Source organism: Aethina tumida, chromosome 1, assembly GCF_024364675.1.
Source record: "Aethina tumida isolate Nest 87 chromosome 1, icAetTumi1.1, whole genome shotgun sequence".
Taxonomy (NCBI): Eukaryota; Metazoa; Arthropoda; class Insecta; order Coleoptera; family Nitidulidae; genus Aethina; species Aethina tumida.
The window spans coordinates 50,024,907-50,283,292 of record NC_065435.1 but is presented as its reverse complement, the minus strand read 5'-3'; the positions used below and the strand labels follow the sequence as shown (position 1 = coordinate 50,283,292).

The 258,386-nt window shown below is 30.3% G+C and overlaps 24 protein-coding genes and 2 long non-coding RNA genes across 44 annotated transcripts; 10 read left to right on the top strand and 16 right to left on the bottom strand.

Moving 5' to 3' along the window:
- The first annotated feature begins 14,932 nt into the window (after positions 1-14,932).
- Positions 14,933-22,065, top strand: LOC109594997 (mucin-5AC). The gene is made up of 5 exons (XM_020010273.2): positions 14,933-14,954; positions 17,314-17,378; positions 17,997-18,222; positions 18,356-18,607; positions 18,671-22,065. The coding sequence occupies exons 2-5, from the start codon at positions 17,373-17,375 to the stop codon at positions 21,460-21,462; spliced, it is 3,276 nt and encodes a 1,091-aa protein (XP_019865832.2). The 5' UTR covers positions 14,933-14,954; positions 17,314-17,372; the 3' UTR covers positions 21,463-22,065.
- A 105-nt stretch (positions 22,066-22,170) lies between these two features.
- On the bottom strand, positions 22,171-24,197 carry LOC109595621 (activating signal cointegrator 1). Its single transcript, XM_020011030.2, has 9 exons — positions 24,073-24,197; positions 23,770-24,020; positions 23,595-23,713; positions 23,438-23,490; positions 23,125-23,386; positions 22,862-23,073; positions 22,689-22,810; positions 22,447-22,641; positions 22,171-22,392 (listed from the first exon to the last, which is right to left on the bottom strand). The coding sequence occupies exons 1-9, from the start codon at positions 24,147-24,149 to the stop codon at positions 22,325-22,327; spliced, it is 1,359 nt and encodes a 452-aa protein (XP_019866589.1). The 5' UTR covers positions 24,150-24,197; the 3' UTR covers positions 22,171-22,324.
- Positions 24,198-24,509: 312 nt separating this feature from the next.
- LOC109595691 (uncharacterized) lies at positions 24,510-27,041 on the bottom strand. 2 transcript variants are annotated; one of them, XM_020011111.2, is made up of 4 exons: positions 26,821-27,041; positions 25,827-26,188; positions 25,500-25,779; positions 24,510-25,445 (listed from the first exon to the last, which is right to left on the bottom strand). In XM_020011111.2, the coding sequence occupies exons 1-4, from the start codon at positions 26,833-26,835 to the stop codon at positions 24,990-24,992; spliced, it is 1,113 nt and encodes a 370-aa protein (XP_019866670.2). In that variant the 5' UTR covers positions 26,836-27,041; the 3' UTR covers positions 24,510-24,989. The 2 variants fall into 2 exon arrangements, with proteins under 2 accessions (XP_019866670.2, XP_049826512.1); XM_049970555.1 differs by lacking the exon at positions 26,821-27,041 and adding an exon at positions 26,500-26,656.
- Positions 27,042-27,231: 190 nt separating this feature from the next.
- On the top strand, positions 27,232-31,051 carry LOC109596050 (cactin). 2 transcript variants are annotated; one of them, XM_049970554.1, is made up of 8 exons: positions 27,232-27,507; positions 27,566-28,693; positions 28,941-29,178; positions 29,276-29,450; positions 29,501-29,923; positions 30,047-30,218; positions 30,272-30,764; positions 30,818-31,051. In XM_049970554.1, the coding sequence occupies exons 1-8, from the start codon at positions 27,491-27,493 to the stop codon at positions 31,004-31,006; spliced, it is 2,835 nt and encodes a 944-aa protein (XP_049826511.1). In that variant the 5' UTR covers positions 27,232-27,490; the 3' UTR covers positions 31,007-31,051. The 2 variants fall into 2 exon arrangements, with proteins under 2 accessions (XP_049826511.1, XP_019867067.1); XM_020011508.2 differs by having other exon boundaries at positions 27,563-28,693.
- Positions 31,052-31,637: 586 nt separating this feature from the next.
- Positions 31,638-32,646, top strand: LOC109595708 (cyclin-dependent kinases regulatory subunit). Its single transcript, XM_020011129.2, has 3 exons — positions 31,638-31,810; positions 31,928-32,055; positions 32,299-32,646. Exons 1-3 carry the CDS (start codon positions 31,755-31,757, stop codon positions 32,358-32,360), a joined length of 246 nt encoding a protein of 81 aa, XP_019866688.1. The 5' UTR covers positions 31,638-31,754; the 3' UTR covers positions 32,361-32,646.
- Positions 32,647-33,943: 1,297 nt separating this feature from the next.
- LOC109595545 (CCR4-NOT transcription complex subunit 9) lies at positions 33,944-35,690 on the bottom strand. The gene is made up of 2 exons (XM_020010925.2): positions 35,533-35,690; positions 33,944-35,463 (listed from the first exon to the last, which is right to left on the bottom strand). The coding sequence occupies exon 2, from the start codon at positions 35,460-35,462 to the stop codon at positions 34,572-34,574; it is 891 nt and encodes a 296-aa protein (XP_019866484.1). The 5' UTR covers position 35,463; positions 35,533-35,690; the 3' UTR covers positions 33,944-34,571.
- A 1,452-nt stretch (positions 35,691-37,142) lies between these two features.
- LOC109595665 (high mobility group protein HMG-I/HMG-Y-like) lies at positions 37,143-38,949 on the bottom strand. The gene is made up of 3 exons (XM_049966281.1): positions 38,815-38,949; positions 38,098-38,182; positions 37,143-37,568 (listed from the first exon to the last, which is right to left on the bottom strand). The coding sequence occupies exons 2-3, from the start codon at positions 38,158-38,160 to the stop codon at positions 37,353-37,355; spliced, it is 279 nt and encodes a 92-aa protein (XP_049822238.1). The 5' UTR covers positions 38,161-38,182; positions 38,815-38,949; the 3' UTR covers positions 37,143-37,352.
- A 7,337-nt stretch (positions 38,950-46,286) lies between these two features.
- Positions 46,287-50,176, top strand: LOC109595003 (integrin alpha-V). Its single transcript, XM_020010280.2, has 15 exons — positions 46,287-46,348; positions 46,408-46,500; positions 46,704-46,789; positions 46,848-47,036; positions 47,140-47,248; positions 47,662-47,841; positions 47,895-48,205; positions 48,263-48,438; positions 48,489-48,684; positions 48,735-48,892; positions 48,950-49,109; positions 49,164-49,392; positions 49,444-49,513; positions 49,575-49,701; positions 49,759-50,176. Exons 5-15 carry the CDS (start codon positions 47,209-47,211, stop codon positions 49,888-49,890), a joined length of 1,779 nt encoding a protein of 592 aa, XP_019865839.2. The 5' UTR covers positions 46,287-46,348; positions 46,408-46,500; positions 46,704-46,789; positions 46,848-47,036; positions 47,140-47,208; the 3' UTR covers positions 49,891-50,176.
- Positions 50,177-50,330: 154 nt separating this feature from the next.
- LOC109595574 (uncharacterized) lies at positions 50,331-57,968 on the bottom strand. 2 transcript variants are annotated; one of them, XM_020010964.2, is made up of 5 exons: positions 57,755-57,968; positions 53,635-53,767; positions 51,516-51,667; positions 51,142-51,335; positions 50,331-51,072 (listed from the first exon to the last, which is right to left on the bottom strand). In XM_020010964.2, the coding sequence occupies exons 2-5, from the start codon at positions 53,652-53,654 to the stop codon at positions 50,551-50,553; spliced, it is 888 nt and encodes a 295-aa protein (XP_019866523.1). In that variant the 5' UTR covers positions 53,655-53,767; positions 57,755-57,968; the 3' UTR covers positions 50,331-50,550. The 2 variants fall into 2 exon arrangements, with proteins under 2 accessions (XP_019866523.1, XP_049816943.1); XM_049960986.1 differs by lacking the exon at positions 57,755-57,968 and adding an exon at positions 57,339-57,356.
- Positions 57,969-63,181: 5,213 nt separating this feature from the next.
- LOC109595655 (uncharacterized) lies at positions 63,182-66,672 on the bottom strand. Its single transcript, XM_020011077.2, has 5 exons — positions 66,478-66,672; positions 64,996-65,156; positions 64,825-64,937; positions 64,218-64,331; positions 63,182-64,138 (listed from the first exon to the last, which is right to left on the bottom strand). Exons 3-5 carry the CDS (start codon positions 64,934-64,936, stop codon positions 63,969-63,971), a joined length of 396 nt encoding a protein of 131 aa, XP_019866636.1. The 5' UTR covers position 64,937; positions 64,996-65,156; positions 66,478-66,672; the 3' UTR covers positions 63,182-63,968.
- A 658-nt stretch (positions 66,673-67,330) lies between these two features.
- Positions 67,331-78,864, bottom strand: LOC109595585 (uncharacterized). Of its 4 annotated transcripts, XM_049961317.1 has the most exons (4): positions 72,633-72,855; positions 69,735-69,922; positions 67,750-67,893; positions 67,331-67,687 (listed from the first exon to the last, which is right to left on the bottom strand). In XM_049961317.1, the coding sequence occupies exons 1-4, from the start codon at positions 72,647-72,649 to the stop codon at positions 67,584-67,586; spliced, it is 453 nt and encodes a 150-aa protein (XP_049817274.1). In that variant the 5' UTR covers positions 72,650-72,855; the 3' UTR covers positions 67,331-67,583. The 4 variants fall into 4 exon arrangements, with proteins under 4 accessions (XP_049817274.1, XP_019866542.1, XP_049817275.1 ...); XM_020010983.2 differs by lacking the exons at positions 69,735-69,922; positions 72,633-72,855 and adding an exon at positions 78,658-78,864; XM_049961318.1 differs by lacking the exons at positions 69,735-69,922; positions 72,633-72,855 and adding an exon at positions 77,740-77,897.
- Positions 78,865-79,379: 515 nt separating this feature from the next.
- On the bottom strand, positions 79,380-81,468 carry LOC109595774 (amyloid beta A4 precursor protein-binding family B member 1-interacting protein-like). The gene is made up of 7 exons (XM_049970670.1): positions 81,322-81,468; positions 81,054-81,104; positions 80,708-80,767; positions 80,407-80,469; positions 79,797-79,829; positions 79,703-79,735; positions 79,380-79,646 (listed from the first exon to the last, which is right to left on the bottom strand). Exons 1-7 carry the CDS (start codon positions 81,401-81,403, stop codon positions 79,609-79,611), a joined length of 360 nt encoding a protein of 119 aa, XP_049826627.1. The 5' UTR covers positions 81,404-81,468; the 3' UTR covers positions 79,380-79,608.
- A 539-nt stretch (positions 81,469-82,007) lies between these two features.
- LOC109595301 (uncharacterized) lies at positions 82,008-86,562 on the bottom strand. 2 transcript variants are annotated; one of them, XM_049970818.1, is made up of 4 exons: positions 86,145-86,562; positions 84,864-85,022; positions 84,723-84,749; positions 82,008-83,703 (listed from the first exon to the last, which is right to left on the bottom strand). In XM_049970818.1, the coding sequence occupies exons 1-4, from the start codon at positions 86,245-86,247 to the stop codon at positions 83,480-83,482; spliced, it is 513 nt and encodes a 170-aa protein (XP_049826775.1). In that variant the 5' UTR covers positions 86,248-86,562; the 3' UTR covers positions 82,008-83,479. The 2 variants fall into 2 exon arrangements, with proteins under 2 accessions (XP_049826775.1, XP_019866195.1); XM_020010636.2 differs by lacking the exon at positions 84,723-84,749 and having other exon boundaries at positions 86,145-86,556.
- Positions 86,563-87,177: 615 nt separating this feature from the next.
- Positions 87,178-96,158, bottom strand: LOC109595158 (protein UBASH3A homolog). Of its 3 annotated transcripts, XM_020010466.2 has the most exons (8): positions 96,140-96,158; positions 91,633-91,973; positions 91,310-91,550; positions 90,765-90,960; positions 90,426-90,521; positions 89,860-90,038; positions 89,334-89,753; positions 87,178-88,770 (listed from the first exon to the last, which is right to left on the bottom strand). In XM_020010466.2, exons 2-8 carry the CDS (start codon positions 91,737-91,739, stop codon positions 87,967-87,969), a joined length of 2,043 nt encoding a protein of 680 aa, XP_019866025.1. In that variant the 5' UTR covers positions 91,740-91,973; positions 96,140-96,158; the 3' UTR covers positions 87,178-87,966. The 3 variants fall into 3 exon arrangements, with proteins under 3 accessions (XP_019866025.1, XP_049817588.1, XP_019866034.1); XM_049961631.1 differs by lacking the exon at positions 96,140-96,158 and having other exon boundaries at positions 91,633-92,194; XM_020010475.2 differs by lacking the exons at positions 90,426-90,521; positions 96,140-96,158 and having other exon boundaries at positions 91,633-92,194.
- Positions 96,159-99,948: 3,790 nt separating this feature from the next.
- LOC109595920 (uncharacterized) lies at positions 99,949-143,369 on the top strand. The gene is made up of 4 exons (XR_002191338.2): positions 99,949-100,443; positions 110,875-110,947; positions 133,843-133,990; positions 143,186-143,369. It is a non-coding gene; the product is annotated as an uncharacterized LOC109595920 (long non-coding RNA).
- On the top strand, positions 138,672-141,342 carry LOC126264305 (uncharacterized). The gene is made up of 2 exons (XR_007547064.1): positions 138,672-139,510; positions 140,098-141,342. It is a non-coding gene; the product is annotated as an uncharacterized LOC126264305 (long non-coding RNA).
- Positions 143,370-143,884: 515 nt separating the features above from the next.
- On the bottom strand, positions 143,885-146,308 carry LOC109595892 (nucleosome assembly protein 1-like 1). Of its 2 annotated transcripts, none has more exons than XM_020011330.2 (4): positions 146,252-146,308; positions 146,034-146,103; positions 145,437-145,984; positions 143,885-145,379 (listed from the first exon to the last, which is right to left on the bottom strand). In XM_020011330.2, the coding sequence occupies exons 3-4, from the start codon at positions 145,977-145,979 to the stop codon at positions 144,864-144,866; spliced, it is 1,059 nt and encodes a 352-aa protein (XP_019866889.1). In that variant the 5' UTR covers positions 145,980-145,984; positions 146,034-146,103; positions 146,252-146,308; the 3' UTR covers positions 143,885-144,863. The 2 variants fall into 2 exon arrangements, with proteins under 2 accessions (XP_019866889.1, XP_019866896.1); XM_020011337.2 differs by having other exon boundaries at positions 146,034-146,112; positions 146,252-146,270.
- A 612-nt stretch (positions 146,309-146,920) lies between these two features.
- Positions 146,921-148,517, bottom strand: LOC109595909 (V-type proton ATPase subunit G). The gene is made up of 3 exons (XM_020011348.2): positions 148,396-148,517; positions 147,213-147,412; positions 146,921-147,159 (listed from the first exon to the last, which is right to left on the bottom strand). Exons 1-3 carry the CDS (start codon positions 148,478-148,480, stop codon positions 147,070-147,072), a joined length of 375 nt encoding a protein of 124 aa, XP_019866907.1. The 5' UTR covers positions 148,481-148,517; the 3' UTR covers positions 146,921-147,069.
- Positions 148,518-149,503: 986 nt separating this feature from the next.
- Positions 149,504-153,259, top strand: LOC109595014 (juvenile hormone esterase-like). The gene is made up of 10 exons (XM_049961636.1): positions 149,504-149,602; positions 149,658-149,795; positions 151,300-151,431; positions 151,488-151,641; positions 151,696-151,881; positions 151,937-152,139; positions 152,192-152,512; positions 152,560-152,692; positions 152,747-152,891; positions 152,948-153,259. The coding sequence occupies exons 1-10, from the start codon at positions 149,564-149,566 to the stop codon at positions 153,120-153,122; spliced, it is 1,626 nt and encodes a 541-aa protein (XP_049817593.1). The 5' UTR covers positions 149,504-149,563; the 3' UTR covers positions 153,123-153,259.
- A 55-nt stretch (positions 153,260-153,314) lies between these two features.
- Positions 153,315-159,677, top strand: LOC109595024 (esterase FE4-like). 4 transcript variants are annotated; one of them, XM_049961635.1, is made up of 11 exons: positions 153,315-153,484; positions 153,542-153,682; positions 154,191-154,322; positions 154,384-154,537; positions 154,591-154,776; positions 154,828-155,030; positions 155,087-155,234; positions 158,859-159,031; positions 159,079-159,211; positions 159,278-159,422; positions 159,474-159,677. In XM_049961635.1, exons 1-11 carry the CDS (start codon positions 153,437-153,439, stop codon positions 159,646-159,648), a joined length of 1,638 nt encoding a protein of 545 aa, XP_049817592.1. In that variant the 5' UTR covers positions 153,315-153,436; the 3' UTR covers positions 159,649-159,677. The 4 variants fall into 4 exon arrangements, with proteins under 4 accessions (XP_049817592.1, XP_049817590.1, XP_049817589.1 ...); XM_049961633.1 differs by lacking the exons at positions 158,859-159,031; positions 159,079-159,211 and adding exons at positions 155,294-155,466; positions 155,514-155,646; XM_049961632.1 differs by lacking the exons at positions 158,859-159,031; positions 159,079-159,211; positions 159,278-159,422 and adding exons at positions 155,294-155,466; positions 155,514-155,646; positions 155,713-155,857.
- Positions 159,678-159,825: 148 nt separating this feature from the next.
- On the bottom strand, positions 159,826-163,556 carry LOC109595312 (uncharacterized). Of its 5 annotated transcripts, none has more exons than XM_020010673.2 (10): positions 163,345-163,556; positions 163,093-163,287; positions 162,811-163,035; positions 162,611-162,754; positions 162,393-162,498; positions 161,935-162,109; positions 161,788-161,883; positions 161,526-161,579; positions 160,153-161,429; positions 159,826-160,011 (listed from the first exon to the last, which is right to left on the bottom strand). In XM_020010673.2, the coding sequence occupies exons 1-10, from the start codon at positions 163,456-163,458 to the stop codon at positions 159,998-160,000; spliced, it is 2,400 nt and encodes a 799-aa protein (XP_019866232.1). In that variant the 5' UTR covers positions 163,459-163,556; the 3' UTR covers positions 159,826-159,997. The 5 variants fall into 5 exon arrangements, with proteins under 5 accessions (XP_019866232.1, XP_019866224.1, XP_049817391.1 ...); XM_020010665.2 differs by having other exon boundaries at positions 159,826-161,244; positions 161,305-161,429; XM_049961434.1 differs by lacking the exon at positions 161,526-161,579 and having other exon boundaries at positions 159,826-161,244; positions 161,305-161,429.
- A 280-nt stretch (positions 163,557-163,836) lies between these two features.
- On the bottom strand, positions 163,837-164,439 carry LOC109595738 (coiled-coil-helix-coiled-coil-helix domain-containing protein 7). The gene is made up of 2 exons (XM_020011162.2): positions 164,082-164,439; positions 163,837-164,027 (listed from the first exon to the last, which is right to left on the bottom strand). Exons 1-2 carry the CDS (start codon positions 164,220-164,222, stop codon positions 163,920-163,922), a joined length of 249 nt encoding a protein of 82 aa, XP_019866721.1. The 5' UTR covers positions 164,223-164,439; the 3' UTR covers positions 163,837-163,919.
- Positions 164,440-165,182: 743 nt separating this feature from the next.
- On the top strand, positions 165,183-169,353 carry LOC109595287 (partitioning defective 6 homolog beta). The gene is made up of 5 exons (XM_020010611.2): positions 165,183-165,394; positions 166,714-166,939; positions 167,045-167,292; positions 167,354-167,670; positions 167,786-169,353. Exons 1-5 carry the CDS (start codon positions 165,332-165,334, stop codon positions 167,871-167,873), a joined length of 942 nt encoding a protein of 313 aa, XP_019866170.1. The 5' UTR covers positions 165,183-165,331; the 3' UTR covers positions 167,874-169,353.
- Positions 169,354-171,303: 1,950 nt separating this feature from the next.
- LOC109595276 (ethanolaminephosphotransferase 1) lies at positions 171,304-176,435 on the bottom strand. Its single transcript, XM_020010599.2, has 7 exons — positions 176,246-176,435; positions 174,946-175,014; positions 174,660-174,852; positions 173,281-173,576; positions 172,892-173,200; positions 172,642-172,824; positions 171,304-172,552 (listed from the first exon to the last, which is right to left on the bottom strand). The coding sequence occupies exons 1-7, from the start codon at positions 176,297-176,299 to the stop codon at positions 172,490-172,492; spliced, it is 1,167 nt and encodes a 388-aa protein (XP_019866158.1). The 5' UTR covers positions 176,300-176,435; the 3' UTR covers positions 171,304-172,489.
- Positions 176,436-179,882: 3,447 nt separating this feature from the next.
- Positions 179,883-234,911, bottom strand: LOC109595293 (transcription factor AP-2-epsilon). 2 transcript variants are annotated; one of them, XM_020010625.2, is made up of 5 exons: positions 234,815-234,911; positions 183,870-184,193; positions 181,753-181,945; positions 180,591-180,964; positions 179,883-180,508 (listed from the first exon to the last, which is right to left on the bottom strand). In XM_020010625.2, the coding sequence occupies exons 1-5, from the start codon at positions 234,872-234,874 to the stop codon at positions 180,146-180,148; spliced, it is 1,314 nt and encodes a 437-aa protein (XP_019866184.1). In that variant the 5' UTR covers positions 234,875-234,911; the 3' UTR covers positions 179,883-180,145. The 2 variants fall into 2 exon arrangements, with proteins under 2 accessions (XP_019866184.1, XP_049817440.1); XM_049961483.1 differs by lacking the exon at positions 234,815-234,911 and adding an exon at positions 204,936-205,646.
- A 6,593-nt stretch (positions 234,912-241,504) lies between these two features.
- On the top strand, positions 241,505-245,045 carry LOC109595340 (IQ and AAA domain-containing protein 1-like). The gene is made up of 12 exons (XM_020010683.2): positions 241,505-241,608; positions 241,672-241,882; positions 241,931-242,149; positions 242,207-242,403; positions 242,453-242,625; positions 242,679-242,816; positions 242,877-243,215; positions 243,270-243,612; positions 243,664-243,913; positions 243,966-244,211; positions 244,268-244,528; positions 244,579-245,045. The coding sequence occupies exons 2-12, from the start codon at positions 241,679-241,681 to the stop codon at positions 244,960-244,962; spliced, it is 2,754 nt and encodes a 917-aa protein (XP_019866242.1). The 5' UTR covers positions 241,505-241,608; positions 241,672-241,678; the 3' UTR covers positions 244,963-245,045.
- The last annotated feature ends 13,341 nt before the right edge of the window (positions 245,046-258,386 follow it).

Here is a 258,386-nt window from a genome sequence, read left to right as displayed (position 1 = left end):
GAGATTAAACCATCGAGATACGGAACGACATAATCAAGGCGATAAGGGCCTTAAAAACTTATTTACTATCCGATTTTGAAAAGCTCTTGTGATAAGTGTACGTAAGCAGAATCGAAAGTCAGCGTAAAGGAAGGTAAAGAGCGTAAATTCAATCGTCAAGGGCGGCCATGTCGATTAATCTGATTGTCTTTTGTTGCGGGTAGGGGCTTTCAATCCAACGTGTTGATTCAAAGTGACGCGGTTAAAGGCAAAAGTGGGACAGGCCATCGACTCGACGGTGCCACCCTTTCTTTGTAGTTTTGTTTGGAACGGCGCTAATCCGCCTGGTCTCTGGATTTCTCATTGATGTTACAGTTCCAAATTAAACATTCCGAACGTTCGTCTTTGACTGATTAATGACGATTTCGGATTGTAGGCGATGTCACACGTTTATTCCGCTCTGGTTCCCGTTTTATATTTGTGCCAGCAGAAATGGGTACTTTCAAAGTTATATTGTACATATAACGTTTTGTAGCTCCGCTATTCTTGGCAATTTTTTTTCATTTTTTTAACCAAATTTCAGTATCCTTCGGAAGTACAGCATGTCTATTGTACATATTTCGGGATGAAATAAAGCTGTAATCTGTAGCAAAGTCATATTCACGGATAGTCGTATCAAACGTGTTTTTATAGCCAGAACATTAAATTGTTGTATTTAAATTTAACTGTCTGCATTTTCAAACAATAACTTTATAGTATGGGATGCACTTGTAACATTAATTGGATATTTACGATTTTCCAGATAAATTTGTTACACGCAAACCTAACTTATATATAAAACTGATAAACATTTGGAGAACAAATTTATTAGCACAAAACGTTTAATTTAAAACATTCCTCCTTCCGAATCGCAATAAATTATAGATTCACTATTTAATAAGATTCTTTCGACTCTCGGCTCGACGTCGATTTGACGCTGATATTGGCTGTTAAATGGCACTCTTACTGGCAGCAGCATGCCTGCATTAGTAGTTTTCTTTCACTCTATCCCTGCTATCTGTTATTTTGCATCTGACAAGGCGATCGCATGCGGAGTTAAACAGTTCCGGGACATGATACACTCCCTTGAAATCTTTTCGCGTTATTGCACTTATTTCAATAAACATGCAACCGAATCGGCACTATGCATTCTTCGCGTAATGAGTTCGGGCATATTAATTTAACGATATATATCTTAGGCCGGATGTAACGGATATTCACGGTGACTTTTCAGGAATTACTTCGCGCCGTTTGTGCCGTTTCAGTTTCAGCAATAATAAAACGTGGCCCTCGCAACCAAGTCTAACCAAAAGGCGGCGGCAATATTTGTCTACATTTTATCACATTCTTTTTCTTTGTTTGCCCAAATGTTGACACAGAAAAATGAATGTATGAGTATCACACATCTTTCTCATACAAGTAGAGTTAATTCAATAACAATCGCGCCTTTTCAAAATCAACTTCGTGTAACAAATTAAATTTTATCTAAAATTTAAATCTGTTCGGAGGATTTGGCGGAAATGAAGGCACAAAACAAAAATAGAGCATTCGCACTTGATAAACATTCCATTGGAACATTGATCGACTTGTAAACAGTGATAAAATCAGTATATTGCTACGTCTGAATGTAGTTCGAAGTTGAAACGCAGTTCGTTCGTTTTATTTGTAATTACCAATTTGGATTTATAAATATATAAAAACAATAGTTTGTGTTTGCTTTTTGATATCTAAAATAACGGGAAAATGTGTCCTTTGTTTATGGAGAGAATTGCAGCAAGCAAACAAAAGGGTCGGTGGCAGATAGAACATGATTTCATTGTAACTGATTTATTACGTGGAAAAAACAGCGCCATTGAAACAAGATGATTGTATAATACAATCAGCGTTCGTTACAAATGTTTATTGTAAAAATAATAATTAGTTTTAAGAATATTTTTTCATTTATTTAGAATGACTCAAAATAATAATCGATATAATATAAAGATAAATTTGTTTTTAAACTATTCATAAAAATAAACAATTTAGTGAAAGGTAAAAAAAATAAACGGAATTAAATTCCTCCGGAAAAGTGATGCTACTGCCATCAGTCGCTTAGTGTGGGAACTTACTTCAACGATGTAACAGATATCTATTAATAAATGGTTAAAAATAGATTTCTTTTTGTCAAAAATTCAGCCATCTATTAAAATTATCTGAAATTATGTATATACGTAAAATTTTATTTTCAACAGACTACTATTCAACAAATTTGTTTGCTAAAGAATTATCTTGATAGATGGAAATGGTATGCTAGATACAGATTAGTAAAATACAGCATTAGGAATTTTACATTTTATCTATGTTCGAGTCTTTAAATTGTGATAGTTTTAAGTATTTATTTTATTATTTATTTATTTTTAAATTTTTTCAAAAATGCAAATAATTAATTATCCTATACTTTAAAAACAGAAAATTTTGTATCAACTGCTTCTGCTGAATATATTACTATATATTTTAAATGTGCATCTCATTCTTCTCTTTCGCATAAAAACAATAGGAGGAAAGTAGCTTATTTATTTCTACCTCAATAATACATTTCCTTAATAAAAAAATCTTTAACTATATTTACTAAAAAAATATCAATGAGATTTTCGAATTAGAAATTAGAAAACCTTTAAAAAATTAATTAATATCCTCTAATTTTTACCACAAGTATTTTCTGTGCCTTATGTTCAATACCAAATTAGTACTCACTAGCTGTATGTTACCCAGCTGAGCTTTCTATCGCGTATATTTTTAAAATTTTGTTTAATTAATAAATGTTATGATAATCTGTACCGCACCTGTGCTGGGTAGAGTATGTGGTCAACGGAATTAGTTAGACCAACTGTGCTGTTGCTAACTTGCTAGTACCGGACCTGAAGAGATATTTTGTATGTATAATTTTATGGTATTTAACTAAATAAAATATGTGATAACTAAACAAGAAAATTATAAATTAGTAATAATGATGTTTAATTAAAAATAATGAAATTATGCACGTATTTATTTAATTTCATCATTAGATTCACTGAAGACGTTGGTGACTAGAAATAAGAGTTACCGAGGAGTTTTAGTGAATTATTATAATATTGTTTTCTCTCATATTTCCGCAACATTTAAATTTGGTATGTATTATCGTAAAATGAGGGATGATTCTGGGTATTCCTCCTCTATTTCTCGACCTATTTTTTACGCCACTGAATATTTTTAAAAAATACTATTAATTAGATTTGATAATTAAAGAAAAAAAAAGTTATAGTCTGTCAAAACACAAACCTTCTCTTTCATTTGACCCCACACTGTAAAATCTAATGGATTAATGTCTGGTGACCTTGGAAACCAACTATAAGAGCATCATTCCCACGGCTAAACCATTGATTTGGAAAATTTTAGAAGAGCCTCTAACCACATTGCCGACTAAAATGGAGAGGAGCACACAAGCATATACCGATCACGTAAGGTTGTATCTTTAGAAATTTAAGACACATTTTTCTAGTCAAATTACCCGAATTACCGAATATTTTCACACAAAAATAAATTTATGCATTAATGTATATTCAAACATCAACTTCAAACATTAAAAATGACATATCTTGAAAATAACCAATCAATTATTCTAAATTATGCAAAGGATATAAAAAGTTTAATAGTTTTAAAAAATATTCAGTAGCGTAGAAAATAGGGATAGAAAAAAGGAGAGCCCCCAAAATATGAACCATTGTATCATTATGAAAAAAGGTTTCTATTCGCTCCCAAAGTTTGACCACCTATTTTAGAAAATTGAATTTTCTCAAAATACTGAAAATAAATAGTTTCATATAAAAATATCTTAACAGAGATTGTAAGTGTGGGTGTTTCTCAGTCAATTATAAAACCACTTACAGATGACCATATGTAACTTTTATTTCCCAATTAGTGTATTCATATTCCATCTTAATTTCCCTTTTCCTTCTAACTTTCTTATACTTTTTTTCTATAATCGTGACTCATTGAACATCGTTACATTTACGTTGGCTTTAATTAAATTTTGGATTACATGAAAATAATAATTAGTTTCGTTGCATTGAGCAAGTGAAATTGCTGAAGAAACGTTTAGATACACTCCATATGCTGTTGGCATGTTGCTAGCGTTGAGTTTCAGTACCCAAGTTTATTAAAAAGTAAAATCCTTCTCTCACCTACTAACAGTGGCAGCTTCTTCATTGTTTTCGTTTGATTGCCAATAATGAATAAATTGACCCCATTTTATAATATTTTCTTTGTACAAACGGCAAAATATATTCCTTTCTATATTTATTCTGTTTGAAAAAGTGAGTATGTGATATCTCTTATATAAGAAAATCAAATTCTGTTGTCATACATATGCAAATTGAGGAATATTTTACAGTTAATTTATAAAAAAATACTGCCAGACGAATTTAATATTATGATTCAAACAATTCACAAATGCAATATTTGGAATGAAATTTTTATTTACAAATGAACTGAATAATTGGTTAAAAGCCAAAAGGATCACACTTTCCTAATTCTATTGTTAAAATTTTATATTTTCAAACATGTGATAATCAATTAAAATATAATTAAGGATATGAAAATACCCTGTTACAATGAACAAAATCCTATTCTTGACACACTGTACCACATCTTTTATTCTATATGTTTATCGAAAGTAAATGTGAAGAGAAATTTACGTTTTATAAAAAAATTATTGAATTAATCGATGTCAGTAAAATCATCGTTTAGCATATATTTATTTATAGGAGTTATTTAAATATATAAATGTACAAACAATTAGTGTAAAAATATGGTTCACACCTTATGAATTTCTATATTTTCACGTAACGAGGTGAAAACAAAAAGTATCGAAAATAATTCTTCCGAGAAATACTGTATTATATTGTAATATGTCTAACATAACGAGCATATCCTTATTCATAACACGCTTAACTTACATATATTTATTTCCCAAAATGTAGCGTTAAAATTACTGAGGAAGTGTATAGTAATTAAAGTTGCTTATTTAAATGGAAATCAAGAAGCATATAGGTGCAATATGCCTTATATAACCCAATTTCTAAAACATACGAACAATTTAAATTACAAAATTACATGTGCTCACATAATTTAATATTAAATAAAACCATTTACACCGTCATCCATATTGAGACGCAAAAACAACAAAAAATCTATAAAAAACATAATAATCTTCACAGTTGTTGTTACTACAGTTTAGCGTTTAAAAGGGACTTGATGATCGGTCAGTTCTAAGTTTACGTAATATTAAATGGCCATTAGTGGCAATTTACAAGCGTATACGCAATTTTTACAACGGCTGACGGTAGCAAGTGGACCGACGTTCTAGATTCACTTGTCCTACTGCGGTCCTACTTTCTTCCTTGTCAGTTGCTCATCGCCTCTTCGTACTCCTGTTCGCATCTTCATTCTTCAGTGGCGCATCCATAAACGATTAATTAGCTGATAAACATCGATGCTATTTAAAAATATGCCACTGGGTAAGACCAGAAGTCACAACAACGTATACTGCACGTGGTGACAAATTTTTGGTTTTTAAATGAGTTTATAATGAAATATTTGTATTTATTTTTATATTTTCTCGAACACGAAACCATCACATAATTAAATAATTAAACTTGTAAAATGGATGTTATTTTACTTCTATACAATAATTCAATGAACTACATATTAAAATGGTACTTGCATTTTACCCACTCGAGTAGGATTCAATAAAAATGTCTCTTGATCTTGTACAAAATATAAGCAATGTGCAACGGCAATGGCGAAACATGGCCATTAATAAGAGATATGAATTTTTCAATTTATCAATCGTATAATTTAAAAAATATTGATCCTATCTATGCAATGCATACGCTGCATGCCAATAAATACTTTCTCATTTGTACAGCTGTTGTGCATATCAATTGTTTTTGAGAATAGGTCGCAAATAGAAAACGATTTTGCTTTTCGGTTTTCATTATTTTAGTATGCTTTGTTATTGTCGTAAACATTCGGTGTTCTTTCTCTATATTACTTTCTACTTCATCTATGGCGATACACATATTTAATTGTATATTGTATTACATTTTTTCGTCTCAATCAGGTTAATTTAATAACCAGCGCGTGTGGTCGATTATATACATAATTAAATCCAAAACATTACCGAAACAAAAAGTTTTTGTCTTATCTTATATTCAGAATACTTATATTTGAACATTTTGTTTACGTTTCGATTTCAGATTTGTTCTAAAAATTAACATCATTCAGCTCTTGATAATCTAAAATACGGACCTACATTCTAATCTAAGATTTGTTTCTTTCTTTTATTTTTTACATTACGAAGTTTTTAAATTTTAAGTGAGTTGTAGTGAATAATGTTGATAATTATGTTATTTTTTATGACAGAGTCGAAAACTATAACATTTTTTGACAGAAAATTAAGAGAACTTTTAAACAATATTACAACTATCACGTACAAATTGTAATTTGATTAACGTGTTTCGACTTTTTGTAAATATGCTCAACAATTAAAATAATGAATTTATTGAATTTGACTGTTCCACCCTATACCGGGTATCAAAAATTGATTATATTTGGTTGTTAAAAGTATATCAAGACCACACAGAGAAAAATTGAGTTAAGTGTCCAATTTATTTTTGAGTTTAGCAAATTTCAGAAAACTTTTATGTTTAATTTATTTATTTTCTTTTGGTAAAATCTTTATATTATTATATATTTTTACTTAGTATAAAACTACTTACCCATAAAGAAATGTCTCCAAAAAATTTAGAAATAATATTTTTCTTATTTCAAATGGAAATCAGAATTGATTTCACTTTTAAAATGTCAGAAAAATTAATCTTTTCATAGATATATAATTAATATGTTAAACTATCTAGTTAAGACATAACAATATTTCGACATACTTAATATTGTTGTTAAAGCTATAAAATATTTTATTTGACAAACATATTCTTATTTATTACTTTTGATAATTTGTTTGAAAATTAGTATGTCATATTTGTTACGTGAGTATGTGCGAATATAAAATTTAGTTTTTCAAATCAAATCATAAGGAAAATAATTATCTGTTATGTCGTCTTTATTTTATAATCAGCAATATCAAATATAACGAAATTTACCAAAATATCAAAAATTCTCGGAAAAATTGACTTTTTATTTACTTAACGACTTTTTTTGAATTTAAATAGTTGCGGCAATCTAAATTTAAAAAAAAATGGGCTCTAGACCCTTAAATCACTTTTTCTCTCACCGGTTTGGATATACTCGGACCAACCAAAAACCACAATTGGGACACTCTGTATATTTAAATCCTTAACTAATCTACTCAATATAATTTGTAATTATTCGCCTTATTTTTTAAATTAATTATTAAAATTAAACAAAAAATAATATTTCATTTAAACTACCCAGCTAATTTGTATTTGTATCAATTTACATGATTCCCAATGCAATTGATACAATAAAGAATAAATTCACTATTTCATTCTATTATGTTCTTTATCAAAAAAAAATTACAACTAATTGAAATATTGAAATAAATAAATAAAATTATCTATAACCTAAATGAGATCTTTGTAGACGATTTTTCAATAAATAAACTGAAAAAATTCAATCTATTACCAAAATTTTGAAAATTATTTAAATGTGATATTGGAATTTATCTGTAACTCTAACCATATTAAGAGAACAATAATTGGTTATTAAAAAATCATAAATAATCGTGTTCAGAAACTACCGTGTTTATATTTTTATTTATTTTGAGATAATTTTCTCAATAGTATTTAGGTAAATATTGTTATGGTATTAAACGAAGACGAAAAGTATGTCAAAAATTGTACGAATAAATTTACATGCGAGCCAATGTCGTTCAATGGCAATGAAAAGAAAGTATTACATATTTGGAATTATATCGAATAATGCGTTTCACGAATGTCAACGACAAATGTCGGTTTCATTTGTAACGGTAATAGGAATAACATAAATATTTACTGGTGAATAACACATTTGTAGCTAATTCTTCTTATGTTATTTAATTATAACTATTAGTTATATTAAACTTCCCTCTTAAATATACATATTCAAATCAATTTATTATTGTAGCAATTTTACGTACAAATAAAAAGTGCAATATACTAGACACTTATTATCATATTAATATAGACTCATGTAACAGCCAGCCAATGACCCAATGACTAATTAACCCGTGTCATTTAAATCTTTTAAAATTTATTAAATCTATTCAAATTAAAAATTATTAATTATATTACGATTAAAGAGGTACAACTGCGTTAAATTAAAATTTACACCATACTAATAAGTTTATATCCAAACTTACATATAAGTAAATAAAAAAATATTACAATAATCTTATAAATATTTTGGGAATCAAATATTTTTCACTTTCGCATTTACTATCACTTTTTACTCAAATATTTTTAAAATCCAGTCGTTTTGTTTGTTTTTTAATTCGAAAATTGTGTCTAATTAATTTACGGTGCGTAAGTGTGCTGAACATGAAAGTGATTATTGTTAGACTACAATGAATGAATTACAATTAATTGAATTGCTAATTGGACGATCTGATCTATTTAGCAGACGTTCTAACAAATTACTAAGTGTTGTTTGTAGTATTTCACAATTCCAACTTGTTGAGTTGTGATTTTAAATAAATTATCACTTTTTGAGTGTTGATTTATTGTACTTATGATGGTTCTAATTATTACTAATTAATTTGATGATTATTACCGATAAAGGAAATAAATTTACATAGAATTCGAATTTATAATTTCCACATTAAAATCAATAAAAATGTAATTATTTATGTGAAATTCTCTGTGAACAGACGAAATATATTAGCACCTATTAAAACCCATAAAAACTTTTATAGAAATTTGTAAAAACCAATTAATGATATGAAAGTTTATTAAAAAAATTAATTTATTTAACAAAACCCAATAATTTCAATTAGTGTTGTTAAAAATACTGTTTTCTTTGTGGCAGTATTCAATGTTCAGCGAAAATTAGGTCCAGCATTGTGCACATTTCAAACACATTTATTTATAAATTATTATAATGGAACATTGGCCCCCAATTATGTAACTGAAAATTATACTAATATTTCTCCTTTGAAATTATCTAACAATACCTAGACTAAAAAATATTCAAATAAATCCTTTGTTCATTGTAATTTAAATTTTCCAAAAGATAATAGCTGTTAATATAAGAGTTTCAATAAAATCACAAATTTTGAAATAATTATAAAATACGTCTAAACTTTAACTGAGTTTAAGTTATTCGGTTAACAATATGTTTATAAAATGAGTTATTAAATATTCTTGATATATTAATTGACTCCTTACTTAGTCTTGAAACTCATCAAATATAATTTCAGATAAAAGGAAAATGAGACAAATAATTAGTAATAGTATCATTTGTATGAGAAATCACATTTTTTGACTTCACAGGTCTTTAGAAAAAGGTTTCGTTCAATATGATAATTTGTAAGAAGGTTAGGTTAGGTAGTTTGACAATACCTACAGTTAAATCAATGTAAATTAAATGCAGTAAACATAATTATAATAAAGTTGAAATTAAATCAGCATGATTATCCCTTCCACAAAGAAAAAAGTTAAGTAACCAAAATGGTAGTAGAGTCCATTTAAAGTTGTATACCAAATAAACCCCACATTGGCATAATTTCACTTAGAATGACCAACTCATACCCGATTTTCTATACCTATATTATTTCGATTTTCTATATTTGATCGCGTGCTTTGACGTCCGGGGGAAACAAATCCCCACTCGCAAGAAGTACTGTCGGTGCTGAATGAAGAACTGTCAAGCAGTTTACCTGTCGCGCTCTTTGAACGTGTACGATTTCATCTTCAACCTCAAGTCTAAGATGATAATATAGTGCAATCGTATATTGAAGTATTGAGTTGGTTTATATTTTATTATTTACTGTTCTGTGCATATTTATTAGAGAATTTAATACTTATTTATAGGTAAGTTTTAAATTATTTCTATTGTTTAAACACAAATTGTTAATAACAGCGGATATAAATTAAATGTATCGTAATAAATTTATAAAAAAATTTATTTATTTTAATTAATTAAATTTTACGTAGTTAAATAAGTGTCATTTCTGTATATTTTTATTGTTTATATTATTATTTATTTTATCTACATACACAATTAACATGTACTTCATTCAATTTTCAATTCAATATTAATAATAACAAAATAAATGGAGCGTCAAAAAATATTAAAACCGAGTATTGATCCTAATTTTCATTGTCTTCATATGCTGAAAATGATGAATTATTTAAAATGGCATAAATGGATAAAAAGCAATTTAAAATTAATGAATTCTTTGTATAAATTTAATGAAGAAGAACAGCTATGTAATGAACATAATTATCTCTAGAAGAAGACCAGGTTTCTATGCTACTGTAATTAAAATAAAAGTAATTACTGCATTTATATTTTTTTTAAAAATCTTCAAAGAACAATATTACGAGACACCACCAATAACAATTTTTGTTTAGTTTTCAACTGTAAATTCTTACAGCGGTTATAAAATTATAACAGTAATAAAATATATAAATATTAGTTTTCAATATCCATTACATTATGACCAACTCAGGTGAACACCAGTGATCTGGTTGTGTCAACATTGGAATTGCTTAACCCGATTTCCTCTTCTAAACAGAAGATCCAATCAATGAGCATGTTTTAATTTGAATACTAATGCTCGCCGTAAATTAATTTGTCGTAATCGCCTCCGGGATTTATTTTTCTTCATTTAAATAATTTGACCCAATTCAAGCAATAATAAAGTTATTAATTAAAGAATTATTTTTTAATTGGAATTAATAAATTAGTTCGTTTCCTGTGAAAATTAATGTCTTAATATTTTATTAACTAAATGATCAGAAATCAACGTAAAATATGCCTTCCTAAGTTGAACAATTTGAAATTTTATAAATATAGGTAACGTGCTGAATGAATTCAACTCAATTTTTCATCGTTTCCTCAACCATTTCATTCACAATTAGATTGTTATCTCGTTGTTATGCACAAAGTGTTTAATTGTTTAAATCGTATTGCGACATAAACCTTTATATGCAAATTGATAGTTGAATAATATTTTCATAATAGTAATATATTATTTCCAAATTCTTGTTTACAAACTGTCACATTGAAACATTATTTGTTTTTGTTACAATCCTATAAAAATATCATAATACTCTCATTTAAATATCTTACTACAGAGTATTTCATAAAACTATTACAAATGCAACATTTTTGAATATAAAAAAATTGTTTTTTTAAAGCACAGCATTAAATGCATTAGTGAGGACATGCCCAATAACTTCTACTGATCTGCGAAAGTGCCTCTTATAGAATTATGTGGATTTGACGGCACCACTAGAAAGCTTTTCTATTAATATTATTAGATTTAGAGATGCCGGAAACTACGGCAAACAGTTTTCGTTTTGTAAGCGAGTCTACTTGCATATTCATACGATATTTTCACCTAATTCGATTAATTAAAACAATGCAATAGCTTTTGCAATTTTCTTTTACAATAAGATTACGGTGCGTACATGCTTCGAAAAATTATCTGTTGCTTGTGTTAGGAAAGCGGATCTCGGCGGCGAAGAGAGGACTTTCTGTTCTATTTTAACTTTTATTGGAAATTTCTGTTTTTTTTTGTATGGTCACTTTCGATTTTTATTAAATTCCATACAACACAAATGTTATTATTAATTTTTATATAATCTGGTTTACTCAATGTGATCTACGCGACAGTTGTCAGCTATTGTTGGAATGAATACCTCTGAATTGTAGCTACATTGAATAGTAAATTTCTCTATTTTCGACTTCAAAAATTATTGTTCGTTGTTCATTAGACTTTAGCTAAACTGGTTAATTATTTAATATTGAGATATTATTGAGATAAATTATTTTTCATTATTTATAAATTATTATGTCGGTTGTGGACTTGATATCATGTATGATAATAATAATTATAATAATAAATCAAATTGGAAACAAAGTATTACTTTGGATAATTGGTGAAAGGACCAGAGTAAATTTGTTCCTTAAAAAAATGGAAATTTTATTTCTGATTGAAGAGTATTTTTTCACCAAAATTAGAAAATGAAATATTCAGAGAAACATATTCATATTGTTCCTAAATTGATTGATTTAAAAATCTCTAAGTATAAAACTGTCGCTTCTGTATAACTCAAATATATTGAAAAGTAGAATGTGTTTAACAATGTTGTTGCCAGAAGAGAGAGAATAATTAATGAAATTCAAATAACTTCATACATGATTGCAGATACGATTGTTATTGTTTTTTCCATGTCATTTTCACAGCTACTTATCGTTAAATCTTCCAGTTGAAATAATAAACCGATTTTACGTGAGACAAATGTAAAGCATACAAGTAGGTTAAGTGTTTTAAATAATGCTAGTCGCAATATCACTTGCTATGATGCAACTTCGCTATTAAATCTCCATATATGTGTACTATTATTTCATTCTTGAGATCTAGAAAGACTGGTCTTATCTCAAATCACCTAGGTTACCAACTAGATTCAAGAGTACGGTTAAAATTTAATTTCAATTATGTGTGATAATTATATTAATTATGGAAACCATTTGGGCACACGGATGAAAATTAAATTTAAAACTTGTTAAAAATGCAATGATTTAACTAAATTAACTTTTTTAAGATTTTTTGTAAATACATCTTAATTAAATGAGTTTTACTTTCGTTTGAACAAGACCCATTTAACAAAAAGAAATGTATTTTTTATCTGCTTAAAGACTAATTATATCTTTACCAACGTTCTCTAATTAATGCGATTCGTATTTTGGTCAAACTCTTACCGAGATAATACAACTTTGCAAACAATTTAGGTAACAACATCGTGATAAAATACCGTTTTTAAATGTAGGTCGATCAAATTCTCGGTCCTCCTTCCAATATAAATCAATACCAATCAAAATTTATTTAAAAAGTATTAAAAATGACGATTTATTAGTTACATTTAACAAATAATACATACGACAAGTCAGTCCACCCGGATAATAATCGGGGCGTGCTAATTGGTCACCGGAACTATTTTTCCATTAATTCAATTTTTATTTGTTCCTGTCACATTCTGGTTCTTACAACTTGTGTAAGTAAAATTAAATACATGATGATACATATGAACAATAAACATGAGTTAATGTAGGGACAATGTTAATAAAGGGAATGAGTCCAAACATTTAAAATTACATGTAATTGTTAATAAAATAAAATGAAATACTTTTTTGTAATACATGTTTGAATAACATTCTCACTTATTGATTTTATTGATTTGGCATTTCTAGTCAGCTTATTTCAAAATAAGTACTAAATAAATTTAATGAAAATAAATGTATTAAGAAATGTCAACATATTAGGATTCTTTAATACTAAAAAGTAAAATGTAGTAATATTTTCCATTCTAACAGTAAAATTACATTCTTCTCGAGATTTAAGCATGTTAATTACTCATTTATATGTTTAACGACTCATTAACATTTACTCTTAACATTTATAAGGGCATTAAAGTGTAAATGCAAGTTGGATGTCCGACATTTAAAATGTCTTTTATCTACTGTGTTACATCATATAATTTGTACACTACAATTTGTATACATTAGAATAATTAATAAGTAATATAAAATTAAAACATTAGTATATTATGGTATATTTTATCTAAACGTTAAAAGTCATTACTAGTTAACTGAATACATTTAAACATTAAACAAGTTGTGCTATAAATTTTATGATTCAGATAAAACTTGATTTAGTACAAATAAAACTACTAGTTTCATTGCAAATCGTTTAATAAACTAAGCTATTTGATCCTAGATTGTGATACTTGCGTTTTTTTTTTAATTGTGGAACTAACGTCAGTAAATACATAAGTCAACCAGCTACATTTAGGCACAATTTTGGTAGAGGTTAAGAAGTAAAACTATTAGACACGTTCTAATATCACCTGTCAAACAGCCTAGCAGAGCGTTAAAACTTCCACAAATCACATTACCTATTATTATAGATCATAAAATTAAAATCAACCTCCAAAATTATTGGGACATGAAATACCGCATCAATATCGGTGGTCATGATATAGCCCTAAACATGCGTTTGCCATAACAATGCTTTTTAAATGTTTTACATATTTTACTAAACGTGTACCGACAGATAACTTTCTAAGTAAAAACAACCGACCACTGCTCGCTTATGTTGTTGAACAAAATAAGAAAGCATGTCATCGTATCCTTTTTGATACAAATCTGTATAATAAAAGTGCGACAAGAATGTCTATTATTGCCTTGCGTAACTATAGTTTTATCTTTTATGATGCATCCTTTTGAAGTTAGTACTTGTATTGTCTGGAGACGTTGTCAAGAATTGTAATTCTCAACTATGTAAGCAATGATGACTGACAACGCTCTCCCGCAACAAATTGACTAAACCCGGCATTTAATACGTAAATTGGTTTGCCTCTTCCAGGATGGCCTCCTTCACGCGTTTTTGTGTTTGTAGGGGAAATCAATCGTCACACAGTTTTGTTACAAACACGTCCTGCTGAGACTTTCTTCCTTTTCTCGGTCGAAATGTTTTATCAATGCAAAATATAAAATAGACTTTAGATATTCCAAATCTCAAGTATTTAAATATTATTTATTATACATTTATAACTAAATAATTAAGCAATAAATTTACGAATTAAATTCAGTTCAAAGTGAATGTTTCTATTATACTGATTGTATGATTTTTTTTTCTAGGACAATGTCGCCAGTGCGATGGAAACATTTAGCAGGTATGTAATATAATAAATTGGCTTAATTATCTTGTATATGTATTCATTAATAATAATCATTATGACACACTTTTTACCACATTCCAAATTTATTTTTGTACAAGATAATTCCAAATTGGTTTTTTTAATATTGATTGTATTTTGGTCTAGACATTTTTGTTACGTTTTACTTTTCATTTCATTCATTCATCATCTGCGCATCCACCAAAATTCATCTATTAATAACTAATACAAATATACATTTGACCAAAAGACACATAAGATCTCAGTTCAATTTTAATAATTAAGAAATAGTTACACTTTCATAAGTAATCGTAGTCTAATAGTATTAATTTAATTGTTATTTACGACCTATCTAATCTTTAATCTTAGACTTCCGCCATTTCATCATTTATTAAACATCTGTTTAACTGGTACTTTGAAATATTACTTTTAAAAATGTCAATGAAAGTTGCTTGATGAAATAATGAAGATCGGTTTTATATAATATAAACAGCAATAATATTTAGTTCAGCATTTTTGTAATTATTTTAATCACGTTATGAAATCTAACAGTAGATGTAATTATACCTGCACAACCATATTTTCAAGAATATTTTCGTTTTCAGGCTTGCACAAGTTAAATTATATGGTAGATAAATGCAGAAACATTATTAATGAATCTCTCGTAGTAAGTTTCACTATTTAACATAGAATACTGTTTGATTAGAAAACTGATGACTGAAAGTTACTTTATCGTAATTAAATGTTAATTTACTAAAATTTAATATAATACACAAAATGCAAATTGTTTACTATCTGAAGCCGATACCATATAATTTGTTGCACTAAGGCAATAATTAACAAAAATAATTACGAAACGTGACAAAATAAAACTTCGCAAACCATAAAAAGATTATTAATTAGCACGATATTTGTAGCAGAACAATTTGTAGTTCTTTAATTAATTTTCAAGCAAATATACAAATTCCGCGAAGAGAAGTTATGTAATGGGTTTGTTCGAGCAAATTTCTAAATAATTAACGTACTATGTGTTTTCCTTTTGCGATTTCCTTTTGTATTAATTGAAAATTACGAATTTTATGGAGCGAGGCGAACACGAAGATCCTTTGACGCTGGCAAATTGGCAAAAATATCGGAAACCCATTGCAGCAAGCTAATAATTGAGACATGAAATGAAATGCCAATTAAATTGTGCATAGATTCGAAGTATGTAGTTGCCTGAACCAAGATATATCCATATTCATTATAAAAACACATATTGTAAACATACATTCAAATTTACGATTTTAAGGAATTATACGACTATTTTTCTTTTATATTTTTAATTGTTATGCACTAAAAAGAAAACTAATATTGAGAAGAATACGGGATGAACGTCTTTCGGGAAAAAACCTAAAACTGGCCATATTTGTATCTTTAGATGCCCAATTGTCATAAAAATTATATCCTATTCTACGTTTTTGATATTACAGTGCCATTTCTAAAATTTTCAAATAATATAAATATACAAAAAAATAGTTTACTTATAATGTTGTCAATAATTTTGCAATGATTCTTAGTCTGTTATTTTGAAATATTAATTAATTGCTACACCTTTATTGCAAGAGGTTTAATGTACATGTAAGAATTGTTAATTTATTTTATTTGCAAATCTTGATACTTACAGTTCAATGTTGAAGTCATAAACTATTAAATGCGTTAAAATCAATACGCAATCATAAAATAAAATTAATGAATCTTTATATAAATTTAAATACTATTACCATTCTTCCATCCGAAATTCTTCATCAACAGAATCTTACAACTTACCATTCCACCTGAAAAAGAAAAAAACTATTCTTCTTCTAAAACATCGATATTGTGATTCACATACATACACCAACAATTATGTAAATTCTTTATTACAAAAATCATATAACGAAACACTATTGCCACACAATGGATTTATTTAAGCCCATACTTTAATTGACATTAACCAATTTAATGAATCATTTTGTTTTAAATGCATTGACAATTTTATGCAATGCACACAATTATAAAATTTTAATTAATTACAAAGTTTCTTAACACATTTCTTTTTTAACTTCTCCTCATGTACACAGTTACCTACTTCAAACACCATTTAAATATTGTAACAAATTTTATAGTAAAGTTAATTTAAAATAGTAGAACACAACAAAGTTAAATGATTTATATGTTCTATGTCTATATTATTTTATGTAAAGACCAATAATATTTATAATAATAACAATGTGGTCTAGAACTAGTTTATATTACTATACTGAACGTATTCGTTTTCATTAAGATTAATTTCTGTAAATCTGTGTTTATAAGTCAATTTCACTTATTTTTACAGTTACAGTCACTATATGCTTGATCCAGTGTGTGACAGTATCTCAGACAGATGCGCAACAGATGCAGGTATGTATTCGATTATTTATTTTAGTAACAAATTAACCTCATTCTTGTGTGTTAACATAAATTTATTATAAGAATAATTATAAAGAGTTAATAATAACTTGGTGAATTCAATATTCATATTTTAATATATTTACCTAATATTAACTCTAATTACCAAAAATTTTAAGTATTATTTCTGCTCAACTACAAGTGTACTTTAATTCTTTAATACAACTTAAAACCTGATAAGAAGCGTAATACACGTATTAATCCGCTTATTGTATTTTCCTGTATAATTTTCTACTATATAATCTCGGTACATATATAATTTGACCTAAAAATTAGGCCTACTAGACATATAATTCAGCAGACAGTATTTTAAGGCAAATAGAAAGCACCACGAGTTACGTTGTATGTCACATGTCTACTGTTTGTACTCCACTTAACATAATTATTAAAACAAACAGTACAGTAAATATATAAATTATCCATCCTTCAATAATATTTTTACATAATGGACAGATCTAGTAATTTCCGTAAGGAATAACTTATTTCTTTTAATTTAAAGTTTAAATAGTGAAAAAATATATCATTGTTGATACCAAACCAATTAAATCAATAAATGAAATATACTTTTAGGATGTCATTTCTATGACTGCTGACGGTTGGAGGCCCATCATTGGAACAAGGCGGCAACCAACATTCAAAGAAGAAATTACTCACTACAGGAATCCCCTTGTCAATGACAACTTAAAGAAAGCGGAAACACCATCAACTGCGGGAACAACTTTGACAACACCTTCGACCACTCAGAAAATTCCTACGAAGGCAAACAACAACGCCGGAGGATCTCTGAAGAAATTCAGTAAGCATATATCTGTTGTTTAACAAAATTTTTTGATTATAAAATGACGATTAAGTTACATGAAACGGTTGATTAAGGAATTTTTAAGTATATTTTAAAATAGTTGATAAATTCGTATAATAAATGATTTCAGATTCCAAAGTTACTCCCCACTCGAAATTCGCACCTCCCAATCAAGGTTATTTCAATGGAGCTCATGGTCCTCATATTCCTCTTGGTGGAATCCCACCAAACCGACCCAGCTCATCTGGTCCAGTTAAAAAATATCCTTCCAACAATAAATTTACTCACTTACAAGGAAATGGCAAAAGAGGAAAGCCCGTGAGAGGACAAGCTACAGCATACAGCAACAGAGATGAAGTATTTGCGCCTGCGCCAAATTCTGGTAAAGCTTACCAACAATTTCTTTTCTGCAGATCATTATTAGATCCTACTTTTGAATTTTCAGGTTCGTATTCTTTTATTTCTCAGGGACCCAATGCGGTAAAAACTAGAGATCCACCAGGAATACTATTGGGAGGAAACCACTTTTCTATCAATCAACCAAATTCGCACATTGAATTTATCAACCGCTTTCCTCAATCGCAGATTCAAAATGACAACGCCTACCAAACATTCAACAATCCAGTGACTGCTTACGTATTCCCCAAACAACAACATCAAACCAACGATATTCACTTTAACTACAAGAATCAAAATGACGAATATACAAGAAACTTAGTACCTCCTCCACAACCCTATAAACCATTCCAAGATAAGGATACTGTTAAAAACAAGAACTCTAAACCAAAAGAACAAAATGGGGCAACCCAATCTTCAAATCAGCATACACAGTTTATCAAAAATAATGTCCCACAAAATATTGCTTTGCAATTACCACCACCATTCGAACAAAACAAATTTAACTATGCTCAGAATGAAGTAAAGAACGATCAAGCAGTTGAAGTAGAAGTTACCAAACAGAAACTAAAAGTATTCCACAATAGTATACCCACTAACTACAATCCATTAACTCCTGATTATGTAGACTACGACTTTCACGCCATTAAAAGACCCACCTCACTACCAAAGCTACAAACTTATGAAGTCACTGAAGGAAAACAATGGCAAGAAAGTCCTCCGTTCCATTACAGGTTCCCAGAACCACCGCATTTAACCCAGCGACCAAAGAAACCTTCAGGTTCTAGAAGACCCCCTCCGCCTGAGCAACCAATTATTGAATTGAGTCGACCAATTTTAGAATTAAGCTTACCTCCATTCTTACCAACTCCATACAAGCCTGAAGGAGTCGTTCCTACATCATCCACCCAAGAAGAAGTATCGACAATATTTTCACAACTATCGAATAAAATAAAAACTCATGAATATCAAACTGCACATCCCCACTTCTTTGATGTTAAAGAAGTGTCTACACATTTCCCCATTTTAGGTAGACCAGAAACAAAACCTGAACTGCAAACTGAATTTAATCCGTACAAAGAACAAGAAAGCACCAATGAAATTACCACAAATGGCGGTGAAGATGAAGAAAAAACGACTACTACTCTCAGAACTATAAACAGAGACCCAACAAAGGTAAGAATTACACATAGAAGACGCAGACCATCCAATAGATTGCGCACAACTACAACTGAAGAATCTGTTACTACTGAAAATTACGATGTCCAAAAAACTCAAGAAAATGAAACCGAATTATCAACGGAAACTGAAAGACCTCTGAGACGACGACCAATAAGATATAGAACAACAACCGTAGCAGACATTCCTGAAGTTGAAGAACCGACTACCAAAAGTACAAGAGGAAGAAACAGGTTTAGACAAAGACAAAATCCTACTGATGCCCTAAGAAATTCAGGTTACAGAAAACGTCTAAGACCCACAGATATGCCTTCTAATCACAAAATTACTCAAGGCGACCTGAATCAAAATGATTATAAGAAAACCACTGAAGAGATTTCTGTAGAATCTTATTCGTCATCTACTGAAGAAAACTCTGAATCATTTGATTCTTCCTTTGTAAAAGATACAGACACTACCGAAGAAGATATCCAAGTTAAACAGAACCGATATGAGTACGATTTTGATAACAGAAGACATCCAACACAATTAGATGAACTTTCGAAATATCATATTACTTCTGCTCACAATGATTTGGAATTAACAAAACCAAACAAAGATGCAGATATAGATGTGACAGAGAGACATACTACGGAGATAATACCCACTACTAATATTCCTATTCCAGAAAATGAAATAGACTTTTCAACTCCAGAACCCCAGCGCACTCAAACTATTGTTGCAACTGAACAACCAGAAATAGAAGAAATTACTATAGCTACAACGATTCCGTCAACAACAACAACGACAACCGAAGAAACTACAACTACCAAATCACATAGAGTTCGCGGTCGACCTGTTAAATATGATGTATCTAACAGACCTAGGTTCAGTGTCAAAGATTATAGGCAAAGATTCACTACCACCTCATCCACGACTGAATCATATAGAACAACTTCTGCCAGTTCTAGACTTCGATTCCCTAATAGATCCAGGAGGCCAACAACTTCAACCACAACAGTAAATAGTGTCTTACCTGAAGACGATGAAGAACAAAACAGCGAACCAATGCGTACTAAATTCAAACCTAAAGAACCCAGATTTAGTGTGACAACTGAAGCAAACGAGAATATAATTACTGAAAAGAATATAAAATCAGTAAATACCAGATTGAGGCCTTTTGGAAGACAAAGATCTACAACAGAAGCCACTACACCAAAAGTTTCTATAAAACCAAATTTATTTTCTCAGAGAAGAAGAACGGCACCTTTAAGTTTGAAGTCAAGAATTCAGAACAAGTATAATAAGACTCAAGAAACAACTACTACAGAATCAGAATTAGAAAATGAAACTGAACAAGTCTTCCAAACGACAATTTCTTACGATTCTAACACGCCCGAATTAACAACTGAATATGCTATAAGGAAATATAGTAAACCTGAACAAACTACAGAATACCTAGAAACTACTACAGATATACTTAAAAATGATCCTATTCTCTATTCACAAAGAGTTTCTGATTTAACATCGTCTTTCAAAAATGAGTACGATACACCTGGTTTGTTTAAAAATGTGTCACCAACGAGTAGAAGAATACCAAATCATTTTACAATTGCAACTGATGATCCAAGATTACCCATAGAAGCATTTTTCCCCAACATTAACGATAACAAAGAAAAGTAACAACAGTGACATTTTACAAGAAAAGGTTTACATGTGTAAAACAGCAAGCCAAAGACATTAAGATCATCAGTGATAAATAAATTTGTAAAAAATAGTTGTGTTAATAGTTTTATATGGGTATCGTATATTTAATGCGGTATATAAACAATGTAGAAAAATATAAAACTTACAATTACTTGGAAGTTGCTTGTACCATAAAATTAGATTCATTTAGAAACTTATTAATATTCGCATAAGAGACAATAGTCGATGGAATGTTTGTGATATAAAATAAAAATATTGAGTGTTATGATTTTAAAAATGAAAATGTACATTTGTATTTAGAAAAAGTACTTTTAAATAAAAGTGCAAATATTCTTTTTATATGCATCAATGTTCTAATTTATTTATTCAGACTAATTTCTGTAGATTGTAATTTATTAAATTATTTATTAGATGTTACAGATTACCTTAAATAAATGGTAAATAATATGGTATTTTTTTTCTTAATTTTTTAATGATAACTATGTGAATTCATTTAAAATTATATACCAGGGGTGGCTAAGTTTCGCGAGACGCAATATTTAAAAGGTATACAAAAAAGGTATTATATTTATTGAAAACATAAATAAAAGTACAAAATATGTGTATTGAATAAAATATTAAAAATTAAACATATTTATTTTACTTCTCTTGATAATTCTGGAATGAAAAGGGAACTGGGTACATTTATCGAGAACCACAAAAAATCCTTCAAAGAATCACATGTGGCCCGCGAGCCGCAGCTTAGCCACCTCTGTTATATATACACATATATATAATACAATAATTATTAATATATTAATTTTGTAATATTTATAACCCCCATAATTTATGTCCATTTTTACATCACATGTTTCGCGTGTTGTAATGCTAATTTCGCACACTTATGTAATTCTTTGTCCAATGGATCTGAAATACCAAATGTTTAGAATAAAAAAAAATATATTAAGTACTAGGCCTTACAGATTTTATGTTTGCCAATTATTGGATAAAATATAGGTAATATAATTGGATTGGTACATATTAAAACAAAAGGACTGTTACTTTCACCATTAGGAAATTTTTTTCTATATGCTTCTTGATCTAAACAGTCTTCAACATATACGGAACCTAATAGACAACTGGTGGGATAATCTTTTGGAAACTTTAAACTAGTATCTAAAAATACAAAAAGTTATCTCAATTAATAACTGAGGTTAAATTACCTTTATAATAATCTCGATAGAATTGTTCTAATGCTAATATTTCATCTTCTTCTGGGGGTTTTGCTGCTGCAGCTATCCATAAACGCCCTCTATGTGTTGTTGGCCAGGTTCTTCCTTCATGTCTTAAAAAAAACGTTTGAAAAGAATTACTCAATACAAAATTTACAACATACTGTTTGACGCCAGCAACTAAAAGACTAGCATATGGTTGATGCATGCTTAAGCATAATCCATGATCTGTATTAGCCATTAAGTCTTCATCAAATACTCTAATACCATAATCAATAATGGGCATTACACCATCTTCAATCCCTAAATCTTCCACACCTGCAGGCTTTTTATGTCTCATTTGTATCAACAAATCCACTAAGTCATCTTTGGCCACCTATCAAAAATAGTTAGTGATGATAAAATTATAAAATTAAATATATCTTACAGATTTTCTCAAGTTATAATTTGTCGTTAACTGTGAAACTTGTTGCAAATTTTTGTAAACTGTATCAGCTTTTTTCATATGTTCAATTGATTCTTTTAGCAATCTTTCCCTAATTTTATTGTCTTCCTCAGAGCCTTCAATAACTTTTCTAGTAGCAAAATCCAAAGCTATCACCATTTTCTTTTTATTTTCTTCTCCAGTTTTTTTCTTATTAATTTTAAAGTAATCATTATCATCATCAAACACTTTATTCTCTTTATGCCTAAAATATTTCATTTAAATTTGACTGTATAAAATATAATAACATTCCTACTTGATGTTCTTTCTACTTTTGGCATCAAAATTTTCATCTCCCTTAACTGTAATCTAAAAAATTGCCTATGAATTTTAAAATTTATTATATTCACACATCACACACTAATGATAAAAATTATGAAATAGTGATATGTAATTGAACAAAAAATTACTACCATATTTCCACAATATAAACATGGTCCTGGTCCTTCTTCCATACAGTGAATTCTACCACAAAACAAACAATTATTCATAAAATCATGTTCTTGGCCCATACAATCACATGGATGTCTACCTGATAAATGTAAATTTACAAACTTAAGTTTACAATTTTTGTTAGATGTTACTCACCTTCCTTTTTCTTCTTCTGCTCTTCATAAGTACTGATATTCTTAAATTTTTTCTTCTCTTTCTTGGGTTGTGAGGTAGAGTTATGTTTATTTGTTGAAATACTTGGAACATCTTTTAATAAAACTTTCTTTTTGCCAAATATTATATGTCTAATTCCGTTATAAGAATTTATATGTGCAGATTTACTTTTATCTATTAGATTATCCATAAACTCTTCAAAATCTTCTTCATGGTCCATAGAAAGAATGTAACTGTAACAGACACTAATAAAATAATTGGTTAAATCATATTACAAGAGCACACCTAACAATATTTGGTTCCATGTCATCTCCTAATATTACTTTAAGGTAATTACTAATAGCTTCTTCGTTTTTTGCCATTTTTTATTGAAATGTAAAAATTGAAACAAAACAGGACGAATAGTTTGACAGTTAATTAATATGACAGCATGTGGCAGTGTTGCCAGATCTGCAGTATATTTATCAATAGTCACCGTAACAAATTTTGATTTATTAAAAATACAACGAAACATTAAAAAAAGAAATTAAAATTTTGCTACTGATAAATTAGTAAATCTGGAAATTTAACACAAACACTTTTAAAATTAAATTTCTGATTTTCTTTCATTTTTTGTTGTCAGTCAGTAATCAATAACATGTATTTTAGTCAAATAATGAAAAATAAATAATAATACTAAAAACTTATACTTTGAAGTAAATCAGTTATTTATTATTACGAAATTGTTAAATTTAATTGTTTATTTATTATCAACATGATTTGTTATAATACATTATAATTTATAAATAATACATAAATAACATAGAACTGTAACAAAAGATACCACAAATTCCTGAAGTTAAAATGACATTATAATTCAACTTAATTTTTTGTTGATATTTATCGAAATGAAGAGAGTTAAGGACAGTATTTTTTTACGTTTTTAATACATAATTTTCTTAATAACTGAAAGTGATTTAGCACATCGTCAATGCCTAATAAAAATTGCACACAGTGAAAAGGTACTGAGATATAATAAAATTTAATTAGAGATTCGACATACATAAAAGCTAAATCTGGATTTCTTATCTAATCTAATTTACTAGAAATTGGACTACTTATATTAGCACTACTTATAATATAATAGATAATCGATCATTTGTGCCTCAAGTATTTGTGGTACCAAATCTTTTAAATACACTATCTAGATGCCCCAAGGCTATTTACGCGTCGTCCACCTCATAAATTTTGTTCTTGTTTTGAAGATATATTTGATCCAACTCTTTAATTTTGTATTCTATATCCAAAACTTCTGACCAACGCACATTTAACTGGTCTACTTCGAGTAAAATTTTTTTTATGGACTGTTGAGCTCGATTACATGCATTTCCCATTCCTTTAAGGATATTTTGAATTGGATCGTTTTCATCCCTGCTTCCATTAATGTCTGGTATAGTATCGGAAATAGGAATATCCATTTCTTTTATCAGATCCTGAAGACGAGTTAGAACATCTGCTAGTAGCGGAATTTGTGAATTAAAATTTATGTCTTCTATAAGGATAGTATCCATAAATTGACTGATTGTCAAATTTCTAGTTGAAAGCGCCTCAATTTTCAATCCGTCTTTAAAAATGTCTCTCTTAAGTTGATCAATTCTTGTCATCAATAATACGCGTTGCTAAAAATATTTGCGTTATAATTGTAATAAAACAATATTTCCTTATAAACTCACCGTTTCGAATTCACCAAGATTCGCTTGATTCAGTGTAATTATACGTAGCTTATACGGGACAGGGATATCTGCTTTCATATCACTTTCGCAAGAATATCGAGTACCAGAACAATCTGTTCCTAAATGATCAAATATAGCTTTTTTACGTAAATAATTCTTCTCGTTCTCAATTTTTTGCTGGTTCAATTCAGTTAAGATGTGTTGAGTGTCCTGTGTATAAATTCTTAGGCCCCGAAGAATACGTACAATTAATGTCACTGTTCTTTGAACTTCTTGGAGACTAAAAATTACTTCGTACATTTTATCACAATTTATTTTGATACTTACTCTTCTAAAGTGCGCCTTATTTCTGTAAGTTTTAGCAACTCAGAAATTTGGTTTTCAAACTCTTTTTCTTTCTTGCTACTATCGGAGTCCAATTTTCCCAGTGATACCAAAGTCTGTGCATATATTTTTAGTTCTCGATCTGAGACAAGTAATTTGGATTGCATTAAATCGCAACAAGTATCGACATAAGTCTCCAGTTGCGACAACTGTTTGATTTTCGAATCTATCTTTATTAAAATTTTGATATACTCATCTTCTGATGCCTTTTGTTCGATTTGATCGGACGCTATAGCAATCTCCATATTGCGGTTATTTTCATTATTTATTTCTTCCTGGTATTCGACCCCATTGTCTGTAGCAATCTAGAATCCAATCAGATTTAGTTCAGTTAGATTCTAATTGATTTAGCTCCAAAATCGCTTCAGTTTAACAATATAAGGAGGCCCACAGAAAACGTACCGTGAAACATTACAGACTGGGAACGAATGGAAAAACGATTCAACTTTTGACAAAAAAGCATAGCAATCACCTAAATGAGGGCCATCTTCCAATTACACGTTTGACATGTTTATTGGACGAGTGTACTTTCTTTCTGAATGGTTTAATGAATGAATTTTGTCGAAAAGGTATTTTCCAACATTTAATACCTTATAGTACGTTTTCAGTGGCCCACCTTGTATAATCCAGGTCCAAAAGTGGATTCGACCGACTCCCGATCCGTCATTCAATACGCAATAGGTTCAGGAACCACGGGTCGGAAGGAAATCGATACGAATTGGATCGATGTAAGCGAGGAACAACCCCATTGAATCCGGTCCGACACTCAAAGTGAATTCAATACGACTCGACCTGCAGATGGATTCGATCCATCGGAAAGGGTTCAAAAGGGAGCATCTCCATTTATAATTAATATATTTAGAAATTTATTTGAATATATTCCTAGATATATTAAAAATTTAATAATAATAAAATTAATAATAATGTTTCAACTTACATCTGAATCTTCCATAGTTGTAATTTCGTTCGAAAACTTGGAGTGTTCCTTAGGCAATGACCTAACTACTGATTATTCTGAAATGGTTTCCACAGATTTTGTAAACAGTTCCTTGCGATTTTCAATTGTTTAAATTCAAAATCTGGTATCTAAGGCTCCGACTTGTGGATATAATTTGTTTTTTATTTCATCTAATGGAAAGACCTTATTAAATAGTATGTTAAATACCTTTAAATATTTAATATTGTTAATAAAATGTTCAAAAATAATTGAAATTAAGGAGTTTAAAAATGTATAATTTATTTTTAAAAATACAGTGTATAAAGCTCCGCAAATGTCGTGCGTCATAATATTTATATTTTGTGTTGCCATCACGTTCGTTGTTTTTTCCGTAAACCACTATGTGTTCAGTTTGAATATTATAACAAGTCACAACGTGTTTGTGCATCTATTATTGCAAACAAAACATGTTCCCATGGATACCTGAGTCTGTGCCTTAAAACGCTGTAGCTAGTAATTTCAATTGCGCAAAGAAAACATAACCCTCAAATAATCCACAAAACGACATAGGAACGTACGAAATTTTTGACAACATTTTTAAACTTAACCTACAATAATTTATAAAATCTGACTGATTTACAAATATACACAATTAAATGACATAGAATACATGCCGAGGGATACAAGGTAATGTCGTATTAATTGTCTTGTATAAAAACTGACGCAATTTTTATATCCCAAGAAGACGGTCTTCGGACCGTTCCAGCAGGCGTCGTAGTAGCTCTTCAAGTTCTAGGAGGTCGGCACGTCGGTCTGCTGTTAAAAGACGACGTAATTCTAGAAGTTCAAATAGCTCAAGTAGCTATAGAAGGAACAGAAGTTTTGACCGATCAAGTCGCACAAGATTTGACAGGTCTAATCAATTTCGTTATTCACGCCGACCTTCAAGAAACTATGAAAGATCCGTAAGTAGATACAGATCTAGAAGAGGATACTATTATAATACGAGACCTGCAAGATATACACATTCAAGAAGTAGATCACGTCGGAGTAGGTCTAGATATTTTTACCGCACTGGAAATAGAAACAGACGTAATAGTTCAGGCAGTTCTGTAAGGTTTAGACATTATAATAGATCAAGAAGTTCCTCTATATCTTCTAAGAGCCGACGAAGTATAGGTAGATTTAACTCTAGAAGAAGTAGGGAAATGGATAAAAAGGGGACAAGACGCTCAAGGAGCAGGTCAAATAGGAGAAGGAGCAAATCAAGAAGTTCGTCAAGATCTAGATATAAAAGACGATCAAGATCCAGAAGTGACTCAAGATCTAGAAATGGATACATTTCAAGAGATAGGAGATCTGACAGTTATAGGCGACGCAGTAGATCGAGGGACTCTGGTAGATCCAGACGAGTTTCTCGTTACAGTCGAGATCGCACCAGTTACGGAAGATCTAGAGTGTCCCCCAATCACTATAGAAACAGATACTCAAGAAGTCCTGATCGTAGAAGAGCTTTAGACAGACATAGTACAAGGTCAAGTTATTCTTACAAAAATAAGAATGGATCCAGCAGCAGATCAGATAATAAGAATGTCTCAACCAGAAGTAGATCAAAGTCAAAGTGTAAGGATTCCAAGAAATCAAGTGAAAGTGATTCTTCTTCTGAAAATTCAGATTCATCATCAAGTGATAAAAACCAGGAAAAATCGAGTGAAAGTAGTTCTTCTGATACAGATTCATCTGAAACCAGCCAAGCCTCAACTAAGAGTCTAAAATTATTAGAAAAATTGAAGGAGGAAAGATTGAAACAAGCAGAAGCCAGAAGAAAGCAAAAGGAACTAATTAAGGCTAATGAAACAGCAGAAGAAAAAAGGTTAGGATTTTTAAATTACTATTCTTATTTAGAGGAAACTATCATTTTTCATAATTAGTTTATATTCTTCAATTTGCATGTATCAAATAAAATAAAAATTTGTCTACACATTACATACAAGTTATTTCTTTTCAAATTAGATTACATTTTTATATCATCTTTTAGTTTTATAGTTGGATTATTATACATTATTTATAATATTAATACAATTAATTATAAAAGTTATTTAAAAAATATTTTAATTAAGAATTCGACGACTCATAAAGAAAGAGGCAAAAGAACGGAGCAGGAAGGAAAAAAGGGGGTGGGATAATGAATATCTTCATTATACTAACAGTGACAATCCATTTGGAGATGGCAATTTGCTTTCTACATTTGTATGGAATAAAAAGCTAGCAAAGGAGGGTCTAACTGGTGTCAGCCATATGGAAATAGAAGCAAGAAATAGATTTAAACAGGAGGAAAATAAACGAGAATTAGAAAAAGTGAGTTAAAATTAAATATAAAAAATAATACATTTTGTTTAAGCACAGTTTAGCTTGTACAAATTATTTAAATATGTCTTATTTATAATTGAGTTAGGTTAAGAAGAGAAGAATTGAAAGAGAACTAGAGAGACAAAAACGCGAGGAAGAGATGCAATTAATGCAGAGAAGTAAAGAAGCAGCCCAATTTGAAGAATGGGAAAGGCAAGAGGATCAGTTCCATTTAGAGCAAGCTAGGCTACGATCGCATATTCGAATTCAAGATGGCAGAGGTAAATGAAATTGTTATACTCGTTATAATTTATTAAACATTGTTTTTTAGCAAAACCTATTGACCTACTGGCAAAATATATAAGTGCAGAAGAAGAAGTGGATGCAGTAGAAATGCATGAGCCCTATACGTATTTAAATGGTCTGCATATAAAAGATCTAGAAGATCTAGTTGAAGACATAAAAGTATACATAGAATTGGAGAGAGGCAAAAACTTGGATTATTGGAATGATATTACTATTATTGTTGAAGATGAACTGCAAAAACTAAAGAAGATCCAAAAAGATGATGATATGGGTCTGAATAGAAGAGAAGGTATACATCAAGCTGTTGCAACTGACGTATCTTCTGTGTTTAAAGGAAAAACCTCTAACCAGTTAGCGCAATTGCAGAAATCTATCGAAGCAAAACTAACTGGCAAATCACATGGTGTTGATATTGGTTATTGGGAGTCTTTATTATCACAATTAAAAGGTGTGTATCTGAAATCGCTAAAAATGTTTTAAATTGACACTTTGAAATTTTAAATTCAATAAATATTTAGAAAAAATTTGTCTTTGTGGAATGTTTTAAGTAACAAATCTTAAAAATTTTCAGCTCATATGGCTAGAGCAAGACTCAGGGATAGACATCAGGAAGGTTTGAGACGAAAACTTCAAGTATTAAAAGCTGAACAGGCAGTAGTAGTACCTAGTGATACTGGAAAGAAACCAAGTCATAATAAAGAACAATCAGAACCTTCAACTGCAGATAACAGTGATAATGAAGGGTTAGTAATAATGTATATACAATAAAAACAGTAATTATATTTGTTTTTTGTAGTGAGGAGGAGGAGGATGCTGAGAACGACATGTTAAATGAATGTTTTGATGCATACATGGCTGGAAGTTACAGTCCAAAACTACTTAATCCTGATGATCTAGAACCTGGTACAATTGTTGTATCAGAAGAAGATGATATTAAACGTTTAGAATTTGCGAGAATGCAAATTATAGGAAATAGTAGAAAAGCTGACAATCCAGCGACACACGAAGAAGTACAAATGCAAAAAGAGGCTAGAAAAGGAATGGGTGATGATGAAGCTCAATTTTCTGTTGAATCGTCACTAGAGAGCCAAGTATACTTGTGGTCAGACAAGTATAGGCCAAGGAAACCTAGATATTTTAACAGAGTACATACTGGATTTGAATGGAACAAGTACAATCAAACTCATTATGATATGGATAATCCACCGCCAAAAATTGTGCAAGGATATAAATTTAACATATTTTATCCGGATTTAATTGATAAAAATGATACTCCCGAATATTTTTTGGTAATTTATTATTTAATAACAGGGAATATTGATACTAATTGTTGCTTTTTTAGACTCCTTGTCCAGATAACAAAGAATTTGCTATATTGAGGTTCCATGCAGGTCCGCCATATGAAGACATTGCATTTAAAATAGTCAACAGAGAATGGGAATATTCATATAAGAGGGGTTTCAGATGTCAATTCCATAATAATATTTTCCAGCTGTGGTTCCACTTCAAACGTTACAGATATCGACGATGATTTATGAGATTGTATTTTTCTTACCTAAATATATATTTCTTCTTATATATTGTATTTATTTCCTTAATAGCTAGTCAAATCATTTTTTAAATTACATGTTATATATGTATCTTGTCGATATGTTTAATTCTCTGTAATACAAATTTAAATAAAAATAAATATTATATATATTTTCAAAAATGGAATTCATTTTATTTAACACAATAATGCATTTTTATTATGTTTAAAAAATTTGTTTTACATGTTTTAAAATAGACTACATAAATTATATGTATTAATTAATGAATTATTAAAAAATGCAAATAAACACCAATTATATACATCTTTAATGAAACTTGCAAATAAAAAATTTTAAAATACATAAATGTTAATCCTAACGGCACTCTAGAATTTTCTAGAATATAAAAGAACACTCATCATTATCAATATCCACATTTCCTAATAACAAAATTTATTTAACAATAAATTTTCCTTCAAATTAAAAACAATTAAGCAAACAATAAATAATTTTATTAATTTTAAATTATAGCTTTAGATAGAAAATTTTAATTTTTAAATTTACCACAATTGGTATTTAAGTTGGTACACGTGCGGCGTCATTTACATTTTATATGTTGGCAGCACAATCAAATTCAAGTTTGCATCGACGTTACATGGTCGCAGTGGACTGTTAGAACCTCATTTGCATCAAATTGAAGAATTCTTATTTAAACAATTTAAATATATTTTAATAACGTAAATAACGAAGATGGAACGCAACATCTATTATTCCGACAAATATTACGACGTGGAGAACGAATACAGGTATGTAACAGATTTTATTGTTTTTAACCTGTTGCTTATAAAAATGTCCGTTTTTTATTGCTTATTTAACGCATTCCATGTGAAATCTTATTTTACTATATTGATCTGTTGTTGTAGGCATGTTGTTTTGCCAAAAGAAATGGTGAAACTAGTACCAAAAACTCATCTTATGTCTGAACAAGAATGGAGAGGAATTGGCATCCAACAGAGCAAGGGATGGGTACACTACATGATACATTCTCCAGGTTAGTTTTTCTTTAATTACGTTTTTTTCGTTATAAAATTCTTGTTATATTAATTTTACTTCATATTGATGGTTATCTACTGGGACATCAGTCAGTATATCATTCCTTTGCTTCAAGTTAATTCATTCATTAAGTGTAATATATATGTACAATTTTCTTTTGGTTATTATTCATATTATGACATGATTTTCAGTCAAAAACCAACTAGTAAACATAACTTATAAGTAATTGCTTTGTTTTCAGAACCACACATTTTATTATTCAAGAGGCCCATCACCACACCACCTGAGAAACGGGATAATTAAAACTTACCTAGAAGTATATTTTGTACATTTGTTTATAATTTTTTATACTTTTATATGAAATGTTGAGAATCAATCAGGCTTTCTATTAATTAATTTCTAATATTTGTGGATAATATCCTCTTTTAGTTAATTAATTTCTATGTATTTCCTGTCTTAAGGCTGTTTTTAGTATTAGTGTATACAAAAATATTTTACTCTTTACAATTTGTCAATGTTTTGCTACTTATGTGTTAGTTTTATTTTTGTAAGTACTTTAAAATTAAATACATCTAATGATTAATTTATACATTGGTCTTGTTTTATTATACCTATATTATATTCATTTCTGTTAACACTCGAGTTAAAACGTGATTTTTATAAGATCGTAATTTGATTTAAGAAGAAATTAATTATAGAAAAAATAGATATTCATAATAATATAATATACAATAATAATATTAAAATAAGTCATAATTATTTTTCTTACAAAATATATGTATATTTGTTTATAATTTTTTATACTTTTTATACGAAATATTGAGAACCAATCAGGCGTTCAATTAATTAATTTCTAATATTTGTCGATAAGTCGTCTTTTAGTTAATCCTTATGTAATTTCGTGTCTTAAGGCAGTTTTTAGAATTAGTGTATACAAAAATACTTAGCCCTTACTTATATTGGTTTTGTTTAATTTTACCTATTTTACTGTTAACATTCAAATTAATACTGAACTTTTATGAAATCTTAATTATCTTAGAAGAAATTAATTGTGAAAAAATAGATATACATAATTGTCTGCAAGAACAGTACGACTTAAATATTTTTTAGGTTACAAAATGATATATATTGAACGTTTATTTTTTTTTATACTTTTATATGTGAAGTATTGAAAATCAGTCAAGCTTTGTATTAATTTCTTATCTTTTTTTGGATATCTTCTTTCAGGTTAATTAATTTTTATGTATTTCTTTAATGTGTATACAAAAATATTTTGCTATTTACAATTTGTCAGTGTTTTACTATTATTAGTTTAGTTTTGTAAATATTTTAAAATCAAATAAATTTATCAATTAATTTATACAGTGGTGTCTTTTATTTTACCTATTTCTTACAAATTTATCACTGTTAATAATCAAATTAAACATTTATAAAATAGTAATTTGATTAAATAAATAGTATAATAATAATAATAATAATAATAATAATGCAATTTAAATTAATTACAATATTTATTCTTGTTTCGAAATTAAATATAACCAAACTATGAATTTACGTGGTGAATTGAAATGCTGTTGTAATATTAATTTCCTTACAATTCCCTTCATTAAAAAACATTAATGTGTATCTACAAACGTACAATAGTAAAAATAAATAAATAAGAATCGAAATTCTACAGATATTGTCTACAGTACACATTATAAAATTATACTGAGACATTTTCAGTCATATCAGGACATATAAACTATGTCACAAAACTAATTTAAATTAAGTGATAAGCATTTCTTCTAAAATAGAAACTTTAGTTTACATATAGTATCACTATACATAGAAATGCATTTGTGATACATAGGTATTGGGAAATAATAAATATAAAACAAAGAGTCTTAAAATGGTTGATGATTTTATTTTGTATCAAATATAATATGTAAACAACATTTAATTTCATAAGTTTATATTATAAATTATGTGGAAATAATTATATACAAATGACTCCTGAAATACTGTTTGTCTACAATTCCAGTTGGATAACACGAACGTCTCTTAACGAAACTTCATTATCCTTCCACAAAAAACAATAGACCACATCAATGATATGGCAAAATTTAACTAGAATATGTATGTGTTTAGTACCCCAAAAGATTTAAACATGTTTTCAACAGATATTATGTACAACCTACAACCTACATGAAGGTACATCTGAATGTCCAATGGAATTAAGTTATGCTATCAATTAACAATAATACAAAAATTTGAAAATGTGCCCTATTTCATATTACACACTTCTGAATACCTCAAATTTTTTATTAATTCAAAACAGTATACAATGATTCTGTTCTTAAAACCAATTTGAATTGATAAATATAAATAATATTATAGGGATTATAATTTTAGAGATGACAGAGGATAACTGATCTTTAAAAATACACTCCTCATACATCAGTGAGTCCATTGACTAAAAATTACTACAATATTCGGTCTATCAACATTTATAAGTTACATCACAGAATTGACTTATTGAGAGGTAAGGGGAGATATGCCGACTTGCCTGGGATCACCACTTGCTGTCTCTAAATTTTTCAATAACTGAGACAACCAATGTTTAGTTGATTTGTCCTCTTGAAGGCAAACATTGAAAGTGTTATCACGCAACTGGTCAGGTAAACATTGTCTTAATGCCTCTCTTGCCCGTGGATTGTCTGACAATCTCAAATAACAACGAACCACATGTTTCAATAATCTTGCTGAAGGCTCTTTAGCCAAAGATATGACCATCTTGCCGAGAATCATGGCAACATGGCTAAAGCGGTCATAAGTCTGACAAATATATGACAATCCACTTTCATCCAACAAAATCTTTTGCAAAATAAATGTTGCAACAGTTTTACTCAACTCTGAGCCTGATTCCATGATGCGTAAACACAATGGAATAATTTCAGTTGTTAGGAGGAAATTAATCACTTCTTGTTCATCAGTTTTAACCAATGCACCAATTACTCCTAGACTGGTCAAGCGTAAATATTCAAATGGACGCGTTTTCGAAACCGTATGTAGAAAGGGATACAAAAATAAGGGTACATGTGCAAGGAGAAACTGGGATCTGGTCTCTGGGTGAGAGGCAACACATTGCAATAAAGCAAGTGCATTACAAACCCTGTTTGACTGATGTGCTGTTAATGTAGCGGGATTAATGGCCGGATAAATGTTGATTATCTCTTGCAACAAAGCTGCCGTCGTTCCAAAACTGTTCCAAAGCATGGGTGCCAAATCCGGGACCGTTTCACGTTTCTTGCTCAATTCAAGCAACGCATTTTCTCTAGTTTCTGGGTTACTGAGCTCCAATATCCATTGGTAGACTTTGTCGCGCTCCACCGCAGGATTCGCCGGACTTGGTTGGGTACTCATCCTAGAAAAATTCTTAGTCATTAGAAGGTATGTCATTAATATGTTTACAAATAGACGAAATTGGACGTACCTATTATTTACCGAAACTGCTTAAAATCAAAGTAAGGAACAATCTAGGAACTTAGATAATGACTCCATGAGCCGGTTATAACATCCTAACTGGATTTTTCTGAAAAATTCCAATATTTTTAACAATCGGCGGAGTTAATGCTTTGATGAAATTGGCAACTGTCGATAAACTAGATTTTTCCAAAGCAAAATGGCACTCAGCGACATCTATTAGTCGCCATAGAGACATCCTATTTTGTGCCCTAGATTTAAAATCAAATATTATTAGAACATCGTTTTAATTACAAACTTTAATATTAATTATAAATTTGCTATCTCCTCTATGTAAATTAATTAAGAATAATTATAATCGTTCTTGGGTCTCCATGCAATAAAACCATAGAGATAGAGTAAAGAACTTTTTATTTTGTACCATAGATTTAAAAAACAATCAGAACATCGTTTTAATCACAAAATTTAATGTTAATTACGAATTTGCTTTTTCTTCTATCCAATAAAATAAAGATTAATAATAATATTTTTTGGGTCTCCATACTATAAAATCCACATAAATCAGTGTATGTGGATGCTTCAACCCCATAGAACCATCATATGTTGTATAAATTAAAGGTGATACTAAAGAAGTCAAAATTGGACTTTTTTAATAGAAACCAAAGTTTTTCTTGTATCTCTGGGGACAAACGAAACCCCATCCATTTTCTATCTTCTCATACTCCTTGAACCAATTTCAATTCAATCAATTGCTTTTTTTTTCAAGTTATCCAGTTATTAATTTTCTTTCAAACGCTTCTTCTTAGACAATTTTTTTATAGCTATCACTTGACCACTTTCTTTAAATTTTTTAATAATACTGATTTAAATGCACAGAGAGCAATGAAAGATCATAAAGAAATATTTTTTAAGGAATAAAATTGGATTGACCAGTTGCATAATTGACACAAAAAAACTATAAATATCACAGATACTACCAGGCAATTCAAGCTCACATTTTCATACATTTTAATAAGTTGCAATAATTATGATGACTACTGTGTATGAAGAAAAGTGAACATTTTTAAAACAATTTTACATACAAACACAGTAAAAAATATTAAATTGGGTAACAGAACTTCCACATTAGTCATATTATTTGTTCAACGTATCGGTGTTTGAAAATTTAATATTAACTTTGTTATCTATTATTATTTTTAAAATTATTTTCACTTACGTTTATGTAACGTAAACATTGAACAAGTTAACTTTTTAAATTTTATTTATAATTCTATAAAAAACTTCATTTTGTTTATGAACATTTATTATTTATAGGATAAACTTATAAAAATTAATTGTCAATATCTTTCAAGCCAGGGCTATAAATTGTTGAAATGAATTTAAAAAAAGAAACCAGCATAATACACAAAAATTATTTAAAATTCCAAAATTTAAAACTTAGTCTTTCAAAATCAATTTTAATATACTTTTGTATTCTCACTTTAAATGGTTAAAAACGACTGATCCCGTTGTGGACGAGCTTCCTGTTCTTATCTATTCTTATTATCATTCATTTCCAAATCCACCACAAAAAATTGGGGAATACTATGGATGGAGATACCACACAATCAAAGACTAAAGAAAAATACTTAAACTTTTATTTCATTAAACTGAAATACATATACGTACTTACAAAATAAAATCAAATATAATGGAATGAGATTCAGATCAGTTCAAATGTTGTAAATTAGGATTAGTTAACATAAAAATGATAATTTAGGCTTAATCAACTTAAATATATACAAAGACAAGGCAAACACGGAAAATATTTAAAACGGAACTTAAAAATGTTTAATCATCTTCTTCTTCATCACTGCTCTTGTCGCCATTCTTATCCTCATCGGCAGAATCTTCTTTGGGTTCTGGTTTTTCTACCTTGGATCTACCCCTTCTGCCCGTGCCGTTGGCCTTCGCTTTTTCCTTACCCTTGTTTGTTGACCCCTTGGGCCTGCCACGGCCTCGCTTTACGGGCACCTCCTCCTCATTGTTGGAATCTTCTTTGGTTTCCTGCAACGCAAATTAATTTCATCAACCTTTTTAAACTCAACTGACAAAGTTAGTTTTTAGTGAAAAGCAATTATTAGTAGGCCCCCCACACAATAAGCCAAAAAAGCAACACCTTTAATAAATTTTTTCACGTGTACCGGTTACGATGAAGTATTTTTCTTGTAAGTCGACGAAACGTCCTTTTTTCCAATTGTGCCAATACAAAGCTCAAAACAAAAATTTGTGTCCTTCAGTACGAATTCGAAATCTTTGATTACTTGCTCTAGTTTAGAGACCCTACGATTGATTCTGGTAGCTAGTTCGGTCACTCTGGCATTGGACACTTTTACAGGTTTTTTATATTTGAAGGTGTGGTTTTGATTTGACATTCTATTTCTCATATCATACAGCCAGAAGGCACCAAGAATTATTAAAATATATATAAATGGAACACTACTAAAGTAAGTCCATTGGAGTATCTGAAAATAGTGGAATTGATGTTTCTAATGACAGACAACAATTATTTAAAAGATTGTTCCTTGGCTCTTACCTTTTTGGATCTTTTGGTGGCTTCCTTGCGACCCCTTTTGTAGTGGACTTCTTCGTCGGACATTTTTGATTTTCTTACGTGATTTCTAAAACAAGGACAATTCTTAACGCTCAATTCAACTAAAACCGCCATGTCTTTAAGGCAAATTGCAAACGCCTAACCTCACCCGGCAAATATATACTATTTTTTTGTTTATAATATCGACTCGGGCCATCCAAGAATAATAAAATTAACCAATTAAAATATCAAGGCAATTTACGACGAGATGAAATATAAATAGTGCAACAATGTTTCGGTTGCAGAACTTCAAAGCCGGCGCGTCGCCGATACAAACGAAGATAAAACACTTAAAATAACAAAGGTAAAAAAGCTTGGCGTCGCGTTAAACCGGATTTTTTAAGATTAAAGCGCGAAACACGATCGGACCGATCGTAATTAAATCATCAATTAAATATAGAGAATCTGACGGGTATATAAACAAACGCGATACATGCCGATATCGAGAAGCCGCCGCGTTTGTTTCGCATGCAGAATCAACCGCTTCGGGTTGATTGCACTGTGTCAATCCGCCATGCTTGCAATGTCAATAAATGCGAAGAGTTTCGCCTACATCGATTTTAATCTACTCACTTATTGGATTAAGCAGAAATTTAACGTGCATATAGTAGACTAATATTAATAATAAAAATCTACTCGGTTAAATTAAAGTACACCTACCAGATCAGCAGATCGTCCACACCGCTCAACGGCTGAATCACTAATGCCCACTAGGGTGTTCTGTTTTGCACAAACCGGCGTTGTCTGCAACCAATCAAAACAGTGCCTCGGAATTGCATCCTCAACTTGTTCGCATGTACACACGGCTTTGCAGTGCGGTTTACCGCCAAAACCTTAACGGTCTAAATGGTTCCAATTTAAAAAAATTATTTCGATTTGCATTTATCATACGTGGATCGTAGCACAAATATCAATTTAAATATTCAAAACAAAAGACATATATCAATGGTAAGTAATTTGGAGTGACGACTGAAGTTTTATAGTGTAAACGAATCTTTTCGTTACGAAGAGCGTCGACTTTTTTTGTATAAATTTAGTGAAGTTTATTGTTTACAATAAATATATTTTATTTACATCAATTGTCAGACTATTATTATTTTTTGTGTAATAAAATTTCCATTTTAAATGTGTATATTATATGTATATAAATTCAAAGTAACAAACATTATTGTATAAATTTATTTTCATTAAAACAGATGAAGAACTAATTAATAAGCCTTAACCGTCTTCTGATACAATGATAATAGTGTTATACATGACTAGTGATTAGAGAAATTTAAAATTAAATATTTCATAAAAAAGGATTTAATTAAAATTTTATCCAGACAGTATAAAAAATGTATTTCAATATTCTATGTATTTTTGTTTTGCTTTTTTTGTTACACATCCTATAAACGTCAGAGATTACTTTAAATGCATTATCTGTTTTGGTTGACCAAATATCACATCCAAATGTATTTACGTTTTGTGTATATAGTTAACAAAATTCGTAAAAATTAAAATGTATCCTTAGTAAGATTTTTATTATTTTATTAACTAAATTCATTTTCAGTGAGAAGAAACATTGCGCTTTGGGGAAGTGAAAAATAATAATTAACATAAAACATCAAGGTCTGAATATTGATGATATCGCTGAAAATTTATGATGTTTCCGAAAAATTGTTTACAATGCTTATTAACAAAAGTGAAACATCATACTCGATTGAAAATACAATAAGAAAATGTCCTAATAAAAAAAACAACTCCTTTCATTAACGGACAAATTGGAAGAATCAGGGAAAGATATCCTTTCTTTTCCTCTAGGTAAATAAAAAATGAATTAATTGGGTCAGCATTTTCAATTTCTAGTAGATCAGACGTCGCTTGAATGAAAAAAATTGTAAGGATATATTTCATCAAAGAAACACTACACAAACTTTGAAACACGGCGGAGGAAATGTTCTGCTTTGGGGTTCCTTTCCTTGGCATGATATACCATAGGATCATTATAAAAAATTGTTAGTAAAATATACCGTTTTGTATATAGAAACATCATGAAAAATGTAATGGAACCATTTACCAACGATAATTTATCAATTATATGGATTTTTATGCATGATAATGATACGAAGCATGCAACCAAAGTTGGTCAAAAGAAAAGAATGTTGAGATTCTCGATTGTGTAAAATGTAAAGTCGGGATCTAAATACAATTAAAAATGACGTATAATCTCGATTAAAACACCAAAAGCGTCAAATTTAGATGAATTTTGGTTATTAATTGAAGAGTCGTGAAATTTCATTTAAAACGAATGTATTAACAATTTTATGTTCTCTATAAATTATTTAACTAATAAATATTTTTCAAAACTGTGCTGTTTTCACATTTATTTTGTTTAACATCTGTTTCTGTAGAAATTTAGATACAAAATGAATAATGAATGAAACAATATACTGTAATTATTTTAAATAAAATATAAAAAAATTTGATTGCATTTATTCAGAGGTGTGCGTTTCCTAATTCAACTGCACTGCATTTGCACAAGAACGTATGCCTATTCTTGTATAACTAGCCTCAAATACTCTTTGTTCAATTGGATTTAAGTTTGGAATCTATGAGTGCCTCGGAAGAACATTCACCAACTGATCTTAAAACCAATTTTTTACAAACCTGGATGTGTGTTTCGGATCGTTATCTTGTTGAAATTTCCTAACAACAGGCTAATTATTTTTCCCAAAAGGCAGTATATGATTTGCCAAGATGTCTTCATAGATAAAACGATCCATTTCGTCTTCAATTCGTACTACGTTCCAGATGAGAAAAAACATCCCCACCTCATGATACTACCATCGTGTTTAGCAGTTGATTTTTGTACTTGAAGTCGTGTCTTGTTCCAACTGGCATCCTTACAAATTGCCTACATCTTTGGCAAACTCACTTCGGATTTTGGTTTCGTTTGGATGTATAAGGTTTTTTCAGTTATAGGACCACATAATGGCAGCAAAATTTGGCGTTGATTCAGGCCATCACAATGAAAATTTATGATTCGTTTTTTCAAGTTTGCTGATTATAGGGGATACGTTCCTAGGTGACAAAATAAAGAACAAATATATAAAAAAATCAATTTAATTGAGGTTTTTAACCATACTGATTAATTATTATCTTCAGGCAATGGCTTAAAATTTTGTAATTTTTTCTTGCTTGACAGTTTTCAGAAGCTCTTTCAATTCAGACTGATATTCAGCAGAAGCATTAGCAATTTGCCTCTTAAAAATAAGACTTTGTTCCATACACGGATCAATTTTCATTTCATTTTTTGGTTGCAGTCTTCGATCCATAATGATAACGCCACTTTCATTTTTTCTATTGCTTGACAATTTTAGCTGAGAGTAAAGTTGAAGCTACAAACGACCTTATTTTATCTTCGAATTTTTTTATTGATCAATTACTCGATCACAATTTTTGTAACGAATGGAAAGATGAAACGATAAATGCATAGGCAATGCGGCTCTTACCAAAGGATGGAACTGTTTGTTTGAATTCTCATAAACAACCGAACGCGGCAAAGGCGGCTTATGTCAAAGGCCGAAAAAATACAGCATCGATATTATTTAAAAACATACTTTTGGCATAGTTGTAATAAGGTCTATTTTACTTTTTTATTAGTCCATTTGACGGCGCGTTTACAAAGGATATTGTACCGATGTTCAGATTTAGATCCGCGAATAAATAAATCTTTAATGGCGAATACAGAAATTGGGTCACATTTTTTTATGCACGAATAGTGAAATCGCGAGTGTAGGAAGCGCGAATAAGGAGCTTTTACTGTAATATTGAAAAGCATGTGATAAAAATATAGACCACCTTCTAAACATCAGTTTTATTACATCTTAAAGTAGTACAACAAATGTATTCAATACCAATATCAATATCATATTATTTATAAAATTTAGTTTACTTTATTATTTTATTTTTAATTATTGCTTTAATTGGAAGTGTACGTTAGCAACAATAAATAGTAACGTGTACTTTTATTCTAGCCATCAAAGAACTTACTGTATATTATAATTTATGTAATGATTGAAAAAATAGTGTTTAATAGTCACATGTTAAGTTGCATCAAGAAATTGTTAATATTGTTTATATTGAACAATATATTGTTTAATTTTTCATCTGATAATAAAAATATATATAATACTAAATTAATTTTTTATTTAATTATTCTATTTAAACTATTTATTGAAAATTCTAGAGAAAAATACTTTAAGTTGTGCACATAAGTGGCACTTACCATGTTTTTTTCCTTATAACATTCACTGAGAAATCAGTCGGTGGTAATTTTTTACTGTAATCCATATAATGTGTCCACGGATGTGTAATATTATCTTTTTCAAAAAAGCGATTATTATAAAAAAAGTTTTAGATCAACTATACAAGGAGGTTAATAAGACAAGTATAAGTGAACAGAGAAAATGCTAAGCTAATATATAAAGTTGTTTTTAATCTAAAATAAAGCATATGTACCAAATTTGAACAGTTGAAGATATTCGACAATATTTCAGACAAAGGAATTCATATTCGATTCTTATTTTTAGATTGAAACCACAGAAAAATTATCCTCTTCCTTGTTTTACATTCGGGTATCCACTTAACATAATTATCATATCACAATGCATAAAATATATAAGGAAAATGTAATGTTTTATATCAACCACTAAAATGAATAATTAGATTAAGTTCATATTTAAATCAATGTTGTGTAAGTGATAGTGGCCTCATAAAATAAATTCCAAAACCTTTCTTTTGGCGGAGGAAACGCTTGTTCTCCTTCTCCGGAAAGTTGGGATACAGATACGGTCCGAGAGAGCATTAACTCGCATTGTTTTGCTGTTATTAAAATTATAGGAAAGAAAATAAATTGATTGAAAAGCATATTAACATATTTCAACCAACATGTAAATTTAACCGTACATTTTTATACTCCCCTATGTACGTTGATTATTTGTGAATGAGTTCGAAAAAATGGATCATGGTTTCAGTCGATATTTCTATATATATTCAGTTTGTTTTTCAAAAATTAACAACTATGTTCTACTGCCTTTTCTTGAAATCGTGCAGAAACGTCATTTACCGATATCGTAGTGTAGGAATGATTTAGACTGGCTCAAGACAAGTTGAAGTGGCCGCTGCATTTAATGTTGACCAATCCGTAGTGTGCAGAGTCTGCAGTGCAGACTCTATCAACAATTTCTGAAAACTGGACATGCGCGAGATCGGCTTAGAGAAGGTCAACCAGGGTTTACATCTGACCGGGAAGGCAGATTATGAATCAGAGGACCACGAGCGGACCCAATAAGAAACTTCACACTTCACACCCATGAGGTGACTACCCGTCCAGCCTACCCATCGTACAGCGAGATTAGCTTGATGTCAAGAAAGAGAATTGTGGCATTAAAAGTGGAATACCGTGATATTTACAGATGAAAGCAGATTCGGGGTAGTTCGCAGGAAGTTCACGCATATCAAGGTGGGTTTATAGTGGTATGGGATGGTATTTTTCTAGGAGATAGAACGGAGCACCACATCTGCAACCGTGACCGGCAAAATTTACGCAACAGACATCATCGATAACATTGTTGAACATTTGGAACAAAATTTTCGATTTTTAGTCGACAACACTAGACCGCATAGAGCTAGGGTTCTTCTCAACCACTTGGAAAATACCCAATTTGAGTGTCTGCCCTTAGCAGTCTTGTTGCCTGGTCTGAATTGCAAAGAACATGCCCGGGATATGTTTGGAAGAACTTCCTCCAGAATTATGGGATGCTTCAGATCGAAATCATTTGGTATTACACGTAGGGTACAAGCTGTAATAGGAAGCAGAGGCTGAATTTTATATGTGTGAACAAAATTTCTTATATATTTTGTAAAATAAATTTTAAATTGCCTTTGGTTTAATTTCTTATTCATATTTAATCCTTTTATTACAATTCTAATATTAGAATTTTAATTTTTAATAAATAATCATTCAGTTCTAAAATAAGGCAATATGTTTAACTTTTGCTATTAGTTTATGAAGGTGCATAATGGATTATTAACTTGTTGCTTTAAACCCATTTCATTGACGATGAATAATTACTAAACTTGTCCGATGTGAGTTTTAGAATAGGAATGTGGCAATTTGTACTTTCCTTGTTAAATTACTACTGCTCAATTAGCCAAATTTCACCGATTAAAATTTTATTATGGCATTTACCATATTAACTAAAACCACGAAACAATTTAGATAAACGTCATTTCCCATCTCAAGTTGATATTGACATTCAATAGATAATTCCAAGCAGGAAATTTAGTTAGTTAGTAATGTTGATAACTTCACATGAGCATGATGTCTGTTTTCCTAGTGCTCACATTCGTATTTATAAATGGAATATCATGTGAAAATTATTTCGATTTAAATGATGTTAAAGTATTAAAAGGTAGTAGTGATGACTATTTTGGATTTGCGTTGCTACTCCAAACTGACACAAAACGTAGCAGGTAAGCATTATATTAATTAATTTTTAATATTGTTAATACCTATTCTTATTTTGACATTAACAAAAATATTCATATAATAATATATAGTTAAAAATTAAATTAATTATTTTGTGATATACTCATTTCAAAATCATGATTTACTAAATAAATTATAGTAAATTATGGAAAACACTATAATATAAATATAAATAAATTACAATTATCATATTTCATTTAATTAAAATTTGTTGTTAAATTTGAATGCAATTAATATATTAAAAACACTGTGTGCAAAAATACGATGAATCAACAATTCGCCGGAAGTAATGTGTCAGAATTACTCACACCATGGTGGTAAACATTATTTAATGTATTTACATTTTTTGGGCGGTTTTTGCGATTTAGGAGGTGTGATAAGATCACACTAGGTGACTAATCCACCTGAATTAGCAGTAGATCAGCCGGTGTCGGGCTCCGCACCTGGAGCACTCAGGATCATGCTGATGAATTTAGACAACCACAATTCTATTTTAATAAGTAGTTTAAAATATCCCATATCCTCCAAAAATGAAAAATGTTTATTGTAACGGGATCTTATCCTTTAAAATTGGTATATACTAAATTTTATTAAAAAAAATATACCATTAATATGTCTGTCTGTGACTGAATTGAAAGTCATATCCCCCCTAATTAATTCGTTTAATTAAATTTAAAAAAAAATGTGATTTGTGGGCTTTTTGTTCTTTAAGTTTAAACAGTGTCAACGATCCACAAGTTCAGTTTCTTCTTGTATATGTATATTACATATTATTATAATGACATCACTTGGTTATATACTTTTTAAAATATTTCAATATTGGTGTTTTTTGTACTTCAACATATTCTGATTACTAATTTTACAACTTGAATCTTGGTAGTTTATTTAATTTTTCTAGGAAATTTACAAATTTTTGTTTTTTAGACTCGTAGTTGGAGCCCCATTAAATTACAACTATGTTTATGAGTGTGATCCTGATTCAACTTTTTGTAAGGTCGCTGAAATGATAGATGGTAAGCTTAAAAAAATTAAATATAATGATTTATTTTTTTATGGAAAAGCTTGGAGTAAACAATATTTCTATATGTTTAGCAATAAATAATTTCTTTTTTTGTTATTATTATTATTTCAGTTGGAGATTCAGCACGGAACAAACAGCTAAACACATCTACATTTATTGGATCTGTTATTGATGGTCCCTCAACAATCGATGAATATGTGGTTTGTATTGTTCATTGTAGCTATCAACAATAAATTATTTATTTTTTATTTGTTAGTATTACTCTTTTGAATAAATCAGATAATTTTAATGTTCTTTTAGACTTGTGCTCCACGAACAATTAAAGACTTTTTCTATACTCGAGGTTATTGTAAACATTTAGTAGGTTTCATTCCTCGTGAAGATGACAGTAAGTGAAAAATTAATATTTCTTGTTATTTAATTATTTTGATACGTATTTACTCAATTTAGGGATAACGTTGAGTAATGGTTACACCGGTAACTCATATTATTATGCAGCCCTTGGCCAAGCAGGATTCTCTTTACAATATCTAGGGGTTTGTATTATAATCTTATGTGCCTATTAAATAGTAAATAATAAAAAATATTTTAGAATTCTAAAATTTTAATCGGTCTCCCTGGTTTTTCTTCCTTAAATGGTATAATTTTCAATACAAAAAAATTATATATAAATAAACTGCATCATATATGATTTTAGGAGAAGTAAGTATTTTAGACACCACAAGTTTTCACGTAGATAGATCATACCGGAATTACGAAAATGAGGCAGAGCATCCTGATCAATATTTAGGTAAGGAAGGTTTTGCAAAAATATAAAAATAAATAAAGATATAAAGTGTAGCAATTATCAGTAACGCCACATATAAATAAATTGTTATGTTTCTTCAACATACATGGTAGAAAATAGAAACGTAAATAAATACTAGAGAGATAATGTTTTAAAATTAATATGCAAATTATTAAATTTGTATTCATTTATTTATATACTATTAGGTTACTCAGTCACTACGGCTAAATCCAGAAGTGGTAAGACGTATTACATTGCGGGTGAACCTCGAGGAAACAATCTAATTGGACAGGTACGTGTTATTAATAATATACGTGATTTCCTTTAACACTTAGAAAAATGATTTACAGGTGTTGATTTTTACCACTGAAAATAACTATCAATCGTTGAAAGGATCCCAATTAGGTTCGTACTTCGGGGCATCTGTTCTAGGGGAAGACGTAACTAATGATGGTAGTTATGATTTATTTGTTGGTGCTCCCACAACTTCCTTAAATCAATATGATGAAGGTCAAGTATTTTTTTATAAGAATTTTTTGGTAAGTACCGCGATGACCAATGACCAACAAAACTCTTAACTTGCTTAATATTTCACATAAGTGTTAAAATGTACAGTTTGTTTAGACAAATTTTTTTTCATAGGATTCTAGTCAATTTAAACCACAAATATTATTAAATGGTCAAAAACCAGGTTCTCGTTTTGGAACAACGATGGCTAAATTAGGTGATATTGATTTGGATGGATATAAAGGTAAATAGGTTTGATTAAATTGTTTACAGTTTAAATAAATGGACAAATATAATGTAGCTACTTTTCTATAACCTACAGAGTTAAGTCCACTATAAAATATCTCATAACCCAAAAATCAAATGAAATAAACTCATTAACAAAATAGAATTTTTAACTTTGTCACAAGCCTATTGATAAAGAAAAAACAAATTGAGTGGAGACTTTTTTTTCACGTCCCAATCAATTTGTCGCCATTGTTGATGGTAAAAATGTTATGGTAGACGTTGGTTGGATAATATAAAAAACATTTTTATGCGATGTAAGGACTTTTTTTGTATCTGTTGGGCTATTACTTAATAAATTAAATAATAAAATTTACAGGAGTGTACTCTCTGTTAATTATAAGTTAAAATCTCGAATTTAAAATGTTTTAGATGTGGCAATTTCGGCTCCATATGAAGACGGTACTGGAGTGATTTACATTTATAGAGGGTCCAGTAAAGGTCCAATTTTTAATGAACGTATAACTCCCAGATCATTTACTATTACAAACGTAAAAGGTTTTGGTCTTGGTATATCAAATGGTAACGATATCGACAAAAATGGACATAATGGTAATTATTGTGTTAAGCAACGTGGTCAAATAACAATTTTGATCATCCTACAGATGTGGCTATTGGAGCATTTAAATCTGGACAAGTATTCATTTTGAAAAGCAAATCAGTTGTTACCTTAACTCCGAAGATAACAACGGATATAAAAATAATGACTGAAGATATAAAAACAGTGAATTTAACTTACTGTTTAAGTTATAAATACAAATCTAAACTTTGGGATTCTAAAGCAACACTAAATTTTGCTATTAACATTTCTTTGGACTACCGTTTTGGTCTTGGGACGGGTACATATTTGACTAAGAGCATAGATTTGCCAGCTGAGAAACAAATATGCCAAAATGAAGTTTTTACGCCGAGTTTGGTAAGTCTTTAATATTCCAATAAATAGTAATTGAACATATTGTTTTTGCGATTTCAGAAAACCAACACTGATCTCAGTCCTTTTAAAATAACAATGAAAACTGGTACTCAATCAACAAAGACAATAGTTATACAAACAGATGAAACTCTGGAATATAATATCCCTTATTCGCATAACTGTGGAACTGATAACGAATGTACGCCACATTTAAATGTCGAAGCCTTCTCCAATTTGTAAGTAAGAATATTTGTTTTAAAAAATAAATAATCCGTAATTTTAACAGAAATACCATTACATTGGGACAACATAAAACCTTGACAATTGATGTTCAGGTTTCGATTTTTAATGAATCTGCTTTACAAACTGATCTAGTAATAAAAAAAAATGAAGAAATTGACTTAATAACTCTTACTGAATGTGCTTATAATCGTGACGAAATTGTATGTCCTCTAGGTAACTCATTTAGAAAGAACAAAACGGTAAGTTTTTATTAGAACTTGAGGCATTCGCACAACAGTTTTGTTTTTAGATATCAGTTGGATTTAACATTGAAAATATTAATCCAACACAAAAATCTGTTTCTTTCTTATTTAAAGTGGGTACGTCTGCTAAACCCGATAAAACCAGTAAGCTGGAAACTACACTCAGTATTCCAGTAGAGCTTGTAAACCATCCTTTCATTCAAGGGTAATTATTTAAAATATGCAAAATGGTAACAACTTATTATGTATATGTATAAATTAGGTCATCTGATCCGTCAAGTTTCGAACTAGGCAGAGATATCGATAAGATGCGTTTCACTCAGGAGTATCTCGTTGGAAATACTGGTCCAAGTCCACTTGAATTGGATGTTCACATCTATGTTCCTCTGTTAGATGGAATATTTAGCATTTCGGACAAACAAGTAATACAGTATATATGATTTGTTTATACTAAATATAAGACATTTTAATTTTAGATATCTACTACCGAAAGCTCTGCGGAATGTATTGAATCACCGGACGCAAGAAAAGAATTTAATTTCCCTACCAACTCGTCTGATATTGCGAAAAACAAAACAATAGTAGTAGATTGTATTTCAGAAAGTTGCACCCACATTATTTGCAAGAAAGGTTATTTGTTTTCATCAAAAACTACGGAAACTGCTGTTGTCAAAATTAATTTTGAAGTGGATTCATCAGCTCTTGGTAAGTTCTTTGAAAACTTTCATTTCCGTAGATTAATATGAAAAATTGTAGAAAATCGATTTAAAACGAAATTGCTCAGTAAGGACGGAATATCTTACTTCACTTTTGCTTCAATTCAAAAGTAAGTGTCTAAATAAATAATTTAAAGATTGATAATTACATTTTATTATACTTCATTTTAGGATAGACACTCAATTTGCAACCATCATTTATGGTCATCCCGATAAGTCTATACCTATTTGGATATATGTAGTAGCTGCATCAATTGGTTTGCTATTGTTGACTCTATTGATTTTTGGTCTTTATAAGGTGACTGACACATATAATTATTAATTCAACATATTCTGATACTTAATGTCTTTTTAGTTGAACTTCTTTAGTAGAATGTACAGAGATAAACTCAACGAAGAGAAATTATTAGATGAACACGAAACAGGTCAATCTGAATCAATGACAGATGCTGTGAAAATGTCAGATATAGAAAATAATGAAAATTAATATTAAGAATCATTTTTTTTTACTGTCAAAATATATATTACAGGATATTACATTTAATACGTTACTCGTAATTTTTCAGATTATGAGTTTTAGATATTTGAATATTTTTTGTCTAATTTATTTTCATTTGTGATATTTAAGTGGGCACGACAATTTTGATTTTATCTAAAATAGACTGTTAAGTTACATTTTCAGTACCACAATCGGTGATTATGTGTTAGTAAATTATTAATTAGTATTATTATGTATGGTATCAGTGGTCACTGATATCTACTGCTTATAAAATTGTTAATTTAAACATTGGTATTATATATCAATATTTATTTGCGTTTGTGCTGTTGTAAAGAAAACATTCTGTAGAATGTATTGAAGGCTTACAATAAACTTTTTAAAGCAAATAAATTGTTTGAATGCATTAATAAGAAAACAATACAGTAAAATCAAATTTTAAAAACACGTTTATTTATATTGCAAAATAATACTGAACAGTAACACAAATGAAATTATGATTACAGATCTATTAATTATTGTTATAAATCAACATGAACATAAGTTTACACTTACTCTACAGTACAATTTTTAAAAGGTAAAATCTATAATTTATTTATAATTAAACGTATGACTAAAAAATTATCACAAATTATTTGTAATAATAAATGTCTACTGAGAACTGGTATTGGCACTATTACTGCTAAGACTGCTTTGATTGAGTAAATTTGAGGTATTTGCAGTACTTTTGCTCTTCTTTAACTTTATCTTCTCCTTTATCTGCATAAACCTATTTGATTGTTCTTTGTGAACAGGCACCGGAACCGTTGAAATGTTGAAACTTTTGGTTTTCTCAAGTTGTACAACTGAATACAAATCGTATTCGAAACCGTCTCTGTTTATAACCGGACTTGTTAACACAGTACTTGGAGCTCTACACAAAGCAGTGTCAGATTGATTGTCCTCTGGGGTATCCAGGTAGAATTTGGGCATTGACTGCTGACGGATAATCGGAATTTCCTTGGGTTGATCGATTTTTAAATACAAGCTCTTGGACATTCTTCTCTCGCGTAAAGATTTCTTTCTGGTAGGGTTGATTTCCAGAGCAGTTGGATCTAGCAACGTCACTTTTTTATATACATCAGATGTGCTCAGGGCCTTGGTATTTTGAGGATCTAGCAATGTTTTAGGCTCCTGAAAAATAAAAATGGACCTTTAAGTAATACTAAACTGTGTTTCACTAAAAAAATGTTTTATTCTTACCACTTTCTTGTCGTCATCTGAACTGCTCTCGGTTTCGGTTAACTTTTCTTCATAAACAGTGGGGACACTTTTCGACATGCCTTTTGTATAGGATTTTGAATTATCAACTTGCCAAGTCAGTCTTTTTGGTTGTTGTACTATTGGTAATTTATCTTCTTTCGGTGGGATAGGATCTATAGTAACTATTGCTCTACCTGTAACGAAGAAGATGGTGAAATTAATTGCTACATCTGAAAATAAAGAGGATCTTAACATATGTCGACGTAAATGAGAATTATTGTTATTTACTATTAAGTTCGAACACTTCACTATCACCAAGCAATAGTGTCAAAAAATTTGGAGACTCCCACTTACTAATATTAAGTAACACTTACCGGCTATCACAGAAACACTATCATAAAATGCCATATTATCAAACATGTTGTTATTCTTTTCGTCTTTTTTTACCGGTTCCTCGTACAAAGCAATGCTTTCGTCGAAGCAAAACCGTTCTTCGATTAAATGCCAGTAACATGCTTCCAAACACCTGTAAAAATAATTAATAAGTAGAAGTGTGAGTATGACTGATTTGTCATTTTTTGGTTGATATATTATTGATCAATTATCTTTTTATTAATATTTGGTACATGAAAATATAACACCACATGGAAATAAAATCAAGACCTTTTCAAACATAGTTATTTTCCGTTTAAAAATATTCTTCGTTTAAGATTTATTAAAATGATATATAACATTTTCAAATGATTGCTTGATTCTAAATGTCCGCATTATATACTTACATTATCTATTTAATTTATGTATGAAGTTTGTGGTGTGGTCGAATATATACAACTGTGCATTAACATTTTTTAATAAGTAAGGTAAGGTCTCGAAATTACCTTCGATTGTGATAAAAATACTCCAGCTCGAGTTGCATGTTGTGTCAGAAAAGAGGTCGCAATTTATAATTCAGATCTCCTTAACAAGGGCAATTTAAAGTCAGAAATTTAAGAAAATATTCAATCATTTTAATTAGGCAAATGTTACAGTAATAAGATATATTTTATAGAATTACTCGCTGAAAAAATACAACAAAATTTCTTGTTATAAAAATGTTTGAAATATTATGTGATGTCTGACTGATAATAAATTTATCAGGCTTTAAAAATTTTTGAAATTACGATACATAATTTACAAACGTAAATAAAACATGTCATCATGACAATCGAAGGATTAATAAGTTTTGATGGGAGCATCATTTTATTACCCATTTAAAAAAAATAATAAGATTAGATAATTTTTAATTTAGAACAACAAATGATAATAAAATATCCCAATTTTATAATTTTTACAGTGAAAATTTTTATTTTTTTTTTTAATTATGGGAATATTGAATAATTTAAATACACAAATTTAGAATTTAATTCACAAGAAATGTTTAATTTTATATTATAATATTTATATTATACAATAAAATTAATTTTTATTATATTAATCTGTACAGTGCTAATTAATTCAAATAATGATACTGTACTGATATCATTCAATTATATTGTATTACAAATTTAATAATAATCTGACATAATCGTAAAGAAATAGAAACTTGTCAATCATTTTGAATCAATATGGATATTGAGTAAAGTAATTTGAATCAATTTACATAGGAATAAATCGACTCAATAATTAAAGCAAATTTTAAATTAAATGTAAACAAACCTTGGCATTGGTGTGAAAATTATCTACCTTTCTTGATTGGAATTTATACAATTAACTTTGATTTAAAAATAAAAACGGTTACGAACAAATGTTCCAAGACATTTTTGTGTTAACATCTTTTATTCTTTTAATCTTATCTGTTAGTAGGTGATTAAGTAACATTAATCATAGTTGATCTTAAGCTTATGTTAAAGTAATTACAGTTTATTGAGTTGTCAAAGAATTGAATTATTGATTTATTATTAAAGTATATATTTGTTTGTCGGCTAAAGTTAAAACAAATATCGAAGGATATTTGTATGGATTAGGATAAAGATATAGATGTTATTTGTAAGTGTTCCTCTTAATTAATAAAAGTACGACTGATCAATTAATTTCTCGTCACCAAACATAAAATAATGACTTATGTTGTAGTATAAAAAATAATACCAAAAAAATAAAATTAAATTCTTAAATCTATTTGCGATGTTAAAGGTCTTAATAAATAAATTAACATAACAATTAAAAATGGAGATACTAATTAGTAATAATGCATTTTAATGTTATACACCAAGCTGATTGTTTGTACTTTGGAGGACATGTAATTATTGCCAGAAAATGTAAATGATTACACACTTTTGCACAAGGTTGTTTTGTCTATCTGCTAATTAAACACGATTAATGATTTATCAAGCGGTACTAATGACAGGTACGTACGACAGATAAAATTACGTTTCGAAATGGCAAGCGGAAGATGTAATTATTGCGAGCCGTCGCAAAACAAAATTGTTATAACAAATGAATATATTGCATACTCACTCCTGACAGCATCTGCACATTATCGTTGATATGCCCGAACAGTAACTGCACACATGTCACACATAACTAGTTCATTATCACTGTGATGATTTTAAAAGTCACGAGATAAATAATCGAGATAATGCTGTCCCACCTAGAACAATTAAAACATTCAAATTATAAATTTTTAAATTGGCGCACGTATTAATTTAATGACGGCCGCATGTGGACATGCTGCACTCGAATACGCACACTTTTGATTGAGAGTTTATGTGCTTCATTTTCTATTTTGAGATCGACCAATTGTCTTTTTTTAGTGCCGACCATAATTATTTGAGTTTCGAATTAAACCACGTTAGTGGGAAAGTGATAATTGCAACGCTCATGCGTTCGATACTGACCAAACAGATTTATTTTCATTTACTTTTTTCACGTTTTCGTACGTTAAAATTCGTTTAGAATTTTGAATTTGTCTTGGTGACTCTTATTTGGTACATTGGTAACATGATGGGTTAAATTAAACGAATATCGGAATAGGTTAATGTCCTTGAATTGTTTTTGCTGCGATCATTGATCAGTTATATATACATGCATTTGTGCAATTGTTGGAACATTGTCGTTAGATTCGCATATCTGGTATCGTTCACAATAAAATCACGGTCGGAAAATTGAACATTTTTAAGTCGTAAATATTACCGAGAATCTTAACTGTATGTAGTGATGTAATATTTCAAATGTCACAAATACGGAATAAGAAACATCTCCATAATATGTCCGGAGATTTGCTATATAAAGAATATCTCAAGGTTGACGAATCTAAATACATATTCCATATGATTGCTTGTAAAAATGACGTGATATTTATGTTTATTTATTGGATTTAAGGAAAATGAGATCAATGATAAAGATATTGATGACCTGCCTTCAAAATTTCATTTGAAAATCGTATTTTTATTCGATTAAACGAAGAATTGGTAATTACTCAAAAATGATTACATATAAAAAATAAATAATATTTTTGTTTATTTATTACAATTAAAGAAAACGAGATCAATGACAAAAATACCGTTCGTCTCTTTTCAAAAATTTCATTTTAAAATCATTTTTTAATCAATCAGATGAAGTTATTAATTTAGTTACATAAATTTACTTAATCGTACCAGTTGAATACTTACAGTGGTGGCCATAATTAGAGCAACTTATTAAAATATATTAAAAATATGAACTGTACTACTTGAATTGGATGCCTATAATGTTTACTGTTTTTTCTGTAATTGTTGCGTCTACTATGCAAATGGTAAATTTAATTTTTATTACTTACTGTTGTTTATTATAATTGTTTAATCATTTGTCGAAGTGAAACTATTAGAAAAATTATAATTCAGTATTACCAGGACCGAAACAAATAGGAAGAAACGGCTAAGAGTTTATGACTAAATAAGTCAATCGTTTCCCCTATTATTAAAAAAATTTAACAAATTGGCCAAATAGTATCTACGAAAAAATTTGTCTGAGTTCGACAACTGAAATTAAAGTCAACCTGGAGGAAATGGGACTTACTCAAATTAGTTCAAGGATTGTGAGAAGATGGTTAGTGGATGAGGGTTCATTTATACCTAGACCTACAATAAAAACACTGGTTTCCGCTAAGAAAAGTCCAATTTTGACTGAAAATGATGGTTCTGCTTACGTTAAACGTCCTACATGGACAACCCTATACAAAAAGTTTGTTATACCCACAATGAAACATTTATAAAAAAAATGATTCTGCTTATGTTAAACATTCTACAGGGTCAAAATTACACAAAATGTTTGTTGTACTCACATTGGTTTACAACCAAATTCGACAAATTTTACAAATTTAAATGACATTCATTAAAGCAATTCAAGAAGCTTGTCGTATATTCGACAAATGGTCGAATCTATGTTACGACCAAAATTATTAAACAAAGTTTTACAATGTTAAATTACATTAATAACACAGATTTAATCATGCACGACGGAGGCAGTAAAAGTCTGCAAATTTGTTTTGTAGTGGGAATCTTTACATGATGTCTCTCTCAAAATTCAGTAGGATCAAAAGCTTTCCACATTTTATAGAATAAAAATATAGTGGTTTTTATAATACTCTATAAAACAACAATAGTAAATTAATATTCTTTTAAGAGTTCACATTAAATATCATTTTAAAAAGTTGTTATAATAATGACCGCTACTGTATAAAAATGACGTTATCATTGTTTAAAAATATAGTTTACGAGAATCATGTCCAATTGTTTCCTAAGTATTATGTAAACGTTTTAAACTTTAAATTTTATTTGATTACTTTTTTAATCGAGTGGGTGGTGTGTAGCTTTTTGGCTTTTAAAAATCCACAGCCAAGTCTAAAAATATGTGCTTTAAAATTAAAATTACTGATCGATTTGATTCGGTTCGATTCTTAGAAAATGTGACTGCTCTTCATGTTAACGACAATAATAATAAGGGTCTATTTAAAAGAAATTAATAATGACACTTTCGACAGATTAATTTAATTAAAAGTAAATTATAATTAAAACTAAACAATACTGATAGTGATTTGTGTAATAACTTCTGAATAAATTGCAATTTTATTTTTTGATCTCAAAATTATGTTCGTTAATGATTATTAATAAGTAAGTTTAATTAAAAGCAAGTTATAATTCTTCCTAAATTTAACGATTATCAATCAATATTGGACAACGTTGATGGTGATTTGAGTAACTGGTACGCAACACATCGATACATACACTTTTGGCGACTGCCGTGAATTTCTAATGACTACAAGCACATTATTTGGGAACGTAATTAACACATAATTCCGAATCGATCCGAATTCGAAACGTATGAATTAACCAGACATGTACGATTTTAATTAGGTAGATTAACAGAACTCTGTACCAATTCCTTCGAGTTCCAATTCCTTCATCGAACCTCTGTTTGTAAATTTAATTACTAAAATGAACTTGAGCATTCCCTATTGTAATTAGTTCGTCTTAATACGAATGAATATTGATGAGCTTTTGACATATGACCATTCAATTTGAAAATGAAGGATAAACTTAATTAAATATATAAATACCATAGTTCTGCATGTGAAAACTTCCTGAAGTGTCCTTCAGTAAGTTCATTAGTTGAGCGTCGAGCGTCTGCAAATGACGGTGTTGGTTTCTCCGTTGTTTAATTACGTTTCATGGAAATCGTTCTGACTCGACATGAAGGAATTTATAATTGCTTTCCAACAACTACCGTATCGTATTTTTGTTTTATTATTTGTTACTAGCGTTATCATTTTATTTTCATGGAAAGTCGAAGGAAAAAATCTTGGGTCAATCATGAACGTATTTATTATTAGCACTTCTCAATATTGTTTATGTATAATGACGAATGTATAATGTGGAGTTTAAAGAGAGAATTAAAATAATCATCGTGTCATTTTCCGTTTACTTTGAGATAATTATAAAATACTGTGGTGTGGTGTGGTAACACCTTTACTGCATTTTTGTATTTATTCATTTATATCTTCAACCAAGGTTCCATTCAAGATGGAATTGTCTAATAAATCTGTGGGTAAAATTAATTAAAATAAACATACTTGACCTCCTCCTTAAATACAGTTTTATTTAAATCTGACATTTAGTATGCCAGAGTAAATATTTCTCTATAACTATGAAAATTTTCAAATATCGAAGTATTGAATCACTTACCGGACTTTGTTACAATATTGTATTGTTCAGGAATGTTAAAACATAAGACGTTGATCAAACAGGACTTAAGTTACTTAAGTATTTTGTTTTAACATATGTAATGTACGAATTTATCGTAATAAAAAACAATTTTTAAAATATGTATTTTCGAAAAAATGCAAAAATAAAAATAGCACTGGTGTCATCTCTAAAACAAACACGTTACCAGTTGATTACGCTTATTATTTGTATTTTTAACACCGAACAACAATTAACATTTCGTTTATTATTTTAATATTTTCGTGGCATAATTTTACGACCAACCGACGTGCGTCGCGTCTCGTACCTTCATGTTTAATCAAATAAAGTGAACGTACAAAGACAGCAAACACCGAATTAAATCGCAACTCGTACAAAATGAACAATTTCGTATTTACCTAATGCAAATCCACCAAATTATCTACCGCACTGTACACCACAAACCAATGATAAATGGCAATATCAAAATGATCCGGGACACGACGGAACAAGTGGTTTCGCCAGTCACGAGAGCACCGACGCTCGGCTGAGACTAAAATGGGAAATTTCGCAGAGACCCGCATAAACAACAAAAGAAGGAACAGGTAGGTAACTAGAATAAAACGGAGAGACCGAGTGTGTTATGTGAGTGACGCGTTAACGGCTAATCACCCGGTCTCGGCAATTTTTGACATTGAACTTATTTCCCTTCACTGGTCGCCGTTTCCATTGGTCAGGCCAGTACTTGCCAGGTGTCCCGGTATACCTTCTGTATACTGGTTTATTTATTGAATAACATCTTCGTCCGGGCCGCGATGGTGTTCAACGGTTGTTGCGTTGCGCCTCGTACCGAATACGCCTCTTTCCAAAATGATAATAACAATTACGTTGAGGTGTGTTTAAAATTTATGGGCAAAGGACTTGTTGATGAATGTGAAAGACGTTGGATTTGCGTTGTCTTCACGTTTATTTGTGGTTTCGCATATAGAAAATCGTTCACCCTCATAATCACACTATTTTACAAGAAAAGCTGCATCGTAGTAACGTTTGTACAGTAAAATTTTATGAAGAAGTTGAAAACGTTTGGTTTTGGTTGGCTTTTAATTGTCGTTTCTGGATTTTTTTTAAGGCAGACGAACGTTTTAAACCACTTATGTGCCATCTGAAGGTTAAAAATTACAAAGAACATTACTGAAACTGTATTTTATAATACTTTTCGTATATGTTAATTACCTTATTTTCTGTTCTTAACTGAAAGTAAATTTATTAAAAGGTTAATTTTTTGTATATATAATTTTCTTCTTGTTTTCATTTTACAGTTTCCTGCAAAAATTTACTCCTTCTCAAAGTGAGCATCACAGTAGTGGTCATTATTATGACAACTTTTTAAAATGTTAATTATTTTAGCCATAACTCTCTTATTTAATGTTTAACTATTAAAATAATATTAATTTATTAATGCTGTTTTATACAGTGTTATAAAAACTACTACATTCTTATTCTATAAAATGTTACATATATTTTTCAAAATTGATATCTGAAGTTCAATTTTATGTAGTAATTTTAGTTTTTAAAGAGATTTTTAATTATTAAATATGTTTTATTCAACTTAACACTTAGTATAATATCCTCTTTGTTTTTTACTTTTGGCCTATCTCCATGGCATAAACTCCATTTTTAATTATTAAATATATTTTATTCAACTTAACACATAGTATAATATCCTGTTTGTTTTTTACTTACTTTACCGAATATACAGCAATATGTATTCCTTCGTGAATTGCTGTGATAAGTTTATTTAAATGTGTAAATTTAGGTATGTATAATTTGGTTATAAACGTGGAGAATCCATGTTTTCTATAGAGTTGATGTCTGGAGATTGTGATGGTCCAGACAATACATCGATTGGATTTGCGTTTGGATCGTGTCCATCCAAATACATTTATAAAGAGCATAATTTGTTCAATATATATAGAAGAAAATTGTTTTATATATCCCTGTACACAAATAAGTCTAAGGGAACCTTCGTCAGAAGAAATGAAGCATTCCCATAGCATAACTGCTTCACCACTGTTTCACTGTGGGTGTAACAAACTTTTTGTGTAGTTTCATCCCTGTAGGATGTTTAATAAAAGCAGAACCATCATTCTTTTATAAATTAAATTCAGACTTGTTACTAAATACTGCTCGTCTCAAATGTTCTATGGTCCAATGAATGTGATGCTAAGGAAATCATTTTTTTAGTAGAAACAAGAGTTTTTATTGTAAGTATGGGTACAAATTTTTTCGTCGATACTATTTGGCCAATTTCTCTAAATTTTTTAATAATAGGGGAAATGATTGACTTATTTAACCATCAACTCTTAACAACCTCTTCTTGTTTCTCTCGGTCCTGGTAACGCAGATTATAATTTTTATTACAGTTTCATTTCGACAAATGTATGTATAAATAATTCTAATAAACAAGAATAGTTAGTAATAATATATTATATTTAAATTCACAGAAAACAATGGAAGACAATAAAATAAAAAGTTGCTATAATTTTGTGCATTGAAAAATGAAAAACTACGCAGTTTGATTGATCGTTACATAGTAAGTAAAATAAACATTATTTGTACTCGCATCCAATTCAAGATAGTAGAGCTCATATTTTTAATAAGTTGCTCTAATTATGGCCACCACTATAAGTATTCAATGGATATATGATAAATTAAGTAAATTTAAGTAACTTAATTAATAACTCCATTTAATTGATAAAAAATGATTTTCAAATGAAATTTTTGAAAAGTGGACAACAGTATTTTTATCATTTATCTCGTTTTATTTCATTGTAATAAGTAAACAAAAATATTATTTAATTTTTATATATCATTTTCGAGTAATTACGCCTAGTTAATTAATAATGAATAAATCAGTTCTTTCATTTAATTGAATAAAAATACGATTTTCAAATGAAATTTTGTTGGCAGGTCAAGAATATTTTTATCACTTATCTCACTGAACTTTACCAGTTCTGGTCTTGTAGGTTTGAGCTCTAACGAACCCCCTACACTATCTTCTCACAATCTTTGAACTAATTTCAAGTCCCATTTTATTTAGGTTGGCTTTAATTTCTCTTAACGATTGATTGGATTGTTTTTTGACATTAGCATTATTCAGTTATCGATTTTATTTTAAATATTTCGAAGTCAGACAATTTTTTTTAGCTTGGTTGATTTTCCTAGATTTTTTAATAATACAGGAAACGATTTAATGGTAAGTTCTTAGCCACCTCTTCTTGTTTCTCTCGATTTAAATTCATAGAAAGCAATGAAAGACCATAAAATTAAAAGTTGATATAATTTTGTCCATTGGAAGATTAAAAAATACGCATTTTTAATTTAATCATCAATTATCATTCATTAATCATTCCCCTTATTTATTACATTTTTTTACATAAGAAAGCATCAGATTTTTTTATTCTGCGAAAAATTTATTGTAAATTATAAGTTTATCTCAACGTGATGCGTTTCTTTTTGTGTAAACTACTGTTATCAAGGATTCAATATCGTCGTCGACCACGTCAAGATGATAGGGACGTGCTTTTCTTTTTAAATTATACGTTGTGTTTTAATGAAAAACATTTTCCTTTTTTATTTTTGCACTTATCCACTCGTAGAACAATTACTATATCCTCGATTACATATTTATAAATTGACATCACGAATTATTTATTTATATATAATTCTATAAATAGGAAACAGTATTTTAAGCGTAACCAGATAAGAAAACATTTTATAATACATTATTACCACTTCCGTGGTGTCAAGCCTTTGTTTATTTTTAGTATGCATTATCGTAATTCAATTTTCAATGGAAATCGTATACTTTTTAATGGATTATTCCTATAATTAGAAATGTGGGATGACCTGCATTATGAACGAATACTTGACAAGACTCCATACATATTGTTTCAAAATTTAAACATGGAATTGTGTTTGATTACTTAAAATGAATCTACTGTTATTACTGTACAGCATTGTTTCTACGAATCACGATTTGTCATTTCACACATGCACGCATAACTTTACATAATCAGTTAAAACGGTGATTTATTAAGAATGAATCAAATGAACGAACGTAAGAATTTCAGTTGAGTTTTAAAAAATCTAAAATTTGTATCAGATATCAATCTGGATTTTTCAGTTTAACATTATTAAAAAAAAATATATTGCTCTTAAGAACAATACAATTACATTGTGGCCCATATGTAAAAAATTCCAATATTCTCGATAAGTGAGATAATTTGTGCTATTTTGACAGCTTATTCCGTAGACAACTTGATTAAAAAAATAAATTCTTAAAAAGAATATGATTTTTAATATTTCTACAGAAACATGAATTTGCATATTGCATAATTTTTTTATTAACTTTGGTATATACCTATTTCAGAGAGTGCTTAATTCTGAGGGATAGTTAGATTTTCTATAAAAAATTTACTAGTATGATTTCTTCAATTTTCATGCCTAAATAATTACCCTATAGGTTTTATTTTTGAGCTAAAAAATGTGACATTTTGTCATAAGTACTTATATATGTACATATACTAAATGACAAAGAAATTGCAACACCACGAAGGCGATGTTCAAATGTAATATTGTTGTGGTAAAACATGGATGTTATAGCAAATTATTGAAATTGGAAACAAAATATCAAAGTAAAAAATATATGTTTATCTCTCGATGTTGCCTAAACACTCCCCTACAGCTCTTGACATTGATTCAATAAGGTGGTCTATTTTATTTTGAGGTATAGTATCCCAAGCTACCCTTCATGTCTTAGAATCTCCAAAATCTGTAGGGGCTCTGGTAAATTTCATCGCTTTCTATTCAACGTATCCCAAACAACATGTTGGGGTGAAAGATCGAGGAATCTGGCTATCCATGGCATCAGATTCACATGGGTTTCTTCAAAAAAGTTTAAACTAACCCTGGGCTAGGGCAACCCGGCTTAGAGCACTACATTGTTGAAATATTGGATCCCTGGGCCGGTTAAAGTAAGGAAGAACATTCGGCTCCACTACTTCTTGTTGCGTTGCGCTGTCCCATACCATAAAGCCCATTGTTCGGTGTACATGTCGTTCAACGTCAAACTGAGCTTGCCGTGTTTCTCCCCGACGTTGTCTTACTCTTTTTCGTTGTTGTCGTTCTCTACGTCACTGTAGTTGTTGTCTTCGATGTTCAGCAATCAGAAGTAGCAAAGGATGAGACCGATAATTCTGCAGTCCAAATGACCTTATACGGCGGTAAACCGCTTTTCATGCTTTACAATAATAAAAATTGAACAAATAATACAAATTTTATGGAGGTGTCCTCCTCTCACACTGTATATATAGATTGATGAGGGTCTTCAAATATGTTCTTACTATACCGGGTGTCAACGAATCCATTAGACAAGGCATAGCTTCTAGGACACGCGATGTATCAAAATTAGATCTGGTATAGGTAAAGAGTATGAAGAATTTTCGAATATTTTTCACTTTTCGGTCACTTCCGGTTACATCGGAAATGGTTCTGTTTTCAAATTTTTAAATGGAATACTCTATATTTTTACACTTTTGGATTATTGAGACAATTTTCGATCAAACTGTGACATTAAAAAAAAAAATTGTCTATTTTTTTAATTATGCTTTGTCTAATGGATTCGTTGACAGCCGGTAGATATTTTGATAAATGCTTTGTTTGTATTTGAATTTGTTTATTTATATTGTTTTACCCTTGTTGAACTATTTTAGTATTGTTATAAACACTCGTACATTAAATATTAATCATATATTCCTATTTAAAATTTAAATAAATACCATGCATACTTTTAATATTTATTTATTTATTGCCTTATTACTATATTTACATATTATAAAACAGATAAAATATTGTCCTACAATTAATTATATTAATTAACCTTATAATATCTTTTTAGAAGTAATTATAGCCCTAGAGTTGTGACTAGTTTCAGTAACAAAAAGATCCATATTAGTACGTAAGATTCTCAAAGATTTGTTTGTACAGTGTATTAAAAAGATTAAAAACAAGAAGTTAAACAGATAATTTATTAATCCAAACTTACGATGTAATAAAAATATATCTTGACGTATTTACAGTAGAAATTTTATAAATTCAAACGATCATTACTGTAGTATTTACAGTATAAATTTTATAAATTCAAACGAACGAGTTTTTCAGTTACTAGTTTATAAGACATTCATCTCCAATGTCTTAGAAGATCTGAAAAATGTGTGTGATGGTAACCTAACAACGGATAATGTTAATTAATATCTTTAACAAGTAAACTAAGTAACATACGTGACTAGTTTTAATAACAAAAAGATCTATATTAATACAATGTAAATAATTTACGTAAGTTCAAACCACCGGCGAATTAATAGAGGCAAAACCTGATCTCATAAATTACGGGCATTTTTAATAAAGTGCCGGATAACTAGTTTACAGTTACAAAAGTGAAAATTTACACAATTTAATTTTAGAATGTATCAATCTATTTTGGTTCGGATCACTCAAGATTAAATATAAACTTTGATTAATTAGCTGTAAAGCGGCGTCGTTGTAATTGATTAAATTCTGCGGAAATGCGTGCTAATTTGAAATTGTGGATACTCGAATTTGTGGAACGTTTGTGCCGTTTTGTGCGCAATTCAATTCGGTGTTCGTTTGGTTATTGGCATTGTTCCGGTTGGAATTGATGTTTGCCGGTGTCAGTACCACATCTTTCATTATGTCCTCGTAGTTTGGTGGCAGGTCGAGTTCTGCAACACAGATAAAAAGAAATGTGTATTACGAATGTCGGTGAGTAATTTTTTGGAAATGCCACGCCAAATTACTTACGTGAATACGGCGGTGGGGCATTGGGAAAAATGCCCTCGTTATCGCAATCGAAGGACGGATTGTAGAGCTCGACGATCGACGTGGCAGCATTTTGATTGTTAATTTGGGCGCGTTCTGAAATAAATTTGTTTTTTAATTGGGATTTTACGGAGGAATTGTTTAAAATTCCAAAATTACTTCAGACACGAAAAATAACCTCAGGGTCCAGCATGATTTATCTGTCTAACGGGGCAAAAAATGATGAAAATAAGTTAATAAATAATTGTTATTGTATGGGCAGATATGTAACGTTCCATATTTACGACTAATTCCAATTTTAGTAGTTGATAAATACGATTACACTTACTATCAGTACATTATTAGCTATTATCGGACCTTACTATCTTGACTAAATTAATAGGACTGTAATAAATTTATTTGAATTAGGAATAAAAAGTTTTGTTTACAATGTTTGTTTCACTTTAGATTTGGCAAACACTAACATGTAAATGTTTAAGTATATATATATGGTATGTGTTCCAAATGAAATTGTCCAGTCACATCATGAATTGAACCCTTACTCATACATACAGAAAAAGTTGCTAAATTACATATGTGTTAAACTCACCGATAATTCTTCGTTCAGTTTCATACGTTTGTCGAACTTTCTGGAGCAATCCACAAAAAGAAATGAGAAATATAACGATCAATGTACCGAGCAAGAAAAACTCGAACGACATTCTAAAAATAACACGTTTCCGTAAATTTTTACATGCTACATCCAGTGCAAACTACATACTCATAAGTCTCCTAGATAAAGCATTGATTTTTGTTTTAATCAGTTATAACTGATTAGATAAACCAATACCAAGTGCTGCTTGATGCATCGATCTTTACAGCAGGCAGAAGTTTTTAACTGGGTGTTTCGAATTGATGCATTCACACTAATGTGAATCATACCTGAAAATTTAATTAAGTTTTGATTAAAAATTCAGAAAATTTTGTGTTGTCGTTCATTAAATCACACATTAACACACAGTATTGTGGTATATCAATATGTAAAAAGTGTTTTTGATCAACATCTGTACACACTACGTATAAAAAATATTAATTAGTGAATAACTTTTCGAGAATTTTTTTTAATTATTTACTATTTAATTATCGAAATATTTCCATATTTTAAAAGCAGCAGCCGAATTTCAAATTTTTACTGAATATTATCTTTAGTGGTATCTATTTTGATGTCGAAAAAAATTGATCAGATATTCTCGCCTGTTTTGAAAATTTAGTTAATTTCTAATTCGGTTTCATTTTGCGTAAATAACATAATATGGCTACACATAAATAAAAAAGTAACAAAAATTTGAAAAGATATAAGATAAAATTATAAATTTGGCTTCCCAGAATATCAAGTGAATTATTATTAGATTTAACCCATCATAATTATTTGAATAAATCATTTACTTGTTTTTCCTATTCTAAATTTAAAAGAACGAAAATAAAATTAAAACTGACTTAAATGTTCGTCTTTTTATCCTTTCGTGTTAATTTAATATAACTAAAGTGTTCACAAATGATCTTTAAAGTAATCTTATTATTATTAACTAGATAATTAATTAACGACTACATTTAATAATATATTCAAATAGGTGACATAGTTATTGACCATGTTACTCCGTGGATGACATTTAAACAAATAATGTTAATCGTGTTTTGGTTGATGTAACTTCGAAGTTAACTCGACTTAACTTAATAAACAATTAACACACAAATAAATCATAAAACTCATGGAAATTACAATTATCTTTTTGTTGCCAAACATTTATTAATTTTTATTAAATATAAACAACTATATATGGTATTGGAAAACGTTATTTTTCTAATTTTTTCTTCTTTCCAAAGTCATAAACACTTTGTTACGTGTAGCTCAAATTTTTTCAAAATAAATTTATAACAATTTTATATTACTTTTTATATTTTATTGTTGAGTAGCCACAGTAAAAACATTGATTTAATTCATTGTATAATGTAATAATTTTTAAAAACCTATTATATTTAACGTTAACTTACGTTACATCTTCATTACGTTAACGAATTAACGATTAACGAAGCTAGCTTATTCGTTAACGAATTAACTGTTAACAAAATAACTTCTCCGTTAACTGTATATAATACCTACATTTTTAACATTGTAACTCGTAACACATCTACATAGGTACTTACTTAAAATGTATCTTATCGTATACATAGTAAAATATTGTAAAAAAATGTTTATACTCACCAATATTATTTACATTTTAATAAATCACTTTTTACACTTGCTGGACTGGTGTTCCCTTAACCCATACTTCTAATCAAATGGTTATATTTGTTTGATGAACACAACTCAGAACACATTTACTTATTTAAACATTTTATTTGATTAATGATATACTTTTACACCTTCTATGTGTGAACGAGATCTAAATCAAATAGTTACGAGCTCCGAACAATGAAGATATAATACTTGTTTATCCATATCATAAAAAATTATATGCAACGTCAACTATTGTTTTTAGCTACCTTTATGAAGTTATTAATGTCATAAAACAATGTGTAATAATATAATTATTTTATATAAAAATAACTTTATTAAACAACGAATTCACAGATCTTATGCGATTATCCCCGTTTAATGCCTCAAGTACAGGACCACAATATCCATACAACATTTTTAATATGAAATATAATACGAAGTAATTTCAAGATTTTAATTACTAGACCATTTAGATTTTTAATTAATTTATTGAAGCGTGATGAAACAAGTTTAACTTTAGATACTGTTTAATCAAATAGTTAAATTAAAAGCACCAATTTACGTTCATAAGGTATACAACCAAGTTCACTTACAGAACTAAATATATTTTTAAAATGATACTGTAAATTCTTTTTTAATTTTACATATTAAAAGAACGATTAATAAAACGATTAGACCGTTGTCTTCTTATCTATTTCAGACGTTTTAATTTAATACGTATTATTTTTATTTTATCTTACAGGTCTCATTAATAAATTATCTTTGTCAGATAACAATTTTCTTAATTACTGGACTTGTTTTTGTTATATCTGAGGGCTTAAGAGTAATAAATCAACTGTTAAAAATTACATATCATTTATTTATAGTAAATTACTTTTAAGTTTTGTTGTTTTTTTTTTCTGCATTAGATTCTTTTATTCTACATTATACAATAACGCTTAACTATATACACTATCGTCGAAAAAATATTTATTTGGCTTAATAATTTAATTAAAATATTTAAAACTAAGACACGAGTTAATATACAGCTCGAAACTTATACTAGATTATCACATTTAAGTACTGAGTGAAGGCACATGGTTGGATTTGTTTCAGTTCATTGCAACTGTGTGGCTTGGGGGTTGCTGCACTTGTATCCTGGTCTGTCGAAGATCAGGTACGGGTAGGCATATTGCTTCTTCATACGAAGGAGGCTCTGTAACGATCAAAATTATATTTATAACGCTGCACGGTTAAGTAGCTAACGCAAAATTTTACCGTCATTTGTGGGTGGTTTATTAAATTGATTACTAGCTGTAATATGTCCTATGGATACAAATGCATCACTGCTCAACGTTTGAGTGGGGTTTTGTCCTTGTACTCTACCGCTAATGCTGAATACTTCATTTTGCTGTCGTTGTGCTGAAAAAAAGGAAATAATTAGATTCAATATTAATTTCCCTCCGCAATTAATTGTTATCTCAGATATTGATATAACACTAGTAATGGTTAATATGATATTTTATGAATTTGTTGTATTTCCAGATAATTATAGTCCATTTTGAAGAAAATATTTGATAAATAATACTTTATATTAGGTAGTTTTATTAAATTCCAAACTGATAGTCACATAAACTGATTTAACTACAGTTGTATATGATAACAGACATTTTTTTTTAATTTTCAATGAAAAATGCAGACCCATTAAGCACCTTTCATTACATATATCTGAACTGTTCTAAACCATATTTTTTTATAAACATACTTAATCGTCTATTATAAATAAACAAATTAAGTTTTATGTAACTTTGAAGATCTTATTGTTGAGTAACCGCAGATGTGATTCACACCATAATACACTGATTGTTTAACACCTATTTACATTCAAGTTTAACGTAAGTCTCATCTTCATTGTGTTAACAGATTAACGAATTAACTATTATTAATACAAAAGTTATATTTATGAGTTTATTATATTTACACTTAACTATTTTATTAAATCTGAATAAACTACATATATGTATATAATATTTTATATTACACACTTTTATAATATTGTTAAAATAACTAAGTTTCAATCTGAAAAGAATATCACGGATGATAAACACAACTTTGCTAAATTTAGATTTAATATTTGTCAATAATTAGAATAATTAACGGTTACATGATAAATTGTGACTTATAATTTAACATAAACTACGATATAATAAATTTAAACACACAAACTTGGTTTTTCTACGATTACAAGGTCAAAATATAAAAAAATAGATTTATCAGTTTTGGAAAAACCATTTTTACACTGAAATTTATAATTTATAAAATCACCCAGGAAAAAATTAGAAAGTTATGATAGACAATGTGTTCACGATATTTATTTTACATCCTTTATTTGTTTTTATTTTTATTAATAAAAACATTCTATTCATGCAGAAGGACATTACACTATTAAGGTGACCGTTCTGTTCCTTATTAAAACTTGCGTCAACCGTAAATAAAAAAAATTATATTGTGGTTGGTTTAATCACATAATCAAGGTTGATTTTTCGATTAATTCACTTACATACCCACATGATAAACTCAACATCATTGATTTGAATGTGTTCGTTGACATGAATGAAAGACCAGCTGAAGAATTGTTATGGAAAACGATACTGTAATGAAGTAATCCATTGTCAAACCTCGTATTAACCTTCAATGACATATTTATCTCAGGACAAAATTTCAAACAAACAACTTAATATAATTTACGGTCCACAGGTAAATTTACAAATTATATTCGTTTCGACATTTATTGTTGTTCTAAAGTTTCCTTTGAAATTTTTACGGCATGTTCCAACTGTAAAACAACTTTATGTTACGTTAAACAAATATAAAGTCTCACGTACTATTACTACTACTACATAACAATAAAAATATCTTACATGTAGGTGTACAGTTTAAGTACCAATTTGTTTCAGATAAATAAATAAATAAATACTTGTGTGTAATGTGTGTACAGTGTAAACAAATGATAACTGAACGTGAACGAGTTCTATCTTGAAATTACACAACAACTGGAAAATGGATCGTCCCTACACAAAATCTATTTTGATACCATAAAATCGGGCTCGATTAATTATTAAGGCGTACATGTGAAAATAAATTTTTGAAATAAATCACGACGTTCCCGAACCACGGTCGCCGTCGTTCGCTGCCAAAATATTTACAAAGCGAAAACAAGATAAATAAAACCGGCGGCACCGTGACATTTTCATGCAACTTACATATCCACAGAAGAAAATCGGCATTGCACGCGGGAACGGTGTGGTACCTGTAGAACGACGAGTTCTCCTTGCCCTTAATTTTGCATTGGATGTATGTGTACAGGATGAAAACGCAACCGAGCATCACCAGAAACACTATCACTGGCATGGAACCATCCATAATATCGCCGAACCAGTCTTGAAATGTGCTGTTACAGGTACATTATATTTATCGGTGGCAGTCTTGTTTTGAATATTAGTGCTGTTTACATTTTAGATAAAATAAAACGGAATGGGAATTATGTTAATTTATTCGTGTCAGTGAGACAGTGCGGTACAATTAAAACTTGAATAATAATAATAAATAAATAAAAAAACTTTGCGCACTCGACCGTCCGCCGTTTGGTTCGGCTGTCATTGAGCGGACCGGTAGTAGTGATACGTGATAATCAATTCCACACCGCAGTATGACTGCAAATTTACAAATTTATTATTGCTGCAAACTGCTAATGTGGTAGACGGTTTTTTTATGGAACTTTTCGCTGCCGTCGTTGGTACATTAAAACCAGTTTAACGAATCAATTAAGAAAACACACTATTAATCCGTGGAGTAAAAGATTTTTTTAAAGAAAATATTGTGATATTCAAAAATTCAATTCAATTCATTCATTTTTCATAATTTATTATTTTCATAATCACAGTTTAGTTTAGTAATTTAATATTTTTCAAGGGATTTATTTAAAATGTAACTCAATTTTTTTCCACAAATGTTGGTAGTTGTTGTTAGGTTTTCTAAGTGTTGTTCATAACTTGTCATACTAACGCCATCTGTTTTTTTTTTTCATTTATATGTTTCCTCTACATTGCATACATAGTTTTTGGGGCCCCTAAGCGCCTTCTTGTATATAACTAAAACGAAATAATTAACAGCTGATTTTTAATTTATTTACTTTTTTCTTTTTTATTAATTTAATTTTATTTTTTTTTTATTTAATGATATTTCTTAAATAAAAAACTTTATTTTTTTATGAAATAGATAATGAATTGTCTTAAAATTGTTGACTTAAATGGATAAATTTAAAATATTTATTAAAAAACTATTAAAATCAACACGTTTTGGCATTCAAATGCGAATATCTTCTGAATGATTATTTTATTTATTATTTTTTTATAAAATTTAGAAATAAAAAAGAAATTTTTCTTAAATTCTTCAAGATTTTACCTCTGATATCCTGAAAACGGTAAAAGCTATGAACAAATTGTAAGATACCTTTTTATAGAGCGTTCAATTTCCTACAAGAAATGTAAACACAAATTTTCTGTATGATCAAGTAATACCGAAATATGAATTTTGCCATGTTGGACTGGAAAAATTGGAAAACTGAGATGAGGGAGACTTTCCTATTAAAACGAACAGCAATTTTTAAAGGTGTCTAGGAACCAACTTTTCAAAATTCATAATTCAAAATTCTTTAAAATTTTACCTCTGATATCTTGAAAACGGTAAAAGCTATGAAAAAATTGTAAGATACCTTTTTATAGAGCGTTCAATTTGCTACAAGAAATGTAAACACAAATTTTCTGTATGATCAAGTAATACCGAAATATGAATTTTGCCATGTTGGACTCAAGAAAAATTAGAAAACTGAGAAGAGAAAGACTTTCCTATTAAAACTAATAACAGTTTTTAAAGGTGTCTAGAAATCAATTTTTCAGTGTCGGAAGTGAAAAAAATAATAGCCGATTTTTTTGGCCCACCTTATATATACATTTTGTAATTATATTGTACCGGGTAGCCAAATTGTAAAGTCGACGATTACACAAATAGTCCTTAATAACACTTGGGAAATAGTTGTCTTTCGAATGGCCACTAAGAGATGTAACACTGTTACTTTATCAGATAAATCAATTCTTCCTAATTTAAAAACTATATCGCTTAAAATAAAGTGGTTGTAACACAATGAGAAAGATAAAGGATGATAGCTCCTCTTTGGTACATCGGAAAATGATAAATTTAGTATCAGAAAAAGTTTTCCTTCGCAGCATTTTTTACTATATACAAAAATTGTATGGTTGTTTCTATATTATAATTCGAATTATTATTATTTTTTTTTTTTTTTGAAAATTTCAAATGGAATAACATATGTTCTTTTATATGTAAAATTTGGTGGAAGTTGCATGTTGTTATCTTCTTTATTACCAAAGACAAAAAAAATATAAAAATATATTACAGACACCAATCTATACATGCAACATATGGTATGGCACAACGATATGTAAATTAGCAAAATGACAGCAATTCAGTGGACTAATTGAAAATTCACACATCTATGTTAAAGTTAAATTAATATTACATAATTTTCTAACCAAATTTTTATTTGTAGAATAGAATGAGAACAAATATACAGACATACTATAAAGAACACTTTGTCGGACAACTAAAAATTATTACTCATATTTCTCTGGACATGTAGTTTCGTTTATTCGGTAACGAGTTAATGATAATCATAATAAATTTCTTATACATCTATATTAATTAAAGAATTAAATTGTGAAACGAAGAATTTATAATAAAATAATAAAGTTAACTCATTTTTTAAGGTTTATTGTTTCTAAAATGTACCGATCAGATAGATTTAAACATAATCAGTGTTGAAATATCTGCTCAGTTAATTTAATTAAATTATGGTTACGTTTTCTACACTGAATAGCTGTTAAAGAACAACAAATCGTAGACAGATTATAAAATTCACTTAAAACCCTTTTTTAAACTAAATGTAATCGTTGAGCTTCAATGGAATTATCGAATTTTTTCTTTTTTAATGTTTAACGCGTTACCACTACTTTATTTTAAGAGACAACGTGAAGATTTATATAAAAAATATTCTAAATATTAATTGTATGTGTAATTATAATTACCTTTCTTCTTCTTCCATCTCATATATTTTCTAACACAAAAATAACACACCAGATAGGCAATGCCAGCTGCTAGACCACCAGATAGAGCTATTAAATTTTCCATTTTGCTCTTATTTTAATAACTTCTTCTGCAATATTTGACTCACAATTGTGGCTACTGATTAAAGTAATTTAATAATTTTTATCTGGTCATTTACTTTCTTTTAAAATATACTAGAAAATGACTCACTAAGTTTCAACAAAATGCAGTAACCTTCAGGCATAGCTGATTTTAGTCACAATTAGTTTCTAGAAGCTGTGAGTAATCATCATCAATCAATTTGAACAAACTTGAAAAATATGTTTACACTTGATGTACATAGAATTGAATTCACTTCACAAATGTTGCCTTCCTATTGTTTGACACATCCCATACGTCATTAAAAAATTATGTTTTTGAGGATATAATCTACAGTGTGTTTAATTTATAAATATATAATAAAATTGCTCATCAAACCACATATATATTATGATAGTAACTGTATATAACATCAATAAAAGTAGTTTCGAACAATATTTTGTGTTGTAGTGATTTCTTAATTAAAAATATAAAACAATTTAGATTTTGAGTAAACTATTAAAGATACTGCAATAAAAACTTACATTCAAAAAATTGCGCCCATGCATGATAATTTCTAATAGTTGTTCGTCTACTAATACACAGAAATACACAACCAGCTAGGATAAAACAAACAATAATTGTACCACAACCTATTAAAATATGTAGTTCCATCCCAGAGGACACATTCAAAAACATTAAACACTTTACGAAATACGTCAATGTAGTTCTAATAACTAAATCAATAAGTCAATATTATTTGTTATCGATTTTAATTAAATATCAATAATTATTGATTATTCTTTTCAAAAGTTTTTAATCAATCATTTCTTTAGGATTAAATTGTAATAGATTAATTAATGTGGGTAATTAACAATAGTTACTACGTTGTGAATGTATGGACAACGACTGAAGAACAATATATTCATATATAACCAGGTAATACAAAATAACTAATAACTACAAAGCAACCAACTTAAATGTTATTTTTCATTCATTTTAAATTAGGTTAATCGGTTTCAAGAATATTTATGATTATGTGGATGAAAGAGTAAGCTTGTTTTGTGCTTAACACTACCAATAATGGCGAAATCTCGAATATGTTAAAATAATTGTTAATGGATACTGTATAATAATAGTTACCACAAACATTTTATTATTTTTTTCAGATAAGAAGAACCCATACTTGGAAAATGTGGAGGAGTAAAACGATATTTTTTTTTACACTGAAGCAAATTTGTTTGAATTCTTAGTAACTTGAACTTTTATGTTAAGATTTAATTTAAGTTTTAATACAGCAAGTTACTTATTAATCTTCTGGTATTTTATTCAGACCTACTAGAAATCTAATCTAATCTAGAACTAAGTGAAACAATATATGTTAATTTGATATAATCAATATGTATAAGGAACTTTCACATTTTAATTTTTGGTATATATTAATGTTAATGGTCATAAACTTTTTATTTTTGATAATGTACTTACATAAAGTTTGCAGTCTTAATTGTGCCGAACAGTGATTGTAGTAGGAGAAAATCGGTTCTTGATGTTTCATCCTTTTTTGCAAATATGTGTAGAACAAAAACAGTATGATAAATAACGTCATAAATAATACACCCAACTCTGCCGCGTTTGACATCGCAGTGCTGCGGTCCAAACGTTCACTGAGGCACGTCAAAAATGATTGTTTACTTCATCATACAAAAGTTAACAATCAATGAACGGAGTAGTGATAAGCAACAAGAAAAATATTTGTTTGTAGATGGATAATCCAGTAAAAGTCGGACAATGAACCTAAATTGCCACTAATCGTCTGCAATTCAGTGCAATTACCTTAATAAAGGATACAGTGTGTAGCTGTTATTTCCATCTATTTCTCTAGGAAAGGAAATATACTAAAATTCAAATATATTTATGTTATTATTGGATGGAGTGTTTCGTTTTTTTGTTTGGCAACAAATTTAATTATCAAACTTCAACACTACTACGTATTTCGTACTAAGCAGGTAAAACTAGACGATATTTTTTTTAATTGAATATTTTCTTTAATTTTTCTTTCATTATTTCGTGAGATAATTTAAAAAATTAAAAGCTTTTATCATCATATTAGTTACATATATTTTCAGTCATAGTTGTTTCATTGAGGGTCTATAAAAATAAATATATGCAGTTACAGAATACAGTTGTTAAATTAATTAAAATTTAATGAATTGGTGGATCTATTGCAATGACAAAATGTTGTGGTGAAGATTAACTGATTAGTTCTCTGACGTCTATTTATAGCAAATATTTATTTAGTAATCATCTTATCTTTAGACATCGAGAAATAGAGAATACAGGTATTAACTTCAAATTTAAAAATATAATATTTGAAATAATCTCCCATTTACAAGGGTTAAAATGCATATCTAGATGTTGAATGTAATGTGTGTGTACTTAAATTTTTGGAAAATCCAAATATTATAACATTGTTCTTATGTTTAATTTTAACATTATAAAATATACAATTGTTTCATTATCAAATTAATGCAGATAAATTAGATTAATAACAAGAAAATTTACTTTACGATTAAGGAAATAACAAAGGAAAAATAATAGTAAGTATATAAAATATGCACACATAATTATATGTCGTTAAAAATTCTTTACTAAATCTCATAATAAAAGTACGTAGTTAAAATTGGCTTGATAATACTTCATTAAAAACACCCACACACACATAAACTGGAGGAACGTATTAATATTTCCTAGTTGTAAGCTGTGAGGAAAAATGTACAATTAAATCGAATAAACTTACAAAATTTTCGTTTTTGAATTCTGATGCACAAACACTTTAATAAAAGAGCTAGTAATAAAACTAGTGTGACACACATGTATCCCACAAATTCAATAAACTCTTGATCCGGCATTATATTAAAACTGAATATTGTAACACCGCTAATTGTTGAGCAACTGAATGTTTAAATCACTGTATATAATAAGATAACAAATGATAACGGAACATGTATTTTTATAAGAAACATAGTACATCCGTAATTCTGATTTACCTGCCCAAATAATATTGGTATATACATAGATAAATTACAATTAAAAAATATTTATATAATAAATTTTACTGGGTTTGGTATTAAATGTTACCAGTTAATTTGATTAATTTTAGTTGAATTTGTTTACTGATTTAGATAAATATGTATTCATAATAAAAAACGTAAATACTAATATTGTTTTATCATATTGATTAAGATTTATCGATGACTTTTACAAATCAGAGTAAAACGAACAACAAACAGCATTCTCTCCAGTGTTTTAATCATTCATCAAGTTTTGTAAATTGTTGACATTTATTCTTTTACACTAGTGCAATGGTATTTACCTATTTCAAAGAGGCTGTTCATGAAAAATTTAATTTTTTAACTTTTTATACAAATAAATTTCCAGTAATTTTATGCAATAAGAGGTTAGTTATCAACTTAAAAAATTATACATATAATATTTACCTAGCTGTAATTTTTATAAAGGAGGTAACAACTGCATATACAGCTGATTTTTCGCTAACTTTCCGTTCATATCATAAGAATTCCGCGACCACAAAATGTTTGAGAACCACGACCTAGTGGGAACAGCGAAGACTTTATATACAAAATCTATTTCAATCACAACATTATACAAACAAAATTTATTCATTCTCCAAAACATGATTGAATTTATCACCAGAGCTCAACAAAAACGTATTTGAAAATAAATCAACATTACATTAAACTAGAATTTAAAATATTATTCTGTTTAAAAACATAATTAAACAAAAAGTGCGTTTCATTTTTATCAAATTTCGTATTAAAATGGTTGTAAAAAAGTCAGAAAATTTACTATATATTAAACAAATAAGTTTTAATTTATGGTTCAACTTTTTTGTCACGCACTGGGTTAAATTAAAAAAAATCTACGCATGTGTTTTAATTAATAATTTAACCATTGTTGTGACGTTTTGCAATTATATATTATAAATTTCACAAAACTATTCATAATTTAAACTAAACCAAAATTTGAGATAAAAATACTCACTCAAGTTGTGCAAAATATCATCTTCGACATTCTGGGCGTCATTCCTTAAGCTTCGTAAGAATATTCGAATTAAACTTATTATTAAGGAAATTAGCAAAAGAAGAAAATAAACCAAGCCCATTTCAGCCGCCATTTTATGCTAACATTACACACACATTCACTGGATTACTAACTGAAACTATTTTAGTAAATGTGGCCTCCAAAAAGTTGTAATAAAGTTTATATTAATTCTAACAATTTGATGTTTGTTAAATAAACTATGTATATTTATGTTTACTATTAAAAAATCAAAATAAATCATTTTTATTCTGTATATAATATTTTGTTTATATAGTCATTACCAAATACCAGTGGGTGGCTATACCTTAATCTAAGACTCAATTATAATTGTTTTTAAAAATATATATATAATTACAACTTTTATGCACATGATAGAAAATAAGCAGAAACATTACTCAAGAAAGGAACTTTCATATTTATGAGCATGTCACTGTAAATGCTCCAAATAAGTTTTCTTAGGATTAGATTTCTTCTTTGAAGCTACATCATTGTAATATATATGTTTTGTATATCGCAAAGAACTGTTTAGGGCATTTGCTATCAACACACCGAATTTGATAAAGCTTGATTGAAAGAAATAACTTGCAGTGCCTTAGATCTTCTCACCGTTTACTCATTAAACAAGTCTGATAATGTGCATAAACGATTCTAAAGTTACTCCATAGATTTTTAAGACAACTCAATCTCCACACAGGATTTCCAGACGTGTACATCATGAATGTGGTGGAACTACCATGGATTATTTTTATATTTGGACCATTTATTTACATCACAGATACATTAGGGATAGTAAGGGTGGAAAATATTGCAAACGATTGTTATTAACACACAATAGTTGCATTTTAGTTACTTCTTAAGTTTTTACTAAGAAATACTGAAGGTACTTACAATTACGATTTCTAATTCGGGAAGATACACTTTCATTATTTGTGTCAGTGCTTTTAACACACCATCTTAATAAAAATCCTAAAAAGAACAGTATAATAATCACCACCGCCGACGATATTAGGACATCTTCCATTTTAACTCTAAATTATAACTACAATTGTTTTACGTTAGGGAGAAACATCCATAGATTCTATCGCTGATAAACGCAACATTATCCCGATAAGCGTTGATAAATAGGTATTATGGGATAAATTAATTTTTTTAATATGTTTATTCTTCTGTAATTAAATGGATTATAAAACTTCAACTACCAATTAATATAATATTTATTTAACCTACAGGTTCTTAAATTGTCAATTTGTTTAAAAACCACGTCGAGACAAAAATGAAGGAAAATGCCATTGGATTACATGGGAAATTTGTGCAATCATTTATTACACACATGTTGATATACTTATTTACCCACCTCAATCGGCAATTTTTATCTTAGTATTTACTTTTTTCACAATAATGATCAATATCATTGTGTTTCAAGTAATATTTTAAAAATTCAACCAGACTAAAATGTTTGACATATGTGATTTTAATGATGAAGAACGTCCTTCGATTGAGTCAAATATTTCTGTATAAATCAAACTCTTGCCTTAAAACTATAAAAATTCAAACTGAGAAATTGATTCTTATAAAACATATCTTCCTTGCTTTTTAATATGTCTGTTAATTTCATATACTTAAATTAATTTTTATGATATGAAAAATAATGAAAATGTAAATTGATCTAAATGTCATTTCTTCAAATTTTGTAGAGGGATAAGAAATTTTTAAAAATATTTTTAATATTTGAATTTTATCTCAATGAATCTTTTTAATTAAGTAACATTCTATTTTATAATGATGAATAATGTTTCTTTGTCGTACCTTGCATTTCCTTAAGGAACTTTTCCTTTTCGTATTTGAGGTATTGCCTGATGAGCACCGTTACAAATAAAATAACAGCAATCACTATAGCAAATCCAATGGTGTCTTCCATTTTTCCAAAATTGATGATATTTCAAAATCGAAATTTCAAACTGCGAAACACCGCCTTTAGTAAGGTTCATTTCAGTAACACACCACTACTAACATAATATGAACGCGGCACGTATAAGTAAACTTACGTTGTGTACCTAGTGTTAATTTATATAGATTAGAGGGATCAAACAATGAGATGCGTCTTATGTTAACGACACATTGTCCCATAAGCGTTAATTCTGGCTGGTATTTCATTAATTTTGTACGATTATAGAGATATGATAATGTTAAGACAAATAAAATTGTTATTTTGAGTGTCTAAAAATAACCAGTGTTTGCTGTTTAAATAGCAGCAAATTTCTGTAACATGAAAAAAGCAAACAATTTTTAAACAATTGTTAGCAATTTAAAACTTTGTTACGTTTTGTTGAATTGTCGACATTGATTTACAGTAAAGGAAGATTACCAGACAATTATCTTTAACATAAATCGTAACAATATGTTTCAATACGGAAGATTAATTATTAAATTTAATTATTATTTTTTCGTCAGTATCATGCGTATGTACTGTTGTACAACACCCAAGATAAAAATGAAACTTTTCAACAACAAAAATGCACGTCAGTAAGTACTCTTTACACTTCATTATCAACATTAATATTTAAATCATATTACAGCTTTAATAAAATAACATATTATGAAATTACAACAAGTACTCTTATTAAACATTAAATAACAGGAATTTTTTTTTATTTATATTTTTCAACAGGTGCAGGAAACGAATTTTTATATTGTACATGAAACAAAAACATTTGTAAAATGTATAAACGTAGTACATTAATTGTTGCTAAGAGATTATTAGTATCTTGCTCTGTCGGGCGCCGAAGCGGAATATCCTAAAAAAGAATTGTTTATAAATATACAGTTATTTGTTTATTTTACGAAAATTTACCTCTAGTTTCACAGGGATATGGTGGAGGATATGCTAAAATTATTTGCATTAATCAAAATACATTTGCTTTATAAAAAATGATTTCAATACTAACCTGAGACTTCAGGATTTTGTGGATAAACAAAACCTAAAAATGAAATAATTTTATATAATATTATAATTATAACTAATTTAATTATAAAGAATTTTTATTTTTAAATATTTCAATTTTGTTTAAAGTTAAATACTTTTTTCATTAATATGTCCAAAATAATAAAAATATTTAAATAATAAATATTAGATTATTATATAAAGTAAAACGTTTATTTTAAAAAAGTTTATATCAAATGAGACAGATACTATATTATAATACATTCCTTGAGATCTATTATAAGCAAATTTCATAGTAATTATTGTATTGTTCTGACAGTTTCACATCAGTAAAATAACTGATAAGATTTTTCGTATAAATTGTGAGAAATATTTTACATATGAAATTTGTACTATATTTTAATACAATCAACATTTGACTAAGATTGTGTCATAAAAAATTAAATTTCATTTAAAAAAATGAAAATAAATTTGACTAAGACAGTGTCACAAAAAATCAAATTTCATTTAGAAAAATGAAAATAAATTTAACATCTTTTAAATAAAACTGAGGATCTTTGTACGGTCTGGAAATTGACGTATATCAAATCTAATTTAAATAAAAGTGTACATACCTGGAGGTGGAGGATACCCTGGTTCAGGCATTTGAGGAATTATGTCAGAGTATTTTGGTGGATCTAGAAATAATTAGAATTTTTTTCAAATAATTACGTTGCATTGCATTTATTTTTGGTTATCCAAAATCAAACAGACACAATGTCCATCGAAAAGTCTGCATAAATAATAAACAGTATTGATAAAAGGATACAATAAATACTTAAAAAAAATAATTATTAAGAAATCAAATTTATTATAAATTACTAATTAGTTTCATCAGGATGATTTTAATTAAACATAACGAATATGGATACTTACATACACCTGAGTTATTTTCTGAACTATTCGTTGGGTTTGTTGGAGGGACAATTATGGTCACTACAAAAATTGTTAATGTAAATAATCAAAAAGTACATAATGCAGATTTAATTTATCCAATTATTTTTAAATTAAAGTACAGTAGACAACGAATTCATGTGAACCAATTCAATATCAATTTTTTATTACTGTTTAAAGAGGATTAATTTTTTGGATCTTAGTGTAGTACGTAATAATTTTTTTGTTAGCGCTACTGCGATTTTACTATATATTCAATTAACGACGACTTAAAAATGAATTGTTTAAACACTGATTTTTATTATGCATTAATGTATATAAGGTATACCTTGTTCCTGGATATGTGGTTGGATTATTATTCCTTGAGCTCTTCTTTTCGCTGGAATTAATATTTTATTAATATATTTCTTTATATACGTCTTCGCCACTTTTTGGTAAGTTAAAATTCATTAAATTCAACATAATATTTTGACTTTTTTAAACTATTAGTTAGTACTGTAAATATACTTTAGACAAAGTTGTAAAGAAAATTTAAATGTATTTTCTTATAAAATTCATAAAAAATAAGATTCATTAAATAAGAAATAAACACTTACGGCAACAGCATAACCTTATACAAAGTATTATTAATAAAATAAGAGGTCCAATTGGTATGTAGAAATATACAACGTTACTCATTTTAAATTTCTTATACTTTTAAAACTTTAAACACTAATCCGTATTTCTAGTACAGATGACTTTATTTTCGCACAGACAGAAAATACTACAATCAATAGATAGATGATAATTAAATTTGACCTGTGATTTCTTACTTATCTGATAAAACAAAATTATATCAAGGGTTTTAATTATGTAAATTTAACTAAAAATGATGGAAAATTTCTCATTGTTTACTTTACTTACTTTGTATTGAAGGAATTACGTGCTTAAATTTATATAATTATTAATATGTTATCGTAGATTAATTACGATTTATGATTTTTGAGTTATATGATCAAGTTATGTTTTGGGTTTAAGTTTAAGGATGCGTTTTGGTAAGATATGAGCGATAATGTGGGAAAAATATACAGTAGGAAAAACGTTTGACCCGTCTGAATTTAGAGGGAGACATCATGCATGACAGAGACAGTAGAAGTCTATCCCATAGTGGGAGACTCTCTGTCTCTATTGTACATGATGTCTTTTTCAGGATTCAATGGATGGATCAAACTCTTTTCGTACTGTATAATATTGTCATAAGAAGGGCATATTTAGAGGACATAAATAAGATGAATACGCAATGTTAATATTTGATATTTTATTTAGTTTCTATACAGTCTTAATAATTAAATCAAATACAGTTCTTTAAAAATATGTTCTTTCGACATACATAGTGTTTTGAAATCAAACAATTATTTTCACGTATACGGATAGATCAATTCAAATATGAACGGTTTTATTAACAAATGCATGTCCCATCGATTTTTGTTTTTATTTTCTAGGTATGGAAGGACGCTTTAGTCATTGAGGTTGTCGACAAAGAAATGCATTCAACATGTGCAGAGAATAAAGGAAAACATCAATCACTTGTATCTGATAATGTTTAGTATACAAGTTCAAATGAGTTTGAATAGAACTATCCAAAAAACCGCAACCTATACTTATACAAAAATTTATATTTACACCTACTTCAAAAGCTTTCCATATCCATTATCACATTCTTAAAGCGTTTTCTATAACATACAAAATATGGATTTTTGATGAAAATATCACGAAATCGAAACATAACATAACAAAATGTACAAATAATTTTACAATGGGAATTTATCAGTCTGCTGAAGTTAAAAATGGGACATGTGCAAACGTGAGTAAATTGGATTTTATGAAAAAACACACGGAGAAACCTGTGCGCAACATACTAGACTTCCCATTATCAACTTGGCGAATCTAAATGTGACGAGAATTTATTCACAGTAATTTTTACGAAAGCGCTTATGTATAAGCTTTACGGTAACTTAATAGAAATTGAAAATAATTTTTAAAACTAAATGGTACCATTTAGGTAAAAATACTGTACTTTTAACCCTATATAAAGCATATACACAATGTTAAATAAAAATAAATACAATTTCATTAACAAAAACGTGAAGATAAAATATTTTATTCGAAATTTGGTTCGAGTCTATTGTCGTTTGTTCTCTCAAGGCCATCTTAACAGTAGTGATATAGTTTACATTAATATGTGTATAACACAGTAAGTAAAAATTGAAATATATATATATATCAAACAAATATTTTCACATCTGATTACATGATGTACCTTAAAATTGTATATGTATAATAACCGTCACAACAATTACGATAGGCAAATGATATAAATCACAATGATGTTTGTGTTCTTGATTTGTCCAGATTACTTTTAATACTAAATAAAATCCAGTTATTTAGCTAAAAGTAAGTAGTAGAACGAAATAATTTTTCAAATTCCTTAGGAGCCAATCATAATAATATGTTAATCAACAACAAATGCTTTGCTACTAATCATTTTGAATTAAATTAGTGCTGCCATTCAAATGTTACTGGGTAATTACAACAAGGTACAATAATGTTAAAAAGGAAGACGATATTTAAATGACTTGTTTGTTGTTGAATTTTACTCCTACTACAAACTTTCTTAAAATTTTTCACAAAACATAAATAATTTGCCTTTCGTATATAAATCTTATGTCCTCCAAAATACAGTACAGTCTTAACAAGTGTAAAATGAGTTACTTCTTATTGATAATGTGGATTATATGGTGCCTGTTTGCCATAAGCCTCGTGCGTCGGTCCCGGAGGATGGAGCGGAGGTTGGTTCACGGCCACGTCGTACGGGGGCGGGTTCGGATTCGATGGAGGGTAATAGCCTCCAACTGGAGGATAAGGAGCTCCACTGGTCGGCGGATAAGGGGAACCGCTTGTTGGGGGGTACGGTGCTGCTGGGGGATATGGAGAGCCACCTGGAATTATGAAAGTTTATAAAACCAATATAATTTTACAAAATACATACATTCAAATAAATAATAATGCAGAAATATAAGCCATGGTTAAATAAATATATATTTACAATATCAAAGCTATAAATGCTTAAAATCAATTTCACTATACTATTAAATGATTCTTGATTTTCATAAATAAAAAATAACTTAAATCAAAATAATCATTTAAAAACATCATCTTTTTTATATTGTTTTGTTAAACTAGATGTCATGTAATTGATTTATTAATATTGGCTGGAGAATGTCATTTTTATTCTTTCTTATATGTAATTTCACAACATGCATAAAACATTTAAATGAGTATATACATTGAAACAAAATTTTGAATCTACAGGGTTTCCAAAGATTGAGATGTTAACCTGTTTTCCTTTCAGTAATTTTATAAATTCGACAATTTGACTACAATTTTAAAAAGTATTTAAATTATTTTTTTTTTAATATCCTTTACATCAATTTTTACATTTAATTTGGGATACCCGGTACATTCCTACAATTAATGTAAAACCTATATCTATATTTAACTACTGAACCTACTAATAGAAAAAAATAACTAGTCTATAAAACTTAAAAAAGAAATCGAAACAAAACTCAAAATTTTGTCACATACCAAAAGGAGGCGGATAATATCCTGGACCTATTAATTTTTATGAAATAAAAAAATAATTAGTATTAATAACTAATATACAATCTAAATCTAGGCGTATTTTTTGAATCAGTGGACAGTTTTAAAGAACAACTTCTTGAGGAGTTTATTTAAAACTTCTTACATAAAATAACTTTGAATTAAAAAAATAACACTGAATTAAAAAAAACAGTAAGTGTATGCATAGAAATAAAGACATGAGAAAATAACTGTGTCATTTGCAAATAAGCAAGTTACGGGTTTATGTTTCCCCTTAAAATATCAGCACATGTTATTACTTTATGGTAAACATAACCAAAAGCTAAAATTCGAGCAAAGTGCAACAATAATCACATACCAATAGGAGGCGAATAAAATCCAGGACCTAAACGAATATCGTGAAATGAGAAAAGAAGAGTTAGTGGTAGTTTTTTACGAGAATACATGTTATGTTGCATTTTCAACTTAACATTTAACTACAATAAAAAAAATAACTTACCGGATGTAGGATATGGTGGATTTGAGGTAGGTGGAGCGAAGCCTGGTGCAGGTGCTCCAGCATGTGGAGTTGGATGGCGTGGATCCACGGGATAAGGTGGTACCACCACTGGAGATTGATTTACCGGCTGGCTCGACACATTGACGTTGGTACCAGGATCTGAATTATATTATATAATTAATATTAACATTTAGATATTAACTAAGTGCGGGATACTAAAAATTACTAGTGGTACAAATATTATATAAAAATAACATCAAGTTCTAGCTTTCATTAACTTTATTTTAGAAGCGGAAATGGTAATATTATCAATTTGATACAAAACAAACAAAATGATTCATATTATATGAAAAATAACACTTAATTTATTATTTTTAATTAATAAATAGTTAAGACTTATTGTCATTGTCCTTCGTCCATTTTTAAAGGGTTAAAAAGTAAATTTAAGCTATACATTTTTCTATTCCATTTAAAGACGTAAAGTACCCATTAATATTTTTTTTGGTCAATTGCGGAGGGGTGCATTAAAGTAAATCATTCAACAGTATAACAATTTAAAACTCTCCTACATACGCAAGAAACAAAACGAACGCAGACATTTATATTAGGAATTAACATTAGTTTGAGAGTCCTTGATATTAAACAAAAGCAGATAACCATACACTTTTAGAAATCGTTACCTTGAAGCACCAGTGATTACAGTTCAACAGACTGCTCTTGGAATTGTTAAATTTACGTGTTAGTCATATATACAAAATTTAATTCAATGACATCATTCTTATCATGGTACAATTTTTCAGTAACTGCTATAAAATCTCTACACTTACGTGCGGAATATAATCAGGAAATAATATGAGTCCTCCTAAAGTTTTGTTTTCTTCTTTGTAATTTTATATTACCAATTAGATTTTCTTGAAACCAACAGTAATCTTAATAAAAAAGAATGCAAACTTATGTGATGTAAATTTATTTTTTTTTACTTTTATGTAACATGTTTTAGTCATTGTAATTCACTGGTAATTAAAATGTATCACATTAATTAATTGAAAATGTATATAATCATACGATCATATGATGAATTATTACAGCTCTTGTGCTACAATGAATGTAACTTGTATCTACAGTATACTAGTGTTATTCATATATGTTATTTGTGTTTTATGAATGTTTTAAATAAATAGATAAGAATATTTGTTTATCTAAGAATTGTTTATTTTATTATTGATTTTATTGATTTCTATGAAACTGTCTCAATAAAAATTTGCTAATAATAATACTCACATCCATATACAGTACCCTCACGTTTTCTTTTGCAGCACCAGCCACAAATTGAAAACAGGATAACGAACAGAATACAAATTGCTATGGGTATGATGATATCCATGTCTGTTGGTCCCTAGTTGCACAATATTAATCAATTTGACGTTCAACGTCTGTAGTGTTTACAACTGCGATTTTTGTCTTCTTGGTACGAATTACTCTAAAGTTATAAATAACCCCCAGAAATATGTAAAGATAGTTTTGCACAAATTCCAGCGCAGGATTATTAAGCCGGCGTCGTGTTGAAACTTCTTTTTACGTATAACATCATTTTATTCGTTGTACATGCTAAATGATTTTCTTAAGATTCACAAGATACTGAACACTGACAGTTCACCTAAACTCAACGAACAAACAGGAAAATCCCCTTCAACTGTCATATTTGATAAGAACATTTTCGCAGCAGATGTCGCTGCACTACAAAATTTAACAATCACTTCTGCAGTGGTCGTATTTGAAATTTAACAAATACATTTGTTTATATTTACGAATTCTCACTTGATAAGAATGTTGTCGTTCTTAAGTTATACGTAATATTGGTTGTTTGAATTTATACTTTTTAAGAGTGTTTAATAAACTTTGTGAAATGATAATATTATCAAGGCTATAATTAAAAATGTTTTGTGCAATAATTTTTTTTTTTAATTTTACTGCCCTTAGTATTTTATATTAAAACAATATCAAATACTTACAAAATTTAGCTATTTTAGTATTTAATTTATTTTGTACATATTTCTTAAATAATCTCACGTAAGTTTATTATATTAACTTTAACAAAACAAAAAAAAATAAAATTTTATTTCTTCATAATATGTAAAAAAATAGTTAATTTTGAGTGGCAACTTAATATTATTATTATATTAATATATAATTTAGAATAAATAATATGTGTAATTAATTAAAAAAGTAATAATAATAATTTAATAACATAACAAAACCGATTGATTATAATTATGATGAAAATAATCTGGTATATAATAATAATAAAACCAAACAACTTTAAAAATATATATTTAATAATAATAATAAACATAGTTTGCAAATAAAATTTTGCAAAAAGTAAATATAATTATAAGATAGAGTATTGATCTTGACATAGAGAGAAAATATTGTACTGTAAATGTAAATCATACATTATTCTGATTTCAAAAGCTTCCGCAATAAGCAGTATCTTGTCAATTTAGATGTCGAACAATGTATGATTATAATATCACAAGAAAAGGGATACAAATATGCTACATTTTTCAGGTTTTTAAAGCTAAATATATTCATTTTATCCGGAACTTGTAATTTAAACACCTAAAACCCGACAATTACACTATTAATAAAATCAGACGGTCAATGCAATAGACAAAACACATAGTATAGTACATTTATATCTATTATCTTGAAGTATTCTATTTAAATGATTTAAAATAATCAATTACACACATAAATTTTGATTTTTTACCTCCCAAAACTTTGGATATGTATAAAATTAACCAACACATTCTGAAAGCAATAACATTCGAGAGGATATCACAATATTAAAAGGGAATCCATATCGTTACTAGATAACAGGTTAGTTTACATCAGTCTTATAACATAAAGAGAATCTAATGCCAATAGTTAGCGACTTAAAATTTGTAAAGTGTTGCGAAGTACCTTGCCTTAGCAAAAATGTTATTATATGGTACAATAACGTTTGAACTATCATAAAAGCTTATATGTTGAAGGCTATTTATGGACGAATCAATCTAATTTAGCTGCTGGCAAAATACAACGTTATTAATCCCTTTCAATTTTAATTTGTCAGAATTTTCCAATCAAATCTTTGATTTGTGGTATGAGTAATGGGCATGCAGGGAGGTTCACTGATTTCCCATTTATCTTCAACACTCTTGCAGCACACCAAACTGCAATATGGTACCTTCTGGATAAGTTTAGTCATCTCATGTACATTTCTGGGTGGTTTTCCCACTAGTTCTCTTGAACAAACGTCTAAAGTTGCAGCATGTCCCACCAATAAAATATTTCCAGTAACGTGAGCAGCAAGTGCTCCCCTTGTAACAAAGGCACTCCTAAGGTAAAACTGCTCACAACCTTCTGGCGACTCTTTTAAATCCTTTTCTTTAATAAATGGTACGTAGTTTTCGTCGATATTGTAGCCTCCGGTTTTTAATTCTTCCTTTGTCATCCATTCAGGTAAACCATGAGGATACCACACAAGCCACTCAAATAAGCCGGGCTCAATTTTAATTTTTAGACTATCCTTACTATTCATGCCTTGTAAGACAGCGTCACACGTCTGTATACAGCGGAACGACGGAGAACAATATACATGATCGATTACGACGTTGTTTTCCTTCAGATTTCTGCCGACCAAAGTTGCTTCAAATACGCCGACGTTAGTCAGCGGCGTATCTCTGAGATATCCTTTTGGACCGGAACTCCGAATTGGCAAATTTATTGGCATATTTAAATCCTTTCGTATATATTTACCAGTGTCATCGAAACAATAAGGTACCCAGCTGCCGAACGCAAAATCAATTCTTTCTCCGTGTCGCATGATGTATATGTTTCTTGATTTGCTCGGGGTCTCCGGCACCTGAGAACATATAAATCTTCTGAATATAAATCTAAGCTGGTTACTCATAATAATATAGTATAAATGTCAAAGAATAGAAATATTTCAAACTGACATCAATAGTAAAAAAAATATTTTTTTAGATTATTTAATTACAGTAAGTCAAATTTAGCATTTCCAAAGAATAATTATAAGATGAACAGTGACTTGAGTTAACTCAAATAATTTAAAACCTATTTAGAGAATTTCCACAATTTATCTTGTATTTGATTCTGAATTAAAAATAAACTTTTAATAATTAAGAAAATATTGTTTTAATCATCTATTTAAAAAAAATATTTTTCCAAATTAAAAAAATATACATTAATAAATATCTGATGATCCAGACAAGACTTGAAAATTGTTATATAATAGATGGAATAAAGATGATAAAGAAATCATATTATAAATTATATCCAAATTTCATACTTAAAAATGGAATGGAGAATGATTTTTTTAAAAACTAACTTTCTGGAATGTCCGTAATTTTTAGTACGGTTTACATGACAAAGATCAGTTTTCACCCATTTTACACGAAAACTCACGTCAGTATCGCCATATCCCTTGCTCTTCATGTCAAGTAGATTTTGGTAGATAACTTCCTTGGCTGCCATTAGCTTCTCGTCCATCTCTATGTCTTTAATATCGTCAGGATTGAATTTTGGTATACAAATTTCGTCGTTGTTCAACACAGAGTGTTCTGGATAAGTTTTAGTCTTGGCCGGGGAAGGTTTGATTTCAGTCGTCAGAGTTAGGTCGACTTTTTTGTGGAGAGTCCAAGCGTCAGATTCAGCAGTACGTTCAGTATATTTTTCGGGCAGAAGGCCAGAGTTTCCCGTAAGCCATGAGGTACCTTCAACCCAACCATCGGCGGAATTACTCACAGCTTCGCTGCCTATATATACATAATCACCGTTTATTAAGTCGAGCTCGTCGTGTTCGATAGGACTGTGGGCTTGAATTACCTGAAAATATATGTTTAGTGTGACTAATATGTACTGTTATGAAAAGTTATTAAAAATAATTAGTTGATGTCATATATATTTAGCATGTAGATAATATTTTGCATACCTTGTGAACTTGTTTTCCATTAACTCTTGAATCTCGTGAATATAATCTCAGTTCCCAGTTACAAGAAACATTTGGATCCAATTCTTCCACCAAAGTTTTGAGATTTGTGTACTGAGAGTTGGGAAATTGATATGCAAGCGTTAGATGAAGAGATTTTACGTGTGGCTCCAAGCTTATGGCTAAAAATACATTCATTAATTATACATTATCTATAGTTATTGTTTTTATGGATTAATTTGGTTCAATTGGAAAATTAAATATTCGTATTTTATAAGAAACTAAATTTGTAAAACTTCTTGTACTAAATTAATTAATTATCTAATGTTAATTGAAGAATTTTTTTCACAAGTCTTTGGTTATTTAAATTATACTAAAAAGCAACACTAGCGACTTAAACTAAATTATAAAAAACAATACTCACTTAATGCACCTAGTACATGCAATGCCCAAACCAAAAAAAACTATAATCCAAACTATAGTATTAAATAAAGCAAATCATGTTAACAATACTAAAACTGTACTTATTTTAAACACAAACAACATTATTTACACTACTTATTGCTTACATCTACTGCCCCTTGGAATGCAGCGAGCTGTAGTCGTTGTACACCAAGGAAAACAGGCTGTTAGAGCATCAAAATGCTCATAAGTATCACTAATTACTGAAATAGACCACCACCAATGTTAATAAAAGATTAAGTACAAATAAAATTTAAATTGTTTTTGTTAGTGTAAGGCAATTTCATGAGTTATGGGATTAGTAGATATTTATTAGAAAAATATTATAAACAATGTACAACTTTTTTTTATAAATAAGGTATTTATTTAATAATGATTGATATTAAGAATAGTTGTATTGTTAATACTATTTTTATATATTTAATATTATATTTTAAATAACTTACTAGCATTAGAAACTTCTTTAACATATTGCATAGCAATTCTTTTCAAATAGTCTGCATGTTCTTCAGCTACAAAAAAGCCCATAAAATTTGGAGAAATATATGTCTCCAATTTTAGAGGTTCATTCAATTTTGCACCTTGTCTATCCATAATGGACTTTAAACTGTGTGCCAAGTTGGGTGCATCTTCATCAGGAGCCTAAAAAATACAAATAACATTAGTTTATGCTTGTTATAATTGAGATATAATATTTGGTAAAGAATATTGTATTTTATTTATAACATTTTCATATGATGAATTACTAATTAAATATACATATACAAATAATGATCAAGAATAAACATTATAATCTAGCTCAAGAACAATATCAATTCACAAAATCAAACAAATAATTTCTTGAAGTAAGATAATTCTACACTTTTCATTAATTAAATTAAATATTTTTATAGCAACAGAAATAATATCAATTAAAAAATGTGTTACATTATAAGAAATTGTTCTTGAAAAAGTATAAATTAAAAGTTTTAATTCTGTTTTATATGATTACCTTAAAAAATGATACAAGTGTAATGTGTGGAGTATAATTATGAGCCCCATTCCACCCACACAATTGTAAAGACTTTTTCCAAAACCCTTGAAGTTGATGTAATAAACTCCCAGTGGGACAAGCATACAAAATGTATTCTCTTGGAGAATTATCATCGAGCAAGGGATCATTGACATGAGCCAACAACCAATCGGATGCTAAATGTGCAGTTTCATTTCCTGTGGCTGCCAATGCTTTTTCACTAAAACACATTGTAATTAATAAATAAAACTGCTCAGTTTTGGTCAGCTAGAAGTGAAATATAAAAGTACAACTACACATACGCTCTGTGTTTTGGAAAACCAAGTTGAAGTAGCACTTGCAAAGGAGACAGGTGTTGTTTCGATATTTTGGTTGGCGTTGGATTTTTCCTCGGAGGAAGCGATGACATTTTTCTTCGTAAACACACTGGGATACATTAGCTTAATACAATCACTAATGTTTAATAACGAGTAAGCGATATAAGATGTTTACAATCATGTTAGCTGAATGTCTAATTATTTCCGACGATTCCATTGGCTTATTTCTAATACAAGCGGTAAATTCTGGTGAGTTTCAGCTTATTCTGTTGGTCCTTCTAATGTTTACTGTGCATGTTTACCTGTCAGGTAATCTGCAACTTAACCTAAAATTTAAATGTCAAATTGTCAATTTGAAATTAAATGTTTTTCATTTATTTATTTCTGAAGCTGTTATATGTTATGAATTTCAACAACAAAATAATGGAACATTGTTTATTATAAATGTCTTGTTCATTAATGTGGTTATGTATGAATAATTAATATATGTCATCCAGTCAATATTTACTCTCACAAAACAATATAAAGTAAAGTATTTAACGAAAAATTTTCCAAACTAATTCTTCATGAACACAATTTCTAACACAACTGATTTAAATAACTATTTTTTTCTGACTTTTTATATACGAATTACGCTGAACGTATAATTACATTTCATCAAAAATTAATATTTACTCTCACAAAATACCAACTAAAAATTTTCCAAATTAATTTTTCATTAACATAATTTGTAAAGTAATTAGTTGAAATAACTAATTTTTTTCCAGATTTTTTGATATACAAATTAAAGACTATTAAAAATTAAGGAAAAATTCCACAAAAACCACAAATTGAGATTGGATGACTTAATTTATCTAATTTGCGATATATATGATATCAACGTTTTTTTTTCAAGAAATGTAGTTATTAAACTACATTAGGAAAAGTAATTTACATAAACGAAAAATTCAGAAATAATAGCCTTTCATTTTAAATTAATAGATCATTTCACTTAATTCTCGTAAAATTTTTAGGGAACCAAAAAAATGTATAAATTTTTTGGTCACAAATTGCCAATTTTTTTTTCAAATTAAAATTAAATATATAATTATAATTTTTTGACATTTACATTTATTGTTTATATAAATTTCAAATTGAAGAAACACTTAAATTACACATAGATAATTATTGTTACATCCTTAAAAAATGTAAAAAATATACACATATTGATGAATTATATACTTGTTCAAGATTCCTCATCACTTTTCCCCAGTTTTCCATGGTAAGGTTGGTTTAATATGTACATTGTAGATTTTTTTTTAATATAATTTTTATTTAAATTTGTATTTCAATAGATTTGTTTTATTATGTTTAACCAATATGTATAAAATTAATATAAATTATATATGTGTGTTGAATTTCATATTTAAAAATAACTCAATTGTATTACGAATTTAAATTTCATTAATTAAATCAATTCTTGTAATATTCTTGCAATATATGGCATAAAATAACAAATAACTAAAGATTATCATGGTTGCCTACTACTGTAGTACAAATTACAAGAAAGAGATCGCAAATTATTAATTTAATGAGTTCTAGAAATTTATTTTTCATTTTACATCAAATAACTTCACAATGTGATTTATATGAAATTAATTTTATTACTTGTACAATGTGTAATGTTCGAACAACTGAATCAACGAATTTCCAAGCTTTATACAAAAAATATTCACGGCCACGCTAGGAGTATTGAGTGATGTACATTCTGACATTTGTTTCATGGTCGCGTGGGCGGCAATAACTCGCCCCCACAGGTTGCTAGGCAGCTCGGATGAAATCCAGGACAATGTATCTCAGATCGGCGCACACACACAAATCAAAATAAAATTTCTATAGTCGCCGTCGCATTTCCTGGATGCGACAATTTACCTTTGTAATTAATTTAACCGTGTGTCATTTAGTCGATCAATAGAACCGTTCTATTCGAACAAATTGATCATTTGGCATACGCTACAAATAACACAATGCCCGAATGGTGCATACAAATTTATAATTATTGTGATGTACTATTGGGGTATTTTTATTTTTAATTTATTTCAATTTCTTATTTACTGCTAAGAATTCGAGTTACAAATTTAGTGTAACATTTAAATTTCACTAAAACTTTATCAACACCGATAAAACTTGAAAATAACAATTAAGAGCTTCCGATCGTATTTCGTAAATTGAGACGCAAATACATAGTTACTGAAATAAATGGTTGATATAAATTTTTATGTGTGAGAATATTAAAAATTTTATGTTTCTCGTGTACATAGATACATGTGGTTCCTAGAAATTGGTTTGAAAGTATTTACTGGGACAGCTATTGATTTGATTCGACACAAATATGTTTGAGTCACAGTCGTTGGTGGCAAATCAGTTTCTTAGTTTCTACGATATATTTATGTAACAAAAAATGTAATGGAAGGTCATCGAATAAAATGTGAAGAAATGATATCATTATTTTGTTTCATTTATGTTCCACTGTAAATATTTAATATATTTTTCGCAGTAAAGATAAATTAAATGCAAGCTCACGTTTTCAACGTTTGAAAAGAAAAAAAACAGTAATCGGCTCTACTCCCTGCATTGTAAACAACGGAACAGGGAATCATTTAAGAGCCGACAGAGACAACTTATTAGATCCGCCAATACATGAATGTTGGCGACGCAGAAGATACGATTCCATAGAAAACGGTAAACATCCAGGCTGGATCCCGAGTATCGGTGAGGGACGACGCGGTGCGCCAGTCGGGGGTGTTTTTGCTGACCTAGACCCGGTAACCTTGACCATCACCACAGTTACAGCTGGATCGATCGAATGGCACACCAAAAGTGTCTTGCGCAAGGCTCGGATAACAGGCGCTCTCGTGACGGGGGAAGGGTATTTTCCAATGGAAACTTGCATTTCCCTGCCGACACCGCCCTCTGTCGTCACTCGTTTTTTCGAGGTTGCCGCACGGTTCGTTTAGGGGATGAACTTCCAGAAATTCCATTCGTGCCTCTTTAATGGTTCCCATCGTTCGGATTAATCGTGCCGTTACGACGATTCTTAATTTGAACGGCGACGTTGGCATTCGACATGGACGAATTTGCTTTTTTTCTTAACTGCCCCTTTATGACTCTTTCGTAATTTAATTTTGACCTTAAACTTCCCATATATAGTGTGAAAATTGTTTAGGGGGATATTAATAAATGACTACACTACACTAAATAGATATTTCAAGTTTCACAACTAATAATTTTGTTTCATTTATATATCAAATTTACCATATTTTATTGAAAATATGTAATGAGTAAAGTGAATGGTATTTTATTCTTTAGCACACTTTCAATTTCAGTATTTTGTACTACTACAGCTGTTAAACTCAATTGACACGAGACATGTAGTGTACATGTAATAGAAAGAGAAATGTTTATTGAAGCTTTAACAAGATAAATTCCAGCCAGTACAATACTTATTTTTAAAACTGTCGTTGGTCATTGTCATTTTATTAATAGCTTCAAGAAGTGTAGATAAATATGAGGACAACTAAAATACAATAATTCACTGTCGTAATTTCATTTCATTTGAAAAAATTTTAAAAATTTGGGAAAAATTTATGTGTATTTATTTTCTACATAAAACTTATAAACAAATAGTATACATATATGTATGCAAATGTCAATAATAGTTGATTAATTTTCTTTTTACATATTTTCTACATTATTCTTAATATTATAATATTAATATTAAAGCACTTAAAAGTTTTAAATCATTCATTAAAATAGAAAATAATATTAACATATTTGATACTGAATGTGATGATTAAATATAAGTTTAGCAAAATAAGATCCACTGAAGTAAATTTGAAGAAAATTTTGTATAAAATATTAAATATGTCTATTTTATATTTTTAATATAATTTAATTAATATATAATATTTTTCTGACTATTGCGCTTAAAAGTTTTAAATCTTTAATTAAAATATTAAAATATAAATTAATTTTTATATATTTGATACAGAATATGAAATAAAGTAATGATAATGATGAAATAGGTTTTAAACTTGAAGACATTTTCGTATAAAACATTAAATATGTCTAATTTATAGTTCTAATATAATTTTGTTTTGCATCATACATTATAAATCACGAATTATCTCTTAATTATCTAAGGTCAGCACAATATTTATTACATTAAGTAAACACTGAAATAATAATAATATTAAAAATAATAATAATAATATGTAATTCATTAATGGTTTACTACATGTTAAGTAGTAACATTTTAGATGCGTAAAATGAAGAAACCAATGCTCAATGAAATTAACTTGTTAAGCGCATTACACAAACAAGACTTTTTGAACTGCATTCATCATTTGGTGAATTCTTTAAATAGATTAATTAAACTGAATAACTGAAGCGTCGTAGTTTGAATTAGTATTTTACTTGAAATCGAGTCGGATGAGAGTTATTTTATACGTACGTTTGTGCACATCCAGTTGAAGAGTTCTGCGATAATAGGCAGTGGCACAAAAAGACTAAAATATCCAACACCTCAAGGTCCCCGGTGTGTCTATGATTATTAACATTACAAGGTTAGTCTTGTTGTAGTCGTGGTCGGTGTACGGGAGAGATCTCTTCAATTGTTACATACAAGTCTCTTAAGCTGCGACCTTGGAATAGGATGTTAACTTTATGGCGAAATTATCGATAGTGTTAATTTGAAGGCAAATACGTTTTTGTAGTCGTAAATTGTTTGAATATTTAGAACGAACAAATTATTTTGAGACCACAGCGTAGAAACTAATTTGTTACACTAAGATATTACAACAGTCTACAATCATTATTCATAAATTAAGGTTGTTCTAGGATTACTAATTCTAATAAAATATTAAAATTAATAAAAGTTTTAAAAGATAGTTCAGAACTAATAGATTTGGATGAAGGCTTAATTATAATATGAAGGAGCACTTAATGTGGGCCATTTAAGACGGCAAATCCTTTACTAACTAAAAACTAATTAAAATATCTTTTAAGAGCAAAATAAGATCAGTATTGAATCTGAAATGCACACAGTAAATTTCATTAAAAAATACAAATAGATACAAAATCAAATTTTTCTAATGAATTTGTTATGATCAACTAAATCATGGAATAAAGTGGTAAACATATATAAGAATATTAAGGAGTGAGTTAACGCATTAGTTCTTCATTCATCAGGATGTTTTTCTTTTAAATGGGTCACACTGTATTTTTTAGATAGATTCACACAATACACTACTCAAATTATTTACAGTCAAAACATTTAACTAAAAATTTAATTAAATTATTTTTTATGAGAAAAACTAAGATCAGTATTGAGTTTGGCATCCTCTAAAGTAGATACAGCAAATTTCATAAAGGAAAAAATTAATATACTAAAAGATATAAAGTGTATAGCGAAGGTAAAAATAAATATTTTCTTGTGAATTTGTTTCTTTTGACCAACTAAACTATGGAATATAGTGTTAAAAATATCTGAGTAGTGAGTTAACGCATTAGTTCTTCATTCATAAGGATGTTTTTGTTTTAAATGGGCGACACTGTATTTTTTAGATAGATTCACACAATACACTATTCAAATTATTTACAGTCAAAACATTTAACTAAAATTTTAATTAAATTATTTTTTATGACAAAAAGCTAAGATTAGTATTGAATTTGGTATCCTTCAAAGTAGATACAGCAAATTTCATAAAGGAAAAAATTAATATATTAAAAGATATAAAGTGTATAGCGAAGGTAAAAATAAATATTTTCTTGTGAATTTGTTTCTTTTGATCAACTAAACTATGGAGTATTGTGTTAAAAATATCTGAGTAGTGAGTTAACGCATTAGTTCTTTATTCATCAGGATGTTTTTGTTTTAAAAGGGCCACACTGTATTTTTTAGATAGATTCACACAATACACTATTCAAATTATTTACAGCCAAAACATTTAAATAAAAACTGAATTAAATTATTTTTTATGAGAAAAACTAAGATCAGTATTGAGTTTGGCATTTTTCAAAGTAGATACAGCAAATTTCATAAAGGAAAAAAATAATATACTAAAAGATATAAAGTGTATAGCGAAGGTAAAAATAAATATTTTCTTGTGAATTTGTTTCTTTTGATCAACTAAACTATGGAGTATAGTGTTAAAAATATCTGAGTAGTGAGTTATCGCATTAGTTCTTCATTCATCAGGATGTTTTTGTTTTAAAAGGGCCACACTGTATTTTTTAGATAGATTCACACAATACACTACTCAAATTATTTACAGTTCAAACATTTAACTAAAAATTTAATTAAATTATTTTTTATGAGAAAAAACTAAGATCAGTATTGAATGTGGCATCCTCCAAAGTAGATACAGCAAATTTCATAAAGGAAAAAATTAATATATTAAAAGATATAAAGTGTATAGCGAAGGTAAAAATAAATATTTTCTTGTGAATTTGTTTCTTTTGATCAACTAAACTATGGAGTATTGTGTTAAAAATATCTGAGTAGTGAGTTAACGCATTAGTTCTTCATTCATCAGGATGTTTTTGTTTTAAATGGGCCACACTGTATTTTTTAGATAGATTTACACAATACACTACTCAAATTATTTACAGTCAAAACATTTAACTAAAATTGTAATTAAATTATTTTTTATGACAAAAAGCTAAGATCAGTATTGAATTTGGTATCTTTCAAAGTAGATACAGCAAATTTCATAAAGGAAAAAATTAATATATTAAAAGATATAAAGTGTATAGCGAAAGTAAAAATAAATAATATTTTCTTGTGAATTTGTTTTTTTTTTGATGAACTAAACTATGGAGTATAGTGTTAAAAATATCTGAGTAGTGAGTTAATTCATTAGTTCTTCATTCGTCAGAATGATTCTATTTTAATATACTGTATTTTTTAGATAAAACGAAGTCTGAAACAAAATCATTGCTCATAATAAAGTTTCCATCAAGATTTGGGTATGTTCTTAGGAAGATTTAGCAAAATTAAGTAGGGGATTCAAAAATATTTGAAATCGGGAATTTATGTATTACTTCAAGGGTTTTTTTTTAAAGTCACTATATAACATATTTTAATATTTTTGTACTTAAGTTGAGTAGGTTGATTGGCTGTAAAAGTTCAGAAGAACTCGAAATTAAAGTAATGTATTTGCGGCTTATAACGCGAGTCATTGTCAATGTTACGATTGTTTTTCGATTTGTAGTCCACCATTGGGAGCACCAGCTTCTGTTGGTGAAGTAGTGAGTTAACGCATCAGCTTGTTTTTATTTTAAATGGGCCACACTACATTATTAACATAATTTATAGTTAAAAAATTGAACTAAAAAATTAATTTAAATATATTTTATGAGAAAAACTAAGATCAGTACTGAATTTGGCATCCTTCAAAAAGGATTCAGTAAATTTCATAAACAATTTAGTATACTAATAGATATAAAGTCTGTAGCAAGTAGTGAGTTAACGCATTACTTCTTCATTCATCAGGATGTTTTTATTTTAAATGGGTCCCACTGTATTTTTTAGATAAATTCACAAATTATTTACAGTCAAAAGATTTAACTAAAAATTTAATTAAATTATTTTTTATGAGAAAAAACTAAGATCAGTATTGAATGTGGCATCCTCCAAAGTAGATACAGCAAATTTCATAAAGGAAAAAATTTATATACTAAAAGAAATAAAGTCTATAACGAAGGTAAAAATTTTTTCTTGTGAATTTGTTTCTTCTCATCAACTAAACTATGGAGTATAGTGTTAAAAATATTTGAGTAGTGAGTTAACGCATTAGTTCTTCTTCATTCGTCAGGATGATTCTATTTTAATGTACTGTATTTTTTAGATAAAACGCAGTCTGAAACAAAATCATTGCTCATACTAAAGTTTCCGTCAAGATTTAGGTATGTTCTTAGGAAGATTTAACAAAATTAAGTAGGGGAATTAAAAAAATTTGAAATTGGAAATTTATGTATTACTTCAAGGGTTTTTTTGAAAGTCACTATATAACATATTTTAATATTTTTGTACTTAAGTTGATTAGGTTGATTGGCTATAAAAGTTCAGAGGAACTTGAAATTAAAATAATATATTTGCGGCTTATAACGCGAGTCATTGTCAATGTTACGATTGTTTTCCGATTTGCAGTCCACCATTGGGAGCACCAGCTTCTGTTGGTCAAGTGGCGACGGTACCATTCCGCGTGTGTGTGTGTGTGTGTGCATGTGTGTGTCGCCCCATTAAAACAATCACCATATTTCCGTCTTTCGATGGCAATATTGCGCAACACACGCCTATAGATTTTTCGCCGAGGAATCTCCTCCAACACCGTGTTCGGAGGAGAGCGGCTTTGGTGGGGGCAATTGCGCATTCGAATTTCCCTTCCCCGCGCTAGCCGCCCGCCCGCCTGCCCCGGCAAATTGCCGTCATCGGCGAACATTTTATTTCATCTCTTAAAACGGGCAAGTTCCACCGGTGTTACGTGTTGTGTGTCGTCGGGTGCAACCGAACATGTAATGTACATTGTGCCAACCCTCCGGACGCCGCCCGAACGAAAAAAAAAAAAAAAAATTAAATTGACGAACCGAAAAAATAAAAAACAAAAAAAAAAAAACACGCCATCCGGTCCATCTTGCGTCGATGGTGAATTGTCGCGGGCAACCGGCAGCCACCCAGCCACCCGTGGTCGCAGGCCGACAATAATGCAACGCAGGAACTATTTTTACGTGCGAGTTCGCCATGAACTTGACAAGGTGAGTCGATTCTAGCAGTCCCGCTGCCATGCACGCTATTTGTTTACGTAAAACATATGCGCTTCTATGTTTTCGTCGTGTTGGCGGTGCCCTCTTCGACGAACCGTCCGGCAACCGTCTCCCGGACCGGGCCTACGTGAACGCACCACGGTTTTTCGGACGGACGTTATGTAATTTCATTTGTTTATAAACAACGGCGGTTATCTTCGTCCGTCGATTTTTGCGGGCTGATACTAACAAAAGTCAGCTGGTTACTGCGTCGCACACGACCGTGCTGTGCAAGTACATGTTCCGACATTCGTTTCACTGTCGAGACAACAAATTAGCCTTTTGTTGATACGGTTGTTACGTAAATATAAATGCGTTTTTGCCAATTACTCGATTGCATCGCACAGAACGCTCAGCACATTCGGTTTCGGCTTCACTCCACGCAGCCTTGAACTTGACAACATTGTTTTTGTTAGGCCGCTCTTCTTCCATTTTTTCTCCATATGGTTTTGGTTTGTTGTCTTTGAAAATTGTCCAATTACACACTTACGTCCTTCAATTACAGTACGGTTTTGGGAGTGTTCCACGTTGCACACAATTATGTTGTGTTCTTAGAAAACACGTAATTTCGTATGACCGTGACGTAGATTCTTTAGGGTGGGCCCAAATGTACCGTATTATATTTGTGGCACGTCCTAGTTAAAGATTTTAATTCGAAAATGATGCACGTTTTAATCATTTTCAAATTTCGACAATCATCTATCATCTGTAGATTGTATTGTGATATTTATAAAACTTGACACATTACACAATATCATGTTTCATTGTGTTAATAGAATTTTTTAAAGTAAAACAGTTGAATAAGAATTGATAAATACTAAACAATATTTGTAATAAACTAAATTATTGCATTAGTTTAACATTCCATGTGTATGTTGTACTAATTTAAAGAGACATTCCCTCCTTCCATTATATTTTTGTTTACATTACACATTGCACCAAGTGAAAATAATTGATACGACAACAATGTTATCATAACATACCAGGAATTGAACATTTCCAACTTCATCCAGCTGAACACTGGTTAATGAAACAAATAGCTCTGAATCGTTACCGTATTTAACCTAGTTACCACTATCACGTTGGTCTACTTCGGTTACGATTGATATTAGAAACCGTATTGCTGAAACAGCCCACTGTTTCGTTTTACAAATCTTCCGACATCATTAATTTTTAATGGGAAATGCGCTTTGAGTTATTGCAATGCAAACGTTTGCGTTGACATATCCAGCAGGATTCACAATTGCATAATTCCTGTTGGTAACTGCTCGCTCAGAACGCCCACGAACGGAAGACATCGAATCAATAATGCTCGTTTATTCTTGGAACGTCCGAATGTTTTGGATATTTTTATTTTCGAACGAGTTAACCTCAATACTTACTCAATTTTTTTTTGTTGCTTTGAATTCGTCACAGTAATTAGTTCATTTTAAATTTAATAAAAGCATTCCGGTAGATTTGGACCCCCACACATCAAATTTATTGAACCGTAGTTAGATCCAAGGTCGGTCGTGTTTAGAACAATATACTAATTTATTCAAACAATTTCGTGGTAGATTAATTTAGTAAGAGCACAAATTAATAAACCAAATAATTGTTGTTTTCTATTAACCCAATTAAGGTTCTGGCCAAGGTATTATTTAAAACGCCGCATTTCCTCGTTGTGTGATTCGTTTCATAAAAATGTGAAACCTCAACAAAGGATAATTATTTTAAGCAGGATGCATATGGCAATTCAAAACCAAAGAAATTATATAATCGTGCGGTTACGTTCAAGGACGGACTAAAAGAATTCTTGGTATGAGGATCGTAGGAAATTCCTACAAGAACCGCGTTCAGCCACGTGCTGCTTTAAAATGCGTTCCGAACGAGAAATACCAAACCATTCTATTTTGATTCGTATGATTTAAAATAAAAAATGTTATGATTTAAAAAGGAAAAGTTGTTGTAAGCAATTATCTCATCTATTAATGACCACATAACTTGAACGACCATTTAAAAGGTTTTAAAATGGACTGCAATTTTTAAGTTTTTAAGAAACCAATTGTTATTCCTAAAAATATGTTAACTGAATTAAAACAAAACTTCTAACATCTCGTCTTGATCACGGATGTTGACATAATTCCGTTAATGTAGTTTCCATCTCGTCAGTTTCTGACTGGATGTTTAGAAAATACTCGTTGAACAAAAAATCCTGACTCACCCACGATCGGGGAAAATTTTATGACGTCAACAACATAATCAATAGTAAGAAATATGTATTCAGCTTTGCCGTAGACCCGTTTGGCTCAACTCTCCAATCCTTATGCAAAATCACGACAATAAATACTGAGGTTGATTCTATATTTTTGCTTTTAACAGCTTCGTGTCGTTATTGCTGACTGTAAATTATGTTGGTGTTAAAGGTCGATGGCTGAATAATAAAAGTAGAAGGTGAGTTTTTTTGTCCCAAGCTTTCAGCTTATAAGCGTCTAATTTAAAATAACAAAAATTTAAAAGTAGATTAATTAACCGTGCTTATTATGTTTTGTTAAAACTAATGAAGTTTTAAATTGTTAAGAAAAAACGCTGCTGTCAATTTAATTCTGTGAAGGTTTTACAGATATTATCCAAAAATAATAAGTATCTTGACCTCAATTACTACATAATTAATATCAAGGATATTCCATTTAAAAAACTATATTTGGTATTTACGTTCAATACCTAAGATGAAGTATTGATCGTTGATTAATTTAAAGGTTATAGGTTGGGAAAATTAAATTCAAACCATTAATTAACTAAATAATTTTATAATATTATATAGTATTTAGTACGTAATTAAAATTCTAATTATTTAAGGTACTTTTTTTTTAAATATAAATAATGGATCAACACCATGATTAAAACATATTCAGTTAACTTAGACAATATTTTTGCAACATTAAGTGAGAAACAGATTATAGACACACTGAATAACATAGCAACACTTCCGGTAAAATTTAAGCTTCAAACAATATGTAAACATAAACATCCACGCATGGAACGAAATATTTGGGGAGCGAACTCAAAATTAAATCGTGCAGTTCGCTTGCGGCTCCCGCCGCCTCGAACTTTTCGTGAATGGGAACATGCAGCGCGCCGCGGCGTACGTCGAGGTGGCGGCGAAGCGTCCATAATGGCGCCGATCGACGGGGGCATCGTTTATCCATCTGCGATTGGCCGCCGCAGCGGCCGCAGACACACCCAAACGTTTTTTCGTGGGCGCCTACGGCGACTCGGCGACTGTCTCGTTGTTGTAGGTCAGGAGAGTGAATCACTCCAACTCCAAGGGTTCTTTTCACCGAGTTCTTCGTCGATGCGACGTTGTTTTTGCGGTACGGAACGATTGTTGAATAGGCTGACGAAAATTCCTCGCTCGTGTTGAAGGAAGTTGATGATTGTCGGAGTTTGATCTACAACTCTTTATTTTAATGTAAGCGACACGGCTGGAGATTGGTACGCCACCTTAAAGGGGCACATTCCTGAAATTGGTTGTATGATAAACGCGTGTTTGGGCAATGATAAAGAAGGCTTTGTTCTCAAATGTGCTATATAAGCCGCAATATTTTTATTAACACTTATACAGCCGCTTTTGTATCAGCACCCTTTCAGGGTTTCAGGGTTTAAATATGGCGAATGCGCAACAAAACGTTATAAAAATCAAGTTTCGAGCTAATCAATAACGCACGAACACTTTCTCGGATAATGTCAATTAGTTGCCGTACTAATACAAATTATTCAGCATTATTCCAATCAGGGAATAATAATTGTGCGGGTCGTAGAACGTTGTGACGCATTTAACTATCGCTGACGTCAATCCCGTTACCTACACGACGGGGGATTTCTCCCGACGAACTTTTGGGTCGTATAACGATGTACATTACAGTAATGTGTAATTAACAAACCCATTTCCCATTCTCGCATCGACAAGAGCCCTGGAAACGGGGAATCTGGGCCGATAGGCTATTATATTTAGACGTGGAGCTTTCTAAGCTCCACACATTCGCGAAAAGCTCAATTTGGGTCATTAGTATAAAATTTTTTACGATTAATATTTTAAAATTAATTTCTATTCTAAAACATAAATAAAAACAATATATTAAGCTATGATAATTAATAAAATGAAATAATATAATAATTAGGATGGTACCGGATCAGGTAGTTTGTTCAAAGTATAAAACTTATAATTTACGTAAAAATAGTACAATCGAAAATTATTAACGTGTAACAAAATTGATGAGCACGGATTCTTCTATTTCATATGTACAGTATTAGACAAAATTAGAGCGACTTTATTTTTATTTAAATATTAATCAATATATACTTATTGACGAAATATGTCACGTTGACGAAGACAAAAAAATTTTTATCGTGATAAAATTAGAGCGACTCTTTATAAAAATTAAAAAAAATTAAGTAAATACACGTATATGGCCTAATATTTAATATTTTGTCCAATATCCCTTATTAGTTATAACGTCCTCACATCCTTTTGGCATAGACAAAATTAGATTAGAAATTATTTCCTTGCCTGACATGTATTGTTCCAAAACATGTTTGCTTTATTCAAACAAATTTGCTTTATTTGTGATGAAATTTGCCTATATCTTCTTATCCACAATCTCCCACAACTTTTTTATTGTACTAAGATCAGGAGATTGAGCTGACCACTTAAAATATTGTTTTTTTGTTGAACAAACTTGGCAGTGTGTTTGGGGTCATTGTCGTGCCGAAATATAGATTTTAACGGCATTTCCCATTCACAATAGGGTAGCATCACATCTTCTAATATGTTACGATGCACAAAACGATATATCTGGTCTTCTATTTTGTGAATCGTGCCCATACCGGAAAACAACACCAACGCATAACACTGCCACCTCAATGTTTAATAGTTGTTGTAACATATTTTCGATGAAATCTACTGTTTTTAGGGCGATGAACAGACTTCTGAAAATATTAAACTTTGATTTGTCCAATCTCTTGCTGTTCAGTTTCGGTGCCTATGAGCGAAAAGAAGTCTTATTTTTTAATTCTTTTGTGAAAGACAAGCTTTTCTTACTGGACGTCTTCCGAATAGCCCAGCCTCCTGGAATTAACTGATTTATCTTCTAAGTCTCTTAAAATTTGTCCGATACTGTATTTCCAACAATTGGTATAGGAAAGAAAGTCTCGTTGTAAAGGTTGAGGCTTTCGTGGCCATTGTGTCCATTGTTCGAATTTATTGAACACGAACCAAATCAGACCTCTGAAGATGCTGGCCACTCGTGCTAGCGAAACGTTAGGAAATAATTCCAACAATCGTCGACCAATAAAGTCTCGTTGTTGGAATAAAAGTACTTCGAGATGGAGTTTACTGTTTACTTATATCGATCCACATATAAAAATGCTTTGTTCAAGAAATTCTATCCAAGTAATAAAAAAAAACAAATGAGCAAAATCATAGATATAAATAAAAGTAACACTGGAGGGTCTAAGTGAGTGAAAATAAAGATGATTAATTACTGGCTGTTTCTTTAAAGCAAACCAAGGATAAAACTGTGCTTCTTTCAACAACTGAATCCTCTCTGAATGGTTGTAAAAAAAATTCAGGCAATATAATTTTGAACTAGACACCATGGATCATTTTCTTCATTAATTTTTTTCAGCAATTAATATTTATTCAGAAGTTTTTTAGAACTTGTGTATTACCAGTGTTTTTAAAATAGGCGGTCAATATTAAGAACTAAGTAGATTACCTCTAATAATATAATGCAATGAAATTATTAATTATATTGTACATGTATCTTGGTTTATAAAAGTATTTTCAATAGTTCAATATTTAACTGTCCTAATTTCTTTAAATTCGAAGGTATTTATTAGTTCCATTTTCGGATGCACGGTTCACTTTAGATTTCTCATTAACAGGCATAATGAGATTTGGCTTTTGTCCTCGTCTTGATATAAGTAATACCACGACTAAAATAAAAAGAAATTACCACTGACTTTTTAATTAATTTTATTAATTAACAGCATAATTCGTATTGAAGCTTATTTCTTACTTTTATTTTCCATACTTTTGTTCGCCGCTGTAACTAATTATTTGATAAGTACAGTTAGATTTCGTAGCAGGTTCGCTGTTATTGTATCTGTATCTGATCGTAGCCGGAGAATTGATGAGAATTCTTACACAAAAGTTGTTCAAGACGTTACTGAATGTTACGGGAAATTTCGTTATTGATTCATTTTTTTTAATAACATGATAAATGGATTAGTTAGTGTTGGGCTTCTGCTAAGTGTAATGTTTAATATGTAAGAGTGTCCCTCTATATTTTTTAGAATATTATTATGGAAAATAAAAACTTTAATAATATTAATGTTTATTTATTTTATTTTCGATAGTAGATAATATATATATAGTCAAGTTGACTCGTTGAAAGCCGAATCTCCCTGTACTTTACACAATATATTATATTATTTATTGTGCTAGTACTATTGGTACTAAATCATTCAATTAAACCAAGAAGGTTTTGCAACAATAATGTCAATACATAAATATTTCCCATATCGTGGTTAACGGGTTCAATGTCAAGACTGTTGATTAGTCAAGTGCAATTGTGGGCGTACCGCGTGACTTATGCCGACCATGGACTTGAAAATCGTTTACGTATGCATCAGTTTGCGTCAAATTTATAATTGTTTGAAACAAATTATTCCAATGGTAATGGCCACATTCTTCAATAAAATTACAAGACATTAAGATTTTCTAAAATTACACATAATTTAAAGCACGTTTCATAAACTTACGTTTATTTTAAACAACACATGAACATTGATCTTACCTTTTTTTATTTATAGTTATATTGTGTCTTTGAAATACACGATAGTTACTATTTTTATACAGAAATTTTCATATAGATTTATTCCAAGTTTATCGTTTTTTATTTATAAATAAGCAGAACCATATAAATAATAATATTTTATTCAATTATAAAATCTTTTAAATATGTTCGTTATTTCTTGCTATAAAAAGTAGATTAATTTATATTCAGTTATACTGCACAGGTGTTCAATAATGATTAACGATTATTTTAGAATGTCCTTGAACACAACTATTGACATTAGTTTATATTACAAAAAAATGACTTGGTAAATATATAAAATTTCCATTATGATACTTTATAAATGCATTTTTAAAATTTACAATTTTTTGGCACAAAAATAAAAATTTCTTTTTAAAATACTATTTATTCTATTACCATCTAAATGTTTTATTTAAAATGCATCTATAAATGTATAACATTTAGCTGGTATTAGAAAGAAAAGAAAAAATAATTCGGTGTTTATAAAATTTTGTATAATTTAAAAATTATTTTAATTTATAAATACACATTTTTTATTTTTTTTGTATAAGTTAAAATTACTGAAGAAGAATAAAAATTCGTTTTTTAACACTATATTAATAGATGAATGTAAGCTGTTGATATTAGTTTACATTACACTAAAATTAATTCGTATAAAATTTTCCATAATTTTTAATATTTGTGTCATAATTTAGACAAAAAATAAAAACTAAATTTTTAAGCACTATATTCAAAGATGTAATCAACTTGGAACACTACTATTGATCTTAATTAATTTGACAAAAATAAATCATATGGAGAGAAATCTAGACTATAACATTTAGAAGCTTTCTTGGGGTCTCTAATGTGACATGTGGTTTTGTGTTGTCTTGAAGAAACAAAATGATTTGTCTATTTACAAAAGAAGCTCTTCTTTAAGTATATTTTTCATAAATTTCCTCATTTTGAGAGCAATAGAGTTCGTAGGGCGTTTTGGTAAGTTGTCAATTCATTATGCAGTTATCAAAATCTTTCTTGCGGTAAGACATTTTATAAATACTGTTCCATCAGGTTTACCAGCTTTAAGGCTTTAACCAGATCGACGATATCATAATCCACCCATTTTTCGTCGCATGTACCAATGCGATCAATAGAAGGCTCATTTGCGTTGCGTGCAAGAGAAGAAGTGGCAATTGAAACCTCTTTCTAATAATTGATTTGTCGCAGTTTAATAGCTTGCCTATTTCTAAACGTGTTGCACAGGGATTTTAGCTGAGACAGTGCTTAAATTTTTCGTGGATGACATTGGCATTGTTATCTTCAATACTGGAACTTTTAAACAGATGAAACCAAAATCATACAACTTCATCACTTACAGTATCTTCTCCAAACACAATGTGACTGAAACTTTTCGCTTCTCTTGCTTTAATGATGGTGATTTAATGATTTTTTGAGTTTTATACAACTTATAGTATTTGAATAAACCCAATTCAGGCATAGTTAGAAAAAAGCTTTCAAATTTTCTGTATATAGATTAACACAAAAGTTTTAAAATATATTCAAATAAATCAACCAAAAACGTAAAGTATTTTTTTCGTTACCAAATATTACAAAAGAGTTAATTTAATTTATGTACATTCTTCATTATGTTATTTTATGAACGCACTCTTTAAAATTTATTATATTTCTGGCACAATTTAAAAACATTTATAAAGGAAAAACACTAACTTTACAGACGTAATCAATTTTAAACCTATTTTTTTTCGATTTTACCCAATAAATCTACAATTTTTAAAATTTATTATATTGCTGAGACAATAAAAAGAACAAAAGTTCATGTATTCCGTGTTTTCGTTACAAAAAATAAAAAATAATTCAGTTTATATACAATTTCCTGTATTATTTCCTTGGCACAATTTAAAAACTTATAAATGTAGCTAAATTTGACGACGATCAGACGCAGAATCGTGAAACCACTGTTGGCGGGATGCTGATTCAAGATGTATAAAATATCCAACCAAAATGTATACACAATGTGAGAGCGACATTCTAATTATAACAACCGAACTATTCGCTAGGATGAAAAAGCGTTTGAGGTTGGAACTTATATTTTTTCATTTAATAATTTAAATGGCCTCCAACAGTCCAATTCAGAAGTGGTATTGCGGTTAAGTGACGCGGTATTGGTGCTAACCATGAACAGGCGATGAGTTTAACTGCTGAAGAGGGATCTGGGCAGCAACATGGCGAATAGTAATGTTTCATAAAGTCTGTTAGACGAGGTTGGGATAAGTGCATTAAGCAGTCGAATTGTAAGTACGGAAGTAGATAATTTGAATCGTTGATTAACGAATGACGATTATTTGATTATGCAAGTTGCAAATCGAAGTAATTGTATCGAAATGCATTTTTGCGGCGTGGTGGTTTAAAACCAAAATGATTAAAATATCTGAACAACATATGGGATCCATCTTTCAATTTCAGCAACTGATAACAGTTTACTGGGACAAAATGTGAAGCGTTAAAGGTTGCAATAACTCAAATGCAATTTATTAAATTCACAAAAATAAATAAAATACCAAAGCGAATTCCTGCATTTTATAAAGCAACATCATTATCCATTCTGACAAAATATTTTCTTTGGTACGATTCCCGTAACATTGTATCTCAGTAGATGACCACCATTCACTGCAATTGAAGCGTATTTCCGGAGCTTGTTATGCCGCACAAATCATAATACCCGTCTGCAAAACCGGCCGAGCATAATGATACCACGGCAATGATTTCTGCTGTGCGGTGGTTGCAACAGTGAGAATTTGATTTATTTACGATTTCGAAATCGCATTGTCGGAGTTTTAGATGTTTGCCAAATAATTATAAACATGACTGATTGGGAGCGATCCATTATGTGAACCTGAACTATCTCTCATTATTTGTCCGTCTATTAGTTAATTGGAATTGTCGACAGTTTACTGTTAAAATTATATATTGTATAACACAAATTGGTTGCTAAAATTTGCAGAATTTATTTGCTCAAATATTATTAGTAAAAAACTAATTTCAAGGAAATGATTGAGGTTATTCAAATTTACTGTTATCCTGTTTATATCGATACAACAATAAACTTCGATGTTATTAAATTTCATCTGATATACTTTTGACGTAAAGGAAAAATGCACATAGAATTTCAGTAATTTTTATATTTAGCTAAATTTAAAGCAATTGTTCTGTTTTTTTAATCCCAACATAGCTGTACAAATTAATATGCATAATTTTCCTTTAAATGTTACAGTCTTATTAAATCTTTAGACAAGCACATCGTAACGGGGAAGTGAATAGAAAATAATTGTGTAGATTAAGGCACGTTCACTGTTAGTGGATGTTATTACTTGTTCGAACAATGGACGTACGCAATTATTATTAAATATAAAAATAATGAATTTCTATATCGTGAGCCAAGTCCATCACGTTTTGGAGACCTTTTCTAATATATTATTATAATAATTTCTTTATAAATGTGTTTAAACTGCTTTTCTTGTTTCAGACCATCGATTAACTGCAAGAACAAGTCTGTCTTGTATTTTAATCATTGGCTATGACGGATGGAGTTATTATAGGTATGAAGTTATTTTTTATTTTTTTGTATTAGTACGGTATAAATGTATGTTATTATCTTATTTTATATATATTATTATATACTTACATTAAGTAAAAATTAAAGCCTCAGGTGATGATATTTTATTATGGAATTAATCATTTATCTATAATATTAACAAATAATATTATTTTAGCTTAACAAATTCTTAATTCCTAATATTGTATTTAAATCAGCTTATTTTTTACAATTTATACATATAAATTATTCAGTTAGTTATAAATAAATGTTTATTTTTTGCATTAAGTCGACAGAGGTAAACAATTAATAAGCTATCATAAAACTTTACTGAACTTATTAACTTTGGTTACTAATTATAACAAAAAATGTGTAAATACAGTAGTGGTCATTATTATAGCGACTTTTTAAAATGTTAACTAACTCTTTTATTCAATGCGAAGTGTTAAAATAATATTAATTTACTGTTGTTCTTTTATATAGTACTATACAAGCTACTATATTAGTATTCTGTAAAATGTTACATATATTTATCTGAATTGAGCTGGACATAAATGTAGGAACTTTAATTTTCAAAGAGATTTTTAATGATTAAATGTGTGTTATTTAATTTAATATTAACACTTTGTATAATATCCTTGTTGTTTTATAATTTTGGCCCATCTCCGAGGCATAGACTCGACACAATATATGACAAGTTTCTTAAATTGTTGTGGTGAGGTCAATTAAATTTTTAAAAATTTTGTGTCAAATTTAATGTTGATTGATGTCGTTACAATTTTGGATTTTAGTTGAGGTGAACTACATTTATTAAGAGCAGCACAACTTTTTGGATAGTTTTGTCCCTGTAGAACGTTTAACATAACCAGAACCACCTTTTTTTAATTAAATTTAAACTCGTGACTTGTCCTCACTATTTTGTGTTGAATATTATCCTAACCAACTCAAAATTGGACTACCACCTTTTAGCAGAAACGAGAATTTTTCATGTAGGTTTGGGGCCAAACGAACCCCCTTCCACTAACCATCTTCTCACATTCCTTGAATTAGTTTCGGCAAGTCTCATTTTCTCCAGGTTGGACTTAAATTCATATGACGATAAGATTGGATTGTCTTTTGAGATTCGAATTATCCACTTATCGATTTAAAGTTTTTCGAACTTTGGAACGATTGACTTATTTAGCCGTAAAGTCTTAGCTATCTCTTCTTGTTTTTCTCAGACTTGTAAACGCTCAATTAAAATTTTCTTACAGTTTCACTTCGACCAATAATTAGATAATTATAATAAGCAAAATACCGCTAGTAAATAATCGATTTAAATTCACAAAGAGCAATGAAATATCATTAAGTAGAAAGTTGAAAATTAAAAAACTAGTGAATTTTTTAGAATTAAATTAGATTAAGCAGTTACATATTAGACACAACAATAACAGAAAAAACATGTTTTTGATATATTTTAATAAGTTGCAATAATTATGTCCACTACTGTAAGTGAATAGAGTACCTCAAATTCAATATTTCATAAATAAAATGGTTTGGCTTCAAATAGAATCTGATGTATTGATTTTATTTAAACTGTGTCATTTTCTTGATAAACGCTCCTCGTTTAAGCACTGTTAATTTAATTACACCTTTCATCTTCAGTAATAATTTATAAGTTTGAATCGAATTGGAAAGGAATAGGAATGAGTACATATTAATATATATTATTAAGTTTTTAATAAAATAATAGCAAAGCTTGAATCTAATTGAAACGTTGAAAATTACCTTTTTGTGATATTGCAAGTGAAAATAAAATCAATATTGTGAATGTATGGAATATTTTCTATTTTAACATATTGACGTACAACTTTCTTGATAATTTACGTTTAAGCACAATCACTTATAGATTAACTTTCTTTTTCAATTATAATTGATTAAGTTAGAGTAAAATAATGATTTCAACGGACAAAAATGTGCAAATAACAAAAGAAAAATAGTGACTGGTGTGAAAAGATGAAGGGAACATTCTTCCACACGATTAGTTTGTTCGAATTGATTAATAAAACCGTTGTGTCATCGGGCACGTTTAGCGTTGAGGCATTGCAGCAGAACGTCTGCAACATGCATTATTATTTACGCGGTTGACGACAAATCAGTGAATGAGACCAGGGACATGGATGGCCTCGCGTGGCCTTGAACATGCACCGCAGCGTTTGCGGCCATCAGATGATCATGCGGTCCGCCACACTGTGGATCGATCCCTCGTTGATTTTCGGACGTTGATGATTTTTTTATTGTTGTAAATTGTTTCATGGTTTCTGCTGATTCTATCAATACTATTATAAAGTTTCATTGATTTTTCTTAACGAAGTTATGGTTTGTTACCTAATTTTGGCTGCCTGATAAAATGACCTGAATGAAACCTTTACTCTAATTTTTAAAGATGAATTTAAATTAAATGTGACCAAATGGGTACAAATATAATATTTTGGATTCACTTGAATGCTGTGAAGAGTTCATTTAAATTTTTATATCGAACTTGGTCATAAATGAGATCCCCACATGATTTCTACAGGATTAATGTCTGGAGATTGCGTTGGACAAGACAAAATATCGATGGTCAGATCTTTTAATCAATTAATAATTTTGGATTTTTTTTTAACTTTAACACTAAAAATTGCTTCCTAGGTACCGTTACAAAATACTCTCCAAAGAAGAGTTCTTAATTTTAATAGGAATTTTCTCTTTTAGCTTTCCATTTTTTCTTCAGCCCCATATGGCAAAATTCATATTTCGCCATTACTTATGGTCATATAGAAAATTTCTATTCGCATTTCTTGTACATTAAACGCTCTACAAAAAACGTATCTTGCCGTTTAGAAGATGTCGGGAGGTCAAGTTTAATGAATTTAAATTTTTTTCTTCTAAATTTTATAACTCGTATATAAGAAAATATTATAAAATGCTCAACATGCTTTTTTTTAAGGAAATTAAACGTTCTACGAAAAAAATCTCTTGAAGTTAATCAATTACTCTAACAATTTAGAAGATATTTGCATATAAATATCTTAATTTTAATAGTTTTTTAATTTTAAATTTATCCATTCATGAATTTTGAAAATATTCATAAAAATTTGAGTTTTGTTTCGGAATATATTTGTTTCTAATCAATTTATTAACAATATTTTTTTCATAATTTTGCTTCTAAACGGTAAGAATCATGAAAAAATTGTAAGATACCTTTTTTGTAGAGTGCTCAATTTCCTATAACAAATTTAAATAAAAATTTTCTGTACGATCAAGGAATGGTGAGATATCCACTTTGCTATATGGAACTGAACTGAAAAAATTGAAAACTTAGATGAGTGGGACTTTCATATTAAAATTAAGAGCTCATCTTTGAAAAGCATTTTTTAAAGGTGGTTAAGAACCAATTTTTCAAGGTCGGAAATTAAAAAAAAAATTGTCGATATTTTGGTCCACCCTAATGTAGGCGAGACACTGTAACTCGTTACAAATGTTACTACATAACACAATTATTTTAAAAACTATATAAATTGTCATGTTTACATTAGTCAATAATTAGCAACAAATAATGTGCAATTTTAACAATTATGTTAATTATCTTTATAATATCAATAATGTTTTTTGCTGACCATTACGAATCTAAATTTAAATTAATTATTATTATTTTGGCTTTGTTCAGCCAAAAATGCAATGAAACATAATATTTCATTATTGCTTACTAATAAATTGTCGAAACAAATAAGTAGTTTTTAAACATTAGCAATAACTGAATGGTTTTTTTTGTTTATTAAGTTAAAATAATTGTTTCTCTATTCAACTTTGTTTCATTTTAATGCTACTAACTAATTAAAAGTTGAAGGGACCCTCGATAAATAATAATGACATATTATAATATACATATTTATTTACACTACGTTATTATTATTTGCTATTATATTAAATGAAATAATCTGATACTTTATTAACTTTCAACTGGATTTTTGGACCCATCTCTTAAACAATTTACGAAAATATAAAGTGCGTTAGATTCACCAAAACATTCAGATTTGTGATACATGGACCAAAAATCATCCGATCCACAGTGCGTCAATCTATCGCGCTCGATTTCTGCATAGTTAAATGTCCCAGATCTAGGTGACTGTCTGGGCACGCAGGATTTCCTTTCGCGAAAGCGGGTGAAGAGGATACGGAGCTAGTTGAAAAAACGACCATCCACAAAGATGTGTATTAATTAATGGCTATTTGTAATGCTTCCTTTTAAACTGGATATTATCAATGTCAATTTTTTTTGGAAAAATCAAATTTAAACCCATAAAGAAACAACGACAGAGGCGATTAAGGAACTATCAGTGTATGGCATTAACTTTGTTTTTGTCGTTTGAGTTTCAGGCAAATTACAATTTTTTATTTTTCTGTCGTATGTGCTCGATCTTTAAATAAAGGTCCTGATGAATCGATAACTAGTCCTAAACAATTTTTGGAAATCAAACTTCATTGTGTTTGTTTTTCGCCGTATTAAAATGTTTTTCTGGCTGAATGTATAAAATTAATATTAAAGTAAGTTTTTCAAGTTATTTAAGTAGATGTGACTCATCGTATTTAAATAAATGAAAGAAATGCATTATTCACGTACTACGTACCTCATTAATATTTAAATGTGTATAAAATAGAATTGTTTCAAAACAACTGTAGTTCGAAGTAAAATGAAGCTTGAACCCCTGGAATGACCTATTTTACCAGATGTTTAACCTCTGACATTTTCGTTCCAGGCTGGAAAATCTGACTGGGCAAACTCATGGGACTACGTCAGTTTTTATTTTTATGATAACAGTTTATTCCTCAAAATTGAAATACCCATAATACAATTATGTGGATTTCCATTTTCGAATAGGAAAAATAGAATTGGATCTAATTAACTGAAAGATGATTTTATTAAAAATAAAATAATAATATAAAATTATAAAATTGGTGAACAAAAATCTCAAAATGGATGTCTTGGTAAAATGTTATTATTTAATTTAAATAAAGAATCCAAAGGCTATTTAGAAGAACATCAACAACGTTTTAAACGTATATTTATGCATTTGCATTTCTAGTCTCAAGAAAATTATAATATTATAATTTTAAAATGCCAACATTGATTGATGAGCTTTTGTCCCGGATTTAACATATTGAAATTTCAAAGAAAAACTGTTTTACATAAGTAATGTGTAACTGTCCTGCACAAACAAATTCTTTCACCAGTCAATCAAATTCGAGGACAAGTTGTTATCTTTATTTTTTACAAGCGCAATTTCTGTTTAAAACGAAATTCTAAGTAATATCTATATTACTCATACAATAGTTATCAAAGAATTATAATTGTGTAATGATAATTACTATTTTGATAATGTTATATTGATAAAGGTATAAGTTGATTGAGGTATAAGTTATAAAGTAATTTAAAATATTTTAAAATTTTCTTTATAACCATATTCAGTCTTATTAAAAATTCTATTAACCTAAAAATCTTAAGTAATTAAGAGTAATAATACAAATGACAAACATACAATTAACAATTATTCTCAATGGTTAACTAATCTATAAACTTAAAAGCAGGTTACTAGCAAAAAGGTAAGAGGAAATGTAAAAGCTTCAATGAGAGTTTGGAGAAGTTTCATTTTGAAAATATATCAACTTTTTGCTGTGCAAAATTCACTATTTTTTGTATTTGACACTGAACCTTTTGTTTTGTTTCAGTTATTAGAGCTTTATTTTAACTTCTAGTACTGACTTATTTTTGAAAAATACAATATATTTATTAAAATCATATAATATTAATATAAAAATATTAGCCTGGATGTTCTTATCAGTTGATACTTATCGAGACAAAATGTTTTGATGGTTATACAAGATAATTATCCTGGCTAAATGAATGTTTGGAATTTATAAATTAAATTGACTAAACATAGCGGCAATGTTACAATGGGTAATGTTTATTTTTTTAAGTTGTGCGTCCAAGTTTGTATCAATTTCGTTGAATTCTCAACATGCAAGTGGCTCAGACACAAGTGGCAAGTTTCCTGGACGTGGCACTTCGCCAGTGTAGAATCGGCAGTGCAGGGCAATCAATAGGGCACGGCTGACAATGCCGTCGCACCAGTTAGCGCATTCTGCTTGCCCGTGTTCCACATCACCATTTGTTAAATTATACACCATAAGTCATCCAACAGTAAACAATCCATAAGCTTTATGCATGGAAAAAAAATGTTTACGTTGCACATTCGTATCTCGTGTCGGCCACAATCACGATTTATGTACAGGTCGTGGATTCGCGGATTACATAGATTGGTCCAGATTATACATGATTGTGTGTAACGTTTCTTACAATGTTTTCAGAATGATCGTTTCCTTACGGGTAACATTACAACCTACGAATTAATATACAAGGTTCCAAAAAATTCGATATTTATAATTATTATGGGATCCAGGTAATTATCAATTGTAGTATATTCGAAATTTTTTTTTTTTTTGCTTACTTTATATAATTATAAATTATAAAATCAATTCATACATGTACACATGGTGTTTCACAACTTAGTCCAACAGAAAACGAGATAAAAAATGTTAGAGTAACAAATCTTATTCTACAAAAGCTGTTCAAAGTTTTCTCCGTCTTATCCAATTTCATCCCACAAGTTCCAATGTTCATCCTTGCTGCTGTACTTTGTACTTCCGTACGGTATACTTCGGTTGAAACAACAAAAAACCAGATAAAAATTGTTTGGGTTACAATAATTGAAAATATTAAGAAGTAAACACTGCATAAAAGAGTTGTAGAGTAAGGTTTGTTACAAACTTTATTATTTAGAAGTGGATATCTGAAAATTTCGGATAAGTTATGAAACACCCTGTTAAATGTTTTCCTGTGTAAAATCGAGATATAAATATTATCATAATTATCAAGTTAATAAGGGGTGAATTTATCGATGAATTTCTTTAATTTATCAGATTTTGTGAAATGTAAAATGGAAATTTATGGAAGTCATTAAAAAATTAATTTTGGGAAAATATGATAATTATCAATTTATCAACAAAATACTATCAAAGTATGAATACAGCTATAATTGGAAGATGATCAATTCTAATTATAAATGGTAATTACTAATTTATCGGTTTTTGCGAAAAATAAAATGGAAATGATTGGTACCCTTACCCGATTTTAAGAACAGAAAATAACGTTTATATTATTTCAAATAAAATAATTTAGTTTATTAATATCATTGCAGGGATCTATAATATGATGCCTTTATATCTAGTAACGAAGAAATATGAAAGATATTGAATTAGATTATTTAAATATTTTCAATTGTATTTGAACATATAATATAGTAATAATGAGATACATTTATAATTATTTTAAACGTGATTTTGAAGTTTATTCATATTTTATTTTATCAATTATGATTAATCAATTCATAACAACGTCCATTAATAATTATCTATTTACCTATCTATCAATATCAATATTTATCAATTTATAATTGCAATTTATTAATATTATAAAGGTATAAATATCATGATAATTTCCTAGATAATAGTCAATAATAATTATCAGTGAACCCTGTTCATTTATCGAATTGTGCGAAGAGTAAATTCCTGGAGAATATTACCATTAAAATATGAAATTTGAGGAAAGAAAAAATATTGATTAATCTTGATATAATTATTAAAATGATATAATAATTTCTCTATCTATTAACTTTATAGACAACAATTTGCAATTAAAATTATGAAGGTATATGTATCACGATAATTATAATGATAATCAGTAATAATTATTACTAATAATCATCAGTAAACCCTATTAATTTAAAGGATCTTGCGAAAAGTAAAATGGAAATTTATGGGTTTATGATTATAACCTTTGAAAAATTAATTTCGGAAGAACAAAAAAATTGTTGATTAATCTTGATATAATTATCAATTTATGTGTCTATCAATATCAATATATATCACCTGATGATTATGACCTAATTTTTCGAAAAGTAAAATTGAAAATTACCGTATCAACTGTTCTTCAATTCGGAACTGAATATATGAATTAGTGCGATGTTTATTAAACGGGGCCGTAAACAATGTACGGAACTGAATGGCCGGAACATCGGGCCATGCCCTAGGACAATTTTGTGCGTAAAGTGCGAACCCCCGTGTAAAGCGCAGCCGAGATTTTGGGGGGCCTCGGGCAATATGCTTCTCATTCGCGTAGGCGCTTAAATCGATTGTAAGAAGGGAAAATAACTTTATGTTATTAAAAATAAAAAATGGGTTATTATTATCCGTGCCTTTTTCATTATTCTATAAAAAATAAACTGTATTTTAATATATAATTTAGTAAAAAACGTTTATAATTATTGTAATTGTGTTTTTGAGGTTTATTCGTATTTTATTTTATCAATTAAATGCAACTTGAGACTTGTAAAATGTGACCTTGCACATATTTGCTAAAGCGTCTCATATTTAAATATTATCCTTTATAAACTTATGTAAATTTACTTATTTATGTGCTTTTTGCATTATAAAACAATCATATAAATATTTTTATAACCGGGAATATTTTTAAAATGGGTGGGGAACAACAAACTTGTTTGAGATTTAATTTTTTATTTAACTTTTCACATCCATATATAAATTGGAAAATTATTAAATAATTGATTTAAAGTTTTTTCTTATTATTTTTCTATAAAAATATGACATTTTTTGATATTACTTATTATCACAAACTTGATTTTGTAAAAAGAATATGTACCATTTAGATTATTTGGTACAAAATCAAGTGTAATTGAACATGTTACAATATTATTTATAAAATACTCTTGCAAAAGAAATAATTACTCTATATAATAGGATGTAATATATTATTCAGAATGCTCTCCAACATAATAAATTATATACATGAAATAGTTGGTGAAGATTTTGGAATCAAAATTTTGAATTGTGTAATTGTGTCTAGATTTGGATGAGTTTAAAACTACCTCTGTTATCAAGTAAGCAACTTTCAGAATAGATACACAATTTTTAAAAATATTATTATAAAGACAGTACTTTTCTAAAATTTGATTAAAATTAAAAGCTGAGGATGCCTTCTAACTTATTTGTGTTTTAACAAAAGTAGTGTTTTATAAGCCTAATACAATCTGTTTGCGTGGAGGTGGATGTTCTAGAAATCAAACGCAAATTACATTTGCCTTGCAATTGAAAGCGGAGGTGGAAACATGTTGGTTTGGGTAGGTTTCTCTAGTTTTATAACTGATCCGAATCAAAGAATGGTCTATATATTTGCTGAACCTACCTTATACCCTATTTGTTTAAATTAGAATTTTATACAGTATTTTTAACTTGATAACGACCACACCAGAAATGATTAAATTACTACAAAACATCATAAATCTGTATATCTTCTTTGAAATGAATGAAATTTACATTATGGATTATTACTAAGATTTATTAAACAAAATATTATTAAATATGAATAATGTGTTGCTTTATTTTTAATAAGAAGTATATATGTTGAATTTTATATATGGCTATATTTATTAGTATTAATTGTAAAAAATATATTTTTATTAATTATTACAAAATAACTTCTACTATCCGGATATCCGGATTTCTGGAGTTACTTTGAATTCTTTTTTTGTTATGAGAGTAACTAAGAATTTCTCAAAATTGTTCTATTAATAAAAAAGAACAACAAAATGAACATATATTTTCATAAAATAAAATAGAAATAAACTGAACAATATTTCACACATGAATAGAGAGGAAACTACGTAATATACTAAATATTATACACGTCTGTCTGTAATCGGCCAAAAATTCTACTCACTTTGTTTAAATATGTGTCTATTTTAGTTTGAACCAGTTTGTGTGCAGTTATATTAGTTGCTTTCTTGAGCTTTCTCAGAAGCAATACGTCTTTTATGAGGAGATTATTCGATTTAGCCCAATGAGAACGTTATTACAGACTTACTCTATATTTACATCATCCTCTGACTTTGAAAATTCTTCTTCAATCTTAATTGTTCTCCTTAATGCTTCTTGGATTAGTTGTTCCTTAGGTTAAATCTGTGACAAACTCTTTTTAAGTTAATTTATGATTTAATATCTCTTTAGGATTCTTTTTTTTTAATATTTTTCACTTATTTCACTATTTTTTTTAAGATCTTTGAAGGATATAATTTCGTTTTCTGAGTCTTCTGGCTTTTTTATTTTTAAGCCTATTAAAAGTATTGGTTCCTAACAATAGGGGACCTTTTAAAGTATGTAATACCTTGTTCATACAGGAAAATTCTTGTTTATACTGTTTTTAATCCCAAACCCCAATTCTAAAATTGTCCGAATTACTCCAATGTTTGGGATAACTATTTATTATTGTTGCTGTCTTTATACCAAAATTGTAATTGATTCAATTTATTTCAAATTATTTTATTATCGTTTACTTTTTATGTTTTTCACTATAAAATTTCTTGCTTCAATTTTTCTTGATAACCTTGTAATTCTCTAAAAAATATATTTATTAATTTTTCAAATCAAAAGAAACGTTTACGACATTTAAAATTTCACCATGAACATAAAAAGTAAATTCGAGATCCCACACGGACGAAAACATGACGGCCGATGCGAGTGAATCGTGCCAAAGAATGGAACAGCAACGGCGTACGACCGGCGCCCTCGACCAATTCGCCTTTCGTTGGAACGAAACGGCGATCCTTGGCCGCGAACGAAAATCTTTGCGGCGTGCTCCAAAAGAGGACGAGAAGCGGTCGGCAACAAGGTGGTGGAAAGGAGGCGCACGAAGCGAGAGTTGATTCAGAACTTATCGACCGCGCGGGACTGGCCGCGCCGTCCCCTCGCGTCTCGCCGCCCCCACTGTCAAGTTCATTGCCAAGGCTGGGCCGGAGAAATGGCGCCTGCGCAGGCCGCATTGCGGCTGCTCCTCGGACAGGGCCTCCGGAGTACTCGGTGCTATTGCGTAACGTTCTGTGTCGGTCGGTCGCTCGAACGGTGCCCGATCCGCGTCTCCCTTCACCACCGGCCCGTCGGCGGTGTGCCCGACGTCCGGCCGATTCGGCGGGCCCACGTCGTCGCCGTCGCCGCCGTCGACGCCAGAGCCGCCGCGGCGTACCGCTCCACGCCACGGAGACGACGTCCGACACGGCGGACGCCAGGAGCGCCGGCACACACACACACACAAGGTGACCCCAAATGGCTTTTTTAAAACTGTTGTCAAGGCCGCACCGTTTTCCGTCTACGTACTAATATTCGCTGCCTGGCAACAGTACTCGCGCGACCCGTCTTAATTTATGATCGTAAATATTTTTGTTGTGCTCGTAATGTCGTTCCAGTACACACGGTAGTCGACGGTTTTCGTTTCCTAATCCCCGGACGTACCTGTACACAGTTCAAAATGTGTGTGTCCGTTCGTGCGTGGTTTTGTTTTTGTTTTCGCCACCGGTCACGCACTGCTCATTTCTTCAATGGACGTCGTTGTTGACATTTTCCTTTGAAAACATGGCTCTTGGATCGATAAATGGGCAGGTAACAGCCAACGCAAAAATGTAAACAATCATAGCACGCCTTTGCAAATAAATCGACACATCAGGTTTATAGAAAGTACCTAGTTATTAAACAAATTAATGAAATAGCACATTTTTCCAAAATCATACTTCCACATCGCCATATGTTTTTTCCATTACCTCGAAATGTCCAAAGTGTTGAAACCAACGTCACAGGCTTTATGTACAATTTTAAATTTTACTATAAAGGTGTTATTGATAAAGGTACCTCCATTGATGGTGTCAATTTTGCCCTTGATACACATTTAATTGACGCTACAACGTTGCAAAGTTTCGATGATGTCACCATACCAAATCAATAGTTCTTTGCAATTATTGATGCCTAATCCATATTGTTGAGTGTCCAAATGTTTAAAGTAGCAGCAACGACAGATGGTAATTGCCAACTTCAGGAAATCTTCGAAAACTTATTAAAAACAATCTACGCAACAATTCAGTTTAGTAATGTGAATATAAATGGTGAACAGTACTAACAATAAAAAACATTTTATTTAGCCTGACCTGGGCAATAATATTCAATTTGATAATTCGAATTGTTTTTCCTTGTATAAATTTTCTTCATAAAGGAGTTAATTTAACAGTAAACCTGCTATATATAAGTGGGACCTGTTAAGTCCAGTCTTCAAGTTGCATGACGCGCCTTCACCATATTTGGAATACCATTTATAAAAAAATGGGTGACATTACACGTAAAAAACGTTATCAAAACTCGACAAAAGTTTCATAACATCAAATAAATATTTAAGTGATCACTACAATTAATTATTGAAGTTTGACCTTTCACCAACTCCAGAATTGTTTTATCAATGTTTATCTTCGTCATAATGCGAAGTGTTTGAGGAAAGAATAAAATGAATGTTACGTTATCCGATGCCTGCATAAAAATAAATAAAATACAATACAACTATTATCGTATTAATATGCAATTCAATTTATTGTGTACGCTACCGTTTGTGCAGCTGGCATAAGCTAACTAACTGTATTAAGTTAATACAGTTCAGCAATATATTTTTAAAATAACCAGCGCACATATTTGGCTTTTCACTAACAAAACACACAACTTTATGGCATACGAAGTTGACCTTTGACTATTACAATCTCGTTTATATTAGTCAGGTGATGTAAATGTAAATATTTTTAGTTGGCTTTGTTTACAACTATTTTTAGATTGTGTGATGTTCGACATGGTTTGCCAACTTGATTTTTACAGTAATGTAAACTTGTAAATGTACCAAACGACGGTTACCAAAGGCTTTATTTTCGAGTTCACACGCAAATCCACGTACGTACTGGCGTGTACACGTTGAGTAACGTTTTGGGGTGCGTCAGACTGACTCACTGTTACTCATGTTTTTTTTTCTTACCTTAAAATATAGTTTTGTGCGACTAATAGTCTACTATATTTTTATTTTAAAGGATTAAAATTAATGTAAAGTAGTTACTAGTTTAAAGAAAAATGTGTGATATTTAAATACTATGATTAAAAAATGCTTATATTCTCCTGATGGTCGATTTTTATTATTTAAACTGCATGTCTTAAATATGTTTTTATATAACTGATTTTTAATACTCACTAAATGGTCTCTAAACTTCAAATCTTTAAACATTAGAAAAAGAATTACAATAGAATTCTAAACTATTATTAAATGAAAACAGAAATTTTACTAAAATAAACAAAAGGAATGTTGTCAAGCACAAATTTACATATAACCATAATCTTTATTTAATATAAATAATTTAAAACTTCTTTACTCACAGATAATATATACATAAATTCATCTCATTCCTTGTGTTTTATTTATATTTATATTATTACATTCACATTTCTTGAATTCTTTACGTGTTCTTAAAAAATATATAAATATGTAATAATTAATGATGATCATTTTATGTTTAGTGTTTTATTCATTAATAAATTTTGCATATCTCTTTATGTAATTTTACATTTTTAATTAGTTAGTTGTTGCTATTTAAATATATATTTTCACCTTAATGTATGCGTATCCTTATATGTAGGATTATTTTACACAGACTGTAATTAGAAACTGCTAAACAATATTTTTTACAAAACAAACGATTTTTCCACCTTACCATACTTATCTAACATCTAACTTCGTTTATATTAAGTTTCATAATCGTGCTTTTCTCAATTGCCACCCTTTTTTCATCTGCACCAGTTTTAAAAATATATTATAGTAGCATAGGTAAGGAAAAATGTAAATGTGCATCTATGCTGCTGTTGTACAAGCAAAATTTAATAAATCTTACCCTAAAACCACAAATTTTACCAATGTAAATATTATCGAAAACTAATTAAAAACAAAGAGATCGATTTTCCCAATGTAAATATTTGGAACTTACCCCTTTCCACGTCCGTCCACTAATTTTGTGCGCCCCCCGTTCGCCGAAAGCACGGTAGATTCGTGTTGTCTACGTGCGTAACCCCATCCAGCTGATGGCCGCCCGGTAATCGATACGGTTGGCGGTCTCTCGGCCTATGTCAACCGAAATCGAGTCGACCCGCCTCCCGTTTCAATTTTGGCGGCGGACCAAACAGTGCTCTACGGATGCACTTCAGGTATAACGCCGCGGCGTTGGCGGCGTCGACGACGACGACGGCGGCGGCGGCAACGGCGAGTGTATCTTCTCGTGCGATCGATGCGCCCGATCCTCAGTCCCACGATGCCACGCCCGGTTTGATAATGATCGTTTGCTAAAATCGAGTGGCGACTATTGACTCGGATATAATTTGATTATAATGATTAGATTTGTTTTACATGCATGGGTACACGTTGTAATATAATTACAATGGAGATAACCTAATAAAATGGGGCTGAAACGCCGGAGTAGGTCAGACCGAAAACATGAAATTAACCGGAAATGCCGATACAATTTTTGAAATCGAAGCACGGTGGTTTTTGCTTGTGGGTTCTTTGGTTGCACCGCATCTTGGTGATTTTATTTTTTCATTTTTTTCTACGAAGTATGAGGATTTTGCCATTTAAGATGTAGATACCCCATATTTGTTTATTTTTAAAATTTAATTATATTTTAATGAATAATCACTAGACTGAGATTTTTCACATTTTTGACTGAAAAAATGTTATAGTAAACCTAGTTGCAGTAATACAGAGAACAATTTTTTTGGCTTCATTAAGTCCTTTGTTAACTATCTTTGAAACTGTCTATTATTCATTAAAATGGATCCACACATAAAAAAATATGGGTCACACTGTATATATAACAATGATTAAAGCTCTTAATGAACCAATTAATTATTGATTGAGTGAATTTCATGTGAACATGGACACGAATCATGTGAATTAATTCTTGTGAATGATCCTTTGTTGTCGAATAAAAGGAAAATCAGTGAAGAATATTCGAAATACTCGAACAATAACGAACAGGTCCAAAAGGTCAACAAAAAATTATTGTGCATACATTCAAAAATTTTAAAATTGTTGTATCACGACGTATCCATGATCTTTCTTAACAAGGCCCGAACCACAGACAACCCGGACGGATCGAAGTACTTCGCATCGAGCGGACGACGGCTTTGCAGCTGAAAACACCAGCATCGTGCTCAACACGCAAGAGCAGTGAAAAACACGCGATACCATTGCGAAGGGCATGGCCTTATGAAACACGCACGTTGGGACCAGTTTATACATTTTCAGATATTTATTCTTAGTTAAAAATAAATTAATAATGATTTTTATTGATTTGAAATCAATTTTTAATGGAGTATTTTGAAAGTTTGTCTTTAGTTTTTACAATAAATTTAAGAAAAATAAAAACATTACCAGCAGAAATGTTTATATTTATAAAAAACACAATTATAATAATTTTCACTGCGTATAAACCATCTAAATAATTAGTTATACATACTATAAGGTTATAGATAATTTGGAAATCATTTTTTTATAAAATTCCGAAGCCAAAATATTTAAATAACGAATATATTCTCGTATAAGAACTTCAGATAAATTTGATTCAGAAAATAACAAAGGATAAGATCATCTGAATAACACCTAATCAAAGAAGCACTAGAGAGTAAAATTAAAAATGTAGAAGAATCTTTAGAGTCATAGGTTGCTATAAATGTACTGATGATGTTTAACTCAAACATAGCATCTGTATGTTTGATAAGATCATCTGAATAACAACTAACTAATCAAAGAATCAAAGAAGCATTAGAGAGTAAAATTAAAAATATAGAAGAATCTTTAAAGTCATAGGTTGCTGTAAATGTACTGATGATGCTTAACTCAAACATACATATGCTGTCAGGGCGTTCACATTGACTCCTCAATGGGTTGAAAAGAATAATTTATCCATGGAAGACGTATTGCTTCTTAGAAGACTCAAAGAACGCAAAGTTTTCGGTGGATTACACACTTGTGTAATATTTAATTATTATGTAGTATCGTCTCTATTCATGTTTGAGATATTCCGCAGATCTATTTTATCTTTTTATTGTATAAAAATATTAATCTTGTTTCCATATTATTTTAATTTAGTTTTTTAATGAACGACAATTTTGTAAAAAGCTTAGTTACTTCAAAATAACAAAAATAGCTCCAGAAATTTGGACACGTCGGTACTCCGGACTTACACCGGAATGATACCAACCCGGACTATTCTGTAATATTTTTTGCTTTTTTTATGAATTATTATTAATAGTACTGTGTTTATAAATATGGGAGCAAATCTAGTAAATTTTTAGATGCAGAAATGTGTATAAACACAGACCAAATCGGAATCGGAAGACGCCTTTCCGTAAATGCGCAGTTCTCCCCGTGCGGATGGAAGTGTGGAGAACGGTCCCAATGCGCGTCGCGCTCGATTTCGTTCGCGTGTGTTGCCGTGCGGCCCCAAATGCCGCGACCTCAGTTAAGGACAAGGGCGCCGCTCCGGACCGGAGCCTCCAAAGTTTGGAGGGCGAGGTCGCAGCAAGGTCGGCTCTCGAACGTTCCCGGCTGAAACGCTCCCCTCACTACGCCGTTCGCGGCGATCGTGCTTTCTGGAACGGCGAGACCCTTTTTCCGGTCGATCCGGATTGTCCTCTTCCGCACCTTCGTCGGTGTTGTCGGGGCGAACGTTTCCGGCTATAATTACGCGTTGAAAAAAAAAAATTATTTATCGATTATGCAACTGGGAACGATCGGTGTGAATCATTTTAAACGGAATTGTTTATTTGCGGTTTTCGTACAATAACGAACCTATTTGTTCGTATCAACATAGCAATTATCTTCACTCCGCACCACCGTCACGGAACAAATGCCAAGACAACAGGTCGGGCTTGTTTGATGTTACGCATAATTTCTGTTTAACTTGTCGTCGTCGAGCTAATTCGGTTAGGGAATGCCGCCTCCCCCACATTCGGGCGCATGCAGTTCCCATTCGGCGCCCGACTCGTATCGATTTTCCGGCGAATTTCACTCACCCTTTCCGTACGCGGGCGTTATGGTTTGTTTTTATTACCATAAAATGCCCGTCGCATGGAAATAATGGTGTTTGGGTTGTGCAAGGCTGTGGATTATGTCGTCGTGATGCAATTCATTATGTCGAAATTGTGTGTTTATTTTTTTCTTTATTGCTCAAAAACATGCGGTGGTTATTAAAAATTGTTTTAGGAACACAGTCGGTCGTGTATTTTTAATTGGTGACGAGTACACGATTGAACGTGCCCGGTCTACATTCATACGAATATTTCAACGAGAAATAAATATTTACAATGATTTATTTACAAACGGTTCGCGTTTATCTGAATGTTAAGGTCACTTGAAATGACCCACTTATTCTGTTATTAAATGGTCATTCTTTCAATATTCGTGCGACATATCGGGTGTTTAAAAATATTTTCGACGTTCTTATCGTTGCTTCGATTATAAGAATTCAGTTACATAAATACGAATGTATTTTTATAAAACTATGCTTGCAGTGTTTACATTTATCCACCGGAAACGTTTTATTAATAACAATTTTTATTAAACATTGTAGTTGATACCAAAGCGAATATGAATCACGCTTATTTTTTATTTTTCGATAAACTTCTTTTCACCGTCGTGAACATTACTCACTGATAAGTTGTTTAAATAATAAATTTTAGTGAAATTAAATTCATTGTGTATATGATGTGTATTTAGTGCTGACTAAGGGGACTATCTATTCGAGTTGTAGAAATTACACAGTCCCCTCGTGAATCACTTTAGGAGATCACGAGTCGTGATCTCCTAAAGTCAGACCTCTCCCCTTCTTAAAGGACGTTCAAATCGCGGAGTGGAGGGATCTCGAAACATTAAGCGACTACGTCGTCATTTGTCTTTCTCAAAATTTATTTTGCTTTAGGATTTTCTCCGATTTTTCCTGCATGTTTTTAACACTGGCTGGTATAACTTTGCTGATACAAATATTTTGACACATTCTTTTGATGAGACAGTTGGATAGTAAAAATTGCAGGGTAGCTTCAAATATTTTTTCTGACAGAAGTTTCATAAAAGTAGAAAAATTTGTAATTTTTTATAGCACGTGCGGTTAAATTGATGATACATTTTTTAAATTTGAAATTGGTGACGATAAAAATTGAAACTGTCGATGCGTCTTCCTCTACATTTCTTAATCAAAAAGTGAAGGTCCCAAATAGATTGACGCACGTCTCTGATTTCAGCCCACCTTTTTATCTCAGACTCAGATCTAAAAATTATTTTTTTTTACAAAAATAATTGGGAGTAAAACAAACGCATTTTCTATGCGAAAAATATTCTAATTATATAGTATATATACTCATATATAGTGTTTTAGTAAATTAACATTTAAAACTGCTATTTAAAAAAATAAACTTAATTGGTGAATTGGTGACGACAAAAATTAATCGAGTGTTCTCCTCTACACTTATTAATCAAAAACTAAACGCCTCAAACAGATTCTTTGTCCATTTTATTCTGATTTCAGTCGATCCCTTTATTTCAGACATCTTTTAGAGGGAATCCCTAAAAAGATAAATATTAGAGTAAGTTCTATGCGAAAAATATTCTAATTATATAGTATTTTATTAAGTTTAAATTAACACTAAACTGCTATTTAAAAATATGTCCAATGCATTAAAAGTGGGTACATTTAATAAAAAATACTTCACATGCTTAACAGAGTTTAAATCATATGTTTTAAATGCATTTACTTCTTCTAATCAACTAAACTGTAGAGTAAGTTGCAAAAAATATCTGAAAATATCAGATTGACTTAATATAATTCTCATAAAATGTTTAATTCTTAGTGTGAACAAGAACAAGTTCAATTTTGTCTGTTAGACAATGGAGTATTTTAACAAATTCCAATTTTTCTGTAATTTAAGTTTCATAGAAAGTTGAAGTAGCAAATTTTGTGATTTTTTAGCACGTCAATCCGTTACAATTGGAACTGTCAATGTTTTCTTCTACATTTATTAATCAAAAAGTGAGAGCCCCAAATAAATTGACACTCTTCTATTACTAATACTTTTTTTATTTAGTAATTTAGAGTAAAACTAATATGTTTTCTAAATATTCTGATTACATAGAATTTTATTAAGCTTAAATTAACATTTAAAACTGCTATTTAGAAAATAAAAAGTTAAAAAAATATTTCTAAAATTATTTAATATTATACGCAATATTACATAGTGAAAAAAAAAATCTAAATGTAATAAAAAATATTACACATTAAGTCTAACATAGTTAAAAATTATATTTTTTAAATGCATTTAGTCTCAACAAGAGAACAAGTTCAATTTTGTGTGTTAGACAATAGAATAGATATTTTAACAAGAAAGAGAACCAATTAGTTTTTAATTTCTTAGACATTTTGATGCTTTTTATTGTATGGTTTAATAGTAGATTCAATAGAAAAATTTTGATTGATTTTTAACTCAATATTTTTGATAAAATTTAGTATGAACCCATTTAAAGGATGTTAAATTCAATGGAGGAACTGATTTGTTCATATTTGATTAATTTTTATCATTTTTATATTAAATTTTATGTTATCCTTGAACAATTTTTATTGCCATTAAATTATATGTACATATAAAAGAATTAGGGGTTAAATGGGTCATACTATTTATATTATTAAAAAGAAGAAGAAAGAAGTTTATTTTGATTTAGGTAAAATATCACCGTTTCTCTTTGTCCTCACCACTATATGTGCTATAAATATCACAAATCTTTATAATTATTAAAGGTCAATATTATATAAAAATTCCTGGTAGCGTGGCCTCAACTGGGGTAGACCGCAGTTTGTGGTTATAAACAAATATATTATCTAACTATTTACTTTTTTAACTATTGATTTCTGGGTAAAACTAATTACCATCCGCACAAATAAATTGCAATCATTGACTGGTACAATTAAAATCAATTAAGGGTTCCCGTTCGCCATAAATTCAGTGTGTACAATCCGATATTTGAACACTAGATTAAATTAACTGAATAAAGGCACCGATTGTTTATGGAAAACAAATGAGTCAGTTGGTCACGTGATAATCATCATCAGCCATGTGATATGGAATGTAGAAATTATTTTGTTTATTTTAAAACCAGTTTGTTAATTTCGAGGAACAAGCCATTTATTTTTTTATGTATATGTTATGTATAACATTGAGTGTTAAATATTAAATAGTTATTTAATTTATGATAGCGAATTGTAAAAAATTATTTGAAATGATAAAATAAATTATCCAATTGTTGAATAGCTTTTTCTGAAACGGTAGATAACCAAACAAACGTTCAGCAAACCAAACATCGTTGTTGGGCGCCTTAATTTTAACGATTTTCACGTAAATTTAGAAGAAAAAATTAATGAACCGCTTAAAAAAACTAAAAAAAGTAATTCATTCCTGAGGTGAATTCTGTTGCTAATTTAATTGAATGTTGATACTGGTTCGCACGTCAGAGAACACATCTATTTATGGTAAATAGGAATATCCCGGGGATTAAATTTAGATCGTAATTACAATTCAATTTCGCATAACTATCGTTAACGTCAGACCTGGATGTGCGTCTTAAACTTTCTAACAGTTCTCCGATATGCAATCAAATCGTCGATTTTATATGATTATATCCATCAAGCTTCTTAAAACCTAATGAGCCGGAACGTTAATTACACGATCAAGCAGAAGATTGTATACTCAATTCACATAAAATTTGCATAGTCACAACCGTTTCAAACATCAAACGACAACAAAACTTAATTACATTAACTAATTAGTTTCTGTTGTATCCAGGTAACAATATGTAAAATGTGTTTGAAGAATAAATTAAATTATTATCGTGGTTCGGGCGTTTGTTCAGTTTATTAGACATTTTTAATTTGAATTTGTCGCAAAATACTATCTGACGCACTTTTCGTCTGACTAATTCAAGGACGGTTGTTTGTTAGTTTCATTGTTTATGTTCTTATTTCTATGACGCTCTGAACCACCAATTACTGTAATCAGCAGTAAATGGAAAATGGACGTAAATTGACTGATTATGAAAAAGCATTTAAATAAATATCCTGTGCATGCAGTTCACGAAAATAATAAAAAAATTGTTTCCTTCCTCCCCCCAAAACCAAAATCAACCTGAATCGTATTCCTTTTCATATCAATTATTGTGCAACAAATTAATTTTATTTGTACGAACTGACAAAACCATTACGGTAATGTTATGTAAATTATCGATGTCAGTAATTTCCCTAACTAATTGGTTTTTAATTTACGATTTCCGTTTCGTGCGATACTCTATATATATACATATAGGTATAAATAAAAATCCAGGCATTAAAAGTTGTTATTTTTTTTGATGGATTACATCATAAACCTATTCAATACTATATTTTTCGTTAATGGTTAAAATCACGCTAACCTTGGAACACACTCGATGGTGGTCAAGGATTTTAAAATCGGACACTTTTTTCAACCATATTATTGTTATAGACGGCGTATAATAAATATACATTAATGAACGTTTTAAATTTCAAGTTCTTTGATTTATTGTTCCCATTGTGATAATTTCATTCAGTTAATTTAAAAGGAACGTAATCTTAACATTTAATAAAATCCTTTTTACAGCTAAATAAAATTCATTAAATTTTTTAATTAAATTTCTTTAAGTAAAAAGTATTTTTGAGTTTGATTTATATCATTTGTTGAAAGTTTTGATAAAGTCACATCATATTTTTGAATAATTACAACGTCAACGACACGAATTAAACTTTTTAAACAAGTGTTTGTTCTTTTATACTGTTGGACTTTATAATAAACATAATTACAATAATTGGAAACTAAAATTGGTACCCGAAATGTTTTTTTTTTCGAATTACTGTGGCCTCCAAACTATTGAGATACACTGTAACAAACATTTAAAATAGTTATGCGATTCTAATAATATTTAAATACCGGATGTCAACGAATCCATTAGACAAGACATAACTTCTAGGACACTTGGTATATCAAAATGAGATCTGGTATAGGTAAATGGTATGGAGAGAGGATATTTTTCACTGTTCGAACACTTCCGATTTCAACGGAAATGGTTTCGTTTTCGAATTTTTAAATGGAATACCTTGTATATTTTTACATTTTTAGTTTTCTGAGACAATTCTCTATCAGATTGTCTAGGTGGCCATAATCGGACGTGTCAGAAAATTACAATCGCAAAGATTCAGTGTTAGTTTGACTTTTTGTCGAATCTAACAACCCCAATTTATTTACGATTGGATTCAAAATAACATCATAAATTGCTAAATTATTTTATTACTAAGCAAAATACTGAATAATAAATGGCTCTTAAAAAGTCGTCGTTTTCGTATTATTTTTTTAAATGTCACAGTCTGATCGAGAATTGTCTCAGAAATCCAAAATCCAAAAATTTAAAAATATACAGGGTATTCCATTTAAAAATTCGAAAACGGAACCAATTTCGGTAAAACCGGATGTGACCGAAAGGTGAAAAATACTAGATCTCATTTAGTGTCCTAGAAGTTATACTCTAATGATTTCGTTGACACCTGGTATATTAAAATATCAATATATATTAATCTGTTGCATAAATAATTTAAAAGTTACGTACTTACTGTTCCATTTCCTTTAAACTAAAAGCATTTAAAACCAATTACATACAAATGTAATTAGGAAAATGACAAGCATGAAAATATCGAATGTTTTAACCTTTGTTTATGCTGTATAAGCAGTTATACAGTTATTTACTTTGGCCATTGATATCTTATTAATATCTACATTACATTTTTTGTATTTTAGGAAAGAAAACTAAACGATTTTCGTCGCTCAGCTTCTTGAAGATGGTTATTTGAATGATTGGTTTAGAGTTCAAAGAGTCTTGGACACAGGAAATGGGCGACTTTACCTGAGCCTCTCTGGATGAAATGAAACAAAATATACATTATATGTAAGTACTCTTTATTTATTCAACATCTAAAATACTTTAAATTTTGGTGGATGCGCAGGTTTAAACATATTTTCTTTATGTTATAAGGACAACAAATATACATATAGATATTTTATAGTTATATTAGATACCTCTATAATTTAAAAATAATTAGAATTCGGCGACTTTTATTATTACATGTTTAAATAATTCATGTAAGGAGTTCGTAAGAGACACTCGCAAGGAGGAGAGGATCATTCTCAAAACTTTTTGATTATTAAATGTGAAAAAAATGATCGTTGTTACTACTACAACTTCTTGTGAAACCCATGTCAGAAGTTTTGAAGTTATTCTATGATATTTACTCTCCAACTATTACTATTTCAAGGTTAGTCAGCTCAAAAATGTAAATTAAAAAAGATTGTATCAAAGAAAGACAATAGTTCAAATGTCAAAAGATGAATGCTGATGATAAAGAATTGGAGAATGAATGAAGAGTTGGTTCGTTTCAACAACTAGGATACCTCGACGCTTTCTTTCAGTGATACAGATATCTCCACTCCTTGATTTGAACGCCATTTAGGTGGCAAGGGGGTGTATATAATAAAATCTCTGTAATTTTACTGAGTTAAGGTTAAAGACATCACCTTCCAGCATCAGCAAGGCGGTCTCAGACCGGAAAACCATAGAAACTATCGGAGAGACACAAAAAAAAACACGTATTAATCACCTTTTCCGTTAACATTTCGGCAAGATTCAAGGACAACGATTATTAAGGAAAAAAAAATCGATTCGATCACACGCGCAGTTTTTTCGCCGACCTTAAAACTGGCCTCTCATTGTGTGTTTCGGGCGATTGCCCCGCGAGCCGTAAAAATTACAAATTATTTTACTGTCAATCATCCTACCCGTGTATGTGTTTGTGTGTGTGAGTTGTGTGTGTGTGTGTGTGCGAACGACCGTGCAAGAGATCCAGTCCGCGGATTGTGTTTTCGCTTAGTTAATTTTCGGTCGCCACGACGACACAATCGAGTTTTTGTTTGTTGTGCGTTATTTTTTTTTTTGTTTTTTGGTACGGTCGGTCGCGTAATTGCGTTAGGACATGTCGCTTTTGTCCGTTTTGTGTTTCTCCTACGTGTCACCGAAAGATTTATTATTTCGTTTTCAAATCTATGGACGTGTCTCGATTTGTTTACGACTGTATTTGAAGCGAAATGGCTTTTTAAATGTGAATGTGTGAAACAAGATGTTTCTGCCACATGTACAATGGTGCGTTCAAGCTGGGAACTCTCTCGTAACATTTTATTCTTTTTTTAATAACATATCAGTTCAAAAAATAGACGAGAAATAATTTAATTCATTATATAAAAATTAGGTCTAGTATACAGTATTTTTTACATTAAGGAAAAAATTAAAAAAGTTATTAGGTTTGATCCGTAAGAGTAATTTATCTGAAATATGATTAAAGCTCCAGATAAGTGGGTATACAATATATACAGGGCGTCCCTAAATTGAGTGCACAAAAATTAACCACACATTTTTAACTTTAAAATAGACCGATTTGCTTCTTAAGAGAGATACAGGCCTTCAAATATTGGTTACTGAATCTGGTTATCATGATATATCTCGAAAACTAACAAAGGTATATTACAAAATTTTATATTGTTTGAAAAGGTTTGAAATGACTTAAAACTTTACTACGGGGGTGTTGGAAGGACTGGGGAGGAGCTTAAAATTACCATAACTTTTTGTAAGTAAGTTTATTGTTTATTGACATCACAATATAAAATTTTAAAAGTTTTTACCTAAAAATAGTCCCCTTGTTGAGCATAGCACTGTTTTCAAGCAAAATCAATTTTCACATCATAAATTCTAGGAGATCGAGTATTCTAATATAATAATAAAAATTTTTAATTCAAACATCCTATATACAAATATTAAAAAATCAAAATTGAAAACTAGAAAAACATTTGAAGGCCTGTATCTCTCTAAGGAAGCATAGGGTCGAATAGGCCTATTTTGAGGTCAAGAATATGTGGTTAATTTTTGTGCACACATTTTAAGGATTGATGTCGCAAAAAGTGCCTCCATCAATGTCCCCAATCAATAAACTACAACTAAAATAGGTACTAAAACTGTTTTCTGATAGGTAAATATTGTAATACCTTTTTTTAAAGGCATATCGATTTTTTTAAAGGCACTGAATAGTTTCTTGGAAGTCTATCTAACACATTATATAAATCGTTCATAACTCTGTAAAAACTCACAAGACCAAGTTTTCCATTAAATAAAGAATAATCAGTAATACCTAATTTTAGTAAGATTGACAATAATTTACATTATTTTAATTCGAGGTTTACATCTTGTTCTACTCAAAACTTATCAGGGGTGACCTTTTCTACCTATTTTTCTCTTCTCCGGATGTGCCAGACTCAAAGCAGTGAGTTAATTATTTGTTAATTGTAGATAAAGATGGTGTGCTTATAGTTTAGCTAAAAATTTTTAAACATTATTATTTGTTTAAAAAATATGAATAATAAAAATAAACTTGCTGTTTTTCAAGTTTAAATATAAATCATTCTTATCAACAATTAGTGTAAATAATTAACTGTATATACATGTTTGTACGACTTTTTTGAGCATTTAAAATAAATTGTTTATTGAGTTTATTTCTTCTGTTCAAATAAATACATTTCAATTTTGCCTGTTACATTATCTTCACTAAGTGGTAGTATTATACCACTCATTTATACACATTAGATATTTTAACTAACTACTCTGATTGTGACAATTAATGTTGTTAAGTTGATATTCTCAATTATTTTGGACATTTTATATCATGCTTGTAGAAGACATAAATTCATTAGATGAATGTGATTTTAATGCTAATTCAATGGAAGGTTTTTGACTGCACAAAATGTTATATAAGACTTACAAACAACGTCTATTTTTTTTAGTTATTATTCAATCGAATGTGTGATAAATAATAAAGTTACGAGGGTCGTTTCAACTTAAACGGACCACCTTGTATAAGTATAGATACCTATACATTACAATAGATTTTATGCAACTTATTTTGAAGCAAAAACATATCAATGATTTTTTATAACTGATATATTAATTTAAAAAAAATTCATTGAACTTCTTATTCTTCAGAAAATATTTTTAGTTCTTAGTTTAAGTGCTTTATGAGTTTTATTTAAATTTATTTTATGACCGATTGTACGAAAACATTGTGTATTATAATTTTACGCAATTAGAAACTAATAAAAAACAGAAGTATATTTAATAAATGAATTACTAATAGTATAAGAACGTTATTAATATCTTTAGTATAAGGATATTTCTATAAATACTCTTAATTTAAAATTTATGTATATAAAAATGTTAATATTATTTTATTATTTAAAATTAAGCCGTAATTGAAAATTAGTAAAATAAACTTAATTTATAATGTTAATTAATAGGAGAAAAACTGCGATTTTTCATGTATATTCCCACTTATAAAAGTATTTTGTCTTCTTGATAATAAATTTCTGAACATTCGGTAGGTAAATTTATGACACGTAAATCTTTAAAGAGAACAACAATCAAGGACAATATTCATCGACCATGACCCGATTCCGTTGCATATTACATGAATCAAATTATTTAATCGTCAACGAACAATTAGCATAAAATATAAATAAGTAAGTAGTTATGTTTCGTGTGTACCACAAAAAGTGCTTCGCATAACAAGTGTGCAACGTTCAGGACGATTCTGCAGGATTAACGACGTCGGATTCGTGATGATTAGGTTCTGGGGATCACCCTGTGTTCACTGAGCTTAAAAGTAGTGAACACAGCTGGTGGTATCTCAGTGTCTTTTCATTCTTACCACCCCGCTACAACTACCAGCGTCCGAGTATATTTTTTTTAGTATAATTATTTTTAATATTGTGATTAGGATAATTTAAAACCTGTGTAACATGTTACCAACTAGCTTCACAAACCTGAACTATAATTAGGAAACTGAATAAACGTGTTGCATTATTACCTGCTATTGCCAAATATAAAGTGCCTAAAATAACTGCAATTTCCCAAGTGTTTCGCTGTCGCCATCTGTTAGTCCTGAGAGTAATAGAAACAGCAGGACTGCAACTGTCGCTAACAGGTTTCATTTGTTACTGGGCCATGCGCACGCACTCACTTATGTAAGGCGAGTAATTCAATTTGTGCAACAATTTTTCCTCAACTGCTAATCGTATTAATTTTGGAATTGCTACAAAAGGAATCTAAGTATGTTAGTGTGTGAATTGCGTTTGTTTTGTTGGTTTTTGTTTTAACACTCCCTCGATTGTGATGGGGTGATGTTAAGTTTTTGAAATTGCATTTCATTATTGTCTTAATGCAGAGTAGTTACGCTGTTAGTAATCCAAAGCTATGCGATCATATTGTGTAAACGTTGTATTTTTAGCTGTCGAGCATTTCTGAGATGCCTTTAAAACCCTTTTTATAGGCGACCTTCACTTTGTCCCATTGTTTTTAAAAAGTGCTGTTATTCAACAGCCCGTTCCACTGCTCTAAATTGTTCATCTAAATATAAACTATGGCGTGGTTTATAGTGAGCAACAAATTTCGCCTTGTAGTATTTTGAGAAATTCATTTAAACTAAGATAAAAGAAGATACGTAGTAGCTGTTACTCACATTGTTCAACATAATTGATGAATTTGTGAGCTCCTGCCGCTTCCCTATCTACGAGTAGATGTTCGAAAGATATTTTACAGTCAGGCGATACGGTAAACAATTCCGTAGCCAGCCACAACTCCTCAGAACTGCGCATTTGAACAGCTAAATGGTTATGGTCATCCCAAAGAACAACAGAAAAATGGATGTTGTAACGGGAACCATCACAACATCCACCTATTAGTAACCGGGAAATTCCTCATTCAGTTTGGCCCGGCCCGAGATTAGAATTGAACCCCGTGATTGCAATTGGCAAGTCCAATCAAAATACGTATCGTACTATTTGGCATCGGGACGGCTTGCATAATGCAATCAGAATGACAAGCAGGAAGGTGTTTTATTTTTGGTGCAGCGCTCGTCGCCTGGCGGTGATATTCCGCGTCCCCAAGCGATCGGTCAGCTGTTCCTGAATGTCTGCCGCGAAAATCGACCACAGACCGCTTCACTTCCACATTTCGCAGACGTGAATAAACGCGGCTCGGTCCCGGCAGCATTGTGTTCAGTTTTTTTTTTTTTTATTTTCATTCTACCTTTTCTTCTTTCAATTAGGCCGAAACGTGGCGGGCCGGTGCCAATTGGAGTGACCGCGATACAGAACCCAACCGAGTTTACTTTAATTATTGCTTCGGTTTTTTTTTTTGAGTAAAGATATTCGCGAGTTGGAACGCGTTCAAAATGTGGATTCTGGGAGTACGGACAACTGATAATTAGTGGTATTTTTAGGAATTGGACGGAGAGGAAATTATCACGATAACGGGAACTCGTTGTATCTTTTTATTATAATGGCTGTATCTGGTTCTCTTTTACAATAATACGTAAGATTTTAAATTTTTCTGTATGATTGTGACATTTCAGTTTTGTATACTAATTTCTTCAATTCGAAGTAATTAATTCAAGATAAATTATTGAGTGCATGTTCAAAAATGAAATTATTTCATTACGGAACCTAAAACTATCAAGATATTATGTAGGAACCCCTGTAAATAAAATACAAGGCACAGGAAATCGTTCGATTTGCTTGACAAACATGTAAAAGCATGTGTGTAATATTTTGTAGCTCTGTGTGAAAACAATATAATTTATAAAAGAGTGCATGTGTTTGTCAAACCTATTAAAACTTTGTAATTCAACAAATACTCAATAACCATTAAAACCCCCCGTTGACGTGGTTCATCTCCCCTTAACCGTCTGTCTACGATACGTCCCCCCATCCCCCCCAAGAAAAAGTAACCGAGGCTACGTACTAACCAACAATCCCAGCATTTTTGTTAACCCCTGCTGCTTGTTTGGCTTAAGAATAAAGTTGGCTGGCCCAGTCGCGTGTGTGACTCAATCATCACACGGGTCGGTCAGCGTTATTCTCGCGTGTAGCGAGGGCATGTTTTGGTGACACTGGTTCTAGTTTTTAGGTGGTTGCTTTCGATGGATCTAGTGTGCTGGTCGCCTGTTCCGTGCTGTGCTCTTCCGTCGTCGGTTCACTTCTAATCCTCCTTATTCTTCTGCCGTTCTTCTTCATCGCCTTCCTCCAAGGCGTGATGGACGTCGTGCCAGGAGCGCGTTTACACTGGCCATACACCTAGTGAATTCTGTAAATGCACTATCTGGTACGACAGTCCGTCGCGTACGTTCTGCGAACCATGTGGTCTGTTCATTTCGGTTGTCCGCATAGAAAGGCTCGTGTGATTCGTTCACTTTATTATTATTATTTTCATTTCATTCATTAAGCGTACTTTTCAGATGGTTCCGTCAGTTTTTTTATTTTAAGTATAATTGCCGACGTCAGCTTCCGTTGTCTCGACAGCGAGCCTTTTTATTCCTCAACCTTGATTATTCGTTTGTTTTGTAAATGACGTAGACGTTGCTTTGTTATGAGCCTCAGCCACCTCCTCTTTGTTTTAAGGGGGAAGTAGTCCCCATTCACATTAGGGCATATCTGCATGTGGTGTTGAATAGATTGCGTCGGTAACTTTCTAACTAGGTTAAAATTTAATGTATCATGTGTCTGAACTGGCACGGCTGTAGTGTAACCATATAAAGTTGAATAATGGACCACCTTCAATATTGTTTATCATTATTATAAATATTTTAATTACATACAAGGGAATTTGTTGTTTTTTAGCTATCAATTTTTCAGATATAATGCCCAGAATATTCGGTAATCAATCCTTATGGAATCTAAATATTTTTAAGACTTTAATTTTAGAATCAGCAACATATTCAGTTTTCTAGTGTTATTTTTTATTTGAATATTGTAATTATTAAATTATTGTAAGTGTTTCTACTTAATGTTTAATTGCCTTATAATTAAATGAATTACATTATTAGTTTTTATTAAACAATTAATAAATATGGTAAAATATAATTACGAAATTAATGTTAATATTATAAATGTGATTTTTTGTAACTGTATGTTTCTTCTGTAGTGTTGTAGCAAAAGTAAAACACGCTGGTAATAATTTAATTAAATCTTAACCAGCTTAAATATTTCGCAAACTGTGAGTAATCATAAAACTCGATTACTAATTAAATTTACCGTGTAATCGAATTTTATGATTTTACAAATTAATTTATAAATACATACGAGTGTGCATAATTATTTCTGTAAAGTGTTTCAAATGTATCATTTGCAAATAAAATGTATAACATACGAATCGTTTTATTTCCTCATTATTTACGTACAGCTAAAAACTGTTGTACGTATACAACTTGTTAATAGGTAGTACAATACAGAGAATAAGTGCGAACTTTGGCTTCAACCCAAATGGTGCTTGGCACTTGACGCCAATACCCCGAAAACCACTGGGTTTTGGCTACTGATGCCAAACGAGTCTCCTCTGGGAGTTCTATTATTTTAAATTAGACCGTATACGTTTGGTTGCATATTGCAACGTGTCGGTTCGTTTGCATTTTAATATTTGAGCAGTGCACAAGTTACCCTTCAACAATAATGTTCTCTTTTCGAGTGGGTTGGTTAACAACACTGAACATCGTATAATTTTACGAGATAAAAGTTATAGATCTGTTAGGAAACAGACACCTAAAAGTAAAGGTTCTAGGTCAATCCGTAGTAAAAGTATATACCTTCATATCTCACTACTGACTCATGTTTTTTATTTTAACATTATAGTTGCACTTTATTATTGAGCTCACGATAAAACTAAAGAATATTTTTATGAACCAAATCTAGTCGACAGAAGATACATGTCTTCATGAGCGATATCTAAAGTTTATATGTAGTAAGTATGTATATATTGTTCACTTCATATTGTTATTGATTTGCTCACGTTTTTAATATTGACTTTTTACTTACGCACTTTATTTTAATCCTTATATGAAATTAGTTTGTCATTTAAAATAAAATGTATTTTAATTAAAAAAGGAATTTTGGATGTATAAACATTAAAAATGAAATAATTTCTGTGACACAAACCAAAGGTGTGCATGTAATAATTTAAACTGTCGATTATAGTTTAAGCAACGTTGTTAAATTAACCAGCAAATTTTGCCCATTATGTAGGTATGTTGTTTTAAAATGGAAAAAAACAATAAAAATAACACCTTAATTAATAACTTAAGCAAAATAAAATACAAAGCTAGCACTAATGAATATTATCTTTTCATTATTTTGCAGTAAAAAAATCCTTAAGATAAACGTAATCAATTTTTTCAATACTTTTTTACGATTTCAAATTAGGAAAAAATCAATTGAACGAGCAATCAATTAGGAGAAAGTTGTTCTAACATCGAATCGGTTATTAAAAAATTCCAATTATCCCTTAATAAGCTTAAAAAAACACGAGTCCCATTTTGCATTTCGTTAGAGCCCTATAAAAAAAATGCTTTGTGCTTTCGCTGACTATCTGAAAAAGCATTTTAATCAAAAAATTAATAATCGAACTACAGAATGGGCTTTTAACGATACGAAGACCTATTAAAAAATATATATATATATTTTCACCGGCTGTCATCAAAGGCACGAAAAAACGGCCGAGTGGGCGTTCGAATTTGCGATATTGTGTTTCGCTCCTCTCGTTTATTATCGATTCTATTCCGTTGTGGCACGTGTTTATTACGTACATCAGATATGCCTATTTATGAATAACCGATTATGGAGAATGTTCACGGATGCATCTATGGAAACTGCGAGAAGATGAGTAACGGTGTACACGGTGGCAGTGTGGTTAGCTGGTTGTGTCATTCAACCACGACCACTATCCATACTTCCATCGTGAATATCGTTTAAACTTCACTGACTTCCAATTAGGCTTTCTCCGATGCGAAAGGAACGTTGCAATAAGACAAAATCCTTCATCATGTAATAATCTGCCATTTTTACAACAACAATAATGTTGAAATAATCGGTACAATGACATTAAGTTGTTTGAGAGGGTTTTTTAGATGTAATATGGAAATGGTTTACAAAACACTTATACAAAAATAATATTAAATGTCACACTTATTTTTGACACAAGTATTTTTTTGTGTTTCAGGGCCGCTTACGTGTCATTTGGTGGACCACAGATGAGACTGCAGGGCGTTGCCAACTATTTGCATAGCTTTGAAGTGGATCAGCACATGCATTTGTTCATGAAGAAAATATTGATGCAACATCTCAGAATTTATTTGTAATTTTATAATATAACAGTTTAAATAAAACGTTTATATTTTATATGACCTCCGTCGAATTTTGCGGGTGTAAATTTCACCCATATATAGTTTCATCAAAGATGTTTTCTACTGGTTTTTCATTGCATTATCTAAAGTTTCATAACAACAATTTAATTTTAAAACCTCAATCGAATTTTTTTTTCTATTACTTATACAATTTTAACTTTAAATAAAAATGCTATTTTCAGTATTAATGTTTATTGTATATATACAGTAGTGGCCATAATTATAGCAACTTTTTAAAATATATTGCAAATTTGAGTTGTAGTACTTGAATTGGATATCAGAACTTTATTTTACTTTATTTCTTTTCATTGCTCTGTGAATTTACTAACGTTCTTTTGTTTAAATTGTTTAATCATTGGTTAAAGTGAAACTGTAAAATATATAGTAAATAAAATGGTAAAAAAAATATAATTCAGTATTACCAAGACCAACAGAAACAAGAAGAAATTGCTAGTTTACGTTTAAATAAGTCGACTGTTAGTTCAACGACTATGAGAAGTTGGTTAGTGGATGGACATTCGTTTGCCCCCAACAACAAGAAAAGCCAGACTTGGTTTATACAAAAACTTTAAAAGTCTAATTTTGACTTGCTTAAGATTACATTCACTGGACCACTGAACATAAATATATAGCTTAAAGTATTGCGTTTAAATTTATTTATAAAAAATTATAGTTCAGCTTATGTTAAACATTCTATAGGGACAAAACTAGACAAAAAGTTTCGTTATACCCACAGTGAAAGATGGTGGCGGTTTAATTATACTATGGGGATGCTTCCATTCTTCTGGCGTAGGCTCCCTTAAATTGATTTATGTACAGAGATATAAAACATTTCAGTTCCATTATTGAATGCTCTTAATAAATGTTTTTCAACATGCTAAACACAAACCCGAAATTGTGACGGATTGGTTAAAAGAATCGATGTTTTATCTTGCCCGTCACAATTTCCAGGCATCAGCCCTATAGAAAACATGAGGATCACCTTTACAGCCAAATTCGACACAAAAATTTTACAAATTTCAAAATCAACTCATACATATCATAGCAATTCAAGAAGCTTGAAGAAATATAAACTTGTTGTATATTCGGAAAATGGTATATTTATTATGTAGAGTCCATGTTAAATTAAACAACACAAATTTAATAATTAAAAATCTCTTTCAAAATATAGCTGCTATATTTGTGTCCACCTCAAGTCAGAATAAATATAAAAATGTTTATAATGTATAAAACAGCAATAGTAAATTAATTATAGTTTTTTCCTTATAATTCTAAAAAGTTTGTGTTGTATCTTATTGCATTACCTAATAATAATTTTTATATTAATTAACTTAAATCAAATAAATTAAAATAAAAATTGTATAAAAACTAATAATTTATTGAAAATTTTATCAAAATGTGTTTAAATTAATTGTTACAATATACAATATATATATAAATATTATTGGAGGTATAAGTTCATTAATCTAAGGTAGAAAAAGTAATATAATAGTCTTAGTTAGAATTTTCATTGTCCTCCTCAGCTGCATCCCTCTCTGTTTCTTCGTTATCTTCTGCGCCATCGGAATTATTTTCTTCGTCTTCATCGTCTTCGTCCAGTTTGTCATCATGATTCAATGCTTCTCCAGTAAAATAAAGTACAGCTCTAGGAATGATGCGCTCTTTGATATAGACACCAATTTCGTAATCACTTAGTAATAAATTCCTCACACGTTTACAATAATCTTTATCTTCATGTGAAGGATCGGGCTCTAGTGGTGGTGAGAAGAAGTTGAAAAAGGAATTGTGGCGTACGGTAACCACGGACCCCAAACCTTTGTTGCCCACCGTCTTGGTGGTAACATCCTTACCAGGGGCCCAGTTAATCTGACATCCGACACATTTAAATATTTCTGGTCCTTCAAACAGCAACGGGTTGTCCTCCGGATCGCATTTAATAAAATATTCTTTGGTGAGAACGGTGTTTGTAAAGAACTCGTTGGGTTGGAAATGGAAATTCAGCGTAAATGCCTGAAATATGAATAAATAAATTGTGAAGCTGAGAAAATCAAACAATTATTTACGAACCATGGGATCTCTGTCGACGACAACTGTCACATCATTTAAATACTTTACAACGGGTTCATCATGCGGCAGCATCATGTTTCTCAAGAATTTTACGTTTTTGAAGATGGTGAACCAAAAATAGGGTATACCTTTTATATCGTCATTGTTAGGTTCAGTTGATGCTGGTGGTAGTTGATCATTCATAAAAGTCAACTCTTCTTCAGTGGGTTCTTCTTTTCCTTGAATTATTACGCTACGTCTGATTATTCCAGGATCTTGGCTTTCGTGCAGTTTGCATTGAAGCATGTGAATTTGTTTAAAGAAATCAGACTCGATATTGGCATGTTTTGCCTGTATGATTTTAAGAGCCTTAACACGCTTGTTGACTTTATGCGGTAGCACCTTTAACTTCTCCTTGTCGCTCTGGCGTCTCGTATATTCCGATACCCAATTGCTGAAAGTTCTTTCCTCCGTCGCTATGTCTGCTTCAAAATCAGAATCAGATTCAGATACGGTGACGAAATCGTCGGAACAATAGCCGGTATCTGGGTCCCCGTCAGACATGAACTCTAAAATAAAACATTATAGACTAAAAGTATAGAATAATGGAATATAAACCTTTTAAAATGACCTGTGCAATTCCAAAAGACTGCTAATCCACAGTTTGTCCCTGCAGAAGTTCACAGCTCTGAAATATCTGACACGATTAAAATATCTGTCAAATGTATGTCATTATAAAAGTAGAGAATCGAATCAGGAGGAGTTTAATATAAAGTAAAACAAAATCAGGACGGTCTGAAAAAGAAAATACAAAAGGAAACCTGATCAATACTTACCAAAGTCAGACTTCGCCTGAGGAGAGAAGAATGCGATCTTCACTATTTAGTATTGTTTACACAGATCAACCGACTTTTCTATAGTTACACTAATTACAAAACTAGCCAACTATATATCTTTGTCGCTTTTAAAGAATAGAAATAGAATATTTTACCACATAAATTAATATCTACGTTAATCTAATGGGAAGTGTTTAAACTGAGAAATATTTTATTTTTACTTAATTTCTAATATCTTTGCATAAAATTAAAATTTTGCGGTTAAAATTGGATAACTATATTTTTTTTTAATGTAGCTTATGGGACAAACAGTTTTTTTAATTTTTTAAGCTGTAATTTCTTTGTAGTGGTCTTAGGAATAGTACCCATATCAACAAAAAATAAGCGCACCGCAATCATGGTTGCATATCTATTCCTACCTTTTGCTTGATAAAACATAATAAATTATAAGTGATATATTTTAAATAATATTTTTAATTGTATATAAAACATTTTCTAATCTTAGGTATTTTATAAATATTTACGATTATGCATAAATTATTTTTCTCGCACTTGATGTGTTTTCACCTTAAACACTAATTTGAATGAATAATTCAAAATTATCAGCTTAGTCTTCAATTCGATAAGTCCAATAAATATTATATTTTAATGAAACACACAAACACAGAATTCTCAACAAAAATATATTGAATATGCTGTGCAGAGAATAAACCAATATCTACATACATACAATATGTGAGGAAAAAATAGAGGTAACTAAACAATTAACAGTAATAATACTTCTGAAGAAATAACAGTATATAAGCATAAGTATGAAATTATATCATATTAAATGTCTTCATGATGTGGAAGTTGGGATGAACCTCCGGATTTACTTCACAAACCAACTCGATCAAATCCTGAATTAACTGAAACATTTAATTAATTCATTAATGTTTTATTTCAGTTAATTTATACTCACCTGATCTTTATTTTCGGAAACATTTTTGGAAAGCTCTTGAATTTGCTTTTCGGTTTCCTTGTCGATTTTAGCGGCAGTGTCCTCCCTTTTTCCCATATACTTTACTTCATATTCCTTGAACAAACGTTCTCTCTCTTTACGGTAAAACTCCACTTCTGCTTGAGCTTCCTCTCTTGCCTGCTTAATTCTTCTTGCCTTGCCTAAAACATAAATACCTCTGTGAGTAAATAAAATTATATATCGTCATGAGAAATTGGCCAATTAGATAATGATTTCATGTATATCACACTGACAATAAAAACAGTTACATACAATTAAATAGGTACAAATTAATTTATGTTCTCGTCAATTATTTTGCCATACAATAGCATTCATATTGTGTTTTTACTATTTAATTTAGTTCCCCAATTTACGATTTCCGATGTAAATACAATAGCTTGTTATGAAACATAATTAATAGGCGCTACACAATTAAATGGTATTAATAATGTCAAGTGAATTACTTCTGTCGTTCAAAATGTTTCAATACTAATTATAAATTTCTATTATAAAAATATTATGTCAATAAATTCAATTTACTTATAAATTATAAATTATGTGACAAAATGATAAATTCAGATATATTAATAATACATCATTCTAAATTTTATTGTACCGGGAAGAATGAATAAAAAATATATCAAATTAAATAAATGTAATTTACTTTTAATAAATTATAAAATCTCCAAATTATTCTGAACAAAACAAACTCTTATTAAATTATCATTCATTTACCAAGATTTAATCAGTCGATAATTAATTAATTTAAAATTAATTTTCGTGCAATAAAAAAGAAATGTTTTGCCTTACTTCTTAAAATCGTTCACTTTTACTTACATAAAGTTCAGAACAAGTGGAATGTAAACATGAATGGGAGCCAAATTACTTACAGTAATTGATGCATCCTCCGAATTATAGTTAATAAAATTAACCCATAAACACATAAAACGGCATGAAACTGTTAATTAAAAGTGCCCAATATACACTGGAAACACAAACAATCTGACACAAAAATACACAAATCGACAGGTATTTTAAAGTCTCGCGAAAATATAAAAAGTGACACTCCAAAACATTCTAATGCGCTCCTCGGGCACAGGCTAAAATTAACTTGGCTAAATACACAAATAAACGCTTTACTTACGTTTTCTTGCTTCAGCGACTTTTTCGGCGGCCCTTTTTTCAGCTGTCAGCAATTGCTGGATGCCCTGTGTTTGATGGCTGGCCATTTTTCGTTTGGTAGATCTGCAGTGGACAATAACGTGGGACTGATAAATTAATGTAAATGCCTCAATTACTAAATTGAACAGAAAATGCTTTCATAGTGGGGAGACGGGATATTATAATTTTAAAATAGATTTACGGAATTAGTGTAGTGTGTTTGGGATGCCTAGGTGTGTCAATTGGGAATTTTTATATCGGGATTTAAGAAACATTCCTCCTACCTTCTCTTTCGACGACGTCAAAATGAAACTTCAAATATTCTATAGAAATTGAAAACATGAGGTTCTGTTATTCAGTTGTTTTTGTTTTTTTATTCTATTTAAATATTTTGTGTTTCGATTATAGAAAATAAATGTATGCGTTTATTCGAAAACTACCTATAGAAAATATGGTTTTTCAGTGTTTCATGATAAATGTCACATTCATTTTAGACCTTAATTGACACAATGACACGTCAAATTAATATTAATGTAATAGTACTACGGTAGTACTATTTTTAATGAATAATATGCCATTAACACATCAAAATGAAACTTAATTACATTACACATTTATTACGCTCATACATAATTATATTTATTATTAAATGTGAATTATACTTCACGATGCACATTATGTATAAATTTTAAAATTAAAATAAATAAAATGTTTTTTTATAATAAATATATTTAAACACAATTTTATTAATTATTAATGTTTTAACCAAAACGAAAACAATTTTGATAAGTTATCCATGTTGAAATTCTATGAAACTTTAGTCTTATTGAATAATTTTATTAATGTAAAAGTATTTAATTTTGAACGACATAAAAATTTTCTTTATGTGCTTATATAAGATGTATAATAAGAGGTTTGATGCAGTATTTTTAGACTTTGTATAATTTCTCACATAATAGACACTGAAGGCCGTTATTAATTATTTACAAAAACAACGAAATTCGTTTCATTTTTAACTAATTTAGTTCAACTATGATTATGTGACCATTTTCACAATATCAACTAGTTAAATATGTACATTAATGACAGATTATTCACGTACAAATAGATAAAGAAAGTGAGTTTAATAACATTATACTTTTAGTCGAAATATGAAACATCTACTGTTAATTTTATCAATATATTCAGCAGTAAGCAGTTACAAATTAACATTTTTTTTAAATATACGACCTTTTATTATTTTAGTTTTGCGAAAACATTGAAGTGGCAATTAAAAATGGGAAAATTAAAGGTAGAATCTTGATAACAAAATATAACAGGACATTTTATTCTTTCCAACAAATACCATTTGCTGAACCACCTGTAGGAGAACTAAGATTTGAGGTAATAATAATATTAATTTAATATAATTACAAGATCAAAAAATTCAGATTAAATTAAGTGGGTGACTAAAATTATTTATATAGATTTTCTCTTAAAATTAATAAATAACATAACATAGATCTTTGTTAAAACTTTATTTCTCAACTAAGACAATTTTCAAACAACCACTTAACGTTTACAAATATTTTAAATTACATATATGTATTTATATCATACATATTTATATAATTGCCACTTACAGTAGAATTTGTCAAACATTTAAAAATGTATATATCTATACACATGTATAATAAAATTCGAACATTGCATAAACCGTTTAAAAACATTTAAAGGAAATCACGTTTGAACTTCAGGCATGGTATCCAAAACCTTGATAACACTATGACCGTTTTTCGCAAAGATGTCTCCGTCTAACGTCCAAACATTTTCTATTCCGTATTTTCTGCGTGCTTCGAAGAACCTTTGCACCCTTAATTTTGTTAAATCTTCTGCTACCACAATTCCATAGTTTAATAATAGTTTCTTTCGACTTAAAACTTTCAATTTGTCATCAAATTCAAAAAATTTTATTAAAACGGACCTTGTTTTACCTGGAGCTCCACTTCTGTAGCAGTTTTCCATGCAAACTGTTGGAAGTCCAATTATATGGAAGATATCGGAGAGGGTGCCGATGAGGTTTTTATTATACTTTTCGTCAAGCCCGAACATTCTAATGTTGTTCCTTTTCTCTAATTGTTCCCTTTCGTCAGCTATCTGGACTAAGCCATGAATTATTTCCATAAATCTGTGGTTGTGTGCATCTATTTGTTCGCAGTATCTTCGCAGGTTGGATTCCAATTCTTGGATTGTTTCGGTCGCACGGTAGTTTGGAGTGTAGGGATATATATTGTTATTAATTTCTACTTCGTTCATTTTTTTTTAATTAACGTTCACAGATATTCAAAGACGAATATAACAGTAGAAACACAGACACGTAGACAATGAAGAACTATACGATAATAATGTCAATTTTTAAACTTTTAAAAAACTGTCTTGTTTTTGTATCAAAGATATGTACACTATTGTACAAATAATATATTTAGTTTTGGGCTTATCATACTGATGTGTATGATACACAAAAGTCCACTGAAGAAATAACCAATATCTTTAAGATTCCATATACTTAATTTTGTAAAAAAATTCTTAGAGAATTCGAAATGGTGTTTCCAATAAAATTTAAGAAACATACTCTGAAACCTTTTGTCCTTTTGATATTATTCTGAAAGAACATTTATATGTATACAAGGAGACGAGACGTAAGAATCTTGGCTAATCCAATTCGTAACGATACAAAAAAGCCTTAGAAATAGGCAAAATAAAAAATACATAAAGAAAAATAAACCTAAAAATACCTTCAGTTCCTCAGTGAAGTATACAAATCTACATAACTAAAATTAAAACATAACATCGAAGATCTATTTTTATCTCATTGTCTACAAATTTTAAACAACGTTGTTTCTTGAAGCCCCCGGTTCCTGTGAAAAATTGGGATGGAACACTAGACTGCACCAATAATACAAAAATATGCATGCAAATTTTAAAAACATCAGAACTGGAATCTGAGGACTGTTTATACCTTAACGTCTACACACCGGTGGTGAGTCTCTAGTATAACATAATTAAGCCAATAATGCAAAACTATATTACATGTAGAAACCTGGCACCTTCAAAAAATTGCCTGTTCTTTATTATATACATGGAGGAGGATTTATACATGGGAATGGAATATTTAATACTAATGGCCCGCATTATTTTATGGATAACGACATTGTTGTAGTTACTGTGTCCTACAGACTCGGAGTGTTTGGTAAAATATTGAAATTTGAAACAATTGTAATTTTAACTAATTATATAATTAAAGGTTTTATATCTACACAAGATAGTGTACTACCAGGAAACAATGGGTTAAGAGACCAACGACTTGGCCTTCGTTGGCTAAATGAAAATATCGGGGCTTTTGGCGGAGATCCTGAAGAAGTAACCTTAATGGGCCAAAGTGCAGGTGCCTCATCTGTCACATATCAAATGATGAACATGGAAGCAAGAAGTAAAAGAAAATTATTTAACATTTGCTGGATATTAAAGATCCACTTCTTATTCAGGTTATTATAGGGCAGCCATAGGGCAGAGCGGTGCGATGATTAGTCCAAGGGCTTTTGCACCTAATGCAAAGTCTGTGGCTTTTGATTTAGGGAAAAGACTGAATTTTTCTAAAGGCTCCAGTCAAGAACTTAAGGATTTCTTGCTAAAAAAGACTGCAATGGAAATAAAAAGTGCTTCTAATGTGCTCTATGACAATTATACAGTTGAGTTACTACCTTTTGTTCAATATCAAAGCTGCAAAAATTAATTTTTAGGATAACATCTTTTTGCCAGTTGTTGAAGAGCCCCATGAAGATGCTTTTATTAATAAACCAATGTATACAGCACTTGTAAACGGTGAGGTAAACAAAATTCCTCTTCTAATTGGTTCCGTATCACAAGAAATGATTTGGAAATTGAAAGATGGAGTTGATGCATTTAGTCGCCATATGAAAGCATACGACGACGATTTGTCATTGTTGGTACCAAAAGATATGGGTATTATTAATCGGAATATGAAAGAAAAACTAGGTAAGAAAATTAGAAAAATGTACACCAATGGAACGCTACAAGATGATATACAAGCGGGTATCAGGGTAAGGAAAATATTATAGATTTGAACTTATTCTTACATACCATTTAGTATTTCTCCGATAGAGATTACGTAAAATCAACGATGAGGTTTGCTGAGTTGCACTCTGAATTTGCTGAGGTACATTTCTATAAATTTTCATATTCCGGCGAAATGGGTCATAATAATATGGTTAAACTTCCAGGTAAGATAAATTTGGAAATTAATATAAAAGATATTAGAAAAACATATTTTGCAGGTCTTGGAAAAGTCGGTCATAGCGAAGATAACAATTATATATGGGTAACTAATGGGGATGACAGGGCTATTGAACAATATCCCAAGACTGACAAGTTTATTTCGGAGTTATATGTAAAAATGTTTGCAGATTTTACCAAAAAATCGTAAGTTGAAGCAAAAAGTTATCAGTTAGCACTACTGTTTATATAAAATATTTCAGAAATGTGAGATGTTTGGTAAACAATGTGGAATGGCCAAAAATGAAAAAAGGAAACTTTTTGTATTTAAATATTGACGAAAAATTGGACATAAAACAAGACCCGATGGGTGAACTATATCAAGAATGGATCTCCCTTTATGACCAATATGCAACCAAGCCTTTGTATACATTTTAATTATTACTTTATAACATATTAAAGTGATTTGAACAATTTAAAATTTATTTTCCTTATACCTGCTCTCTTATAAAAAAGAAATAATATAATTTCTCATTTTGTGACAATAAGATTGGACCATTTACTAAATGAAGGCCATGATTAATGATTCTCGTTACAAACAAATCTGAATAAACAACTGATGATCATCTAACCAAAACACAATCCAATTTCGCAAATTTGTATGATAAAAATTATTTGAACACACTTGACTTTGTCAAGTATTTATATATATATATATAAATGAATTACTGATGTAAGGACACAGTATAAAAATGGATCCCTTAAAGTACGCTTTATTGATTGGACTAATTTCTTTCGTGGTAAGTAAATACTTACACTTTTTATTTTTTATATTTTTTTTCTTTTCTTTCTTTCAGTTTTGTGAAGACACGGAAGTGGTCACGATAAAAAATGGAAAAATTCGGGGACGAGTAGTAACAACAAAGTACAACACCACATTTTATTCCTTTCAACAAATTCCGTTTGCTGAGCCTCCTGTAGGAAATTTGAGATTTGAGGTATGATAAGTAACATAAAATTATTTTAATCGAATTCAAGTAAACTTGTGCGATAACTTGCAAGATTTACTTTAGGTGACAACGAATTTTTAATCTAAATTTTGGTTTATCTATTATTGATATTATCATTTTTTGAGATGGAAAATTCTTAATTATATTAGGAAAGTTTTTTATTTTGTACAATATTTTACTGTTGAAGTTTATTACTTTAAAATAAATAAAGACAACAAATTTCTAATCTAAATTTTGGTTTATCTATTAATGGTATTATCATTTTTTGGATTGGAAAATTCTTAAGTATATTAGGAAAGTTTTGTATTTCGTTCAATATCTTACTGTTGAACTTTATTACTTTAAAATAAAAAAGACAACAAATGTCTAATCTAAATTTTGGTTTATCTATTTTATTTTTTATTATATTGGGAAAGTTTTTTATTTTGTTCAATATTTTACTTTAAAATAAATAAAAGCTAAGAAGGGATAACATTTTGATATACTACTTTTTAAGCCTCCAGTACCTAAAAAGGATTGGGATGGTATATTGGATTGTCAAAACAACACAAAAATATGCATGCAAATTTCTAGAAATTCCGAATTGGAAACTGAAGATTGCTTATACATAAATGTATATACTCCAGTTGTAAGTATTATAAAGAAGACAGTTACCTCACATCGACGTAACTTCCTCATGTTATTACTAGAAACCTGGTTCATCAGAAAAATTGCCAGTTCTTTATTACATCTATGGGGGAGGTTTTATATTTGGAAATGGCATATTTAACACAAATGGCCCTCATTATTTTATGGACAACCAAATTGTATTGGTCACTGTTGGATACAGACTAGGCGCATTTGGTAAGAATGGTTAATCTATTCTCAAGCTCATATTGGTCAGCATTAAATTATAGGTTTTATTTCAACTGAGGATAAAATATTGCCAGGAAATAATGGCTTAAGAGATCAGAGACTTGGTCTCAAGTGGGTTCAAGACAACATTGAGACTTTTGGTGGTGATCCACAAAAAGTAACTATAATGGGTCAAAGTGCAGGAGCGGCATCTGTAACTTATCAGATGATGAACGATGGTTCCAGAGGTATTAATTAAATAATTCACTGGAATTTTGAATGACACTATTAAATTTCAGGACACTTCAGAGCAGCTATAGGACAAAGTGGTTCAATGATGTGCCCATGGGCTGCAACAATTAATCCAAGCGTTATAGCCTTTGAGCTGGGAAATCATTTAAATTTTTCTGGTAATACGAGTCACGAACTTAAGGAATTTTTACGACAAAAATCAGCAGTTGAAATAAAAAAAACATCAGAAACTCTTACTGAAACATATACAGTTGCGTAATTGCGACCACATTTAGATACATTTATTTGATTTAAATAATATCGTAGGATGACATTTTTCTACCAGTTGTAGAAGTAGACCATGAAGATGCGTTTATTAGTAAGCCAATGTATACTGCTCTTCTAAATGGAGAGGTAAATCATGTGCCACTTTTAATTGGTATCGTATCAGAAGAAAGGATTTCAAAATTATCAGGTTGATATGTCAACAAACTTTAAAGTATAATTTTATCAACTACCTGGTGATAATTTTAGATGGGATTGAGGCTTTCACCAATGAGTTGAAAACATATGATAATGATTTATCATTGTTGGTGCCTTATAATATGCGTATTAATGACACAAATCTTAAGCAGGAAATTGGAAAACAAATAAAAGAAATTTACACAAATGAAACTTTAGAAGAATATGTACAGGCAGGAGTTAAGGTAAATATATAATTTCATAAAAGAATCGTACTAACAATTTCATTTAGTATTTCTCTGACAGAGATTTCAACAAGGCAGTGATGAGATTTGCTGAGGTAGAGTCTAATTTTACTGACGTATACTTCTATAAATTTTCTTATTCAGGACCTTTAGGACACAATGACATTATAAAGCTACCAGGTAAAGACATGAACGAATTCCTTAACTTTCTAATGGTTTTTATTTTACATTATGCATTCGTTATAGGCATTGGAAAAGTAATTCACAGTGAAGATAATTACTACATTTGGGTACCAAATGGGAACGATACTGATATATATCAATATCCAGATACCGACAGAGTTATCTCAGAGTTATACGTAAAAATGTTTGCAGATTTTACTAAAAATCCGTAAGTCAACACATACCTATATAGACCAATTTAAAAACAAACTTATTTTAGTAATTTGGAAACTGCTGTAAGTGGCGTAACCTGGCCGAAATTTGCAAATGGAACATTTTCGTACTTGAACATTGACGAGAAACTAGAAATTAGACATCATCCATTGGGCGCTAGTTATGAAAAATGGATATCTCTTTATGATGAATACGCTAAAAAACCTATGTATACATTTTAAAATTTAAAAATAAAAATTATGCAAATAAATATTAGTTATTTTATTTTAATATTAGTATAGATTTAGAACAAATACAGATTTATATTAATAAACAATAGCAACATCAACCTTTTAAATACGTTCTAAACTGCATATTTAACAGTAAATGTATTTACTGTTAGGAAATATCACTTAAATATTGTGTAACAGGAATTTTATTAGAAATGAAGTGATTACACAATTCAAAAATTAAAAATATATATAAATCGTCTCAAAGCTAAAATCAAAATTATTGTATTTACAAAATATATAAATTTAAATAAAATGGTGTATAAGTACATAAAAAGTCTAACTGAACTCCTATAACTAGATCTAATTACCTGAAAAAGATAAAACTTTTAGTGGTGTTTTTCTGTCAACACATATAGGTGTCTTTTAAAGTCTTTTGGGTGATCGAACGTTAATCTTCCTTTTTATGTGTGGCATACTTTTCAGTGTGCACTTAGAAGAATTCATATTACCTGGAATTCTCAGTGGCGTGGCGCATTCTCTTTCATACCCTGTGTTTTCTTTGTTTTTCTGTTCAACTTGCTGTTTCACCATTTGTAAACGCTGCCTCTGATTGGACTATTTACTAAATGAATGCCATGATTAATGATTCTCGTTACAAACAAATATGAATAAACAACTGATGATCATCTAACCAAAACCCATTCCAATTTCGCAAATTTGTATGATAAAAATTATTTGAACACACTTGACTTTGTCAAGTATTTATATATATATAAATGAATTACTGATGTAAGGACGCAGTATAAAGATGTATCCCTTACAGTACGCTTTATTGATTGGACTACTTTCCTACGTGGTAAGTAAATACTTACACTTTTTATTTTTTATAAATTTATTTTTTCTTTTCGTTCTTCCAGTTTTGTGAAGACACCGACGTGGTCACGATAAAAAATGGAAAAATTCGGGGACGAGTACTAACAACAAAGTACAACACCACATTTTATTCCTTTCAACAAATTCCGTTTGCTGAGCCTCCTGTAGGATATTTGAGATTTGAGGTACGACAAATAACACAAAATTAATATTTTAATCAAATTCGAGTGCGATAACTTGGAAGGTTTACTTCAGGTGGCAACGATTTTTTATTATAAATTTTGGTTTATCTTTTATTGATATTATCATTCTTTGAGATGGAAAATTTTTAATTATAATAGGAAAGTTTTTTTATTTTGTTAAATATTTTACTGTTGAAGTTTATTACTTTAAAATAAATAAAAACAACAAATTTCTAATCTAAATTTTGGTTTATCTATTAATGGTATTATCATTTTTTGGATTGGAAAATTCTTAAGTATATTAGGAAAGTTTTGTATTTCGTTAAATATCCTTACTGTTGAACTTTATTATTTTAATCTAAAAAAGACAACAAATTTCTAATCTAAGTTTTTTTTATTGAACTAACCATTGTTTGATATTGAAAATTCTTAATTACATTAGCAAAGTTTTTTAATTTGTTCAATATTTTACTATTAAAATTTTATTACTTTAAAATAATTAAAAGCAAGGAAGGGATAACGTTTTGATAAACTACTTTTTAAGCCTCCAGTACCTAAAAAGGATTGGGATGGTATATTGGATTGTCAAAACAACACAAAAATATGCATGCAAATTTCTAGAAATTCCGAGTTGGAATCTGAAGATTGCTTATACATAAATGTATATACTCCAGTTGTAAGTATTATAAACAAGACAGTTACCTCACATCGACATAACTTCCTCATGTTGTTACTAGAAACCTGGTTCATCAGAAAAATTGCCAGTTCTTTATTACATCTATGGGGGAGGTTTTATATTTGGAAATGGAATATTTAACACAAATGGGCCTCATTATTTTATGGACAATCAAATTGTATTGGTCACTGTTGGATACAGGCTAGGCGCATTTGGTAAGAATGGTTAATCTATAGTTTGTTTTATTATGCTTACCTTTGAAATACCCGATTTAGACATTATTTCTTTGGTAATACTATTTCCGAATTCTATATTTTCAAGCTCATATTGGTCAACATTGAATTATAGGTTTTATTTCAACTGAGGATAAAATATTGCCAGGAAATAATGGCTTAAGAGATCAGAGACTTGGTCTCAAGTGGGTTCAAGACAACATTGAGACTTTTGGTGGTGATCCACAAAAAGTAACTATAATGGGTCAAAGTGCAGGAGCGGCATCTGTAACTTATCAAATGATGAACGAGGGTTCCAGAGGTATTGATTAAGTAACTTACTTAAATTTTAAATTACACTATTAAATTTCAGGACACTTCAGAGCAGCTATAGGACAAAGTGGTACAATGATGTGCCTATGGGCTGCAACAATTAATCCAAGCATTATAGCCTTTGAGTTGGGAAATCATTTAAATTTTTCTGGTAATACGAGTCATGAACTAAAGGAATTCTTATGACAAAAATCAGCAGTTGAAATAAAAAAAACATCAGAAACTCTTACTGAGATATATACAGTTGCGTAATTGTGGTCACTGCATTTATATACATTTATTTGCTTTAAATAATACCGTAGGATGAAATTTTTCTACCAGTTGTTGAAGTAGACCACGAAGATGCCTTTATTAATAAGCCAATGTATACAGCTCTTCTAAATGGAGAAGTGAATCATGTGCCTCTTCTAATTGGTGTCGTTTCAGAAGAAATGATTTCGAAATTATCAGGTTGATATGCCAAAAAAAGTATTGTATAATTTTATCAACTACCTGATAATAATTTTAGATGGGATTGAGGCTTTCATCAATGAGTTGAAAACATATGATAATGATTTATCATTGTTGGTGCCTTATAATATGCGTATTAATGACACAGATCTTAAACAGGAAATTGGAAAACAAATAAGAGAAATTTACACTAATGAAACTTTAGAAGAATATGTACAGGCAGGTGTTAAGGTAAATATATAATTTCATAAAAGAATCGTACTAACAATTTCATTTAGTATTTCTCTGATAGAGATTTCAACAAGGCTGTGATGAGATTTGCTGAGGTAGAGTCTAATTTTACTGACGTATACTTCTATAAATTTTCTTATTCAGGTCCTTTAGGACACAATGACATTGTAAAGCTACCAGGTAAAGACATGATCGAATTTCTTATCTTTCTAATGGTTTTTCTTGTACATTATGCATTCGTTATAGGCATTGAAAAAGTAATTCACAGTGAAGATAATTACTACATATGGGTACCAAATGGGAACGATACTGATATATATCAATATCCAGATACCGACAGAGTTATCTCAGAGTTATACGTAAAAATGTTTGCAGATTTTACTAAAAATTCGTAAGTTAATACATACCTATTTAGACCAATTTAAAAACAAACTTATTTTAGTAATTTGGAAACTTTTGTAAATGGCGTAACCTGGCCGAAATTTGCAAATGGAACATTTCCATACTTGAACATTGACGAGAAACTAGAAATTAAACATCATCCATTTGGCGCTAGTTATGAAAAATGGATATCTCTTTATGATGAATACGCTAAAAAACCAATGTATACATTTTAAAATTTAAAAATAAAAATTATGCAAATAAATATTAGTTATTTTATTTTAATAATAGTATAGATTTAGAACAAATACAGATTTATATTAACAAACAATAGCAACATCAACTTTTAAAATACGTTCTAAACTGCATTTTAACAGTAAATATATTTACTGTTAGGAAATATCACTCAAATATTGTGTAACAGGAATTTTATTAGAAAAGAAGTAATGAAACAATTCAAAAATTAAAAAATATATAAATCGTCTCAAAGCTAAAATTAAATTATTGTATATACAAAATATATAAATTTAAATAAAATGATGTATGTATCATAAGTACATACAAAGTCTAACTGAACTCCTATAACTAGATCTCATTACCTGAAATAGATAAAACTTTTAGTGGTGTTTTTCTGTCAACACGTATAGGTGTCCTACAAAGTCTTTTGGGTGATCGAACATTAATGTTCCTTTTTATGTGTGGCATACTTTTCGGTGTGGACTTAGAAGAATTCACATTACCTGGAATTCTCAGTGGCGTGACGCATTCTCTTTCATCCCCTGTGTTTTCTTTGTTTTTTTGTTCAACTTGTTGTTTAGCCATCTGTAAACGCTGCCTCTGACTGACATTAACATTCCTTCTTCTAGGGGAAGTACTCTTTTTCTTTTCATCTAGTCGAAGACTTCTTAAACGGCTCGACATTCTGTTATCATGTGTAGTACGTGGGGCACCGATCTTATTAACAGTGGGTTTCGACTGTTCTGTCGTCCGCTGCGGCTGACCTTTGGACAAACCCAGTGACGAGTCTGAATCTTGCAAATTGTCAAACAATCTAGCCTTTGCAAGAACCATTCCTGCGTTTTGGCTTCTTAATTTGGCAACTGAGGCCCGACCATTGACAGAAAGTGTATTTGCCTCGTTGACGGGTGTCTTAAAATAAGTATCGGCGCACACCCAATTATTGACGGAGCTACCTGATGTGTTACAGGAGATTTGACTTGAATTATTGCTTCCGATTACTGTTTGAAATGATGAAGATCTGGTTACAGGCTTATGTACTTCAGCCGGTCTTTCGGAGAAACTCTCGTCCTTAGATTTTCTTAGTTGAACTCTAGGTATCATTGTTGAACCGGTTTCATTCAATGACTGATGTCTGACAACTTTCTTATGATTTTTCTTCTCCAATTCACGAGATCGCCTACGTAATGTGCCGATTTTTCTTGCACTAGGGGACCTTATAATTTTATGTTCACTATTAGATCTAATTCTCAGTTCTCTGCTCAGTCGCCTGGCTAATTGATCTGTGGTCAGACTCATGGGCTCTGATTGTTCAAGGGTCTGTTCATAAGCAGTGATCACATTCTCAATATTCTTATCAGCTTGGCTGTTCAAGTTGTTTTCATTTTCCAGTACTTCCTGACGGGACTGCGCATTATCTAGTTCTACTAATAATTGTCTTTCAATATGACTCAGTCTGTTTTGAATTTTCTCGTAATCCTTCTTCGAAACTCGCAAATAAACAGGATCTTCCGCCGCTTCTTCATCTTCAGGTTTAGTAACTTTTTCGGTTTCTGTCTGCACATCTATTGTTGAAGTCGCTTGCGAAGTCAAACCTAAACAAGAATTACGTTTTTTCCTTCGAAAGCTAGTTACATGACTAACTTGCGACCAACTTCTTTCCAACATGGATCGTGGTCCTAGGCTATGTCTTATCTTATCTTTCAATTCCTCTTCCGTGTCATCCTTAAGATTCTTTACGCTTTTGCTCCTATGGAACCATAGAGATTTCTTCTCCTTTCTAAAACAAGTAAAGGAAATGTTGAATTTTTGTAAATGGCGTTATGGGAATTATGGAAAATCTGAGTAATAATGATGCACTAGTTAATTTACTTACATTTCTTGATTAACAAGGATGTTGTCCATTGATGATGTAAATGTACTTTTTGGACTATCAAAAAAAAAAAAAAAGGAATGTAATGTTGCATTAATATTAATCAATTTAATGTAACTGTACTTGAAGATCTTGTTTGACAGTATTACAAAGCAACAATATATAATATAATAAAATAAGAAATGTTTTCTTTAATTAATAATCCAATAAATGTAATGGAAGTGTTTGGAAATGGTTAATGACAACTCTAAATAAATGGACTTACTTAGGGTTGCGCGACACCGGCGTCCTTTGGATGGTTCTGGGCGTATAGGGAGTGCTCAACAGTGCAGCATTTGGAAGTTTATCGAGAACTTCACGCCTTAATCATACAATATTAGAGTTTATAATAATAGATGTGTATGTTTCTTACTTTTTCCTAGCAGAGAGTCCTTCCGATTCGTCTATACGTCGTCTCTTGTTTCTAGATCTATCTATTGAAGGTGTTATTAAGAGGTCTGGTGTCACCAAGTGACTTTCAGTTTGTTGATCACCCCCATGGGTACCTTTACCGTTAACCACCATTTTCCTTAATCCGCTAAACATTCCTAACAAAACATATTACAACTTATTTGAATGTTATACTACATAATGTTACCACAATCATCAGTAAGAATGGTTTATTCTTGCATATTTGAAATATTGATATAAGTAATATAAATTGTGACTAACTACATTTTTTGAAATTATTATTAAGACTAATAAGATAATAAAGTAATTTCTTCATGAGTGATTCACAATTTATTAAGCTTTCACTGTAAAAATTTTTGTAGTATATTTTTAAAACGATACGTTCATGTAAGAATCGAAAAGTATATAAAATCATTTTACTTGTTAGAGATCCACTTCTTCGCTTTCTCACGTTTTCTTCCTTGCCCACTTCGTTTATTATATAATCTGGTATTATACCTATATTATCAGCATTTCCAATCAGCAACTGAAAAGTAAAACTATTATTATATTTAATATAATAGACATGTATGAAAAATAAACTTGCAATCAAACTAAATTAATTTATCAATTGTTACTACTCATTAAACTTAACATACTTGTACAATGTCACATAATTTTTTAACATCTAGTGAGTCTAATGATCTATCCGTCTGAGGAATTATGCATGGCCAAAATACTATTGCCAAATTATAAGGAGACATTTTGTTTGTCAGTTCATGGTGACTAACTTCTTGAAGAAACTAAAATTAAATTGAAATTAGAAAAAATATATATACATAATAAATAAAATACAAACCGGCATTAAATAGGCAAGCACATTGACACTCTCTGAGGGAAGTAACAAACATGCCAACATTATTAAATATTTTTTGTTTTCCAGATCCATACATTGAAGAAACATGTCACGATAATTCTCTGGAATAAGAGACTCTGGAAGGTTTCTAAGAAACCTTTTAAGCACAACTGCCATATCATATACAGAATATTCACTGGGAATATCAGCATTCTTCTCAATTAGATTCTAAAATATATTTAATAACATGCTTTAAAATGTTAAAAATAGTATACAGTGACTTACAATAAGTTCCTTAATTTTTTTATTTGTGCTTTCTTTACGAAAGACACCCTCAAGTCCAATATCATTTCGTATGAAGTGTACCATGTCACAGAGGATCTTTGGTACAACTATTTGTTCACCATTTATGAGTGTAACTGTTTTAACTTCAAGTTCACTAAGCGGCACCCCGAACTTTTTAGTTTCTGAAGCCCTTGTCTAGAATTTGCAATTGCTTAGAAACTTATTAAACTGATCACAACAACAAAAACAAACCTGGAGAAATCCCGACGGGCGTTTTTTTGCTCTGTACTTGATTCCATGTTTACGCAGATATTTTAAAGCTACAGTTCGAATGTTTTCCTTCCGTTGTATGTTACTTATATACATTGTTTTTGTTAATATATATTAAAAACTTGTAAATTCTCGCATATAACCTGACAAATGCAGCGATCGTTTGAAACTGTCAAGTTCTGCGCATGTTATGGCAAAGTCAACAATGATTGGTTACGCCGATCGTTTCTTGTTACGATTGGTAAAAGAAAAAGGAGGGATCAATGTAATATATGAATTTTAACCGTTAATAGTAGGTTATGGGACTGAGAATTTTTTCATATTACTTTCATTAAATTATTTATTTCATATTGAGTTAAAATTAACTTGAATGTTCTGGGTTGGACACTAATGTTTAGTTGTTTTGAAAAAATAATCAATATTCATGGTAACATATTTATTACAATAAAATTACATTAAATAAAACAAATGTACTAAGTTTAAAATGTAAATATAACCATTTATTTAGTTGCAATCTGTTTCAAATGTGAGTATTTACATTTTCATTAAAAACGTGTTCACTTCTTAAAAGAATTGAGGTAGTCTCTTTTAATCTGATCTCTCTCTTCGACAGGGGGTAAATATGGTTGTATCCCATCTTTTCTTCTCTGTGCTTGCACTGAATGCTGAAAAAGTGAAAAATAATAAAATGTGTTCTAACAAACAATAACAAACGTTACCCAAAAACCTTTACACGTTTTGTAATTTTCCATCTGTAGTACACATAATGATTTGTCAAAGTTGTTATCGTTAAAACATTTATAGGTCAACTCCATTTCTTTCAAGCAAGGATTGTATTTTTCTGCATCTTTGTTTTTCATCTTAATGTTTTGATTTTCTTACTAAATTTTGGTTATGTAAAAGTGTCAAATCTGATCGTCACTAAAGTGGTGCTTGAAAGTTAAATCTTTCATCAGTCAACTCAGTTTTATTATTTAGACTTAATTATGACATATTTCTTACTAATAAAATGTTTTATAAAATATTATTGCCAGTATTGCGTATGTTAATTATCGCACGTAGGACCACTGGTTTTTGATTTGTCCGGATATACGAGAGGCACTTAAAACATTCTATTTCAAATTGGATAAATATGTATTTCCAAAATTTTTGATAAATATTGTACGTTGTAAAGTACATTTTCCCGTAATTTGGAAAAAATACTTGTAAACTGTTCAAAACATAACTAATTATACTTTTAATTAATTATTTGTCCATAAATTTATGAATATTGAGCCTAACTTTTTGAACACTTAAGAAAAATACATAAAAAAATATATTCTTATTATTTCTATTCTCTATTTTTAAGTTTAATATTTTCTTTGAGAAAATATATTTTATTTATATTTAAAAATATTTTTGTATAAGATTGCACCGGTTGTCCAACAGTATTTAGGCTTAGACCGACCTCTAATAATTCAATAACAATTATCATTGACGTGACTTCACAATTATAAAGCCAATATTAAAATTAAGAAATGTACCCTAGTATATTTCAATTGTACCCCGTATATATGATTCATTTTAGAACTCGGCAACTGCGCACAGAACACCCATACATAACACCAACCTTAGGAAATATAAAAAAGCATACAATAATTTATAAAAATGGACTAATTGAATCAACAAAAGAATAATATATAAACGTTTGGCGTTCAAAAAAGAGGCAACATTCTTAAAAATTTGCAAAACTGAAAGTGTAGAGCGTTTTTATTGTAAAATTATGGTTGCGCGATGTTTGGCAACACTGGTCGTACGGTCGGTGACTAGCCATTGAAAGAATGAAGTTTAAACGTAAATAAATTAAAATTTCGTTTGTTTACTGTGTTTTAGTTTTGTTTTATTTGTTTCTAAATCGCTATAAACGGTAGTTATATGTGTTTTCATCGTTCCACAAGCTTCTAACAATTCATACGCCCATCAATGAAAAATGTCGAACAAAATTGTTATGAAAAATTCTCATGACAACACCAAAGTAGAAGTAAAAAGCAAGGTGAGTAAAAATCTACCAGTCTACTGTTAAATATCCGTTTCTCGTGCAGCATATATGCGAAATATATGTGATTTTTTAAAAACGTAACGCATAAATTGTGATCATAAAAGTGGCACCTGTCCAGGAACCACTGTATGAATCATTTAAATGCTTTTCACATACACACACAATGTCCTTATCACTATAGACAATTAGTTATGTGACTATGTACCATAAATATGCGTTGGTTCATGGGCTTTGTACATGTTGACCAAAAATGGCTTAAATAGACCCTGAGTCCTGCATTCTCTATAAACAGCTATAATTAATTCAGATATTAATTGTTGGATTTTGTTCATGGATGGTTATTAAAAATGCAGCCAACTATGAATTCAATTTCTGCACTACAATATTTTACATCTAAGATTTATATATTATTGCACTGGCTTATCACTGTTTTGTTGACACAATTAAATGTAAAACATTAAAAGTTTATCTTTAATTTGTATTGTAGTGTAAAAGTTTGATGTAACACTACACTATTGTGAGGTCAGTTCAGTTTAATACAAACAAAATTTGATTGAGAAATATAAATGTTTCAATTTTTAATAATACTACACACATAAAAAAGCAAGTACTGTAATAATTTTTTTCATAACAAATTAAAGTTGATTAAAGGTTAAACTATGATAATTATGTTTATATTTACTCTAAATGTTTAAATATGTTGTTATCAATTTAAGTTTTGCTAAGGTACATACAAAACCATACATTTTAATTTTTCTAATTTAGATTCGTCTGGCAATTATTTTAATTTATCATTTTGTTGAAATTTTGTCTTTATTGTTTAATAATGAAATGGGCATAAATTATATCTATGTGTATATATTACTATATTCAATACCATTTTAAATAAGATTGTTATGGCTTGAAATTCAATTCAATTAATTAATTTGTATATTATTTAAATAATTGAATGAATATACGAATACATTACTACATAGTAGCAGAATATTTTGTGGGTACCATATTATCTGTTTAAATTTAAAACAAATGTGTATTATTAGTGATTTGAGTCATAACTGGAAATAAGGTTGTGATAAATTGCTTGTTTGATAATGTTCTACAAGTAAAATTCCAAATTTTGTATTTTTTATTTAATCAGTTACATTATATCATATCATAAATCTTATTTCGCTGTGGAATTTTCAAATATGTTTTAAAATTTACAGTTTAACTGAAATAATTTTGGAAATTGCACTGTTGGGGCTATTGGGCTACGAAATGTACCAATAATCATAGATTAAATGTACCCAATTTATAATGTAAAATTTTTTCAGTTCGATGCCGAATTTCGAAGGTTCTCATTGGAACGGAACTCCCCCCTTAAGTTCGAGGAGTTTCGAGCACTAATCGAACGGTTACATCGATTAAAGGATATCACATTCCTGGTTTCCTACATAGATCCAAGCGACCAGGATTTGTTGCCAATCAACAATGATGACAACCTTCGTCGTGCCTTGGTTAACGCCAAGCCACTGCTCAGGATTATCATACAGAGAAAAGGTGAATATATTAAATTTGAAAATCACTGGCTATGATGACATATTACTATATAATTGAGATGTGTTTGTTAGCTTAGTGACTACATATCACAATATTATTTCGCAGGCGACAGTCTAGAGGAACTAAATGGCTACGGAACAATGAAACATCGCAACATCATTTCCGCAATACTCGGAGGTGGTACGCCGGGGAGGGTCAAGCCGCTCGCAATCTCCAATCCCCACGACTTTCGGCAGGTGTCTGCTATCATAGATGTGGATATAGTGCCGGAGACATGCAGACGTGTTCGTCTGCTGAAACACGGTTCGGACAAGCCATTAGGATTTTACATCCGGGACGGCACCAGCGTTAAAGTACACGGCCCCGCTGTACATTTCACGTTGACGACTTGCTCAATGAATGTGATTTTTTCAGGTGACGCAGAACGGTCTGGAGAAGATACCTGGCATATTCATTTCTCGATTAGTGCCCGGAGGATTGGCCGAGTCGACAGGCTTGTTGGCGGTCAACGATGAAGTACTAGAAGTGAATGGCATCGAGGTGGCTGGGAAAACTTTAGATCAAGTAACGGACATGATGGTTGCGAACAGCTCCAACCTAATCATCACGGTCAAGCCGGCTAACCAAAGAACTGTGGGTCCCGTGCGCAGAGGCAGCTTCGGTCGGAATTCGCAACTGAGCAGCGGATCGCATCAGAGTCACACCACGCAAGGCTCCGACGCTGATGACAAGTAATTAATGTGTTTTTTTATGTTGATAGTCGAAAATATCAATGTATACGCAATTTAACATAATTTTATTTTATTATTAACAGCAGTAAATTTAAACATTTTTATTTTGTTTTAGGTACGACCAAGACGAGATTGTGGACTTAACGGGGGCTAATTTGGAGGATAGCGGTAGTGCAAAAGACGACACCATTTTGCACTTCTGATAAGTATCCTTGTGTTCTTTCGTTCCATGTGGACATTCCGTGCAGAGCAATACGACCAATAAGTAGTCATATCATAATTTATTCATTTTAATCGGCGGATAAGTCCAAACGAGTGATAGATAAAGGCTTTATTTTTTACATAATCATGGCTACTTGTGCACCAGGTGGAAGGTGGTTTATCATGTGTGAGGCTCAAAAGGAATACTCCCAATTATATTTGCACGTAACTTTGTTTTAACTTTAGTGTAGCATTTGATTGATATATAATTTTATTTATTTAATTTAATGTATCCATTAAATATTCTCTCACTTACCGGTCGATCTATTAATATTTTACTCGAATTTATTACATATTTTTAACTTAAAGAAGAATATTATTAGTTGAATTGTCTCGAATTATATATAGCATGTTACATTTGTTTATTATAACAAAAAGAAATCGGTACAAGGCTACACTAAACGTTTCTTCTTTATATTTATTATATTTTAGGTCAAAAATTCCGAATTTAACTTTTGACCAGCCTTACACTCAAGTACTTAACTAAAGAAACATATAAGACTTACAACTTACATTCCGTTAGAATATTTTTATAGTGCTCTACAATTGTATTCCATTTTATAAATGCGGCCTTGAATATCTACATTTAAATGACAACTAAACTATTACTTAAGATATTAAGGTTGAACAACATATTGTCTATTATATTAATTATGATAAAACCATTATGTATATGTAATATTTTATTGTTTAACGCATTTATGCAGTTTTATTTATATAGTTTTATTATTGTATTATTGAAATTAAGTATTTAATCGTTTACAGAATATACAAAATTTATCAAGTTTGTTAAAATAAATTTATGTATGTACAGAGTGATGAATGTGTAACAAAAATCAGTATTCATTATATAAATTACTTAACAGCTATGGTTAGTTCATAAGGCAGCCGATAACTATATTGTAGTTTTTTTTTCTATTCATTTATACACAAATTAATTTTGCTGCCTGGATACAGACTGCCAAAATTAAGATCAATCAATTTGAATATATTTTTAAGCACAATATTGACGTCCGAAAGTACGATTAATTATTAAATGGATCAACAAAATTGTGTTTGTATAATACATAAATTTATAGATCTGACAATTGAAGTCTGTATCAAATCGAGCAGTGTATATATTACTTTAAGTACCTTTATAATTTTATATATTTTTATTTACAGTTGTCCTGGTCATAATGCATGGCCATTTATACACTGAATCTTTTTAATCTTACGAGTTAAAAACGTGCCTTTTTGTATATTCTAAAACAATCTTGAATAGTTGAGGTCCGTCCCTAAATGATGCCTTATGTAGATGATTTGCTTCATGTACTTCAATATTTTACATACTTTTGCAAAAGGTACATTTCCATGCAATCATGTATTATTGCATCACATATGTACTTATTAAAGTTATTAGAAATATATATTTCAAGTTGATTACAGTATTTTTAATTTTTCTAACCCATTTTGCAAAAAATTATAGTTTATTTTTAGGTGTAATAAAGGTTATTTGTAAGAAAGAGCGTTTGACTATGTGAGGTAAATTACTTGGTAGTTAACTGTTTTACCATTTCTTCCTTATAAATGAAATAAGTTATTAAGGAAACATAAATCAATGCAACTAAATAAACTGCATGCAACAGCGAGTACTTTCTATGCATCTCAGATCGTGCTATATAAGTATATAAATAGAAATTGATTTCAAAATGATATGGAAATTTAAGTTTTCTCATTTCCGTTAAAATCTTTAAAAATATAATTATACCGAATCAGATTTCTTCGTCAAAATATTTTATATTCTAGTTTTTCTACTTGTGAAGCGAAGGTGGAGCGTACAGATATTGACTTACAGTACTGGTAAATTGATGAAACAATTATTTGATTATCATTATCGCATACATTGTTGTTTATATGTTTATATTACGTTATTAACACACACACAAAATAGTCCAAACTAATATGTGCAGCGAAAACAAAAAATAAGAGATAATTCTTTCAGTTCCGTATGTAAACCAAAAGAGTAAAATTATCTCACCCCGCTTTTAAAGTAAGTACATTCAAAAAGGTAAAAATTACCCGGTCTGGTAATAATCAATAGTTCTCGAGACGGGTATTTTTACCCGATCCACTTATAGTGTGTTAACACGGAAAGTGACACGAAATTAAAACATAGATCCAGTGGCCAAATTTCATTTGATTTTTGATGAACTGAATACATTCATGAACATTTTTTAATACTAATGAGTTTGAACTTCTCGAAGATCCAGACACTCACCAACTTGTCTTAAAACTGATCTAATGAGGTGGTCAACTTCATTTCCAAGTTTTCTGCCGATGATGTAGACGAATTCCACACGTGGTCTGTCGGTGACAAATCCGGAGATCTTGTTAACTATGGTAATAAAATTTATGTTGAAGTTGGAAACACTCCAAATAACTCGTGTAATATCAGTAGTCAAACGAAATCGGGATTTATCGCTAAAGATATCATCCTATTCAATATCCTAATGCTATCTACACAACTCGAAAGTTTAACGTCGATATTGAAATGTGAAAGTAAGTACAAACTGTGGACCATCCAACAAGCCGGATTCCCATTGACTGAGTAACGGAACCTTTAATGCAGGGCCTTTCCACATACAAAGATTGTACAAAAAAAAGGAATAGCACAAAAATTCTTCGACAAACAACTAAAAATCTCTTTTTGTCTTCATATGTATGACTCGTATAAAACGAAGCTATACAACAAATTTTGTTAAAATTTGACCACTGTGTATATAGTATTTGTCTATTTGTTACCACTTCGACACTGGATTGTAATGCTTTATGATCTGATATGTGCAACCACTAATTGTAACCAGTGTTTGATAGGAAGCACACAAATCAGGGATTTTATCACTTTTTCTTTGAAGCCGCAATTTAATTAATTCTTAAAAGTAATCTGTAGCCATTTACAATTAATTTGAAGTAGCTACTGTTTTAGTTCATGCCATGCCATGTTGGTAAAATTGACCAGTTAATACACTGTATATTAAACAAAATTATAAACATTTCTTATAATCTTCAATGTTTCGTTATATATCTGGAATTTTTCTTTTCTCACTGCCTTATTAAAGAGAAAATTGACAATTATTATAATTTATTAACAGATTTATAGTAACCAAAAGTTAGTCTAAAATATTATATTTCCATAAACCTTAATATAAAAATACCCAATATTATTTCAAATATGACTTTATTTGTACATAAGGAAATAATTAACAGTTTTATGGACATGACTATATTGTTAAAATAAAGGTTTATGGCACACAACGGTATAAAAATAAGAGTGCTATTCAAACGGTATCACAACAAAGAGAATACACATAGATCAACATAAATGCATAATATGGTTGTCATATATTTTATTTGAGTATTTCTTTTTTCAGTCCCCCTGTTCATTACAAAAAACTTATAGAACCGAAATGTCAGTACCCCAAATATAATAATAATAATAAACTTATCATAATTTTTGTAACATATATACAAATTCTCTATTCTGTGTACTAGTCAACGCAAAAGTACATTAAAGTATTTTGATTTCTTTTCGTATATCATATTATAGTCAAATATACTTTGATGTTTTATAATATACTTACAGAATGTCTAGACTGAAAAAACACTAATATATGATAATTAAATATTAATCTTTGGAATAGATTTTAAATAAAAGTATTTTCAACATTTATTAATTTAGGTATACGTATAATTTTGGTTTTAACGTTATTTTTTATTATATATTGTATGTAAATGTTCTAAATCAATTGTGAACAGAAAATACTTTTATTTATAGAGTACCATTTGATCATAAAATAATACTTACGAGAATATATACTATACTATTTTAAGGACGTGGTCACCATTTTTATAATATGAAATCAGTTTTATTGTACCCAGTTACCAAAAAAAATCTGGTAGAATATTACAAAAAATGTTCATCAAAAATATGTTAAAAACCAATAGAAAAATTCGAAAATCTTGCAAAACTAGACAAAAATATTATTGCACTATAATTAATTATTTATGTTTAATAAAATTAGCTAAACTGTGTTTTAGAATGTGCCTTAATTTCCTAAAAAATATGTAGATATATTAAACTAAAAGGTTACTTTAATCCCATGTATGTTTCTTTCACATAATAAATGAATTAATTAAGGTTTTTACCGAGAAAGAAAAAAAAAAATAAAATTTTTGTACTTAACTTAAATATATTAACAAAAAAACTGGCACATAGTGACATGAAATATTTGATAAATTCGAATATGAAATTCTTAACTATGAGTGTAAATGGTATTTTATATATATATATATATATATTCATATTCTCAAAATTTCAATACTATTCGAGATAAACTGCTTTCAATGGGGACCAATCGCCTTGTATAGAATTAATTTATAAAAAACCAAAATGTACATATATCCAAACAAATAAATTAGATTAAAAACAGTGGTAGGGGTTCTAAATTAAATGAAATTTAAACTGGGGTTCCGAGGGACAACACTTGACTGGCAATCACGCGTTGTCGGCAAGTAGTCAATCAGTTTGTTTTTTTATGGAGAAACAGTTAATCTTAAAGTGCCTGCACATTTGACGTACCTGGAACATAAAATGCCATTTTACTACTGCAGATAAATGCAATTACTATTTGAAAGTAATATTGCATAAGATGAAATTCGGTAACTTACCACACATGTTCCATAATGCACATGTGCAATTGTTGTAAAGATGCATAAAAAGTAAAGCAAAGAGAGCTCTAGCGATTCCCATTGACTGCCCACCGATATTAAAACGCAGGCCGCTGTTGGAACCAGCAACCAATTAGAAAAATCACATCTTGTGTGACTCATCTGAGCAACAATCAGTCGAACCTGAAACAACGAGAAAAACAAAAGTTTATTTATAGTCGATTGTACCAAGTGTTTGCAAAATACTTACAGAAATGTTAGAAAAGATGTTGCTCAAGAGAAAGAAAAATGCTCTGGGATCAGTCTCCACCACATTCGAGGGCGATTTTAACATCCAGATTAGAGACAGAACAAAAAATATTACAATCGGATAGAGCGGTCGTAACGCCTCACTCGGCGACCGCATATGGCCAGTCTTATCCCTATATGACTTGTAAATATTGTAGACTACTATCGGCACGTTCGATGCAAGGGCCGAAATGTACAAGAGCAATTCGACCACCAAACCAGTTGTTATTCCATTCGGAAGGGCAAACTGGAGGTTATGACTCCCCAGAATCTGTAACATGTAATCAAGTTATAAAACCATCACGAAACATTTGCACATAGTGTGTGAGTAGGACTATTCATAATACTAACCCCGGCCATTAAAAATATAATGATAATGCCCCACATTGAGAAGTCATATCCCCAAGGCAAAAACAATATACCCGTGTTATACTTTTCAAAGTGCGACAAATAAAAATTTATTAGAACATTCCACATTGTAAAGAACATGCGCGTGGGCGGTATGCTAAACCGTGATCCGCGACCGAATATCGAGTACATCGATATAGGAATGAGTCCGGCCGTGTAAGAGTCCAGACCGTGGTCAAAAAGTTCTCCGAGGGGACCGCTAGTGCCTGTCCGTCGTGCCTGTTTCCCATCGATACCATCTGGAATAATATAACAATTTAATTTAGTAAAAACTGACAACTAATAATGTTTTACAAAAAAATACATTATATATGTTTATATTTGTATGCCAAAATGTATTTTCTAGAATTAAAATAATGTAAATTTTTTAATAGTATAATGGATAAATTAAGTGTAAAAACAAAAGTTTTATATAGTATTGAACTTTTGAACTTTAATAACATCAGTAATTAATACAAGTACTTATTAAAAATGCTTAAAACAACAACAATGTGCTGTGCTACACGGTATTTAGAAATGCACAAAGTATGTTGTTATGACTGTCCAATATATAATTATTCAACTTCAAATGGAAAAGGTTTTAAATTATTTTAAATACTCTATACGTATATATTGTCAATTAACATAAAACTAACTTAAATGATACATACATATGTATATGTATATGTATATGTATTATGATATTTTTGTAGTCGTCATGACCTAGAGTCAATGTTTGTTAATTTTGAAACATTAATTGTCAACGATATTTTAACACATAAGTTTTATTATGTTTTATTAATTATCAATTAATTAATTTAATTATTTATTATTTTGTTAAAATTAAAACTGGTTAAATAAAAAATAAAATATTTTTAAGAATTTTAGAAAGTCATAAAGGAAACAATATTTTAGTATACCTATAATACTTCAGGTGAACTTTGAGATACCTCTTTTGCTAAACAAAACTTGAAATTATATTATTGTATAATTATGTTAAAAAATAATAAATATGACAAATAATACATCCGCATAAACTTTTAACAATTTGCATGGCATTTATATAAAGACTGAGCGGAAATACTTTATGTAATATACAATTTTAAACATCATTGGTGCACACTAAATTATACTTATGAAATGTTACATTACATTAATTGCGACAATGCTCGTTTATATTGAAAAGTTCTGGAGATTATACGTCAGAAAGATGTATAAAAAAATGAAACATTTTGATAAGATAACATAGCAAATAGAACTAAATTTAAAAAAGTGATTCCACATCGTCAACACTGTTGAAAATTATCAATATTTTGTAACGGACGTGTTGCGTAGTTACTCACCTAAGGTGTAAGCTAGGAATATAAAAAGAGCGGCCAGTAGATAGGTCCAATTGGGTAATGCGGGAACTTCTGGATGATCGGGATCGGCCGAATAAAAATGATAATCTATAACGCCGTACATCACAAATGTGGCAACAGCAAAGAGAAACCCTGAGAAAGTCAACAAGTTGGGCGCAACCCATTTTGGACAGAACTAGAAATATAATTAAATATATTATACATATATTATAAAATTTAGGATCTCAATTTGTGTTGAGGTTTCAACAACAAAATGTTTGTTACTTACTTGGACTAACCAATTCCAGAACGGGTGCATAACATATATACTCAGAATTCCGGTGTCCTTACAACTATACTGTAACAAATAAGTAATTTTTTTTCAAATGTTGTACCATAAAAATCGTATACAAACATCAAGTGATATCCTTCTTCAAATTTCTGATACAATTGTCAATATTACTAGTTACTTTTTTTCGTTTAAAAGATCACAGAAATGTTCAAAATATTATTATAGTGTAAATTAAAATTTTAAATTTAACATAATTGTGCAAACAGTTGACATAAGTTCCAATAAAACAATATAGGCCTCATACATATATCTTGAATCAGATGGTATGAAAGGTCGACCTTCTTATCGTTAAAGCATTTTACATCCGTAAACTCGTCAAATAAATGAATAAATAATATTACTCATTATTGTTTTGACAAGAGTTTTATAAGTAGCATAGGTATTACAATACATGTTATAGATATAATCTGTTAATAACAATAATAATATAACAAATAAATCGAATCAGTAGAGATTATTTTACATCATTTCCACAAAATTGATTACTTAATCTTTGTTAACACTTGCAACATAAATGTCAAAATGATAAATGATATATTCATAATTAAAAATAATAAATTTCGTAAATAATTTGTTCTACACGTTTATTTGTTACCTGACCTCTAAATCAATTAATTTAATTTAAATTTTATATAAAAGGACAATAATAAATTAATACCCCTTATAATATTAATTTTACTTGTTAATTTGGCGACATTAATTAGGCATACATTAAATTTAATGGCATGTAATTATTTTCCAGAGTTATATTCAAAGTTGCAAATTTAAACTGCACTACAAGCTTACACGCTAATTCGTTCTTAAATGATAAGAAACATGTGTTACAAAATTTATTCGATACTATTAGTTAAGTACTAGATATTATTTGTAATAAAAAATCGTACGATTTTGTTTACATTTGGCAAAGATTATTTTTGGTACCAATAAGATAATTTACGCTTCTAAGTGAAATGCTAATAAACCCATTTCAAGAGATATGACTTACTAGATTAAATAAAATCCCTAAGTTCGCAAAATAGTCCACATCCTTTTTAGTGTTTTTATTTAATTATGATAATCAATAATTCTTAAAACACTTAAAAACTTGCATATCATACCTGTCACAAGAAATTTTGTGAGTCGTTTGTTAAATATTTTTGGATGACTCTTCTGTGATTTTTTGTGATTTTCGTAAACGAATAAATCAAACTACCTTTTTAATATCATTTAATAAATATATAAAATAACAGATACTAACCTTGTAGTTATCAAAGCCCACTAAATGGTCACTTGTTAGGTATTCCACCTCCATAGTTAACAGTTTATTTCAAATGTTATCGGTACAGTCTAATTTTACACTCACGTATATGTTTTAACTCATATTTCCACTTACTTTAATTTAAATTAGAAAAACACTACAATTTATCGGCATCAAAAGCATGATCTTATAGTCGCCATTTTTAAATATACCGATACTTTTGATCCGGACATCTATGAGAAGATTGTTGTACTGCCGTGGCGATTGTCCCGGTAAGTTGCAGAATCCTTCAGTGTTACAAATCATATGATGCTTTTTACATTACATACACGTAAATTTTAAACAATTATTTATTTCGATTTCTTTTTTTCTTTTATTGCCTATTTTCTACTCTACTGTATATACGTCCGTTTACAATAACGACACGCATGCGTAGTAGTGGTGGACATATGGCGTTAATGTCGGGTTGCTCCGTTGTATGGTGGTTGGTACTCCGGATAGGTAATTTAATTTTTGTTATTTCAAAAAAGCCAGAGTCGTGGCATTACAATTTTTAAAACAATGAACAAATGAAAGTGTAGACACAGTTCAAATCAAATACTTTTCTAATAACTTGTTTTGTTTATGTTGTTAATGTTTATTAATTGAATTATGTGACAGAAGTTATGTGAGAACAAATAATTTCTCTGTGGATACATGTACAGAAATAATGATAAACACTACAATACGGAAAAGTGGATATTTGTTGATTGAACTACATTTTTAATTATAAAATAGTTAATAACATTAATGGCTTATTATTTAAATTAAATGTTGTTAAGTGGACACAAGTTTAAAATATACAACCCTTTGTCAACTTTCAAGCTCAAGTAGTAGTTATATACATAAATATAAACATTATCGATGGTTAAACAAAACATTTCGAAAATACACATTTAGGTATTGGAAATATATTATACAAACCTTCTATGATATATTTCTCTTGCGGATTTTAATTCAAACGTTAATAAAACGTTTTACGAACTACCTAGAAAATGTTTTGAAACACATCGTAAGAACCTCTGAAAAAATTAGTTTTAACATTTTATATTTATTTTATTATGTGTTTCCAAAAAAGGTCAAAATGTAGGAGCAGCTAGAACATGTTCAATAAGGAAGAACATTTTATTTATTAACTTTTCTTATTCTTTGCTTAATTTAAAAAAAAGTACTCTTGATTAATTTTGATTATCATAGTAGTTTCATTTAGATATTTGAGTCTTAATGTTCGATAATAAAAATTAATGGAGAGTATCTTTTTTCTAAATTGTGTAAATAATACCGAAACTTTAATAGACTTAAAAATATTCAGAAGCGTGGAAAATAAAAGAGAAAAGGAAGAGAAAACGAGGAGAAGCCCTCAGAGTTTACGGTAATGTATCATTATGGAAAAAATTATACTGAAATTATAGATATGTATTTTAGGGCTGTATTTATTTCGATGGAAGAAAAAATAGAGAGGAAATTCTTCATTAGGGACGTGTTCTACCTGATTTCAAATTTTGACCACCTTTTATTAATTAACAATGTCATGGCTCTGTCGAATGTAGATTATCTGTGATTTTTTAACAACAGATTATATGTCTAATTCGTTTTCCTCGTTTTGCAATTTCTTGAGTTTGATTTACATTTAAACATGAATGTTGTGCACTGTCCAAAGTGAGTTTATAGCTACGCTTTCTTTGGTCTATGGTGATATTTGGTAATTATTTGTGCTTTTATAGCACTTTTTTATTTTTATATTGGTAAGTATAGCTACACAAGAAGGTTTGTCTTCGCCATTGAAACCCACAGAACATCAGTAATTTCAAAGGAAATACTGAAAATCAAAGACACGCGTTTTTATTAGTTTATTTTTAAATTAATTTTATTGTATGTTACAAAATAAAGCGAACTCAAATTAATGGTTTATTAGAGACCCATTTGAAGGCGGATATCACACGTTTCTAGGATGTTTCAGGTACAAGTTTGAGTACCTTGGTGAAATGTTTCACAGGCATAAAATAGTTATATATATTTTAAAAAATATATTATATATAAATTTGTCCAATATACATTCATATAATATATAATAATTACAAAAAAAATATAATTGTGTTATATATTAGAAGGGCATTCTAAGATAAAACTGAATGAATTGTTATTCAACATTTTCTGGAGAATTACTAGTACATTTTTGTCTAAAATTATCAAAGAAATGTGGAAATTCAAATACAAAATAATGCTAATCATGTTACAAGTTTAAAATTTGACTACAGGAATCTGTAGTGGAGTATGTAGAAAGTTTTATATGTTGTATTTTAGAACAAGTATAGTCGTACCATAACGGTAATAACATACCTGGATTATATATCACTTTACACAAAGATTTTAACTTCAGATATAAAATACAGATATTAATACACAGATACTTACATTAAATTACCAGAATCCAATTGTTAAAATATGTTGTGCAATCCCCAGACATCATATTCATGAGGAAATCTAATAAAGACAATCTATATTGGATATTATGAATGCTTATTTGAGTTTAGTTGGTTGGTTCAATAATTATTTTGCATAAAATAGATGCCATTCGTATGGTGCTGAAATGAAATGAATAAGAAGTAAATACATATGTTAAGAGAGGTTTCTAGTTTTAATATATTATATCCAAAAGAAAGCTTTTAGAGAGAATGATAAGAGCAAGCTTTTCGAACTTGTACGATTGGACATAATTGCAAACGGAGATCATAATAGATTGGTTTATGAATATATGAAGTACTCTTTCTTGTTGGATTAGCAGAACGGATTATAATTATTTCAAAAGGTTAGTATTTATATATTTATGTTTATACATTTTTTTAAATGTATGTAAGTTATAAATATTCTATTTTAGTATTAAAAATGAAGAAGAAACGTTGGTTGTTAACCATCATTTTCCTGCTTTTTGCAATAGCAATCATGGTCGATTAAATTGTGTCCATCAAGAGTTTAAACATTCTCTAATACCACAGATGGAAAATGATCTATTTTATATAAAGAGTTTATAAGCATATTTTTGTATTCATGATAAATTCAAAAGTATTTACTTATTTAATTGTGGAATTATGTATGTGTTACAAATTCCTATCTGAATTTTTTAAAAATTTTACCAATCCTTTATATGTCGTTTCAAGGAAATACTTCAGTTAATAACATTAATTTTCTGTTTATTGATGTATTTAATATAACCATTGTGCGTAGATTTATGTACTTTAGTGATTCATAGTTTTACACACAAACATTCGTCATAAGTTGTAACATCATCGAGATACAGGTTTTTCTTCGTAATTTTAGTTAAGCAGATTTATTGTCAAAAGGTTGATCTTTTTTATAGATTCTTATTTAGGAGGGCTAAATGTATGAGAAGTTTGAATAGTTAAACACTCTTCTCGATAAAACCCATCTCAGAAGGCGACAAATTTACCTTTAAAGTGAAAAGTCACCGCAAGCAGGAGTTCAGAGAATGTATGAGTGATTCGAAATATGCAGAATCACTACCGCAGTAACCGTTACCAACCTGTCTCACGACGGTCCAAACCCATCTTGGTCACCTTGTATATTTTAATAAAACAAATTTGATATTGATTTTTTTATTTTACCCAAAATTTAAATACATAGTCGGCATTGGCACTGTCTGAAAAAAAATATATTTCATTCGGCAATAATATTAATAATACAAAACAAATAGAATAATACTTATATAACAAAGTCTCAAAACAAACAAACAAAAAGAGAACGCCACGATAAATACGTTTCAAACGTCACACAGCGTCATCTTCAGATCACAACACTTAAGTAAAGTACTGTCTTGGATATGGGGGGCACTGTACAAAACCGTCACTTTTTGTCGTCAAGTTTAGCTTTGTCTAACGACGAAGTCACTAGCATGGGCTGACCCTGTTGTGTATTCTGGTTCGGAAACACTTTGTCGAGGTGCTTGAGCGACTCACTGAGAAAGTTTTGGATGGCCGTTAGGGCTGCCACTATAGCTGGACTGCCGAAACCATGACTGATAAGAGAGAAGTGGGTAAGATGCCTCTGTATGGAGGGATCCAGGAGGATTTGTGGCCGTGTATTGCATAACGGAGATCGGTCTTGATTCAAAAGGTCCATTAGCTCCTTGGTGATCTGTTTGGTCGCCTGGAGCTGTTCCTTTCTTCTGGGTGTTTCTCCGTGTTGTCGGAGCAGGTACTCTGCAACCTAAATAAAACAATACCTTTAGTAAACTTGCGTTCCTAATTTAATACAATTAGGGTTTAATTCATTGAATTTATTCACGCACCTGTCTGGCTGGGAATTCAGTCTCGCAGACGTATCCAAAATCTCTGGCTAGATGTATCGCCTCGCCCTCGACCAGCGACGTGAGCAGCGTTACGTTCGCTGCCTTTCGACGTCCTGCCGGCAGATTGAGCCCGATTTTCTCCAGTTTCTCGCGTAAAATGCGACCGCCGTTCTTGCTCTTGGCACGTCGCAGCACGCCGCCCAATAATGAGGCATTGAGACATTCGGGCGGTGACAGACGCCTCTGTACCTCGCCCACAGTCACTTTATATTTGGATGTGGAGGAGAGCAGGGACAGCCGTCCGGGAACTGAACAAAATACATCGCTGGGCGATACCATTGCACCACCTCCGTGGTCTTTGCCACCCTTCATACCTGAAAGAAAAAATGTTCCTAATAACTCAACTGGATATTAAAAATGAGAATATGTATTAGTTTTAAACCAGATTATCATTATTGTCATAATTTAATTTCCAAGTTAATTAACTTTCGGCTTATTAACATTTAAAATCCGTTGAACCTGAATAATAACAAACACAAATGAACTTTTATTCCATGTTTACAGAATAGAACCCTAATAACATTTCTTTGTCTAGTGGGCTGAGCTACTCTCCAAAATGACAAGCGAATGTAACATTCCAAAACCCCCTATGATCTTGACTCCATGGGTGGCTGTGTAAGGGTACCCAGCTAATTCTTTTTATAATCTTGTTTGGAGGCGTGGTTGACATCTGTGCTCAAACCCCGAACTTTCCGTGTGTCAAAAGGGGGCGATGGGGAAGGTACAATCGAGCCACCTCATTACCAACTGTAATTTATATGAGCTTTTAATTTGATCTGATATTATTATAATTCATGGACGGATGAGAACATGACACACGTAATATTTTTATAATTATAGATTGTCTGATGGCACTCTGCATATATACGTATGTCCTTCTTTGTGACAGCTAATGGTCCAGAGATTAGAACCGTAAGGCCATGTCTGAACCGAAGATAATTGTCCAAGATCATAAAAAAGAAATTAATTCATATACTTATAAGCATAAATTATTATTCGTCGTTCGACTAGCCAGAAATTATATCATTAAAATATTATAAACTGGTCGAATGATTTAATGGAGCACAACACGATAGTATGTTAATATACTTGATTTACGTACCTTTCAACAAAGGCAAATCCGTAATGAACCCTGTGTTGTCATCGATTCCTCCCTGAGCCTCTTCAACAGCCTGACCCAAGGCTTGATGAAGCGATAGGGAATCATCATGTCTTTGAGGTGCCACAGTGTATTCGGGCCTTCCACCCCCTGGTGTCGCGCTGTAGGGGAAGCTCGCTCCGTGACCAAGTTGACCCTTGAACAAAAAATTATTCCTTTAAAAATTACTATGTATTACGCATGTATTACTGTGAATGATTCAGAAAATACTGGGAATTCAAATTAAACTGTTATTCACATAGGTGTGCTACATTTAAGCCCACACAAATCGTTCGTTGCGAAATTTATACGATCATCAATTTCCTTCGACCGCCATTTTGTACACTTGTAGACATTCTGATCATTAAAAATGATAGATAATCAAGCAAAAAATCGCACAATCCTAGACAATACTTTGTCGTAAGATTGAATAGGTGAGAACCTCGTGTATTCATTAATTTGCTTTTTTATGTGCACATTAATTATTCATGTTTGTATAAAAATCTGTGCAGGAGGTCCAGTCCAGGTGTTGAAATTTTGCTGCGTCTACAGGCAAGACTTTTACTTTGTTATGAGAAAGTACATTATATATTTTTTTGAAGACTAGTGTTCGTGTATTGTTGATTAAAACCACACAGAAGAAAGCACTGGAAAATTTGTATTAACCTGATAGAAATATTCCAATGTTTTTGCCATGGTTATTTGTAGTAAGGCATTTTAATTAAAAAATAATTAACATATTAATAAGCTTCAGTAACAATACGGAGCCCCCTCATTATTACATTTCACATCAGAATGACTAAAATGCCGTTTAAGAAAAGCTATAAGCAGGAGCATTGCGTACAAACAGATTCCCTTTGTCAAGTAAATAACTCTAAAATTGATTGTTGTCCATCCCCCGAATAAGAACACGAGCGCGACATTAATAAAGCCGATCTAGTCCGTTACGATGTTATGAATGAATAACTCGGCCGCCGAAGGGTCTAAAATATGTCCGGGGGTGCACATTGGCAAAGGGGAATCGAAAATCGGGAATTTCGAGGGCCGTCGGCACGTCTCATCGGCGTCTTCAGGAGAAACGGGATTGTTCGCATTCTTCGTTGAAAATTCGCTGCCTTCTTGGATCGGCAACTATGTCAAGACGTCGGAAATATGTTAGGCTCGCGAGTACTGTGCCTTCTTTTGCTCCCGCGAGGTCCCGGATGGCTCCCGCAACGGTGACGGGGTCAATCTTAATAAAGACGGATCAACGACATAATGGTTAATAAGTTTATTTACGTTTCGAGATTTTAATTAAAGATGTTTTAATAAATTGCCTGTTTTCTTCAATGTTATATTTTAAATGTAAGAAGAAATGTATAATATAATTAAATATATAAATTCTTTATTTTTTACTTTTCATATTAATGTAAAAATAATTTGTGGGCTTAATATTGTGGACACCTTTTAATTTAAAAATTTTACTTTTAATATATACCAACAATAATTATTGTACAATCATTTATTATTCAACATAACATATTTGAATATATTTGATGTAGAGAAAGTACCATATTCATATAGTTTTTGAAAATTAAATGTTATAAAAAATTGGAACAGTTTGTTGATATTACCTTTATGTACAACATTTCTTTTTTATATATATTTAATATTTTAAAATTAAAATATAAGTAGCAATATTAAGTTGAGTTTAATTTCTGTTAAATTATACACAATTTACTTATTATAATATTGAAAAAAAATGTTATATTATCAGAGTGATTTAAAGGCCAAATATTAGAACATTATTTACAAAAAATTAAAATAAATTCAAATAAAATTTAATAATAAAGAATTAAATTAAATAAGGACTTTAGAGAAATTTACTATTTTTATAGGATTTTTATTTATTAGTTACAATTTTACTTTAATAAATAAAAGTAAAGTAAGTTTTTATAAGGCTCTTTTTTCGACTTGGATTGTATCCCAGCAACATGATTATATTTTGACATTGGATGATTTTCCATCCGCGACATCAAAATGCAATCGTATCGTACGTTTCGAAATAAAATTGTACAATTTATCGTGCCGAACGGACTTACCACATGCGTGTGATTCGGATCGCCATCGCGCGGCCTCAATCCCAGCTGGTTGTAGTGATGTAACGTAGAAATGCCGCCGTAGGGGTCGGCGAGGTAGTCGAGGTGTTGCTGAGGCGGCGGACTGGGTGGATGATGGAAGGGCGGTGGGAAATAGGGCGGCTGGAAGTCCGGCTGGGGCAGCTGGTGCTGCATGGCGGCCGCCGCCGCGGAGGCGTGGTGCAGACCGCCGGAGCCGCGGTGGTGGGCGCCTGATCCGCCCGCCCCGTAACCAGGACTGCTGCCGCTGAGGGCCAGCGAACCGTGTCCGCTCGCTGTGAGCCTTTCCTGCAACAACGAAAAAAACACGATATTTGAGTTTTATGTTTTTCCTTTCATTAAAAGCATTATTATGGGATGTAAAAAAATAACATTTCGTATGCATAGGCTTTTGTTTGGATTGTCAAGTTTAAACTTAGCCTTAAGTTAAATACCTTTAACTGGCTGTGTACTTTTGTATTAGTTGCTTTTGCATTAATTTAAAAGATTATATGGAGGTGTACTAAGTACATAAAATTATTAATTTTAAACCAATTTCAAAACATAATTCTAATTCTTTATTCTAATGACATTTGTCTCTATAAAACTTATAAAAATAGTAATTTAAGTTTATTTTATTTATTATTATTAATATATAAATCTTACTGAAAAGTATTTGTATATAAAATTTGATTTAAAGTAACCTATATTTGCTGAATATGTTAGATATTACATATTTTTCATAAATTGTTAAAGTTTTAAACATAAACATATTTAATTTTAATAATACTAAATTATATATTTTATAACAGGCATAATTTCTCCTCAAGTATCTTAAACGTCCCTATTTCCAAAATTAAACAAACATATATAATAGATGTAACAGTTATTTAGAAAATAAATATTATTATTAAATAATAACGTTATATATTTTTATTTGGTGAATTCTGAAATTTAATAATATAAACTAGTGTAATTTTGTTTAGAAATATTCTGTATAAAACATTTCTAGAGTATTTAATTCTAATTAAGTATTTTTTTTTTTAAATTTATCAAATATTTAATCATTCAAAAAAATTAATTTTTTTCAGAAACATTTTCAAATAAAGGAATAAATATTAAAAGGTAGGAATAATTAATAAAAGAATAACTTATTATATTTTGGGAGTTCCAAATATTTATATTTTCAAAATTAAATAAGAAAAATCATGTAGAATATTTAGTTATAAGAGTTTTTTAAATTTATTTTCTGAGATTATCAAGAAATTTCTTAATAACAAAGAAATTTAGAGTAATATTGAATTTATTGAATATTGAACACAAATTCGTTTTTTGTATTGTATTGTAGTTTATGATTCAATAATATATTGCTAAAAAATAGATTTTTACTTAATCATTTTAAATTTAAAAATAATCTGTAGAAAATTAGACTAAATCAAATTATATTATGAAAGATCTATTTAGACAATTGTTTAAAATATAATTTTTAGTCTTTGAGAAAGGCAAAATTGTTTTTAATTTTACAATTTATATTGTTTTATTCGTAAGACAATTTCAAAATATTTTTAAGTAGTCTAGTTTTTTGAATTCTATAATGATGATCCTAATAAGTAAAGTATTACTCAATGATTTGAATGTATGTAATTATAACTGATAATTTATAATCATAAATCAGTTTGTGAATTTTAACATTTAATTGCATTCTTAAAAAAATTTTGCTCCAAACATTTATTGATAGATTTTAAAAAATTGTCACATCTATTTTATGACATAAATAGAATTTTAATAATATTTGAGTTACATTAATTTATAATTTTTAATTGAAGATTTTAATTTCTAATATAATTATCAATATTATTAACAATTGGACTTGAAAGTTGTCCGGACGTTGTTCTAAGAAATATTTATTATTCTTCAAAATTATCACACAAACTGCTATAAATAATCTAGCAAACTCTGACAAACCCGGAACGAAAATTTTGTATTAAACTCGGCGCATTCACCATTTAACAAACAATATATGAATTCAGTTATAATATAATATGTATGTCAATTATTAATATATGTACGAGTAAACTCATGAATAAATTAATGCCATTTTAGATAAATACTGGTTATTGTGTAAATATCAATAATACATGGAAGCACAATAGATTTTATGCGTCCATGTGCCAATACGTCAAAATAACCAGTACAATTACAGAAACTTGTCAGTGCGTATTAAAATTACACACATCTTCGATAACGATGCTAATCATAGAATGAAACGAATTTCGCACTAATAATCCAATTAAAATCGACGAAACGTACCGAATCAAATTAAAAGTAATCCCTATTCAAATTTGGCACACTACCTCTTGACACACATGTTGCATCGAAGCACACAACAGTTAAATCACCGAAAACCAACAACAACCAAAACAAAACAAAACAGGCAGAAGAAAAAAAAACTTCAATCACCGTTCACCAAACCAACGCACATGTTTCCGCGGACCCGTACGATCTTCTTCCGTGTATGAGTGATTGTCAAGCGTTCGGCGGTTTATCGTGCCGTGTCCGTGGCTCGCAGGGATGCCGTGCCGCTACGATGACGCGAGAATGAGTGAGTGACGGGGTGGCCTCGAGGCGGGCGGCACGTGGCCGCGAGCTTTCACGGATGCGCCCGATTTCGGCGAAAGCTCCTCCGGAACGCCGATGGTGGGGCGGCGGTCCGGCCTATCGGCCTATCGACGCGCTTTGATCGCCCTAAACGACAATTAGTGCCGGCCGATTTTGACTATTGTTTCTTTCCGGAGAGACACGCAACACGCTCGAACGTTCGTCTTCAACTCGCTCACGACTTTGGCATGTTGAACACGGGGATTTTGTATCCAGTTCGAGCTCATTTTGTTGGTGGTTTATCAAATATCTTCGTAAATTCTGTTGAAATTGAAATGTTTCAAAGAACTTCAGAACTCTATTGTAATAGTTTCATTATTTTAAAAGACATTTAACAAACAAATCAAGAAATTTATAAATAATATTTGTTAATTTACTATTACAATTTATATATAATAAAGGAAAAGAAAATAAATAATCTAAATTTGTTTAAAATGTATACATATTATTTATTTATTTAAATAAATATTTCATTATAATAAGTAATTTGAATATTGTAATTATTTTTTTTTTAACGACAGATTTTATGGGAATTTATAGATTGAACTTTTTTAGTCGTGTGCAAATATATCGTGAACGAAACAATCAGAGAATTCAGAAATGGTTTCATTCAAACGTAAGTTGAACAGACTTTTTGTTGAACTACATATAATTAAACAATTAATTTAAAGAAAATTTCATTAAAATAATTTGAATATTAAGGGAATTTATAGATTTATCCATCCAAATATTGTATACAAACAACTAGAAGATAAAGAAATGAGTTAACTGAAATACAAGTTTGACAAACTTTTACATTTAACAAATAAATCAAAAAACATTCGCACAAAAGAATATAAAAATTTCTGAAGATAATATTTGATATTTTTATAGCTAAATTTTATTTAATGCAAAGATTCTTTTGAATAATTAATAAGTTATTTAAATTTTGCTGATTGCAATATACAAACATATTTAATACTTCATATAAAAAATATTTCATTAAAATTAGTAATTTGAATAATGTGTGTTATAAAAAATAACTAAAATTCTTTAGTGTTATTATTTAAAATCAATTTAAATAAATATTTTTTTTATGTTACAAACATGCGAATTGTTTAATATTTTTAATTTAAAACGGACAGTTTTGTTATAAAAATTAATAAAAACAAGTTGTGGTAATCGTTTTTAATACTGAAACTGTTTTCAACTAAAATAACATAAAGAACAAATAAAAATTTATTATTTATATTCATTTTAATGTCGACAATTTTGTATTTTATATTAATATATCCACAATTCATATTCCAATTACTTTTGCACATTTCCATAAATAAATTTAGATCCACAAACATTATAATAATTAAAAATGTAATAATTGTAATTTATTATTATCATAATTAAAAACTTAAGAAAAAAAAATGTGAAATACTTTTAGTTTCTAAAATTAACGTTGTTTCTTGGAAATAAACAAATTTTATTAATTATTATTTGTATCTCCAAATTTTTGGAATATTTTAACACACACACATTAATGTTACTTTTCGAGATTTTTATAAATAGATGAAATATTTAATGTTTGACGTTAGCAAGTAGAGATCAGCATTTGAATAATTTTCATATAATAAATAATACGCTGTCTTTAATAGATACCTCAAATGCGATTTCAAAATATCCATAAACATCAAATGTCTCACAATCAGTAATTTTCGAAGATGAAAAACACGAAAAATACAGTGGGACAGTGTTTTTTTGGCTGTCTCAGTCTCTGTGACATTAATTTTATACGTAACAACAACGATTTTTAACTTTGCAACAAATTTCGATCACATCAACATCAATCTCCACTTAGTAAGAGCAAAACGAATAATTTGTTTCTTTTTTCTTCAATTTTCGTTCCGGGTTATTAAAATTCAATCAGGCGCCACCGTCGACCATTTTCTAATCAATTCGTTAACTGCTCAGAAATTAGCCAATTTGCCAGTCCACCCTTTTGGTCACGACCCAACACCTCCCGGACTGTTAGACATGGAGGAAGCACGCGTTTTAGGTCCCCCCAGCCAATGGAAAATAAAACGGAAATGGGCCATTACGCGCCCGGCAACCCGATAAATCGTAGACGAACGTGGGCACACCACGCACATTTTTTCGCGGCCTCGTCGGAATCTGATAAATAGAAAAAGTGTTCGTTCGACCCGCAATTACACCACCGATTATTATCATGTTGGTAATTCGAGTTAAGTACACGATTTAGTTTTGTGTGCGGGTAATTTTCCTCGGCAACTGGCAATTAATCTGTGCCTTCTTGTGAGCTTACCAGGCTTACGTGCCAACGCGAGGATGCTCGTTTCTTTGGTTTGGCTAAATGGCCGTTTAAGCAGGAAGCCACCTTGTACGGCAGCTCGTATGTGGTTTGCCGGGGCAGGCGTTTGCATGGCATGCGACGGAAATGTTCAACTTCCAAAACATATTGGAACATTAAATAAATATGAACCGTTTTTTATAGATCTGTCTGTGGAATAGTGGTCGAAACTAAATAAAAATTAATTGCTTATGATATATCGATCAAATACATTAAAAACTTTTCTTTAATCTTTTGCTTATTATAATTATTTAATCATTGATCGAAATGAATCTGTAAGAAAAATTGTAATTCAACGTTACCAAGAACGAAAGAAACTAGAAGAGATGGATAAGAATTTACGACTAAATAAGTTAATCGTTTCCCGTATTTTTAAAAAGTTTAGAAAAGCTGGCCAAGTGGTAACTATGAAAAAATTTGTTCAAATAACTTGAAAGAAAATTGATAACTGTATAATTCTAATGTCAAAAACAATCCAATCTTATCGTGAACTGAAATTAAAGCCAACCTGGAGGATATGAGACTTGCTGAAATTAGTTCAAGGACTGCGAGAAGATAATTAATGGTACGCATTGAGATTCGAATAAGAATATCTTCTAAATGGTTAGAGTAATCAGTTAACGACAGGAAACCTTTTTTGAAGAGCGTTTAATTTCCTTCAAAAATATATGTTGGGCATAATAATATTTACTTATCTAAAAAAAGTAAAAAATAAATGTTTATTAAATTCTTTAATCTTTGACCTTCGATATCTTCTAAACGGTAAGAGTTATGAAAAAATTGAAGATACTTTTTTTGTAGAATATTCAATTTCCTACACGGTCTATACGGTCAAGTAACGAGATATGGAATTTGCCGTATGGAACTGAAGAAAAAATGAAAAACTGAGATGAAGTGGACTTTCCTATTAAAATTAAGAGCTCATTTTTGAAGGGCATTAGACTGATTTATGTACAAGAATATATTAAACAACAATTTGCCTCCATATATTGAAGAAATGATGCTCTTAATAAATATGTTTCAACAAGACAAATCCAAAATTATGACGAATTGTTTAAAAGACCAAGGCATCGATATATTTTGTTTTGTCCTTCCTAATCTCCAGACATCAACCCTATAGAAAACATGGGACATGACGTTTATAAAAACAAATTATAAAAATTTTACAAATTTAAGTGTTAATATTAAATTAAATAATACAGATTTAATCCTTAAAAATCCCTTTCAAAATTTAATTTTCTCTATTTATATCCAGCTCAATTCAGCAAAATATACGTTATTGAATAAGAAAATAGTTTTTACGTTACTATATAAAACAACAATAGTAAATTAATATTATTTTAACAGTTCACATTAAATAAAAAAATCATATTACTATTGATATTTATCGATCGATAACTTTAATATTATCTGAAATTATTGATAATATCCGACTACTAATGAGGAGAATATTGATATTTAATTTAAATTTTGTTATCAAAATAATCATTTTTCTTTAAAAACAAATTAATATATCCTAAACTATTTATATTACTATTGATAATATCGATTGATAACATTAAAATTATCTCAATTATTTTAATTAAATTATAATTTTTGTGTATTAAAAGCTGAGAAAATGTGTTACATATTTGACATACTAATTACAAATTAAGGATTCATTTATTATTGATAATATCGATTGATAATTTTAGAATTAAAGTAGTTGTTGTTTAATTTCGAAATAAATATTCTTTACTTTTTCGTTAACGCCCTTAAAATAACTGCAATCTGCACTCATTTGCCCTTTTTTCTAATCGTAAAGACAAAACAAACACTGATATAATCAATGTTTATTAACGCAATTTGAAAGTATAACTACTTGTGAAGGGGCAATTAAAATTCATACAAAATTCTTATCTTCATTGGCAAGTGTGCAAATGATGCAAGTGTATACTTAGCCTTTAATGTTGCATTATTAGATTATAATCACATGGCAGGCTTTTTTCCACTTAATGTGTCGAATAATTGTTGGGTTTAATTCTCCACATGCTATTCAAAATTTACATTACTTCATGCTCTACTGAGTCATATTTATTTTCCAAGAGATTTAAAATTACAGGTGTTTTTGCCGTGTTTATTACAAAAGCAATATTATAATAACGTGTGATTTTATTGCGTTGCAACTACCTTAGCACACACCGTCTATTCAGTCCTTTGACGATGAACCTTACAAAAATCTTCCACATTACTTGCACATATTCTCGAATTAATCAACGTTTAAAAATTGGAAATCAATCGATTAGTTCACCGTGATACGTTATCGACTATATTAATTCGAAATAGTCCAATCAATTTTTTTTACACCAACGATGTGAGTAGCAAAATCAATTCTGACCCGGCACTGAAAAAACAAATTGAGTCCGCAAACGAGATCCCACAATAGGTTTAACAATTTGCTAATATATGTTTGCGGTCACAACAAAAGGCATATGAGGATAATAGATTAACTTATAATGTGTACCCTGCAAGCGATGCTGCTTTCAATCAGTTTACTGTTAACGCGATTGTGACGTAATGCCGCATTAAAAAGTAAATTATGTATTCCTCGACGGTTAGATCATCGGATAGGATCTCGAAAATCGATCAAAATTAACAGTACCCGCGTTATTCCTAGAATAGGGAACGTAGTCCGATTGGCGACTGATTAATTTGGCGAATTAAAATATCTGTCAGTTACGAAGGTGTTAAACGTTCGGCTTGAAGTGTGAATGAATGCGTTGTTCGCATTAATTGATTTTGATTTTGAGCAACATCGATCGTCCGATGGCAGTGCCGTTAGGTCCTAAAGTAGACGTTACAAGATCCGAAAAAAAAAAACAATAAAAATTTATTTGCGGATATTTAACTTTATAGTATGCCATTAACGATTTGTAAGCCACACCTTATAAATAACGTTTAACGTTTAAAATGTTATTAAAACCATTTTATTATCTTAGATGTGTTAGGTTTCATAAATTTACCTTAAGACATTTGTTGTCTGTGTCAACCAAACCAGTTTATTTATACCTATACAACACACCGGATAAATCTGATATAATAACTCAAATTTGAACGGTACTAGTGTCGGTCTCCAATAAATCATATCGGCCCGCATTATTTGTTTAAGCAAAATTCGTCCTGCGAAGACTGAAAAAAAGCTCCGTTAAATTAAAGCGTCGTGTTGTCTTGTTCGATGGCGGAGATTAGCTTGATGACAAATACAGACACAGCACAAATGTGTTTGATCACGATTAATAAGTGTTTTTAAAAGGTTAAACACAAGTGAATTTATTGTAATTGATTGACGCATAAATATTGATTTAATTGTATGTGTTTTACGTTGTTAAATCGATTCGAAAAGTTCTGAGAAATCGTTATCCTTTACATAAACGACTAGTACGGTTTTCTAGGTATTGAAAGTAAACAGACAAATATTTTGAGGAATTTCCAAGCGTACGATTTTGTTAACGAGTGTCCATGTCTTATTAAGTGCTTATTTGTATGACCATCTAATTAATGGAAATTAAGATTATATGTTTTCTTGAGTTGTTAGCAATAATAATGTATAATAAAACTGATGGTTTAATAGTTGGATGGTTAGAAGCAGGAATGTGTGTTTTACGTGATTATAAAATTAAAATGAAAACAATAAAGATTTCTGGCATTTTACACACCGACAGTGTTGTCAGTCATTTCAGTTAGAAAACCTTATAGCCATTAATAAAACATTTTACAGTTAAACAAATATTAAGTGTTGAGCAAACAGAACTAATGGACAAAACAAATATTTAACAGTTCTATTACTGTGTCTTGCGGACTACCGATTTTTATTATTTACGTTTCGACATCCAAAATAATTGATTTACATGTAACCACGAAAAACAAAATATATACACTAATTGCAGGGCGTATATTGCAGGTTGTATTATTGGTGCCGACATGTTTTACGCACCAATTAAAACATCAAAATGTTTATGGTCGAAATGCAAATCGGATACTCGCTCATAACGAAGCATAAACTACTGCCAACACTTCAATTCGCCCCTTCAGAAATATGAATTACTCTTAATAACGGCAGCTGGTCGTTTTATTGGTACGTTAATAACTTTCTAGGAGACGAGCTTTGTTGTAATTAGTTCATTGAGGGACTGTGGAATTAACAGCGATACGTATTTGGTGGTCGGCTTCAGCATTATCTGTTTCTAATTTAGTGCTGCTTTCAATTTTCTCAGTAGTAACATAAAATTCGTAGCAAATAAATTATGTATTTAAAACTTCATTAACGCCTTAATGACTTCCTCGATGTCTGTATAATTAACTTTTGTACCTATTGGATTTACTGTAAAAATTCGTAAAGTTTTACTACTGGATGCCTCAGAAATACACACTTAATTAGTGTATCAGCAATTAATTGTTAAATGACTGTTCCTATTTTAATGTTTGGTTTTATTAGTGGGCAGTAAATCTATGGTATTCGGTCATAAAATAACCTCTATATTCCGAGAAAAATCCGTTTTATCTCCGTTGTTTCGAAATAAGAAAAACATTAAATTTTCTATTGCCGATTTAGAAAGGTTACGGTTTGGTAAGTTTCATCGATGTGTCGAAGTGCATAAACTAATCTTATCTGGGTTATTCAAATTATTGCAAAATTATACGCACGGCAAAACGTTAAGTATAATGTTCAAATCTTGAATGTAAAATTTGTATAATAAAAATATAAGACAGCCATTAATTAATGATATTGGACAGATTTAGATTACAGAAATAAATTAATGAATATTAAGTTCGAGAACCGGTACCGGATTATTAATTCATTTCGTTCAATCAAGAAGACTGTGATAAATAATTTTAAAAATTAAGTGACCGACATTACATGTTGATGTTTAAATTTTGAAATATCGCTTCTAGTCCGGTCCATGCATAATTTCGACGACGACGACGAGGCGTGGCCGCTTTCGTGCAAACTTCCTCCGTAACACGTAAGAGTAAACAAACAAAAAATCCCCAGTCAATAATTTGCAACAATTAGAAATAATGAAGAAATCATTTTTGCTCCCCCCGAGTTAATTGCCCGTATTAAATAACTTAATAATACGGCCGCGTATCTCGGCGAATTGATTGTGAAGATATGAATGACTGCTCCGGTGTGTTTAAATGGAATTAATGAACTATCGGATGTTCCCCGGTAGTCGGCCCGGTGAATCGGCCGATTGTTGGTGGGGATTCCGGGCCCTATCGGGGGGACCAGGGCGTGTACACTCGCCTGACGGCATTCCACAACGCTCCGGGCGACCTGCAGCCTCCAGCCGTACTAGCGGTCCCCCGCGGGCCCCCCTCGAGGCTGCGGACGGGAAAAAACACACACACACACATCTCCACACTTCTCGCCCGTTCTGTGATCGTCTACGTGAAATATTCAATCGGACTGTCAACGGGACGGGACGGGTCGCATGCAGGCATCTCGGCAGGATTTGCAGAAAAATTACTTTGCTTTTTTTATTGGAAAAGTTTAATTACATTTTATTAGTCATCGTCGAGTGATGCGATTGTTATAAATAACACGGCGGTTACTTACAGACGGTCAGATTCTGTGGTTCACATGTTTTTGGTTGTTTTATTTTATTTTTTGTTTAATAATAAATAAATTAGTTGTTAATCTTATATTAAAGGGAATATTTTAAACTGGAATAATTCAAATGAATTATAAAAAAATGTTTCAGACAAATTCTATGTATTTTTGTCGTCAAAAACAGAATCTACAATGAAAAATAGGTTCCAATTTAAGATTTTAAAGTTATCCCGTGTCCCACCTAAGGTGATGTGGACTAATTTTAGCTCCACAATGATTCATATTACTCTAGTCATTTACCAAAAAATTTTCTGTAAAAAAATCTTCCTGTATAGTATTTTAATGACTATTATATTTTTTATTAAAAACAAAATTATTGTTGTTAAGCTGTAATTTTTTTCAAATCAAAAACAGAAAAATGTTTCAAACAAATCTTATATACTTTTAGTCACAAAACGAATATATAATAAAAAATAGGCCCCTATTTAAGGTTTAAGTTTAAGTTTTCCCCCGTCCCACCTAGGGTGAGGTGGGCTAACCACTATTATATTATTTAAATTAAGCTGTAATCTTATTCAAATCGAAAACAGAAAAATGTTCCAAACAAATCTTATGCATTTTTAGCCGCAAAAAACAAATCTATAATAAAAAACATGTTCCTATTTAAGATTTTAAAGTTATATCATGTCCCACCTAGGGTAAGGTACTCGAGGCATTTACCAAAAATTTTCCTGTTAAAAAATCACCCAGTATATTATTTTAATAGCAATTATATTTTCTTTAAATGAAGCTGTAATTTGCTATCAAAAACAGAAAAATGTTTCAGACAAATCCTATGTGTTTTTAGCCGCAAAACTCGAATTTAAAATCGATATTTAACATTTTAAAGTGATCCCCTGTTCAAATAATTAAACTTTTGATTATGGATCTTTTACAGTACTTATTACTGGAGATATTGATAGAAAGATAGATCGAAAAGGATCAAAATAGATAGATTGATATTAGTGACCTCTGATTTTAGACATTTTTTTTTAATTCAACTGAACCACTTCAATTAAAATTCTAAATATTTCACATGTCGAATTCAATTAAGATCTGACATATAATTAACTTGAACTGTAATGAATTCTCGAATATTTCGACGTAATTATCAAACTAAAATCTACAAACTTTCTAATGTATATTGGTTGTGTTTGGGTCCCGTCCATAACTAGTTTGTAATTAATTTTCTATTAAAATAATGCAGAATTGGTTTTGTAAAGAACTGCGACGTTGATTTTACTAGACATTCCTCGTAATTATAAAGGCTCGCATGATACAAACGTTGGTAATTGCTAATACGAACATTGTAACCACAAATTAGCAATTCCACGTAATTTGATAAAAAATTAAGGAAATCCATCAAGTTCCCGTAATATATGTAGATTTGTTAATAGTGAAGCATGTTAAATTATCAATAATACGAATTCTTTGACGTTTAAAATTTCAATTAGATTTTAAACAGTCGCTATGGAATGGAGAAAATTGAATTGAATACGTCCCTATTGTTTGGGACATTAAATACAAATTATTTCAAAGGCGTTAATTAAAGAGTTAACCGAAATAATTAACTCCTTAAAGAATACTTCCCATTTTTGGTACTAAATTATTACTGGCACGTACCGATCTTGTCAAAATCTCCGATTATGGAATAACAAAAAAGCAATTTATTAATAATGGTGTACGATGCATTTAATAATAGATTGGATGTCTTACACAACAATATGTATTTGAGACAAAAAAGAGGCTTTCAGAAATACGTTTCAAACTCTCATTGTTACAGCAGCATTCATTACACAGTGGACCAATCAATTTAAAGTACAGTAAATATTTGTTACGTTATTGTTGCTCGTTGTTTCATTTAGATTTGTTGTCATTTTCAATTTACTCCGACACGACCTTTTGGATCCCAACCTGTGCGGGGATCCCCCGTTTTTGCAACAGAAAACCGTGTTGTACCGATGTCAAGTCGTTCAAAAGTTCACACACCCAAATCCGATTTCGACAAGACATCTTCATCAACCCGACATGGACGTAACACAATAAAAAAAAATAATTAACATTTTGCGTGCCTATTACGTGCAAAATCTACCGGCAACGTTCCTCCGAGCCAAATTTTTTTTCCGCCTTCTGGTGACCGTTCGAAGTGTAAAATATCGGCCGTTAAAAACCGCACTCCTTCCCCCAATCAAAGTCAACTGTGTGCGTAAGTTAAATCAAGTCATGTCCATGTACGGGGAATCTATTAAACTGAACAGTTAGAATTAATTTACTGCGGCAAAAAGTAATTGTCTACTATCTCCACAATCTTCGGCTTCTTCGGACGGTACTAAAAAAAAAAAAATAAAGAAAAAAAAAAAATCGGCGATGAACACGAGATTATGGCACATGTACATGATTTCTTGGATAAATTGATTTTTTTGCCGTTGCAAATGGCGAGCCAATTAATCAAATCATATTTGTTCTTTCAATGAAATCGGGAACGTGACACTTGTGTGTACGGATGGCACAATCGAAATGTAACAACCTGACGGGGCCCGATTATTGGATTTCGATGGCTTAAGGGCAATGATCATTAATAGGCAATTAAGTTCTTTAGTTACCAACACACCAGTTTCATATAATTAGTCGGCCGTCCACACTAAAAACAGACTGTAGTTCCTATAACTGTGAAAACACAAAATTAAAATTAATTATTTTATTTACATCAATTAGGCACACCCATTCCGTTTGTTCTTCGCCTGATTGAAGGCAGTATTCCGAATGGTAATTAACGAATGCCATTATTATTACTAAATCTTTTTTACATATGTTACGAATTAATCATTTTGACTAGACGACCGGAGATGTACAACTGACTGTTATAAAAGTAATAATTTAAGCATTGTTTTCTCCATTTTGACATTTCGTTGTGCTCAAACGCGATACATTTTAACGATCTGGGTTATCAAAAACAGAATATGTCGAAATATGATTTAGTATTATTATAGTGTGAAATGTATAAACAAAAGCTTGGCATGAACACGAAGTAAAATTGATGGAATCGTAAATGCTGAACGAGCACGTGCTTGAGGTAAATGGTGCCACACTAACACGAGAAACCTTCACATTAAGATTTTACAAAGCCCCACGATCAATAATATTACCAAATAACTTTTGATTTTTGTCGATGAAAAATCGTACCGTAACCGGTTTTTATTCCTCGACGATATGCTATTTACTCTTTTGTAACGGTATCCTCCAGATGATGGTACGTACGTAAGATTAGTATTCTTGCATTAATACCGCCAGAAATTATAGTAATTTAAGAAAATGGATGTTTGTTCTCGCTGAGCCTATTTCCAATGGTGCAGTCCAATTTCGTGCGGCCAAACGAACGGATAAACGCCACAACAATGCAGAAAATGAGATTAAATTTTATAACTAGTTCCTATTCGTTCTTTACAATTGTGGTTTCGTACTCGTTTGCTCCTCTTTACACAATGGATTATGCGTCTAAATATTGTTCCAACAAAAAAAACCCCACCGACTGTTTTTATCACATTATTGGATTATACTTTCAAAGTTTGGTTTTTGAGGATCCGGCACTAATTGGCTTTTACCATAAACAGACGCCCAAGCCTCCCAGTTGAGTGTTAACCCATTTTATAATTGTAATCGTAGACAGCTCGTAATCGTTAGGTAGTGCCACTCCGTCCGTCGCATCGCCGGACGAAATGTAAGAACCGTTTTGAATCACCATAAAACCCGATAATCACCATATAACATACCATCCGGCCATTTTTCCTCGTAAACCCTTTTGCACGTGTGCCACGACACGCAGGAATTCGATATTAACCGAGCGTGGGCCGACCCGATTTTTGCCGCAGTCCGGCCACTTTGTTGATTAGCTAATCAAGCAGATGCACTCGGGAGATCGGGCGATCGGCCGGCGTGTAATTAGGAGGCGCGGGATTAGCGTACGGCAAATTGAATCGTGAACGATAAAGAAGTAATTTAGCGGTGCGGGCCTCGGGAGCAGCCCGTGCACTTACGGCACGCGGGGGGATGCCCCCGGGGCCCCGTCCGGAAGGCAGTGTTCCGGGGCACACGACTCACGCATCGCCCCCGGCCAAACGGCAAGTGGCTGCCGGGCAGCGGCCGTACGGTCGGAAGCACGGGCCCGCCCGCTACCGGCCATGTGCACCCCAACGGCCCCCGGCGGTTGCATGCAACGCGCTCCGAGTCACGATGCTCCTCGCTATTCTTTCGCCGCGCTCGTCTCGGCGACATCTCGAAAAAATCGCACGCGGCGTGTGCGATTGATGGATCGGATTTTGGAGAGTGTCGCTGCGATTACCTTGTAACACTAAACGTTTATTGTTAAATACACAATTTAATAAAAGTAAAAATAACAAGAAGAAATCTTATTGACTTATTGAGAAATCAATTGAATATATTACTTCATGAAGATTTAGCAATTTCTATATTATTTTAGTGCCAATTTCAAAGGAAACTGGAGGTAAAAATCATGGAAATGTCAATCTAATTAAATTTAACCATAAAATTGGGATGTAACAAATTTCCCAGCACTATATGGACATTATGAACTTTTTTCTCAATGTCAAGAGTGGTCTTGTGATTGAAAAGGTATTTTATCCTCTATTCAATGCTATTTTGGTGACTGAAATCCAATGAGTAATTCTAGTGTTATGAACCATTCATTTCCTTATTTTTTTTTTTATCTTCCCACACTGAAAAATTGGTTCCTAGGCCCTTTTAAAAAATGCTCTCCAAAGATGAGCTATTAATTTATCCTTTTTAATGAAAATTCGTTAATTTAAATGGATAAATTTAAAATATTTATTAAAAAACTATTAAAATCAACATGCATTGGGATTCTAATGCGAATAGTTAGAGTAATCGATTAACCAGAAGTGACCTTTTTTTATAGTGTTTTTATATATGCCCAATATATAATATATTTAATTATCTACGAGTTATAAAACTACGAAATTTTTCTTAATTCTTCAAACTTTTACCTCCTTTTTTTTAAAGCATTCAATTTCCTACAGAAAATGTAGGAGAAAATGAGAATTTTTACTATCTCACAGTATATTGTGGTATATTTAAGATGGAAACAGTCTTTAGAAAAAATATTCTCCAAAATGAATAAAAAATTCCATAAAAAATAAAAGTCTGTAGCAGAGCTAAAAACCATTTTCTTCTAATAAATTTTCTGATCATCCAGTATAAAAAAATATCTGAAAATATCAAGTAGTAACTTAACATAAACAGTTTAAGCCTTAGTATCAATAAGATCACGAAATCATATTCACAAATCATCATAATCATCATAATATAGAATTGCAAGTTGGCAATAAGTGAGAGTTTCTCGGATCTGAAGGGAAATTCGAATATGGCTTTTTAGAATGTTATGAAATATTTTGACAATGTGAGAATGAATTTGAATGAATCCAAGACCAATGTAGTTCTTTCCATTACTAAATATTCTTTAAGTGAAATGAAGAATTTTTTTAACCTGCCACAGACTTACTAATATGCAACTTTTTTTATGAAATGACGAAGTAAATTTTTTCATAAAAAATTACCTAATCAACTTTTCCTCAACTCTCGACTAAATGATATAGTAGAGCTTTGGATGATGAATAATTTAGTTTTTGACCTATTAAATGCGAGTCATGAATAAAAAAGTTAATAAAATAATTACAGGGGTGTTTCTCTTAACTCTCACTCAGTAATGAGACAATATCTTAGTGTGATTCCCTTGTTATGTGTGCACATAGTTATAAGGCCGACTTTGAAAGTGACAATTTTTATTTTATAGATATTAGTTTTTGAAACTCTCAAGGGAAAACTATTACATGTAAGCGAATTTAAATGTAATTTAGCATGCAACCATTAAAATTATTAAATTAGAATGTACGGAATTACATGTATCATTCGTTTAATTCAAGGAATACGACCTCGAAAGAATTATTATTTAAGTGAAAAGGATATAATATAAGACAAATGCCGATATTTTAAAATAATTATTATTATGGACTGATTTATTGCTCAGAAATTGTATCGTATGCAAATTGATTCTGAATTACATTTCAACCACCCCTCCAAACATCCTATTTACTTGTGAAAAACGGAAATGGCTCGTTCCTCTCCCCTAAAATTAGTTCGAATAACTTTTCCAATCAACGCAATGGCATTTTGTGTCGGTTATAATTTTGGGGAATAACATATTTCGCAATTTTTTCACTCGTGTATTAGTTAGCAGCGAACGGTATTCCTGAGATCATACTGACGTCATTGCGACAAAGAAAAAAATATTAAATTATATACCACAATAACACGAGCCTCGACGAACAAAAAAAAAGAGAAAATAAACAAATTAAATTTTGCATTTGACAACCGACAATTATGAAAATCAGCAAAAGGATCCCCCACCCGCTGATGATGACACACCATTTTTTTTCTTCTTATTTCAGATTCAAAGTCTCGCTCCGTATTCAAAACTATCCGGTGTAATTTGCGTTTTATGATACATTCGATGTATGAATTGTAATGCAAAAGAAGTTATAACCTGATAGCCGTGGGTCAAGTTGTGAGATGTACGATACGAGGAATTCCATTTCAACACGGTGTAAATTAATCCTGTCGGACGTTGTCATGTTGTGCGCGAAATTACCGTTTCGGTTCGACATTTTCGAATGTCGTGTTTGCACAAGTGATTTTAAGAAATTGAATTACGTGCTATTAGTGCACAGACGATTTTATAAACGCGGTCTCGGTTCCAATGATACGCCTCCTTATTCATGACAAATCGGTTTGTCAAGAAGCTCGCGTTTTTCTTTTTTCTTTTTATTATCATTTTTAACGTCCACCACGATAAAATTTAAAGAGGCAATTATGGTGTGTAGTTCTTTGACCGCTTTCAACGTTCGAACCGTGTTTTAGTTCGCTATCTGCCGAAGAATCTGGTCGAGATTAGAATAAAACATTGTTCCAAGTTAATAATTGATCGATTTCTCAGCAATGTTATCATATCTTGATCGAATGTCAAAGCCAAAAAAGGAATACAGCTTCTAGATATTTTCAGGCCAGCTATTATGAGCTAAGAAGGTAACTGTAGTCCATTGGATCTATGTATGTATTTGAAAATCGTATTGGGCCATACATTATACATTTCAAAGGTTTTATGGGGAAAAATCGATAAATTATTTATGTTCCATTTGGTAGGATCGGAATTCCTTGGAAGTCGGTAATTATTTTTGTGTGGAACTTTAATCAAAACACATTTACTTATCTGTGTCATCAGACAAGAATGCAATATCGAATAACCTGCTTACTCCAACATATTATAGTCGTTCATTACTAATATCTAAATTTGATAAATTGAATAGCCAACTTTCACTTCGAGTTCCATAAATAATTAACTAATTTTTGACCAGTCCCAATAATTAATCACACGAGAAATTAGAATTAATTCTGAATCCATCAGTAGTGGAGCTGCGATTAATTTATTACATCATATTAATTTGTTTTGGTGCAGATATAAAACAGCTATTGTACAACAAAGAAGGGTTAAGAATGCACGTAAGAAATTTACAGTATGATAAATGGAAATTTTCTCCGTTATTTCTTAATAAAAACTTTTTAATTGTTTATATATGAAAACTACAACTATCTTAATTTCATCTCTAAACTAATCGGACATTTCTTCATAGCAGTTTTGTTTTAACAAGTCGCATTTCAACAGCCGGATAATTTTTCTCCTATTCGTAATGAAGATTTTAGGAATTTAAGATAAAATAATTATCGGGTTAATGGGTAGGCGTTGTTTTATGACATTTTTTCTGCAGGAATTTGAGAAATTCACCATCTGGACAATAAAGATAATCGCGTCATTTAATTAATCAGATAAAATAGATTCGGTGTCATGGGAAAATATTTTAATGTTGTGTACCATACTAATTGCAGAATTCGCATCTATAGTTTTTTAATAATACAGTATTTGTTACCTAATACGAAAGCTCGCGGTAATTTGGTAATTATTGTGATTACAAAAAAACCAATTTAACTGCAAATATGCGAAACTCCAACTGGTTTATGTTCGTAAAAGGAAAAAATATTCGAAAGATGTCGACCACTTAGAGAAAACACCCATAATTTGTAAATATGGAATTTTAATCGTTATAAAGAACAGTTACTTTAACAAGTGGTCGGAACGTATAAAATCAGAAACATTCTCGAAAATAAAAACGAGATGTGTTATTTTTCATCGTTCCTAGAATAGCATAGAGACTTAATAATTTTTCGAGATTTCCAAAAGGCATTTAAAGATAATCAGCGAGTTATGTTACGCTCACTACTTGCTTTTATTGACCATTCAATTAGCATTTACGAGACTCAATTAATATCCGTAGGAACGAAATAAAAAAGGAGGCTAAGAAGACTTGTCGCCACAAGAGGATTAAAAAAAAAAAAAACAAAAGGAGGAGCGACGAACAGCATCGAATTCCCGATGACGATGGAACGGATCGAAGGAAGTGTGTACAAGATGCAGCCCGTCGTTTACGTATGGGCAACGTGGCCCAGTCGAAGGTTAATTGCGGACCAAGGCACAAGCGACAGTCGGCAACACGGGCGATACCCCGCGGGAGGGTTTCCTAGTTTACCCCGGGCAACCTTCGTACACTTGTAAATCTCTGTCTCTCCGGTCGTCGTCACCGTCGTCGCATCTACCTGTTCTGGGTTCCCCGGTTCGCTCCGTTTCAAACCGTGCCGACTGGTTTCCCTTCGCCGTCGATCGTTCAAGTCGCCGCTGAAATTGTTTTGTTCGGGTGCCAATTTTGTCTATGGGTATTTTTGTGGGAAATTCGGCACCTTAATTATAAATTGAGCTTCTTCCGGCGTCTTAACGTTTCTGGACCGTCGCCGAAGGTGCAAGACGATTCGATTTGTATCGGCGACTTTTTGGCCGCCTGTCCGTGACCAATTGGATATTGGTGTGTTCACTTTGGGCAATTGTTGTTTTTGTGTTTGTTATTACGGCAAATTGCCGTCCATTAGCCGATCCGATCGTCTTTTTCGCCAAAAGTTATTGCGGTCTTTCTATGGAGAAAAAATAGAATGATTCGTGCGTCCGAAAAAGCAAATTAATTGATTCAATACGTTTGGGACGCGAACACAATGGATGCTATGAAAAACTGCGTTAAATTACCGAAAAAAATCTTCAGATTTAGCCACGTTAATGAAGGATTTCGAAAGCATAAAATTAACAATGGTTTAACATATCATAGGCGACGTTCCACTCCCATCGGAACGGAGACCTCAGCAGTGGATGAGGCGAGGAACCGGCCGCAAAATTGACCGAAGTGTGCCGCAATTATTGTTTTATTGGCATAATCCTCTACTGAATATTGACAGTAAAATGGAAGATTTACAAACTGCACAGGCCTTTAATGATATCTGTACAATAAATCGCATTCTTGGGTAAACAGCGAGTAACGCGTTGCAATGTTTTCCCTCCGACGAACAATGTCTATGTGAGGTTTCGAGTAATAATGTAATAACACATAATTTCAGTGCCATTATTTATGCAAAAAATCACTTTGGATTATGTAAAGAAATTTCAAGTGCCCATTCTGTTATTGATGATTTTAACCTTCGCCGTTCTTAGTAAACAATTTCGCTGTTTCGGTCGATTATCGATGGTGCAGACACAGCTGGACACCAAATTACAGGAAATCCAGCGTTTGTGTCGCTTATTTAGTATTGCATTAAAATAATATCAACTCTCGATTCGTTAATACAGACCTTGATGATAATTCCTGCCCGATAATCGGAATTGATGCGATGCTAAAAGCCAGAACAATTATGGACAAACGAATTTATTTCAGGAACAAGTTGTCCGCAACCGGCAATTTGCAAATGCAAACACAAAAAAGTTGAATTTTTTGAGCGCCATTACTGTAAATTTAGAAGATAATTTCAGTGATTGACAAGCCATTACAGCCCCGGTTATTATTGCCTGCCATTAAGGCCGACGAAGTGTATAAATAACCACTTTGTAAACAATTAACTTTACATAATGCCGCAGATAATCGATTTCCCCGCATACCAAAACCTAATAACAAGCGAGGGCGATGTATCGATACAGTTTTCGCGTCAAAAACTCGTCGCATGGCCGAGCTTAATTGCTGAAAAATGAAATCACAAAAAAGGGTGCTGCGTGTTTGAGTAGCGCAAAGTGCGGAGGCGGAAAAATAATTAAAAACCTTTCGGTCCGGCCGAGATCAACGTGGCAAAACAAATTTTGAAGCCCAGCGACACGAAACAACAATTAGTATTGCATTATGGTAAATATAAACAAAACATTGTAAAGGTTACAAATCACGTGGTACCGAAAACGGGTGATACATACTTCGACGTCTTCATCTTCGGTGGTACCATTTTCGTGTTGCTCATCCTCGATGAGCACGAACCCGACGTCGTTGTTATTGTTTTTGGCGGCAATGTCGGGCGTGCCATCCCTCCTATCGATGTCAATGTCGCTGACGACGATCCGTCGCCTTTTCGTCCTGGCACCGGCGCTGTTCAACAGATCAACAGTCAGTTGATCGCTGGCCAGGGAGTCCGGCGAATCCGGGTGCGCGTCCATTTCCGCGACGACGTACGCGGCTACCGTCTTTTTATTATTCTCTCCTTTTTTAATTATCGCGAGGGGGAGTTGGTATAATCGAGGTGCACCCACAACAAAAATCACCTAAGCATGCCTACGCGCGAAGGTAGTACCGCGGATCGCGCGTAAGAAGGCCTGGAGCGAACTGATTGCGAGTAGCCTAGAGCAAGTGGCCAGCGGTCGGGTCGGTGTGGGGGGAGAGGACCCCCCCGCGTCTCGTCGCCCGGGATACCTGTTCGATTCTCGGCCAACTCGTTATATAATCCGGCCGAGGCACGATTGGAAATTGTTTCCGAATGAGAGAGGTTGGATTTTGAGCGGGAGGCTGCCGTGCTGCGAGGACCGGGGCAATCTGCATAATGGACCTTTTCCCCGACGAAACAGGTGTCGCACCATTCAACGAGACGTGCAGATTACCCATATATTTCTAATTGTAACAACGCTGCTTCTTTTATATTATTCATAACTAAGAGCTTTCAGTACTTATTGAAGCTGCGAGGTACTCACTGTCTTCTTCAAATGTTAAACCACAATTCAAAATTTGTTCCAATCACTAATAATCATCATTTATTGTAAATACCAACTAAATAACCACTAAATTATGGTACTAGTACTCACTAAATTTCAAATTGAGAGTATTTGGAAGAGGATACTACTAAATTCCACTACAACAGGCATTCAAAGAGTACAATATACGCCTTTTTCTCATTTTTTCAAACCATTTTCATCCTTTTTTAACGAATCATATTTACTTGTCATCAGCAGATCAGCAATTTGTCCATAATATAGTATCAAAAAACTGATCCTTTGTAATACAAAATTAACTTAATATAATTTATATTTATATATAACACCAAAACCATTCGTAATTAAAAATTAGAAACTAATGAACATCTTAAAAATCTAATTCGAAACTAATACTTCTTTACAATATTTTTACACTCGTTCATATAATTTAACAGATAATAATAAAATAAAATAAATTATTTGATTTGTATTTAATACTTGAATTGAAAATGCCAGGGGAAAGATATTTTGCTAAAATATGGACAGGCCAGTATAGAAATGTTGTGGATTACTAAACGAATTAAACGATTGTTGACCAATATTATGTGTTATCAGATTCCATTTTGGAAATTTAAATAGTATTTATATGAATGTACTACATACATATATACATTAGTAAAATTTGGAGATTCTCATTGTAACTACTTGGATAAATCTAGTATGATGATATGGTGGTAATGGAAGACAATTTTTCATTAGAGGACAGAACCGTTGGATCCAACCGATGACCTAATGCCTTTTTACCGTCATCTTTGTTTCAGATTAATACCAAATTGATTTTTTTGTTCGGCCAGGACTAGCGTGGGATGTTTCTTCATCGCCATTGTGAAGATTGATAAATGCCATTTCGCCATGGCACGTATGTAATTGTTTCATGAGTCCGGCTGGGTCAATGCAATCATAACATGTTTGCGTTAACCATTTGTCAGATTGATAAAAAGATTGTTAAGATAATAGAATCATTGTGTTTGGTATGTGTTCGACCCGGTGGGGAGTAAATGTGTTTCATGGTTGCGGCACGTAGTTTTTCCTAGTCAATTTTGCCTACGTCATGTGAATATATCAGCTCGTACTGATTCGATCTGACGATTCGAAACCGCAACATCGAAAGCTAAATAGTAACAACTCGATTGTAACTTTTCCAATGTTAACTGCTCTTCTTTTATTTGTCTATGTTTTATTATTACTATAATTATGGATTAATTTAGATTGTTTGTGCTTATTTTAAGTTACCTCACGTCGCATTTATCTGACTTACCTGAAACAAATAGAAATAAAAAATAATGTATTAAAATAAATAATCAAACAGGAAACACAATAATTATGAAGGCATATCAACATCTGTTTCACTATAATTACTACGTGTTTGATAAATTATGACATGATAATTGATATGACAAATGAAATGTATCAAATATTGTAAATCAACAATGAAAGTATCGTCCAAATTTTAAAAAGCTTATCAAAAAAACTTAAAATTTATCGTACCGAATTAAACTTTCACATGGTCTTTCTACTTTGTCATGTTAATATCATTGCATTTTTTAAAATTTTAATCAAAAGTAATTTATGGCACAAAGTATTTTACGGTCCGTAATTTATTGACAATAAATTGAAGACTTACTTTCATATAGATTTTACTTTACGATGCCGGTTTATTTTTTTTCTTAACCCGTTCTTACAATTACCAAAACATCGAGACATCTAGAAACAGCGATGCACACGATATGTTAGTTATAAAAACAAAACGCAACGCAACAAACAAGAAATTTATTGCGCAAGCGACGTCATTCGCTCTCCGGTATCAGTAAATGGTGAGACAATCCGTATTAAAATGTTTATGGGTCAATTTGGTGCTGGACGTGGGACGAAATGCTGGAATAATATTTTGATTAATACTTTATCTTTATTTCTCCGTGCGTCGTTTACAACTACTTTACACACGCAGTGCGGTACCACACCTATGTGCCGCGTTCTTCTTCAACGGAAAATAATTTACAAGGCTCTCGCGCTATGAAGTCCCATGTTTATTTAAATTGTTGGTTTTATTTTTGCCCCATTCCCATAATACCGATGTTGCGCGCTGATTTATGTATCCTCGACCGAAGTTGAATAACTGATGATTTAATTAGGGCCTTCCAGACCGTCGATTGGACTGGCGCGCAGGAATTCCGCCGTCCGGATTGGCGATGGATTTATTGGTAACCGAAAAAACAATTTTACTTATAATTTACTGCACCGCCGTCGACTATCGTTTACGATTACTCTCTAAATTCACTTTCTACAGATAGACAAACACAGATTTTAAAATAATTCCTCCTAACTGTACCGTAATAAGGCCAATCTCGAAGTGGGAAATTATTACCCGAATAAAATTATCTCGAATGGTCGTATGGACATAAGTGGTTTGGTAAACTTAGAAACATTATAGATAAGTGGTTTTACCTTTCGATGTGTTTCATTGTTTTGCACCTGCGACTGTGGTACAGCCTTGAGCATACCGTTCCCTCCTGCTTAAACTATTACAACGCGGAGTGGAATTATTATATTATTATTGGGCTTATCGCGGCCTATGACATGTGATAAAAATGAGCCGCCATAGAAATACACCAGTTTACACAAAAATGACGCATTACATTGGCAATGAACCTTTTGAAAATCCGAAAATGTTTTAGCCCTCGTTTTTCCAATACTCAAAAACTCATAATTTTGAAAATCGGAGTATGTGGTCTGTATTTTTAGGGTAAATTAGTCCGTTTTTCTTTAAATCAGAGAAAAGATGAAGTCAAATATGATAAAGAATTTTTTTTACACATATTTCAGAACATTTTTAAGCATTAAGAAAATACACACAACATCCAAAATGCGTTACAGGAAGCAAATGTGCAAAGATTGAATTGGAAAGAGAACCAGGTCTGAGATATGCTTGGTCAAATAATTTTAAGGAGAATAAATCCACCTGCAACTCCTCAGGAGCTAATTGTAGCAAGTCAAGTCGATTTGGCCAACATTTTGCAAGAGGACATTAATAATTTAATTCTTTCAATGCCACGGCAGATTAATTCACTGCTCCAGAACAGAGAAGATATACAGAATATTAGAGTATCTAGTGTTTCTTTAAAGTACATTATTTTGCAAATTTACAAATTTCAATAAACTACTTTTTTGTTTTTAGATTCTTTATTTTTCTTTCTACCAGTGTTATACCAAACCAAACAAACAAATATGCTAAAAACCTTCATAATAAAGCAAGAAGTTATGTACGATTAATTATAACATGTTATTCTCTTTTATTGCCAAATATATTTGTGGGTCAAGAGTTTGGACGGTGTATATGTATATATGTATGTATTGTAAATCAAAACAAATATTCTATATCATTGTATGAAGGCCTTTTTACGAACATTTTGAGCAGAAATGCATCTAGCACCCCACATAAGATAATTGTGGTAATTTTTCTGAAATAATGCTTTATTATTTTTCATACATTTTATGTTTCACTTTCTTCATTTGTCATTATTGTAGCATAAAATGTTAAATATTTTAGTTATAACTTTCATTTAATGTTAAACTGTTAAAATAATATTAATTTACTATTATTGTTTTATAGTATTTAGTATTATAATATTCTTATTTTATAAAATGTTACAGTTTCAAAGGCATTTTACTGATTAAATTTGTGTTATTTAATTTATCATTAATACTTTGTACAATATCTTTCTTGCTTTATAATTTTGGCCCATCTCCATATTCTCGACCATTTTCCGGATATATCTACATTCCTTCAAGATTATTTAATTGCTGCGATGAGTTTAGTTATATCTATATACTTTTGTTATTTTGGATTTCTCTTTGGAATCGTTTTCATGTTGAAACATATTTATTAACAGCATCATGTCTTCAATATATGGAAGCAAATTGTTGTTTAATATATCTTTGTACATAAATCAGTATAAGGGGGCCTACGCCAAAAGAATTGAAGCATCCCTATAGCATAATTGAACAGTTACCAAGTTTCACTATGGGAACAACAACCATTATTTTTTTATAAATTAAATTTAGACTGATCACTAAAAAATGTTAAACAAGTTGAAATTGAATCCCCATCTACTAACCATGTTCTTCCTCCAGGTTGGCTTTAATTTCAGTTGACGATAAGATTGTATTGTTTTGTGATATTCGAATTATCCAGTTATCTATTTTCTTTCAAGTTTTTCGAATTCGAACAAATATTTTCGTAGCTATCATTTGGCCAATTTCTCTAAATTGTTAATACTAGAAACGATTGACTTATTTAGTCGTAAACTCTTAGCCATCTGTTCTTATTTCTATATCTTGGTAACGCATAATTATAATTTTTCTTACAGTTTCACTTCGACCAATGATTAAGTATTTATAATAAGCAAAAGACCACCATTAAATAACCGACGTAATTCACAGAGAGCAATAAAAGACCATAATGCATAATTTTGCTCCCTGCATTTTCAATACCACAAAATTAATGTAATTTATTAACATTGTAAACACGTAAAAACACAAAGACCCATTTAAATTATGCATATTGGTAAATTGAAAATTCACTTAATTAACAACAGGCGATCAAATTTGTTGCGAAACAGTTTGCCCGAATCAGCGGCAACGTATGTTTGTTACTATTGAAATGTCGCTCTTAATTAGCCTAACATTAAAAATCGGCCCCCGAAAAAGGAATTCGCCGACAGTTGCTTATGAATATTTACGAAAAAAATGCGGAGTGACAATTTAAAACGCCACTAATGACTGTGCGGTCCAAAAATTGTGCGTCGCCGAAATGTACGATTCGAGTTAATGACTGCCGAATCGGGGATAATTGTAAAAAATTTACATACGCGTACTCAATTTGGTGCCGAAGACAATCCCGCCAATTCTTCCAAGAAAATTGAACACGACACCGTTACGAAGCTACTAATGAGTGTAGGGATCGAATTAAAGCTAAATATACGCTTGATTATTCAGACACGATGATAAATTTTTGTGAAAATATATTTTATCGTAAATAATTGGTACTCGTGGGGTTTCTCCGTAATGTTCTTTTAATTTTATGTAATCAACCTTTGTTTGTTTCTGTTCTTATAATTGTAACACGGACGTTTGAAAGTTTACACTAAACAGTCTAAATCGAATTGATTTCAACTCCATTACGAGTGATTAATGATTTTGAAAATATGGTGGAGGCGTGATTTAATTATGACAAATTGCATTCTTCACATTAAATTTATATTCATGAAACTTTAAATGATGCAATGTAACATTGTAATTATTTTATATACTAAACTATATGTTTAACTGACCTAGCCATTTAGATTTTTTAGAATGGTAATAGATTAACCATTGCAGTACCCATAAACACACTAGTTATTGTCAATAATAGTCCCGTTAATAACTTACTAGTTAATTTTATCGAACTTTATTACGATCTCCCGGAATCGTTAAGTATCATCGGATTCTTAAAATTAATTTGGTTAGTTTATCTTATGTGTATCTTATTAGGCTTTATTACTGATTCAAAAGTGGAACGAACACTCCGTAAATGCTATAAAATTTTTTTTATTTGCCATTATATTTATATCTAATTATGTAATTATTTAGAAAACACATGTGAATTTTAGCATTAGAAATTCTTGGAATGGAATTGTGGGCCAGCATGAAAATTGTTGAAACCATTCCTATATTATTAATATAAAATTTTACATTTAAACATACTATTTTCAAGAGATTTATAAAAAAATATTTCATAAATGATAATATGTTATTATAAGACAAATTGGATATAAAAATACTAATTCCATCGGATTTGCTTTTGGTCATACCATTAACACATTCAAATAATAATTTATATAAATATATACTCGTAAGAAAATTGTTAGTTATAATTTTATAGACATATAATATATATTTTTTTATTTGCCAGAACATTTAAATATTATTATGTGTCAATCCTCGACTGTTTCATTATTATAAGTCGTTAAAACTAACAGTCCTGCAAAATTTTATTGATCGATTACCCAGTTTACTTATTCAAAATCATAATGAAACAGTTATAATCTGTAATACATATTTTTTTTTTAATTTCTATTCGAGTCCATTATTAAAATAACCTATCAGTAGGTAATTGATCCATGAGTATTTTTATAACCCTGAGCGATAAGAAATTAACATAATCTCTATTCACTTGCTAACTAGAAACATTTACAGGTGTTCTATTATACATACCGGAGATTAAACATTAACCATACGCACCGGAGACCGAAAAGCTTTCTTGCAATTATAGATCGTTTTATGAATGTGTTTGAATTAGAATAACGAATATAAGATTATCTTTAATTAATACGAATTTCTCTTTATCTTCGTTTTCTATAAAATAATTTAGATAAAGTTTACGTGTTTTTTGGTTTATTCTAAAATTGATTGGGGCTAAAAACTGAACAATGAAAAAGTAGGCAACTTTCGTGATTTTAATAAAATTATTGACATTTGCCCTTTAGTTGTCTTCTCACATTATTTTGTTTATTACTATATTGAAAATTCTTATGTTTAAAGAAATACTTAATTGTTAATTATGTATGTTTTCTATAAAGATAACTTTTAAATATATGTGATTTTCAAGTTCTTCATTTAAATTACTAAAATTTCATAAAAATAATGTTTTTTTAGGGAAGATTTGGTAAAATTATTTTTTTTGTAATTATTTATAAAATAAAAACCTTGAAATTAATCGTTGGAACCATATTTTTCTTTAAGATGGTACATAATCATATCTAGAATAAGTAAAAGCTTCAAAAATAGTTTTTTTGTAAAATTAATGGCAAATATTTTTTGCCCTTGTCAAATTATTTTAACGACAACTTAATGACTTTTTAATTAAAACAATTTTCTCCTCATTTATATATAAACAACTCTATTAAAAAACACGTGCTAACATATTCGTGTACAGTGTTCATAGAAAAACCTCTTTTTATTATTACTTTTTTGTTTTATTAAATCCATTGAACATTGGTTGCCAATATTGAAGAATTACAGGTGGTTTTTACTTGATAACTCGAACGTCACAGTAAACAACAAATATTTGGTTTTTCCAAATATTTGTTTTATTTTGTGAATTTTTTTGACAGTCTGTATTTAGTACCTGAAATGAGATAATAACGAATAACTTTTACTACTTTTAAGGAAATCTTTGGAAGGACTTCTGTTCAGCCAAATTGTCTTAAGAAATACGAGAAGAAGATTATAAGAAAGAATATGAAAAATATTCTCAAGATAGGTGATCAAATATCTTAAATCCATTAAATGAGTAATTAGTAAGAAAGGAATCGACTATTTTTTTTAACTTAACACCAAAAACTTGGTTAATTTTAATTTACTCATTTGATTTTCAAGTTTTCTAATTTGGTCAAATTTAAATTGTAAAATATTGCATGATATTCTCATGAAAAATCTAAATAAAATAATCAGATAAATAAATCACTTAACGAACGTTAATGAAGCAATCATATTGACTGATGACGGTCCGAATGGGAACAGAAGTGTAACACAGACGGTCGGTACAATCGGAAGGACGTGGAACGAAGAAGCGTATAGAACGAAGAGCGAGGACCAAACCCACGTATGGGTGAACTTTTCCACATACCACACCGTGTCATCTATTCTTATGTATTGCCAGTTTTACAGTTAGACATTTAATTGACGTCGTGTTTGTACCGGCCGCGGATACTTTTTTCGGATGAACGAGACCGATCGCCTTATTCATTCCACTTTGGCTTCGCCGTTGTGCCGAGATCTCGGAGTGTGCTCGCTGCACTCGGTACTCGCGTGGTACGGCCAACAAGTGGCAAAATCGGCGCAGATCTGCACGCATTAAAATATCGTCATCGAAAAAAAAAAACAGAACCAGCAATTTTCCTCGATTGATTAATAACCGATGTTAAATAGTGTTGTGAATCGGATTCAGGACGAACCATTAAATCATTGCGGTGCCCCGTACAGTTATACCGATAAGATCTCCATAAGACACATCGAACAAGTATTTCGCACTAATCCAGGAAAATGAGCTGACGCGATAAGCCGTAAATAAATTGGCGGCAACGTCGGTTTGTGCGCCGTCTCTTTTCAAGATCAACAAGCGCGGTTCATGCATTTCAAACACATACATTAGCCTTCTTTACATTGCATCTAAATACCATTAATTATTCGTATGTCTAAATGTTACAATCAGGATTTAAGTACGAGGGTACCACGTTCTGGGTTACCATTTTACGTCAGGCCAGCTTTTTTCCTTTCCTTTTTTTGGTCGATTTTATTTCAGCAATAACAGTCGGTAATCGGCGCAAGCTGAATTACCAGTTTCCTGCAGATATTATAATTATTTGTTAACTTAACTTTCGCATGCTTTTGTAAATGTTGTTCATTATTAAATAAATAATACTGGTCGACTACATAATTAACCCTCCAGTAAATAAACAACGTTACTATTTTGTGTTTGCAAGTTGTTAATAATCGTCGATTCATTTTAGTTGTTTGTTTATGTCAAGACTGCGAAATAATGTTATTACAACACAAACAGAGGTTTTCCAAAAAGTAATTTAATATATTTTTTATTAAACATGTCTAAAATTGTTGTTTTATTTACCTTAAAAAAGTACTAATGGAAAATAAAAATCTAAAATTAAAATCCTGTATATTTTTAAAGGACACTTTTAGATTAAATATTAGTACTTTTTGAGTCAAACATTTGACAGTATTCACCATAGTGAAACTCAAGAGATCTTCAGTTACATACACAAAAGGAAAAAAATATCAAATTACATTTTTCTGGAAAAGAATAAATTTTACAGATTTTTAAACATAACTCTGTACGTTTTGTAAATATTATTCATTATGTCTCTGTTAATAATCGTCAATTCATTTCAAAATTAAACAAAAAATATATTTTTACATCACAAACAGAGGTTTTTCAAAAATTAATTTAATATATTTTTTAATAAAAATTACTTACAGCACTTTACATCATTGTTTTATTTACTCCAAAAAAGTTTTAATTGGTAAATAATAAAATAAAATCTAAAATTAAAATCCTGTATTTTGTAAAGGATACTTTAGACTAAATATTATTATTTTGGTGGAGTTAAGCATTTGAAAGTAATCACCATAGTGATTTTTAACAATAACTCTTTGAAAATGTTATTCATTATTAAATAAACAATATTAATCTGTTCCATAATTAACCTTCCATTAATTTATATTTCAAAGTTTGTGAATATAACATAAATATCTAATCAGACTTTTATTCCAACATAAAGAAAAAATACACATTACATTATTATTTAATTTATATATATATATATATATATATATATATATATATATATATATATATATATATATATATATATATTAATTTTACATTATTATTTAATTTATATATATATATATATATATATATATATATATATATATATAATAAAATTTAAGTCTTAGACTGATCTAATAATATTGATTTTTTAGAATCAAGAAGCTCGGAGTAATCTGAAAATCAACCTGAATATTTCTGAAAAGGAATAAACTTTACAGATATTCAACAACCACTCTTTTAAGTTTTAAAATTTTTGACTAGTTTATGAGAAATGAAATAAAAAAAAAATAATAATGATAATAAATTTGAACACATGATTAATTTTTTTATATATAAAGATGCATTAGTCAAGTATGTAAATAATTTTAATTTGATATTTGGAATATAATAAATCTATGGTAAAATATTCATATTTATTAGACTTTAATTTAAAGCATATTTTTTATACATATGAGTATAATAAACCAACCGTCTCCCCTAATAATTGACCTAATAATATTAATTATTTAGAGTCAAAATATCTGAATAATTTTTTTTAAAATTCAATTTTACAAAATAGTAATGTAAATTTTTAATAAGACTCATTGGAGAGTGGTAACTTCATAATAAAAATTTTATAGCAATAATAAAAGAAAAAAACGTTTTTTTTTTGCCGACTCCCTTTCAAATTAAAAATCCTTTGAGTTGCGGTTTAAGATATTCCAGACACCATCCTGGATAATTAAAATGTGCGATCAATAATAACGAATCATTTTTTAAATTGATTTACCCCAAAAAATTTTATTTGGTAAATAATAAAATAAAAATCTAAAATTAAAATCCTGTATTTTGTAAAGGATACTGTAGACTAAATATTATTATTTTTTGGAGTTAAGTGTTTGAAAGTATTCACCATAGTGATTTTTAACACTAACTCTTTGAAAATGTTATTCATTATTAAATAAACAATATTGGTCTGTTCCATAATTAACCCTCCAGTAAGTAAACAACGTTACTATTTTGTGTTTGCGATTTGTTAATAATCATCGATACATTTTAGTAGTTTGTTTATGCCAAAACCGCAAAACAATACTACTCCAGTGTGTTCACCAACAGCCAAACAACAAACCAAAAACCATAATCGAAACCAAAAAGCAGAAAACAGTTAATTTATACGTGCACCCTTATTAAAATTTATGTATTATTTTCGTAATATCACAGCAGGTTGACACTATTAAGCCCCGCACCATAAATATTAATGAAGCACAAATAAATTAACGAAAAATACTACGACCCGTTCATTCATGGCATAGGTGTAGCATGATGGCTCATTTAAATAAATATCGAATTATGTTAGTGTTTTTAATAAGTTTGGTAAATTTATCGGTCTACTTGTGCACGGAGGAACACTGGCCCCGGGGGCGGAATCTAGCCGTACAATATTGACCGCCACAAATAATTACTCACTTGACGTATTGTATTCTACGTTTTATGTTCATTTAAATCACGCCTGCCTATTTTTTTCCCGTCCATTATGGTTCGACTTTTGTTTTTTATGATTAGGCGGATGGGTTTTTGGTTGAATTAATCAAAATTTATGCTACAGAACCGGAGCTCATTTAAATATGTGTATTTGACCATAATTACCGACCGAATACAATCACGTACCTACATGTGATCGTTTTTTTTTGGTTGGTCATTTTTTTTTTAATAATTGGTTTAATACGAGAAATCGTAGATGTAAATTATAATAATATAAATATTAGGTATATAATTACTGAGAAATAATAAACATTTTAGTATGTGATAAGGAGAAACTAAAATATATTTAAACAAATTACTGACGTAATCACATATATGATAAATGTTGTTTTTTACAAATGCCAACAGTATTTAGTTCTTGTGCGTTCCCCGATCATTATCTAATTGCCAATCATTACGAAGATGTTTTAAAATTAGATCTAAAGCCAGAATAATTACAAACATACACAAGTAATACTTATTAAGTAACTAATGAAATATTATGCTTATGTTTTGAGGTGTATGTATAATTAAAGAAAAATTCATCTCCATTATATTATATAATTAAAGTAGAAGTGTTTCTTTGCCTTAATATAATATTAATTACACTCGGCATAATGATAATTTGGCAGTTGAATTGACTGTAAAAAAATGTGTAGTCCTACACCTGTACACCTGCAAGACTCTCTGTAAACAGATATGACATCAGCTTTGTGTAGAAAGTGGAATTGTGCTTGGCCAAAGAGTAAGATTCTACTCTTTACTTTTCTGTTGATTTTGCGTGGATTATAAGCATATTGATAAAAATGTGTTACACACTTTAAATATTGACATTAGAATTACTTTACATTGAAAAGTGGCACAAATAAAATTATTTTTCATAACAACGTTTAATATTCAAATTTAGTGACACCACTACTATTAGATTGAAATATTGGTGACACTGTTAATGTAGATTTATTGAAATGAGGTAGTTTCAAAAATATTTTTTTCTTTTTATTACACTCTCCAGATTTAATATTGACTTGATATTTTGAGTATGATAAACCTATGATAAAATATTCAGTTTTATAGACTTTAATTTCAAGCATACTTTTTATACATATAAATATAACAGACCAAACTCACTTTTACTACTTTAATATGAACAATCTTTATTTTAGTTTTCTCTGAATTATTTCTCAGAATTACTAGATAATTTTTATAAAATTTGATATTCTAAAGTTTGTGATACTTAATTTAAGTAGATTTTTGAAAAAATACACATTACATTATTATTTAATTTATTTATGGTATTTCAAAGTTTGTGAGTATAACATAAATATCTAATCAGACTTTTATTCCAACATTAAGATAAAATACACATTACATTATTATTTAATTTATCCACCTTAAAAAAATTGACAAATAATAAAATTTCTTTCTAAAGTCTTAGACTGATCTAATAATATTGATTTTTTAGAATCAGAGCAATCTGAACATCAACCTGAATATTTATGAAAAAAAAAAAAAAAATAAACTTTACAGATTTTCAACAACCACTCTTTTATATTTTAAAATTTTTGACTATTTTATGAGAAATTAAATCCAAAAAATTAGTCAAGTATGTAAATAATTTTAACTTGATATTTGGAATATAATAAATCTATGGTAAGATATTCATATTTATTAGACTTTAATTTTTTATACATAAGAGTATAATAAACCAAACGTCTCTCAGCTGTTTTTTCTGTTTTAATATGGATATTTTTGTTTTTCTAAATTATTTTTCAGAATCATTTTTTATAAAATTTCGAAGTTTGTGAATATAAATATCTAACTAGACTTCTTTATTCCAACACAAAAAACACAAATAATTAGTTTAATTCTTTTTGTCAAAAATGACTTTCCAGTTTGGTAAATAATAAAATTTAAGTTTTAGACTGGCCTAATAATATTGATTATTTAGAGTCATGAAATTAATAATAATCTGAAAATCCGACTGAACATTTGTGAAAAAGAATAAATTTTTTTTAAAAAATTCAATTTTACAAAATAGTAATGTAAATTTTTAGTAAGACTCATAATTTTATAGCTTCTAAAAAAAGAAAAAAACGTATTTTTTGCCTCCCTTTCAAATTAAAAATCCTTTAAGATATTCGAGACACCATCCTGGACAATTAAAATGTGCAATCAGTAATAACGAATCATTTTTTAAATTGATTCAAAAGAAAAAGCTATTGTTGAGTCACATTATGTAAAGACGAGGAAACAATAAAGTAGCACACTTGTTAGCCGGCCGAATCTCACGTTCGATTCCCCGTGGACGTTCTCAAAAACATTGAAACAGTGAAACCCGAAGCGGCGGGCCCGGGCAAAGAATGCGATAATATACGACTACATTATGATCGCGGCAGGTTGGTCCATTGGAGCGGCAGCGGCACCGAAGAACGACGCAGTCGGTGCTGCGAGTACTGTTAGGCCAGTGGCAAAAAGTCTCTTCTCGTCTTCGGGAAGTGGGTCAGAGGCTCAGAACGAGGGCCGCGGCGATTTGGCCGGTTATTGACCGCCCGGCACCGCACCACCACACGTCCACATGTCCACATTCATACGCAGGACTCTGCACGCGGACCGGGGAAAAATGCCGCCGCCGACTCAACACAATGGTGGCACACCGACATTTTTCGAATGGTTCGCGTACAACTCCACTACGGTACAGGTTCCATCGGCGAACATTTTTATTACCTCGACGCCGTTTCGCATTCTCGATTGTGTTCATTTTAATAATAACACTTATAGACAGCTTTATGGCCAACTCCCATCTAGATTTATGCGAGTTGCAAAAGGTGAAATTGCCACTATCAAAAGCTGATACGTAAGATGTCCACGCAATCTAAACTTTTTTTGATCAATTAATCGGTCTTAATTGGTAATTTAAATAAAATAAATGTTGACATCAAAGGAAAAAAAAACATCTTTTATACGCTATTATTTCTCAAGTGTACTATTTAAATCAGGTTTAGATAAATCATTATCAACATCGTTTCATGAACGATCTTAATTATCAATTTCCACCAAAATTAAAGGTTTGGATCGGAGCAAAATGTAACACACCTCTAAATATTACGGGTCAACAATATAGGCATGTCACGTCATAAATAAATCAAAAGAAAGTTTGCTTCCGATGGCTGTGAGGAATGATGAAATTGAAATCGATAGCTATCTGAACCACTTTGCATGTGTTTAGTGGCATTCTAAAGATTGGGCTGCTTCTCTCGATAATTTCATAATTTCAATTTAATTTAAATGCTTCAGATCGTATCATTAGAGGTCACTTAAAAACAGATTAATAACAAGCAAATGCATTATTATTGACTTAGATGTAATTATCGTTGTAGTTAGTTAAGAATTTCGATGGAATCGGACATGTAGGTTGGAATTTAATTAAAATAACTGGACGAGCTACCATATCTTAACGTTTTTTAAGTCGTTTAGTAGCATTGTCCAAATTAATTATTTTTAATGTTATTGGCTTCTTTGATGTGCGACCAAAAGTTTCCGTTTTATACAAACAGGTCACCCTATAGGTATATTTATACAAACTAGCGTGTCAAAAATGGATGAATATACCATACAAATATAATAAGTATAATGGAAAATAATAATGGAAGTGTGAAAAGGTTCGAAAAGACCCCCCATGGGGACACATTACAAGAGCGCCAAAGGGAGCCGTGTTACCCTGCCAATTAATGACGCCCCTTGTGGAACACCTTATTAATGAATTCTAAAAATTCCTAATTGGATTATTGAACAAAGGGCATTCACATAAAATATGATTTTGTTCGCGTAACACCTAATACAAAATGCACCTTTCACAGAAGTAACGAACGGATGTTGCCCCCCCGAAATAATATTCACATCCGACCATTTCCTGTGATCCACCGCCAAACTTCTGATTTTCCAAAATCAATAGTGTCAAACACAAACGAAAACACCCACATCCAATAAGTACCAATTATTGTTAGAATGTATGCAACAGAAGAAAAAAAAACTCTTTGTAAACTGATTGTGGTTCGGAAGAATGGCCGATGATTGGTCATTTAACATTGAAAAGTGTTGTTAACAATGGCATTCAACGACTCGCATGATCAATTAATTATCGGTAAGAGTGATTTTACTGTTCATTTATTAGAATTGTCTATTGAAGCCCTATAATGAATCTTCTTTAGTAGCCCATCGGGAACATTGTTGCTGTGGAGTCGTGTCGAATATTCTCACACGGTGCATACAACCTATTAATTAGTGTTTTACTTCGCCATTGTTATTTGAGCATTCTTTAAGTCGTTTCCGTGCCACGGAACCTGTGGGGCGGAATCGTTCGATTCCAGCCCTATCTGTTTAGTTATCAACGTACTTTCTTTAAAGGATCTATCTCAACGGATACGTCCATATAATTATCTTCTTTTTCTACCTAAAAAAAGTAGTTCAGCAGTTGATTACAAAATATTTTGTCATTAAAATATTCCAGTATTAAAACGGAAGTTTTATGACCTGTCTGCTTTTGCATGAAATTCTATTATTTATTCTTTTACATCTTTAAGTACGAAATTGGACAATTAATTTCTTATCCTGTGAAAAAGTTGCCTAGAAGATAATTAGCTTTTATCTTAGGTAATGCAATACTGGTAATTTTTTCTATAAAATTTATTTTAAGTTTTTCCCTAATAATTTCGTTTTTTCTTTTAGCAGATCGTAATTTTCTCTCTAGTCTCTTCTTTCAAATGTAAATGTAAAAAAATTATTTACCATACACTTTAAGTCATTCTGCCTTATTCACTGAAGAAATTTAAATTTCCTTTTTCTCAGTTTGTAATTGATCATTTAAACTATGGGTTTGAGGTGACTGTAAAATCATCATTTTCTGGGTTTTAATAACCTTGAAATGTCTTCAAAGAGGTATTGGTGTAGTAATTGACCCTATAATAAATTTTTAAATATTAAAATTATGAATAATGTTAGATTAATTAAAATCCTCAGTATGTACATATATATTTCTCATTTTTCTATTATAATTAATTTTTGGATTTTAGTTAGTAAGGAGATTTTATAAATATATTGGGGCACTTAATCACTCATTTTCTTTAACTAAATCATATTACGTAACCGTCAAATATACTTGTATTAAGTTATACAAGTTAAAAAAAATTTAAATAGGTTTAAAAAACTAAAAGCTTTAATGATTATTTATAATCATGATTATTACCATTTTTTGTTTTTGTAAAGAATCTTCTATGGAATAAAATCAATAAAATAAAATAAAAATAAATAATATAGCAAAAAGTAGTAAATTCTCTCACTAACTTAACTAATTAACAAGTTTCTAACAATTTGAATAATATAAATTTATAAATAAATTTTAATTTTGATAGTTAACTGAAAATTATGAATAGTAAGTTTATCATTTTTTTCAGAAAATGAAAATGTTCGAGCTCCAACTTAAACTATTAATCAAAATAATTTCTTCCTGTAACATTTTTTAATATTATTCGATTGAAGTACTGTAGGGTTTACCATTCCTGAAAATTAATAAATATTCTATTGGAGCACTTAAGTCAGTCATTTTCTTTAACCAAACTGTTACAACAGATTTCGACCTTGAATAGAACCTAAAAAAAAAGTAAATTTTAATATAAAGTTGACATCTGCCATATTAACCAGTACCATATGGACTCTATCAACTATTTCTGTTTAAATGGAAAAGTTGCTCTTGTGATATCTCGTTTGAAAGGTATTTAGATTCTCTATTCAAAGCTATTTGGCTGATTAAAATGAAATAAGTAGTTACAGAATGTGGAACAACTCATTTAAAATGTATCATATTAGAGATGGAAACAGCCCCTTAATTCTTTTATATATAACTTGTTTTTAATTAATAAAAGCTCAAAACATAAATACATATAATAGACATTATTTTTATGTCACCTGAAACATTTTTACAAACAGAAACAGAATATTTTTTAAGAATTTTTACATTGAAACTGAATAAAAAATATTGCATGGAAGTGGCAAAATTAAAAATCACTTTCTTCTACCCAACTAAAACTCGCCTGTGTTAAAAATATTTAAAAATATAAATTCATTAGAAGAAGGTTTTTTTTTAACTTTGCCACAGATACCTTAATTTACAACATTGTTAATGATTTTTCATAAAAAAAATCCCTTTTCCGGATCATATGAGAGACTCGAATATGTCAAACTGATTTTGAATGAAACGAAGACCAATGTAGTGCTGTTCCATACTAAAAATTATGTTCAATGTCCATAAATATTCATAAATCACGTTGTTTCTAAATTAAGTATTTTTGTAAATTTGAAAATCTGCTTCCTTTATCAAGCTTACAAAGAATTTTTGTTGCTCAAAAGATGGTCCTTAGAGAAAATTGAAAATTATCAGTTATTTGGGTGTAGAAACTTTGGGTTTAAGAAACTAAATTAACTAAACTAATTGTTAATTGATTTATTATTAATGATTATTTATAATCATTATACCATTTGTTTTTGTGCTTGTAACATTGTTTCATTTTTTGTTTTTGTACACTATGGAATAATGGCATAAAATAAATGAAATAAGATTACAAAAAACAGTAAATTTTTTTATTGATTTGACTATTTAATTAACAATTTCTAATACTTTCTAACAATTTGAATAGGGCTGATTGGAGTAATATAAATGTGTAAATGATTGTCAATTTTGATAACTAAAAATTATGAATAGTAAGTTTCATAAAAAAAATCAAAATATTCAAGCTTCAACTTAAACTATTAATGAAAATAATTTAAAAAAGTTAAGTTAAAAAAAAAATTTAATAAGTGTAAGAAACTAAATGTTTGTTAATTGATTTAGCATTAACGACTACTTAGTTTTTGTAATTTTGATAATTGAAAATTATCAATAGTAGTGTCATCAATTTATGACAATGTAAAAAAATCAAAAATAATTTCTATTATATTAAGGATCTAGTAGTTAGGTTTATCAACGCCTAGAAGTTCATAAATGTTCTAGAAAAGGATAAACATTGAAAAAAATGAATATGTAGCTATTACATTAAAGTTGTAGACCAAAATTATGAATAAACTATGAATATGGTTCGTGTACATTCTGTTTTTTCAACGAATCGAAATGCCATTCATTTATAAACGATTATCTGAAAAATAACCAACAAATTGCTACACAGTGAAACTGTATATTTAAATTCAAATCTATTCAAGCATTATTAAAGCGTGAAATTGAGCCAAAGCCCGATAACAATCAAGCGCAGGTACTACATTATACTATATTTATTCAAATGGCCCATATTACAACCGAAGATAACATTATCAAGATTATTTTCACCTTTTATGTGCGTACGGTACGTTCCTGCGGTCGAGATTTCGAGACGAACGAGTGAGCAGCACAATTCGCCGCGAACCGGGACGGCCGCGGATGGAAGGCGCGGCGGCAATTTTCATTTGTTTATTCGAATCCCAAGTTCATCATCGGCTGTACGCCTTGCCCGGACGACTGTGATGAAATCCGTTCTACAACGTCGTTATGAAATGCCGTGTCGGTTGGATATGTTAATAATTGTTGGCGTGACGTTCGCCACAGATTGAAATATTTTCATGGGCGATGTGCGTTCGCGGATACACCGCACATTACATTCCCGACTGCGTTTGGAACGTGTTCGATATTTCAGAGCCGCGCTGAGATTAAGTTCCTCGAATAAATTTTTAACGTGAACAGTTAACATCCAGGCCGTAATATCCAATTAAGCGCGGGTCCGCGTATAATTGCGACGGTTTGTGTAATATCTGCATTTGTTCGTTTTACGTCTTATTGGCCGCGGCATTTCTAACGCGCCGCCACGGCGTTAAATCAAAACCCGGCGACACTGAGTGGTGGCTAAATTAAACGAATTCGACGGGTGATCGATGTGCGAGAACGTACGGCTGTACGATTTGCTGTGCAGATCGTACCCGGCTAAATAGGAACACGTAACCGCTTCGCGACTCTTAAAATGACATCAGAAATCGATAGTTTATGACGGCGAGATAAGTGCCCTTGCCACTATATACGTGCAGGGAACGGGGCACGGTGAATGGCGCACTCTTATCGGCTTCAACCTTATGGATATTCCAATTTCCTCGAATGCATCACCTTTCCTTTCAAATCTGCCCGGCTCTTAACATCGACGATAACATGCCCTCCCCTTTTTGTGTCCATAAATATCATAGCACGATTCTGGCGAGCACAATGCCTAGACGCGTAATGCCCCGTTCGATTTTGCCAAAAACACCTGATTCACATGTCCCTAAGTCAATATAACAAACGACTTGCCGAGTGTAATCTATTCGTACATTAAATACCTCACAAAAAAGGAGTGCGGATTAAAAACGTGCACAAAAAATAAGTCAATTATTTTACATTATCTGATAACACTTTGAGATTGGCAAGTTTTAATCTTGGAAAGTTTGTCTGTGTGTTACACAAAACACTTTAATTAGTTTTGACAGAGTATAAAATGTAATGTGTTATCTTAAATAATTAAAATATGTTGCTTTAAAAATACACCGTTACCTTTCGGGTATTGGAAACTCCTCTCATTCATAGATGTTAATGATGATGACTTCTCTGAAGGATTCTTTTACTGGTGATGAATTATTATCTTTACAAATGGATGTAATTAAAATAAGACAAAAATTCTAACAACGGTGAAGAAAAATTTGCAACGACCAAAAAACAATTCAAATAGTACAAAAAAATCTATAAAACCTTAACAAAAAAGAAAAATAATTCAAAAAAAAAAAAATCATAAATTGTGTATAATACATTGTTTTATTTTAATAACATCATAAGGATGCTACTTATATTTTTCCAAATAAGCAAATTTAAATAAATTATTTATAAATCATATTTATTTTGTGTACTTAATTCGCCTCGCTAATAATTGCCAAATTTGAACTCCAAACTTTCTTATACAGTTATGGATTTATTATCGTCCGGAAGCTCGCTCCGGGAACGCCACGCAATCTGTCGGAGGTAGCGTGAACTATAAGAAAGATGTGGTCCATGCAGCCTCCGCAACAAGCACTACTGTTGCCATCTGTGAGCGAAAGGCGGAACTAACAGGAAATCGTTACAGGTTTACAGGCGACGAAAATTGCAGGCATTCTGAAATTTAATCTTCCCACAAGACAACAATGGGCCCACTTGAAAGACCTTAACCACCAAATTGTCATATTAATAACGAGTATGAAGTTGTTAATGGCTTTAAAATAATTGCTTATCGAATACGAATTAAAGGGTGTCCCAAACTCAAAGAAATAATTAGCCAAAATTGGCAAAAAAAAAAAATCATAGAAATTTAGCATATGAACGCACTAAAATCGGATAAATTTTAGACGACGCAAAATAAATAGCATTGATTCGACAAAATGGCAAAGAGAAAGGCTCGCAAACTCCTGCGTGTAAGTGCAAATTACACAAGTATTAATTGTTTTTAATTAAGATAGCAAAGACCGTATCGCCAGCTTCATGCCCTATTTGCCGTCGAAACTAGCAATTTCAGGAAATTTAATGGTGACATTTTGAAGCGATCTTACGACGAAAAAAAAAATATTGTGCGGCGCAGATGTGTGTTTTACTACGGCACAGATCGGAACGGGCTACCATTAATAACAACGAAAGGACAGAAATAACAGTTTAAAATAAGAGTTTAATTAGTGGTTGTGTACCCGCAGCCTCGGGATTTAAAGAATTCATTTTCTTATTATTTCTTGTCTACCGACATCCGACTTCGATTGTTCGTGATCGTTTCGATGTGTGAGATAAACATTTAATTTAATATCTCGATCAGACGTAGATGTTAGAGGGTATTTGAGTTAAACGCCCACCTGAAGACATGTTACAATTTGAAAACGACAAATTAATTGATGAATTTACCGGTGTGATTTCTCCAACGCAATGCCGGTCAATGAATTATAACACCAGTTTGCTTGTTTAAATATCTGCGGTTAAACCACATTTTAAAGAGTTTAATAAATTATTCTCGAAACCTATTACTGCCTAATTGCTTATTTTCCTATTTAAAAGATTCGTATTTACAATGGGTCTTGGCCGGAGATAAACCAGTATTTCATCGGTGTCTTGCAAGATCATTAATTAAACTTTAATCAAGGCTTTAATCACTCGGATACATAAAAAGGAGGATCTTACATGAACTATGCAAGTTCCTCGGTGTACGATGTTTAATCTTTAAGCAGGGAGGAATGTAGATAATTACGGGTGGGGACCAGCACGTGAAACAGGTGTTCCACTAGCCAGCATGGGATGTATAATTTCGGCTTTTTTCTTTTGCATATTTTTACATGGGCATTATCTTAAAAATATCCATTGGCATCTTAAAAACATGCTATCCGAATATATTACGACAGACCGTAACGCTAAATGACGTTGCTATGCTCTCTGATGCTAAGTAATATTGATCAGGTACTGAAAATCGATCATAATATTGGGTTTTTGAAAGAAAATCGTTCTGGACTGATAATTCACATTTATTAGTAATCAAGAATTTCACACTGATATTATATTTTTTAACGACATTTATATGTGTCATTAAAAAATAAAATCAAATAAATTATAAAATAAATCGAATCAAATAACTAGTTAACCACTAAATGACAAAAAATTTTATTGTAAGCAGATCTTCTAATTGTTCAAAATATTAATTAAAATTTTGAAACGCTTTATTTATAGTTGTGAGAGAAGTTCTTTTTCTCATTTTAGTAAATTAGTAAATTGTACAAATACTTCATTATTAATTTATTTCTAATTATTGTAAAATTTTAATTTTAATTAATTTAATTTGGTAAAAAGTTTAAGAGGTATCAAAGAAATAACTTAAAAAGCTTCATCTATACATCATTTTATAAATTATTGTTGAAAGAGAGAAGCTATTTTTCTCATTTTAGTAAATTAGTAAATTGCATAAATTATTATTATCTAATTATTGTAAAATTTTAATATTAATTAATTTAATTTGGTAAAAAGTTTAGGAGGAATCAAGGAAATAACTTAAAAAGCTTTATCTATACATTATTTAATAAATTATAGTTGAAAGAGAGAAGTTATTTTTCTCATTTTAGTAAATTAGTAAATTGTACAAATAGTTCATTATTAATTTATTTCTAATTATTGTAAAATTTTAAGATTAATTAATTTAATTTGGTAAAAAGTTTAGGAAGGATCAAGGAAATGCCTTAAAAAGCTTTAGCTCTACGTTATTTTATAAATTAAAATTGAAAGAGAAAAGTTATTTTTCTTATTTTAGTAAATTATTAATTTATTCCTAATTATTGTAAAATTTTTATATTAATTAACTTAATTTTGTAATTACATGTAAATACAATAATCAAATTATTAAGTGTATCAAAATCTTAAATTAATTTTTAACTTTCTGTGTTTCTCTTAACAGTTTTCTATGGACGCTTCTCAGAATCTGTTTAAAAAGTTGGTCCAGCTTTTTCTTGAAGGGTTTATTTTATTGAAAATTTTAACAGTTCATTGTGAAATTATATTAAAAAGTTTGGTACAAAAATTTGTATATATGAACAATTCCATGAAATCATTCCATTAACTGTGACTGAAACTGTGACCAAAAATGTTGTGTTACATCAATTATCCCTCTAAAATCTAGTACAAACCGAAAATACCACAAAGCCAAACAAACGGTCCAAAAAATGATGGACGTGGAATTGAATTGATGGGCGCCTTTACCTAAAAAATCTGGACCATCTACGGATCGGTGCGAGTCAAAGGTGCACGAAACGCCAACACCCCCATCATCATTCGGCAATTTGTTATCCTTAATTATAAAATTGCTTGTTTTAGATTTCGCCCGATAATATTTCCATTGGCTCCATTATCCCACAGCAAATATGTAATTTTGGGGATTTATGAAATTTATCGTCTGCACGATAGATTCTTGATGAGGCGCCTCTGCCGAACCAAGGGGGATTTAACACAAGGCTAAAACCGCTAAACATGTTTAATGGTCACGGAAGACAAGTATCGCACCAAGCCTATTATTATGATTTAATGTGCGATTTCGATACTTAATATTGTTCAGTTTTTTAATTAATTACGTTTTATTGTTGTTACAAATTCAACCAGATAATTCATATAATTTCCATAAAGTAGAAAACAACAACGTTTTCATTAAAATTAAAATGGTATTTCACAACAGCAATATCAAGGTTTGTGTGTGATGTATCTGTGTGCGATTCAAACCCCCAATTAACATTAACACATTTGTTCTTGTGCGACTAATCAAAATTGCATGATGAAACAACTAGAATATGAAACACGTGCATACGCGGTTTAAAGCTACTGGGTTCAACCCATAATTAAAGTTTGAAATAGATCCTGCCGTGCCGCCGACGATAAGAACCAAAGCACGTTCCAAACTAGAATCATCATTTGCTACCGTTCTTTTTGATTAATCGTGATAACTTTAAAATTACATGGGGATCGCGCTATTATTAAATTCCGATCAACTTGGAACTGATCAATGTTTGAGAATTTTCGAAGTTACAATTCATTTTGAATATTCAATCTAATATATGTTTATTAGTATTTTCATGTAAAATATGAATCAATTTAACTAGCTAATAATTTTATGATACATTGGTATTATTTAAAATTAGATAAAAATTTTTGGACACAATAAAAGATTTCCAAAATTCTCAATATTTTTGTTGTTAAAATTGAAAAAGCCTTATTGAAAACATATGTATAAATATTTCTGAGAAATAGAGCTGTGCAAAATAGTATTTAGCCTACTAATATATTAGTTATAGTTTTAATATACAATACTGAACATAAAATTCTGAGAAACAGAAATAATGTTATTTAGGATTAGATATTTACATCTAAACACAATATTTTAAATATATCCAACACTTTCTTATTGTTAAATATTTCTTAGACATAAAATTGAAATATCTCAATTAGACTATATGATTTGTCGTACTTTTCTGAGAAACAGAAATAGTAATTTTTAAATATTTGAACTAAATATAAAATTATAAATACATCCAATAGATTCCTGTTACTAAAATTGAGAAGCCCTCATTGAAACCAAAGTTGTATCTAAATATTTTTAAGAATTAGAAGTATACAAAATATCCCAAATAGTTTTTTATATACTTGTCACATCTCCAATATACTAGATTCTACTTGACATTACTTTTTGAGAAATACAAATAGTGATTTTTAAATATCTGAACAAAATAAATATTATAAATTCATCTAATAAATTTTTGTTATTATAATTGAGAAACCCTCATTGAACACCAAAATTATATCTAAATATTTTTAAGAATTAGAAATGTACAAAATATTCTAAATCGTTTTTAATATACTAGTCACATCTCCAGTACACTAGATTCCACTTGACGTAATTTTCTAAGAAATACGAATAGTAACTTTCTAATTATTATCTAAACAAAGTAAAATTTATAAATCCGTCTAATAAATGTTTGTTATTTATTGTATTGATATACAAAATATCCCAAATAGTTTTTAACGTCTCCAGTATACTAAATTCCATTTGACGTAATTTTCCGAGAAATAGAAATAGTGATATTTAAAAATCTTAACAAAATAAAAAATTATAAATTCATCTAATAAATTTTTGTTATTAAAATTGGGAAATCCTCATTGAACATCAAAATTATATCTAAATATTTCTGAAAATTAGAAATATACATAATATATCGAAGTAGTTTTTAAAATATTATGCACATCTCAAGTATACTAGATTCCATTTGACGTAATTTTGTGAGAAATAATTAAGAAATTACAATTTTATCTAATAAATTTTTGTTACAAAAATTGAGAAGCCTTCATTGAATACCAAAACTATAAATATTTTCGAGAATTATAAATGTATAAAATATCTAAAATAGTTTCTAATATACTAGTCACATACTAGATACCACCAATAATTATGTGAAAAATAAAAAGTAAATAGTATAGTATAAACATATGAATAGAAGATTACCGTTTTTATTTTTTTGGTAAATATTTCTGAAAAATGGAAACGGTTAAAAACTCTAAAATAATTTGTAATGCACTAGTTATATCTAATAGTGTCTAGTATACAAAATATATGACTGGTATACTAGTCTTCTAAAGACTACTTAACATATTTTGCTCATTTCCGTTTTTCATAAAATAGTTATTTACATGTTTCTCAATTATGTAAACACACTTTATTACTTGAGTAAAAAATAGTTTTCACTAATGTTTTACTTGAATCAGTTTTAGTTTTCTAGGTAGTATCTAGTAAACACGTATTTTATTTAATTACGTAATTGGTTTTTTACATACAGATTACTCTTAAAATGTTGATAGAACTCATTAAGATAAATTCTAGTTTATTGCACATCTTTATTGCCTGCAATAATTTATAAAATAAAGAACGGCATTGATCTCCTCATAATTTTTTAATGTGGTGTGCAACATTTGTTTTCCTCGTTTTACATGATTTGTTTTAAAATTTTGTGCAGGAAAACAATAACTAAAATAAATGGTACAAGTTGCAAAACATTATATTATAAAATTGAACGGTGCAGTAACAAATTATATAAACCATAAATACATTTATATATTATTAAAGAGTGTTAAAAGGAAGATAATAATTTAGAAACCCCAATGGTCGGACAGGCAACGAACCCGATATTTGGCAGGTCATCCGCCAAAAAACCTTTTGTGTTTCCGAGAAGATTGCTTTTATAATTATATGTTGAAAATCATAAACTGGCCGCGCACAATTATAACAAAAATAAATGTTATAATGCCATTAATTATGCAAACCTCTTATTCGAATGGGACATTTAACAGATTAGCAGGAAGTGTTCGCCGCTTCTAACGTTTTATATTTATATAAATCAATATGTTGATGTTAGCACTGTTAATAATAATAAAACAGTCATTCGATATATTAATGGTGCCCGCACCGAGTTTAGAAATTCAGCGCTACGTCGCCCGATTGTTGATTCGCTTAATTTATTTCGTCCAGTTTTTTTTTCTTCCTGAACAATGCGTTAACGAAATAAAATTGAGAATTTGTGTGGTAAATACCTATAATAATGAGAATTGTAATAAATAAAATTAAATTTGATGGGTAAAAGTATGAATAATGGGTTGTAAAAAATATTTAAAATAATAAAATAATTTATGTATAACCCAACAGAACAGTTACATACTTTTTCAAACTAAGTACATACACATTATAATATTCAATAGGCTGTTTTATGTCTTAATCAATAAATGTAAATTTTTAACATCCTAATGGGATTTTTGCAATTGTAATGTATACATGCAATTTAAATAAACATAAACATAACTACATGTTTCTTTTCTAGTAAATCTGGTAATTTATAATTAATTTTGGTTCGTCCATAATACCACAATAACATATTTCATATAATAATAATACAAATTTATTAAGATAACGAAATAAAAGCAAATTATATGGCTTTGGTGCGGCCTTGGTGGTTTCTTGAATTTTTCGAAATCTGACTTGTAAATTAGGTTCGGCCGACTCAGAATTAATAATAACATTTGTTGTCTCCACCAAATTACAACTTGGGAATATGAAATCATTCGCGAATTCTGACGAGGCAGATGTCCTTCTAATTTGCCGGGATATTATTAACTTTCCATTGCCGTTCATCTTCCAAAGACACAGCCTTATTTTTTAATGTAATTCTTAAAAAAAAAAGAAAGAAATATTTATTTATCGTCTACTGAATATTTAAATTGCTATTGGCCTGACACACTAAGCATCTAATATGTTCATTTGCATTCCTTAATTGAGATTAATTTATGATTACCTATTTTAAAAGCCAATAACTCTCTATTTATTTCTTTGGTACATTCTTATTTTGCAAATAAACATATTAAAACACAAAAAAAAATAGATTTTTTTTTCTTTTACATATATTTAAATTAAAATAAATAAATATAGATATTTAATACATTTTTTTATACACGCATGTATCAAATGTTTATAATTAATTTTTTGAAGGTTTTATTGTATCATTTTAAGTGTTAAAAATATTGTTGTCATTATAATAATGTGTGAAAACTGTGTTTTATTTTGTTAATTAAATTCGACGCATCCTATTTCAAAAAATATTTACAATATTGACTTTTTTAAATTAATATTAATATTTAATCTACTACTTAAAATTTATAAATACATTTCTTTTATTTTTTATTTTTGCATTTGATCTTCATTTTCTATTTTTATTACTTTATTTATTTATAGTGTTTACTTTTTGCTTCAGCAATATGATAAATTTGTTAAAAGTTTTTTAATAAACTTAGTAAAAGAAATTATTCGTATAAAAATCTTTATTTGAATGATAAATTTATTACCAATATTAATTTACTAATTAATACTATTTTGTAATTAATAGGTTATTATTATTTTTTAATAAAATAATAAAATTACAAATATTTATTTAAATGATAAATTTATTACTAATATTTACTGATTAATATTAACATTGACTTTTACTACTTAATTCATTTTTGTAATTAGTAGAAGTTATTATTATTATTAATTTTTAATAAAATAAACCATAAAAATAATTTTTCAAAAAAATTACAAAAAAAATATTTATTTAAATGATAAATTTATTACTAATATTTACTGATTAATATTTACATTGATTTTTACTAGTTAATTCATTTTTGTAATTAGTAGAAGTTATTATCATTTTTTTAATAAAATAAACCACCACATAACAATTTTTTAATAAAGTTACAAAAAAAAATATTTACATAAAAACCTTTATTTAAATGATAAATTTATTACTTATATTTATTTACTGATTAATATTATTACTAGTTTATATCTTTACTAGTTAAGTCAATTTTGTAATTAGCAGAAATTTTTTTTAGCAAAATAAACTGTAATACAACAATTTTATATTAAATATAAAAATAATTTTCTTTAAGAATTTCATAACTGATAGATTACATAGTATTTACTAGTTACATTAAAAAGGGTTTCAGTTACCTTACTGGTGACACTTCGTTACATTTTGCCGACGCTAGTTAAATAAAGTGAAATAACTCAGTAACTACTTTAATGTTATTTAAAACTGGTATATTTATATTGTGGTCTAATTTGTTTAATATATAGGTGAGCATTTTGTTAAAACTTTAACTACTATTTAATTTTATAATTAGTTTCGGGAAACTGAAAAGTTTCTGGTGTATGTTGTATATTAATGTATTACAAAGACAAAACGAAAAACAATTAATTAATAATTTTAATTCTCTTAATTTAGAAACAAAACTCAATTTAATTGAAATAAAACTTTTCCCAGGAAAATTCACTTCCTGCATTTTATTTTAATTTAAATTTTACACATTTTATTAATTAATTTGGCTGAACATTTACATTTATAAATAGAACATTTTTAGTGAGCTATTTAAATATTTTATAGTGTTTATTTTCAATAATTTATTTACTTATTTTATTTACATTTTAAAAATAAATTTAATCCTTTTTAATTTTTAATATTTCGATAAAGTTTTTTTTATATTGTTAAGGTTTTTTAATTTTTGGATTACCATCGTGTTATGATGGAACAATTTTAACTGTTTTTTTAGTTTTACTGAACAAATATTAGATTAGACTTAAGAAATATTTTTGTTTTATATATTTTTATTACTTACTGATCCAAATATATTTTCAATAAAATATTTTCTAATTAAGCCTTATTGTTGCAAATATTTTATCGTAATTACTGAAAAGTTTTTAAAAATTACAGGATTTGGATTTAACCCTTATAGAAGGTATAGACCTTAATACTTTAAATACTTTCAGTGCCAGATAATGCTGCGTCAAAAAAATTATACAAAATGTGTATTATTGCAAAAATACATAAAATAAAATAAAATCAGTGCTGATTTCTGTCACAATTTAAAAAAATTCATGACGAAGAAATATTACAAAATAGATTACACGTTGCGTAAAAAATTGTAATGGTTTAATTAAATTATAGATACAGAGATGTTTAAGAATTTTGAGGAAAAAAAAATAAATAACAAAAACTAGGTACTTACTTCATATTGTTGGTAGTTGGCTAAAGATGAATTAGAATTTAAATAGAACCTAGACATCATTCCATAACTTTGTTGCACCACCGTAACCAAAATCTGATCTCACTTGCCAACTGAAAATCTCGTAACACTTCCAAAAAACCAAAATTCTCGAAAAAAAATCAACGCACTACAAAGTCATAACGAACGTTGCGAGGACGTGGGATTGCACAGTTGAGGGAAAAAAAATTATTAGGAAAAAACCACCCGAACGAAACTTGCCTTCCGAAATGGGATTTCGATCACAGCGATAAAGAAAGCTTGCAGCGTGCGTGCGTAACCGTCATGACTGTCGGGTGATATCGCGTCGCAGGATGCCGCCGCTCACTAGATGGGTATCGGGGCAGCCGTGCGTCGTCTCGGGGATTTCTGGGGGCTCTCGTTGACCGGGGGTATGGGAGTTGGGTGAGTGCGGTGCGCTTTCGGGCGAGCTTGCAGGCAATGTGCCGCGGCGCACCGTAGGGCCGGGCCCCTGAGTGCTTGCCGCCCGGAGGGGGAAAGGCCGACGGCCATTGGCCGGGCGGCCGAGGCGGCGTGCCCGCCATTGGTCGCGGGTCCCGTCGCCCCGGGCGTCCACACAGCATCCCGATTGCATCTTGCGATTTGCCATCCGTCGCCGGACGCCACTCGACTAAAGGACGCCGCGGTGGTACGGTCGCGGTGCTCGCCACTAACGTCCAAGTGTTCTGTGTTCTGGGGGGTGTCGGTCGCTGCCGACCTTCCTGTCATGTTGTCTCACGTCGACACACGGCTCGAACACTTTACCCCGGGACTGACACGGTGGAAAGATGCGTAAATGCGTTTTTAATTGTCGAAGTAAAGCGACAAATGTCCTTAATTTCCATAAAATTGACTGTTAATCTAATAAAATTTTTATTACGCACAGTTTACTGTGGATAACCAAACAATATTAAAAAAATAATAATAAATGGTTAAACTAAAATTAAATATTTTTTTAAGACATAAAAAAACCCTTATTTTTAAAAAACTATATTTAAGTAACATATAATATAAATTGTCATTTTTTTCATTGTTGTTATTTTTTTACATTTTATTCACAAATAAAAATAATTCATTTCGTTTAAAATCAATATTTTACAGTATAAAAAATTATTTTATTTTGAAGTAAAAACATTTTTAAAGTAAGAAAATTTCTGGCAATTATGTTATTTTGGTATAAAAGGTCATATTGGGAAAATAATTATAATTAATATAAATTCAACTATATATTTTAATTTTTATACATATATAATTTCTTAATAATTACAATGTGGGAAGACATCATTAGCATTCATTTTGAAAATTCTTAACCACAATGTTTCGAATAATCCCTTAATTATAACTTAAGGGTGTAATTTAATTTGTGGTAAACCCCATGATGTGTAACAACCAAATTAATCTGTTTATCTTGCCATAAATTTGTTCTCCCAGAAAATTATTTTTTTTTGTCAATATTATAAAAATGTCCTTCAAAATCAATTTTTTATACACAATATTTGGATATAAGAGGTGTTAATTGGCAAATATTTTTAATTAATTTAAATTAAATTATTTTTTAATATATATCATTTTAATTTAATAATTACAATGTGGGTTTATATCATTAAGAATTAATTTCAAAAATATAAACCACAATGAATTACATAATAATCCCTTAATTGTAACTTAAGGGTATAATTTAATCTGTGGTAAATTCCATGATGTGTAATAACCAAATTAATTAATAAATTAATCTGTTAATCTCGTCATAAATTTGTTCCTTCAGAAAATAACATTACAATTTTTTTGTTGAACAACATTAAAAAGATGTCCTTAAAGACTATATTTGATAGACATGAAAATTTTGTAATTTAATAGAGGTCTGTAGTTTACAATATTTATTTTGATACAAGAGGCGTTAATGGGCAAATATTTCTAATTAATTAATAAAATATATCAATTATTTCATAACATACATCATATTTTAATTATTACAATGAAGATATATATTTAGCAATTAGTTAGCAATTATTTTGAAAAATGTGAACCACAATGTATTAAATAATCATCCCTTAATTTTAACTTAAGGGTATAATTTAATTTGTGGTAAACCCTATGATGTGTAACAACCAAATTTAAATTAATCTGTTAATCTTATTTTTTTGGTTGAACATGTCTTTAAAAATCTATTTTTTATAGAGATTGGATATTTTAAAATGTTAGAAAATGGAATGAATTTTTAATTAAGTTATTTTAAAAAATTTATTAAAAACTATTATTTATTTTAAAAAATCTAACCCACAATGTATTAAATAAATATTGTGACTTAGGAGTATAATTTAATTTTTGGTAAATTATGGTAATATGTTCATTTTGTCATAAATTTGTTCTTTTATATATTTTTTTTGCTGAACAATATTAAAAATATGTCTTTAAAAATCTACTTTTTTATAAAGATTGAATGAAAATTTTGTTATTTATAGACGTATTTTATAGTGTTTATTTCGATATACATATATTAAACACGATTACTAAAAAAACGCAATAAATAAATGTTGTAACTTATAATTTTATAATTTAGTTTTTGATAAATCCCATAATGTGTAATATCCAGATTTAATTTAATATGTTTGTTCTTACAGGAAATTATTTTTTTGCTGAACGACATTAAAAAGATATCTATCTAAACCTAAATGTATTAAACAAATATTGTAACTTAAGGTTATAATTGAATATCTGATAAATCCCAGAATGTGTTTTATCCAAATTTAATTTAATATATTCATATTGTCATAAATTTATTCTTTTAGATTTCTTTTGCTGAAGATCATTAAAAGATATCCTTAAAAACCTATTTTTTATAGAGATTGAATGAAAATTTTGTGATTTTATAGAGATATTTTACATTGTTTATTTGAATATATAAGGTGTTAAGGGAAAAATATTTATAATTAATAACCCATCAGAAATTAAATAAAACTTAAGGGTATAATTTAATTTTTGGTACTCCATGAACTCCATGAAGTATAACCAAATTTAAATTAATCTGTTAAGTTTGTCAGAAAATTTTTTATTAAACAAAAATGCCCTGTATAAAAGAATATTTTTCTTGTACGATGAACGAAAATTCTGATATTTTATAGTGATGTTTAGAATAAAATTAAAATAATAAATAAATAATAAATTAATCTAAACTCAACTATTTTTAATATATATCATTTGTAATAATTGTAATGTAGTCATCAGCATTAATTTTGTAAATTATATACAGCATATAATAATCTTTTAATTGCAAGTCAGGGATATAATTTAATTTACAGCAAACTCCACGATATGTAGCATTCAAACTTTATTTAATTTATTAATCGTATTATAAATTTGTTAAAAAAAGTAGAGATTGAATTTTGTGAATTTAATATTATGAAAAAAATTATTAAGTCATCAACTAGTAAAGCTAATATTCACAAGTCACGAAACATTAGCCCTCATCAAAGGGTTTGTCGGGTTTCATCCATATTTTAATGATGATGAGGCTCCCTTGTCAAAAAGAACTGTTCTTTACTTAACATTTTTTTGCTAGATTCATTAAGTCATACAAGAAATGGAGATGTAATTCAGTGAAAATCAAAGATTTATAAGAAAACAACTAAACTAAACATTGGTGAAAACCAATAACAAAAAAATAATTTATTGCTTTTACCCGTCAGGAAAATTAAAAGGGTTTGTTATAATTGTTGGTACCCAAAAGCTTTCAATTCCTAAAATATGTATTTTCAGAATTTGTAAGCTCCATTTGCTAAGATTTGATACATCATCTGACAAATAAATAATATACCTATAATAATATACAGAAACCTGTACTTTAATCGTTCCTCAAGGGTAAGATGAGGGGGAGGGTATGGCAAGATACAAGATGCAACGTTAGATGATCAGTATCAAGATTATAGCGTGAGTTGCATTCACCACTTATAATTATCACGGTACGCAGGCCACTAATTAAAAATATCTTAGTCCGTCTTACTCCTAGATACTTTGTTTTATTGTTCATTTATCATTTTGCTAAAAAGAAAAGTACTGTTAGGAAACTCGCACTCCAATATGTATTAAACGTGTTATTATCATTAAAAAATATAGCCTACACTGGCTTGCTTTATTTACCGCTCTTTTTATACCACTCTTTATCTGTGTGGGGTATTATTTATTTGGTGTCTCTATTAAACTCAGATTTATGTGTTAGATTTTAGATTTGATTTGATATTCTGCTTCGATATTGGGGTATTCATAGGTAAAGAATATCGATTTGTGTTTATAATGACTGAAATTTAAATAAAATATCTGGAATTCCAAAATTTCATGAAACTATAAAATTGTATTTGACATTAGACACTCATTGTATCTATCAATTAATGCAAAACAAAACTAGCAGGGCGGGTTTAAAAATTACCTTACCTCTAGACGTAGACTTTACAACCCCTGGTTATCGATACAACAATAAGCAACAGTTCAAAGGGGTGGATACCTATATTGAAAAAACAAACGCAAATAAAGATGGTCTGAAAAAACTCCAAGCGTTCCAACCCCGTACTATTTAGAACGTCGAGCCACAATAACAAAGTGGGTTTATAAAGGGATGAACGGAATTACACAAACAATAATTACTTTTAACGATCCAGAAAATCAAATTGAACCCGCGTTTATAGGTAAGTAAATACAGTAGCATTTTAACAGACTTCAGATCTCAACAACTTGAAAGATATCTGTGAAATTTTAAGCAAAAAAGGACAAAAAGGTCTATTTTTTATTTATTTTTTTGTAATAAGAAATTTGTAGTGAACAATCAATTTCATCACTAAAATTAAGATATTATTCAATGTCGTTTTTTGTGTCTATTTGATTTATCTGGTTTAAAATTGACTGTATTTAATAAAAATTAAGTGTTTTATATATCTTAAATGATCAAGTATTTTTTGATAATTTTTCAAAAATTCACAAGAGTAAAAAGTAATTTTAAATTCTTGGTTGGTAAGTTTTCCATATGCTCAATTTTGGAGCATCAACAAAAGCATAATTTTTAAGAAGAATTTGTTATTGTCAATGGATCTAGAAGTTTTCAAAGTGTATTTTTTTTCAGAAAATCTTATTTTAAAAGTGATAAATAATAATTTATTATTTCTTAATTCTAAAAATAAATAAAATTATATCATGGCAATTTTAAATTCAACCAGCAAAAATAAAATATTTAAAAATATAATTATACATAAACTTAATACAGAATCTGCAACGACTTTATCTATACATCACTGTTGTGTGATTAATAGCATCCATTAAATTTTAAAATAAAACGCAGCACAACAATAATAATAAGTTGATCACTGATAAGCGCAAATAAATTAATTAACATAGAATATTGTGCATAAATTGTGAAAAGTTGTGCACAACAAAATAAAAAGGAGCAACGATATGGTATTGAAAATCCAAGACGAGCATGCATAATGGGATAACGACTGATGATTATATGCTAATGCCACGGCGGGGGCAGTGCATACTGCATAGTGCGGGTCCATCGCACGAAGGGATCACCACCTCAAAAATGTTCTTCTAGTTAGAACTGGTGTTTGAGCCGTCAAGTATAATTGACTTAACATGAGAGCAAGATAATATTAATAATAACCCATTCACTTACAAACTTTACCATTGTAAGTGAGAATAGACACACATATTTTAGTTTATGCAGATTTAGTACTAAGGGGTTAGTGTTAATTGAAGTACTTGTTGATATATATGTGGTAATGTGTGCTAACTACAGACCACCAAACCATGCACAACTTTGAGGTTTCGCCACAGCGTGCGTCGTCGCCAGCAGTACCGGCTCTCCTGAGCAGGAATGCGTGGACCGCAGGACGCGAAGGGGCAAGGCGGTCGGTCGCGGGTCGACAGTACCGGTACGCGGCATATCGCAGCGCGGCAACGCTCTATGATCAAGTACACGTACATATCGTGGGCGGCCGAGTCGACTCGCCTGGAGACACAACATGGCTTCTTGAGTAGTCAACATGGCCGACTACCCATTGTTTCTGCAGGAATTTCGTGTCCCACCGCGGCCGCGATGCGATGGTACTGCACGCTTACAAGAGTTATGTGTTCATTTTGTTCGGTCATTGGTACCGAGACAAAGGACACTGGTACCTGCTGTTCTGTTGCTACTCGGCCGCATTGCAAATGGAACACAATGGAACTTTATAATATGCTATAAAAGCAATTCACGTAGGATTTCTTTGCATTGAATTGGTGGTTTGTTCGAGCAGAAAAATTAGATTGGCATGAAAACAGCTGATCGCCATACAACGTGATCTGTAACATGACATTTATCCACCTTTTCATTACGGTAAATTACAGATACAAAAAAGTCCATTAGTTGCACAACTAATTTTAAGACAATAGTAACTGAACCAGATTTAAATCATGGTACTAATTAAATTAACTGAAACATTAAAATAGATTTTACATTTCCAATCTCTTAGAAAAAAATTTGATCATCATAAAATTACATGAAAATCATTAAATCAATTAAAAAATTAACATCCTCAATAGTAATAGAGTAAAATATTTATTTATATAAACAACAATATTGTTATCCAAGGTTTGTTATGGTTACGAATTTTTCAATAATAATTAAAGGTTGACAATGTTTGACTTTTAGTAGTAGCTTCGCCTACATTTTAGAATAATTAAAATAATAAATTTTAGTGAAACTTTATTTTGGCAGGAAATTTATAAACGTAAGTGAAACTGCTTAACAATAAATCTTTTAGATTTTAGCAATAAGCATTTTTAATTTTTAGAGCCAAAATGTCTTTGGAATACTACGTAAAATGGTGGATTGTCTCCAAGGAGTTGGAAAAAGCTATGATGGGAGTGGATGCAGAGATGATGAAGAAAGTTAAGAATCCAGTAGAAGGAAGACCAAAAGTAAATTTGTTCTTAGGGGAGCTATACGTGAAGTACTGCCTTCTTGTGCAAGCTCTAGACATATGCTTGGATCAAATGCAACAGGTAATGTAAATAAAAAATCATAGCCCCTTCACAAAGTATCAACTGCAGCCTCAAAAACGACCAACTGTAAAAAAATTAGTGGATGCCGCAGCGATAAGACTTTTAGAAATCAATGAACAATTAAAGAAAGTACACTTTTCCGAAATGGTGAATGTGGATGGTACATTAATTGAACAAATGCTCATCCCTACGTACATAGAAATGATACATTCTTCTCTACTATTTCCTAGGCCCATAGAGGTGGATGATATGTATAAAAAGTATAAGGTAGTATAAAATAGAACAAATTTATTTATAAATATTGGTTAAATATTAACTTTTCAGAAAGGAGAAATGCTGTTTGATATAGTGGCAGAGCAACTTAAAAAGGAACAAGAAGAGAGGGCACTTCAAGAAAGAATAAGACTCATTTCTGAAGGAATAGACATAACAAGGAAAGAATCTGAAACCTCGGCAGCAGCTCAGGTTAAACGTAGTGAACATAATATAGGGAAGGAGAAGAAAGTTCGAATGAGACGAATGTGACTATTACCCCCTTTGTCTAATTAGTTGTACGGTATAATTTCACAGGTCTCAAGTGTTTAAAGGAGGCATGGCAACTAAACCTTCAGAAACGGCCTTTATGAGGTTTGAGAAAGAGAGGAAGAGAAATGCCATTACTCTAATACAAACAATGGAACGTGCAAGATCCGCACGTCTTTATGTCATGGAAATGGAGTCAGCTAAAAGGGCGAGATATATAAGTACGTAAAATTGTATCTGTAATTAATTACATTTGTAACGAACATTTTTGTAGCGTTTGGCTTAAAACCACCTCCACCACCAGATCCGGTTATTTTGGCAAATGCAGCAACAGCTTTTCAGAAACTTTGGAGAGGTCATACAGCCAGGCAGTATTTAAAAAGACGAGACGATCAAAGAAGACTACTAATAGGTAAGAATGACTCTTAATTTTCTAACATGAATCACAGTTTACGTTATGTTCTTAAATAAGGGATGAACGAACCTAGTTGGAAGTGTTACAAAGAATTTGAAGTTTTCAAACAAAATATAATTGATAGACGAAACGTTAGAGATCAACGTCGAAAAGAATATCATCAGGCAATTCTAGATGAGAGAAATCGACTTCTTCGTGAAATGGCTCCAGGTTTATTTGAGGACATAACTGACGAAATCAGAGCTTGGTTCCATCATTGGTACGACCAGATTAAAATGTTTGATAAGTATCCACCAGAGAAAGTTGGCGGTTCTATTTTAATAGTACGTCTTGAAACGTTTACACCTAAGGAATATCTGGATGATTATGAAGCGAAACGAAGAGCCAAAGTGAAGGGTATATAGATTGAACAGTTTACCATTAATAATTAATATTACATGAAATTGGCAGGCAATAAGATGAACGACGCAAAATTAAAAGAAAAGTTAAAAAAGGAAAAGGAATTAGAAAAACAGAAACTTAAAAAAGAGGCTGAAAGGAAAAAGAAGGATGCTTTGCAGAAGAAGAAGAAATTTGAGAAGCTTATCAAAAATGGTGAATACGAGTACGAAGTGGAGACCGAAACGAATGTGTACGATCTATTTAACCAGGGAAACGCGGAGTATTTAAAATTTTGGGAAATGCGAAATGATATGGATAATCCGAAACAAGTCCACTACATGGATATAATTCATGAGGATAAGTGTCATGAAATTCAATTAGAGGTTAGAAGGAAAGTTGATGAAGTAATGAGGTATTTTTTTCCATTTAAGACGTATATTTATACAAATAGGTTTTTTTTTAGAATAGAATTGGATTTGTTAAAGGATGCCAGAGAGAGCGACATCTCTAGGATGACTGGTAAAAAGAAAAAAGGAAAGAAAGGTAAAAAAGACAAAAAAGGTAAAGGAAAAAAAGGTGGAGGTAAAGGTAAAAAAGATCCATTTGGTAACAATCCGCCAGAAAAAGTTTTTCAAGAACTATTAGATTCCGGGATAATAAGAACTTACCCAGAAGTTGAACTCACACAATTTCATGGCGATTTTAACTATAAGGTGCTTAATTTACGGTTCATGGTACGAAGAAATTTCAACTGTAATGTTGCAGACGGAAAACTTTTTGGAAATGGGATTGTTCAGTCCACCTGGTCTATTGGAAGTTAGACAAGCAGTGGTGATGAATTGCGTTATACCTCTTGGAATTGGAGAATATAAGCGACCTAAGTCTGTACTTATTTGTGGGCCACGACAATCTGGGAAACACATATTGGCTAATTCAGTATTTAATTTAACTCAGTGTGTTCTTTTTGATCTCTCGCCAGAAGTTACTGCAGGAAAATATGTCGGGAAAACTGTAATCAATATTTTAGACAACTGCAGACAAATATTATTTACTTATATGTTTTATAGGAGACGAAAAATTTTCTAGCTATTGTCAACAAAATGGCTCGACTGTTGCAACCATCCATTATATTTGTAGATGGAGTGGAAAAAATGTTTTACAAGAAGGTGCCAAGTGAAGAAAAGGAGATGGACCCCAAACGTTTAGGTGCAAGCCTTACAAAAGCAATAATCAAACCTATAAAACCCACAGATCGAGTTATGGTTTTGGGAATAACTGGAAGACCGTGGTTGGCACAAGCAGCAAAACTGAAGAAAAATTTTGAAAGGGTGAAATTACTTTTATTTTTTAAACAATTGCAATAAATCTGTTATTTCAGACAATATTAATTCCTCGGCCAGATTACAACAGTATATACATGTTTTGGAGGGAGTTACTTATGAAGTATCACGCTGTTGACAGGAATTTTAACGTGAGCTGCTTAAGCAGAATGACTGTGAACTATCCTTACACTACACTGAAGGAAGTTCTCGAGAGAATTTTAACACCTAGACGTATCGTTCATCTTGCAATCAAACCTTTGACACCCGAAGAAATATTTGAAGTGTTTGTCATCGATGATATCAAACCAATAGATGATAAAGAATGGAAGAAATTCGAAAAATGGTACAGCAAGTATCCTATGCCAAAACTGATGAACAACTTTAAGAAGGCTATCGAAAAAAGACTGGAGAAGGCTAAAGGAATAAAGAAAGGAAAATAGGGGATAGTCCTACAAAAATTTGTTTAAAGTCATTAGATGAAGAAACTGTAGATTTTAAAAGAATAAAAGCATTTTGATAAAGACCTTTGAACTTTTAAATTGAAATTCATCATACTGTTATCCATTTCTTTAATAATAATTAGTTTTTTTTCATTAAAAATATATTTCCCATTTTCCTGATTAATCAATATTTCATTTTTGACACTCTTCAACTGGAGTCATCATTCATCATTATAGCTGATGACAATTATTTAATATATAAAAAACACAGACAGAACCTGGATCATAAAAGTTGGTGCTGTGGGTTCCCGCTAATTAATATTGGTGTGACAGTTAACAAATAATTTGTTTCACTTAACCTAGTGAAGACTGAAGAATTGAAAATTACAACGAGAACAACCTGCCGTGATCCTTGAACCCATAAAGGACCGCGACCTCCCAAAACACTTGAGCATGCCAGGTCGGCCGCAGGGTCGCTATCAAAAGCACAAACGAGCCGTAAAAACTCTTCACACCCAGCGAGCGACCACAAAAACAACGGACACAAGGGTCAGCGGTCATCGGGTTATGTGGTCGCGGGGGGCGGCCACCCTCGCATCGCGTGCTGTGTAATTTGGCCAGTTTGACCTGTGATTAAAGTCGGCGTAGGTCCGGCGCCGGTCTCGCTCAGCGTCTATTTATTAGGCTAATCACGGGGTGCGTTGACGTGTGTGTGCGCCGTCGAGAACCGACGGCTGGGCGGTAAAGGGGGGCGGTGCCGCCCGACCACGCCCCCGCCTCACGACGCAGATCAGTCGATTGTGCGCCGCGGCTCTTCTGCTCAGATGTGGACGTCTTAGTTAGGCGCGAGACACCGTCGCCACGTCTATTGACATGTGTCGGAAGGTAACCGATTAATGCAACAACCTGCCTGCCGACCTGTGTCTCTCGCCCCACACGGCGTCATTAGCCTTATTAACATTTATAGTCGCAAGTGGCACAAGTGAATAATGAACGTTTATTGCCTGCATAATTAATTGATTTTTAATTGGTGTTCCCTCCTTTTTCAGTCCTTAAATGACAGGACGTGCAACAAAAGGTGTAAAAGACAATCATTTTTCTATTTTTTCTATAAACTATAGTATATAGTTAGTACCCAAAGATTTAAAGTACCAGGGGTTGTTACAATATTCGATAGCTTAAAACCCACTAGATACAGCTTAATTAAGTTCGTACACCAAGTTCAACATGCCCATACAATAACGACATAAAGTCAAGAAATTACAAGAAACTTTTGGATTAACAAAAAAGGCGAAAAAGTTGTAGGGAATGGCGTACTAAAATTTAAAGATATTGAAGATTTACTAACGGGATAATCTAAACACGAGAAGATATATCAGTTGGAGAATACGTGGAAAAATTTCAACAATACAGTTAGAAAAGGTTTATGAAAACCTCTCTTTATCTTCTCAAAGAAAAAGGTTTTCTATTAGAGATACAAAGTACAGAAAGGACAGATTCTTAAATCAGTTAATTTTTAATATAAGTGAGAGGAGGTATATCAGTTGGATGGTAAAAATATCTCTAAAAACTTAGAAAAAGTTTATGAAACTTCAACTTCAACTTCTCAAATGATAAAATCATCTAATGAAGTTATTCAAAAAGAGGCTGATTCTTGGTTCCTGAAGTACATCATTCATTTAAGTCTTTTAAGTCAGTAAGTTTTAATCTAAATATGAGGAGATATATACGAGAACCTATAAAAATTTCACAAAATACATTTAGAAAAGGTTTATGAAAGGTCATTTTGAATTTGTCAAAAGAAAAAATTATTTAATGGAGTTATCCAAAAACAGACTGATTCCTGAAGTACACCATCCCTTTAATAAGAGTCTTTAAGTCAGTAATTTTTAATTTAAATACTAGGAGATACACCAATAGAAAATTTGAGGGAGACCTATAAAAATATTAAGAATGCATTTACAAAAGATTTATGGAAGACAATCCTTACTTTCTCTAATTTCTCAGAAAAAAGTCATTTATTGGAGTTTCTAAAAAGAAACTGATTCTTGTACATGGTTCCTTTAACAAGAGTTTTTTAAGTCAGTAATTTTTAATCTGTATATGATAAGATATATCAATTGGATTGTATGAGGAAGACATACTAAAATTTCAAAAATATATTTATGAAAAACCATCTTTAATTTCTTTAATTTCTTAGAAAAAACTCTTTTATTGGAGTTATGCAAAAAGAGACTAATTTCTGAACTATATCGTTCCTTTAACAAGAGTCTTGAAGTAAATTTTAATCTAAATATGTATCAATTGGAATGTACGAGGAAGACGTTTAAAAATTTAAAATATACATCTAGAAAAGATTTATGAAAAGCCAATTTAAATTTGTCAAACCAAAAATCATCTAAAGAAAGACATATACCAATTGGAAAGTACAAGGGACACCTATAAAAATCTTAAGAATACATTTAGAGAAGATTTATGAAAGACCATCCTTAATTTCCCTAATTTCTCAGAAAAAAGTCATTTATTGGAATTATCCAATAAGATACTGATTCCTGAAGTACATCGTTCCTTTAACGAGTGTATTTTATGGCAGTAATTTTTACTATAAATATGAGGAGGGGTTTATGAAAGACCATTTTAAATTTGTCAAAAGAAAAAATCAACTAATGAAATTATCCAAAAACAGACTGAATCCTGAAGTACATTATCCCTTTAAGAAGAGTCTTTTCTGTCAGAAAGTCTAGGAGATACACCAATTGGAAAGTATGAGAGATGCCTATAAAAATCTTAGAAAGAATACGTTTAGAAAAGATTTATGGTTTTTATGTATTTAATTGAAATGTATTTAATTAAACACCAAATCATATAGAAAAATCTGACAACATTCTCACCAGCGTGACTAGAAGAGCGTCCATCGTGATAACATAAAGGGTTAATTTGGGTGTACCATTCCAGTGTCTTAGGTACCCTTTGTGTCGCGTTCCATGGCGAGCGAAGCGTCAATTATGGTGCACTAGTAGTAATAATTTTCAAATTTGTATGTTAAACAGTCGATGTTACGAGAGTCGTTCGATTACAGGGTATTATGGGCATTTTATTTTGATACACGATGACCAATTATGTTGCCTTTGTTGGCCGAAACGGTCGTACGGTTACTCAGTCGATCGTTAATTTAATTTGCGATTCGTCGAAATTATTTATTTAAAACCGTGTAATTTGTTATGTAAAGAAAGGAATTAGTCTTATAAAATTAATTTATCTTAAATATTTAAATATAAAGTTTTGGACGTGATAAGTTTCAAACTAGATATCTAAAATTGTATTCAGTATTAAATAATTAATTTTTTTATCGATTGATTTAACATGTTTATACCTCACCGTGTCCACAGATAAATTCTAATACAATCGCCTGCGAAAGTGGCCACGGAAAACTTATATTTCGGCCATGAGAGCCACAAAATCCACCCTCGAATTATAATCAAATATAGCGAAGTGGGTAATTTGCAAGTTCCCATAGTCGGATTGAAATTTCAAACACGAAACAAAATCTGTGAGAAAATCCTCCGTATGATTCATCGGTCTGTATATATTAATATAAAAGAGAGGCCTTCGAAAAAAATATTCCACGAATGCCCCATAATGATAACCCTTCAGGTAGATAATGCATCGCTTACGCGCACATATTTATAATTCCAAGGAATCGTGCCTGACCGCCTTTTATTTCACTCCCACTAAATTTGGGAAAATCTTAAATACACACACTATATTATCAACAACACTAGTTTCTCAAATTACGTCCAAATTTATATCAGGCATTTTGAATTTATTAATTCGACAGGTTGAACTGAACATTACTTAATAATTTGAATATTTAATAAAAAATACATTGTAGTTATTAATTTGTTTTTTCTAACTTAACCATTATTTTAAATATACATATTTAAGCGTTCATATAAATTAAAATTTAATTAATTAAATGGTTTCCTGAGGTAATAAATCAATTTGGGTTTTTGACCTGAGTGTGTTTATATTTTTAGATTTTAAAGGAAACATAAAAGGCATATTAAGAATTTATATTCTATAGGTTTCTTTAATAAAGTAAATTTAGTGGTTAATTAATACTGAAATTTTTACAGATATCCAGTGGTGGCCAGAGAAATGGCACAAGTTATTATCTTAACGTTAATTAGGAAACGCACACCTCTAATTAAATGAAATCAAAATATTTTATATTTTATTTAAAATAATTACTCGATATTTTTTCTACAATTATTTATTTTGTACCTACAGTATAAGTCAATAAAACAACAAACATAATTGTAATAAAAACATATGCAAATATGTTGATGTTATTAAGGAACCATATTTTTGTCAGACAATATACCTTATAACTTAATTAGTATCATACTTGAATTTAAACATAATCTGTTATAATAAAGTTTTTATAATTTTTTTTTTATTTATTGAATAGTAAGAGAGTGAATAGAGTAAAGCAACACCGTTATAAATCAATTTAATTTTATTTTTTCTTTAGTAGTTTATGCATACAGTAGTTAGTTAATACTAAGTAAAGTTAAAATAAAAATTCCTGCAGGAGGAGCTTTGTCGATTTATCTTAAAAATCTTGGAAAGTGCAGATCAGGTCTTAAACTATAAATATTGTGTCATCAACAATTTGAGCATCTAACACCAGAGCACTTCGTAAACCTAGACTATTGAGAAAAATCAATAATACTGACGATCGGAGAGTTGTAATAGCATCCAAAAGTGACCCGAATATAACTGCCGAAGATCTTAAGACTAAATATTCACATTTGGGGGTATCTGACAGTACTATAAGACGTAGGCAAACGCAAAATATGAAGACCTCCCAAAAAACCTTTCATTTGAAGTAAAAATAGAGCTGCCAAATTCCAGTTTGATTTGTCTGAAAAGAAAAAAATGGAAAATCGTAACAACAAAATGTTTGACCTTAAATACACCAAGGGAACAATTAATCATGGGGGTGGAGGAAAAATAGGACCATTGGCAAAAATAAATGGAATAATGGATAAGTTGCAATATTCACACATCCTTATCAATTGTATTGTAAACTGAGGAAAAAATGCTTTTATCGTGGATATTCCAGTACAATAATGATGCGAAACATACAACGTTGTAAAAAACTTTTTTACTTCCAATAGTGTAAATCTTATGAAGTGGCCAGTCCCCTTAGAAAATCTATTGGACATAATAAATCCTAAAATGAGGACAGCTAACTCAGGCAAATTTCAAAACTCAGATGAATTGCTATTAATATTATTTGGAATTATATTTATAAGCAAAAGATTGACACCTTTATTTCTTCCATGAAAAGAAGACGTCAAGATGTAATAAAAAATAATGGATATGCTACTAAATACTAATAAAAAATATTAAAAACTTAGGTATTTTATTTTGTTGCTTTACTTTTGATTCCTTGTTTTATTTTATAATACGACAGTTCTCCCCAGGATGGATCCACCTTGTCGTGGTCCTGGGGCTCAGTACCGCTCCACAAACCAGTGGCAGTGGGAAGCTAAAGGATCCAACACCTGTAAGTCCAATCCATCACCAGGAAGATCTCGGATCTTCCTCAGATTGGGCTTGTTCTTCCGAGCCCAGTTGACAGGGGGCTGGTATATGCAAATATACATTCTTTCCCCCATGTATGATTTATCATACATGGTAAACACTATGGTAATGATCTTCGGATCGGTGCCCGGAGAGGAGTTTTTAAACTTTGCCCTCTTTGTCCCCCAAATAAAAAAAAAAAAACTACAGTTCTCACTTTTTTTATTTATATAGCTGATAAAAAATAAGTATAAATATTGTTTTTAAATACATGTACCTATTTAAATAAACAAATGTATTTAGTATTTTTTTTAAGTAGATTTGTTGCTTTATTTATGATTGGTACTGTAATTTATTCTAAATTACATCTGAAACAAAGTAAATGTGAAATGGTAACATAGCACATATAATTTATATATAACTTTTATGTAAGAAATAATTTATATTATTATATATTTATATTTATTTATAACAAATTTGTTAATACTTTTTAGGATACCCCCTGTTCGTTATAATCACGTCTAAACGGATAACTACCATTCATCTAAATTTGGCGATTTTAATCCGTGTAATTACATCTCTCATGACGTCGTATATATGAAACGGTCCATTTTACTAATAATTTTTTGTAATGGTCCTATACCATGCCAAGGAAAAGAACCCCAAACCAAAACTTTTCTTCCATCGTATTTCACAGTTTTTGTAGTGAATCTGGGATCCAAACGATGAATGTATTTTTTACCATCTGATCTTGTTCTATTGAACATGGATTCATCACTTCAAAGTACTCTTTGCCAAAATTCTGGAGGGTAATTCAAACATTTTTGAGCAAATTGTTGCAAATCTTGTTCATTTGGTCGACGTCTGTTTATTTTACTAGACACATTGACATTGTATGACCTAATTAATTAATTTTTTATTTACCTTAAGGACAATCAAGGATGTCGTTTACTGATTTTTCCAATTGGACTGTGAATAAAAAGAGTTGTTCTTTTGTTAGGATAATTTCTTATTTTATTTTGAATTGGGGGTGTTGTTTCATATTTGTTAATAAGCATTTTACCCATTTTTTGGAGGCTTCATAAGTTTTTAGCGATATGAGCAATATTTAGACCATAAGTTTCGTGTTTTTCTCTGGAAAGCTATATTTCTTTCTTCTCACTGGAAGTGAATTTATGATGTATTATTAATAATAAAATATATTTTTTATACTGATTGGACAACATTTGAATTAAATCCTTTTATAAAACATCTTATAAAATGTTTCTCTGGCCACCACTGCACATTTGAGGGTACAGATACAGGAAGAAACAATATTTATTCTCAACAAATAAACAATTATACCTGAACTAATTGGTAGAGCGAGAGTCAGACGCCTGGTCCGTGTAAATTTGGCCGCTAATCCGAAACAATACCATCGAAAATTTATCGTAATGGAGATGATGTTATGAATTGCGTGTATCGTGTATAAGACAGAAATAATTAGGGCCTCTAATGACGGGGGGTTGGGATTGGTGTTATTACGTTATTAGCCAAGGAAATTTGATTGATGATTGACGGGCAAATTAGGTCTCTGAAGAAATATGGGCCAGAAATTGGCTTGATTAAAATTTCGTAGGAATGCCATTTATTTCGTTGGTACGGACGCGTCAGAGCGCGTATTATAAATCATAATATTGATACGGTCCGGTTCGAGATTTTTTTCTAATCGTTCACCTATCGAAATTAAAAAGGGATTATGTTTGATTGATAGGTCTGTTTCAGCGCAACACTTGAATCGCCTCAGTTGGTTTAGTTAAAAGTCATGCCACGGAAATTATCTTGCTAAGACGAAGCGTGTTATTAACATGTATGTTCTTTGTAATTAGGACGAGTAATTGTTACCATAAATACTCTTCTGGCGCGAGTTAGAAACATAAATTAATTTCGTTCCAACGGCATGTGTTCGCCGTGCATGTAGATTTTTACACATTAAACAAATTCAATAAATTAAATAAGATTCACCTGACATCGGATAAATTTGTACCTGATAATTTCATGGGAAATGTGATGGTGTTTTGGACCACACGTTTTTTACAAGTTTCCCACAAAAATTGAATGAGCCCTCAAAACCATTAAACAATCAATTTCACGCGTGCCTTTGTGCTCAAGTACGTTTCGCAAGATTCTGGGTTTGCAATGTTGACACAAGGATTAAGTCCTCGTGACAGGTCCTTTGGCAGGTTAGTTTTATTCAATTGGAAAATTCGTTACACACACTCCTCTCGAAATAAATCTGTTTACTTAATGTTTTTTTTAGAATGTTGTGCTTTCACGTTACTTTATTTTTTCCATTCTTCTCGAATTTTAAGGGGTTTATCCAAAAAAAAGAAAATAATTGATGGCCTGAATCTCTGCAAAAATATACAGTAGTGGTTATTATGACAGGAACTTTTTAAAATGTTAAATATCTTTGCCATAACTTTTTTATTTAAGATGAACTGCTAAAGTAATATTAATTTACTACACTGCGCCTCAAAATTATGGAATATTTATAAATGAATTAATTATCTTACTTTTTCAATAAACTAAGGGCACAGTTTTGAGAAAAATATATGAATATTTATTGTAAAAGAAAAAAATACAATGCTACTAAGAAATAATTAAATATAATAAAATTGTTCCTATGACGTCCTGGTCAATGCCCTCCCAAAGATCTATGAGCTTTTCCTTTAGTTAGTTGTTGATGGTTGTCTTATTTGTCTTCCCATATGGTCCTATGGATGTTCAATCGGATTTAAATCCAGACTTCTAGCTGGCCAGTACATTAGTGGAATGTTTACCTTGTCAAGGTAGTCTCTGTCAATCCTCGTAGTGTAAGGTTGAGCATGAGAATGCATGCATAAAAATAAATTCTTCGCCAATAAATGGAGTAAAGGGTATATCATGAAGTTCTGGGATTGTCCTTTTTCTAGCAATGACAACCAGTTCCATATGTGCCTGCAAACTAATGCCTTGCCAAACTATTACCGATCCTCCACCAAAAGTAGGAGTTTCAGCTACATTATATTGAGCGTAACGCTCTCCTGGTCATTAAACAATACATAACTCCACTCAGCTTGTCCCCAATGAAGGTACTCTCAACCGAATTCAGTCGATTCCTACGATGTGTTGTAGTCAATAAAGGACTTGTTACAGCACGGTACGGGGTTATATCGTGTTCCTCTTATGATATCCTGGCTTATTCTTACGTTATAAGTTAATGAAAACTGTTGCTGCATTAACGGTTACAAACACTTGTCTAAGGGCATGGGCTCTTAAATGTCAGTCTTGTTGTGATGATGATGTCGTCCAGGTCTTCTTTCGATGGTATCCATTTCATAAAATCGTTTAATCATTTTCGAAATCACTGGTTGTGTCACATTTAGCCGATTTGATATCTTATTTTGACTTTTTCCTTCTTCGTAATGAGCAACGGCCACAGCACAATTTTTTTTTAAATGTTGCTATTATTTGCTCTGTTGTTCATTTTAAAGATTTTAAAAAGTAATTCTGTTACAAGTGCAAAACTAATTATTTTAAAATTACAAGAAATGTCGATGTTAATGGACAAATTGATGATTCATAAACTTATGACGAACCTCTTGTCTATAGGGTTGACGTCTGAAAATTGGGACGGGTAAGACAAAACATCGATGCTTTGATCTTTTAACCAATCCATCACAATTTTTGATTTGTGTCCAGCATCCCCACAGCATAATTGAAGCATCACCAACTGTATAACAAACTTAGCTTAGCAACGTAGCTTTGTCCCTGTAGAATGTTTAACATGAGCAGAACCGTCATTATTTTAGGCTCTTCACTGAAAAATACTCTTCCTCACTGTTCCGTGATGCAGAGAAAGTAATCCTAAGCAAATAAAAATTGGACTTTTTCATGTAGATCTGAGGTTTAACGAACGTCCGTCCATTAACCATCTTCCTACAGTCTTTGAACTAATTTCACCAAGTCCCGTTTCGTTCATGTTGGCTTTAATTTCTGTTGACGATAAGATTCGATGCAATTTCTTTCAAGTTTTTTGAACAAATTTTTTCATAGCTACTATTTGTCAGTTTGTCTAAATTTTTTAATAATCTCATTTTGTTTCTGTCAGTCTTCGTAACGTAATTATAATTTTTCTTACAGTTTTTTGTCCATTGAAAAATATAAAAGCCAAGCAAATTTGTAAAGAATAAAATTAGATTGACCAGCAGCATTGTAGACCTTTTTGAAGCTCTGAAAGTACAATATCAATGTGATTTGAATCTTTTTCTGGCCGTAATAATATCCAACCTTTTCTAATATTTTTTTCAAGCATGTGAAACGTAATGGTTTCAAGGAAAAGGGTACGTTAAAATGAGTATGTGAAATCTAATTTTTCAGATAGGAAAATTTTTGTTTATACTTTTCCTAGTATGTATTATTTTTAAGACAAAAACATGAAAATGCCCGAGCAATAAGGGCGTCCAGATTACTGGAGGCTCCGGGCTATCGAGTGTCAGGATTACTGAAGTTGTATTGTTTTTTCTACAACGTTTACGGTACAAAATTAAATTCGTTCATTACACTTTTTCCTAATGATAAAAACACACTTTTCTTTTATTGCGATAACGTTCTACTTTTGGATCTAGAAAAACATAATATATAAAAAGTGTATTGTAAACCTTTTGAGCCCTTGTATAAAGAAATCATGTCATGTACAAACAACTGCCTTTAAAAAGTACAACCTGATACTACCTGTTGGTAACAAATGTATGTTATCCTTTTAACCGTGCAGTTTTAACAAGATTATTCTTTTACAAATTCAAGATTATGATAACTGGATTGTGGATTATGTTATGGGAATTTTGCTGGATGCTGGAACTTGACGCTAAGAATTCGTATTGTAACTAAGGCAAACATTTTTTTTTTTTCAAAAACGTAGTTTCATTGTAAAAATTCTTACATTCTTACCAGTATGAAATTAATGGTTCTTGTTATTATTTTAAATAGTCACACTAGTCAAGAAAAAATATGTGTAAATAAATATTTATAATTTAAAGGTACGAAGAGTGCCTTTAACCTGTTTCCAAACAAGCACCGGTCATCGTCGGCTTAAGTTGACAAAATAGGTATTGACGACTTCGATCGAGTTGAAATTGAGCCGGTATTGCCGTGATCCTTACAGAAGAACGATCAGAGGCCATAAGAAGAATGTTGGGGCCGTACGTACGTGTATAATTAGGTATGGTAATGTACGGCGGGCGGCGAGGGCGAACCGTCTAATGAAGGAACCCCGCACAGGCACCCCGGGGCCACTAAGGTCCCGCACGCGATACACGCCGCGATCCTCTCGTTTTTTTTTCTCTTATTTTCTCTTCTTTACTTCCATGGCGCTCTTCTTTCGTGCCTCGACCGTCGTCCACTACGCTTATTATAATGTTGTCAAATTTCGAAGAACCGAACCACGGAACGTGGGTGGATGTTGTTGACTGGAAGAACTACATTTCTCGCTTAGTTTAAAACTTTTTTTTTTTTTTTGGAGAATGGTTAATATTATTTTTAATAAGGTTATGGTTTATGATGTTTAATGATGTATTGTTTTTATTGGCTGCACAGGATTTTGATCAGTGATTGATTGAGGGAGAAAATTATTTTAGATACTTTAAGTAGATGCATATCAGGTCAATGTTCTAAATGTAAATGTAAACTGAAAATATCTTTATGAAGTGTTTTCTTTTTCTTTTCCAATTAGTTTATAAATTACTCCTATAAACGTAACTAAGATATCCATAATAAATCATTAAAATTTGACAAAATCTTTCCTAAGCCTTTCCTGCATAAACCTCTGGAGCACACGTTGGATAAGAGAACCATTCGCTGCGGTTGGTGCTACGTTTTAACAAGCTGTAAAAATGTAAAATTTGCATGTTTGTAATCTCTCAAGGAGATTATTTGTTTAATTTTGCAGAATAAGTGTGAAAGCCTGGAGGCCGTGTTCAAGCAGTGCTTGGCCAGCAGGTTCCGCCACTGTCGCAGCAGGTCGCCACGACGGGGTTCTGTGGCTTGAACTACCGGACTTTTGCTTTCGTCTCTGCTACGTTCGATCACCACCCGCTGTCTGTTTATTGCTCTTTTGAACCCGCTGCACATCATTACTGAAACGAAATATTAATGGTTTCTTGTTATTGTCGACACTGTTTTACAAAACACGTTGGCTGGCGCTGAAAACATGCCCGTTTTAGTACGTAAATGTGACGGTGACTAATGATTCAGCAGGATTGTGATTTTATAACGAGGTGTTAACCGATTACCTTTTTCTGTTTCTAATAATTAATTCTATTAAGAAAAATTAATATCTCTAAAACTGAATAATTTTAATTTTTTAGAAATCAAGAAATGAACTACTGGTCAATTATTAAATTTGACGTAGACTCATTAGCAGAAAATTATTTAGAAAAATTGAATACTATTTATAATTATTTTGATGAATTTGGAAACAAAATATTCGGTTTTCAAAATTAATGTAAAAACATTAGAAGAAAGTCAATAAAAGGCTACGATTTTATCTCTAATTAATTCTATTAAGAAAAGTTTGATAATTATAAGATTAAAGATTATTTATTTTATTTATTTTGATGAATTTGGAAATTAACTATTCGGTTATCAAAATTGATGAAAAAACATTTGAAGAAAATTAATGAAAAGCAACAAGGAATTAATGAATCCTTGTGTTCCTTATCTCTGATTCATTCTATTAAGAAAAATTTTGTACTTCTAATATTATAGACATTAATTATTGATAAATCTGGAAGTGAATTAATTAATTATCAAATTTGACATAAAAGCTTTGGCAGAAAATCGATGAAATTTATCGAGGTGTTAATCTATTCCTGCTTTTTCCGTCTCTAATTAATTCTATTTAGAGAAATTTAATACTATATAAAATTATTTTGAATTTGGAAATGAACTATTCGGTTATTAAATCTAATGAAAAAACATTAGAAGAAAATTAATAGAAGGCAACGAGGAGTTAATCAACCCTTTTTTTTCTTATCTCTAATTAATTCTATTATGAACAGTTTTAAAACTCCTTAAATTATAATACAGACGTTAATTTTTGTGTAAATCTGTGAACTATTCAATTATTAAATTTGACGCCTAAGCATTAGGAGAAAATCAATGAAATGCAAGCCTCTTTTTGCAAAAGCAAACAGATTTCAAGAACGCACTTGTCCTAATTGAGTGCTTTTTTAAACTGTGAATCACCCCATATCTCACTTTGACCCCCTTCAAATAAATTATCGGTCTTAAAAGTGAATTTAAATTCAACATCGCGCATATGTACTAGAACATCAATCGAAGCGAGAAGATTAAAGTTCAAGCGAGATTAGAGATAAATACTGTTCCTGCTGTTTGCAATCAATTGCAGTGTATTAAAATTAACGATTAGATACAGCTACAAAGTCTTTTTGAAGTGTAATTAATTCAGTAATCTTCACATTTAGTTTAGTTATTAAACATGTACGAGATACCAATTTCTGGTCGTGCTATCAAAAGGTTCTCCTCGAGCATTTTTTATGTGATGTGGCTCAGATGAAATTGCTAAATGGTCGTCGCTTGATTCTTTGTTTTTATTGCCAGTTTTATGGTGGTTTTTATGGCTTTGCTCGTCCGTCCTATATCTGCTGAAAGACCGTATCATATTCATTCCTATTTGCTATACGACATTACGGGGTACTCCATATTTTATGCCGTTTTCAGTGGCGGAGACAAAAAACGTACAATTATTTTTTTTTATAATTTCAGGTCATAATTAAAGTTAGTTATTTGAA

Bases quoted from the DNA above. Each gene is read 5' to 3' on its own strand.
- LOC109594997 (XM_020010273.2), top strand. The intron at 18,223-18,355 runs GTAAGCATATAT...AAATGATTTCAG, and splicing joins AGGATCTCTGAAGAAATTCA to ATTCCAAAGTTACTCCCCAC. The intron at 18,608-18,670 runs GTAAAGCTTACC...TTGAATTTTCAG, and splicing joins TGCGCCTGCGCCAAATTCTG to GTTCGTATTCTTTTATTTCT.
- LOC109595621 (XM_020011030.2), bottom strand. From the start codon at position 24,149: ATGGCAAAAAACGAAGAAGCTATTAGTAATTACCTTAAAGTAATATTA. The intron at 23,491-23,594 runs GTAGTAATTTTT...GCAATTTTTTAG, and splicing joins GTTTATATTGTGGAAATATG to ATTACAGTTAAGGGAGATGA. The intron at 22,393-22,446 runs GTAAGGCCTAGT...TTGGTATTTCAG, and splicing joins AATTGGCAAACATAAAATCT to ATCCATTGGACAAAGAATTA.
- LOC109595691 (XM_049970555.1), bottom strand. From the start codon at position 26,550: ATGACGGATCGGGAGTCGGTCGAATCCACTTTTGGACCTGGATTATAC. The intron at 26,189-26,499 runs GTGGGCCACTGA...ATTGGATTCTAG, and splicing joins TTGGACCTGGATTATACAAG to ATTGCTACAGACAATGGGGT. The intron at 25,446-25,499 runs GTGAGTTTATAA...AAATATTTTTAG, and splicing joins ATCTTGGTGAATTCGAAACG to CAACGCGTATTATTGATGAC.
- LOC109596050 (XM_020011508.2), top strand. The intron at 28,694-28,940 runs GTTAGGATTTTT...ATTTTAATTAAG, and splicing joins GAAACAGCAGAAGAAAAAAG to AATTCGACGACTCATAAAGA. The intron at 29,451-29,500 runs GTAAATGAAATT...ATTGTTTTTTAG, and splicing joins TCGAATTCAAGATGGCAGAG to CAAAACCTATTGACCTACTG.
- LOC109595708 (XM_020011129.2), top strand. From the start codon at position 31,755: ATGGAACGCAACATCTATTATTCCGACAAATATTACGACGTGGAGAAC. The intron at 31,811-31,927 runs GTATGTAACAGA...CTGTTGTTGTAG, and splicing joins GACGTGGAGAACGAATACAG to GCATGTTGTTTTGCCAAAAG. The intron at 32,056-32,298 runs GTTAGTTTTTCT...CTTTGTTTTCAG, and splicing joins CTACATGATACATTCTCCAG to AACCACACATTTTATTATTC.
- LOC109595545 (XM_020010925.2), bottom strand. From the start codon at position 35,462: ATGAGTACCCAACCAAGTCCGGCGAATCCTGCGGTGGAGCGCGACAAA.
- LOC109595665 (XM_049966281.1), bottom strand. From the start codon at position 38,160: ATGTCCGACGAAGAAGTCCACTACAAAAGGGGTCGCAAGGAAGCCACC. The intron at 37,569-38,097 runs GTAAGAGCCAAG...TTTGCGTTGCAG, and splicing joins CCACCAAAAGATCCAAAAAG to GAAACCAAAGAAGATTCCAA.
- LOC109595003 (XM_020010280.2), top strand. From the start codon at position 47,209: ATGGCTAAATTAGGTGATATTGATTTGGATGGATATAAAG. The intron at 48,685-48,734 runs GTAAGTTTTTAT...TTTTGTTTTTAG, and splicing joins CATTTAGAAAGAACAAAACG to ATATCAGTTGGATTTAACAT. The intron at 49,702-49,758 runs GTGACTGACACA...ATGTCTTTTTAG, and splicing joins TGATTTTTGGTCTTTATAAG to TTGAACTTCTTTAGTAGAAT.
- LOC109595574 (XM_020010964.2), bottom strand. From the start codon at position 53,654: ATGTGCAGATGCTGTCAGGA. The intron at 51,668-53,634 runs GTGAGTATGCAA...TTATTTTTACAG, and splicing joins ATGTGCAGATGCTGTCAGGA to GTGTTTGGAAGCATGTTACT. The intron at 51,336-51,515 runs GTAAGTGTTACT...TCTTCGTTACAG, and splicing joins TAGTGTTTCTGTGATAGCCG to GTAGAGCAATAGTTACTATA.
- LOC109595655 (XM_020011077.2), bottom strand. From the start codon at position 64,936: ATGTCGTTCGAGTTTTTCTTGCTCGGTACATTGATCGTTATATTTCTC. The intron at 64,332-64,824 runs GTGAGTTTAACA...AATTTATTTCAG, and splicing joins AACTGAACGAAGAATTATCG to AACGCGCCCAAATTAACAAT. The intron at 64,139-64,217 runs GTAAGTAATTTG...TCTGTGTTGCAG, and splicing joins TGCCCCACCGCCGTATTCAC to AACTCGACCTGCCACCAAAC.
- LOC109595585 (XM_049961317.1), bottom strand. The intron at 67,894-69,734 runs GTAAGTTGCATG...CCTTTTTTTCAG, and splicing joins CGATTTTCTTCTGTGGATAT to CACAACGACAGCAAAATGAA. The intron at 67,688-67,749 runs GTAAAATTTTGC...TGATCGTTACAG, and splicing joins TAAACCACCCACAAATGACG to AGCCTCCTTCGTATGAAGAA.
- LOC109595774 (XM_049970670.1), bottom strand. From the start codon at position 81,403: ATGAGTAACGTTGTATATTTCTACATACCAATTGGACCTCTTATTTTA. The intron at 80,768-81,053 runs GTATACCTTATA...CAATTTTTGTAG, and splicing joins ACCACATATCCAGGAACAAG to TGACCATAATTGTCCCTCCA. The intron at 79,830-80,406 runs GTATGTACACTT...TTTCATTTTTAG, and splicing joins AGGGTATCCTCCACCTCCAG to GTTTTGTTTATCCACAAAAT.
- LOC109595301 (XM_049970818.1), bottom strand. From the start codon at position 86,247: ATGGATATCATCATACCCATAGCAATTTGTATTCTGTTCGTTATCCTG. The intron at 85,023-86,144 runs GTGAGTATTATT...AATATAATTCAG, and splicing joins TGAGGGTACTGTATATGGAT to ATCCTGGTACCAACGTCAAT. The intron at 84,750-84,863 runs GTAAGTTATTTT...ATATTCGTTTAG, and splicing joins TCCACCATATCCTACATCCG to GTCCTGGATTTTATTCGCCT.
- LOC109595158 (XM_020010466.2), bottom strand. From the start codon at position 91,739: ATGTCATCGCTTCCTCCGAGGAAAAATCCAACGCCAACCAAAATATCG. The intron at 91,551-91,632 runs GTATGTGTAGTT...AATGTGTTTTAG, and splicing joins GGTTTTCCAAAACACAGAGC to TGAAAAAGCATTGGCAGCCA. The intron at 88,771-89,333 runs GTGAGTTTTCGT...ATATGTTCTCAG, and splicing joins AGGGATATGGCGATACTGAC to GTGCCGGAGACCCCGAGCAA.
- LOC109595892 (XM_020011330.2), bottom strand. From the start codon at position 145,979: ATGTCTGACGGGGACCCAGATACCGGCTATTGTTCCGACGATTTCGTC. The intron at 145,380-145,436 runs GTTCGTAAATAA...TTCATATTTCAG, and splicing joins TCGTCGACAGAGATCCCATG to GCATTTACGCTGAATTTCCA.
- LOC109595909 (XM_020011348.2), bottom strand. From the start codon at position 148,480: ATGGCCAGCCATCAAACACAGGGCATCCAGCAATTGCTGACAGCTGAA. The intron at 147,413-148,395 runs GTAAGTAAAGCG...TTTATGTTTTAG, and splicing joins AGTCGCTGAAGCAAGAAAAC to GCAAGGCAAGAAGAATTAAG. The intron at 147,160-147,212 runs GTGAGTATAAAT...TAAATGTTTCAG, and splicing joins TTTCCGAAAATAAAGATCAG to TTAATTCAGGATTTGATCGA.
- LOC109595014 (XM_049961636.1), top strand. From the start codon at position 149,564: ATGAAACATCTACTGTTAATTTTATCAATATATTCAGCA. The intron at 152,693-152,746 runs GTAAGATAAATT...CATATTTTGCAG, and splicing joins TAATATGGTTAAACTTCCAG to GTCTTGGAAAAGTCGGTCAT. The intron at 152,892-152,947 runs GTAAGTTGAAGC...AAAATATTTCAG, and splicing joins GCAGATTTTACCAAAAAATC to AAATGTGAGATGTTTGGTAA.
- LOC109595024 (XM_049961635.1), top strand. From the start codon at position 153,437: ATGGATCCCTTAAAGTACGCTTTATTGATTGGACTAATTTCTTTCGTG. The intron at 155,235-158,858 runs GTTGATATGTCA...TAATAATTTTAG, and splicing joins AAGGATTTCAAAATTATCAG to ATGGGATTGAGGCTTTCATC. The intron at 159,212-159,277 runs GTAAAGACATGA...CATTCGTTATAG, and splicing joins TGACATTGTAAAGCTACCAG to GCATTGAAAAAGTAATTCAC.
- LOC109595312 (XM_020010647.2), bottom strand. From the start codon at position 163,458: ATGTATATAAGTAACATACAACGGAAGGAAAACATTCGAACTGTAGCT. The intron at 162,499-162,610 runs GTATGTTAAGTT...TTTACTTTTCAG, and splicing joins AATTATGTGACATTGTACAA to TTGCTGATTGGAAATGCTGA. The intron at 161,884-161,934 runs GTAAGAAACATA...TGTATGATTAAG, and splicing joins GGACTCTCTGCTAGGAAAAA to GCGTGAAGTTCTCGATAAAC.
- LOC109595738 (XM_020011162.2), bottom strand. From the start codon at position 164,222: ATGAAAAACAAAGATGCAGAAAAATACAATCCTTGCTTGAAAGAAATG. The intron at 164,028-164,081 runs GTAACGTTTGTT...TCACTTTTTCAG, and splicing joins AAACGTGTAAAGGTTTTTGG to CATTCAGTGCAAGCACAGAG.
- LOC109595287 (XM_020010611.2), top strand. From the start codon at position 165,332: ATGTCGAACAAAATTGTTATGAAAAATTCTCATGACAACACCAAAGTA. The intron at 165,395-166,713 runs GTGAGTAAAAAT...AAATTTTTTCAG, and splicing joins AAGTAGAAGTAAAAAGCAAG to TTCGATGCCGAATTTCGAAG. The intron at 166,940-167,044 runs GTGAATATATTA...ATTATTTCGCAG, and splicing joins GATTATCATACAGAGAAAAG to GCGACAGTCTAGAGGAACTA.
- LOC109595276 (XM_020010599.2), bottom strand. From the start codon at position 176,299: ATGGAGGTGGAATACCTAACAAGTGACCATTTAGTGGGCTTTGATAAC. The intron at 174,853-174,945 runs GTAAGTAACAAA...TTATATTTCTAG, and splicing joins TCTGGAATTGGTTAGTCCAA to TTCTGTCCAAAATGGGTTGC. The intron at 173,201-173,280 runs GTTAGTATTATG...TACATGTTACAG, and splicing joins TTATATTTTTAATGGCCGGG to ATTCTGGGGAGTCATAACCT.
- LOC109595293 (XM_049961483.1), bottom strand. From the start codon at position 205,172: ATGGACGCGCACCCGGATTCGCCGGACTCCCTGGCCAGCGATCAACTG. The intron at 181,946-183,869 runs GTAAGTCCGTTC...TTTTTGTTCAAG, and splicing joins ATCCGAATCACACGCATGTG to GGTCAACTTGGTCACGGAGC. The intron at 180,965-181,752 runs GTACGTAAATCA...TTTTTCTTTCAG, and splicing joins GGATTTGCCTTTGTTGAAAG to GTATGAAGGGTGGCAAAGAC.
- LOC109595340 (XM_020010683.2), top strand. From the start codon at position 241,679: ATGTCTTTGGAATACTACGTAAAATGGTGGATTGTCTCCAAGGAGTTG. The intron at 242,817-242,876 runs GTAAGAATGACT...TTCTTAAATAAG, and splicing joins TCAAAGAAGACTACTAATAG to GGATGAACGAACCTAGTTGG. The intron at 243,613-243,663 runs GTATTTTTTTCC...GTTTTTTTTTAG, and splicing joins AAAGTTGATGAAGTAATGAG to AATAGAATTGGATTTGTTAA.